Source organism: Anolis carolinensis, chromosome 2, assembly GCF_035594765.1.
Source record: "Anolis carolinensis isolate JA03-04 chromosome 2, rAnoCar3.1.pri, whole genome shotgun sequence".
Lineage (NCBI taxonomy): Eukaryota > Metazoa > Chordata > Lepidosauria > Squamata > Dactyloidae > Anolis > Anolis carolinensis.
The window spans coordinates 127359177-127647534 of NC_085842.1; the positions used below are offsets into that span (position 1 = coordinate 127359177).

Below are 288358 nucleotides of genomic sequence, written 5' to 3' on the forward strand. Positions count from 1 at the left end.
AGAAAAAGCAGTTCAATACACGGTAATGTTACGTAGTAATTACTGTATTTACAAATTTAGCAGTAAAACTGTTGTGACTCAGCAACAGCATAGCCAAAGTGAGGATGAAGAAGGGGATTCTGGGTTTTGGATACAAGAGCCAGATGATGGGATGTAGGATGAATTTCAGGATGATGGCATGGGGATGGGAATCATATAGGCTGATTTAGAGGCTCGAGAAATGCAGCTTGCGCAGAATGAACTGTTGACCTAGCCGGCCATAGATAACAGCCAGGATGACATTCCCATGGGAATTAATGAGCAAGAGATGTCTCCAGCCCCGGTGTCTCAAGCCCCGGTTCAGGTGCAAGATAACAAGAACCTTGAAGGGGTGCCATCATTATCTAGGGCGGACTGGTTGGGAAGAGAGAGGTCTCAGAAGGAAAGTGAAATGCATTCTTGGGTTGCTTTAAAAACTGTGTGTTTTGAGATAAATTCTTGTCAAAGCAAATTCTCGCTTCATCTGAGTGGATGTTCCTGCTTCATGCCTAAAAGAAGTTTCCTGTTCCTGGATTTTGGTAACCTTTGGGCCTTTGTTCTTTGGGATCTATTGTCTACTGTTTTGGCTTATGAACTACTGGACTTTTATGGCTTATGGACTAATGAATTTTTATGGCTTATGAACTATTGGATTCCTATTGAATCGTTTACTGCAATTCTGAAAACCTTATAACTGCCTGCTTTGAGATATATTTGCTTTTGCTCAATAAAACTACAAAAGACTTCCTTTTGTGTGTGACTTGGTGTCCATAGCAAGGTGAACCATTCTGAGGTGCAACAAAAACATTGTGATGTATTGAAACATTGACTACAAAAACATTGGCTATTAAAAGGCCAACTGCGTTGGATAATACAAAACATTGGATAAGCAAAGGTTGGGTAAGCAAGACTCTACTGTATTAGCCATTATGCTTTATATTATATTTTATTTTCTGCATTTTATCTAATTGATTTGTTTTACAGTTGTACAATCTAGTTTTATATTTTATTATTCATTCATTTCTTCTGTGTGTATGGTGTAATAGTGACAATGTAAAGCACAGTGTGTTAAAGCGCTGAGCTGCTGAACTTGTGGACCGAAAGGTGCCAGGTTCAAATCCTGGGAGCGGAATGAGCGCCCGCTGTTGGTCCCATCTCCTGCCAACCTAGCAGTTCAAAAACATAAAAATGTGAGTAGATTAATAGGTACTGCTCTGCCGGGAAGGTAACCGCACTCCATGCAGTCATGCCAGCCACATGACCTGGAGATGTCTATGGACAACGCCGGCTCTTCGGCTTATAAATGGAGATGAGCACCAACCCCCAGAGTCGATCACAACTGGACTTAACATCAGGGGAAACCTTTACCTTTACCTTTAAAGCATATTTACCTGCTACAAGGAACACTGTGGAACTGGCTTCTGAACAAACATGTATGGAATCACATTGTCTTTCTGTCTGTCAGTGTGCATAAAGCTTGCAAGAGAAGAAAACAATTCTGCCTTTCAGGACTTCTGGCGTGTATGGCACTTTTTAAATGATATTTAAAAGCTCCAACAATTTTTCATCAGTCTAATGCAAGAGCATTGCATTTTTGCTGTGTCTGCACTCAAACAATAATAAAAATGAAGCAGCTACTGTTTATTAAGCATAACAGGACAATGTGTGCATGAGTTATAAAGAAGAGTATGATAAAAATAGACACTATACGACATTGCTGCAGGCTTATCATGCAAAGTGTCCCACTCTTCAATCTGTCCTATTGGGAACACATGGGCCACAAGAGAAATGTGTCTAAGGAACAGTTGGAAGGGTGTATCTTCCTGGCTGTGAGGAGTGAACAATGTTGGAATGAGTCTGAAAGGAAGGGCCCTTCCACACATCCATGTAACCCAGAATATCAAGGCAGAAAATCCCACAATATCTGCTTTGAACTTGGTTATCTGAGTCCACAGTGCCATTTATTCCAGTTCAAAGCAGATAATGTGGGATTTTATTCAGCTATGTGTAAGGGGCCTAAGGGTGTATGAAGCAAGAGCAAGAAGTTTAAACAGGAAGTCTGAATTAGGCCAAGGAAAGACAAAGGGCCCTTCCACATAACCCTATATCCCAGAATATCAAGGCAGAAAATCCCTCATTGTTTGAGTGCATACTCAGATAACCCAGTTGAAAGCAGATATTGTGGGATTTTCTGTCTTGATATGGTGGGTTATATGGCTGTGTGGAAGGGCCCAAAGCCATTCTAGATTTTGAAAATGATTGGATTACTGAATTTTGGAAATTAATGAGTGTTACTACTGGTATTGTTGACACTGTGCCTGCTTGTTCAACACCCTACCATTACTATAGCTATGACTATGCAAATGTCACAAACCCTAGTGCCTCAAGCAGGGCCGGCCCAAGGTAATTTTCAAGTGTAAGCAAACAGAATTTTGGCGCCCCCGCCCCCCAACCCAATCACTGAAAAACAAAAGCGTTTGATGAGTGAAAATGTTGGATAATAAGGAGGGTTTAAGGAAAAGCCTATTAAACATCAAATTACATTATGATTTTACAAAATAAGCACCAAAATATCATGTTTTACAACAAATTGACAGAAAAAACAGTTCAATACATGGTAATGTTATGTAGGAATTACTATATTTGCGAATTTAGCACCAAACATTGAACTGGGATATAGGGCAGTGTGGACTCAGATAACCCAGTTCAAAGCAGATATTGTGGGTTATTCTGCTTTGATATTCTGGGTTATATGTTGATGGCTGGTGTGCTTTCAACAACTGTAATGTTGATGGCTGGTGTGCTTTCAACAACTGTGCGGCCGAGAGAGGGAATCCAGAGACGGAGGGGACCCAGTGAAAGCTCCAGTGAAGCTGCAGGAAGAAGATTGTGACTGCCTGAGTCTGCGCTTGTGTGAGTAGCAGTACGGCTTAATCTCGGGACCGAGAGTCACAGAGGATCTAGAAAATACTCTTGATGGATCTGACCAGAATGCACAGCACAGGAGGAAAGCACACCAGCCATTAACATTATATGGCTGTGTGGAAGAGCCCTGAGGGTCCTTAGGAATCCAGAGGAATTAAAAGGCCACCAAAAGGGAAGCTGGCCCCCTGTATTAAAAAAAACCCCTCTAAAATCAGGACAATAAATAAAGAACAATACTCTGAAAACAGGGGAAATCCAGACAGGAAACAATCAGGGCCAGCTAACACCTCCCAACCAAGAATGCCCCCAGGGAGAAAGCAACCAGGCTCTGAAGCTGCAAGGCCATTACATGCTAATCAAGGTGGCCAATGGCAAAATCCACACCTGTCTCCAACAGATAATAGTTCTTCCTTTCTCCCACCCTGGACATAATAATAATAATAATAATAATAATAATAATAATAATAATAATAATAATAATAATAATAATAATAATAATGAAGAATAATAGAAGTCTTATACAGTATATTCAGGTCCAGATATGTAACCTCACTTACCTTGATTCCAACAGACCTCACAACCTCTGAGGATGCCTGCCATAGATGGGGTTAACCATCAGGAGAGAAAGCTTCTGGAACATGGCCAGGCAGCCTGGAGACCTGGCCTCGAGGAGGCAAAGGCAGGCCAGGCTGCGGACAGCCGCGGAGGCCGGCGCGAGGCCTCGGAGGCCAGTGGGAGGCCATGGAGGCCAGAACAAGGCCTTGGAGGCAACTGCACCCCCCAGAGGATGGCACCTTCGGCAACTGCCTACTTTGTTTAATGGTTGAACCACCCCTGGCCTCAAGTCTCTCCTCTGGAGATGATACTAGAATTTGAATGAATCTACACAAGCAAAATAACCAAGTTTGGTCTCAATTTTGGCATATCACAAGATGTTCTTTCAAAATCCAGTTTAAAATCAGGTCTTTTGCATGCCTGAAGTCTTTGGAGCAATTTTTAAAAGTCTCTATTTTAATCTGTGCTTTTGAGGAAGAACTAGTGTATCTTTTCTTTTTTTATGTTATTTGCAGCCAGAATTGGAATTGGGGAAAATGGGAGTGAGGTAGGGCAGGAGCATTTCAGGAAACCTGGCTGTATCTACAGGACAACCAGGAAAATCCAGCAAGATTTATTTCTTTGCACTCTGGACATATGAGAAACTTGGAATGAGAATTTTTGCTTACCTCTAAATCAATGGTTCTCAACCTGTGGGTTCCCAGATAATTTGGCTTTCAACTCCCAGAAATCCTAACAGATGGTAAACTGGCTGAGATTTCTGGGAGTTGTAGGCCAAAAACATCTGGGGACCCACACGTTGAGAACCACTGCTCTCAGTGTCCTAGGAATAAGGAGTAGTTATCCCTTATCCACTTTGCTGAGGGCAATTCCTACTGATTTACTGAAGAAAAAGAAGAAGAAGAAGAAGAAGAAGAGGAGGAGGAGGAGGAGGAGGAGGAGGAAGAAGAAGAGGAAGAAGAAGAGGAGGAGAAAGAGGAGGAAGAGGAAGAGGTCGTTTTTGAACTTGTTACTCGCCTCTCCTTATGACTCAAGGCAAAGTACAACATGTTTAAAACGCATAGCACACTACACATGCATATGATTGTTCTGTTCAGGCTGCAAGTTTGTACATGCTCTTAAGAGGTTGTTGCCATTGTCATATGACTGAGCATAAACCAATATGATGGGCACATGTATAAAATATAAATAGCTCCTTGTATCAAGCCTCATGTCACTCGATATTTCAAGTTATCTGTATAGAAATACTGTATATACTTTTAAATGAAAGTACTTGTATGTTCCATGACAAGGGAAAATTGCTCATTACTGAATACCATGGTCATCTTCTCCTCTGTCTCCTTGTTTGAATCATGATTGATTTCTGACCCACAGGGAAAGCTGAATGGAAAAGGCCACCTGTCAATTGCTGAACAGAATCATTGGGAGTCATTTGGAAGGAGGAGCACCACAGGGACATTCCTCATTAAAAACCAGCAGCTCTGGAACAAGACCTGCAAGGGAACAAATCCTGACTGGCATCTGTAATGTTCTTTCAAAGGGAGAAGGTGCTTTAATTAAGGAACTAAGGAACTCATGATGCATGCCTAGACATAAATACCTGAGACTGTAAGGTGTAGGAAATAGGTTGGCAGTGAGGGGGGGATAAGACTCAGATAGCAGACATTTACTTATAATGAAGTACTAAGGGTCAATGAGTACCCTTGCTAAGCTTAGCTAGACTCCTTCTGATATCTCTTTCTATTCAGTGTTTCCATTCACTTGGGGCAGAACTCTAGATATATATATATATATATATATATATATATATATATATATATTTCAGATTCTCACTGTATCTCTGCAGCCGGAAAAATATCTTTAAAGTAGGAGTGGGGGAGAATATTGTAAACAATTGAGTAGAAGCCCAGCTCTTAAAAGAGAGTTGGCCACATGCTATAGATAGCTAAACAGACAAATTATTATTGAAGGAGGCCAGATGTGACAACAACAGTTGTATTCTATGAAATATTGAGTATCCTTTTAAATTCAGAGTGCCAAAAACGTAAAGAAACCTCACAGAGAGAACATCAAATATGCTTTTTACATGAATGAAGTGTGGTCTCTATTATACAGTGAGATGCCTAGTTTCCAGATATAGGCACAACTTGTGATTCCCTTCATCAACAGCTCTTGAAATAAGCAGAGGGGCATTTTCCCCACCATCTTCCTCATCCCCCACCTCTGACGTGGTCCACGTGGTGTCCCCCCTCTCCCCCCCCCCCCACACACACAGTGGGGATGTGCCCCTCTTTGCTCAACACATTACACAGGGAGACTGAGTCACTCCTGGTCCCTCTGTCATTGCTTACTGTAATATCTAAAAGCACAAGGAGAACCTGTATTCTTGGCAACATTTGGCTTCCAAGTTATTTCATCTCTCCGAAAACAGGGTCCTTTGTGTCTACATATAGACAGATATAAGAACAGATATAATATAGACAGATATCAAGATATAACAATATGATCTGAATGACAGACCTTAAATAAAGAGCAGGCTGCTATCTATCCTTTAGTTAACTGCTATAATAGGCAGTTTTTGTTTGCCTGCTTTATGTGGGTAGAAATTTAAGGGGGAGGATGACTGCCAGTAATCACGTACTTCATAGTAATTTTATTTAAAAGCTTGTTTTGTGTCACATGTAAATGCAGCATTTATAAGTGATCTTTATTTATTTCCTTGAGGAAAAGCTTTACCTTGAATTAACCTAGGCATATGTTCCAGAATATATATACAGGATCTGACATCTTCACAAAGCTCACGCTGATTGCATGCATGCAATGTGCTTCATTCCAGCTAATATAGTCTATTTTAGTAACTTACATTTGGGTCAATCTGTTCTCATACAAATTCTTTATAAATATGTCTCTCTCTTCCCCTCCACTACTTCCCCCTGCAGTCTGAATGGCTGACTTAAGTATTACAAAATTAAAGGATGCAAGAACTAGCTTTCAAAGAGAATTTTTTTGTCCAAAACATTGGTTTTATATTGTAAGAAAAGGCTGTTGAAAACTTTTAAAATGACAATTGCTAAGAAATGGTTTTATGATAACACAAGTCTGATTGAAATACTTGAACTTAAACCAATTTGTCTGTTTAGAATTTACAGGAATCATATTTATTTTTAAACCAAAATATTCAGACTAGCTTTTTCTCTGTGAAAAGCTAAAAAGATTGCCTCACTATGCAGTTAAGTGGAATAAAATGATAATTTGTCCTTCAGGTGAGCTTACTGGGCTCAATAACTCTTTGATTCATCAGCACTCCATTTTATTTGGAAGTCTATTAATTACATAATGAATTGATGGCCATGTAGTAAGACAGAGCTATAAACATTGCCGAAGCTACTTCTCAGCAATCCCCTTGCTGCTCTGGATGATTGACATGTGCCCTGTAATATGAAGGTGTGAGTTTGAAAAAGAAATCCCCTCTCCCGGCCTTAGCCTCCAGAGTCTTTTTAAAACAGCAGGAGTATCTTAAGCTATACCTTCCAACATTTGACAGATTAAAACCAGAACAGATGTGGCCAAGCAACATCACAGAATGATCCCGTGGCAAAAGTTATTAATGACAAGGAACACAGAGACTAGGGAAGCCTGCAGCACTTTGTTTTTCCAGAGTAGATGGCCCATGTGGTCTCTTCCAATTCTATGAGTCTACCAGGATAGGCAAGATTCCTCATCCCTTTTAACCCTTTGAACTCAGTTTGCAGCAACTGAGATAAGATGCAGTCAAAGGGGCGAATGGGAGGAGGAGAAGGGCACTGGAAAAATTAAAACCTACTGAAAAAGAAGATTAATTGAGGTTGTCCTTAAAAATAGGGACTGTTGGAGGGTCCCCATTTATGGATCATATATTCCATTCGTGTTGCCCAGTTCATACCATTTGATCAGTTTACACAAGGGTGCCTTGTGGCAAAACACAGAATGCTATGTGGAAGCCAAATCCATGACTGTAATATGCAACAAAAGTATACAGTGGGCTGGAAGAACAGGCCTGCCAGCATCTGAGACCAGTGAGGGCCAATAAGCAACATTGATGAAGAAGTTTTATTCTCCATAGACAGTGGTTCCCAACCTTTGGTCCTCCAGGTGTTTTGGACTTCAACTCCCAGAATTCCTGACAATTGACCAAGCTGACTGGGAATTCTGGGAGATTAAGTCCCAAACACCTAGAGGACCAAAGGTTTCACAGCTCCATTTTTAAAAAAACAAAAAAAGAAAGGGGGTACAGTAGAAGATGCAGGTGTCTAAGGTCCCCAGGCCTGGGGGAGGGGTGCCCTGTCTCATTCCTAACTCTAAACTAAAGTAATCTCTTCCAACCAGGGCTGTAGCCAAGGGGGGGGGGGGGGGTAGAGGGTTCAGTTTTAAAAAACCTGGTTTACTCATGAATTTTAACTGTTTAACCAAATCCCCATGAGTGTCCACTGAAGTTTATCTATCTTGAGTGTCCACCGAAGTTTATCTATGGAGCCTAATTTCTAAATTATTTTGCATTATGGAACTACTCTTCATGATTCACTAAAAAAAAGGATTCAACTCCACCCCCCCACCCCCATTTTTTCCTGGCTATGGCCCTGCTTCCAACCTGCTGCCCTCCAGATACTTGGAGAGCACAAACCCCAGAATTTTGCTTCTGAAACAGTGTCTTTTTTTTTTTGAAATCCCCATTTTAGGAGTTAAACATACAGTATGTTAAAAGACCAAACTAGAATTTTTGTATCATTGTCTCCATTTTCCTCTGCAGTCCCTCTTGAAATGGCATAGGGAGTGATGTCATGGCACCTCTTGCATGATTTTGAGATGGACATCCAAGAGAAAACAAATGAATTTGGGGTTCTGCATACTGAGAAGGGGGGTATATGTCACATGTTTTCACATGTCTGGAGGTTTTTTGCATGATTTAGGGGCAGATCCTCTTGAATATCCTGTCATTTTTAAAGGGGGAATTTGGAGTGATTTCAGGACTAATCAGGGGCTTCCAGGACCATGTCATTGGGAGCCAGAGAGTGCACTTTGTCCAGACCTGGTTTAGGGGTTCTCCTGAGATGAGAAGTTTTTCAGAAACTTCTCTCTCAAAGCAGGCCTTCTATGTGTAGTCTTGCCTCAGTGGCAGGCAGTGGGATTATAACTGGTTAGCTCAGTCACTTTCTTGGGCAGCTGACTTGGGCAGCTGTAGAGTCACCATGGCATAGTGGTAACAGAGTTCAAAACCCTGCTCGGTCATGAAAACCCATTGACTTTGGGCAAGTCACACTCAGCCTCAGAGGAAGGTGAAGGCAAAACCCTCCAGAACAAAACTTGCCTGGAATCACCCTAAATTGGAAACAACTTGAAGGTACACGACAACAATGACTTGGCAAGCAGGGCAAATTAATACATGCAAAAAAAGGCAAAGCAAGGTTCAATTAGGACTAAAGGAAAATAAAGTATGTTATATATTTATTTAAGAGTAATCAAGGCACCACTTCTCCCACTAATGAACCTCATTAGGCAGATTTATATTTAGGCAGATTTATATTTATTTTGGGAGTGCTAGGTGAAGGATTGGAAATACAAGTTCAAGGACTGGGGAAACAATGTAGTTTTATATATTTAAGATAAATCAAGGGCCCACTTTGTCCTATAATGAATTCATTATGTAGATTTATATTTATTTAGAGGTGGTGCATCATGGAGTAGAAAAATAGAAGTTCAATTTGGATTGGTGCAAAATAACACTTTTTATTTATATTCAAGAGATATGAAGACACTACTTAAAGACTAATCAGTTTCATTAGAGGCATTTATTTTTAGGCAAATGAAGTAGAGATAAGCTATGTGATACTAAGTGGAAGGAATCCCACTTAGAAGGAAAACCCGACTGAGATCAACTTAAACTGTGGAGTGCTATTCTGACTTCTTTCAAATCCTTCCTGCCAAGAAAAACAGGAAACTTTATCCTGAGTAGTAGTACCAAGAGAACAACAGCCTTATAACAATGCACCTTAAAGGCTGATAAATTTTATTAGGCCAATCCACGTTTAGGCAAATTTATGTTTACATTTGAGTGGACCATGGATTGTAAATATAAGCAAGGTTCAATGAGAAAGGGGAAAATAGTATAGAATCCCTCTGTCTCATATTATCATTTTGTTAATAGCAATTTCCTAACGTGTCCTATAACTGTACATCATGAATTTCAACTGTGACTTATTGTTATTTTGAAACTATGGCAACCCTAGAGAATTGCAAGGCAAGAAGGTATAACTTATGCCTGCCCCACACTCATGTACTCCTATTTGTATGTTCATTAACCCTCTCCATCTCTTCCCCACAGTGCTTTACAGCTGTTTGAACAAGTAGATGTTTGTTTGTTGAGCAGACATCTGATTTTGGTCCTGAATTAACACAAAAGAATTTCTCTATGTTGTGCTGAATATTGGCTTTTGCAGGAAAAGTGATCCTGGAAGGAGTAGTGGAGTGACAAGGCTGGCATAGAGACACAACAATTTATTTGGAATTATCTTTATTGTAATCCTAGATATTGTTGCATTGGCAACTGTTGTTCTCTGTTCACATGTTGCTGAAAATCCCTAACTGTTACTGACAAGACGTGACTGTTGCTAAGGTAGAGAAATAACTTCTACTAAAGCACTTTAAGACAATATTTACCAACCTCTGATTGCTGCATAAGAGACATATTAGATACTAGCTTTGCCTGGCCATACGTTACTGTGGCTTATGGGAATCATTTGTTGGCCAGGTGGAATAGCAGTGAATAGCCTTGCAGCCTCAAAGCCTGGCCATTTTCTTCTTATGGGAATCCTTGTTTGGTGAGCTGGAATGCAACAGAACAGGGTTGCTGCTAGGAAGGCTGGGTACTTGTGTTCTAGGGGAGTGGTATTTTGGGCTGCTAGATTTGCAATGAATAGCCTTGCTGCTTCAAAGCCTGGGTGCTTGCTACCTAGGGGAATCTTTGGTTGGTCAGCTTCAATAGTACAGAGTAGTATCGCTGCTTCAAAGCCTGGTCACCTTCTACCAAGGTTAATCCTTCGTCTGGTTGAATTGCACTGAATAGCCTTGCAGCTTCAATGCCTGGCTGTGTTATCTAAGGGAATCCCTGTTTGCTGAGCTGAAGTAGCACCCTCAATCAAATAAAGAGCAACACCCTGAAAGCAGGGAAATTGGGAATTCCAGAAAGGAAACAATCAGGGCCAGCTAACACTTCCCAACAAAGGATTCTCCCAGGCAGGAAGCAAAGAGGCTTTGAAGCTGCAAGGCCATTAAATGCTAATCAAGGTGCCTAATTGCAGCATTCATACCTACCACACTGAGACCACTCTGGATTATTTGCCTTGGCATTCTGGGTTATATAGCTGCGTGGAAGGGCCTTGAGTCTACACTGCCATATAATCCAGTTCAAATCAGATAATCTGTATTTTATAGGCAGTGTGGATCAGGTCTAAGTGCATTCTGCCTGTGCCCTGGGTGCCATCTTGGCTGAGGGAGTTGCTAGGACGCAAAGGGGACGGAGCCTAAAGGCAGCAGGGCCTACCTTTCTGACTGGCAGTTAGGGGGAGAAAGGCTTTTCCTCATCTTATGTAATTTGGACTATTTTTCTAGGGGTTTTTTTATTGAAAGACATAGATTGGATGACTATATCTTTTGTGGCCAAATTTGGTGTGATTTGGTTCAGTGGTTTTGTTGTTTACCCATAGTAAAACCTCACATTACATTTTTATATATATAGACTAGCTTTGCCTGGCCACGCGTTGCTGTGGCTCATGAGAATAATTTGTTGACCAGGTGGAATAGCAGTGAATAGCCTTGCAGCCTCAAAGCCTGGCCGTTTTCTTCTTATGGGAGTCTTTGTTTGTTGAGCTGGAATACAATGAATAGTCTCGGTGCGGCAGGTATGAATGCTGTTATAAGTCACCTTGATTAGCATTTAATGGTCCTGGCCCTGATTGTTTCTTGCCTTGTAGCTTCAAACCCTGGGTGATTCCTGCCTGGGGTAATCCTTTGTTGGGAGGTGTTAGCTGGCCCTGATTGTTTCCTGCCTTGTAGCTTCAAACCCTGGCTGATTTCTGCCTGGGGTAATCCTTTGTTGGGAGATGTTAACTGGCCCTGATTGTTTTCTGTCTGCAATTGACCTGTTTTCAGAGTGTTGTTCTTTATGCGTTGCTGTGGAGAAGTGTGGTGGTGTGGAAAATGAAGTAATGTCACGCCCAGGGCTACGGAGCACTAAGAACCAACACACGGAAGCCAATAACTATCTAATATCTTTATTAAGGATATGTATAGAATAATAAAAACAAGTAGGAGACGTAGTCCAATATGAGACCTTTCAGGGAAGGTCAGATTTAGTTCAAAATTATATTGTCCAATAGTTTATATTAGAGTCCAAAGTTGCAAATCCAAACCGAAACACACTCTATTGAAAGCAATAGAGTGGGGAAGCGTCCAAATTCTCTCCAAAGTTCAAAGTAAGTCCACAACAAGAACTGAAAGTAAGGCTTAAAACTAGAAACAAGGTCCAAGGCTGGAAACAAGGCAAGATAGTTCTTGAATACTTGGCTAGACAAGGCAAGGCAAGGAATTGGAGTTGCAGACTTTGCGAAGTCCACACTTGGCTGGAACCACGAAATCACTCCCGAAGTTGATCTGTTGACTCCGCACGGAATCCTTCGTGTCGGGCACTTTTAACTCAGTTTCATTTCTCTGCAAAGCAGGTGTCCTGAGCTTCCTTTCCCAAGGGAAAGGAGAGCGAAACACATCTCCTTCCAGATGCGTTCCTCCCTAGAGTCTCCCAGGGGAACATGGCTAATTAATGTCTTGTTTAGCTGCTAATCTCAAGCTTCTCCGAAATTGCTCTTTCTCACCCCGGCCCCTCCGCATAGGACTGTTTCCTGGGAAAAGGAGGGGAGGCAGGGGAAAAGGCCTGTTCAAGGTCTTCCTTAATGGGCTCTCGGGTAGAATCATCAACAACAGGCATCTGGAAAGATTCCGGCTCCTGCTGAGCCGGCAAAAATCCCCTGTTTTCATCCTCATCAGCTACAATGGCGCTGGGATCAGAACTCCAAGGCCCATGAGACATCACAAGTAATGAGGAAGTGGTGGTATTTGGTATATGTGTTATGCTTGTATATATGTACAAAATGAATAAGATTGTGTGTGAACTACAACTGACATCATGCCTGGTGAACCCCTAGAAACTGCATCAGTACTTAAAGTCTGAAGGAGGTAAGCTTTGATGCTGCATGGGGAATTCAATGGAATTGTAGGTGGCCAACAAAGGTTTACCTTAGGTAGGAAGTAGGCAAGGTTGTTGTGTTGTGTTGTGAATTTTGGTGGTTCTGGGACGTGTAGTTTTGTTGCTTACTTCTAGGCCCAAAGTCCATTACATTTTTATATATATATAGATTAGTACAGTGGTTGAGAGTGCTGAATTTCATTGTTTGGATGCAGTAAGGACTGTAATATAGAAATCAGAAGTCTGGGCACTGTTTATTGAGCTACAGGGATGTCTCAGGGAGTCTTCTCTCAGTCAAAGTGCCCTGCTCCACTTACAGAAGGCAGTAACACTTAATGCCTGTGTTTGTGTCACTGCTTTTAATGTTCTTTTAAAAATTGTGTGATTAAGTTGAACCAAGCATGAGCCTGAAGTCCTGATTGCTTTTACTTTGAAAAAGTGAGAACAGAAATACCCACTGCCAGGCCTGTAGCGAGGGTTTTTTTTTAGGGGTTCAAACCCCCCCCCCCCCCCCGAAATTTTCAAAACCCCTCCCGAAATTTTTTTCTGGCTACGGCCCTGCCCACTGCTGTGCACACAACGATGCCAAATCCCTACTTTTTCCACTATATTTATTGCATAGCTCTCAAGTTCACCTTTAAAGACAACAAAAACTGTTGTCAAAAATTAGCCTGTTACTCCTGTCTCTGTACCATAGATATGTCACTGTAGGGCTGTGTCTACATGAAAAAAACCTGTATTAATCCTGAGGTAGGTACTGGCAGTCCTTGAGATACAGTTGATTTCCAGTAAGAATCTGGAGTATTTATCCCTTAGCTGGGCTTTAATCCACAGTAAGCAAAGCCAGGGGATACTCCAGAGTGCCCTTGGGATTTGTGACTCGCTGACTAGCTGGCTAGGTCTACATACACACCACCATCAGCCTTTTCTCTTTATCAGGAAGGGATGGGTCATCTAATGTCACCACTGCCTCTCTTCACCAGCCATGGAGCTCCTGACACAATTACATCTGCTGAGGTAAGAATAGGGCACCCATACAATCAATAAGAAAGTGGGGTTCGATCTATCCATTCTTGCTGATTGTGCAGACATCTCATTATCATCTCAGCAGCAGATATTACTACAATGACGAGGCTCTCACAGGGAGCTCCATATCTGGTGAAGAGTTGCAGTGGCAACACAAGAACAAGAGGATAGGCCAGTGGGACAGATCAGGTCTTGACCTGGCCTGACTGGTTGGACACTAACTCAGCACTATGGAGGGTCTGGCCTGTTGCATATGGTTGTCACTGCACAGGCCTGTCTAGACTATGATGTTCCATACTGGCCCCCATTAAACAACCAGTGTAGACTTGGCCTAGAACAGCTTCTCAATCCTTTTATCCTGGAGGAAGCTTTGAAATAATGTTTGAGTCTCATGGAATGTTTGCATAAAAGTTAAAAGTGATTCTAATTTCTAGTGAAATCCCTAACAATATATCAAAGAATCCTAATATTCCAGGGAGCCCATGCTGAGAGACCATGCTCAAGGAATTTTAAACTCTTGTCATCTGAATTTCCATTTAACATTCCTGAGGTTATTTCTTTACTGTGGGTTCAAGGCTTTGGAATGAGAAACTTTTGACTAATTTAAAATGATGCTGGTATGTGCTTTACACATGTGTCTTAAGGGGCACATTCAAAGGATGGATCAATTGAAGGGTCTTAAAGCCTTTCCCAGGATGAACCTTACCAGTGGAGGTAGCAGCAGGTGATCCACTTGTTCCTAACATTTGTAGAATTTAAATGGAACAATGCTGTGTTCCTAAAACACAGTACAGCAAGATTTGACTCAAACTGCATTTTATTAAGTTTACAATTAAATTACCCACTTTTATAATGTCACTGTGTTGTTTGCACAAAGATGACTGGCATTAAATATTCAGTAATTAAGGAATATTATTATGTTTCAAATATTTAGCAGGCCCCAGAGCTGGCGCAAGCAGCTGGCATGATTGGGAAGCTGCCAAACATCCGCTAGCAATTCCTGTCCTATCAGCTCCCCCTTAAAAACTGGACTAGTACTTTGTTCATTGCAATGGGGCAGTAAAACATAGCCTCTCTTTTAATTCCCCACAGTTCTCTGCCCCTGACCTAACACAGTGCTTTGGATGCCAAATAAAAGTAAAAAGCTGGCCAGGCCCATTTACCACCACATCCATAGAAGCCCATGGAGAGCCACTGAAATCAGGGCAGCACCAGTTGTTACTTTGTTCCGGTGCTTCTGCAGTCTAGAATGCCCTAGGCCCTAGGAAGAATTCTGCAGTACTTATTCCTCATTCAAGTTTAGGTTGTAAAGGAGTTGTGGGGCAGGATGCCCTTCAGAATGGGTGTGATTGTAATTTTGCTTAGAATGCTGCTTTCCCCACATAAAATGCTTATCACCAGGATAGCCAAAAAAATAGGAAGGACACACATTAATGTCAATTTGGTATTGTGTATCCCGTGTTTAGGGGCTTAGGAAATCCCAATTCAAATGCTCATTGAGTCAGGTAGCTAATGGACAACCTTGTTCCAGACCTATGGAGTTGCTGTGAGAAAACAGTGGGGACAAGGAGAGTTTTAGTGGCCATCTTGATTTCCATGGGGAACTTGTCACCACGGTTGCTCCTGTGTATGTGTGACCAAGTTCCTTCACTCCACAGGCTGTTCATTAGTTACTATTCCTTTATTTGTAGATGCATACTTGGTTCCCCTCCACTTGAAAAAAGAGGTATCCTAAACACCTCTGTGTGTGAGAGAGAGAGGGGGGGGGGAGGGAGAGAAGCAGCAACACAGCTAATAAAAAACAAGACACAACTTCAAAATGAAAATAAATCTATAAACCACAAAAAGCAGCAGTAAAAAACCCTGAATAAAATCCAGATTCAAATAAAGCACAAGTTATTGCTGTACATTGATTTATGACTTCTCCAGTAGCCAATCAGGGCAAGTTGGTGGAGAGCATCATGTGCAGATAAATTAAATGCTTGCAGAAAAAGCAATGTCTTCATGTGGCAACTGAAACCTGGAGGCAATCTAACCATGCAGGTGGACAATCTAACCATGCAAATGTGTGTGAGGTGGAGAGTTCCAGAATGTAATAGGACCTTTATCACATCTCAGAGGCCAGAGAGAGGTGCATAAGGACCTCACCTGAAACTCTTAAAGCAGTGGTTCTCAACCTGGGGTCCCCGGGTTTTTTTTGTCCTTCAACTCCCAGAAATCCTAACAGATGGTAAACTGGCTGGGATTTCAGGGAGTTGTAGGCCAAAAACATCTGGGGACCCCAGGTTGAGAACCATTGTCTTAAAGGGTAGAAAGATTTGTATGAGGGATGTCTCCATTGGATATCATAGTCTAGATTGGAACCATTTTGGATGAAAACACAGAACAGGTAAAAACAAAGAAACAGGATGGGCTGATTTGTTTACTGCTGTACATTGATTTATGACTTCTCCAGTAGCCAATCAGGGCAAGTTGGTGGAGAGCATCATGAGTGGTGAGTGGTGGCAGAAATGCTTGGCCATCATGGAACTGTCTGCATTGTGATATTCTGTGTCTGACTTTGCAACCTGGTGTGCAAAGAATTGTAATTATGTGACATTGGTATTTTCACTGGCAAAGGACTCATTGGCATAGCACAAGATTAATTTACATATCCTCTCTATTCAGCTGTATACTGAGTAGAATGAATATAATATAACTTTCTGTTAGCAAAAGATGTGTATGTGAGCTGGAGACATATGTGGTGTACACATTATAAGGATTTGACCAACTTTTAATAAACTGGAGACTCTTAAAGTCCTTGTATGCTAGTATGCTGTTACCTTCCCACCAGAGTGGTACCTATTGATCTATTCACATTTTACATGTTTTCAAAATGCTAGTTTGGCAGAATCTGAGGCTAATGATGGGAGCTCACCCTGCTCCATGGATTCGAACAGCCGACCTTTTGGTCAACAAGTTTCACAGCTCAGCGGTTTAACCCACTGCGCCACCACGGCCCCTTGATTGGCACTAAGATCCATTTATTAGTCATTTTAACAGAACTTTTCTCTAGCACTTCAATAGAATTGATTGAATATCTTCAGACTACCAGGGACATTTAAATGGTATTAATATATAACTGTAATGGAATTCTCTAAAATGATATTGTAACATTAACAATCTACTGCAAAATTATTAGCCATTCGAAGAACAACTGTTATTTAACATGATGCTTTTGAGGAACAGGGACGTGTTGCTTATGAAAATAACAACAATGGCTCATGAGTGAAGGTAGGATAGGCAGGCACTATAGAATCTTACTGCAGATATTACAGCCTTGAGTTTACCCATTGTGCAACAGTCCATTAACTCCCCAGCCACCGGGTCAAAAAAGTAAGACAGGACTATGTGTATGCTTGCATGCAGCAAATTGTGTGCTATATTCACTAATAGACATCCATGATCAACAATGGTATTTTGGGGGGAGAAATGGAGAAAATATGTTAGCATAGTAGCACCAATATCTCACAAAGTTACTGGTAATTCAGTAAAGATCCTAACATAGCTCAGACTAACAGTGGAACTGTTTATCAGCTGGAACAGTCATTGTAAACATGAGTTTTGCGAAGAGATTTGAAGAATGAAATGAAGGGCCAGATTTTTAAATGGTCTTCCTCATACTTGAAATTTTGCATCATTTCAATTTTGTTTTTAATACCACCTTAAATATTTCAAAAATAATATGAAAAAATTGAGAGGAAAAAGAATGGAAGCACTGCAAGAGTGGGGATGTGTATCTGTGTGTGTGTGTTCACTGTTTGCAATCTATGTCAGTATCTTTCTTTACTGGTTACCTAGGAAACTTCTGGTGGGTAGGATTTGATTGGTTATATTCTCATATTGATGATTAAAGTCGTGGGCAGTTTTGAGTGGCAAACATCTCATAGATTGCACAAAGCAAGTTGCTCTAAATGATCCACATTTTGAAATTCTCTTATTTTGAAGATGGCACAATAACTCTGCCAGGTCTTTAAAATGGGTTGTTGATTTTTTTAAAAGATCAAAACTAAGCAATAAAATGACAGTATTTCTCCTCTGTCATTTCTCTTGTTTCCACCTATACCTTTTTAGCTTCTTAGGCTGGCTAGCTGAAATCTGATGCCTTGTCTTGTGTACAGCATGCAAAGTATTTGAAATATTTTTTATAAAGACACCTTATCCCTGAGGCTGCTAGGTGAAAACTGTAGCTTGAGAGACAGGAGAATGATAAAGTAATATTTCCATAATCCACTTCATCCAGATTTCTTGAAACATTTTGCAGTTCCAAAGCATATGGCATTTTTCCTAAGTATCTGAACTGATACTTTAAGTATATTCTATTCCATTAAAAACAATCCCAATTTTCTAGTAGATGTTGCAATGTACAACCTTCAGCTCACTTCAGACCTATAGTTCCTTTCCCCTTATAATACCAAAAAGCATGTGCACAAAACATGCTGGGTGGATGTTCAAGGACTATTTTTTTTACCAAAGATGACAGTCCTGCTTCTGTATCCACCTCTTTTTCTAGTCTTTTGAACTGTGGTTTTCCAAATTCAATTTCTGTATTTCTTTGATTCTCATTTTTTCAGAAACTTGTTCATATCATCTGCCAATGTTTCCCTTGTTGTTGCATTTGCTTTGGCTCCTCAAACTAAAAGACTTGTAGGAATCCCAGTTCTGTCATGCAAAAATGGACCCTGTGAGAGAAAGGATCCATATGTCTGATGAACTGATATAAACATACAGAAATGACCTCTTTCCTAATGAGGAAAAGTGCCAACTATTGCCTAAATAAGCATGGTAAGCTTCCCCCCCCCCCAAAGTCTCTTCAATTATTTATGTAATATCTCCCTTTTAATGAACCTTCTGTGGAATGGACTTGGATTTGGGCTTAAAGCACTGTGAGAATTAGTGATGTCATTGTCTACCTTGGGAATGTTCAAAACCACCCTATAGCTCATGAACTGTGGTTTCACTTGACCTCATCCCAGGAGGGTGGGAAAGTGGGAGGAATCATCTTCTTACCACAATGTTTCATTCCATTTATAAGGAAAATGGATAATATATTGACCCCCATCACACACGGTGTACTTTTCTCCATTTCTATTGTAATCCTCTGTGTTCTGAACAAGGAAAATGTAATCCCCTCCCATTCCACATTCGTCTTCTTCTTCTTTTTCTAAAGAGAAATTTCACAATTGTGGAAGATCTAAATAAAGGGGCATATAGTCAGACCAAATTGGTGATATATCAAAATTGTGCAATTTCTGAAGAATAAATTATTATTTTAAAAAAGTTTCATGCAATAGGATTACTAGCAAGAACAGGATCAATGAGGCTCGTTTCATGACTGGCCACAGGAACACCCACTCTTTAACATCACTAAAAAGATCTAACATGTGAAAATCCAACAGATCCCATCCCATGTGTAAATAAGCATCTTTACCTGTTTCTGCACAAATCAGGAGCCCTGAATCCAATCATAAAACCTCTGTTTCTACACACTTTAAACACATTTTTATGATGGAGTCCCACAGGGAACAGCCGGAATTAGTTTGATGAGCTCCATGGGACTCTGTTTTCTTTAAGAGTAAAAAGTTAAGTGCTGCTTTGTCTGTGTATAACTGCCTGTCTTGGGCAATGAACTAATGAACTGAATTTAGTATTCACCTTAGCCACAAACTTTCAGGTCCTTGGTCTCATTCTACCTGCTCAAGCTACCATGGGCATATAGAAATAGCACCAAGAGTTTTCTTAGGTTTAGCATACTTTTTATTATTGTTTGATTCTAGATTCTGTTTCAATTTTCAGTTCTGATTTGACCTTCTGCGCTGACTTCCTTTATCTCAGGGTATCTTTACACTGTAGAAATAATGCGGATTGACAACATTCAAACTGCCATGGCTTAATGCTATGGATTCATGGGAACTGTACTTTTAAAAAAAACGTTTTAGCCTTCTCTGCCAAAGAGTGCTGGCACTTCACCAAACTACAAATCCCAGGATTCCATAGCATTCAGCTGTTCAAGTGGTGTCAAACTTTATTAATTCTACACTCTCAGTTTGACCCATGGTCCTGACTTGTCCTATAGTTTCTGACTCCAGGCTTACCTCAGATTACTACCTACAGGGTAGATGCAACATGTCAGTTAATAGGTACAGTTTTAAAAACCTGTGGCATTTTCCCTCCAAATTTACTTGTGTCACATTTTACCTTCAAACAAGAAAAACACTACAGACTTTAACAATAAAATGTGACACTGTTTCTTTTAACTTATCTGAGAACAGAAAAAAGGATGAGTAAATGAGTTCTACTAGTACTGATGACAAAACAATCTGACATTTTCAAATATAAAACCCTTTATTTTTCACAACCAGTTTCTAAAGCAGAACAGAAGGATTTATTTCAAGTGACAAGATCTATTGTAAGGGTCACTAAAACCCTTGAGAGTGAAGAAGTCTTTGATTGTGACATTTTTGTCTGCAATCAGGTGTGCCCTATTGGTGACATGAAATAGCTGAAGCTATTGATTCAAGAACTTGCTCTTCTCCCTTGCAGAATATCTTCCTAGCTGCATCACATTACTGGGAAAAAAACATAAGAGGAACATCTCCTTGTCAAAATATAATGATTGCAGCTCTCTGTACTCCTGTGGTACTTCTATGGGCCCCATTCCCCAAACATATTTCCCAACGGTGTTACAGTAGAGTCTCACTTATCCAACATAAACGGGCCAGCAGAACGTTGGATAAGTGAATATGTTGGATAATAAGGAGAGATTAAGGAAAAGCCTATTAAACATCAAATTAGGTTATGATTTTACAAATTAAGCACCAAAACATCATGTTATACAACTAATTTGACAGAAAAAGTCGTTCAATACGCAGTAATGCTATATAGTAATTACTGTATTTACAAATTTAGCACCAAAATATCATGATGTATTGAAAACATTGACTACAAAAATGCGTTGGATAATCCAGAACGTTGGATAAGCAAGTGTTGGATAAGTGAGACTCTACTGTATTAACAAAAGTAAGATCCAAACTGCAAGAGTGTGCTAAGATATATAATGTTATTCACTGGATTTAAATTATTTATATACTGCCCTTCAGCAGCTTACCAAAACAAAACAAAATATACAAGCATTAGAATAATGAGTCATACAAAACATAATATTAAAATTTTTGTATACTTTTTATCATGTTTTTATCATGTTTTAATTGTTTTGTTTTTATAGTATATTTGTTGCTGGCCCTCGTGGCAGAATGTAAGCCGCTCTGGGTCCCCTCGGGGAGAAGGGCGGGGTATAAATGCATGTAATAAATAAAATAAATAAATAAATTATATATTAAAATCTGGGAGAGGAAGCACCTTTGCCCAGAGCCAGAAGGATAAGTGTTGGTACCAGGCAGACCTCTCTGGGGAAGGAAATCCAGAAACAAAATGAAGATCTGCTCTTTCTTTGATGGCCACCTGATCTTTGTTTAATTTTCATTATTAATTAAAATATATTTTAATATATTTATCCCAGAATGTCACAACTGAAAGGTGAAATATGGCGCAATAGCATACAACAGAACCATTAATGTTACAGTAAAAAAAATAACTCATAAGCATAAGAACAGTGATCTAAGAAAACCTATCTCAAATTGGAATAGGACCTCAAGGCATAGGCAGGCTGCTAGGACAGCAGGCATTACTTCAGATATCTTGATCCTCAGCTGTGTAAGAGCTTTCAAGAGGAACATCAGCATTATGAATTGTGACCAGAAGTCAGTGAAGTTCTTTCCATACCCATGAGATACCTTCCTAATGACTGATCCCAGTCAGCAGCCCTCTGTATTTTGAGCTTAATGAAGTTTCTGAACTGTCTTCAAAAAAAGCCCCCACAGCACATTACGGTAGTCAGTCCTATTGTAGATGTTAGCAACCCATGGGTAACTATGATCCAGCTACTGGAAGCTTAAATGAGAGATATGAAATGCTGATCTAACTCAGAGACAAAATACAACTTGTGGTAGATTTTAAAACATCAAAATGTATGGAATGATCACAATAGGCTATTATATTATATTATATTATATTATGTAATCATTTGATCCTTTTCATTTAAATATGGAATGGATATTTATTTCTGTTTTCAAATTTGGCCCATTTCCTTCCTTTTCTTTAAAACTAGTGGGCTTATCTGTATAAACCTATAGTGCAGGTCAGATTCTCCTCTCAGAGGACTTTGAGAGATGTTCCTCTCAAAGCATTCTTAAGGTGGAGTATGGTTTCTAGAAAACAATTTCATAATGTCCACTAAATGAGATGAATAATCCATTCCATCTCTATTGTAGGGTATGAAAAAGCAAAACAACTGAGGGAATAGTAAAAGAATGTCATTTAGCACCTGCCATGTCCTGCTGACCCACTCTATACTATAGCACAGCACAGATGGACATTCCTTCCTTTTCTATCATGTACTCTGGAAGTCACTGCTTCAGTCACAACTTCAGTGAGGAAAATATCAGACATGTATAGTTCCTAAATTGAAATGCTAGAAAATGGCTCTTCAGACAGATGGGATATGAACTTTGGAGCTCATGAAAGCCTGCCATTCTAACTATGGATGTTGTTGTGTGCCTTCAAGTCATTTCCAGCGTATACTTAACTCAAAGCTAATTTATCATGGGAAAGGTTTATTCAGAAAGGGTTTGCTAACACCTTCTTCTGAGACTTATGACCTCATCATAAGAAGGGAGAGAGTGTCTTCTCCCCACTTCTCTTCTCTGCCAGCATGAAGTCCCCTGAAGCCTATCACGACAAGGCTACTTCCGACAGGACTCTGTGGGGCTCAGTGCTGGCAGCGTTGTGGCAGCAGAGCTCAGAGGAGTCAGGTGTACACCTGAGAAGGCAAGGAGGAAGTAGGCAAACGTTGTGGGAAAGAATACTACAGACCTCGACAGTAGGGAATAGTGTGATGTTTCCCTCCACTTCCCTGCTGTCCCACACTTTACAAATGACCATCTGATAAGATCCTAAGATTTGAAGCTCTGTCTACCTGAGTATAGGCTAAAACCACTATACTATATGCTACCCTCCTACCAAAGGGAAAATTTTAAAGCACTGATTTCTCCCACACTCACCTAATTTCAGTTCAAAATCCAAACCAGAAAAATAACCTTCAGTTTTCCCTTATTGATTCCCCCTCTCCCACCCTGAAAAAAAAAACCCCTCCAAAGTTTAATTCCCCCTTCCCTTTTTTGGCATGCAAAGGTAGCTGGAGGAGCAGGAGGGTAAGCAAATGTGTTGTTTTCCTCCTTTCGCTTTCATCTTCCTGAACAGTGAGATAATGGGGAAGGCAGTTTTCCCCAGGGCTGCTGCTGACAAACACAAGCAAATGCAGGCACACCATTACTCCACCTCACTGCAGCTTCTTCGTATCTCCTTTTATATATTGCCTTTGTTTGTAGAAGTTGTAGTTGCTACAAGAGCCCATGATATGTCCGCTTGATAAATCAAAACATTCTTACCTGTGTTTATATGTATTTTGTTCATTCTCCATGCTTTTCCTATGATTACTTGGCTGACATTGTGACTGCTGTTGTTTGTATTCTCCTTAAAATTATTCCATTCAAGCATTTCATTCAGCATGTCCTGATGAAGTCCATAGGCTGAACAAGATGGTTGGATGGGTCTGAACTTTGCTTCATAAGAGGCTCTTAGTGGTCATCATTCATGACAATATATGGAATTTCCTATAGTTACTTTGAGCAACTATAGGAAAATAATTTTTAAAGATAAAGCAGTTTATAAACACCAGGAATAGCATCTCTTAGCTTTAAGCTATTCTTCCCAATGCCCTACAGTAAGTGCACCAGAACAGACTGGCCTCATGACTTTTGGAATAATAATATAACACAATGCCTTGTGATGTTCAGAACAATAATTCAAAAAGAGCCCAATTCAAAGTGCTGGTTATTACCTATAAAGTCCTAAATGGCTCTGGTCCAGCCTGTCTTTATGATTGCATCTCCTACTACAAACCTGCATGAACTCTGTGATCGACTGGAGAGGCCCTACTCTCGTTGCCACCCTCATCTCAAACACGATTGGTGGGGACAAGAGGGAGGGCCTTTTCAGTCATGACTCCCCAGCTCTGGAACTCTCTCCCGAGAGAAATTAGATTAGCCCCTATATTGTTGTCCTTCAGAAAAGCCTTGAAAACTTGGTTTTTTCAAGCTATCTTCGACTGAGGTGAACAGTTGATTGATTCCCCACCTGTTGCTATAGCACAGTCTTTTGTTCCTTATCACGAATGGCCATGGTTAGCTCTCCTAATTCGCTGCACGATTGAAATTAACTCTCCACCAAGACTATGGACTGAAGCACCATGTTATCGCCTCTTTTAATCGCCATGTTTTTACTCTGTTGAAGCTGTTGTTGATCTACTGTGATTGTTATGTATTTTATATTGTTGTATTTTATATTGTGGAGTCCCAGTGGCGAAGTGTGTTAAAGCACTGAGCTGCTGAACTTGCAGACTGAAAGGTCCCAGGTTCAAATCCCTCGAGCGGAGTGAGCGCCTGCTGTTAGCTCCAGCTTCTGCCAACCTAGCAGTTCGAAAACATGCCAATGTGAGTAGATCAATAGGTACCGCTCTGGCGGGAAGGTAACGGCACTCCATGCAGTCATGCCGGCCACATAACCTTGGAGATGTCTACAGACAATGTCGGCTCTTCGGCTTAGAAATGGAAATGAGCACCAACCCCCAGAGTCAGACATGACTGAACTTAATGTCAGGGGAAACCTTTACCTTTACTTTTTTATACTGTGTATTTTATATTGTGTATTTTATACTATTGTATTTTATTGTATGTTGTTTGGCTTAGCCCCATGTGAGCTGCTCTGAGTCTCCTTTGGGGAGATGGGGTGGGATTTAAAAATAAACTTCTTATTATTATTATTATTATTATTATTATTATTATTATTATTATATTATTATAAAGAGGAACATATTCAAAGGCATATGGAATGGAAATTAGAAGGTGTTACACAATGAGCAATGTGCTCCTCTTTTCCTGCAGCTTTCCCTACTATGATATACGTCTAGGAGATGGACCTGAAAACAGTGCACTTGTTAACCATCGTTTCACCCTTCCTTCTAACTCTTAGTTGGAAAAAAATCTTAGCCAGAAACACTCTAGCTATTTAGTGAGATTAAAGATCTATCTACATTGCAGAATCAACACAGTTTGACATCACTTTAAGTGTTATGGCTTAATGCTATAGAATCATGATGAGAATTGTAGTTTTACCAGATCTTCACCCTTCTTTGCCAAAAAGGGCTGGTGCCTAACAAATCCCAGGATTCTACAGCATAGAGCCATGTCAGGCTGTTTCTACACTGCCTTAAAATCCAGTTTCAGAATGTGAATTAAGTGCATTAATCTGGACAATAAGACAGTGTACATTCATACAATCCAGTTCATCTACATTCTGACACTGGATTTTAGGGCAGTGTAATTTTAGTCTCAGTTAAAGTGGTGTAGATCTGCATTAATTCTGCAATATAGATGTACTTTAAACCCCATTTAACTCAGACTTACATTTAAGTAGACATCATAATGATGTGCAGTGCAGCCGTGGGATACAGTAGGTGCTAGAGAGTCAGAATGATGAGTTCCTTGTTTTACTGAAAAATAATTTTAATAAAAAATTAAAAGACCCTAATGCATTATTTCTATGTAAAGTGCTATGTTCTGTGAAACAGTAAAGTCTCGTTAGCAACATTTGTCACGTAGACATTGTTCTAACACATATCTGAGCTTTCTCTGTTTAGGCTGTATCCAATCTGTGCATTGCTGGTATAGTTTGAGAAGGGTGATGGGCTTTCTTTAGCCATCTATACATTCATATGTACTCCTTTTTAAAATTCCACACTATTGTATGTTCACCTTTTAACCTACTTGGGATGTGTATTTGTTTGTGAAACATTTTTGGAGAATATGTCTAACTGTATAGTCAATCCATTCTCTTACTGCTTTGATTTGCCTTAGCTGATCAATATTTTATGTATTTCCACTAATTGGATACTGAGGACTGAGCAAAGAGGTTAGGACAGTTCAATGGAAGAAAGCATGCACTGAATGTGAAAAGCTCCCTGTCATATGATTTCAGACATCATAACTGGGGACTTCTACTTCAGGCATTGAAATGAAGCTGCCACCAGGATTTTTCCATAATAGGCTACATCCAATTTTAGCTTGGAACAGTTACTTTTGGAGGGACTTCCACCCCCATATCCCACTCACACATACAGGCCAACCAGCATGGTAATCATGATAACTGGTTTATTATATAATCTGTAGTGAAGAAAAGCAACTTTTTAAAGCTCTGATTAGAACTGTGGTCTGCTTCATTATAACTAGCTTATTTATTATCTAAGTCAGGGTGTCAAACTCATTTTCATCAAGGGTCACATCAACCTTATGGTTGCCTTCAAAAAGTCATTGACTCCATAGACTGAGAATCCATGGATATAGCGGGCCAACTACATTTTTTTTTACAGTGTTCTTTAGTTTTCACCTAATTTTGGTCCCCAGATGTTATTGAATGGCAACTCCCATCACATTTGTGATGTGGACTGTCGATAATGGGAATTGCAAGCCAACAGCACTTGTGACTGTGAGGTCGGAAAAAGGTAAAATGATATTTCAAAGTCAAACATCCTATCCACATGCCTTGTATCTAAATTCAAACCCTACTATTCTGATGAAGCAGAACAAAGTGCAGCCTTCCAGTTGTTACTGTATCATAATTCCCATCAGCTCTAGTCATGATGTCTAATGATGAGAAATACAGGAGTTGTAATCCAACATCTGGAGGGCCACATAAAATTACATGGTGGGCTGGATTCATCCCGCAGGCCTTGAGTTTGACACATGCGATCTAGGAGATCTGTTATCTGCCAGTTAAGCAGAGATTTTTGTCTCTGGATCTTCTTAATAACTTTATTCTTATAAGCCGCCTCCATCTCCCCAGTGGGTGGCTTACATGGAGACCAAGCCCAGCGAACAAAAAATTCAAAATACAAAAAATTAAAACACAATACAAAGTTAAAACACATAACAGAGCACTATAGTTGTTGTTGTTTTTTGTTGTTGTTGTTTTTTTGTTTTTCATGTCAGGAGCGACTTGAAAAACTGCAAGTCGCTTCTGGTGTGAGAGAATTGGCCGTCTGCAAGGACGTTTCCCAGGGGATGCCCGGATGTTTTTGATGTTTTTATCATCCTTGTGGGAGGCTTCTCTCATGTTCCCACATGGAGCTGGAGCTGATAGAGGGAGCTCATCCACGCTCTCCCCGGGTGGGATTCGAACCTGGCAGCTTTCAGATCAGCAACCCAACCTTCAAGTCATGAGGCTTTAGTCCACTACGCCATCGGGGGCTCCTTAGCGATATAGTTTTTTTTTTTTTTAGCAATATAGTTAAATCATTGTGGAGAAGTCATAGTTATTATGTTTAATTTTAACTGTTAGAGTATGTATTTGTGTTTAGTTGACACAGTAGCTGAAACAGAAGCCATCTTGTTTCAATCCACAGGAGTGCTGTTACCAAGGAGACGGAGCTGGCTAGCTCACCAGAGGGAGAAGTGGGCGGAGCCACGAAAAGAAAAAGTGGGAGTTAAAAAAAAGAAGAAGCCAGGGAGTGCATGGCGGGAGGCTTTTCAGTCAAGAGGGGCTGAGGAGACAGGCCTGACCAAAAAAAAAAATCTTTAGTCGAGGCAGACTAAAGGGAGCCTAGTCAAGATCTCTAGTTGGGAAGGACTAGTGATCAGGAATTTGATTGGTAGTAGATCAAATTAAAGGCTTTTATTGTAGTTGGGACATTGTTCACTAAGGAGCTCAGCTGAGGTTAGAGTTCGCTACAATTTATATCATCAGTAGGAGAGTGAGAGTGGAAGTACACCAGAGACTACTGTTGTGGTGGTTATAAGAGTTATTAAATCACTTGTTTATCTAAAGTTCCATAAGTAAATCAGTCAACCTGCAACCATAAGCTTTGTACACAATAAACTTGTTGTTCTTTGTCAACAACCGACTCATTTCGTCTCATCTGCATCTGTGGAGCCAAATTTCATCGGTGATAATTCAAAAGCCTCACGTTGGTGGCAGTTACCTTAATAAATCACCTAATTGGGGAAGAGTAATAGTCACAGTTACCACAGAAAGGGAACAACAACACAGAAATCCCTAACTACAGAGACAGAGGCTGGGACCTTGAAATAAAGATCACCCCCTGTAATCCTTCCCCTCATATAAAGGTGATATATATATAATCTAGAGGGATTAAAAGATTCAAAAATCCCCTCAGCAGTGGAAACAGCATTTACAATTTGCTTTGACACCATTACAATTGGTTTGAGTCTTCCCAATTGGCGTTAGCACCATCACAATTGGTGGCAGCGTCGGGATTGAGTCTTCGTAATTAGATCAAACCATCCCAACTGAAGTAACGTCTGCACAACTATTGACCAAAAACCAAAACACAAACATCTTAAAATTCATCACAAAACATTGTCATCGCAGAACCAGAAGTGGGACTATTAAAATTGCAAGGGAAGGGCAGGGTCTGTGAAAAATGCAGGATAATAGGACAGGATTGAGATATAGTGAGGGAAACTGAAACAAGGCGGTGGTGGTTGCGAGCTGATTTATTATTCACAGACACATGGAAACATCCATGTTTTCAAGTCTTTACGGAATGTGGCCAGTGCGGGGGCTAATCTGATCTCCTTGGGGACACAGTTCCAGAGCCAGGGGGCCCCCACCGAGAAGGCCCTCTCCCTTGTCCCTACCAACCACACTTGTGACGGTGGTGGGAACAAGAGAAGGGCCTCCCTGGGAGATCTTAGAGCTTGTGCCAGTTTGTAAGGGGAGATACAGTCACAAAGGTAAGCAGCACCCAAACTATTTAGGGCTTTATAGGTCATAACCTGTATTTTGAATTGGGGCCAGAAAGTTATCGGCAGCCAGTTGAGCTGCTTCAGGAGAGGCATAGTACTTTGCATAAGTAAGGACTAAGTAAAAACTTGGTACTACATTTACAGTGTTTTAAAAAAAAGAGGTGTCAACGTGAAGGCAACCTTGTAGGAACCAGAAAGCAGTGGAATTCAGTGTGAAATACGGCCAAAGTGGGGTAACGTAATTCTAAAGAAAGCCTTCAAAATTTGGATATAATACTCTGATCTACCTAGTTCACACATTCCAATTGTCCCAATTTGGCAGGAATAGTCTCAACTAATCCTCTTGTTCCATTTTTCACCTGCTTTTAAAATGTCCCCATTTTTCCTCCTCCTCCTCCCTTGTCCTCTGTTCACATCAATGGCTGCAAAGGTGAAACTGCAAAAGTAGGTTGCGCGCAACTCAATGGCAAGAAAGAAAAGGATGAGATGGAACCTTCCCCTTTTCAATAGTCAGGTAAAAGCAAACATCTTCAGTCACTCCTAGCTTGTGTATACTTTGTTAGTAAATATATTTGCTAAATTGATCACATTCTGCAGTTGCTTGACTCTACATGTCCCAATTTTCATCTGTGAAATGTTGGAGGGTCTGATTGCTCGACTTGGTTTTTTCAACCAACGTCCATATTTCAACCTATTTCAATTTTGTTTTCTATAGATGCTTTCCCCCTACCTTTAATAACACCAATGTCTTTCAATACAATAAACTTCTGTCTCTTAAAAAAACCTCTGTTGAAGTATGGTGTCAAAATATTACTTCTAAGTATGATTGCACAGAAGATGTCAAATGTAATTATGTTATGCCCAGTCTATTGTGAATCAACCACCCTTTCTTTCTGAACTAATTCCTGTACGTTACTCTGGGCAAAGTCAAGAATAGCCTTTTCTCTTCTGTGCTTCACAATGAGCTGTTCCAAGGAGCTTTTGTTTACTGTATTCAAAATTGTCTCTCCAAATTATGTCCCTATATGACATCCAGTGACTCTATATTTGGTGCATTACATTACCGCTAATGTGATTGTCTCTTTTAGCTGGTGGTATGCAATTGGTTTAGACAACAAAGCATATTATAATCTTGGGAAATGTTACTAATTTGGCACAAATATAAAAGCCATGATATGGGCCAGAATGCATTATGCATATAATATTAAATTTTTCTTTGAGGTTCTAAATGATAATGTTGGGTTAATCCTTGCCCACCAAAATATCAGTTTTAAGCCATCCTATTAAAACCAAGAATTTGTTGGTTTTAACTCTATAATAATTTATAAACATCAGGAGAAAGAGAACATAAATGAAAAAGCTAGTTGCATTGCACTTGGGAATTAACCTCTTCTATATTTCATCATACATGTGTTTGCTTCCCAGAATTCTAGTTACCACATTGCTGTCTGGATCAAAAGGCTGTCTCTGTTTTGAAAGGAAAAAAGCACAAATGTTTTTCAAGATTACTTTCTTGCCTCTCAGACTTTTCCCCATGTAGCTTCATCTCCAATATGATAAACATTTTCTTCTTGCTTTGCAGCATTGAAATTCTGCCATGAATGATCTTCTGATAAAAATGCACTTAGGCAACTACATTTTAAAGCTGTGATTACTTAATTAAAAGACTAATCAAACTCATCAATTGGTTAACGTTTTCAGACTCGAAGTAAAGGCCCAGTTTGACAAGAATTTTTATTAAGGTTCATTGCTTCAGTTGAGAGATATTTGTGATACCTTTTCAGACATGTTCAGATAACAGCAAACTGCATAATATTTTCTCCTTTAGAACTTGGTAGTAGTTCATTACAAGTAATGAAGTTACTTACAACAGCTTATTTTGAGATGCAATGAGGGCGATAACATAATTCATTTGTATCCTATCTTTTCCCCCTTATAGGAACCAAGTTTCACAATTTGAGTTAAAACAAAATACAGTCAAAACAGTGGATAACACAAGCATAAATAATTGTTAAACGATCATATTCAAAACTTTGAAAGGCTGTGAAAATATCATTATAATGATGATGAAAAATTCAAAGATGTATGCAAGACTCCAAATAACAAGCCCACACAACAGACAGAAGAGAGAGAACGAGAGAGCAACCACCTAGCTCCCCATCATTACATTGGACAAGTAATGTTTAGACAAGTAACATTTATTTGTTATTCCCAAAAGGTGCTTTGGCAAGTAATTTTGGAGAAGTTTGGCCATTTTTGTGGGTTTTTGATGGAAAATTATCACAAAAATTGCATCAGTGATTTGGCATTCTTCAACTGATGAAGCTGATAGGGCAATTATAGGAAAGCTTGGAGGGATGCTTTCCCCCTGCAAAATAATATTAATAATAATTTTGATCACAAATGCCCCCCAGGGGTTTTGGAGAACATTTTAGAAACAGGAGAAACCCCTTTTAACAACAGGAAGTGCATGCCATTTCCTCATTTTGAAATCATTCTCTCCTGGAAATAAATAGCTCAAGGGGGCATTTGATGAGCACAATATAAAAAATGGGGGGGGGGGGTAGCTCTTTTCCATGAAAAAAATTAACCTCCAATAGGCCCAAAGAGCACAAAAACAGCCCTGAGGAAATACATAGCCTACAGATCATCTTTTGCCCACCCTTGAACTACCAATAAGTAATACCAGCACAACTACATTTACATATTTCTTTTTATAAAGAAACACAAGGCAGTACACAGCAGAACTACAGTCCTGCAATACTAAACGGAAAGCAACAACAAATCCTCTATGTGAAAACGGAGGCCTTCTTTTTTTAGGTTTTCATTTTGATTTATTTCCTTCTTGTTAATTTTTAATTAGTTTTAAATTTTTATTTGCCTCTTTTTTATATCTTATTTGAATGAAATGCACTTACTAGTTTTTGGAGTTGCTGTATAAGGATGTTGAGGCCATGGGCATACATTGTGTTACATTCATATCATGAATAACAATTACTTTGGGGTTCAAGCTATATAAATAAATAGGCACTTTGGTATGGAATGTGCTGTCTTCTTCCACTCCCCATATTCATCCTGATCTCCATGGTTGTTATACATTTAACAGAGGAGCCCCCGGTGGAGTAGTGGATTAAAGCCTCGTGCCTTGAAGGTTGGGTTGCTGACCTGAAGGCTGCCAGGTTCGAATCCCATCCGGGGAGAGCGCGGATGAGCGCCCTCTATCAGCTCCAGCTCCATGCGGGGACATGAGAGAAGCCTCCCACAAGGATGGTAAAAACATCAAAACATCCGGGCATCCCCTGGGCAACGTCCTTGCAGATGGCCAATTCTCTCACTCCAGAAGCAACTCAAGTTGTTCCTGACACGAAGAAAAAAAATACATTTAACAACACCTGGAGTATCTAGATTTTCCACAATCTTTCCAACTCCCAAAGAGGGTTTGGGGATGATTAGTTTGTGCACTTACTCATATGAACAAATACCTAGCTCACACATACTTTTCTATGCACATAGCTATGAGATGTGAAATAGCTGGCCCATTTTTCCCTTAAGTTAAAGGAGACTGAAAGTGATGGAAAGCCAGAACTTTCATTGCTTCCCTCTCCCAAATATCTGCTGTAGACCTTAATTTAGATGCCTGCTAGGGAACTTTTAAACTAATCCATTCAGGGCTCATCTAGACCAGGTAGTTTAGCTTGGTGTAAATCTGTAGTGGAGCAGCCCCAAATTCAGCATGTTTGTACCAAATCCAGGGTTGATTTCTAGATAACCTGGGAGAATTCATCACTCTACATCTCATATCCTTAGTGTTGCTACCACTACCACTTCTAGCTAGCTGTGAAGTTCTGTCTGATCTCCTGGGCATGGCAGGTGCATCTACAATCCTCTGCATCTATCAGCAGAGGAACCACAAATGGCCAGGATCTTGGATAGAACTATGATTGGATAGAAGAAGTGACATCATGGACACAATCCATCTCCTTTTCCTGATGAGCACAGGGAAAGGTGATGGCACTGATGTCAAATTTGAATAGTGCATTGGGCCTAATGGGAGGCAATCTAGTTGTCCAAACTGCCCTGAAGATGTGGGATACTCCAGGTTTTCCAGCAAACTCTGACCTATCCCCCAACTTTGCACAAAGCAGAGCAACATCAGTTTAAAGCAAAACAAAGCAAACAAGCAAAAACAAAACACTGTAAAACTCACTGGAAGTCATTGTATCCATTTGCAATAGATCAGGGTTTTGTTTTTGTTTTGCCAGTGTAGACAAGGAAATTTCCAATGACCATGAAGAGCCTGAACTTTGTATTCAAGTTGCCCCAGACAACCCAATGGCCCCATGAGCAGTAATGATGAGCTTCACAACTATACTGTATATATTTCACAGGGCATGGTAAATAATGATTTGAAATGTGGTGTTGAAAGAAAGTTCTAGGGTTGGGGTTGGCGTTTGTTATAAAATTCTGAAAAATACTGCAACATCTAAACAGAAAGTTGAAACTAGTTGATCAGGAACCCTAATACTAGAGCTATGCTGAAAGTGAATAGTAGTGAAAAGAAACAATACGATTGTGGATAAAAAGGGCTTACAAAGTGTAAGGGAACAGGAGGATGAAGAACAAGGAACCGAGGACTGGAAAACAATAACTGGAGAACAAGGAACAGAGGCCTATGAGGATAGCTTGTAGGAAGAGAGCATAGATTTGGGCTCACAGTGAATAGGATATTGAGAAAGACACAATGGCACAGGACGCTATCTGACATTGAGCCAAACCAATAGGCCATCAAACTCAGGATTGTTGACTCACTAGCTACTCGGGGTTTTCAGGTAGGATTCTTTCCAGTTCTGCCTCGAGATCCCTGGTCATCAATGGTGATATCTCATTTGCTCACTCTTCCAAATACTTACTAGGCTGGACCCTACATAGCATCTGAAATCAAAATGAAGGTGTATGTTCTGATAAATATCATACAGAACTACGTAAATAAAAATACTGTTCCCTGATTTGTGAAGGCATTTCAAAAAGAAAAATCAGATGTTTATAGCTTTAGGTTGTGACAACAAATTTCAGCTGATAAATTTTAGGAAAGGGGGAAAGTCCTCCCTCCCTCCCCTGTGTGTGTATGAGAGAAGGAGTGGGGAGAGATAGAGAGAGAATGTAGGTAATAAAAAAATCATTCCAAAAAGTCCCCAGACAAGATTGAATAGGTGATTTCTTTTCCTCATAAATGGCAGTGGCAGCAGCATAAAATTATCATTCATTCAAATTTTCAAACTCCCAGGAGAACTTTTGGCCCTCCAAATATTTATGTACTACTGTTCCCGTCATCCCCTCCTATTGACCATGCTGGCAACAACTGAAGGGAACTAAGGAGTCACTGATGCCACTATTCTGTCTCAAATCTTTGATTTCTACTAAATTAGCTGAAAACAATCTCATTAACCCATCACTATCACAAGAAACATATTTCTTTGTTATCAAATATAGCAAATATGCTCATTAGAAATTCAGATTCATATTTGCACTCTTTAAGCTCATTGAATTTACAAGACACACTTTGAACGAGTGTTACTGTTGCACTGAAGTATATGCTACTTACGTACTTAGTTCTGACGGGTCTGTGAAGAGGCTGACATTACATCTGTGCAGTGTGACATATGTTACATAAGCAGCAAGTTCATTAACTTACTAGAAGCTGAGCAAAATAGCATATCGAAGGCATGTGTATGAATTGCCAAACAAGCTCTCAAAAATCATCATGCAAAATCTCTTGAATGGCTGGCAATACTATGTAATGTCTTTAAGTCAGTACAATATCTCAAACTATTATTCCACAGCAGCTTTTGAATCCAACCAGTATTACAGCATTGTATGTATCACTGTTCCACAACAAAGAGCAGAGTGGTTTCTGGAGTCTTTCACATGTAATTAGGAATGGATAATTCCAAGGGAGAAATTAAACAAATAACAACACAATTTCCTCAGTAAAGCAATGTACATTCTAGTTTGCTTATTTTATCTATTTAGGATCTGCAAGCATTCAGAAGTACCCTATGCATAGAGTGATGCTGTTTTTAAAGTACTGACAGCACAGGCTCTGTAATTCGCTCATATAAATTTATTTCCAACTCTATTGTTACTTTGTTGTCCAAACAAAAACTCATAAATCATCATGGTTTTAAACACATTTGGGGGAAAATTGGTTGTCATCAGTGAAATTTACATTCAAATGTATCAAAGTTGTTTGACAATGCAGTGTAAGATCAGAAAACTATTCAAATCCCACTGAGGGAAGCAGGTAGGCAAACCTATGAGTGTAAGAGACAAGTAAGGAAGAAGAGAGTCCTAGAATTGTAGTAAGAGAGTTAGAAAACACCAAGGCAATCCAGTTCAACCCCATCCTGCCATACAGGAACACATAATCATGCATTCCTGCCAATGGTCATAGAGCTTCTATTTGAAAACATCCCCAAAAAAAGAAACTCCACTACACTCTGGAATATCAAACAGCTTTTATCATCAAAAAGTTCTTCCTAATGTTCTGCTTTCCTGTAGGTTGAATCCATTACTACATGTCCTAATATCTAATGCACCAGAAAACATATCTTCAGTATGGCATCCTTTCACTTTTTTAAACATGGTCAGCATGTCTTCTCAACCGGTGATGGATACTTTTAAATGGTACCTATTGTACGTTATAACTGTTTTATATGATGTGTTTAAACTGGGTTGTTTTTATATTTGTGTATGATGTTTAGTTGATTAGGTATTGTGTGTCAATGTAGTTGTATTGGATTAAAACTTTGTATGCCGTTTTGAGTCCCACCCATGGGAGAAAAGTGAGATAGAAATGAATAAACAACAACAACAACAACAACACACCTGCTCCCAAAGCTTCTCCTTGTTGGGAATTACTTCCAGATCTCTTACCATTTTGGTTACCCTCTTCTGGACACATTTCTGAATTGTGGTGACCAGAACTGGACACAGAATTTCAGGTGGTGGTGGTGGTGGTGGTGATATTTAATTGTACCCCGCTTTATCTCCCCTGAAGGGGACTCAAAGCGGCTTAACATAAAAGCATCAGAACAGCCATTTAAAATATACAAATAAACAAACATTAAAACTGGATTAAATATAAATAGTATTTAAAAATTCTTAGTTAAAACTCATTAAAACAAATTCAAAGTTAAAAACCACAGCACCCCCTGAATTGATCTTAAACACCTGATGCCTGATCAAAGCAGAATATAATACTATTATTACTTCTCTCAATCTAGAAACTATGCTCCTATTATTGACCCTAGTTCTTCCAAGATTCAGGGAGAGCTGGAGGATGCTGACATCACTTCTGGTCGTACCACCACCAGAAGTAATGTCTCAGTTAAGAAGCATATGGTATGGGAATGGTCTTGTTTCTGCTCCAACGTCACAAGGATCAGTCCCAGGATACCAGATGTGTGCTTCTGTTAGTGCATGAAACATTTCTCATGAGGAAGAAACATGCTCCAGATCAAGGCTGCATTTACAAGTCAAGGAGGGGCTAGGACAAACAACCATTCCCTATAAAATAACCATAGTAAAGTAAACTTTTTAAAGCTGTCTGCTGGACAGCTCCCATTCTAACATGATTTTTCTGATCCTTGAACCACAGTATTGCTCCTGCTTAGGAAGGATGTGGCCTTCATGGCAGGAGTGAAGAGAGACTGGGGAAATAAAAGGTCAGTATAGTATCATTTAACTAAATCACAAAGTTTGAAAATAATGTTATAAATGGTCTTGAAGATGGCACTTCTATCACACTCCAGAGCATCAAAGAAAGTATCAAATTACAATAAAAATGAAGGAAAATACCTTCTTTTCTGCAATAATGTCTACCTGAATAACACTGACTTAAACTCAGAGTCAGAGTTGCCATTCCAAACTAGCATCTGTTAAGAGTTATCATTCCATGCAGTGACTTCAATCATTAGACTCTTTATTGTCTTAACCATAAACCTCTAATTTTTGCTGTAGAAAAGAGGTTAACTTGGACCATTCAGAAGCATTTCTTGATGCCTGAAAAATCATGACAATTGCCATAGTTCCGTTTTTTTTAAAAGGGTTCTAAAGAAAGTGTCTAGTAAAAAAGGACAATAATTATTGCACTCAAATACCTCTATTTAATAATGTCATTAATAATTTGCTTGACTACCCACAGACAACGTATACAATAATTTCATTAGTCCATGAAAGCAAAAACAACAAATAGCCAAAAATATTAACACATTTATTATTGCATATGTTTTTATGGACTAATTATTGTGAATGAAATGTATTCCAATCCACAATATTGTGCTACAATAAATGTGCTGGTGTTTTATATTTTAATTGTACTTTAACCTTTGCAATAAGTGATTTAAAGTGATTTTAAATGTGTATATGACACCATGGGCACCATGCTTGGGGCAAGGTGTGATATAAATTAAATAAATATAATAAAGAGGAGTGGGGGAAACTGCTACCATACTCAATGCTACTTTGCAATACTCAGTTTCTATGTGTGCATCTACACTGTAGAATTTATGCAGTTTGATACCATTTTAACTGCCATGGATTGATACTATAAAATCCTGGGACTTGTAGTTTTACAAGGTTTTTAGCCTTCTCTGCTAAAGAATACTGATGCCTCACAAACTGCAACTTCCAGGGCACCATAGGATTGATCATGGCAAGTAAAATGGTGTATTAATTCTGTGTAGATGAACCCTCAGTTTCCTTGTGTAAAGTGCAGAACAAGGAGTTCCACATTCCCACTGTGGGGACAGAGACTTTGTACAGAACACGTTAGAGGGTTGGGGTGTGTGTGTGTGTGTGTGCAAGTGAGCTGTAACAGTGAGCATGCTGTCAAACTGCATGAAGCCTACAGTGTAGATAGATACACTATTTGATTTTATGCATACACTCACAGACATGGTTAAAAAGAAATTAATTATTAAACAGAATATATATTCAAATTGTTTCTCCAAACATAAGAATGTAAGCCAAAGTTAAAGTATTTTGCGATCCTGATATAATTGAGTTTTGCTTAAGAAACTCCCACTGATGTTAATGAGAATCAAGATGTCTTTAGAGATAAACAGCAGCAACTAATGTAATTCTCCAAAGTAATATGAAATTACTCTTCTGCTGCTGATGCAGCTCCTTCTTTCATTTCCTTATTGTTGCACTGAAGTACCTTGATATAATGGTGGCATTTTCCCATACTTATAAAGCCTTTATGCCTTCTAATTCTATCAACAGTCCATTCAATTGGCATTAATTTGCAATAGTGCCCACCAAAAATTCTGCATATCATCCATGCATCAAATGTCAGAAAACTATGTTGCCCAGTTCTCAAACCATATGAACACAGCAAGCAAGACTGGTTTTAGATGGATTTAACTGACACTTTGGAGGAGCTCTGTAATGGCCAGCTAGACATGACAGCAGAGCTTTTTGATTTCCCACTGGGTCTGTCATAGACAGAACGCCACCAAATAGAATACAACACAGTTTATTGAGGTTACAGAACTAAAAATTGCCCGTAGGAAACAAAAGACTAGGCAAACACTTGTCTTCAGTATGAAAAGTAACAAAAATAGCTTCGTTTGAGTTTAAACAGTTCAAAAGAATAAACCGGATTAAACAGAAGTTTAATCCGGGTTAAAACAAAGGTGCTTACTTCAGCCTGGCAATTAAACAAACAAAAACTGGTAAACAAAAGGTCAAAATGAACACAAAACCTAGCAGCAGATTTCCCTCTGCTACTCAAGAGCTACAGAAGTAACTCGGGCTATTTACTCCTCCGTGCAACAAGCGAAAACCAGGTCCAGGCACATCAATCAGGGTAACGGCGGTCAGCAGGGTCCCAATCCGGTCCGAGGTCGAAAGCCAAGCACAGACGTCTAAGGTTCCACAAGTTCCACCGATAGCCACAGAAGGGATAGTCCAGAGTCGTAGTCAGTCAGTCAGTCCAGTGTCAATCCAGAGTAGGCAAATAATGTCCGTCAAAAAGACGACGGAGGTCCAAGCTATCAAGATTAAACACAAGTTGCACAGAAAAAGCCCACACAGTTCCTCCCGCCGTCTATGCCCAGTGTCCTTGGTAACTTACGTATCCAGCAAACGAATCACACCCATCTTCAGGAAGTTCCCCAACAAGAGCCCAAGCGTTCATCCAGATTACCTTGCCCAACGCAATTAGCCATTGATTCTAGACCCCATTTTATGCCAGTTCATAACTCCTCATCGCTGTCAGCTGCTATCCTAATTCCAGGTGCCTCCTCATCATCATCCTCATCAGAGCTAAAACACCTTTGACTACGCCCCACAGCATCCCCAGCTGTGGATCCCGTTCCATCCCTCCAGCCCGTCCACGGGTCCGATCCTGCAACCCGCCAGTCGCCTCCCATGCTATCATTGCCGGTGACACCCAAATCCTCCCTCACACGAGTCCATTCCATGTCATCCTCCTCTGAGCTAACCATCTCTTCCTCCATTCCCTCGGTAAAACCCTCAAAGGAGTCTTCGTCTGTTGGTTCTGCAAATAAGTCCCGGAGCCGTTTCCTTTCGCGCTCCTCAAAAGAGTCTGACTCTCGAGGAGTCTTACGACCTCGTCTCCTAGTATCGGAGCCAGAAGGCTCAACCATAACAGGGTCTGTTCACATTAAAAGACTTACTTTCCTGGAATATGGAAATGATCCAGTTCACAAAATAAATACATAGGTTCTAGCATTTATTCACCTGAGGTATTAAAGAGCATAAGTTAAATGATCCTATATATGACACAATATGCACTAAAAATATAACAAACAATGTTATAAAGTCCCCAAAGTATCTTGGAAGTTTGCTAGGTTTAGGGACTAAATATTTTGAGAATCAAACACTTAGTTCCTTGTATTTGCCAAAAAAACCTGATGTCTTATAGAGAAAAATTACATTATATACCTATACATTTCTATTCAGAAGTAAGCCTCATTGAACACACCCACACAAACATCATCGCAGCCTTGATTTTAAGTTTAAATACAGTTAATGTATTTTTGAAATAATTTAGTTGTGCACACACAATCATTTCTCTCATTATGGAAAAAGGATAAGTTTCTAACATGACTCATGGCTTTATGCCAGGTCTTCATGGCTGGTGAAAAGATTTCTAGCTGTGTAGGAGATAACTTGATTCACATTTTGAGATTTTCCCCTGATGTACATTGGCTAGTGATGACTAATGAGATTCCTCAGTCTGCTGCTTCCTCTGACATCTAGTACAATCTAGCTCAATCATATCAGACTCCAGTTATAGTCTAAAGCAAGTTTTTAGAGAGCTACATGCTAAATATATTATCAGATTTCTAGCCCACTACTTTAAAGTAACTGTGCATAACCTTTCTGGCTAATATACAATATGTTTTTTTTTTATTTGAAAATAAAAATAATATAAGTGGTTAAATTAAAGCACAGGTTCATGGGGAAAAGTTTCAGAAAGCTATTAAGAAGTTAAATTTTCTAACAAGGAGGGAAAATAGACACCAAATGCATATGATAAAGGCAGAGTCAATAAAACTTAAGAAGCAAGAGCTCCTGGTTTATTTTTAAAGGAGTGTTTCTGCATATGACTAAGGAAGTCCTACTGCAAGGAAAAGGACAAGAAAAACATATATAAAATTACATTAGCAAATAGATTTTGAGTAGAAGTTACATAGGGTAGTAATTCTCAACCTTTGGGTCCCCAGATGTTTTGCCATTCAACTTCCAGAAATAATAACAGCTGGTAAAATGGCTGGGATTTCAGGAATTGTAGGCCAGAACACCTAGGAACCCATGGGTTGAGAATCACTGATGTAGGGCATCATAATTCAAAATGAGACTATTGTGGCTAAAATTCAGAGGCTTTCATGCCTACAATTTGCTTTCCTATCTTTGGGAGGAGTTCAATTCCATCCATTCAGGTAGTTATCCCCTCTGAACTGGTGGAATCTATATATATAAAAGAGTGATGGCATCACGGCGATTCACAAAACAACAAAAGTATAGGCCCCCCAACCTCAAAATTTGACAACACAACCCATCATCCACGCCTCAAGGTTGATACAACAAAAAGAAAAGAAAAATAAAGTCCTAATTAGAGGGAGAGCAATACTTTTTTTTATCCAATGGCTGCCAGTTTAGAGGGCTAATCTCTGCCCACTTGGTTGCCTAGCAACCAAGGGACAGCCAGGTTTCAGTTAGGGGACAGGCAGATTTAGGCCTCACTTAGGCTTCTTCCACAGATTATCTAATTTGCACTGGATTATATGGCAGTGTAGACTCAAGGCCCTTCAACACAGCTATATAACCCATTTATAATCTTATATTATCTGCTTTGCACTGGATTATCTTGACTCCACACTACCATATAATCCACTTCAGTGTGCATTTTATACAGCTGTGAAGAAGGAGCCTCATATAATCCAGTTCTGAGCAGATAATATAAGATTAGAAATATACAGTAGAGTCTCACTTATCCAATGTAAACAGGCCGGCAGGATAAGTGAATATGTTGGATAATAAGAAGGGATTAAGGAAAAGCCAATTAAACATCAAATTAGGTAATCGTTATACAAATTAAGCACCAAAACATCATATTATACAACAAATTTGACAGAAAAAGTAGTTCCATGCGCAGTAATGCTATGTAGTATTTACAGTAGAGTCTCACTTATCCAACACTCGCTTATCCAACGTTCTGGATTATCCAACGCATTTTTGTAGTCAATGCTTTCAATATATCGTGATATTTTGGTGCTAAATTCATAAATACAGTAATTACTACAAAGCATTACTGTGTACTGAACTACTTTTTCTGACAAATATGTTGTCTAACATGATGTTTTGGTGTTTAATTTGTAAAATCATAACTTAATTTGATGTTTAATAGGCTTTTCCTTAATTCCTCATTATCCAACATATTCGCTTATCCAACGTTCTGCCGGCCCGTTTATGTTGGATAAGTGAGACTCTACTGTACTGTATTTACAAATTTACCACTAAAATATCACAATGAATTTAAAACACTGACTACAAAAACATTGATTATGAAAAGGCAGGCTGCGTTGGATAATCCAGAACATTGTATAAGCGAATGTTGGATAAGTGAGATTCTTCTTTAATATGAAATAATTACTGGGATAGAATAATGCAGAACAATATAATCTCTAAAACCAGGACAGTAAATAAACAGGGGAATTCCATACAGGAAACAATCAGGGCCAGCTAACACCTCCCAACAAAGTATTCCCATCATCAAAGTCTAGCAAATCCTGTTTTCTCAGGGCCACAGACAGTAGAAGCACATAAAATATCGCAAACAACACCACTCTGAAAACAAGGGAATTCCAGACAGGAAACAATCAGGGCCAGCTAACACCTCTCAACAAAAAATCCACTCAGGGAGGAAACAGCCAGGCTTTAAAGCTGCAAGGCCATTACATCCTAATCATTTTTCCTAATTGCAGCATTCATACTTGCCTCCAACAAACAAAAAAAAACCAATCAGAAATATTGTATATTCACAACCTTTAGGAAATAATATCCCCTGATGGCGCAGCGTGTTAAAGCGCTGAGCTGCTGAACTTCTGGACCGAAAGGCCACAGGTTTGAATTGGGGGAGCGGAGAGAGCCCCCACTGTTAGCCCCAGCTTCTGCCAACCCAGAAGTTCGAAAACATGCAAATGTGAGTGCATCAATAGGTACTGCTCCGGTGGGAAGGTAACGCCGCTCCATGTAGTCATCCCACATGACCTTGGAGGAGTCTACGGACAACGCCGGCTCTTCGGCTTAGAAATGGAGATGAGCACCAACCTCCAGAGTAAGACACGACTGGACTTAATGTCTGGGGAAAACCTTTACCCTTGACCTTAACTACCACCAATTCCTCAATACTTTATTTCCCATACCACCATACTTCGCCACAGCAACGCGTGGCCGGGCACAGCTAGTGATATTATAAAGAGATGCCATCCTACCAAGTCATCCAAAAGGTGCCAGAGACTTCACTTCCCCTAAATACAAAGATGTACATGTACATGTAATGCCAGGAGATGGCTTTCTCATTGAGCGTACAAGTTTTCCTCTCAATCCCATACAAATCAAAACTCTAAGAGAACTCTTGTATTTCTAGGAGTTGCATATAACAGATAATTTTCAGTGTGAACTTCAAGATAGGCAGAAAATACCATTAATGGATGGTTAGAGATAATGGAAATTATAATTCACAACATACTGGTACAGGTGTTCAAAATAATAAGAAAGTGGACTTGGCAACCTGGGAGAAGGTAATAATTAAGGAAATGCATCTTCATGTTCTTGTATGAAATGGGGTTGGACTGGATGCCCCTTGTGATCGCTTCCAAATCTATGATTCTATGATTCTAAAAAGCAGAAGGCTATGGGTCTACATATAGTACAGGCACCCACCTCTATAGGTAGAGAAAGAAGAGAAAGAAGAATAAGGAGGCAAGTTTGAGGAATAAAGGCAAAAGGTTTCCTTCTGACGTGTATCCAGAGCCAATGTCTTCCTGTACAAATAAAAATGCATCACAGCCATTCATAATTAGTTGCTATAATCTAAGATAAAGTTTAATAATGAATGCTCATATTATATTCTTTTATTTCTTCCATTTAGAAAGTATGGTAATGCCAATTCTGTATGGAAACCCAAAATACCCATTTACTAGTACTAAAAAGTATAACATTGAACTACAATATCATAGCAGTGTAGCATTATAAGATATCATTACCAATATCATGAAGCATAGTAGGTCATCTACATAAGTGCAGAGCTATTATCATGAAAGAGATAACATTTATGATTAAAAAATCAGATCTAACTGAAATAAAACATTATATTTCCAAATCAGGCTAAACCAAAAAATGTGTGTCTCCTGTGAATCCTTTTGTGCCTTCAAGTCCTTCCCAACCTATGGTGACTCAAGGTATGGCTAGTAGCATTTTCTTGGCAAGATTTGTTCAGAGCAGGGTGGCCTTTTCCTTTCTCTGAGGCTGGGAAGATGTTACTTGCCCAAGGTCACCCAGTGTGTTCAAACAGAAGCCATCCTAATAAATTTTGTGTTGCATACCCTGGGTATTTTAGCAAGCCTCAATCAGGAAACAGAGAAGCTACTGTCCCACCCTTTCATAGGGAAATGTTTTCAGAATCAAGCAGAAAGACATCCATACATCCTTGGAACAAGCAATCAGTATATTACAAGGTCATGGATAAAGGACTTGTGTAAGGTCTAATAGATGTAAGCAAGGCAAGGATAGCATCATGTACAAGCCAGGGTCGCCCATACTTTCTTGATATCTTATAAGCAGTGGTCATTTTGTTGAAGTGACAAACCAGTTCCTTTTATTGCTGAAGTGTATAGCAAACCACATCTCCTTAGCATGGATAACTTACCAATTGTCTAAAAGGATGGAATTTGGGCTTTAAAAACGAATGCTGGGGAGCTTTCAAAAAGGCTGTGCTGTACTACATACAATATGTTATCTTTTGATTTCTCCAACTCACTTCTTGAACAACCTAATTGCCAGTTGTAGTGGAATTCAATGGAGCTGAAATTAACAAGAACAAAGGCAAAGGTCATATTTCACTCTGGGAAGGAGCCATCAGTTTCAAAATTAAATGGCTCTTGCTCAGTTCAGGACACCTATCATGCCTTTTCTGCCAAAGAAAATAAAAGGTTGTATTGAAACAGAATAACATGAAATAAACAAAATTTAATAAATTATTGTACTTACTCAAGCATATCATCAAATATAATGTACACCTCAATTTTGAAGATGTACATCACAAAAATGGATTTGCCTTCAAGTGTAATGTGCCCACCAGCAACGAAGTCACATCCTTCCATCAGACCAATGAGGTCAATTGAGAATCATGTAAGACTGGCGAGTTTGCCAGCCTCACACAATTCCCAACTGGCCTCATTCACAAAGCCTTCAAAACTGAGGGGAGGGTTTTGAAGGCCTTGTGAATGAGGCCAGTTAGGAACTGCATGGAACTGAGCCTAGGGAATGTGGGCGAGAGACCCTGAGTGCCAGGAGGCAGGATCTGTGGCTAAGCCACAGAAATGACGGCGCCATCAGCCGCGTACTCCTCCTCCTTTGGGCACCACGAAGCCCAGAGGCTGCCACCACCACTGGGAACAGCCCCTGCACACCCCTCTGGCCTCCGGGGTCCAGGTTCCTCTGTGCCTTTTCACGCAGGTGGGTTTAGGTGTGATTCTAATGCACCATTGAATCTAATGTGCACCACAATTTTGGCTATTCAATTTAGCCAAAAAAGGTGTGCATTAGACTTGAGTGAATACGGTATTGTTGTACATTTGTAAAGAAGAGAGAAATTATGTCAAACATGACAACCAAAAGGGCTGGGAAAAAGTACAACATTCAAACCATCAAGCAATTAGAGTTGTACAATATCTACCTGCTTTAGTTGAGTTCTATGGGAGCGTTACCAAAATTGATGGAGGTGTGTAGCAAGTAGGTTTTGGTGGGTGTCACTCAGGGTGATCAAAACAAACTGTAAATTTGGCAGGCAGTCTGATCTTGTAACTCAACTTCAGTAGCATAAACAGTACACAATCCCTGCCACTGTTCCTATGTATCCATTCACAATTTAAAATCATGACTGCACAATTCCTAGCTGAGCTGCAAGTGAGTGAAACAGGAGGAGCCGTGAGAACTTGGATAATATATATTGATTAGCTGAGCATTTTGCTGTCTGGCATGGATGTGATGTTTCTACCTTGCTTGACCCAACCTTGGGCCCTCATATTGTACAATCATCCCAGCTGAGGGGTGGTTCCCTCAAGGCAGTACCCAAGGCAGTGCCAATGAAATGATGATCACTGATTTTTATGCAAGTAGGGTTTGCTCTTTCATTCTCTTTAGCCTGAGAGAATGGGACTTGCCCAGGGTGGGGACTCAAGCTCTGATCTCCAGAGTCATTGCCCAGGGCTCAGGCCATTACCCCACACTGGCTCCGGAGCTTGGCTACAGAGGACTATTAGGCCTCCTCATGGGAGGGGTTCCTAAGAACTGTTATTCTTTCATTGGCTGCTTGTCTCAAGATCCTTCAGTATCCATGTCAACTTGAACAGTGTCTTTAATTGTTCATGCAATGATTTAATATATGCATTTATTTGCTGACATTTCTCCAAACATATCATAGTAACAATCACATTTTCCACTTTATTAAGTATATATTCATTGTCCCCTCTGAGATGACTCTGCATCTTTTGGCTGTATCCTTGGTTAGGTTGGAAAATGTTGGTTCTGCTGCTGCTGCTTCTTCTTTTTTCATGGCGTTTCAAACTGCCGGCTGTTCTTTCCCCTGCTGTGGAGCAACAACTTCAACTTGAATCCTGGGGCTCATGTGCTTCCCCAGATAAATCAGAATTCCTTGGGTGTGACATTGTCACTCTTAAGGCTTTCTCCTGGCCCCTTCCACTTTGAGGACTCTGCCCTTCTCCTACAGAGTTTGGGACTAAGCTGCCTGGATGCTGGATTCTTTCACACAGGCCTGAAGATCTGCCAGAGGCCCATCTTTGGGTTCCACCGATTTTAGCAGGGATGGAAGGGAAGGTTTTCCAGGTACCATTTCTTAACGTTGGAGGACAAACTGACCTTCCCACCCTCCAAATCAGTCAAACCTCTGGCCTTTTAGCTGCCTGGTTGTTGAGTGTTGAGTGGTTGGGTACTATTGCTTCTTTTTTTACACACATGTTATAAATGTGCTTTTAATATTTTCAGAGTTTGAACTGTATGCTAACTTTCAGATGGCTTGATCTGATTTTGGGAGCTAAGCAGTGGTAGCCTCGATTAGTACTTAGATGGGAGACTGCCAACAAACACGGGTGCTGATGGTTAGATTTTAAAAGAACAGGACGAACCCTTTTTGAATCTTTTGGGCCTAAAAAGAAAACCCTATGAAATCTAGGCAGTCACAGAAATCGACAGGCGACTCGAAGGCGGATACAGACATATACGAGCAGAAAAGCTAACAAATAAAACCGTGCGAACTGTCCGCCACCCTGAGCAGACACGCAACAAGGGGGCCGCGTCGGCTTCTCCCCTTCGCCTCGTGGAAAGCCCGTCCGGACGGACTCGGGTCAAACGAGGACCCTCCACACTTCGGGCGACTCCCGGGCGAAGAAAGGCCTTGCGGCCTCTCCCTCCCTCCCTCCCTCCGGGGAGCGCCGGGTTGCTTGGCCAGGGAGATGTCGGCTGAGGCTGGGGGGCTCTCCCTAGACGCTGCCCCACTTTTTCACCTTCTCGCTCAGCGCCCAGCCAGGGCGACCAGGCGGAGTGGGCGCTGCCGAAGGCGAGGGAGAAGCCGAGGAGGAGGAGGACGCGCCGCGCAGGCTGGCTCGCTTCGCCTCCGCCGGGCTCGCTCCGTGCCGCCTCCGAGTTGCCCATAGAGAGCCGCCGTGGCTCCTCGCCCCCCCAAGGGAGGGGACCCCCGGAGGGAGGAAGCACGCCTCAAGCCCAAGGGGGGGGTCTTCGGAGGCGCCCGTGCTGCCTGGCAGGAAGGGCCTTCCCCGCTCTGTGGCCCGGGCTTTTGGGGAAGGGGCTCAGTCTTGGCCGGGCGCGGAGGAGAGCGGCGGCTGTGCCTCGGTCTGAGGAGCAGGCGGGCGGGCGGCGAAAGGACTCCCGGTCTCCTGAAGGAGGCTGCTCAGTGTTCCTCCAAGGCGCCGGCCTCTCTCCGCTTCCCCTGCGGCGAAGGAAGCCTTCTTCGGCTTGGCTGAGGCGCCCGAGTGAGTGTCCCTGCCTCCCCCTCCCCGTCCCCATCTCTCCCCCTCTCCTTCCTTCCTTCCTTCCTTCCTTCCTCCTCCTCCTCCTCCCCCCGCCTTCGCCGCCGCCGCTCCACTTCCAGCCCCGTTCAATGAAGCAGCACAGATCCGCGGCGGCTCCAAGCGGGGTTTGGCAGGACGCGAAGGAGGTGGCGGTGCTGCTGCTGGAGGAGGAGGAAGAGGAGGAGGAGGAAGGGGTGGCGGCGGCGGCGGGAAGCGAGGCAGCAAGGCAGGCAGGCAGGAGCTGGCGGCACCCTCGGCACCCGCAGGCGGCGGCGGGGCTTCAGCAGCAGCAGCAGCAGCAGCGTCTCCGGGCTCTGGCTGGGCGGGAGGGGACTTCGATGCCCACGGGCCGGACCCCCGCTCCTGTCCGCTTCCCCGGGAGGCGCTGAGCCCAGGCCCCGGCCCCCGCCCCCTCCTCGTCCTCCCCCGGCCCTCCTCAACGTCGCCGCCTTTCTGCAGCGGACGCCAAGCCGGGAAGGGAAGGTAAGGAAACGGCCGAGGCGGAGGGGCCGGAGCGGGGGCCTTCCTCCTCCTCCTCCGCCGCCGCCTTTTCCCCTTCAGGCACCGCCGCCCCTCCCGCCTCAGCCGGCCTTTCTCAGCGAGTCGGCAGCAGCAGCAGCGGCGGCGGCGGCGGCGGCGGCAGAGCATCCCTAGGCAGGCAGGCAGGCACATTCAGACAGACACAGATAAACCCTAAGCCGCCCAGGAATTCAGAAGACGGCAAGACCTTTGGAAGCGGCTGGGGAGGGAGAAATTGGCGGAGATCGGACTTCCTGATCTGATTTCATTTCGGCCAGTCCCTTCTTTTTCAAAAACGTTTCACCCCGCGGAGAACTCGTCCCATCACCCCGCGAATCCCAAACCTGCCGCTCAAGCCACTTCCTAGTGGAATTGCCCCCCAACCCGTCCCCGCGGAAGAGCAGGCAGCCCCTTCCGAGAAAGTCGTCGTCATCTCCCCTTCCTTCCTTCCTTCCTTCCCGCCAGTGCTAGAGGCTGAGCCCTCCCCAGCCCACTCCTCTCGAGGGCTTGTTCTCCCCCTCCCCCCCCCACACACCCTTTGCTCTTCTTCCCAAGGAGCACCCCCACCAAGCCTGGCGCTGCCCTCCCCCTCCCTCCCCCCTCCCCCTCCCTCCCCCTTCTCAGCCTGGCGTCCCCGTTTTCACCTCCCCCCCTTCCCGCCCCTAATCCGATTTTGCCCATTTCCCCCTTTAAACTGGCTGGCGAGCCTGCTGGGGCTGGCAACTCTTGAAACTTCCTCGGTGTCTGCTGGCGTGGTCCGTAGGAGATGAACCCAAAGGGCAACCCAAAGGGGGGAGAAATACACTGGAAGCCTCTTGCGGATTACTTTTCTATCTAATGTCTTCCCATCTCCCCCTTTAATTTTTGTTCTTCCTTTCTCTCTCTCTCTCTCTCTCTCTCTCTCTCTCTCTCTCTCTCTCTCTCTCTCTCTGTCAACCCCCCCCCCCCCCCGGCGGTCCTTTTATTTATTTAATTTTTTCTGGCAAGGAAATTTGCTCCATCTCCAGCAGCAACCACTGCTCCTTTTGATGTTGTGGTCCGCCGTGCGCATGCGCCCCACATTAGAATTACTGCACTGGCTCGACTAAGTTGGATCTCTCCTTCGCTTCCACGGAAACCTTAAAATCAGATCAAAAGCTAAAGGGATGCTGAGAGTCCGGAAAAAAGGCGGCTTTGGGATTTGGTCGTTGCCCTTAATCATCACCGTGGTGTGTGCCCAGAGGTAAGTGCCGGCAGAGGGGCTCCTTCGGCTCCCTTCCCTCCTTCCCTGGGAATCGCACTGGAGGCTTCGGGGGAAACTGGGAGGACGAGGATTGGGGGGGGGGGGGCGGAAAGCATCGCCCCTTGGCTCATGTGTGGCACCTGTCTCCCCTTCCCCAGCGCGAATGATCCCAGCAATATGTCCCTGGTCAAAGAGACCGTGGATCGGCTGCTGAAAGGCTACGACATTCGGTTGAGGCCAGATTTTGGAGGTAAGTCGGGGGTTTTCGGGGGGGGGGGGAGAGAAAACACCTCCAGGCTCAGAGCCTTTTGTCCCTGAATGTGTATGTATATATATATGTGGGAAGGGGGTTGAAAGGTGTTGTGGCCGCTGGCTGGAGCCTGACCCGAAGTTAATCTGCGAGGGGAGGGGGGGTTGCCTCCCGGTGCCCCTTCTGCGCCTGGATGTGCCCCCTCCCTGGGCGGCGCGTGGGGAGCACTGCTCAAGCCATGGCGCCAACCGGGACTCATTGCCTGGACTTGGGCAAGAAGCCAAGCCCCCCGGAGCCCTGGCTTCCGTCACTGGGGCGAAGGTGGCGTTTCTGTCCCTTTCTTTCCCCTCCTTGTGAGTTTCAAACCCCGGTGGGTGAGGGAGGGCACCCCGACACACACACCTCAATAGATCCAGGGCAGTTCTGCACTTTGGAGTAGCCCCTGAGCTCTCTTCAGTGGGTTCCTTCTGAGAAGCCAAAGGGAAGCCCCCTCCCCCAAGTCCATTGAAACTCCCCTTGGCTGCTTGGTGTCTTTCTAGCCAACCTCTTGCTCTGAGGTGAACACATGTGTTGTCCAGTATGTGTGTAGCTGTGTGCATGTAAAGGACACCTAGGGCTGAGGTCAGGGCCCCGCCCCACCCCTTCCTCTTCATCCCTTGCCCCCAAGGTGTGCTCCACGGGAGATATCACAGCGGAACTTCCTTATGTTGCAGGTCCCCCGGTGGCTGTGGGCATGAACATAGACATTGCCAGTATCGACATGGTATCCGAAGTCAATATGGTGAGTATTTCTCTCTCTCTCTCGCTCAACACCCCCCCCCCCTCCCCATGCCCCATGTTTGAATAAAGAACATCATGTGTCGGGTTGTGTTATGCGTTGCAGGCAGGTCCTGCTTGATTTCGCCTGACTTCCACCTTGGTCCCAGGGTGTACCTATGCTCTCCCTCTTCCAGTGAATTAGGCCAGCTCTTTCCTCAGAGGCCGATGCTTCCCTTTGCTTTGCATAGATGAAGGTGGGAGGCGGACCACCACTGTGGAATAATGCCCCAAGGCATTGACTTAAGGCTGGTTGATGCTTCTGAAATGCCGCCTGTCAAAAGCAACCACACTTTTTTGGTTATGGCATTTAAGGGGGTGGCTTGAAGGTGTGGGGGAGGCCTCTGCGGAGTCAGCCTGCCTTTCACATTAATACCTGCACGTGTAATACATAGAGGCATTGAAACATTATGGCTTGCAGCGTGTGAGGAAGCTTGTCTGATTTATCGATAGCCTTACTATTTGGCAGGTACCATTTCAGACCTCCAGTTCAGCGCTGTGGAGAGACTTGGGGGAACCACTCTGGCCTGCTTTTGCTTCATGCAGGAGCGCCCCCTGCTGACATTGGCTCGCAGTGCGGCTCAAAGTCAATATTATTTTTGCATTTTCATTGACTGGGATGCTTAATTAGGTAGGTTTAGATATGGTTGGTATGAGTGGAAACTGAGATGAGAGTGAGACATTCAGCCAGAAGGTTGGCCTAGGCTAACTTCAAAACATTGTCTTGGATCTTTTCATTGCCTTGCCACTTTTGAAGTGTACAGGCCTACTTTTGCATCCAAATATAGGAGAAGGAAAGGCAGGTGTGGTCATATTTTGGAATGGACTCATATTACACACAGTGCAATTATACTTTAACATGTATATGCTTAGTTCTTTAGTTTCTAAAATGGTTGGAGAAGCCATGAAAATCTTAACAAGTTTGTGTTTGTTAAGGAGACAGGCCTTTTGATGCATGAAGTTTTTTATATATAAAAAGAATGTTTTTACTCAGCAACTAAGTGGTCTGCAAGATGTGTCAAACTGAACTGATAAAAAATCAATTTGTACAAGATCTCAACTGGTCTGCTCATATGTGTTACTCAGAAGTGAGCATGATGCCTCTTCAAACTCTTTTCATTATTAGTAGCCAAGCATTTTTAAAATGCAGTGCCAACCTCATCTACACTGGTTCTTGCTAATCTGAGGATGAGAATCTTTGGCATCCAAATGTGGGAGTAGAGTCTGCATCATGTCTCACCATTGACTATGTTGCTTAGGGCAGCTGGACTTGACCAGCACCTGTAGATCTAAACCAGGCCTGGGCAAACTTCGCCCCTCCAGGTGTTTTGGACTTCAACTCCCACAATTCCTAACAGCCTCAGGCCCCTTCTGCTTAAGCAGCCGAGGGGGAAAAGGAAAAGGCCTGAGGCTGTTAGGAATTGTGGGAGTTGAAGGCCAAAACACCTCTAGGGGCAAAGTTTGTCTATGCCTGACTAAACAGTCTCTACTCCCATGTTAAAAAATCTCAAACCAACTAGTAGCTTGAATGTTGTAAAATCAAATATGTGCACTGATAAGATAATCAATTCCACATTTACTATGTGAGTTCAGCTTCTCTTCTACACACACACACACACACACACACACACTTTTAAAATGACTATTCGCATTTGTTACATTGACTTGAAATGTTTGATTCTTTGGCCTACTGGTCATGACTGGAAGAAATTACGTAATGGTTCTTTTCCATACATACATTGTTTTGCTTCTTCTTTAACACCAAAACCTCAATAGGATTATTGAAGTATTGTAAAGCAGACATAAATGCTCGTGTTTATGTTAGAATTTTGTTTGATTCATGTCCAAGGTATTTGACGTATCTGGAAGGATAGGTTGGCCTTACTTTTTTTTTTTCATCCTGAAACCATACGTTCTTCGAAAATACCTAGTGAGATGGGGATATAAATATATTTCTTCTCTTTATATTGAGCATTGAATTCAGATCCCCGTCAAATGTAAAAACACATTCAAGGAAGGATTGTCTACAAGGCCAGCTAATATGGTGATACTTTTGACACTAGCTAACCTGTCAGTACAATAATAATAGCAACTACTACATATATAACACAATATGTGTTAGTGTCTTCAATTTTTAATTTATTCAGGAGCTTCATATATTAACAAATGGAACCCACACTGCAAAATTAGTGCTATTTGAAAAAAATTCAGTGTGACTGCTGATGTCACGCTGGTGTATTTTGTTCAATTTGCTGACTGTATTTTTCATAGGATAGTACAGAGTCTCTTAAATGGTCTTCAGAAGTTACAAGAGTGAGACTTTCAGCATTTGTGTCCAGACAAAGGATGTGAAAAACAACTCTCCTATTAAAAACATGGATGACATATATACTTCACTTGGAATAAAACAATTAATAAAGTTTCATGTATTTAGGTGGGCATGGCAGTGGACCAAACCAGAGTTCATGTATTGACACATGAAATGCTGAAAGGGATATGCTTGACTTTAAAAAAATATATACCAAGTTGCAATTCACCAAGAATTTTTAAACAGGTCTCTGAACTCCTGGTCACAGAATATGTTATTTTTCATTTTATTGTTTTTCCATGGGATTTCATTTACTGTTCTGTTGCTTATTTAACTTGATGCCTAAAAGAATGACTTTGGCATCATAAGCTGATCCTATACAAATGAATCCTGTACATTTGATAGTATTATACTACTACTACTACTACTACTACTACTACTATTACTACTACTAATATAACAACCACTCTCCTGGTTAAGACCAACCTTGGTTAATTTTACTCAAGGTTACCATTGTGCTAGTATAATACTTTGATCAATGCTTGACATGGAAAGCTTGTACATAAGGAGAAAAGGGCTGCAAGAGAGAAACATGCAATCATTTGGTTTGCACTTGGTTCATCATGATGGTTATGGCTATACAATTGGGATGGGAAACCTTTTAGGTTGTCTAGGTCCTTGAGGATAGCACCATAGAACCCATGATCTATGATTCTTAATTTTAAGAGAATATATGAAAAATCCCTTTAAAATCCAAAGTGAATCATACACATCCTTCTAAGATAGTATTTGAAGTGAATGAATGTATGTATAATATACATACATATATATATAATTAAAATTAGTTGATTTCCATTTGTTATTCCTAAATTCAACAATTCTCACTCATTATTAACAAAGGATATTATGCACTCATACTTAATTATTCTTAATTTTATATATAGATTAACATAAGATATACCTAAATGGACTTTAGTTAGAACCGTCCTGAGTGTTTTTATTGAACTAAAATGACTGCAATATTGACTAGATTATTGATTGTTCCATTCACTAAACTGCCTTCTATTCTTCTTCTTATTTACTCTAGTGTAGTTAACTGTTTGCTCTCAGAATTTAGTAAAAAAAAGGGCATGCCATTAAAAAAAATGATTGCACTAAGGGGCTGTAAAAATGAGAGCAGTCCCTTGTTTGCCATGCTACAATATAGTCTTCACTTGCTCAGAAAGAATTAAAGTTATATACTAAGGTGTACTTTTGAGTAGTTCTAATGGGAGTGCATTACATGAGGTTGTTCTTTCTCAGGGCCTTATCAGATACATGAAGGGCCCTTCCAGACAGGCCTACATCCTAAAAGGAACAGGAATTTAAAATCCTGGTTCCTCTCAGGTATCAGGCCACACAGTGGGCCCAAATCCCACAATTTTAGTTGGGGGGTAGGCAGCTAGATGACCTCTCAGGTCAATTAGATTTTCCTCCTCTCCTCTCCTCTCCAAAACCCCTGACATGTCATTTTAATGTCCAGAAAGCCTGCAGATGGAGACAGGTCTCTCCAGTAAGTTTAAGGGTAAAATGGAGTTGGCAGAGTGAGAGTGGCAGTGCCATCCTGGTTCTTTGGGCTTCTGGAGCCCGGGAAACCAGGATGGCAGTTGGAATTGACCCTCGGGGTCACGGAAGGTGGTCCAGAGAGTCAATCCCTGCAGGCCCAATACCTGCAAAAATCCAGATTTAATTGAAAGGAAATCCAGGTTTACTCTGGGCTAATCCGGAACCGATCATGGGTTTTGGGCCTGTGTAGAAGGGCCCAAAAGGTAGTCTCTAGTTTGCAATTTGGTTAATGTAGAATTTCACTACATTTCATTGATACTTATAGTCTTCTTCCACTCTTCTGGTGTTCATGGTAAAATATTATAATATTGCATATGGTGGTACAAATTTGTGACTTTCATAACACTTTTACTTTTTTGGTATGGCATCCTGGAGTTTATAGTTTGGTGAGGTATTTGGAATTCTCCTGCAGAGAGCTGCAGTGCTGTAGTTCAAGGAATGCATAAGGAAATTCTTAGTATCTCACAAAACCCAAATTCCAGGATTCCACAAGATCAAACCATAATAGTTAAAGTGGAATGAAACTGCTATAACTGTGCAGCGTGGATCACTTATGCCAAGAATGGAGAATATTTGGTTTTGCCCCAAACATTTCGTGTTATTTTGGGCCATGCATGTTCATCCATATCCCTGCTGTCCATTTCCCTCTGCAGAAGATTAGAGAATCTTCTTTCCATCTCTTGACCTAGCAAACATGATACTGTATTATCTTTGTGGACAAAATTAAGCTATTTACATGAGAATCTCTGAGGGAGGAAGTAAGGAATTAGCACTTGGAAATAAGAAATCTGATGTTGTCATCTGGGCCCTCAATTGGGTGGGGGAGTACACTTCAAATTGAATTTTTTATGGAAAACTGTACATAGCGCAGAGAGAGAGAGAGAGAATTGACTTTGACCTATAGTGGCCCCATGAATTCACCTCATGAGTCCTCCAAGTCACCCTGTCATCAACAGCCGTGCTCAATTCCTGCAGACTCAGGGTCATTGCTTCCTTAATTGAGTATCTATTTGGGATGTGGTCTTCCTCATTTACTACTTTCTTCTGACTTACCAAGTATTATTGTTTTTTGAGTCAGGTTTTTCCATGATATGTTCAAAGTACAAGAGTCTCGGTTTAGTCATCATGTCTCCTACAGAGAGTTAAGGCTTGATTTGCTTTAGCGCCCATTGCAGTTCATGTTATCCATAGAACTTTTCTCAGCAACACATTTCAGATGAGTTGATCTTCTTCCTATCAGCTTCACAACTCAGCTTTTATACACTTACATAGAAATGGGAAATATGATGTCATGGGTCATCCTAACTTTCGTATTCAGTTGTATATCTTGACACTTTAGGAACTTGTCTAATCCCTTCATAGCTGCCCTTCCAAGTCCTAGTCTTCTGATTTCTTGACTGAGCCAAGGAATGGGTAATCTTGACATTTTATATTTCAGGGACTTCACAGTCTACTTTAAAGTTATATAAATCATCATCAGGCATTATTTTTGTTTTATTCATATTCAACTGTGAATTTCTCATCACCCCTTACTTCCTTGACTTTTTGTCAGGAATTTTTTACAGATCTTCACTATTTTCTGTTAGGTGTCATCTGCATATTTTACATTGTTTATGTTCCTTTCTCCAATTTTATGCCCCCTCCCTCTGAGTCTAATTTTGTTTTATCTATGAGATATGTTCAGCATATAGACAGATAGGGTGGTAAAATGCTGCGTTGGTCAGAACTCCTTGCCAATTGGAAGCCATTCAGTTTCTCCATATTCTGTCCTAAGAGTAGTCTTTATCCTGAATACAGATTACATATATGTAGATTTATCAGTGGTTCTCAAGACTGCCATAGTACAATCAATCATGTTAGATGCACTAAATATAGGGCATGAATTCCTAGTTTTTCTTTTAAGGAGACAATTGGCAAACCCTAGAGTTCAGAGGAAGAGACCAACAAATAGGCATACTGCAAAGCTTGTTTTTTGCTTTTCCAAGATGTCTTGATTCTCAGTCCATTACAAGGCAAAATGTGAGTTTCCTGTGCCCGCAAACCTCATATCCACTCTTTAGTGAAAGATAATGTTCAGCTAGTTGCAGTTCGTTTTTTGCAACTTGTTAATGAAACAGATAAGCAAGCATTGAGAGAATTATATACAGTAGAGTCTCACTTATCCAATATTCACTTATCCAACATTCTGGATTATCCAACACAGTTTGCCTCCCGCCCCAATCCACAGCTGTTTCTCTAGGCAGCAAGGATTGAACTTTTTATGGATTTAATTATGTTGCTACTGTAAGTTCATTTTATGCAATTCTATCTTTATTTGTAATCTATTTGTTAGTAGCCATTTTTTTTAGTCAATGTTTTCAATATATTATGATGTTTTGGTGCTAAATTCATAAATACAGTAATTACTACATAATGTTACCATGTTTTGGACTGCTTTATCTGTCGATTTGTTGTAAAACATGATGTTTTAGTGCTAAATTTGTAAAATCATAACATAATTTGACGTTTAATAGGCTTTTCCTTAATCCCTCCTTATTATCCAAAATCTTCGCTTATTCAATGTCCTGCCAGCCTGTTTCTGTTGGATAAGTGAGACTCTGCTGTAGTTATAAATCAAGAAAAGATATATAATAGGTATGTGTCCTAGTGTTTTATATATGTTTTGAAGTTCATAACTATGCTTGACCCACACTCATGTAACATAGTAATTATGCAAGAGTTTTTCAGAGTTCATTGTTATTTAATATTGGGCTTTAGCTTGCTACTGCTTATAAGTGCTGATGCAAAGCCATAGTGTGCAAAATTATGCGATTTGAGATGTTTCCTTGATATATGTATCACAGACTTATATAATTTAATTCTTTTCCTGGTAAAACATTTATAAAGTTTCTGAGTAATTATTTTGCAGAGGTGGACATCCATTTGAAATGGCATTCAAGCAATCACAATATGACTGACATATGGGGAGCAAACAGACATTTTTCCTTAACAGGACTGCTAAAAAGAAATCACTACAATTGACATTTGTTGTGAAACTGGGCTGTGATAATTGCAGTGATGATGAACTGTTTCAGTAATGTTAACATGGTATTTTGAAATCCTGGACAGACACACAAAAAGCTAAGGAATATTTTTAAATTCTTTTAAAATATATATGGTCTTCCATGTGAATCCATTCCAATGAGATCATATGAAAGCCCTAACAAAATAGATTTGTCAGTTTCTTATTGTTACCCAATATTCTTGTAAAAAATCATACTGCTATAATACTGTAATTCAAAAAAAGTTTATGATAAAGGGTTCCGCAAGACTGCCCTTCTCCAAGCTTCTTTCTAAGCAGTCTGCTTGGAGAAGTGTGGATTGGTGAGTTTTCTTCTGAGCTAACAGATGCTATGGGAAACAGAATATCTAGCAAATGTAGTGACCTCTAACTACATGAAAGTTACAGTTGAAAACCGCAATAGCTCCAAGATGATGTCTGAACTCAACTTCCAAAACTAATGTAAGCTACATTCATACAATAGTACAGTTTGAGCTCACTTTAACTGCCGTGGCTATGGAGTCATGAGAGTTGTGGTTTTACAAGGTCTTTAGCCTTCTCTGCAGAATAGTGCTGTTGCTTCACCAATCTACCAGTCTCGGGATTCCATAGCATTGAGCCATGGCAGTAAGTGATGTCAAAATTAAATTGATTGTACAGAGCATATGCACCTTTACTGGAGCCTAAATAAGACTGAAACCAGCCACCATGCTTCAGTTACACAGTTATGACATAATTCCTTTTTAACTACCTTCCTTGTATTCCTGGGGTTTGTAGTTTGGTCAGGGGCACTAGAGGAATTCTCCAGGTGAGAATTCTAAAGGCGCTTTCCTCCACTGCCAATCCCAGGATCCCATAGACATTTTCATGGTCTATAATTGTAGTGTCTGAAAGGGCCTTTTAAGAAATTACAATTCTTCCAGTGAACAAATGTTTGAATGTTCACAGGACACAGGGCATCTATTGTGAGTCTATGTGTGTATAAAATAATTTAAAATATCCAGCTACGAAGAAAGTATTCCAAAGCTCAGTTTGGCTTGTAGATGTATTTCCTTGGCACCATCTTCCCCAGTCTATTTCTCCTCCAAGTTTGAACACCATGGCCATGCCCAAGGACATTTATTGCCAGAACCAAGACTCCTGAGATCTGTAGTTACAGTTTATTGTGACTTAAGTGGATCCTGGTTAGAAAAATAAACAACTAAAGATATGAGTGTTTAGATCTCATAACTATTCTTCAAAGCATGTTTAGATGCCTTCTGCATATCAGTGAGAACTTACACCTGAAGTCTTCAAACTACAGTGCTTACCATCCTATTGGTTTCTCTTCTTCCCCACCTCCTTCTTCACAGGTTCTGTTTGGGAAGAGTGGGGACCAAAGGTAAAACTGGGTTCAGGTAGTTTGTGTCTGGTAGCCCCGTTTCTATTTTTTGAACATTCAGAGAATGGCTTGGTAAATCTCACATTTTATCAGACAGCATAGAGGGGGAAATTCATTAGACCAAATCATAGTATAATGCTTAGTAGGTGATGTTTCATTGTTTTTACAATAAAGCAATTGGAAGTGTGCCTGTTTACAGTTATATGCTGTTCTGTTAAGACTTCATTAGTTTGGACCTCCTCAAAATGTATCAAAATGTATTGAAAGAATTAATATCATTACAGAGTCAGTTTTGTCAATTTTGAAACAAATGTTTATTTCAAATGATTTCACAGGCAACAATCTACATCTTGTTGCTAATAAAAATTTAACATGGCTTATTTTCTGGAAACATGGTAATTTGTTCAGTGGAACTTATACTATATAGACTTTATTGGCATTCATTGGAATTATTTGGTATAGGAATCTCAGTATACAATAAAAGCAGAATAAATTATAAAGGAAGTAAAAATGGCCCTCCTTAGGGAAGATGTATGATCATATGACGGTTTAAGAAGCCAGCATGTAAGTAAGTCTTTTGTCCTCTTTTTGTTCTCCCTTTACACAAGCTTTAGCTAAACCAGGCACTTCTTGATACATACTTATTTTGTCTAAACCTTTGAAAGAAGTCAAGCCCTTAAACTGCAATATGAAATTGGTTTACAATCCTATATGTCTGAGGAATTGGAAACTACCATTTCTTGGTTTCAATTACATGGAAAACTAGGACTGAGCAGTACATCGCATTCATTGTGTAAGGAAAATTAGAGCACTGTATGCAGAAGCCTAAAAGTTCATTCTTTCCTTTATAAACTGAGCTACTGTAGCAGGAACTGGGCCTCTGTTTAAACTTGAAAAGCTCATGTAATAGTTAGCCCTTTCTAAGCTAGGATTGAAAAACATGGCTAGAGAACCAACCTTTACATAATAAAATCATCCAAAAAGAGGGGTAGAATTTTTAAGGAAAACAAAACATGGTTTATTGAAATGCTTTGGAAAAGGGCAGATATATTTTAAGAAATTTTCATAAACTTAATATATCATTATGTTAGCACTTAAACAGAAAGAATAGAAAATATGGCAAATGATTGGCAATCAAAATTGATATTTCTGATTGGTAGGAGAGCTAGTCTGGTGTTGTGGTCTGAGGATTAGATTACCACTCGAAGCCAAAATTTTAATCCTGGCTTGAGCATAGAAACTCGTTGACTTTGGGAAAGTCACACTCTCAGTTTAAGATGAAAGTTTAAAAGATTTGTCCCTCTGAACAAATCTTGCCAAGAAAACATCATAATAGGTTCACAACGAGAAGGCATATAGCAATTGGAGCAGGCTGATGTTTGTTTGACTGGATTCATTCTGTTCCAGAAATGCTGTGGAAAAGCTGCTAATTTCTTTTAAAAAGTCACACAGTGGTTTAAGCTTTTCCAAAAATAATTTACAGCCTGAGAAATTATGAAAATTCTTGGTTCTTAACCTTTATGACACATCACATGCTATTTGATAACTAGAAAGTGTGAATTAATTATATGGGAGATGGATTATATCTTATTTAATTATATTTGTTTTGATATTTCCACATATTGTTTTCTATCTATTAAATATTGATCACAGTGATGTACAGTACCATATGATAAAAGTTATAGAAACCATGATGGTTGAATGAATTAAATTATATCTTTAAAAACTATTGAAACATGATGTTCATTCACAACACAGTCTTAAAACCATCCAGAAAACCTCAGCAGATGCGAAATTATGTGTAATCATTTCTAGCCAATGCGAAAAACTTCTGGAAAAAAACCCCAGATTTTAACCACCTGCCAAAAAGCAAGGACAATACACACACATCTTAATTCTAGGAACAGATGCCAAGAAGTGCATTCTTAGTATGCCTACAGTAAAATTATGAATACTCATAATCCTAGGGAGTTTCTACTGACTCGAGCACTAAAAGGAACCTTTCAAACCTCATAATAGTTCACATAAAAGAAAAAAAAAGAGCTTTACAGTATCAAAGTCTTCTTTTGCAAAGATGAGGATCAAAACTGTGGTAAAAAGTATCTGAAATAAATAAAGAAATAAAATCAAAATCTGGGCCAAAGAAGCATTGCCATTTTCCTTTCATAGTTTGACCCCATGGCCATACACCCCACAGTAGGTCTTTCCTTTATCTAAAGTCTTACTTGCCAGTTCCTCTCTTGGTTCTTCTTTTGCTCATCCATCAAATAATGGTCAGAGGCTCTTTTTTCCCTCTCTGCTTGTGTTGAGGTGGGTTGTAGAAACCTGGGGAGATGCTAGAAAGCTAATGGTCCCCAGAGTGACCACAGGTGCAACGGCCTTTCTTGTGGTTGTTTTGAATCTTTTGCTTTGTCATGTTGTTTTCCAGCTTGCCACCAGGACAAAAAGGGGGAGAAAAGTGGGGGATGGGGACCACTTATCATCTCCTCTATGTCTCACCACTGTTGCTTCTGCCATCGCTAGATAGTGAGAAAGGAAGGAGATGTTTTGAGAACATGTAGCTTGGGCAGCAGGAAGAGCTGGTGGGGTTGAATGAGGGGAATTTTTCCCAAGCTGCTGTCCAGAAACAGAGAAGTGCTTGTGCTAATTTATAATTCAAGGAGAGCTTTGAGAACACTCCCAAATGGTCTCAGTATTCTGTTCCAAATCTAAGATCCAGTTATTCTATTTTAGGGGTGTGTCAGTTGTGTATTTCTGTATGGTAGGTGATTGGACTACATATCCCTCATGGTCCCTTCCAACTCTAAGGTTCAGTCACCTTCTCTCTACTGTGACTAGAGTGAGGGAAGGGAGGTTGAGGCTGGGACATGGAAGGAAAGAAGATGTAAAGTAGTGAGTGAAAAGACGTACTGCAGTGGATCTTAAACTAGGAAGATAATATGCCTGGTTACTTAGTTGTCCTACATCTTAGAGGGAGAAACAGGCTCATTGTACATTAGATTGGAAATACCTGTTAGTAGCCAGAAAGGCATGGATATTCCCCTTCAAATCTCTTGCAAATTATTGGGTATAATTAGGCATATATTTTGTATGTTCTTGGTTATAATTCGAGGGCAGGAGTTGGGCCTAAAATGATGGAATTTGCTATGGTCTGTAAAGGGTAAAACTTAAGGTCATATAAGGACGGATGTAAAGAACAAAGCAAAAGAAAATGATGCCAAAGAACATATAACATTCTAGCAGATATAACTATTTGTGTCCACCCTAATGCTGGATGTAGAAGGGAGGGAACTAAATTGTGACATGCAATGGGTAAACTAGTTGCAAGGCAGTGGCTAAGAACATGTCAGTCACTAGAAGTGACAGGTGTGTTCCATGCGCATGTAACAAAGGATGTCAAGGATGAAGAAAAGAAAACAGCACACACCAAGCAGCCAATGCTTCAAACACTGCAATACCTTCAGTCACTGAATGTTTTTCTTCTTTTGCTACCTGAAGCACCCTTATCCGAATTCTTGAGCAAGTCACGACATAGCTATTTGAGCTGCGTTCCAATCATTTCGATCAAATGCATCAAAAGACACATATTTCTGATGCAGCACTTTCTTTGGCTTTAACATTTCTTATAGTTCAGCCTCTTTTTTCCTTCCAGTCTCTAACAAGATTTTCACTAATGCCAAAATCTCTCATAGTTACAGTTATTGGAGTCCTTTACATATTCAATAACTTTCAGTTTAAACAATGCCATGTAAGATGTTCCCATTTTTTTCAGAACTAATTTATGAAAGATAAAAATATAATTCTGTTTTGGATTACTTGAATAACCATGGAATTGATTATAGGTTTATTATAGATTTTTAGGACTTAGTACCATATGTAAGAGCTTCCTTTCTGGTGATGATTACTATCTGGTTGCAGGCAATGGAAGTAAAACATGCAGACAAAATGGCTCTCAATATGTCGTGACTCGCTCAAGTATTTGGGTAAGAGCACTTCAGATAGCAACAGAAGAAAAACGTTCAGCAACCAATAGTATTGTGCAAAAAATATTTTTCTGTAGGTGAGTGTGATGGTTCAGTCATGACTGTCAATCTCTGAGGTCGTTGCCTTGTCTTAATAGACTGCCATTAACTCAACTTTTATGTAAACCAGGAAAGACCCATGGATAAATCTACCCAGGGTTTCAGGGTAAATTTTCAGACTCAAATTCCATGACACATTGTTGTGCTTTTGGATTGTTTCTGACATATGGCAAACTTAAAGTGAACCTATCACAGAGTTTTCTTTGTGAGATTTGTTCAGAAGAGGTTTGCCGTTCCCATCCTCTGAAGTTAAGAGAGTGTGACCTTCTCAAGGTCACCCAATGGGTTTCCATGGCTAAGTGATGATTTGAATTCTGGGTCTTAGAGTCCAAATATGAATATTGGACTATAACTCTGGAGCCCAGGGTTCAAATCCCCTTTCAGCCTCAGTAATCCACTGGGTGATCTTGGGCAAATCTCAAAGGTTTCAGACCCAGAAAACCCCATTATAAGTTCACCTTAGTGTTGCCATAAGAAATGACACCTTAGGGTTGCCATAAAAACAACAATAACGTGAAAACACATCTTCCAGATGCCTCAATTTGGCAGAGACAGTTTGGATTAATTCTTTCTAATTTTCATTTATAATGGAGTGTATATGGTAGGTGTGAATCAGGGCAGATATATGCAAATCCATAAAAAAAGTCAGAGCAACATTATATTTATTCTACTGTAGTTCATTTTGTCCAATTTTCCATGGCTTTCTATGCTTGAAAGTCCAGCATTATATTTCTTGCATTTGTATGTTGTTTATGGAATCACTCATGAAGGCAAACAAACAAAATAGTATGAAAATGGTAATGATGGTGGAAGCACCAATATAATGCATGAGTTTACACATATAAAATACCACTGCAATGTGCTAGTCTGCCCTGATATGGTGCATCAGTGCATGCAGCTTCTTTGCATAGGAGGTAAACACCGTTCAAGATGCGTGGAAAAACAAGGATCTCAGGGACACTGCAGTTTTTCAGTGGATACCCAAGAATGGAGGCTGGCAGAGATAAAACTCCATGGAAATAAATGACAGGTTTCACACACCACTGATTTAAAGGTAATTGCCAACACTTTGAATTAGGCATTAAGATTTAAGAGCTTTCTTTAATGTGGCTCACAGTGACCTATAAAGAAAAATGTACATTTTGTCTGAAAAAAATAATTTTCCAGTTCTCTTAAAAGATTTTATAGCTTGTAGCGAAAATCCATTTTGTGTTGTGTATACAAATTACATATCTGAGTTAATAGGCCAAGCAGTTCTGAAGGATTACACTGCCACCATTGTAAATTTTGTTCTGTTAGAACAGCTTTTGGCACAGTGTCTGCTATAGTCTGCTTCGAAATCTTTGTCTTTAGCCTAATATGTTCATGTGTAAAGTAATGGTGACATTTCAGAGACTTGATAGTGAACTCTTTTTTTCTCTCTGGCATGGTATCCAATAAAACTTGATTTGCAGACTTTTGTAGTCTTTTGTCTGCAACCTAGAAAAGCCATCAGTGCCTCATCTGGACCAGGACAAAATCTTTTTAAAGGATAACAGGAAGTGGGGGAGGGATACACAGGCTTTTATTTTGAATAGCAAGGAATCTCTTTCACTTTATCATGTTTATAACAGGTTATCGGGCTATTGCAATCAGCTCAGAATGTAAATCTTGGCTTATTTCATTATTGCACGCAAGAATGACTAAAAATAAATTCTGCTCTTTGTGAAATTATGAAACTTGCCATGCATTTTGACAATTTTTTCACATTTGAAGACTGTTGCAATAATCCTCTTTGTGCAAGAAACATCAGGGCTAAGAACAAACACCCAGCACATTCTAACCATCTTCCCCACGCTGAAATGCAAAAAATATCTCATGACTTCCTTTGGGGTGGGGGGGAGTTTCTCGGTATATCCAGATACCAAAATAGAGTTGATATTCCACTTTCATGAAGTTGGGGCACAGGGCCCCCATGGACGTGGAAGAAACACAGATGCCATGTTTAATACATTCACAAAAGTACCTGTACTGATGGGGTACCTGGGCCCACTATACATGTGTTCCCTTACTCACTTGCTCACTTGTTCAGGCAAGAGGAAGAGGTAAGGGTGCATATTTCTGATGTAAAGAACTGGAGAAATATTTTGCACAATCTGCACAATCTGTACATCATGTGTGGGGATGTGTCAGGAGCCTGTGTGACTATCTGATGACTCAGAAATAAGATTCTTCAAAAGGGCGATTGCTCCTTAGAGAATGATTATACTTGACTTCAAGGTGTTGGAAATCCCAATGACCTTCAAATCTACGTGCTGCGTTGTGGTGCCTTGTACTACCTTGTACCAGTTTGGTTTTTGGTCTTAGAAATGTTAGAAGATAAGACATATGATAAGTCTAATATGTTTACTGACATTTTTTATTTGACTTTAGAGGTTTCTGACATGATATGCTATGATCTCCTGCAATTAGATTTTTCTAGTTAATTATACTTCACTTCATTAATGACTAGTTGCTGAACATTAGAAGTTAACAATTTCTGTATTTGTTTGCATATTAATGTTATAAACAGAGCTTCTCTGTTGACCATTACAATGTCTGTGAATTTCAACTTGTTATACCTCACATCCAATCCATTGTTGCATTGAGGTAGTGGTTCAGATTCTCTGTAGCTGTCTTTCTTAACCTTTTTGCTCTGAAAGAGCCATTGAAATGTTTTTTTTCAAAGCTCAGAGAACCCCTGCATAAAAGTTGTTAGATCAATAGTTCTCCGGCTGCTGCCACTCATTTTGTCTCTTTCTGATCATAGCCTTTGTCAGAACCCCTAGTGACCTCTCACAGAATCCTATGTTTCAAGGATACCCTGGTTAAGAAACCCTGGTCTGCACTCTCCTTTGCGTCAACTGAGAGGGATAGTAGTAGGAAGTGAGGACAGATGCCATAATAGTGCAGATCCCTTGTGTGGCAGTGATGTCAGTGGTTTAATCTTCAGTGTTTAGTTTTTACTTCCTCAGGGTTTTTTAAATTGCAAATACAGTACAATCCACATATCCATGGGGATACATTGTGGGACTCCACATGGATATGTGAAATCAAGGGTCATAACCCTGTTATTGTCAACGGGACAAACAATGGAGGGTACTAGGAAAAGCATGGAGCTTCCACAGGAGCCTCTGAGTGAAAATGTGAAGAAGTGAAACCATATATATAGATTCTGTGGATATGGGGGTCATACTGTACTTTAAAATGCATAGTGTGTGCCTGTGGTCATACTCTACCATTTGTGTATGTGTGTTTGGCCAATCAACTATGAAGACAAGAGTTCAGCTCCACAAAGGACGGAAAAGAGAATGATCTCTTTTTTGCTACTGTTAACTATAGCATTAAAGACTTGAAGAATAATTTCTTTGACATGATAGGGCAAAGTTTTGGCAGCCTGTCAGAACCACTACATGTTTTCCAAAGAACATCAAACACAAAAATCTAATGCTCACCTCCACTTTTGGTTTCTGCAATAAGGGTGAGGTTCACATTTTGATATTAAGTTCCCTTTTGTAGATTATTATAATAAAAGTGGTTTTGTGCATCTATTTTTCATTGCTATTTTGAGCAAACACATTTATGTATAGATGATCTGAAGTTCAGGATATTGACAGCAATGATAATCCAGCGTATTTACTGATGAGTGCTTTTACCCTGCTGTTTGACTAACTGCTGAAGTTAGCATGGAAATCCAGAGGTTTAAACATTATAAATTCAACATATAAAAACAGACTGATATTGATTCCATGATCCTCATAGCATAGTAGATAAAATTATCTCTTTGTATATAAGCATTGCTGTGTATCTTAAGTTGTCATTAGTCAAAAGATTTTGATTTTGGCCAAAAGTATGTGCAGATTTGTATTTTTTTAAAAAAGCTAAGTCACAGTACTAGAAAACTAGCTTTTTACACAATCAGCCCTACCTATGTATGTTTAAATTTCTCTTTGTTCAGATTTTGGATGTTAGAGGTCTCCAAGGCAGCCTGTCCTGCTTACACTTAAACAGGGTGGTCATCTAATCAATACTTTACATTATTAATTTGATCCTTAAACTTAATGTATCTTGTTTGTCATTTACTTAGCTCCATCAGTGTGTTCTTTAAAACGAAACAGCATAATAGGCTGTGTCCCAAGAGTATAAGAATCTAAAAATAGGCACAGGGAAGCAATAGAGGAACAGGGGAAATTGAGGCATGAATAGGCATAGGAAGAATTAGAGATCATTTAAATGATACATTGTTTCACATAATTATCATACTGTGAGAGCCAATGTGGTGTTGTGCTCTGAACGCTGAGCTACGATGCTGGAGAATAGTGTTGGATTCCCCACTTTGTCATGGAAACTCATTGGGTGACTTTGGGTAAGTCTCAGCGTTCCAGAAAACCCAATGATAGGTGTGTCTTAGGATCTCATAATCAAACATTATAATGTGCATCCAGCTCTAGCACTAAGGCTGACACAAATATGCATACATACAGACAAACATACACCACCAAACCAGGTTAACAACGTTGATGCTTTTTCTTCTAGTCTTCCACTACCCCACATCCATCCACTCACACCCAGCTCCTTATTTTACATATTTTACATACATATGCACATATTTTCTGAGAAGTTTTAGTATGTTGTTGTTATATGCCTTAAAGGCATTTCCAATATGTTCTCTTTCATCAACTATTTTCACTTAACTATAAATTATTTTTCAAATGAACTATTGAATTCCAAAGGCATTTCAAAGATGATGAAAAGGAAATCCACAGAAAAAAACAGTGTGCTGAAGTACACATTAATGAATATTATTCAGTGTGTTCATGGCAGCCCCATTGGTATATTGTTACAGAGTCAAGCTTTGGAATGGACATATTCTTAAATGAACATATTCGACATGTGTTGACACCTATAGAGGAACCTTGCTATGTGCTAGAAGTGATCATAAAGATGGCAAGTCTACAGAACACTAGCTTTAGTCTTCAAAAAGTATCCATTAAGAACATTTCTAATAATATTTTTAATAAACCTTTTTATTCTGAATCAAAAGTGTCAGTGTGTTAGGTAAGGTACTCATAAATTGTAAGAGGACTGAAGTGCAGGATTTCATTTTGATTAACTTTTTAATTGGATTGACTTTTTGAGAACAGAATGATGTATCAACACTTGATGTATCACTTGACATTTTGGTGATGAGGCATCTATTCTGTGATGTATAATGACTAGATATCCATCTCTGAGCTGTATGCCTATCTTTTTTTAAGGGATTGTTTGGAACAAGTTTAGAGTGACATTAATATAATAGTATTCTGACCTTACGCATGAGGAGATTTTTTCCCCACTAAAAATATTGAATGTTGAAACACTGCCCAAAGGAAACTTTTGTTTATTAGGGTTGTTATAGAAATCCTAAGGGGCAGAGGAAAGAGGAAAGAAAACAGCAGCTCCCCTTAATGCTGAAATGCAGTGGATTATGTTTTTATATGAAAAATCAAAACTTGCTTTTGCTAAACTTAAAGCATGTCAGAAATATTACAGTCAGCCTCATGTAAATTTCTAAAAGTATATCTGGATTCTTTAATACTAAATAAACAAGCATACTTTAGTGGAGTCTCTGCAGCATGATTGGTTGCAATCCTGAAACAATTACCAGAATGGGAGCCCAGCGGACCTTGTGTGTAAACATGAATAGGACTTCATTATAAACTTGATTTTGAATAGATGTCAAGAGAAGCAGTGAGATTTCCATATCTGCAGACATGGGCTTGATTAAGTTGTACCAGTTATAAATCACTAATAAGATTAATGAAAAGGAGATACATTAAGATGACTGTTCCAGGTTGTGCAATCTTTGAATGAGGGTCTGGATGAAACACTCCTTTTTTCTGTCTGACTTTTCCATCATTCCTCAGAGCTTCAATAATGTCATGCACAAAGCCAAACTCTCTGTCACATTTAAACCAGTTAACTCTGGTTTAATGTCATTTTTGTTTTTAAAAAACCTGAAAATTGTATTGGAAATATGGGGAAAAGGCACAAAGAAAGAAAGGGGGGGGCATACAGTATATAATCAGGGATTGGGCATAGACATGTCTGTTAACATAAAATATATCTGCATGACACAGTTGTATACAAATTGAATATCCTTTATCTGGAATTCTGAAATCTGAGATACTCCAAAATCTGGATTTGTCCACTTGGGTGGCTGGGACAGTGACACTTTTCTTTCTGGTGGTTCAATGTACACAAATTTTCTTTCTTGCACAAAATTATTTTAAAATATTGTATACAAAGTTGTCTTCAATTTAATTTTATATGCAATATTTCATAAGGTGTACAGACGGTCCCCAAGTTACAAACACCCGACTTACAAACGACTTATACTTAAGAAGAGGAATGAGACAGCAGGAAGTGAGTCTACTCTTAGGAAGGGAAATCCACTCCTGAAAGAATTATCATGGGGAAAGGGTGTCTCCACTGAAGCTTTATCACCAATCCTTGTTTTCGCAACAAGCCCCTTTTTTTTCAAAATCCAATTATCACAGGGATAGGAAGTGAGGTGAAATCTTCTGAACAGGGGCACAGACAGCAAAACAAACACCACAGGGGTGTTAAATGTATGTATTTATTTATTTACAATATTTATATTCCACCCTTCTCACCCCGAAGGGGACTCAGGGCGGATCACATTACACATATAAGGCAAACATTCAATGCCTTAACATAGAACAAAGAAGACAAACACGGGGCTCCGAGCTGGCCTCGAACTCATGACCTCCTGGTCAGAGTGATTCATTGCAGTTGGCTGCAGCTGGTTGCTCAACAGCCTGCGCCACAGCCCGGCCCCATGCTGTCCACCGTTATATATATATTTGCTGTAGTTACACTGAAAAACTATACCTGTTCCAACTTACTTACAAATTCAACTTAAGAACAAATCTACAGAACCTATCTCGTTCGTAACTTGGGAACTATATATGAAACATAAATTAATTTTGTGTTTAGACTTGGGTCCCATTTCTAAGATATGTTATTATGATTGTGCAGGCAAATACAGGTATTCAGAAATCTGCAAGCAGGATTTTCTCCATTTGTAATCTATATTCCAAAGATCCTAATTGCTGTGGTCAAAATTGCTAGTATACTGCATTTTCGAATTGGATATTTATTTATTTTATTTATTTACAGTATTTATATTCCGCCCTTCTCACCCCGAAGGGGACTCAGGGCGGATCACATTATAACACACATAGGGCAAACATTCAATGCCCATAAACACATCAAACAGAGACTGAGAGACACACACGCAGAGGCAAGTTAACTTTCTTCTGAGGGGATGTTCGATTCTGGCCACAGGGGGGAGCAGCTGCTTCATCATCCACACTGACGGCACTTCCTCATACCAGGTCGTAAATTAGTTAATCTTGCCTCCCCACTTTTATTAGTGGTACCTTATCTCCTACTTGATAGATGCAACTATCTTTCGGGTTGCTAGGTCAGCAACGAGCAGGGGCTATTTTTTATTTTTAATTGACGGGTGCTCACCCCGCCACGGGCTGGCCTCGAACTCATGACCTTATGGTCAGAGTGATTTAAGGCAGCTGCTCAACAGCTGCGCCACAGCCCGGATATCATGAATTGGCTGTTTACAAGGCTGACCTGCTGGCCACCTGATTTGAAGGCAGGTTCCCTTTAAAAGTCTTAAAAAGACATTTTTTGTGAATATGTTCTTCAGTTGAATTTGGTATCTTTTCCAGTTTTCTAAAGTTCTCACTAGCTGCTTAGTATATGCTCTCACACCAGTTGCAGAGATTCTGAATGTTGGCTGCTATATTTTCTTTAATCAGCACTATCTCCAGCTTCTAAAATGAAATGTATAAAAATTGGATGTAATAATAATGGACCGAAAGTGCATTTGTTGGGCAGCCTATCTGGCCTACCAAGGCATGGAGGTATGTGTGTGTGTGTGTATAAAATTTTGGTGGTCTCGAAGATAGGTTCTGGGAAGGCTCTCCTCCACCATCACAGGCTTGGCTTGTTGGAACGAGGGAGAGGGCCTTCTCTGTGGTGGCCCCTCGGCTCTGGAAGTTCCTTCCTAGGGAGATCAGACTGGCCCCAATCCTGCCTGCCTTTGTTAAACAGCTAAAAACATGGTTTTGCAAATGTGCATTCGAACAATCAATTACATGTTAGAACCCCTCTCACTGACATACTGTTTCCTCGCACTTTATTTTCCCTCCTATCTATCATAACCCAAATTATCTCAGGAATTGCTTTGACACTCGTCCAGACACTTTATTAACGGTCTTGAAACCATGCACTTTTCAACCTCATTGCTCCCATTTTATCAATTGATGGTGATGTTCGTTTTTATTACCTTCCCTATTTGGTCACTACTGTGGTTTTGTATTTTGTGTTTTAAATTGTTTATATCTGAATGTCATGTTGATATTGTTTGTTACTTATATTGGTTTTAACTGTCATATTTGTTTTGTTTTGGGCTTGGCCCCATGTTAGCCATTCTGAGTCCCTTCAGGGAGATGGTAGCGGGATAGAAAAATAAATTATTATTATTATTATTATTATTATTATTATTATTATTATTATTATTATTATTATTGGACCCAAGGTGTATAGGGCTTTATAGGTAATCACCTGCACTCTGAATTGGATCTGGAAACTTGTCGGGCGCCAATGGGCTGCTTTAGGAGGGGCATGGTATGTTCTCTAAAGCTTGCCCCAGTTAGTAATCTGGCTGCCGAGGGCCACAGCCTGGGAGCAGCTTCTGCAAACTATATGTAGTTCAGGCCTGCCATTCATTCACTCACATACAGCTTTAGCACTATATCATCCAAGACTATACAGGACCTGATCACATTAACTAAAGGATTCACTATGGATTGTGACAAATATAGTGGGGCCTGACAGAGAGAACATGTTGTCCCATGCCCTGCATTGTCCAGCTTCTCCATCCTGCAAGGGGAAACATCCGCAGTCCAGCCTCCCCTTGTTGTTGGCTATGCAACACGGGAAGCCTCCCATGTTGCTGCAGCTGTGGCATACAATCCTCCCACTTCACTTTCACCATAGAGCCCCACCAGAAGTAGACATCATAGGATGGGAGCTGGCAGTCTCCATGGCAAAAGTGAAGAGGGACCGTTGTATGATGGGCAATTTTGCATGTCTGATGAGATCAACAGTCAGTCCTCTGCATTTGTATGTTTAACTTTTGCAGGTTAAATCATTTATGAAAATGTTCTCTCTAGGAATTTTTAGGTCCTTTGATGCAATTCTATGGTTATCCACCAGTAGGAATTGAATACCACTATAGTTGTGTGGTGTGGAATGTCCCATGAATGTCTAAAGGTTATTTCAAATTTGGATATGTCCACTAGTTCCTAATAAAAACACATTCTTTAATTTAGAGTTGAGGATTGGAATAAATTTTTCAGTAAGCACCATAGATTACTTGTCTCCCTCCATCCACCACATCAGCCTAAGAAACTTGAAGTAGGGTTGTTGTATGTCTTTCGGGCTGTGTGGCCATGTTCCAGAAGCATTCTCTCCTGACGTTTCGCCCACATCTATGGCAGGCATCCTCAGAGGTTGTGAGGTATGGAGAAAACTAAGCAAAGAGGTTAATATATATCTGTGGAAAGTCTAGGGTGAGAGAGGTCAGTATGAATGTTGTGTAGTTAATCACTTTAATTAGCATTGAAAAGCTTATCTGCTGTCTTCTTCCTGCCTCTGGGGCATCCTTTGTTTAGAGTCGTTAACTGCCCTTGGTTGATTCATGTCTGGAAATCCTCTGTTTTCAGAGTATTGCTTTTTATTTACTGTTCTGATTTTTGAGTTTTGTAATACTGGTAGCCAGATTTTGTTCATTTTCATGGTTTCTTCCTTTCTGTTGAAGTTGTCCACATGCTTGTGGATTTCAATGGCTTCTCTGTGTAGTCTGACATGATAGTTGTTAGAATGGTCCAGCATTTTTGTGTTCTCAAATAGTATTCTGTGTCCAGGCTGGTTCATCAAATGCTCTGCTATGGCTGATTTCTCTGGTTGAATTAGTCTGCAGTGCCTTTCATGTTCTTTGACTCTTGTTTGGGCGCTGCGTTTGGTGGTCCCTATGTAGACTTGTCCACAGCTGCATGGTATCCGGTAGACTCCTGCAGAAGAGAGAGGATCCCTCTTGTCCTTCGCTGACCGTAGCATTTGTTGGATTTTCTTCGTGGATCTGTAGATAGTTTGTAGGTTGTGCTTCTTCATCAGCTTCCCTATGCGGTCAGTAGTTCCCTTGATGTATGGTAAGGACACCTTTCCTCTGGGTGGATCTTTGTCTTGACTCTCATGGCTTGTTCTTGGCCTTGCAGCTCTTCTGATGTACCCAGTGCTCTCTAAAGGAAACTGGAAGGAAAGCAAGCTTCACCATTGCCAGGAAGATTCTTGCTGACCACTTATTCTCCTGGACAGATAATTGTCTTTGAGCTCTGGAATTTGTCCCCTGAGAGAATTAGAGAAAAAGAGGGAAGCATTAGCAGAAATCTTCTAAAAAGGCAGAAGCATAGAAAGCTGCCCTAGCTCACAAAACAGACTCAGCTTCTCTGTGCCCCAGTTTAAAATTGTGATTATTAGATATTGAAGCGTGTGATTTGCCCAGAATCTGTGCTGCGTAATTTGTTGCCTTAAACTCTCCTACGATAACCACATTTAGGTCACTTTGTAATTCGCTGAGTAGTGGGTACATGTTGACCTACTGTCATTTTGTTCGAATACGTTTTTTGTACTGCATATTTAAAGGGCCATTGACCACAGAAGTGATATTCCTAAGATGCATTGGCCAACAGTGCTCAGTGATTTTGGCAGTAGACCGTCTGCTGTAAATATAGTCTTGACACGGCATTTAATCAAGAAACCACATCGGATAGGGAAATGAACTGCTTTAACAATGTCTGCTTTTTGACAGTCCAGGGTTTGGGTTTTTCTTGTATCTATTATTTAAATAGCCAGTAACATATTCCTTTAAATCCCAAATGAGTTTTGATTTACTGCCAGCATTGGCAATATTTTATGACATGACAAGATGCCATCTAAATTCAAAACGGAGAGTCAGTGTTACTGCCAAACAGTTGGGATTTATAGTTTTCAAATAAGTGGCCTCTAAGACTAATTGGTTTTTATTTTGCTTTTGTCAATGTAAACTCACTTATTCAGATAGAGTACAGAGCAATATCCAACTTCAAGAAATAATATATATATATATATATATATATATATATATATATATATACACACACTAGCTGTGCCCGGCCACGCGTTGCTGTGGCGAAGTATGGTGGTATGGGAAATAAAGTATTGAGGAATTGGTGGTAGTTAAGGTCAAGGGTAAAGGTTTTCCCCAGACATTAAGTCCAGTCGTGTCTTACTCTGGAGGTTGGTGCTCATCTCCATTTCTAAGCCGAAGAGCCGGTGTTGTCCGTAGACTCCTCCAAGGTCATGTGGGATGACTACATGGAGCGGCGTTACCTTCCCGCCGGAGCAGTACCTATTGATGCACTCACATTTGCATGTTTTCGAACTTCTGGGTTGGCAGAAGCTGGAGCTAACAGTGGGGGCTCTCTCCGCTCCCCCAATTCAAACCTATGGCCTTTCAGTCCAGAAGTTCAGCAGCTCAGCGCTTTAACACGCTGCGCCATCAGGGGATATTATTTCCTAAAGGTTGTGAATATACAATATTTCTGATTGGTTTTTTTGTTTGTTTGTTGGAGGCAAGTATGAATGCTGCAATTAGGAAAAATGATTAGGATGTAATGGCCTTGCAGCTTTAAAGCCTGGCTGTTTCCTCCCTGAGTGAATTTTTTGTTGGGAGGTGTTAGCTGGCCCTGATTGTTTCCTGTCTGGAATTCCCTTGTTTTCAGAGTGGTGTTGTTTGCGATATTTTATGTGCTTCTACTGTCTGTGGCCCTGAGAAAACAGAGGATTTTCCAGACTTTGATGATGGGAATACTTTGTTGGGAGGTGTTAGCTGGCCCTGATTGTTTCCTGTCTGGAATACCCTTGTTTTCAGAGTGATGTTGTTTGCGATATTTTATGTGCTTCTACTGTCTATGGCCCTGAGAAAACAGGATTTGCCAGACTTTGATAATGGGAATACTTTGTTGGGAGGTGTTAGCTGGCCCTGATTGTTTCCTGTGTGGAATTCCCCTGTTTATTTACTGTCCTGGTTTTAGAGATTATATTGTTCTGCATTATTCTATCCCAGTAATTATTTCATATTAAAGAAGAATCTCACTTATCCAACATTCGCTTATACAATGTTCTGGATTATCCAACGCAGTCTGCCTTTTCATAATCAATGTTTTTGTAGTCAGTGTTTTAAATTCATTGTGATACTTTAGTGGTAAATTTGTAAATACAGTACAGTAGAGTCTCACTTATCCAACATAAACGGGCCGGCAGAACGTTGGATAAGCGAATATGTTGGATAATGAGGAATTAAGGATAACCCTATTAAACATCAAATTAAGTTATGATTTTACAATTTAAGCACCAAAACATCATGTTAGACAACAAATTTGTCAGAAAAAGTAGTTCAGTACACAGTAATGCTATATAGTAATTACTGTATTTATGAATTTAGCACCAAAATATCACGATATATTGAAAGCATTGACTACAAAAATGCGTTGGATAATCCAGAACGTTGGATAAGCGAGTGTTAGATAAGTGAGACTCTACTGTAAATACTACATAGCATTACTGTGCATGGAACTACTTTTTCTGTCTAATTTGTTGTATAATATGATGTTTTGGTGCTTAATTTGTATAACGATTACCTAATTTGATGTTTAATTGGCTTTTCCTTAATCCCTTCTTATTATCCAACATATTCACTTATCCTGCCGGCCTGTTTACGTTGGATAAGTGAGACTCTACTGTATATTTCTAATCTTATATTATCTGCTCAGAACTGGATTATATGAGGCTCCTTCTTCACAGCTGTATAAAATGCACACTGAAGTGGATTATATGGTAGTGTGGAGTCAAGATAATCCAGTGCAAAGCAGATAATATAAGATTATAAATGGGTTATATAGCTGTGTAGAAGGCCTTGAGTCTACACTGCCATATAATCCAGTGCAAATTAGATAATCTGTGGAAGAAGTCTAAGTGAGGCCTAAATCTGACTGTCCCCTAACTGAAACCTGGCTGTCCCTTGGTTGCTAGGCAACCAAGTGGGCAGAGATTAGCCCTCTAAACTGGCAGCAATTGGATAAAAAAAATTATTGCTCTCCCTCTAATTAGGACTTTATTTTTCTTTTCTTTTTGTTGTATCAACCTTGAGGCGTGGATGATGGGTTGTGTTGTCAAATTTTGAGGTTGGGGGGCCTGTACTTTTGTTGTTTTGTGAATTGCCGTGATGCCATCACTCTTTTATATATATAGATATATATATATATAGTTGTGGGAGTAGGACAGAATGCAATGGGATCCAGAAAAATGCAAACCATGTCCCTTGCTTAAAATTTTCAAAGGGTTGTGTGAAATGATACACATTTTGCAGATATTTACACAGGTCTGTTGATGTGTGAAAAGCAATAAAGCTTCTCACCAAAAGTTAGTTTCCTTGACCTCAAAAAATGCTTTATAACCTCAGGCTTTAATATCACTCTGTACTGCTTCTGAAGAAGTGAGTTTATATTAATGGAAGCTCATGCTACAATACAAACCAGTTAGACTTAAAGCTACTGTCACATTCCTTTTTTTCATTTCCCCTTCTTTCTTTTGGTCTGATTTCGTGTTTCCTATTTGTTGTACAAAAATTGTAGATATGCAAAACTAAAGAATCTTTGGCGGTACTGCTGGGCAAGTATTTAAAGGATTACAGCATTCCGCAGCCATAATGACTGATGATTTTAAAAATCTTAGACCTTGTGGTTGTTGTTGTTTATTGTTGGGTGCCTTCACAACATTTCAAACTTATGACAGCCCTAAGGCAAACCTTATCATGACATTTTCTTGGCCCTTAAAGATGGGCTTTTTCTCGTTCCGAATTTACTTTTTTCTCTAATATAGTCATAGGGGGCATTTTGGCGGCAATCTATCTGGAGTAGAAAGCTAACTCACACATATTTTAATTAACAAATGAGTTATTGTATTGATTCTGAAATCATGAGACACTTTTGAGAAAATGAAGCCTTAGGTTGCTAAAGTTAAACCAGCTTGGCAGGATTCATTCGTAGCAAAGGTTGCTAAAGTTAAACCAGCTTGGCAGGATTCATTCGTTCATTCTTAGCTTCCTAATGTTATTTTCCAGAGCAGGACATGGTGGAAAATAAATTTGTTTTAATTTTTACAGTTGGGCATCTCTCAAACTCTCTCAGTGTTCAGCCCAGTTTACCTGTTCGAACGCATGCCCCCTATGAGCCAGCTAGGAGGTTGAGATCTTCTGGGGAGGCTCTCCTCTTGGTCCAGCCTACTTCGCAGACGTAATTGGTGGGGACAAGAGACAGGGCCTTCTCAGTGATGGCCTCACAGCTTTGCAACTCCCAGCCCTCTCCCCCTGATCTTCAAGAAAAGGCTAAAAACATGGATGTGGGATCAAGCGTTCGGTTAGTAACCCACCAGTGCAATAAGAGAATATGGAATAGTGCAATGATAATTTGAAACTGCCATGGACTATGATTTTCAATAATGTGATTTTAAATACGTGGTTTTAAGGTTTTATTTGTTTTTAACAATTGTTTTAATGTATATGTTTAATTTACTATATATGTTTGCTTGGCATCGAATTGTTGCCTATATATGTAAGCCACCTTGAGTCTCCTCCGGGATGAGGAAGGTGGGGTATAAATATGGTAAATAAAATAAAATAAATAAATAAAGGGCAGCCTCCCTTTGAACAAATCTTGCTAATAAAACCCCAAAATAGTTTGTCTTCTGTTTGCCATAAATTGGAAATGACCTGAACATACACAGCAGTATCAACAACAACAGTCTTTTAATCTGACCAAGAAACCATGACCCTGAGTATGCAAGATCTTAGCAGGGTTCTTAATAACAGCATATGTTTAAGGTCTCTCATAACTGAAAGTTGACCCAAACGCAATTAACAACAATTACAATGTTTTCAATACTTTTCTGCTCTTCTTTTTTGTCCTAGTCATTTTCGGAATCTGGAGACAAAGCAGTATGTTGTTGGCTCAAGCAGCATAATGTCAGTTTCTGCTTTCCTCACCTAAACAGTTGTAGGAAATTGTGTTCTTAAACCACTGTGTATATACTGCAGATCTGTGACTTCATTAATGTCTTTTTTATGTTTCCATGAAAATCTAGCCAATAGAATATTTAACAGAGCTTGCAGCTAGTACTGCAACAGAGCTTGCACCAATAAATGTTGGATAAATTGCCACCTTACGTACTATATATAGCTTTCTAGAGAAATATGCATTATGACAAGTATGTTTCTCTAGGCTGTGAAGCTAGCCTTGCCTGCTGTAAGCTAGTTTTTTAAAAAATAATGGTGACAAGTAACTGCTGTGGAGAAGCACATTAAGCATTACCATGACTTGCAAGGATTCATTTATTTGTATTTGTGGTGTTGTTTTTCAGTCACTGCAAATAAATGAAGTGACCCAGGAACAAAAGAAATGAACTGAGTTGAATACATCAAACCAAAATTAGCAACAAGCTAAAGGCATACAGGTTGCTTAGGGCATCATACAGCTGACACACAATGTGATGGCAGGCAACAGATGAATTTCCCTCTGAGTGTTTAAATTTTGTTCAGTAAATAAAAGTGAAGAAATTCTCCCAGTTACTGCATAAAGCAATCCTGAATAAGTTGGCTTGAAAAAGCACAATTATCCTTCCAACCTACAAAAAAATGCCTGAAACAAAAAAGATTACCCAGAAGAGATCCCACTGTGATGGTGTTGATGCCAAATTTCTTGAAGTTCATATTTAACCAGGTCAGGTTCAAGAGTATTTTCTACTCAAGATGTTAAATGAGGACACTAGTATGTGTGTGTGAGGGAGGGGGGAATTGTACTATTGCCAATTACTGTTTTTCGTGCATGATCACTATGCATATCTTGTATGCATTTTAGCTTGCATAACATAGACTTCAATCCATCAACCCCTTTGGAAAATAAAACTATTTTCAAGAGGATATAAGGTCTTCTTTAAAAAAAAGTGTTATAATTGGCTGGTGCAAGATCCTTTGAGAATAACACGGAGTTGTCCAAATTCCTCCCTCACTATCCACTATGCTCATAGAAGTTGGTAAATAACAACGAAAGGTACAAGACATCATTTGTGCAATTATGCCAATTCGACAGGCCATGATCCTGTAATTGTACTTCCACATACTGAGAGCTGGACCATAAGGAAGGCTGAGAGAAGGAAGATAGACACTTTTGAACTGTGGTGTTGGAGGAAAATTCTGAGAGTCCCTTGGAGCACAAGAAAATCAAACCAGTCCATCCTCCAGGAAATAAAGCCCGACTGTTCACTGGAGGGAAGGATATTAGACGCAAAGATGACGTACTTTGGCCACATAATTAGAAGATGGGAAATCTTGGAGAAGAGAATGATGCTGGGGAAAATGGAAGGAAAAAGGAAGAGAGACTGACCAAGGGCAAGATGGATGGTTGGTATCCTTGAAGTGACTGGCTTGACCTTGAAGGAGCTAGGGGTGGCAATGGCTGACAGGGAGCTCTGGCATGGGCTGGGCCATGAGGTCACAAAGAGTCAGAAGCGACTGAATGAATAAACAACAATTACTATAATAATCCTACCTTACAATACGCCTGTTGCTCTGTTTTACAGCAATTTTACAACAAAAAAGACAAATATAACTGTAAAATATAAAATAAACAAAAAAAAACATCTTGGGAATAGCGAGAGGAATGAGGGAGAGTGGAAGAACACACACACACACACACACACACACACCATCAAGACCACTCTACTCCTGACAAGCTGGCACAGAAATGGAATAGACCCATCATATCAAGTTAAGGGATGAGAGTGTTGTGGGATTGCAAGTTCTTGATGGATTTTTCTTGTCAATAGCAGGGGATGGGTTAATCATGGGAAGGAGTCAGACTGGCAGCAGGATACACATGACGTCATGCAATGGTCCAGATTCAATACTGCTTTGCCTTCTTCATGCATTAAAGTCACTAATCTCTGAGTGTATACAGCTATATAATACAGTTCAAAGCCTTAGGCCCTTCCACACAGCTGTATAAAGTCCACATTGAACTTGATTATATGGCAGTATGGACTCAGATAATCCAGTTCAAAGCAGTTATTGTGGATTATCTGCCTTCATATTCTGGATTATATGGTTGTGTGGAAGGGCCCCTAGAGTAACTCATGATTTTGCTTATCTGGTTTAAGACTTCTAAAATGTGTTCCTGTGCACGTTCGTACCTTACATCATTTGAACTTTATGTTTTGTGATGCCTTCAATCTTTGTTAAGTGGACAGTGTAGCATCTCATCACCCCTAACAAGACCTCAGGAAAGCCCTTCAGTGTTTTCTCGAAGGCTTTCATGGCTGGAATCAATAGGTTGCTGTGAGTTTTCTGGTCCATAGGGTTCCATGTTCCATGTTCCAGAAGTATTCTATTCTGGCGTCTCACCCACAACTATGGCAGGTATACTCAGAGGTTCTGAGGTCTGATGGAAACTAGGCAAATGGGGTTTATACATCTGTGGAATGTTCATGGTGGGAGAATGAACTCTTGTCTGTTTGAGGCAGGCGTGAATATGGCAATTGGCCACCTTGATTAGCACTGATTAACATCAGGAAAGAATGCTTCTGGAATATGGCCATTCAGCCCAGAAAACTCACAGCAATCCTTCAATGTTGTTTGTTACTTAGGCGATCCCTAGTAGGCCGAGGATGATGGTCCTCCAGTTATAGGGTCTTGGGGGTGTGTCCGTAGATGGTTGAAGAGACCTATTCTTGATCTGCATGTTCTCCCGCAGTGAGGACATTGGTTTCCAGGTGGAAGGCAGTCCCGGTCAGGGTTGGTTTGACGCTCCTTCCTTTTGGCATGTTTCTCCCTTAAGCCCTCCATTCGTGCCTCTTTGAACTCCGCAGCACTGCTGGTTACAGCTGACCTCCAATTAGAGCACTCAAGGGCCAGGGCTTCCCAGTTCTCAGTGTCTATGCCACAGTTTTTAAGGTTGGCTTTAAGCCCATCTTTAAATCTCTTTTCCTGCCCACCAACATTACGTTTCCCGTTCTTGAGTTCGGAGTAGAGTAGCTGCTTTGGGAGACGGTGATCGGGCATTCAGACAATGTGGCCAGTCCAGTGGAGTTGATGGCGTAGGAGCATCGCTTCAGTGCTGGTGGTCTTTGCTTCTTCCAGCACGCTGACATTTGTCCGCCTGTCTTCCCAAGAGATTTGCAGGATTTTTCTGAGGCAACGCTGATGGAAATGCTCCAGGAGTTTGGTGTGATGTCTGTAGACCATCCACGTTTCACAGGTGTAGAGCAGGATTGGGAGGACAATGGCTTTATAAACAAGCACTTTGGTATCTCTATGGATGTCCTGATTGTCAAACACTCTCTGCTTCATTCTGAAAAATGCTGTGCTTGCAGAGCTCAGGCAGTGTTGTATTTCAGTGTCAATGTTGACTTTTGTGGAGAGGTGGCTGCCAAGGTAGCAGAAATGGTCAACGTTTTCTAATGTTACACCATTAAGCTGTATTCCTGGCATTGCAGAGGGATTAGCTGGTGCCTGTTGGAAGAGCAATTTGGTTTTCTCGATGTTCAATGAGAGGCCGAGCTTCTTGTATGCTTCTGCGAAGGTGTTTAGAGTGGCTTGTAGGTCTTCTTCTGAGTGCGCACAGACTACGTTGTCATCGGCATATTGGAGTTCTATAACAGATGTTGTGGTGACCTTTGTTTTGGCTCTCAGTCTGCTGAGGTTAAATAGCTTGCCATCTGTCCGATAGATGATTGCCACTCCGGTGGGAAGCTTCCCATCAACAAGGTGAAGTATCATAGCGATGAAGATGGAAAATAAGGTAGGGGCAATAACACATCCCTGTTTGACACCTGATTCCACCTTAAATGGGTCACTTTGGGAGCCATTGCTGTCCAAGACTGTTGCCATCATGTCATCATGGAGGAGCTGCAGGTTGTACACAAATTTGTCAGGGCACCCGATTTTTTGGAGGATAGTTCAGAGAGCACTGCGATTCACTGTGTCAAATGCCTTTGCAATGTCAATGAATGCCATGTACAGAAGTTGGTTTTGTTCCCTGCATTTTTCTTGGAGCTGTCAAGCAGTGAAGATCATGTCCACTGTTCCTCTGGAGGGACGGAAGCCATTCTGGGAGGGTGTCTTCTGAGACAGGGAGAAGGCGGTTTGCAAGGATTCTTGCGAGGATTTTCCCAGCGGAGGTTAGAAGGGAGATATTGCGATAGTTCCCGCAGTTTGTTCTATCCCCTTTCTTGAAAAGGGTGATGATGGTGGCATCCTTGAAGTCTGCTGGGATTTTCTCGGTCACCCACACTTTTTCAATGAGCTGGTGGAGTTGTTGTATCAGCTCAGGTCCACCCGTTTTGAAGATTTCAGCAGGGATCCCATCAGGTCCGCTGGCTTTGTTGTTTTTTTTGTTGGCTGATGGCATTGCTAACTTCTTCCAAACTAGGCAGTGCTGCAAGCTCATCCCTGGTTTGTTGTTGCGGGATTTGTTAGAGGGTCTCTTCGGCCACATTGGAGGTGCGATTCAGCAGGTTCTGGTAGTGCTCTTTCCAACGTAGTGCAATTGATGTTTTGTCCTTCAGAATTTTGGTTCCATCTGATGAGCATAGGGGCTGTATGCCATGGTTTCTTGGTCCGTAAATGATCTTTGTGGCTTTGAAAAATCCCTGAGCATCATAGGTATCTGTAAAGTGTTGGATTTCTTCAGCCTTCTTTGTCCACCAGATGTTCTTGAATTCTCTGGTCTTTCTTTGGACCTCAGCACTGGCATAGATCTTTTTCTTGGCAGCACAGTTGGTGTCTCTCTGCCATGTTTGGAAGGCTTTCCTTTTGTTATCAATTAGCTGTTGGATCTCTTTGTCATTATCGTCAAACATGATAATGTTTCTTGATGTTTCTTAGTTGGTATCCAGTGGTTTCTTCGCAAGCTGTGATGATGGAGGTCTTCAGTTTGTTCCAATGTTCCTCAACATTTTCGGGGTGTTCTGTGGGTAGATGATCCTTGAGTGTTGTTTGGAGAAGGGCTCGTTTGGAGGGCTCCTGAAGGGCTTGAGTGTTCATTTTGCACCTTGTTTTTCTTCCTTGAATTCTACGTTTGGGGACGATCTTGATAGCCATTGTGGGTCGGATTAATCTGTGGTCTGTCCAGCAGTCATCAGCACCTGTCATGACTCTTGTGAGAAGCACATCGCGGCGGTCTCTGGCACGTGTAATTACATAGTCCAAGAGGTGCCAATGCTTTGACCAGGGGTGCTTCCATGATGTCTTGAGCTTGTTTTTCTGGCGGAAGAGCGTGTTGGTGATGACAAGGTTGTGCTCTCCGCATTTGGTGAGAAGCAAGATACCATTCAAGTTGCTGTTTCCGACCCCGTCTTTTCCTATGATCCCTGGCCACAGATTGGAGTCCTGTCCGACTCTGGCATTAAAGTCCCCAGAAGGATGATTTTGTCCTTCTTAGGTATCTCCAATAGGATGGTGTCCAGCTGACAATAAAAATTTTCCTTGATGTCTTTGTCAGCATCTAGAGTTGGTGCATAGGCACATATGATGGTTGCCTGTTGGTTTTTGACAAGATTAATTTGGAGGGTTGAGAGTTGTTCATTGATGCCAGGGGGTGCTTCAGTCAGGTGCTTCAGGTCATTTCTGATAGCAAAGCCAACTCCGTGTATTCTTCGATCTTCTTCAGGCAGTCCCTTCCAGAAGAAGGTGTAGCCTCTTTTTTTCTTCCTTCAGCTGTCCCTCTCCTGCTCTCCGGATCTCCTGAAGGGCTGCTATGTCGATCTTAAAGCGTCTCCCTTGTAATGATAGCAGTCCTGCGTTCGGGGCTGTCAGTGTTATCCAACAGTGTCCGTACGTTCCATGTTCCAAAGTTCATTTCTCTTTTTTGGCCACAGAGTGGTGACCCCTCTGGACATGGCAGTCCAGTCAGGATAAGAGAGGCAGACTATGTTTAGGGCACCTTTTCTAGCCCCTTCCCCGTGTGGGGTGAGCAGAGCAGATCCTAAAAAGGGCTGCTCAGCCATGGATACAGCTGCCAGACTACTCAACTGCCTCGGTCCTTGAGGTAGAACAACTGAGTCCATATCCACCGCCCATGTGCCAGTCTGTGACTAGAGGCTTCCAGATTTCACAGTCCTGCCCCCATCGCCACTCACTGATTGCCATGGAACTTTTTTGGTTTGTTTTTATTTTTCTTGGAAGACGCCTGTGCGTGATTTTTTTTAATGTGTGGAGGTCGGTGCACAGCCAGTCAACACACAGTCTTCACAGAGTGAGGTTCCAGCAGTGGTGTGGTTAACACAACGAGAGTGGCTTCTCAGTCTGTTGCAGCCTTCTTTCGCCTTCACAGCCGTTGTAACATGTGCCATGTTATCCTCCGCCTGCTCCGCCATTGAGGTCTTTGGGTCTTCGGATTGTGCTTGGTCTGAAACCTCCCCTGCAGCCACTTCTGGGAGTGCATGACCCCAGTGGTTGTGCCCGTAGGTTCATCAGAACACGCAAGCCCCCTCACCACGACAAGGCCCCTCACCACGATCCATCAAGGGGGATTTTTGTCTGTATCATGCAATAAAGTCCCTAGTCTCCTTATCACCCTCTATCAGCCCTTAGTAAAGGGAAGACAGCTGAGCTAATCAAACAGTTCTTCAACAACAATCAAGGTTCTTGGCTGTACACTAAGTGGACATACTACTTCACATTTTCACCATCAATATGAGGTGTCTGTTGTTGTGATGCTTAACTGACAAATTATTAGCATTCTGGTCCATTTGCAGGCTAAGCCTGAGCCTCCAGTTTCTTTTTATGCATCCAACACTTGAGTTCTTCAAATTTAGGATTCAAACTGGTTTGAAAAGCACTGATAACTATGTAGGAATAGATGCCGCCCATAGGACTGACATGGAGAGAAAGGTGGTGGGGGTGGGTATGATAGCAATTCATCTGAAGAGCTTAGCTTTGGAAGTATTTGGGACTCTCATCAGCAGTGTAATTAAAAATCAGTGGAGTTTAAAAGAACCTTAATCCAGCATGGAATTAGGGGGATACTGAAGCATTCCACAACTTTGCTTGTTTAATAATTAGAGCATCTATAAAAAGAAATGCAGACTGGCTCCATAATGATCCATGCATTTTGACAGCATCTGTGTAATATAATTTCCTCCCTGATATTGAGAATTATAGTGCTCTGTATCATCACTGATACAACAAGAAATCTTTGGGGTTTATTTCCACGCTCCATTTCTCTAATACTTCAAATACATGCTTCCTTCTGAATGTGCAACGCGAAAGTGAGGTCCAAGAATTGCAGAATAATTTGCGGGATAATTTCCAAATTAAACATCTGATAAGTGAACTGGAAGCTAAGAAAATCAACTAAGTTGAATGCAAGAAAAATAAAACAAGATGCAGTTAAAACTTTCGGTAGTAACATCCCAACATAAATATTGGAAATTGCTTTTACTTGTTGAAAATATTTCTGCCACAACATTTGTCTTCAGTCTTTTTTCTTAGTCCATTATCATTACTTATTTATTCTTAGGTAACAAATATGCACTTGTTTGAATATGATAGTGTTAAGATTTTCTCTTAATTTTAAAGTGCATTGTAAAGGAATGTTTTTCTGTGCCATTAAAAAAAACATTCCAGCATAACGGTTCAAATCATGTGCAGCTAAATCGCAAGATGGTTCTGCTTCTTCTAAACACCATCTACCATCATTCAGGATGGAAACAAGTGTCTGCATCAGAAGCCAAGCAAGAATAGAAAATAGACAGAGTTTTAGCAAATGAGAGTACCATGTTTTCTTTTGGATAATCCTTGGAGGGGAGCTGATAATTTGGAAGGGAACACACTTGTTCACGTGGATACATTTGTTTGTTGTTTATTCGTTCAGTTGCTTCTGACTCTTCGTGACCTCATTGACCAGCCCACGCCAGAGCTCCCTGTTGGCCATTGCCACCCCCAGTTCCTTCAAGATCAAGCCAGTCACTTCAAGGATACCGTCCATCAATCTTGCCCTTAGTTGGCCCCTGTTCCTTTTTCCTTCCATTTTACCCAATATCATTGTCTTCTCCAAGCTTTCCTGTTTTCTCATTATGTGGCCAAAGTACTCGTACTTTATCTTTGCCTCTAATATCCTTCCATCCAGTGAGCAGTCGGGCTTTATTTCCTGGAGTATGGACAGGTTGGATCTTCTTGTGGAGCCATGGAATGAATAGCTGTTCCTTCTCCCTAGTCAGATTGTTGTTGTTGTTGTTCCACTAAATCACTTGACTGCAACAAGAATCAGAACTCTTGTTTTGCCATTTTCTTGTGCTCTAGGCCACATTCCTTTGAATAAATTTCTGTTTCTGGGGAAATTGCTTTTCTCATTCTTGCCAAATATAGTAGACAGTAATAAAAGTTTGTAAGCAGTTCCTAGTTTACCTTACTGCATTAGGTAGCACCTGTTTCCAAGTGGAAAGCACGACTGGCAAACAAGCTAGGCAATTTAGTAAAACTGCATGTAAAATGTAAATTATCTGAAACTTTATGTGCATGGGTGGGTCATTTATCTGATGATATCTTGTTACTGTTACTGTTTAGTGAGCATGTCCGTGGAGACAGTATGTGTATACTGTGGGCCCCCAGTATCCATGGGGTTTTGTTCCAGGGACCCCTAGGGACAGCCAAAATACGTGGATCCACACATCCCATTATATACAATGGTGAAATAAAATTGTATCTCTTATATAAAATGGCAAACAACTAAAAAAAAAGCTGGAGAGAGCCAGAAGATCTGTGAAATGGTAGGAGGCTAAAGTAGGGCATCGCTACACATCAGCATAGTGCTCGACAGATGGCAAAATCAAGGTTTGTTTTGTGGATTATTTCCCACAGTATTTTCAAGCTGTGGAATCCATGGATGCAGAACCCATGGATATACAGGGCCAACTTTATATATTTTTATTTTGAACAAAAGGCAAGTTATATTCAAACAAATGTCTGTGTTAGTTTGCATCAGTATAACTTAGATCTTTCTGCATTATGGAGAATAACAGGATAAGCAAGATATTCATTAAAGTTAGAATTAAGATATACTGTAGATGTTGAGTGATGTGTGCCTCATGGAAAATTTCAGCCTAAATCCTGTCTTAGATTTCAGGTTTCTAGTGTGACAGAACATTTTCCCTTCCTTTTCTTCCTGACCTTGACCAGACCTCTGGAGCAGGGTTTGAGGGTATGAAGGAAACAGCAGGAGTAGGCATGGTCATTGGCCTCCAGCCCAGTTCTCCTGATGGAAATAATACCATCAATAGAAGGACAGTGATGGATTTCAATCCTTGAATTAGATAGGCTTTATTTAAGCTTCTCATTAAGGCAATGAGATCTTGAATTAATCTCATTTAGGTGAGACTATGACCCCTTCTACACTCTCCTTGTATTCCAGGATCTGATCCCAGATTATCTGTTTATCGCAGATTATATGGCAGTGAAGACTCATATAATCCAGTTCAAAGCAGATAACCTGGGATCAGATCCTGGGATATAGGAACAGTGTAGAAGAGGCCTGTGATCCATTCTAAGCTTCTATAAAATAATTTATAAGCAAAGTTAGTTAGCAGCAGCCTTTTACTTGATGAATCATTTAAATTAGATATATGCTGCCTATATGAATCTAGAAGTAAGGCTTTGTAAAACATGAAGAGCCAGTTTTGACTCAACAGCATCTAGTCACCGATTGAACATTTTAGATCCTGATTTCATACAATCCATGTTTTATTTGAACAATTTTCTGGAATGAAAATCAGAAAAAATGGAAATCACATCTTGGAGTGGAGGAGAGAATGAACAATAAAAGCATAAGAATATCTTCAGAAATCAGATAAATGAGCCTCCCAGCCTAACAGCAACCCTCTCAGGGTCCTTCCAGAAAGGCCCTGTATCTCCCACTAACTGTTTATCCCAGATTATCTGGCAGTGCAGACTCATATAATCCAATTTAAAACAGAAAACCTGGGATCAGATCCTGGGATATAGGGCATGTCTGGAAGGGCCATCATAAGCCTTGAAAAGGAAAGAGAACACACAAGTCGTTTTTAGATATTGCCACCAGCAGATGAAAGTCCCAAACATCATAGTTAATGAATGCTACAGATATTTGATTATTTTATGTAGGGTTTTAAATATATTCTTTCCTGAGCTAAAGGCTTGCAGTATGAAATTACACTTCACATTAGATAAAAATATAACATTTTCAATATGATATATAATACATTAAAAAACATTGGTTTTAACTCTGGCAGTTGAACATCCTGGATTTTGTTATATTTTTGGCTTAGTTTGTTGGCAGGTGGTTCATTCCTGAAAGTCAGTACAGTATAATGTCAGGAATGCTGTACAGCTATAAATTGGTTAGTCCTTAGATGAGAGATCACTAACAAATACCAGGTGCTGTAGGTTACATTTCAAATGATGAAACTGGCAAAATCTTTTAATGTTCCTTGTCTAAGAAAACGCTATGAAATTGATGAGGTTGCAGTAAGCTGACAGATGATACATACATATAGATCGCAGTGATGGGCAGATTTGGGGTGACCTAATTTAGACATGTCAGGTGCTTTCTCCAAGGGGCCTGAGGACACAGCTAGGTCCTTCCGATAAGTTTAGAGGGGAAATGGGGTTGAGAGGGGTGGGGAAGGGAGGGTGGGAGTGCCATTCTGCTCCTTTGGGCTCTTAGAGCCTGAAGAACCAGGATGGCAATGGAGATTGGCTCTCAGGATCATGGAAGACGGTCCCGAGAGTCAATCCCCACAAGCCCAACACCTCAACAGATCCGGACCTTGCAGTAAGGTTTGGATCTGTTGAGATTTTTTTTTATTCCAGAGTCAACTGGGAAATCCCAGTTGACTCTGGATTAATCCAGATTAACCTGAGGCATTGTGTCAGTATCTCAGGTTAATTCGAAACCCATCAAGGGTTTTGATCTGGTGTGGAAGGGCCCTCTCTTAAAGGGCTGCGCTTGTCTATCAATCAAGACCAAATGTGAAGCTCTTTTTAATTTATTGCATGTAAGGGTTAGTTCTAATCACTCATTCCCACTTCTAGATATTAGCTCCAGCAGTACTCATTTTAAACCTATCATGAAAAGCAAGCTCACTAAATAGCTGCCTTGGATAAGCTGTTTCAAAGAAATTATTATTAATTTTATATCTCTTTTTTCTTCTTCTATTGGACACAGAGTAGTTCACAATAGGAGTAAAAACAAAATATAGTGAACACAAATAATATAAAAGATTTTTTGAAAAAGCAATTGAGCAGTCATGTTAGAAGCATTGCAGTAGAACTCTGTACTCATAAGGTTGCTGGCCAAACCATAGTTACCTGAAACTTGACCAACTATGACCAAACACAATTAAATAGAGTTGTGTTGGAAGATCTAGAGATTCCTAGAGAGACCATTCCCCCCGGGAACAGATAAGTGGAGCTGCAGAAAAAGTCATTCCCTGAAAACTGCAATGTGATGTGGCAGCGAAAAAAGCCAACGGGATTCTGGCCTGCATAAATAGGGGTATAGCATCTAGATCCAGGGAAGTCATGCTACCCCTCTATTCTGCCTTGGTCAGGCCACACCTGGAATACTGTGTCCAATTTTGGGCACCACAGTTGAAGAGAGATGTTGACAAGCTGGAAAGCGTCCAGAGGAGGGCAACTAAAATGATTAAGGGTCTGGAGAACAGCCCTATGAGGAGCGGCTTAAAGAACTGGGTATGTTTAGCCTGCAGAAGAGAAGGCTGAGAGGAGACATGATAGCCATGTACAAATATGTGAGGGGAAGTCATAGGGAGGAGGGAGCAAGCTTGTTTTCTGCTGCCCTGGAGACTTGGATGCAGAACAATGGCTTCAAACTACAGGAAAGGAGATTCCACCTGAACATCAGGAAGAACTTCCTCACTGTGAGAGCTGTTCGGCAGTGGATCTTTCTGCCCCGGAATGTGGTGGAGGCTCTGTCAGGGTCCAGGCTGCAGAGCACCAATAACCATGCGCAGAGACCAGAATCTATCTAATATCTTTATTAAAGAAATATATAAAGTCAATAAAAACAAGTGAAGAATATAGTTCAGAAGCAGACCTTTCAGGAAAGGCCAAATATAGTCCAGGAAAATAATGTCCAATATAAGATATTAGAGTTCAAAGTTATAATCCATTAACCGAAACACACACTTTGCCAAGCAATAGTGTGGGGAGATGACAAGGTCTTTAGTCCATTGAAGCTTGACAACAAGGCTGGATCAAAGGCTTGGTTCTTGGCTGGATCAAGGACTTGGAACGTGACAACTTGAAGCATGAAACAAGGTCCGTGGCAAAACGTGAAGCAAGGCAAGACTTGAAACTAAATCCGGGAAGCAGGGAACAAGGAATACGAAGTCAACACACGATCTCTCTCCTCAAGCTAAGCAATTGACTCCGCAAGGTTCCCCTTGCGGCAAAACCCCTATATAGGGTCTTGTTTTCCCGCCAACAGAACACTTTCCCTGGAGAACAAGAAGTGAAACCCAACTCTGTCCAGATGCATGACTCCTTAGAATTTCCCAAGGGAAGCAGACCTAATCAGCTAATTGTCTGGCAGCGATTCTGAGACTCCGGCGATTTGCCTCCCTGACTCCTCTATTTCTATTATAATTGTCCTTTCGGGAAAACGGGGGAGAATTCTGCCCAAGGCTTGTTTGGTTAACTTCCTGAGGACAAACATCCTCCAGGTGGCGAGGCTCCGATTCAAGCTGAACCGGTGTAAATCCCAAGTTTTCCTCCTCATCTGCCACAATAGCACTAGGAACGGGACTACAAGGCCCATGAGACATCACACTATCCCCCTCCTCAAGGCCCCTCTCCAACATGGCCCCTCTCCTCGAGTCGCGGGGCCGCGGCTTGGCAGGGTAGGCCTGATGGAAGCGGCGAACTAAGTCGGGGGCATGGACCGTGGAAGCGTCTTCCCAAGAGCGTTCTTCGGGCCCAAAACCCACCCAGTCAATGAGATACTGAAGGCGGCGGCGATGAAAGCGAGAATCCAAAATGTCCTGAACCTCGAATTCCTCCTCCCCGTCCACCAAAACAGGGGCGGGGGCCGGCCGGTCCACATCGGGGCGTACCCCATCCGCCGGAAGGAGCAGGGAACGATGAAACACCGGATGAATGTGCATGGAGCGCGGAAGTTGTAGTTTGAAAGTCACGGGGTTAAGTTGCGCCACCACTGGGTAGGGACCAATGAAGCGGGCATCTAATTTTCGGCAAGGACGGTGGGAGGGCAAAAAGCGAGTGGACAACAGAACCCGATCTCCTACCTTGATTTCAGGGCCTGGCTGGCGATGGCCGTCAGCGTGGCGTTTATAGTCCTCCTTGGCTTGATCCAGTTGTTGGTGCAAGAGTTGTTGCACCGCTGTGAGTTCTTGCAGCCAGTCGTCCGCTGCAGGGACTTCTGAAGTTTCAATGACAGAAGGGAAGAAACGCGGATGGAAGCCGTAGTTCGCAAAGAACGGGGTTTCTTTAGTTGAAGCCTGGACACCATTGTTGTAAGCAAACTCCGATAGAGGTAATAGAGAAGCCCAATTGTCCTGTTGATAGTTTACATAACAGCGAAGGTATTGTTCCAAAGTGGCATTGGTGCGCTCAGTTTGCCCATCCGTTTGGGGATGGTGAGCTGAAGATAAACGAGAGTCTATGCCCAATAGTTTCTGTAGTGCTTTCCAGAAACGAGAGGTGAATTGAGATCCACGGTCAGTGACTAAACTCTTGGGCAATCCATGAAGCCGGAAAATATGCTGAAGGAATAAATCTGCAGTCTCTTTGGCCGTGGGGAGACCATCGCAGGGAATGAAATGGGCCAACTTGGTAAAAAGGTCCACCACCACTAGGATCGTGGTAAATCCAAGGGAGGGTGGTAGGTCAGTGATAAAATCCGCGGAAATTATCTCCCATGGGCGAGATGGAGTAGGAAGGGGATGCAGTAGCCCTGACGGCTTCTCCCTTCTTGTCTTGGAACACTGACATACCGGGCAGGTATTGACATATTTCTCCACATCCTTGCGGATCTTGGGCCACCAGAAATCCCGTAGGATCAAGTGCATGGTTTTGAAAAGTCCAAAATGCCCTGCTGGCTTGCAGTCATGACACAGATGAAGTGCCTTTTCTCTGCCTGGACCTGGAGGGATGTAAACATGATTCCTGTAACATAGTAGCCCATCCTTAAGTGAGAAAGGGAAACGTAGTCCTTGGCGAATCTGTTCTTGAGCCCAGGCATCTGCCTGCTGACTGGCTCTAATTTCTTGAGTGCAAAGGGGTTCTGGGTTAGAGGGAGTTGGTTCAATTGAAGTGGATTTGGTGTTTCCCACTGTGAGCGTGGCAAAGTTTTCGGGCTGCAGCAATCGAGATTCGGAGGTCTCCCTGCGTCCTGCAGCATACTCTGGTTTCCGTGATAGAGCATCTGCCTGCTTGGTCTGAGCCGGGGTTACATAATGGATCTGGAAGTCAAAACGTTCAAAGAATAAAGCCCAGCGCTGCTGCCTTTGATTTAGCTTTCGTGTGGTCCTTAGGTGTTCCAAATTTCGATGATCAGTATGAACCTCAATGGGAAATTTGGCCCCTTCTAACCAATGTCTCCAATTTTCAAAGGCTGCCTTTATGGCCAAAAGTTCTTTCTCCCAAATAGTGTAATTTCTCTCTGGGGCTGTTAGTTGACGGGAGTAATAGGCACAAGGATGAAGATGTTCTCCCACTGGTTGCATGAGTATAGCCCCAATTGCCACATCAGAGGCGTCAGCCTGCACAACAAAAGGGGTTTTAGGATCAGGGTGCTGTAGAATTGGCTGGGTCGTGAATAACTTCTTTAGTTGCTGGAACCCTTTCTCTGCTTGCTCCGTCCAGCGGAAAGGCTGTTTCCCACGGATGCAGCTGGTGATTGGGTCAGACCAGCGGGCGAAGTCTGGGATGAATTTGTGGTAGTAGTTTGCGAACCCCAAGAAGCGTTGCACTTCCTTCTTGTTGGTTGGCGCCCGCCATTCCAATACTGCTGAAACCTTTACCGGGTCCATGGAGAGCCCTAGTGGCGAGACGCGGTATCCCAGGAAGTCTACCTCTTGTAGATCAAAGGCGCATTTTTCTAACTTGGCATATAGTCCATGATCCCGCAATCGTTGTAGCACCATTCTGACGTGTTGCTCGTGTTCCGATTGTGATCTAGAAAACACCAAAAAATCGTCCAAATATATGATCAAGAACCGATCTAGATAATCCTGGAAGATATCGTTGACAAAATGCTGGAACGTTGCGGGAGCTCCGGATAATCCGTAATTCATGACTAGGGACTCAAATAATCCGAATTTGGTCTGGAAGGCGGTTTTCCATTCGTCCCCTTCTCTGATGCGAACTAGATTGTAAGCCCCCTGGAGATCCAGCTTGGTGTAAACCTTGGCCCCTCGGAGCCGGTCTAATAGGTCTGAGATCAAAGGCAGGGGGTAGCGGTTCGGTTTCGTGATATTGTTCAATGCTCTATAGTCCACAACCAAGCGTAGGTCCCCTGACTTCTTTTTCACAAACATCACTGGGGAAGCGGCTGGGGATTGAGAGGGTCTGATGAACCCCTTGCGAAGGTTTGACTCTATAAACTCCCTGAGAGCTTCTTGCTCTGGTTCAGTCAGGGAGTAGAGGTGTCCTCGCGGAATCGGGGCCCCCTCCACCAAGTCAATGGCACAGTCGTAGGGTCTATGTGGGGGTAGTTTCTCGGCTTCCTTTTCATTGAAAACATCCCAAAAGTCCGAATATTTCTTGGGCAAGGTGATGATGGGCTCAGCGTCCGTGACATGACAGACCTTGGCTACTAGACAATGGTTTTGGCAATATCTTGAGGCAAACTGTAGTTCTCTGTTGGACCAGGAGATGTTTGGGTCGTGGAGTGTCAGCCATGGAATCCCCAAAATCACAGGGAAGTGGGGAACCTCGTAACGAAGAAGGAAATTTCTTCCATGTGTTCCCTTATCCACATCCTGGTGGGTTCAGTCCATTGGCTTACTGGACCTGTCTTTAGGGGACGGCCATCTATGGCCTGCACCACCTGGGCATTCTTGAAATCATGATATTGTAATCCTAGAGAGTCGGCATACTCTCTATCGATGAAGTTGTTTGTTGCCCCTGAGTCTATCATGGCATGGATCATGACGGGTCCTTTTTTCACTGACCACAGCGTGACCACCAGGAGAAATAGGACCCCGGTTTGTGGCTCTTGAGTGAGGTTTTTGACCGGGTTGGCGAGCCTCTCTACGCCCGGTCGCTGTCTTCCCCCGCCGGCTTTGCTCCAGCCGCCTCGGCCGTCTCCGTCTCCGCGGAGGACGCCGCCGCCAGGCGGGCGGCGGACTTTCTTTTGGCTGGACATTCTCTGGCGAAGTGGCCTCCGTTCCCGCAGTACCAACACAGATTCAAACGTTGGCGGCGGGCCTTTTCGGCAACATCTTGTCTGGGGCGCACATTGCCCAACTGCATCGGTTCCTCCTCGCTTCCCATGGGGGTTGGGGCTGGCGGCGGGGATCTCCATACTGGACGTGGTTGAACACTGGCAGAAGCGGGGGGTTTCACTCCGGCTCTTCCACTCTGGCCTCGGAGCCACTGTTTTTTGTTGGCTATTAGGGCTTCGGCTCGTAAACACTGGTTGATGAGTCTCTCAAGAGTCCCTGGAGGATCCACCTTAGAGATCTCTTCCTGCATTTCGAAGTTGAGGCCCTCACGAAACTGTCCTCTAAGGGCTACATCGTTCCAGCCGGTGCTTTGAGCCAGCACCCGGAACTCGGCTATGTACCGGGACAACGGCCTGTCCCCTTGGAAGAGACGCCGGAGTTTATGGCCGGTCGCCTCCTCGTCGTCTTTGATCCCCCAGGTCTTTCTAAGGTGATTCAAGAAATTTTGCGCAGAGCTTAGGTGCGTGGAACCCGCATCAAACAGCGCCGTCGCCCAATTGGCCGCAGGCCCATCTAGGAGGCTGTAGATCCACGCCACTTCGACATCTTCTTGAGGAAATTCAGCTTGGCGGGCTTCTAAGTACGCCTGGCATTGGCGACGGAAGACATGAACCTTGGAGGCTTCTCCAGAAAACTTGGTTGGTAACGCTAGGGCAGGGAGACGCACACCGCGTTCCTTCAAGCACAGTATTTCACCCTCCTGCGTTCGGAGAGTATCACGGATTCTATTGAATTCTTCTTGGGAAATGGTGTAACTAGCCGGTTGAGCCTCCGCTCCGGTTCCTGTAGACATTCTGGCCTTAGGTTAATTGGTGCTTAAGTGGCGGAGTCAAACTGTCAGGGTCCAGGCTGCAGAGCACCAATAACCATGCGCAGAGACCAGAATCTATCTAATATCTTTATTAAAGAAATATATAAAGTCAATAAAAACAAGTGAAGAATATAGTTCAGAAGCAGACCTTTCAGGAAAGGCCAAATATAGTCCAGGAAAATAATGTCCAATATAAGATATTAGAGTTCAAAGTTATAATCCATTAACCGAAACACACACTTTGCCAAGCAATAGTGTGGGGAGATGACAAGGTCTTTAGTCCATTGAAGCTTGACAACAAGGCTGGATCAAAGGCTTGGTTCTTGGCTGGATCAAGGACTTGGAACGTGACAACTTGAAGCATGAAACAAGGTCCGTGGCAAAACGTGAAGCAAGGCAAGACTTGAAACTAAATCCGGGAAGCAGGGAACAAGGAATACGAAGTCCACACACAATCTCTCTCCTCAAGCTGAGCAATTGACTCCGCAAGGTTCCCCTTGCAGCAAAACCCCTATATAGGGTCTTGTTTTCCCGCCAACAGAACACTTTCCCTGGAGAACAAGAAGTGAAACCCAACTCTGTCCAGATGCATGACTCCTTAGAATTTCCCAAGGGAAGCAGACCTAATCAGCTAATTGTCTGGCAGCGATTCTGAGACTCCAGCGATTTGCCTCCCTGACTCCTCTATCTCTATTATAATTGTCCTTTCGGGAAAACGGGGGAGAATTCTGCCCAAGGCTTGTTTGGTTAACTTCCTGAGGACAAACATCCTCCAGGTGGCGAGGCTCCGATTCAAGCTGAACCGGTGTAAATCCCAAGTTTTCCTCCTCATCTGCCACAATAGCACTAGGAACGGGACTACAAGGCCCATGAGACATCACAGGCTCCTTCTTTGGAGGCTTTTAAGCAGAGGCTGGATGGCCATCTGTCGGGGGTGCTTTGAATGAGATTTTCCTGCTTCTTGCAGGGGGTTGGACTGGATGGCCCGTGAGGTCTCTTCCGACTCTACGATTCTATGATTCTATGAAGTTGTAAAATTTGAATTGGCTTATATTAGGAGACAAAGTTTTTCAGATAGTTTGAACCCAAGTTGTATAGGGCTTTATAGGTAATAACCAGTCCTTTGAATTGTGTCTTAGGTTTGGGCTTCAATATAATTATCCTCTTCAAATGTGAATAAAGTTGAAGTGCGATGTATTATTACTAGGTTTATTATTATTATATTTATTATTATTATGTTTCAATGCTTATTTATGCCCCGTCTTTTCTCTCCATAAGGAGACACCATTTACTTCCTTTCTACTTACTATACAATAAACCACTGCAGTGGTCTTTAATATATACATCACTTGATGGAAGCCATCTAAGCTGGCAGCTGTTTACATTTCCTGATTTTTCCATGCCCATCCATATCTAGGCATCATGCCAACAAAGCTAGGTTTTGTAGGGAGACACTTTAATTATGCAACAAGAAAACAATGTGGTTTGGTTGTATTTATAGAGTTGTAGGAATTGCAGTAGGAGTAAAGTTCTATATTATTAATTAATTTATCTGCTACAGTTTTATTTATTGTTTAAAATTGTACTCTTGATGGCATGCAATTGTATTTTCCGCCTAGAGGAGTATATACTCCTGTTTAAGTCTAGAAATTTTAATCAAAAATTCAACTATGGGTCAACTTATCTATGGGTCAGTATAAACACTCTACCTTAACTCTTGTCAAAAAATGAACTATCCCCTTCTCTGTGTAAAGTGGAGAAAGGAGAGATCGTACTCCATCCTGGAAGAACCTAGAAGAAGCTCCAGCCCCACTATTCTCTCTGCCGTGCCACCGTTTCTGGCCTTTTTGAATGCTTGTGTGAGAAAAGGACGGTGGACAGGAGCGCTGTTCCCTGAGGCAGTGCTGGCCTTTCCCTTCCTACAGAATTACCCTTGACTTATCCATGCTGCTGCTCAATAGCATAGTCATTTCGGACTCTTTGTGATCTCATGGACCAGTCCACGCCAGAGCTCCCTGTAGGTCATCGCCGCCCCCAGCTCCTACAAGGTCCATCCATCTCTGCAACCCAGCTTTTGCACTTTCTTCTTTCACCTTGGTGATAAGGCTCCTTAGCTCTTCCTCACTTTCAGCCATCAGAGTGGTATCATCTGCATACCTAAGGTTGTTAATGTTTCTTCCAGCAATTTTAACTCCAGCCTTGGAATCATCAAGCCCCGCACGTTGCATGATGTGTTCTGCGTACAAATTGAATAGGGAGGGTGAAAGTATGCAGCCCTGCCATACTCCTTTCCCAATCTTGAACCAGTCTGTTGTTCCGTGGTCTGTTCTTACTGTGGCTACTTGGTCTTTATACAGATTTCTCAGGAGACAGACAAGGTGACTTGGTATCCCCATACCACCAAGAACATGCCACAGTTTCTTATGGTCCACACAGTCGAAGGCTTTAGAGCAGTCAATAAAGCAGAAGTAGACGGTTTTTATAAAACTCCCTGGCTTCCTCCATTATCCAGCGGATATTGGCAATTTGGTCTCTCGTTCCTCTACCTTTTCTAAACCCAACTTGGACATCTGGCAACTCTTGCTCCAAGTATTGCTGGAGTCTGCCTTGCAGGATCTTGAGCATTACCTTACTGGCATGGGAAATAAGTGCCACTTTACGGAAGTTTGAGCATTCTTTAGCGTTTCCCTTTTTTGGTATGGGGATATACATTGATATTTTTCCAATCTGATGGCCAATCTTGTGTTTTCCATATTTGCTGGCATATGGCATGCATCACCTTGACAGCATCACCTTCCAAGATTTTAAACAACTCAGCTAGGATCCCGTCGTCTCCTGCTGCCTTGTTATTAGCAATGCTTCTTAAGGCCCATTCAACCTCAGGATGTCTGGTTCTAATTCACTCACCACACCGTCAAAGCTATCCTCTATATTATTATCCTTCCTATACAGATCTTCTGTATATTCTCGCCACCTATTCTCGATCTCTTCAAAGATGGTCCCTGCCATCTTTGTTTTTGATCATGCTCATTTTTGCCTGAAATTTGCCTCCGATGTTTCTGATTTTCTAGAAGAGGTCTCTTGTCCTTCCTATTCTGTTGTCTTCTTTCACTTCCATGCATTGCTTGTTTAAAAATAGTTCTTTGTCTCTTCTGGCTAGCCTCTGGAATTGTGCATTTAATTGGGCATATCTCCCCCTATCGCTGTTTCCTTTTGTCTTCCTTCTTTCTTGGGCTACTTCCAGTGTCTTTCTTTGGGACGTACTTTGTTGCTGCTTCCTGAACAATGTTGTAGACTTCTGTCCATTGTTCTTCTGGGACTCTGTTTATTAAATCTAGTCCCTGAAATCTATTCTTCACCTCCACTGCACTCCACTGAATTATTCATGGGCCATATCAAAATCCAAAATTTTGGCTCCAAAACCTCCCCTCTACCTACACATGAGTATATATGGTAAATCAATAAAAATATACATGAAAATAGTAAGTAGATTAATTAAAAATTGATTAATTTACAAAACAGTTAATTAAAAACAAAACAATAAAAACCCAGGAGAAAAGGCAGGGAAGAATTCATATAAGTGAAAAGTGTCTTCTCGCCTTAATTTTCTGTCATATCTTTTTCTTGTTTCTTCTTTATCTGGCATAATCAAATATATGTATATACGTATATATACACACACACATAGATATAGTCAAATACACACGGTGGGGCTTTTTCCACCATAAAATACCCTGCAGCATTTCTGCAGCAAATGTCAAGCACAGGCCAATGGAACTGCTTGCTCACAAGATAGAAATAGATTCAGAAAGACAGATGGCCTGTCAGGCCAAAGCTAGACCCATTAGCCGCAGAGGAATGGTTGGAATTGACAAGGTTGGACCTCCAGGGTGACTTCAACACCATTATGAAAGGGCTGGTTTTTAAATCGTTTTCTACATGCTTGATTCCATAGTTCATCTCTCAGTGCAGTGAACATTATTCTAACTAAGAAGAAAAATAATTGGGTTGCTGCATATCTTTATGTTTTAATAAACAGACTCCATAATCACTTTCAAAAAAAGAGCTGCTCCATTATGGGTTGTTCATAGTTATGCCAGAGTTTTTCTTCAAATGTACTTCAATGTAGTACAAGTTAGCACGATGAATCCAGGGCTTTAGCTGTCATAGAACAATCGTCTGCCAGTGAACCAAGTATTTCCCTTCCTTATTTTTGTGCCAAAAAGGTTTTATTAATGAATTTGCAGTGTAGAGTGTAAAATATTAATGCTTTCTATTTTAAAAAATTATACTAATTTGATTTTCTCATGCAGTTTTCCCCTCAGAGCAGCATTGCTTGTGAAAATTGGCTTGCGAGTCAGTGTGGTGTAATGGTTTGAGTGTTAGATTAGGACTCTAAAGAGCAGGTTCAAATCACTGCTGAACCATGGAAACTCATTGGGTGACCTTGAGCAAGTCACACACTCTCAGGCCCCATCTTTACTGCTATATGATACTGTTTGAAATTGGATTATATAGTCAGTTTGGATTCATATACTGCAGTACAGTGCAGTTAAACTGAACTGCATTATTTGAGTGGTGGGGTATGTGTCCACCAGGCTAGAAAATGAGGAGAGGAGAACAAATGGAGAAGAAAGACTTGTATTCTTTGTGAAAGGGTACTTTTGCTAGTAGATAGTATCATGCCAAACTGTTACATACTACTTGATGAAACACCACATCAGTTCTGTATTTTTTTCTTGAAGAAAAAAAAGAATATCAATCTTCATTTGTGAATACTGAACTAAAAACTATTTCAATACACCTGAACTCTTTCATATAAAAGGTTTTAGGGTTGTTGTTTTTAAAAAAAACAAACAAACTTCTTTTGCATATATGTCTTTCTGAGTGCTGTTGGTATTGTTCTTATTCAGACCTTAATTTTATAGAACAAACCGAGATTTGCAAGAAAATAAATGTTGAACATTTTGGAATCACAGCTAATTGAAGTCAGGCTGGTTGTTACCAGTTTTCATGGTTGGAAAGATATTCTTAGATTTTACATAAGATAAATATTGTTTTTTCCACCTATGGAATGACTAATAAAACCTATAAAATCAGTTTCACACTGTGAATCTTGCATTTAAATTATATTGAGGTTTATTTTTTTAAAAAAAACATTGCTTTATTATAGAGCATTGAATCTTAAACCATGCGTGGTTTAAGATGCCTTTTTCCTCTTAATCAAATGCAGTGTGTTATACTGATTTAGTCTACATTTTTGTAAGACATCCTCTTTCCTTGGGCTCTAAATGAAGCCTTGTGTTGTAATTTAAATGTGAACTGATGTTTTCCTTTTATGATGCTCTTTCCACTCTGTTTTTTCTAAAATAAAACACAAAGCTTGTGTAATGTATCTTAAGTCAGGAAACGACACAGTTGTCCTTCTCTGGACCCACCAAATGAAGAAACACCTTCATATATCGAAAACTGTATTTTCTCTCTACAGAGAGCATTGGGTTTATGCCAGAGATTATCTGCACAACACAGTTCCCGTATATCATTTTGATATCACTTTAACTGTTACAGCTCCGTAACTTCAGTAAGATACCGGCAGTCATTGCTGGAGAGCCCAAGTCTATCTGGTTGAATCACAGCAGGGAATTTCAAAGTTTCGAGATTCCTTAAAATGCAGCCATAATATTTGCATATCCAGCCCATTTCCAAGGAGACTAGGGCCCCTTCAACACAATTGTATAAAATCGACATTGAGCTGGCTTTTATGGCAGTTCAAAGCAGATATTGTGGATTATCTGCCTTGATATTCTGGGTTATATGACTATGTGGAAGGGCCATAGGTCAGTCTGGATCCTGCATGCTGAAATCAGACTCGCAGTGTTTTGCAACAGCATAAAAATAAATATAATAAAATATCATGCATAATGTTTAAGAATTGAATATAGAAATCCTTTATTAACTTCTAATGCATTCAATTTAAGAATGAACAAGAGGAGCAATAGTCAATGTAGTCTGTATAGTTTTTGTGTTATTACAGTCACAGCTGCTGAAAGGAACATGCTCCCTTCAAAATTGTGCATGTAGCTGTATGGCAACCACTTGCATCCCACTGTTTTGTAGCAATTGTGTTTATCATGTGGGCAATCAGAAGAGATGGCTTGTCACAATATAGCCTGAATCTTTGGAAACGTGATACCTATATTTATAAAAAATAAAAATGACTACCATTTGGACAGAGAAAGCTCAGCCATAGTTATCAAAACTCTAGTAATGTATTATTTGGACTCCTGCAATGTATTGTTTCTGGCCGCTTTTGAAAACTGCATGCATACCTCAAACATATTAACAAATTCTCTGACAAACATCTTTTTAAAAAGCCTTTTTATGGCTGAAATTGAACACACGGAAAGCAAATAAAACAAGAAAATGATTTAAGTACAGTTCTGTCAACCAGGCTTTGCAAAAGGTTGGGAAAAGAGTGTTATCACTGCCAGAATGGAGGCTGAAAGGCTTCAAAAGAACCAGCCCATAGTTATGCAACTTATGCAGGTTTTTGCAGGCTAGATTTCAGTATTAGTAAGCCTGGATCTACACTGTCAAATAATGCAGTTTGGACTGCATTATATGGTCAGTGTAGATCCATATAATGCAGCCTGAATAGTAGAGGTTGGAGCAGTTCCAAGCAAGTGGCTTCCATGTCAGAGAAATCTATTTTGAAATTAAGCTTGAGCTATTCAAGGTGCTAAACCCATTTAGAGGTGAAGGCTGGGACTGTTTGGAGTAAAACCCAAAACAGATTAATCACAGCTACCTCTGGAGAAGTTACCACCTGCTACTGGGTTGGAGTGAAGCAGTTTCTGTGTGATGCCTTTTGCTTTTCTCCAATACCCTCTTTCTTTTTCCGTTTTGTTGATCTGGGCAAAGAGAAGGAGCTCAATGTGAAGGGGAAAGAAGAAAGCTAGCACCAGGCAGAAAGGGGAAAACTGAATTGTTTAGATCTGGGATTTTAAAAGGACTGTCTGAAATGTCTGGCAAAGATTCCAAGTTCTGCAGCTCAAAAAGTAATTTTTGTCCGTAGATTGCATTTCAATCCGTAAATGGTTTTCGAAACAAAGAACAAAATAGCCATGGATATGCAAGACCATATAAACCTTAGGAATGTATGAATGGGAGTAGTGCAGATGCAAGAACAAGGGCCATTCCCCCACCCCCCAAAAAACCCTCAAACCACCTCAATGAGCACAGAAGACTTGGGTAACTCCTGTAGTATTTTTCAAAGTAGAGAAGTGTGCTATCCCAGAGGCAGTTTCCTTAACAGATTTATAGACACCTTTGAGGCAGATAAAAGAGGCAACATAAAGTCACAGGAAAACTGGCCTTCATTACTCAAAATCTAGTCAACAAAGGTGCATTTTGCTTTAGCAAAGTGAGTGCCGTTTTCCAGCTTCAGAATATCTCTGGTGGATATGATCACTATATAGCCTGAGTCTCGATTCTTCAGGATCTTGGAAAGAGTTGTACTTGTTATCACTGGCTAATCTGTTTTGTTCAACACTTTGAAGACTTGGATTTAACACTACAGTATTTGGCTTTTCCTGTGCTCTGTTTCTCTCTGTGACTGATAACCTCCCCAGCTTCCCCAGCATAATAGGATGGTTCTCTACCTCAAATAGTGTGGGATATTGTAGATAATTTCATGGGTACTGTAGCCTACCAACAGTGATTAGTCTATTATTTGATACTAGCTGTGCCCGGCCACGCGTTGCTGTGGTGAAGTCTGGTGGTATGGGAAATAAAGTATTGAGGAATTGGTGGTAGTTAAGGTAAAGGGTCAAGGTTTTCCCCTGACATTAAGTCCAGTCATGTCTGATTCTGGGGGTTGGTGCTCATCTCCATTTCTAAGCCGACGAGCCGGCGTTGTCTGTAGACTCCTCCAAGGTCATGTGGGATGACTGCATGGAGCGGCGTTACCTTCCCACCGGAGCAGTGCCTATTGATGCACTCACATTTGCATGTTTTTGAACTTCTGGGTTGGCAGAAGCTGGGGCTAACAGTGGGGGCTCTCTCCGCTCCCCCAATTCAAACCTGCAGCCTTTCGGTCCAGAATTTCAGCAGCTCAGCGCTTTAACACGCTGCGCCATCAGGGGATATTATTTCCTAAAGGTTGTGAATATACAATATTTCTGATTGTTTTTTTTTTGTCTGTTGGAGGCAAGTATGAATTCTGCAATTAGGAAAAATGATTAGGATGTAATGGCCTTGCAGCTTTAAAGCCTGGCTGTTTCCTCCCTGAGTGAATTTTTTGTTGGGAGGTGTTAGCTGGCCCTGATTATTTCCTGTCTGGAATTCCCTTGTTTTCGGAGTGGTATTGTTTGCGATATTTTATGTGCTTCTACTGTCTGTGGCCCTGAGAAAACAGAGGATTTGCCAGACTTTGGTGATGGGAATACTTTGTTGGGAGGTGTTAGCTGGCCCTGATTGTTGCCTGTGTGGAATTCCCCTGTTTATTTACTGTCCTGGTTTTAGAGATTATATTGTTCTGCATTATTCTATCCCAGTAATTATTTCATATTAAAGAAGAATCTCACTTATCCAACATTCACTTATACAATGTTCTGGATTATCCAACGCAGTCTGCCTTTTCATAATCAATGTTTTTGTAGTCAGTGTTTTAAATCCATTGTGATATTTTAGTGGTAAATTTGTAACTACAGTACAGTAGAGTCTCACTTATCCAACATAAACGGGCCGGCAGAACGTTGCATAAGCGAATATGTTGAATAATGAGGAATTAAGGAAAAGCCTATTAAACATCAAATTAAGTTATGATTTTACAAATTAAGCACCAAAACATCATGTTAGACAACAAATTTGTCAGAAAAAGTAGTTCAGTACACAGTAATGCTATATAGTAATTACTGTATTTATGAATTTAGCACCAAAATATCATGATATATTGAAAGCATTGACTACAAAAATGCGTTGGATAATCCAGAACGTTGGATAAGCGAGTGTTAGATAAGTGAGACTCTACTGTAAATACTACATAGCATTACTGCGCATGGAACTACTTTTTCTGTCAAATTTGTTGTATAATATGATGTTTTGGTGCTTAATTTGTATAACGATTACCTAATTTGATGTTTAATTGGCTTTTCCTGAATCCCTTCTTATTATCCGACATATTCACTTATCCTGCCGGCCTGTTTATGTTGGATAAGTGAGACTGTACTGTATATTGATAATCTTAAATTATCTGCTTAGAACTGGATTATATGAGGCTCCTTCTTCACAGCTGTATAAAATGCACACTGAAGTGGATTATATGGTAGTGTGGAGTCAAGATAATCCAGTGCAAAGCAGATAATATAAGATTATAAATGGGTTATATAGCTGTGTGGAAGGGCCTTGAATCTACACTCCCATATAATCCAGTGCAAATTAGATAATCTCTGGAAGAAGTCTAAGTGAGGCCTAAATTTGCCTGTCCCCTAACTGAACCCTGGCCGTCCCTTGGCTGGTTGCTAGGCAACCAAATGGGCAGAGATTAGCCCTCTAAACTGGCAGCCATTGGATAAAAAAATTATTGCTCTCCCTCTAATTAGGACTTTATTTTTCTTTTCTTTTTGTTGTATCAACCTGGAGGCATGGATGATGGGTTGTGTTGTCAAATTTCTAGGTTGCAGGGCCTGTACTTTTGTTGTTTTGTGAGTCGCCGTGATGCCATCACTCTTTTATATATATAGATGTGTTTGTGTGCACATGTATAAAAACACAAGTATACCTGTTAAACTCAGATCTGGAAGGAGGTGCAGCTGCATAGCAGAAAATATAATGTCTCTTTACAAAAATAGTTGTTGATTGATGTTGATGCTTAGATTTTTGACAACACATAATGATAGAAATAAATTTGTTCATGTTACAAGATTTGACTCCGGAAGAAAAATATTGTACTCTTTACCTCTATCTGTTTTTAAGTTGCTACAATTATTCTTTTTGAAATACTGGTTTGCTATTTTTCTGATTAATTCCCTGTAGTATATTTTGGCATTAGACCAGTCCAATGTATACTTCATATTGAATTAGTGGAATGTACATAAGTGTTGGTTTACGATCATTAATTCATTCAATAGAGTTAATCTAGTGGTGATTATTAATGGGATTTAATCCATTCAGTTTCATTTTTCTTTCTTTTTTTGGATTGATGTTTTTATTAAGACAGATTAAAACAAAACCTACATACAAACATATAGAAAAATAAAAAAACAAAACATTAACAACTACAAAAGATTGAAAATGCTTTTTCTAGAATAATACTATTACATCTATAAACATAAAAAAAACAAAAAACCTACAAACTATTTCCTTTCCCCACCTAATAACACACTTTGAGTCCAAAACCCAGTGATGGAGATTTGGTCCCATCTTTGCTGAAAGAACACAGTAAATGGGCCCCTGTCTTTCTTAAAGTTAATTAGAGATTTCCCCTTAATCAACATCATGCATTTATCAATTTCCACAAGTTTGCTTCTTTTCATAAGCCAGTCATCTTGTGTTGGAATCGTTGAGTCTTTCCATCTTTTAGTGTAGGCAATTCTTGCTGCTGTTATCATGTATCACAATAACCTTCCACATTTTCAATCAAATTGTTCATCTACCATCCCAAGCTGATAGAGTTCAGGTTTCATTTCAAATTTGACTTTAACATTTTTTCTAAAACTGTATGTATTTGTGCCCAGTATTTCTGGGCCTTTTTACATGACCACCACATATGATAAAAAGTGCCCACCTTTTACCCGCATTTCCACCAATCACTAGAACTATTTTTATACATCTTAGCAATCCTTTCGAGTGTCAGGTACCAGTCAGTTTCATCTTTCTGATGGATTCTGTGGAACTACCTTATGTTTTTTTTAAATGTGGAGCATTGAGTCATGGTAGTTAAAGTGGTGCCCAACTGCATTAATTCTTCGGTGTAGATGCACATTTTTGTAGAGAATGATATTTTCTTACCAAAGGCCTTGACTAAATTCAGCCCCATTGATTTCCATGGGCTTATGTTATCTCCAATTAAGCCTGGATCAAACTCAGAATGCATCAACAGTGTTCAATTAATGCAGCTTGACACCACTTAAACTGCCATGGCTGCATGCTATAGAATCCTGGGAGGTGTAGATATCCAGCACTATTTGGTAGAGAAGGCTATAAAACTACAACAATTCTGTATTGTTGAGCCATAGCAGATTAAGTGGTATCAAACTGCATTATTTCTACAGTGTAGATACATCCTCAGTCTTCCCACTGCCAAATACAGGTATCAGTTGATGTCAAAAATAAGAGCGTGAGGCTGTGTGAAGACTGAAGCATCTTAAAAATTACAGTTCAGGGGAATGTATCCTGTGGCTTCAGCTATCTTGATACCTAGATGTTTAGAGATTATTTAAGGAGTTAATAGTTCTTATCAAGATATCTAATATGAGGCTTCTGGCAATTAACCTTTTAGAGCTGTATCATCAAGCACCTTGAAAAAGGAACAGTATATTAAATTTTGATCAGCTTTCATCATTAGGTTTTAGTTTATTAATCCTGAATTTTTGAAATGAAAAACATGGGAGCAAAACAATGTATTTAAATAAAGAGAATGAAGAACATCAGTTTCTAAGTTTGAAAATCAATGATAAACCAATCTTCTACAATGTTTTATGTATTCATGTGTGTTAGGGTTAAGAATCAAATTAACATGAAAGTTAACTTCATTTCCTTGCTGTTATTTGTTTTTAATTTTATATATGAGTCTGTGTCTGTGGAAAGATAATTGTAACTCATAGCATTTATATAATTATACAATGTCAAGTTCTATTAAATTCCTGGCCAGAACCATATTTGTCTTTTTAAAAATTATTTGCCCTGTTTAAATGCTTTTATCATGTTGATGTTGGGGTTTTTATGCTTAATGATCTGTTTCATCCTAACATTTTATGCCGGGATCAAATGTGGGATAAAAGCAAAGTCAATAAAAATAAATGTATGTATATATGAATGTATGTATGTGATGGTTATTCATTTGGTTAGACTCAGGATTTTTCTTCTTTTTTGCAAGAAGATTTTAATAGTACAAACTATGAGTACTTAATATTTATTTCCTCAATTAATTCACTCAGCCATTCATTGTGATGGTTATGAAAATAATTGCCAGGCATCTAGACATACAAATTTTACAAGAGTTGGTTCTTTATTTCTTTTAAGATGGAAATAACTAGCATGCATAGATTGGATAGTAAATGTTTTTATGAGCAAGTAACTTTTCAGTCTTTATTTGCAAGGTGGGACTCGTATAATATCACATCTTCTAAACCACTTTAGTCATGGTTAAGTGTTGTGTGTAATGTAGTTAAAGGAGTGCCATGAAAACATAGAATAATGTACGTGACAGCACTGCTGATGGGAAATACACATTTGAAACAGTATAGATCTAATGACATTTCATACAGAAGCCTTTCTTACAAACAACTCTCCTTTGTTGTTTTGGGAATTCAATCTAAAGATTTATTCCTGAGGATGAAGTACCATTCAGTCTGTGCTCTTGCTGCAGACAATCTATTACGAAGTAGGAAAGAGGAGTACCCCAAGTAATTGGTGATCTTCAGTTTTAGCTTTCTCCCATTCTAAATTATGGGGAACTATCATCAGAATGGACTATAGTGCTGCTTCTTAAACTGTGGGTCCTGACCCCTTTAGGTAAATGTTGGGGTCATGAAGAAATTGGCAACAATAAACCTACTGGCTGTTTAAGACATTTATGGGAGTCTGTTTGCAAGAATGTGCAGTGTTTACAGTGGAATCTACAGTGGATTCATGTTTACTTCATAAATAGGAAAATCAGCCTGTTTAGCAACCCTTACAAATGCTGGTGTATTATAAGTAATTGTTACATTTTTATACCTATTTTATAGCTATATATCCAGGTAGCATTTCTTGGGCAGAAAGGGGTCACAGTGGAAAAAGTTTGTGAAGCCTTGACTGTAGTTATAACAGGTCTTGTAGAGGATGAGACAACCAAGGAGGAAGGCAAATAAGAAGAGTAGGAAGAAAGCCAACAGAGACAAAAAGCCCTCTCCATTAGCATCTCCTTCCCCACATCTCACCTATAGGAAATGGCTTTCAAGAACAATATTGAATTTATTAAAATATTAAAATTAATAAATCAAGCAAAACATAGAATATAGTAAAGACCATCTCAGGTTCACGCAAAGGTGTCTTTCAGATATTAAGGTTTTGCTTGTTTTTATTTTTAAAAAACTTGTTTTATCCTTGTTTCAAGCTGTCTTGGTCCCATGTCTAGAGAAAGGTGGGAAATAAAGTAAAAAAATTTTTAAAAGGTGTCCTCACACAGTTGTCCCTCTAGGACATTACTTTAAGAGAGGAAGCTTTCGTGGTATATTAAAAGATACAGGATTGTGGACATTCTCAAAAGAAAATGTAAAACATGTTTATCTACTTAGCTTGAGGTGTAGAGAAGTTCCTGATGCAAGACCCAAGTGTTTGGTGTGCGCAGTGAATGGGATCATATTTGCTGATGACAATAAATTATTTAGAATGGTGAGAAAAAAACAGATTGTGAAGAGTTGCAAAAGGATCTTTCAAAAGTAGGAATATGGGCATAAAATGGTAAATGAAAATTTAATGAAAACAAACATTAAATGGTCCATATTGGGAGCAGGGAACCTTACTTCACATATATATTGATGGGATGCAATCTGGCAGCAATTGACCAAGGGATCTAGGAGTAGTGGCTTATATCTTTATGAACATGTCTAGTCATTGTGTGGCTGCTGTAAAAATAAAAGATGAATTTTAAGTTGGGAATAATTAGAAAACAAACAGCCACCATCACACTGGCATGAGACAAAACCATAGTGTGTGTACTAATTAGGTCATAGCACTTACCTCACTACCTCTGAGGATGCCTGCCATAGATGTGGGCGAAACATCAGGAGAGAATACTTTTGGAACATGGCCATACAGCCCGGAAAACATACAACCACCCTGTGATTCCATCCATGAAAGCCTTCGACAACACTTACAGAGGATGTTTGTATATTTTATAGAAAGTTGTATGAGAAAATGTGTAGGAAAAGTCACCAGAAAAACCAAAGGAATGAAGGAACTCAGCAATGAGCACAGAGTACTAATGCTTGGAGATATTTTGTTTAGGGAAAAAAAAAAAACAAGGTAAGAGTAGACATGATAAGTGTATGCAGTTATGCATCCCTTATAATCCTAGAACTGATGGCTTTCCACTTAAATGAAATGGTGAGAGATTCAGGGTATATAAAATTAAGTACACAGACCATAGTTAAAAATGTGGAATCCATTGTCACAAGATTAATGATGGTTACTAGTTTGGGTGACTTTAAAGGGACACTGGATCAATTCATGGAGAATAGGCCCTTCAGTGGCACCTTGTCAAGATGGATCTACTACTGCTCCAATATCAGAGGTAGAGCGCCTCTGTTTATCAATTGTTGGAGAGTACGAGATAGAAGGTGTTCTTGGACTCCAGTTTTTCTGTTGGGCTTCCCACAGGCAATTGATAAGCCCTTGACGGTTGGACTGGTTCCTCATTTTAATCCACTATGGTTGTTCCTTTGCTCTTAACTGTTGAGGAGCCAAGAACATTTCTAAGATATTCTGAAAAAACTCTTATAACTAAATAGGACAATCAAGTGTATTGGAAAAATTGTGCTTATTCATCATCAAGTTTGCAGATGACACCAAACTGGGAGGGATAGCTAACACTCCAGAAGACAGGAACAGAATTCAAAACGATCTTAACAGACTAGAGAGATGGGCTAAAACTAACAAAATTAAGTTCAACAGGGACAAATGCAAGATACTCCACTTGGGCAGAAAAAATGGAAGGCAAAGATACAGAATGGGGGACGCCTGGCTCAACAGCAGTACGTGTGAAAAAGATCTTGGAGTCCTCGTGGACAATAAGTTAAACATGAGCCAACAATGTGATGTGGCTGCTAAAAAAGCCAACGGGATTCTAGCCTGCATAAATAGGGGTATAGCATCTAGATCCAGGGAAGTCATGCTTCCCCTCTATTCTGCCTTGGTCAGGCCACACCTGGAATACTGTGTCCAATTCTGGACTTCGCAACTGAAGGGAGATGTTGACAAGCTGGAAAGCGTCCAGAGGAGGGCAACTGAAATGATCAAGGGTCTGGAGAACAAGCCCTATGAGGAGCGGCTTAAAGAGCTGGGCATGTTTAGCCTGCAGAAGAGAAGGCTGAGGGGAAACATGATAGCCATGTATAAATATGTGAGGGGAAGTCATAGGGAGGAGGGAGCAAGCTTGTTTTCTGCTGCCCTGCAGACTAGGACACGGAACAATGGCTTCAAACTACAGGAAAGGAGATTCCACCTGAACATCAGGAAGAATTTCCTCACTGTGAGAGCTGTTCGACAGTGGAACTCTCTTTCCCGGACTGTGGTGGAGGCTCCTTCTTTGGAAGCTTTTAAGCAGAGGCTGGATGGCCATCTGTTGGGGGTGCTTTGAATGCAATTTCCTTCTTCTTGGCAGGGGGTTGGACTGGATGGCCCATGAGGTCTCTTCCAACTCTACTATTCTATGATTCCTTTATGTGGATCCTTTATATAGGTCCTCTTGATTTATTATATTTCCTTATTTATTTTGTGGAGGATATTTACTCACTTCATGGAAAGGACTGGGCATCTGTACACTGCATCTATTGAAATATAACCTGAATACAATCTTTCACAAGTCTATAACTGCTATATAATAATTAGGTCAGCTTTCCTACCTTGCTTGGCAAAAACACATCTGAGAGTATCTTAGCAATGTATCATTCTCTTTAAACATTGGCCTTAGCCAGATTTTGTTAGGAGTCTGCAAAGTCAGTTATGCAATTCTCTTACATGCAGAGCATACTTTCACTGGTGCACAGGTTCATTTATCTGTGTTAAGTACACTTGTGGCTTGTTACTGCCAAATTGGTTTTATGCACTGTTGGACCACGACTTTAGCGCAAAGCCATGGTTAGAACTGCTATTCTGTTCTCCACCTGGAGCCTAATTTGTCTTCAAGCTTGCAAACGTTAAGATGTAAAGAGTGCTTCTGTGCTTGTTCAGAGTACTTTATCTCACCAATGAACAAGAAATCCATCAGATGATAGCTGCTATAATAATGCATAACATATTATTTATTATTTCATTCTGCTTTTTTTCCATTCGAATGCAAGGTGACTCACAATAGAGATTAAAATATACACTAAATGAAATACTCTTATCTTTGAAAAGCAGTTTAAAATTATTAGTCATTATTTGGATTTAATTTTCCTTTTTTGTTTTTAATTTTTAAAAACATTATTTTATTTGTTTTTAAAAAAAGGAAAAAACAGTGATATACATTTACAAACACAGTACACAACATACAGAGGCAGTAACAAACACAGCACTTGAGCATCGTTTTTGAATCAATTAATGAATAATAGATGAAACCAAAACCAATTGTTCTCTTCTCTTCCAATTATCTTTTTCTTTGAATACATATTCCCTATAGGATCTTATTTTATCTTTGGATATTGGCCTTAGGACCACTTCTAATGGATGTAACATAAAGGAGTTTCCATCCCTCCTTTGTATCTCTTCCAGACTACAAGCAAATTATTATCAAGCAACAGGCTTTAGCTGGTTAAAAAATGGATAAAAATGAAATAATCATCTTCTTCTCAATTTAGCGGGGCCATGATCTAGGATTAGGATAGCACACCTATCTCTGGTACAAAAAGGATAAGCTAAACAAAGATTTCAATAATCATATATTAATACCAAATCTGCTTGGATTTAATTTTCTGAGCCATTATCCATGTTTTCTTAGTAGATCATGCAATTATAATGTGTCAGTGCAAGGGAAAATATGTTTTCATTCACTAAATGAATTAAAAAATAAGCATTTCTCCAAGACAAAATATATTGTCCTGAGAAGACACAATATTGTTCATGAGGGCTAACTTTTTTTAAAAATAGCATGTGTCCTGCAAAAAAAAAAAAAAGGTGGGGTATGCAGACCATTACAATTAGGATTGTTGTGATCATGAAACATTTACTTCACAATATATGAATTGCTTTTTTGTTTGTTTTTTAAATGCCACTTCTAGCTATGTCACATTGCAACATTATCATGTTCATTTATAATGATTGATCACATTTTCAGAAACACTAACACAGATTAGATAGTAAACAAATGGTGAATAAGGTATTTTGGGAAATATTCTTCTCTTGAAAGCCCTGAACAACCTGTGGTAGAAAAAAGAGGCACACAGTCCTTATATTTATCATTTATAATTGTTCAGGGTTTAATACAAACTACATGCAGTGAAAGCAGTAACATGTTATAATGCTAAGTCTGATAGTATAATATTAATAAAACTTCAGAGAAAAGCCATCAATATAACCATAAGCCAAGTTTATGCTCCAACTACAAAGGCAGAAGAAGAAAAAATGGAAGTTTATCTGTTGGAGTCAATGTTGGAGTCCAGGAGGAAATTGATCATATACCAAAATAGGACATATTGATATTCATAAGCAATAAAAAGATAAGAAACATAGGAAAAACAAAGATATATGAAAATTTGCCCTGGGAACAAGAAATGAAACAGGAGAGTAATTGAATTTTGCCATGTCAACAGCTTGTTTGTTGGAAACATATTCTTCAAGCAATCAAAGAGTTTATAAATGGACATCATCTGATGGCCAATATATAAATCAAATAGACTACATAAATGGAAGCAGAAGGTGGAGTACCAGGAGCTGATTGTGGCACAGACCATGAATTGCTAATATTAAAGTTTAGAGTAAAGCTAAAGATGGCAAAATACTGTCTGAGAAACATCCCAGCAGAATTTTAAAATAATGTAAACAAAATGTACATTAGTAAACCTAATTGGCCTTAAGCCAGAAATACTCTGGATTGAAGCCAGTGGTATTATCAGGGTGGGATGCAAAAGACAACCAAAAAGGAAGGAGAAACTTCAATGGATGACAGATGAAAGTCTTCAAGTAGTTAAGAAGCAAAAATAAAAGATGACAGAAACAGGGTCAGAACTCTGAATGCAAATGCAACTTGTGCACAGGAATAAAGAGAAGTACTATAATAATGCAGAGAAATAGAAAATGACATTAAGAAAGGAAGAACAAGAGATCTCTTCCACAAGATCCCAAATAAAGGGAAATTTAAACTAAGAGTCCGGATGCTTTATGATCAGCAAGAAATCATATTACAAATAGAAGTAAAAGCCCAGTGGAAACAATATATGGAAGAACTATTTACAAGAGATGAAAGGATGACAGATTCATTTGAGTAGGAACTGTTTGAAGATGATTGCCCAGTTTTAGAAAGTGAAATGGAAGCTGCACATAGGACAAAGAAACCATCAGAAACAGATGGTATGTCAATAAAGCTGCTTCACGCTACAGAGACAGAATTTTCTCTAGTTTTAACTATGCGTAGAAGCTATCAACAAATATGGAACACAATGGCTCAATGGAAAGAGTCAATATACATTCCAGTCACAAGAAAGGATTAAGGTAATCACAAAAACATGGCATTAATCCCTCATGCAAGCAGAGTGATGCTCAAAATTCCACAACCAAAACTTTTACAGGACAGAATATGGAGAAATTGAATGATCAGGCAAGGCTGTAATTCATCACCTGATCAATTGATCTTGTGTGATGAATGTATCATATGTAGAGTCTCACTTATCCAACAGAAACGGGCTGGCAGAACGTTGGATAAGCGAATATGTTGAATAATAAGGAGGGATTAAGGAAAAGCCTATTAAACATCAAATTAGGTTATGAGTTTACAAATTAAGCACCAAAACACCATGTTTAACAACAAATTTGACAGAAAAAGTAGTTCAATACACAGTAATACTACTTAGTAATTACTGTATTTACTAATTTAGTACCAAAACATCACAATGTTTTGAAAACATTGACTACAAAAACATTTACTAAAAGGCAGACTACGTTGGATAATCCAGAATGTTGGATAAGTGAATGTTGGATAAGTGAGACTCTACTGTACTTTGAAGAGCAGCTATGAAGGAACTAGACAAGATCTTGAAGTGTCAAGATATAGCATAGGAGTGTATGCCATCGTGTGTCCCATTTCGGTGTATGGTTGTGAAAGTTGGACAGTGATGAAAGCTGATAGGAAGAAAATCATGACTGATGATGATAGACTGACTTGGAGACCTCTCATTCAAAGTTGATTTGACAGCAGTTACCCAGAAGTGGGGACTGCATGGCTCTCTGATTGAGAATCACTGATTTAGTGCCAGTACAGCTAAGTTTATTTAGATTTTAGGGAAACTGCATGCAGTTGCAGAACAACAGAATTGTATATATAAGTATTTCTTTTCTGGAGTAGTACCTGTGCAGGAAGTCAACAGCTGTAGAGCAGCACTAAGATGAAATGCTTAGAGGCTGAACTCTCAAAGGATTGTGCATCTAGCAAGTCAAGCATCTTTGGCAGGAACACAGGAGAGGACATTTTGGTGGCTGCTCCCAGACTGTGGAATTCCCTCCCAATAAAGACCAGAAGGGTCCCATCCTTGCTACCCTTCTGCAAACAGGTTATTTATTTATTTTGTGTCAAAAGCATTGCATAATAAATAAGTGCTGAAATAAAGGAATCACAAGCAGGTAAATAGTTTTAGATCAAAAGCTGGCAACAGCGATCACAGGTGAAGACCTTCCTTGGCCAGCAGGCATTTGGGAAAGAATAAGGGCAATGTTGCTGGGAAATCGTGGCTGGGATTCCAGTGGGGAGGGATTGTGAGCTTTAAAAGGCTATTTTAAGTATATTTATTACATTATAATCTGTTTTTTAAAATCTTAACCCACACTATATTATTTGTTTTTAATTTTTTGTTTTGCACTTTTTAAAACTATGACCATAGTGTGAGATTGTTAGCCGCCTAGAGTCCCCACAGGGAAAAATTTGGGCTATAAATCAATAATAATAATAATAATAATAATAATAATAATAATAATAATAATAATAATAGAAACAGAAATAGATCTTCCAATTTATTAGTCCTCTTTGTCAAAACTATTCCAGGTTTTCCCATAAAATTAAATTCAAGTTTAATTTAATGGGAAAATATGTGAAACTGATAATCACAATTGCTGGAAAGTGGAATGCTCAGTTTAGCATAACAAATGTTGTATGTTGTGTCATATGTTGTGTGTTGCATAACGTATGTTGTGAATTTTTTGAAAATGTGTCATCTAGCAAATGGAATACTGTGATGATATATGAAATGTTAATTTTTTCCAGCACAACAATAACCCCACGGGCTCTCAGCAGCTTATACAAATGAAAGTTTGTTTGCTTTAAAATAAAAGAAGTCTGTGAAATGTCAAGGAAACCAATTCAAAACTACTTATTTATGAAAACAAGGTTTTCCTATTGTCAAGCTAAAGGAAAACAAAACAATAAAACAATAGAATATCTATCTTTGCAAAATGTGGGCGTTGATTTGTCCTTTGCCTCGAAGAAAAGAGGAGCGGAAGGTGGCTTCAGTATACTGTGGACTGCAACGCTTCATATTCAGCCCTTACCACCAGATCCTTTCCCCCCGTAAGGATTACTTGGTTATTTTTAAACTAAGAAAACTGTCCAAAATCTACTACAGAGTACAATATTTGTATTTTATGTTTTCATTTTTATGTCTTTTACATTAACCTTCAACTATGTGTAGCATTTATAGTGTTTTGAAAAAGCTAATTTAGTTCTGGAAAACAAGTCCAATTTTTTAAAAATGGGCTATTCTTATAATTTCCTCTCTGCCATGAAGCTGCTTTCACCTTACAGAACCATTTGCTGCTGTTGTCACCCTAATGAGTTTTTGCACCATTTTGGATTGAAAACTATTAAGTTGTGAATAAAGCAGAAAGGGCAGGCTAAAATTTGTGACATGCAAGGTAGACAAACAGGAAGCAGCTATTAACAAGTTTATGTTCTATCTAAAATATAAAAGGCATGTATTGATTTCAGTTATCCTAACCATGTGTTTCTCTATAAAGTTAATATATAGTCCTGTTGCACTCCAAGGCAGCATGAGCACTGGAAACTAAACAGAGACCAATAATCATATAATATCTTTATTAAAACAATTATAAATTCAAGAAAGAATAAGTGGAAAGTGTAAGTGAGCAATAGTCCTTTGTGATATGGTATGAATTAGTCCAAAGAGTTGAAGAGAAATGTCCAGTATTATTGTCCAAAGTCCAGAAACCGAAACATGCTCAAAACTGTTGAAAGTTCTTGAGCGGGGAAAAACAACAAGGAAGCAAGAAGTCCAAAGAGCAAGGTCCAAATAACAAGGTCCAAAGTCACTAGATAGTCTTTGTCATCAAGGCAGGAACGAGACGGAGTTAAAACCAATCTGGATTCAGGAACAAGGCAAAGAAGTGAATTTACTCCGGATTCAATCGGGAGACGCGGCTCGGCTTGGCCGCCAGGAACAAGAGGCTCGGCTTGGTGAAATCAGGGAACTGGAGTCGGTGAAGTGTTCTCAAGGGAGATGCTACGTTGACACCGCGAATTGTTCACAGTGTAAGACACTTTTATGGCTCTAATCACAGCGAAGGGAAACCAACTCCCCAAAGGTTCCCAAGGGAATCTCCTATCCAGTATCCCCTCTAGATGCCAATCATTTACTCCTTCGAAGTTCCTATTTCTGTGATCTCTGGCGATGCAAAAACTCCCTTCTATTAAAGGATTCATTCCCTGGGGAACTCGGGACATCTGGTTCTACCACGGGAGTAATGTTTTCAGTATCTCTCCCAATTAAGGAAGCATCGGAGCTATCCACAGCTGGGGTCTGTAATTGGAAGGAGCTCATAGAAGAACTGGGTAAAAGGTCAGAATAAGCTTCCTCCTGGTCGAAGTTCATTTCTAAATCAGGTTCAGAACCCAAAGGCGGCTGGGGTATAACAAGTCCAAATTCATACATTACCCTATGCACTCATGTCTGTCTTTATGAAATGACTACAATCCAAAATACACTGTGTTTTTGGCATCTTGTTCAGTATACATATAAGAAAAAGTCTTCCAGGCTTCAAATATTTGCTATCCCTTATAATCAGGGACACCTACCTATAAGATATAAGTTTTCTAACCTTCAAATAATGGGCATTCCTTGTAATAAGTTTCACTGTGCAACCCTGTATATCATGCAAGAAGAGAATGCAGGCAATTATAGGCGCTGTCTGCAAACCGGAGGAGATTTCTATATTTCCATGTTTCTGTAGATTATTCCATACCACTTGTCTACCTAATGAATACATGTAAATGTTCTCTCTTAAATAAAGAGTCAGTGTAATAACACATTAATTATTTCTTTACGACTGTAATCAATACCATTTATGCAAAATAGCAATGCAACAGACAAAATTACAGGGTGTCAGAGTGATTTCTTAGTGGAATCATGTGTGTAGCATTCTCCTGGAAGTCTTGCTGACAAAACAAACACCAACCACAGGCTAGGTTTTGTGCATTGCTGAAAACATTTACGTCTTCTCAGGAGTGAGCCTTATTACATTCAGTGGGGCCTACTCTCAGGAAAGCTTAATAGACTTATTCTACACTTGTAACAATACATTTTACAAGCTTTTATAGGAAACACCCTTGATAGTTAACCTAGATAAACTGTGATTGGGGTTAATCTTGAGTCGGATGCATTAATAGATTAAGACGTTGGCTGTCTACCTTTTGGACCGAATGCTTAATCTTGCATGCAAGAATGAAGAATTGCAGAAGTCTTCTTTGTATTGGGTGATGTTATAAGAATTTCTGTACATCTTTCAATTCTATGAATGTTGGATGGAGCTTCCAGTGGCACAGTGGCACAGTTAAACCGCTGAATTGCTGAACTTGCTGACTAAAAGGTCAGGGGTTCAATTCTGAGGAACGGGGTGAGCTCATGCTGTTAGCTCCAGCTTCTGCCAACCTAGCAGTTCGGAAACATGCAAATGTGAGTAGATCACTAGGTACCACTCCTGCTGGAAGGTAACAGCACTCCATGCAGTCATGCCAGCCACATGACATTGGAGACATGATCTATGGACAAAGCTGGCTCCTTGGCTTAGAAATGGAGATGAGCACCAACCCCCAGAGTCTGACACAACTAGACTTAATGTCAGGGGAAAACCTTTACCTTTATAGATATAGATATATAGATATTGCCAATACTGACAGGTTTTTGCAGAAACAATTTTTTTACAAAGAGCTCTTAAAATCTCACCATGGTTTATTGCATTTTCTGGCAGGGTATCTAAATGTTTAAGCACTCCTTTTCTCAATGAGGACAAGAACTATGAGTATTCTTTACATCACTGCTGGAGATAGCAGTTGGATGTTTCTTCAGTTGTGCATTTAACAGAAAAAGATTTAGTATGTACCTTTTCTGCTACAGAGGCTGGGCTTTTAAGCAGTTGACAGCATGCATTTTGTCTATGATTGTACCTATGATGTTTCAAGACTTGACACCAGAGTTCTTTGGTGTATTGCCCCCTATAGACCTCATCAGTTGAGAGTTAATCATAATTCTTAATAGCTGATGATCTTTGGATAACACATGATGCCTTTTGACAAATGACAAATGCCTTTTCAGAAAAATAACACTTAGGTTGTTTTACTGGATTTTCAATGGACCAAGAAAACCTTTATAGATACCTCATTTGAGCAAGAAGACTTTCTATCCTGTTTTCTGTTAGTAACAATCTGTATTCTTGTTAATAGGCTGTTTCCTTGATAGTGCAAAGTATATTTTATATTCAGTCTGAATTCATTCTGTAGTGCTATGATTCTAGGAATGTGACAATTTTCTAAATAAATTATGTCTGACCAAGAAAGTCTTCAGTTCTCTTCAAACACACGGTGAGTCACAAACAGTATAATTTATTCAAAATCAGATAGTATTTTTGAGATACAAACAATTAGAGCAATAAGTTTGAATAAATAATTTTATTCTGAATATTTTTTATTATTGACAAAAATAAAGGATTGCCTTTATCTGTGAAAGGGAAGGTGCAATTACATCTCCAAGATTTTCTTTTTTTAAAAAAAAAAAAATAATGCAGGTCATACCAAATATGACATTATTAAAGACCAAGAAATACATATTGCATTTTTATTCAATCTTAGGTTATGTACAATATTTCCCTCTGTTTTAGGGAGGAGTACAAATTTTTAGAGATTGTTATCCTGTTGCTCAGAACTCAACTCAAATATTTAAAAAAGAGTGCTCCTTTAAAAAAAATGCTTGGGACCACAAGTATTTTGGATTCCACCCCCACCCCCCGATTGTACTAGCATGCACATAAATAATGAGATACCTTGGAGATGGCACCCAAGTCTAAACATTACATTCATGTATGTTTCATACACACCCTATACACATAACCCGAAGGTAATTTTATACAATGTTTTAACACATAAAACAAAGTTTGTGTATAATGAACTATCAGAAAACAAAGGGGTCACTATATCAGCCATGAACAATGTCAGATTTCAGAGTATTTTAGATTTTGGAATTCTAGATAATGAATGCTCAACCCGTATGTTTAAACTGGACTGCAATAAGTATTAGACAGATATAAATAGTATCTGATTTGCTTTGCATATCACAAGTAACACAAGGAATGGTAAAACTGATTTCACCCTATTTTTCCTCTCTCTTTTCTATCATTTCAGGACTATACCTTGACAATGTACTTTCAGCAAGCATGGAGGGATAAGAGGCTTTCGTATAACGTAATACCTTTAAATCTTACACTGGACAATAGAGTAGCAGATCAGCTTTGGGTGCCTGATACCTACTTCCTGAATGATAAGAAGTCATTTGTACATGGTGTCACTGTGAAGAACAGGATGATTCGTTTACATCCAGATGGGACAGTTCTCTATGGCCTCAGGTCAGCACCAAGCATTTCAAGTAACCTATCTATAAACATAAGATATATTTTCCCCTTCCTTTTCATAGCATCAACTGCTTCTTTTCCGTGTGATACGGATTCATTTATCTGTTGTATAGCTTAAAAATGATAAGCTTTTTATAGATAAAAAATCATAGGAAGAAAAGAATAGCTTCAGGGATGTATCTTAGCTGGGGTTGTATGTAATAGACTTCAGTGTTGTTTATGTTTGTTAATATGGTGTGGCTTCAAGTTCTTTCCAATTAAGGCCCCTTCTACACTGCCATATAATCCAGTTCAAAGAATATAATCTGGATTTTATATGGCAGTGTTGAAGGGGCCTAAGGTATACCTATCTAAGTTTATCATGGCAATATTTGTTCAGAGGGGATTTGCCTTTGCCTTCCTCTGAGGCTGAGAATGCATCACTCACCATAGGTAGCCAGTGGGATTCAAATCCTGGTCCAACATTCAAACCGCTACAGCAAAGTGGCTCTCTGTTAAGGTTTACTTAGAAGTAAATCTCACTGAGTTCAATCAGACGTATTCCTTCGTAAATGGGCAATAAATTGTAGCATTTGCTAAGGAAACCATAAATCGTAAAAAGTGAAAGTTCTATCAATGATGTTTTTCTTTTTGCAAAATTAGATGTTTTAACTCATTGGTTCCCAAACTGGAGTCCCCAGATGTTTTTCGTCTAAAACTCCCAGAAATCCCAGCCAATTTACCAGCTGTTAGGATTTCTGGGAATTGAAGGCCAAAAACATCTGGGGACCCCAAGATGAGAACACAGCTTAACTGTAAGCAAGTTGGTAGATTTTATTCTGAAAATATCCTTAGAAACATAATGTGATTACTCATAATATGTTTATCTATAGTGTCATTCTGCCTTACTTGACTGTTTAACTACACTGCATCATTCATCTCCCATTGTCCTTAAAATGTTTAAGACCCAGGTAGTACATGAGATGCGAAGAGGGTAGAGATGGGAAAGGAGATGCCAAATGTTGGTTTTTCTTAATTTTGTCCTCGTGTAATGCCAGTGAGGCTGGATCTACACTGCCATATGATCCAGATTATGAAATGAGATAATCCAGATAATCTGATTTAAACTGGATTATATGAGTCTAGGAGCCCCTGATGGCATTGCAGGTTAAACCGCTGAGCTGCTGAACTTGCTGACCGAAAAGTTGGCAGTTCGAATCCAGGGAGTGGGGTCAGCTCCCGCTGTTAACCCCAGCTTCTGCCAACCTAGCAGTTTGAAAACATGCAAATGTGAGTAGATCAATAGGTACCGCTCCGGCAGGAAGGTAACGGCACTCCATGTAGTCATGCCAGACTTTGGAGACATCTACGGACAATGCCGACTCTTTGGCTTAGAAATGGAGATGAGCACCAGCCCCCAGAGTTGGATACGACTAGACTTGATGTCAGGGGGAAACCTTTACCTTTACCTTATATGAGTCTACACTGCCAGATAATCTGGGATCAGATTCTGGGATATAGGACAATGTAGATCTGGCCATAAAAAGGGTAGAGATAGGAATGGCAATGCTTCACCTTTACCAGCCTCCTTGCAACTTGTCCTTTGCTTTTTCCTGTTAGCAACATCTCTGGAACAACAAAGAATTTAAGTGAAACATTTAGGGAAGAGTTTGGTCCCTACCACTCATAGACTGTTTATCTCCTAAGAATCTTTCATACCGCTTTAGATTGGAGAGTCTGGATTGCTAGAGATGTTTTTGCAGTAAAATCCCTAGTTCAGTCAAGAAATAACTTCATGTTAAATTCTGAAGTTCAGCTCCCTAGCTATAGAAACTTCTCCCCTCGTGGAACGAGAAAGATGCACGTTTTTGGGCGATATTAATAATTCCAAAAAAAAAAACCAGGCTGAATCTGGTTTCCATGGAGTTGTGACATGTTCTAAATGATGATTCATTTAGATCATTCATTTGGCCCCCATGAACTTTAGCGCATTTTGTGGAAGCTGAATTTGTGTAGGCAGCAACCTGTTCTTTGTCTTAGAAGAAGAAGGAAAGTAGGCATTTTTTTCTAACCCATCATTTTTAAGGCAGCAGGAGACAAAGCATGGAGACGCCTAATATGAAAGAACAGAGAAATCAGATAATTGATTGCTGCTCTCCATTGTCATTATTGATGCAGTATCCAAAAGAAAATAATACAGCATAGCTTCTAAGTATACACACAGTTGCCCTCCAGTACCATTGAAAGAACCATAGAAATTCAGCTCAGAATCCTTCTATGGTGTAAGTAAGCATTATATTTCCTTAACATTATAAAAAGCCTAGTCTTTAAATTAACAAAGCTGCAGTGGATCCAGGCCTGAGTTTGGAAGTGATTTCTTACATCAAGATTGTTTCTTTGTGGGATACAGTTACATATGTAACATATGTAACTGTATTACCACCAATGAAGGACTGGATTTCCTAAACTGAGAATAGACTGAGGGTCTTCCACACAGCCATATAACCCAAAATATCAAAGCAGATAATCCACAATATCTACAGTACTTTGAATTGGGTTATCTGAGTCCACACTGCCATATAATCCAGTTCAACGTTGATTTTATACAGCTATGTGGAAGGGGCCTGAGGCTGTTGATTCCATTGCTTCATTCTTTCCAGTTCACCCAGAGACATGTTACGTGTTGTCTTACTTATCAGCTAAATCAATTGCAGAAGCAGGGATAAGAGATTTTCAAATGTTTCTCTGTAGCTGCTTCAGAGGCTCCTGAAAAGAGGCAGAAAAGGAGGAGGCAGAAAAGAGATGGATTGTGGATAGAACTGAGACTAGATCTACACTGCTATATAACGCAGTTTCGGAATGTAGTTTAACTGCATTGACCTGGATTATATGGGTCTACACCACCATATAATCCAGTTAAATGAAGTTAAACTGCATTCTGAAACTGCATTATATGGCAGTGTAGATCTAGCCTGAGTAAGAAGAGAAGGCTTAGGATCCTCCCCTAACTCTGTAACCTTTATTTTCATTCTCTCAGTCTCTTTGTTTTAACATAGTAGCCATCACCATGAAGCGATTGGGTTTAACATATTTCCTGTGAATTTTAATGGAATTTTCTTAGGCAAGGATTTTGCCAGTTTCTTCCTCTGAAATATAGCCTATAACACCTGGTATTTGTTGATGGCCTCCCATCCAAGTACTAAACAAGAATAGACAGGATCTGATGGCTTTAGGCTTATCAGATTTTAAAACTACAGTACTTGTATGCGCTGAGCAATATAAAAGGGCGATCTGAGCCTGATCTGCTGTTCCTTGCACTTACCCCTTGCAAACATGGTTTCTCTATAAATAGTGCAGACAGCCATAATGTTTCCATTTTGCCAAACATTAAGTTTGCCTAGATAATATAGTCATGATTTGCTGCTGAATGCTCATGATAGGTCACATTATCCATTTTTCATGCTACTGAATTGGCCAATGTCTTTCTTTCACCTGGCTTTTTATTGGGAACTTATGAAAGGGGTTTTCAAGGTCTGTAAAATGCAACTTGGGAGCCATTTGGAGTTCACAGGTCATGGTTCAAAGCTATGGCTTTGCTAAGATTTGAATTACACAATTGGATTGCATTTCTAATCACCCAAATAAAGACAGAAAACCTAGAGGAGTCCCTTAAGAGAATTCTCTTTAGCAGTGAGTCCAGCTAAAGCTCTGACACAAAGTCTGGAATCCTGCTAAATGGATAAAGTTAGGAAAGGTCTCCTCCATACAATCCTGTCTGCAACACAATGTCTATGCTAACAGTCCTTTGGTGTTAATAATGGTGTGTCCTGGGAGGAAGTAGAGTGGGCAGAGATGGACTAGCCGTATAGCAACATCATCACAATTCTGTTCATTTGTTTCCTCTTTGATTTATGTCCACAAATTCAAATGACTTTTTCCTAGAATTCTGCGGCATTTCCATTCAAATGGAGAACAATACATGGGAGTGTTGGGACACCAGCTCCTTGGACATTGCTGGAATGTGCCATCTGTATGAACAGATGGGAAATATATTACAGGGCCACAGGGAGATGTCAAAAGCAGATCAAGAGGGGGAAAAGACTACATTCAAATGAAAAAGAACCCATCAGGGCAGAATAGATTCTAGATGCTGGAATGACCTGATTCAGGAGGTAACTATCTGAAAGCTGCCATCTCTTTAGCAAAAATGTGCTCATCTGTATTGTAACAGACACAGCATCATGGTCCTCTGGCTTTCAGGTTGTGACCTTTTTTTTGGTTGGAGAGATGAAAATGTTTGCATGCCACTCTTTTTTCTAGATGAAATCTGTTTTTTGCTTTGAAAAGTGAAGTAATAATATATAACATTTATATAGACTATCTGCCCAAAGCTTTTGATGCATTAATTTAGTGATTATTTTACCACCAAGCATCCAAGCATAATTGTTTTTCCTTAAAATTTTAAAATAGTGTCAATTTATCAGTGCTAGTGTCACCACATTTTAGGAAGGCGTTTAGAAATTACACTAGATATGCTCTTGTTAAACATATATTCTCTTGTTTCATTGGTAAATAATAAAATATATTTTGATTGAAGTCTACCTTTATGGGCCCCTGGTGGTGGCGCAGTGTGTTAAAGCGCTGACCTGCTGAACCTACAGACCAAAAGGTCCCAGGTTCAAATCCCAGGAGCGGAATGAGCGCCCCGCTGTTAGCCCCAGCTCCTGCCAGCCTAGCAGTTCGAAAACATGCAAATGTGAGTAGATAAATAGGTACCGCTCTGGCGGGAAGGTAACAGTGCTCCATGCAGTCATGCTGGCCACATGACCTTGGAAGTGTCTACGGACATTGCTGGCTCTTTGGCTTAGAAATGGAGATGAGCACCAACCCCCAGAATCGGTCATGACTGGACTTAACATCAGGGGAAAACCTGTACTTTTACCTACTACCTTTATAGTTTTTAAAATTCCGCATTGACCAATAAACTGCTGATTAGCTTTCCAAAAAACTTTGCTCTCATTTATGCTCTCTCCTTTCTGGTTTCTTTTTTCCAAAGTATGTTCATGACAAGAGAGCAAATGGGAATTGTGGGCAAGCAGTCGATATGATTTGGGACTTTTAAGGAAAGAAAATATTTCCTTTGGGAACCAGTGCTTTGGGAGTCCATATGGCATCAACTGTTAGCTTGTTTGCTCGCATACAAACATTTCCCATCTTGGCAATAAATGACAGTCAATTTTCTTCAGTAACATTTGCTGGAAGACACATAAATATGAAACATCTTTGTATGACCCTTTTTATTGGTCTACAAAGTTGATGTCTTCTGGCCACTGTAAAATTTGTGTTGGAACTGTTCCATTATCTAATACTTCATCCCTACCTTGTTGTCATTCTGTATCTGCAAACAAAGACTGTCTCTGTAGTAACATTCAATTAGTAAATTTCATTTAAAAAAAATCTGAAATGTAGGATGCTGTAGGAAAGCTCTTCCATGTCTCATCAATGTTTTATTAGAGACTCTTGAGCAGTATCAATGTTAAAAATTGATTAGCAATTTTAATCAAAATTGAATAGCCTGGACTATGCTCATGGATCACGTGATTTACTCTGCTAGTCAGAGTTAAGTGTTAATGGCTTTAATTGTGTTTTAATTGTATTTTAATGTTTTATTTTATTTATTTATTTAAATGACTGCTTTTGTACTTTGTTTTTAAAGACATTGAATTATTGCCACATTGTGAAGTCGCCTTGAGTCCCCTCCAGGGTTGAGAAAGGCAGGGTAAAAGTATTGTTAATTAATTAATTAAAAATTGAATAAGAATAAAAGACAAACTGAGAAATAAGTTTTCATTTAAACAATAGGGAAACCATGTCTTCGAGGTGGAGCCCCCAGTGCCACAGTGAGTTAAACTGCTGAGCTGTTGAACTTGCTGACCAAAAGGTCGGTGGTTCGAATCTGACGAGTGGGGTGAGCTCCTGCTGTTAGCCTCAGCTTCTGCCAGCCTAGTAGTTCAAAAACATGCAAACGTGAGTAGATCAATAGGTACTGCTCCGGTGGGAAGGTAATGGCACTCCATGCAGTCATGCCAGGCACATGACCTTGGAGGTATCTACAGATGATGCTGGCTCTTTGGCTTAGAAATGGAGTTGAGCACCAACCCCCAGAGTCGGACACGACTAGACTTAATGTCAGGGGAAAAACTTTACCTTTACCTTTACCTTTACCTTTACCTTTAAGAAAGCTCTTCCATGGCTCATCAATATTTTATTAGATACTCTTGAGCAGTATCAAGGTTAAACAAGGAAAAAGAATAAAAGACAAATTGAGAAATAAGTTTTCATTTAAACAATAGGCAAACCACTTATTTTAGGCATCAACCTATGACGCAGCATTTTAAAACCTATAATTGATCGGCTGGCATATAGTAGACACAATATCATTGTACTTAAGCAAAACCAATATTATCCATCCCCGTGAATCTTCAAAAGAACAACTGTCCTGCCAAGGACAGGGAAAGACCATTTGTCAGAACTTTTGCCTTTGATTAGTCTTGGTCCTAACCATCCTTCTGGGTCTTTGAAAGAAGAAAATGTCCTATAGACATCTATGAAATGCCATGACTAAAAAAGGTTTTCCAGGAAACCTAGAAAAAAGCCCGTCTAGACTAGATGGTTTGTTTAGGCTAGCCATTACCAGAAAAGGAGTGGCTGCCAACTTTAAATATATATGTTTTATATTTAATATATCTGGTCAAAATCTTAACTAGTTACTGCCCAGCTCTGCTAGTTGGAAAGATGGAATAGGTAGATATGCTGTTCTTATCCTTGTGTCCTATTGCTTTTATACCACGGGATGCCCTTACAGTAATTTAGTGCACTTGTAAATGTTTGTTTCAGCTAATTTCTGTAATTAAAATTAAGTACATTGTGTTAGAGTGCATTACATTTGGAATTTCTTGGAGCAAATTCATGACTTCATATGAAGTGATCCAAGCACTAATTAGAACTGCACAGTCACAGTTGAAAGGGCTGGATAATGTTGTGAAAGTTTTGTTAAGGCCCTTCCAAGGCAGATATCCTGCATACGAATGGGTCCTATAAAGAGGGATGACCACTGTAACCAAGTTCAGAGCAAACACATAACCATCCTCTAAGTCAGTAGTTCTCAACTTGAGGGTCCCCAGATGTTTTTGACCTTCAACTCCCAGAAATCCTAGCAGCTGGACAACAGGCTGGGATTTCTGGGAGTTGTAGGCCAAACACATCTGGGGACCTCAGGTTGAGAACTACTGCTCTAAGTCTTCTTACTGTCTTTATGAAAAAGACTCTTGCATTGTGAGCTATTTCCAGTACAGCTGTAGTATAAAGGCCCAAGGTAGGCAGCAGCCAACCAGATAGAGAGACAATCCAAGTTGGAGGTAAGGAGTCATGGTGGACCACACAACCTCTTAATGCTCTTAGGCTAAGCATGGAGGTGGCTCTCTTCTTCTTTTAATCCTACGCTGGAAGAAGCACTTAGGACCAAAGTATGCTCTCTAGCATCACTTGGAGCTGCAAATGTGTGCATTAGGTTTATGCCAAAGAATTATAGAACTGGAAGGAATTCCAAAAGGTCACATGGCCTGGTAATTCAGTAGCTAAAGCATATCTGACTTAAGGCCATTAAATCTGTGTTTCAAAACTTCTGAATAATGAAAGCTCATCACTTTCTGAGAACATCTGGAGGATCAGAGGTTGAGAACCACTACTGTGAGTTAAATGTAAGACAGTTAAGAATTAGTAGAGTTAGATCGAGAAGAGTAGTCAATACAATCGGAGGCCAATTCACAGTACATAATTATACTGCTATTACTTCACTTGTAATTGTTCCATCATGTGGAATTCTGGGTTGTAGTTTGATCAGAGAAACCAGAGAAATAGCTCCCTGACTTCATGATACAAAAGTATTTAATATCAAGACATCATGACAGACTACAGACACCAAAAAATGAAAGCACCAAGAAAATAATACATTTAAACCTGATAGGTTCTGTATTGACAGACTTTACTTCTCAGCCATTGACCACCCAGACTGATTAAATCGGAACTGCTAGTAAAACACTTTAGAAGTTTGCCTGCCATATTTGAATGCAGACCCAGAGGTTTAAAAGGCCAGTTGGGGTGTGTATGTGAATCAGAGATGAATAGTGCAATCCTATGTGTGTCTCATTAGAGGTAAATCCCATTGAGTTGAGTGGAATTTACTTTTAACCACATGCATTGAAGAATCAATGAGATGATTCAGAGAAATGGAAAGGGAAGTATTCATGACATCATTTCTCCTCACATTTCTGAATGAAGATCATGCATTTTTAGTTAAATTGGTATTTCTCCCCAGACATATTTGAAACACAAATGTAGGTGAAAACTATAAAAGCAGTAATAGCACTATAATACTAAAGAAATGGCACAGTTTTATTGAGCTGTAAAAGCCAGAGGAATAAATGGTATTGTGTACAGTTTGCTTATTACAAGAATTGGCACTCCTAGTGCCATTTGGGAGCTACATTTCAGCCAGATTTTACTGTGATGTCTCACATTCATGGTGGTTGAAAGGATTGTGTTAGGGGACACTATTCTGCAAATCCATCCAGTTGGTGGAATTATCAAGACAAGAATTAAAATTGTAGAGGGAAAGCATTGCTCGATTAGGCTACTCAGGAAAGGCTTCATACTATGAGCAGAATGTGTTTGGGCTTATGGGACTGAACCTTTACAGCTAAAAGGCAAAGGATTCTTTGCATGTTAGACATAGTAGCAAGGAGCTTATAATTCTTTGGTTAAGAGGCAAGGAAAGGATACTGACTATTGTTTAAAAGGATAGAACTATGTTTTTCATTTCAATGTTCATTAATAGAATAAGATACTGTTTATACTCATGTATAAGTCAACCTCACCAATAAGTCAGGGGTTATTACAAGAAGAGGGGAAAGTAACAACATCACCTCAGGTGGGTAGGAGGTGGTGCTGCCATTTTCCCAATCATGCATTCAAAGAGGCCAGAAGAGGTGTCATGGTTGGTGCGTATTTTAGGTTCTCGCAGGATGGACTAAGTTTCCATCTTCTGCCACTCTACTCAGTGAAGGGGTTGGATCGTTTTTGGTAAGTGTAAAGGTACAGTGCTCACATTGATCCATTGCTAAGTCAACTAGACTTATACATAGGGTAACTTTGCTCCTGAGGTCAAAATGCTTCCATCCAAACTGTGAACTACTACTACTAACAGTAATAATTTTATTAGTAGCCCACCCTATCTCCCTGAGGGGACTCAGTACTGAATAGTTGTACCTTTTTCACGTCATTTTCTGTGGGATCTTTCTTTTCTTTTCTTTCTGTCTTCTCTTTCTTTCTTTCTTTCTTTCTTTCTTTCTTTCTTTCTTTCTTCTTGTTGTGTGCCTTCACATTTATGACTTACAGTAACCTTAAAGGAAATCTCTCCCTCTCCCTGGCCCTCATATGCCTTCAAGTCTCCTGTTGACTTAGGGCAACTCCATGAACATCACAGGGTTTTCTTAGGCAAGAAATATTGAATGGTGGCTTTGCTAATTCCTTCATCTGAAATATAGCCTGTAGCACTTGGTATGCATTGGCAGTCTTTGATCAAAATTATAACCACGGCTGATCTGACTTAGTTTTCAAGATCAGGTGGGATTTGGTGCATCTAGGGTATTTCGGTAGAAACTAAGGCAGACCTAACACATGACACATGTTTTCCATTACAAGGTTTGTTCAGAGGAGGTTCTCCATTGCCTTCCTCTGACACTGTGTGACTTGCCAAAAGCCACATAGAGGATTTCCATTGCTGAGCAAAGATCAAACTTTGATCTCCTGGAATTCTAGTCCAGCACCCAAACTAATATGCATGCTGGCCGCGTCTTCCCTCATGAAAACAAAACAAAAAATCCAGTGAGGAGATTGCACATTGCTTGATAGTGTCTAAAGCCACCTCAAAGCAAATAAATATTAGTGTTCCTTTATATTGTGTGAGGATTTCCTCAGTACAGATTGATCAGCAATTTCTGACTGAAGCAGGGCATAAATCTAAATAAGAGAGTAACAAAATAATACTTAATGATTCAAGTGAAAACTTAATATAAATATTACGTCTGTGCTGAGATGTTATGGTGATGCATTTATTTGTCAAGACATTCATAAACAAAGAGAAAATAAAAGGGCTAAGTGCATGGTCTCAAGCTCTCTCTTTCTTAGAGGAAAGGAGTAAGACTGATTGCATGCACTTAACCTTTCCTTTTTTATTTACTAATGTTTCAGAAAGATAATTCAGACTATAATTATTAGATCAGTTATACAGGCTTTGAAAGTGCTCTATCCCTTCAACGCAGCCTTTCCATCAGAATCTTTTGTTCCACTGTTATCTCCCTCAAATCTTAAATTGACTATCCCCACTTGAATTTCACCTAAAAGCTGAGCGTATGTGGATCTCATTATTGTAATATTATCTTTGAACGTGTAGGAAAGGTGGAAATTAGAGTTACTATTCCAAGCTTGATCCAGTCCATCAGTGTTGGGCGTTTATGGCTTTGGAAAAGCACACTTTTGAAATGTACAGGAAAAGGTTAGAATTGGTGTTCAAGGATCATGCACTTCCACTCTGCTGGGATAGTGTTTTTGCACTGCAATCTAATGTGACAGTGGGCTGTTTTGTCATTTTTGGTTTTTGTGGGTGTATAGACACACAATATCAGCTGCAGAAATCACCTATTTCCTCAGTATGTGTAAAACAGATGTTGTCAGGTTGCATCCTGGGAGCATATGCAGCCCCTGTACTTTACTTCTTTATCACCTGGAGTACCCCCACAAGTGCCCCAACGTTTCCAACCCCATTTTGAAACCAAAAATTTGGGCATGGTTTTCTGTCACGTTTTGGCCTAAAACACTAGTTTTGGCCTAAAACTTGCAAAACACTCCCAATCCAATGCAGAAAATACATCAGAACCCCCTAACACTTCCAAATACCTCTCTTTTGATAGAGCCCTATTCAAAATGGTAACTGAAGCTGCAACTAGTCACTATTTTGGGAAAGACTTGAATTGAGCTCAAACACTTGGGAGGAAATTGCCTGCAGGGAAAACGAGCTCTTGGCATCTGTACCTTTGCCAAACTCCACAACACCCAGTCTCCAGTTCCATTCAGCAGTTTTATCCATTGCTAAAAATGCATAAACATAATAAAATAATAATCTGATTCTTTATAAACTTGAATAGTGAAATTTCAATCTCCTTTATTAAAAATTAATATATCAAATTATCCATTTATATCAGCAAATTTCCAGTTTAATTCATAGCTTAAATTATTTTAATTTTTTCATTTCTATGAGAGAATCTGAACAATCTTCTAGCTTATCTGGTAAACCAAATAGAAAGTGATCTACACCCCTTTTATACTTCCTGATAAAACCTTAATATAGGTTGTTAGTCCAAAAACCAATAATCAAGTCTTATGCCTAGAAGTTAAATATTCCCAAATTAATCACTTCTAATTTGGGACTGTCTAACTTCTTTGTCCAAGGCTTGCTCATCGATTTTTGGATACCTAAAAATGTCACTAAAGACTCTGTGCACCCACAAAATTTTGAACTCAAAAATCTGCTCTAGAACCCTAGGGACTCTTTCAAGAGCAGAGTTTGGGAGGGTGCCAGAACTTGCAAAGGAGAAGACTCAATATTATCACAAAGAATAATAATCATCATCATCATCATCATCATCATCATCATTCTTATTTATATCTTGCCTTTCTCCCTTAAAAGGGGACTCAAATGGCTTCCAACATATAAAATACAGTGAAATAAAATAAAAAATCAGCAGCAATCAAAACACAAATATAAAACATAATAAGCAATCAATAAAACAGACAAATAAACATTTTAAAACGACTAAACAATATTGTGGTGTTTTGTCAGAACTTATTGCACTTTTTGCTTATTGCACTTCACGTCGCCCAGTGAGGATTTGACCTTCTTGTCATCCTAGATTTATTGACTGAATGTTTGCTTGAATAAGAAGGTCTTCAGCTGCTTTTTGAATGATGTCAGGGAGGGTGCCATTTTGATCTCTCTGAGGAAAGTATTCCAAAGCTTTGGGGCGGCCACAGAGAAGGACCTTTCCCCTGTCACTGCCAACTGTAGTTGAGACGGTGGCGGAAGTGAGAGTAGGGCCTCCCCTGATGACCTTAACATTTGGGCAAGTTAGTAGGAAGAGATGTGGTCAGATAGGTAAGTTAAAACCATCACCTTGAATCAGACTCGGAAACAAACAAGCAGCCAGTAGAGGTACTGTAACAGGGGGGGCGGTACACTCCCTGTGTCCAGCACCAGTAAGTAATCTGGGCAGCCCCATGTATAGCACGTTACAGTAGTCTACGTGGGATGTAACCAAGGCATGGATCACCATGGTCAGATCTGGCTTCTTGAGATACGGGCACAGTTGGCGCACAAGTTTTAATTGTGCAAAGGCCCTCCTGGACACCATCAACACCTGGGCCTCCTGCTGTTCACTAATCTCAGAATCTGCAGCAGCTAAATGTTGAATGGGTGGGGAGGGGGGTTCAGAAGAAGGAGTAGAATACCAGTCTGTGCAACAACAGCAAAATGTATGCAGATATACATTGGACTTAAGCTTGTATTTGGCATTAATTGAATGCATACCAAACTTTATCTGTGGATGTTATTTTACTGCTGTTGTTTTACTATTTTGTTCATCTAGAATTGTATTATATTAATGTTTTGTCAGTAATGGTGTGAAGATATTAAGTTAAATGTTGAGCTACATTATTGTTCCCATCTTCTGTCAGTATATCACTTTACTCAGGAAACTGCTTCATTCACTATTTCACCATTTGTTTCTTCTTCAGTTTATAATAAGAAATGATACTTTGTTTATTAGTTGATCTAAAGTATGACTCAATATAAACTGCATTTTCCTGCCTGCACATGGAACAGTGCCAGAAATTACACTTGCATGCACACAGGGCTGAAGTCTATTATTGACACAGAAATTCATAACAGAGAGTTACACATGTCTCTGTTATGGATGCTACTTAAGGAGTTATTTGCTAACCTCTTGCACAGCGTCCAAAACCTACTCCTTGGTAGCAGCCACACTCAAAATGGAACTGCAACTGCAGTCAAGGGGAAGAGAAATGAAGTTGCTTGTTTATTTAAACATTCTTAAAACATATAGTTTAATACATATTTTTGTTCCAATGCACATTGTTCCACCCTTTTCTCTGCTGTTATTTTTTGCTTTGAGCAAATGGAGTTAGATATATAGGCACAAAGTATACCAGAAATTGATATGCTTGAAGCTTTCCTTTTCCAATGTTAACAAGTTTTTCCCCTTAAAATATCCTTTTCTTTATAAATAAGAATGCTAAAACCATAATAATAATAATAATAATAATAATAATAATAATAATAATAATCGTTTATTTCCCACCCCGTCTCCCAATACGGAAGTCAGAGTGGCTAACAACATAAAAGGCAAATATTCAATGCCAGCAAATGCATGCATACAGACACAACTTAATATATATCATTTAAAACCCAACCACATTTGATAATAAAAAATCATAATAAACAATACCACACAATACCACACAAAACAGTGACTATAGTGTTAACAGCCATATTCCTATTCCGTTCCACATTACTTAAAAGCCTTAAAAACCTTAGACACTTCAAGATATAGTTAAGATTATTTATTTACAGTACATCAAAACATTTGATACAGTACATTTGGGGTATTTATTTCTGCCAAGCAAGAAGATTTGTCTGTCTCGTCTTGATATTTCTTGCTAGTTTCACCCCATTTAATTTCCTGCAAGCTTCATCAGTTTATCGCATTTCAATACAATCTAAATCTTGATCTGAAAATTTCCAGCACTGTGTTCAGTGTCTTTGAGATAAGAAAGATCAGGAAAAGACCAGGGAACAAAGAATCTTTTGGCTTATTAAAAGTGAACAGATTTATTGGAATATAGGTTAGTTTTCATGGACTATTGTTCACTTTATCGAATGCGTGAAATGCCATCCTGAGTTACATTTTGTGTATATGTCACTCATTTGTCAGGGTGTGTTGTAAATAGTGAGGTCAAAACAAAATAAAATCAATTGTGTACAGACAGGACTGCAACCAACCAACAGACCAAGAAAGATGGAGAGAACCATGTAATAGATAAATAATGCACTTTCTGGCTTAATTTTTAAAATGGAGTTGTGCTGTGAGAACAGTAAAGGTGTGGTGTACACAGATCTATTCTCCAAAGCAGGAACACTTTACACTGAGATGTTAATAAACTGTGTGGAGCAGTGAAGCAAAGGAATATAAAGTAACACCAGAAGACTATTAAATCAATGGTAATAAAGTGTTCAGGAATGATCTGCAGAGGCGGTGTGATGAACCATGGGCCTTGTAGTCCTGCTCAGGACATTGTAATCCCTGATGAAGATGAAAACTTGGGTTTTTTACCTTCCCAGTCTGAACTGGATTCCTCTCAGCCAGATCCTTCCCAGGCAGATCTGGAAACCTTGCACCTGCAAGAAAGTTGTGCCCCAGAAGTATGTCAAACAACCCCAGAGCCTACTTCTCCCGTGTTCTTGCGCCGGGAGTTTTGTAAACAACAGAGAAGTTTGGATTCAGCTTCGCGCAGGAGTGCGAGGATAGCAGCTAAGAATGTTGCCAATTAACATTGGTTCTCGTGAGAATCTTTAAGGAGTTTAACATCTGGTCTCAGAGTTTAGCTTTCGTTTCTGATTCCCAGAGAACCGCTTTGGTGAGAAAGTTGGACTCTATATAGGTGTTTTGCCCGCGTAGCAACTTCGCGGAGTCAATTCGTCAGCCTACGGAGCGAGTTGTGTCTGGACAGCGCGCTCCGATTCAAGCCTCGCTTCAGCTCAAGCCTTGCCTTGCTATCCAGCCTTCGCCTTGCTTCCCAGCCTTTGTTTACCGACGGACTTTGCCTTGTTTCCCAGGACTAATCCTTGCCTTGTTTCACGGATTTTACCAAGTTATTCCACGGACCTTGTTCTTGTTCTTAGTTACCTTGTTCCACGTTCAAGCCTTGTTTCAAGTATCAAGTTATTTCCTAGCCACGCTCAAGTTTTATGGACTAAGGACCTTGTCATCTCCCCTCACTTTGCTTGGCAAAGTGAGTGTTTCGGTTATTGGATTACAACTTTGGACCTTAATATTTCTTATTGGACATTGCTTTTTTGGACTAATTCTGACCTTTCCTGAAGGGTCTAATTCTGGACTATTTTCTATACTTGTTTTTATTAACTTTATATATTCCTTCAATAAAGATATTAGTTAGATTCTGGCCTCTGTGTATGGTTATTGGTGCCTCTGCCGCCTGGGTCGTGACAGTTTGACTCCGCGCCCCCCATAAGCACCAACTAACCGAGGCCAGGATGTCTACCGGAGCCGCGCCGGCTGGACAGCCGCTCAGCTACACCATCAGCAAGGACGAAGTGGACCGCATCCGTGACAGACTCAACGCGCAGGATGGAGAAATAAAAGGGTTGAGGGAGCGCGGAGTTCGCCTCCCGGCCATGGCGTTGCCTACCAAGTTTTCTGGAGAAGCTGCTAAGGTTCATGTTTTCCGCCGCCAATGTCAAGCTTATCTAGAGGCCCGTGATGCCGAGTTTCCCCAAGAAGACATCAAGGTGGCGTGGGTCTACAGTCTTCTAGACGGACCAGCGGCTAGCTGGGCGACGGCCCTGTTTGATCAAGCCTCCCCCCACCTAAGTTCAGCACAACGCTTCTTGGATCACCTTAAGGAGACCTGGGGAATCGAGGACAATTTGGAGGCAGCCGGTCACAAACTCCGGCGCCTCCTTCAAGGAGACAGACCCATGTCTCAGTACATAGCCGAGTTCCGCGTGCTGGCCCACAACACCGGCTGGAACGATGTAGCCCTCAGAGGACAATTTCGGGAGGGTCTCAACATTGAAATGCTGGAAGAAATCTCCAAGGTGGATCCTCCCCAGACCCTCGAGGCACTCATTGATCAATGTTTACGGGCTGAAGTCATGATTGCCAACAGGAAACAATGGGTTCGAGGCCAGGGCGGTAGAGCCGGGGCAAAACCCCCCGCTCCCGCCAGTGTTCAGCCACGTCCGGTGTGGAGACCCCCGCCGCCAACCCCATACCCCAGAGGAGGCGAGGAGGTGCCGATGCAGTTGGGCAATGTGCGTCCCAGACTAGATGCCGCCGAGAAGGCCCGTCGTCAACGCTTGAACCTCTGCTGGTACTGCGGGAACGGGGGCCACTTCGCCAGAGAGTGCCCAGCCAAAGGGAAGCCTGCCGCCCGTCTTGCGGCGGCGTCCTCCACGGAGTCGAAGGCGTCTGAGCCGACTGGCACACAGCCGGCGGGGGAAGCCAACGACCGGGTGTAGAGAGGCTCGCCAACCCGGTCAAAAAATCCATCCAAGAGCCGCCAACCGGGGTCCTGTTCCTTCTCGTGGTCACATTATGGTCAGCAAAAAGGGGACCCGTCATGATCCACGCCATGATAGACTCTGGAGCTACCAACAATTTCATCGATAGAGAGTATGCCGACTCTCTGGGATTACAATATCATGATTTCAAGAATGCCCGTGTGGTGCAAGCCATAGACGGCCGTCCCCTCAAGACGGGCCCCGTAAGCCAGTGGTCGGAACCCACCAGGATGTGGATAAGGGAACATATGGAAGAGATTTCCTTCTTTGTTACCGAGGTTCCCCATTTCCCTGTGATTTTGGGAATTCCATGGCTGACACTCCACGACCCTAACATCTCCTGGTCCAACAGAGAACTGCAGTTTGCTTCACCGTACTGCCAAAACCATTGCCTCGTAGCCAAGGTATGCCATGCCACAGACTCCGAGCCCATCATCACCTTGCCAAAGAAGTACTCCGAGTATTGGGATGTATTCAATGAGAAAGAAGCCGAAAAATTACCCCCACATAGACCTTATGACTGTGCCATTGACTTGGTGGAGGGGGCCCCGATCCCGCGAGGGCATCTCTACTCCCTGACTGAACCAGAGCAAGAAGCTCTCAGGGAATTCTTAGAGACAAACCTTCGCAAGGGGTTCATCAGACCCTCTCAATCCCCAGCCGCCTCCCCAGTGATGTTTGTGAAGAAGAAGTCAGGGGAATTACGCTTGGTGGTGGACTACAGAGCATTGAACAATATCACCAAGCGGAACAGCTATCCCCTGCCCTTAATCTCGGATCTACTGGACCGACTTCGAGGAGCCAAGGTCTACACCAAGCTGGATCTTCGGGGGGCTTATAATCTAGTTCGCATCAGAGAAGGGGACGAGTGGAAGACCGCCTTCCAGACTAAATTCGGATTATTCGAGTCCCGAGTTATGAATTTCGGTTTATGCGGAGCTCCCGCAACGTTCCAGCATTTTGTCAACGATATTTTTCAGGACTATCTAGACAGATTCTTGATAATCTACCTGGACGATTTTTTGGTGTTTTCCAGATCACAATCAGAACATGAGAACCACGTCAAAATGGTGTTGCAACGACTGCGGGATCATGGACTTTATGCCAAGCTAGAAAAATGCGCTTTTGATCTACAAGAGGTAGATTTCCTTGGCTACCGCATCTCGCCTCTAGGGCTTTCCATGGATCCAGCCAAAGTTTCAGCAGTATTGGAATGGCGGGCGCCAACTAACAAGAAAGAGGTGCAGCGTTTCTTGGGGTTCGCGAACTACTACCGCAAGTTCATTCCAGATTTTGCCCGCTGGTCCGACCCCATCACTAGCTGCATCCGTGGAAAGCAGCCTTTCCGCTGGACTGATCAAGCAGAGAAAGGGTTCCAGCAACTGAAGAAACTATTCACCTCCCAGCCAATTCTACAGCACCCAAATCCTGGAACCCCTTTTGTGGTGCAAGCGGACGCCTCTGATGTGGCAATTGGGGCTGTACTCTTACAACCGGTGGGAGATCACCTCCACCCCTGTGCCTTTTATTCTCGTCAACTAACCACACCAGAGAGGAATTACACCATTTGGGAAAAAGAACTACTGGCCATAAAGGCAGCCTTTGAAACTTGGAGACATTGGCTAGAAGGGGCCAAATTCCCCATTGAAGTCCACACTGATCATCGTAATCTAGAACATCTAAGAACTGCCCGCAAACTAAATCAGAGGCAGCAACGTTGGGCTTTATTCTTTGAACGTTTCAACTTCCAGATCCATTATGTGACCCCAGCTCAAACCAAGCAAGCAGATGCCCTGTCACGTAAACCGGAATACGCTGCAGGACGCAAGGAGACCTTTGAATCCCAACTGCTACAACCTGAGAACTTTGCCACGCTCACAGTGGGGAACACCAAATCCAGTCCCATTGGTTCAACTTCCCCTACTCCAGGACCCATCTGTGCTCAAGAAATCAGGGCTAGTCAGCAAGCAGATGCCTGGGCGCAGGACCAACTTCGCCAAGGTCTGCATTTTCCCTTTTCGCTTAAAGATGGGCTGCTCTGCTATAGAAATCATGTTTATATCCCACCCGGACCGGGCAGGGAAAAAGCGCTTCGTCTGTGTCATGACTGCAAACCAGCAGGACACTTCGGACTATTTAAAACCATGCATTTGATCCTAAGAGATTTTTGGTGGCCCAAGATCCGCAAGGATGTGGAAAAATATGTCAACACCTGCCCAGTATGCCAGCGCTCCAAGATACGAAGGGAGAAGCCCTCAGGGCTTTTGCACCCCCTTCCTACCCCATCTCGCCCATGGGAAATAATTTCCGCGGATTTCATCACTGACCTACCACCTTCCTGTGGATTCACCACGATCTTAGTGGTGGTGGACCTATTCACCAAGTTAGCCCATTTCATTCCCTGCGAAGGCCTCCCCACGGCCAAAGAAACTGCGGATCTATTTCTTCAGCATGTTTTCAGACTACATGGATTGCCCAAGAGTTTAGTCACAGACCGTGGATCTCAATTCACCTCTCGTTTTTGGAAGGCACTACAAAAACTACTGGGCATAGACTCTCGCTTATCTTCAGCTCATCATCCCCAAACAGATGGGCAAACGGAGCGCACCAATGCCACTTTGGAGCAGTATCTTCGCTGTTATGTAAACTACCAACAGGACAATTGGGCTTCTCTGTTACCACTGTCCGAGTTTGCCTACAATAATGGAGTTCAAGCTTCTACAAAAGAAACGCCGTTCTTTGCAAACTACGGCTTCCATCCACGTTTCTTTCCCCCTGTCATTGAAACTTCAGAAGTTCCCGCAGCAGAGGATTGGTTGCAGGAACTCACAGCGGTGCAACAACTTTTGCTCCAGCAACTGGACCAAGCCAAAGAGGACTATAAACGCCACGCTGACAAACACCGCCAGCCGGGCCCTGAAATCAAGGTAGGAGATCGGGTTTTTCTGTCCACTCGCTTTTTGCCCTCCCACCGCCCTTGCCGGAAGTTAGATGCCCGTTTCATCGGCCCCTATCCAGTGGTGGCGCAATTAAACCCCGTGACTTTCAAACTCCAACTTCCGCGTTCAATGCGCATCCACCCAGTGTTTCACCGTTCCCTGCTCCTTCCGGCGGATGGTGTGCGTCCTGATACAGACCAACCGGCCCCCCCTCCTGTTTTGATGAATGGGGAGGAGGAGTTCGAGGTTGAGGACATTTTGGATTCTCGCTTTCATCGCCGCCGCCTACAATATCTCATTGACTGGGTGGGTTTTGGGCCTGAGGAACGCTCTTGGGAAGACGCCTCCACAGTCCATGCTCCTGATCTGACCCGTCGCTTTCATCAGACCTATCCCACCAAACCGCGACCTCGCGCCTCGGGGAGAGGGCCCCAGTTTGGGAGGGGCCTTGAGGAGGGGGATAGTGTGATGAACCATGGGCCTTGTAGTCCTGCTCAGGACATTGTAATCCCTGATGAAGATGAAAACTTGGGTTTTTTACCTTCCCAGTCTGAACTGGATTCCTCTCAGCCAGATCCTTCCCAGGCAGATCTGGAAACCTTGCACCTGCAAGAAAGTTGTGCCCCAGAAGTATGTCAAACAACCCCAGAGCCTACTTCTCCCGTGTTCTTGCGCCGGGAGTTTTGTAAACAACAGAGAAGTTTGGATTCAGCTTCGCGCAGGAGTGCGAGGATAGCAGCTAAGAATGTTGCCAATTAACATTGGTTCTCGTGAGAATCTTTAAGGAGTTTAACATCTGGTCTCAGAGTTTAGCTTTCGTTTCTGATTCCCAGAGAACCGCTTTGGTGAGAAAGTTGGACTCTATATAGGTGTTTTGCCCGCGTAGCAACTTCGCGGAGTCAATTCGTCAGCCTACGGAGCGAGTTGTGTCTGGACAGCGCGCTCCGATTCAAGCCTCGCTTCAGCTCAAGCCTTGCCTTGCTATCCAGCCTTCGCCTTGCTTCCCAGCCTTTGTTTACCGACGGACTTTGCCTTGTTTCCCAGGACTAATCCTTGCCTTGTTTCACGGATTTTACCAAGTTATTCCACGGACCTTGTTCTTGTTCTTAGTTACCTTGTTCCACGTTCAAGCCTTGTTTCAAGTATCAAGTTATTTCCTAGCCACGCTCAAGTTTTATGGACTAAGGACCTTGTCATCTCCCCTCACTTTGCTTGGCAAAGTGAGTGTTTCGGTTATTGGATTACAACTTTGGACCTTAATATTTCTTATTGGACATTGCTTTTTTGGACTAATTCTGACCTTTCCTGAAGGGTCTAATTCTGGACTATTTTCTATACTTGTTTTTATTAACTTTATATATTCCTTCAATAAAGATATTAGTTAGATTCTGGCCTCTGTGTATGGTTATTGGTGCCTCTGCCGCCTGGGTCGTGACAGGCGGTCCTAGGTTTTTTTGCTATGTAAGCAAACCTAGGACCGTGCCCCCCCCCCGAAATTATGCCCCTCCCCCAACATACTGGCGGAGGTGGCAGCATGTTCTCCAGCCGTGGAACTACGAAGACCTCCAGGAAGGCCTTGCTTTCTCATGGGATTTCACGAGATCTCACAGAAATCTTGCGATATTTCACGAGATCTCTGCAATATTTCATGAAATCTCGTGAGAAGAGCGAGGACTTCCTCATTCCACGGCGAGCCACCACCACTGCCGCTGCCTAGAGAGTGCCCCCCCCCAAGGGTTGCACCCCAAGAGGTGGCTTCAACAGCCTCCATGATGAACCGGCCCTGGATCTAGGCCAATATTTTTTACCACAAAGTTGCTGTTGTTACAACAAAAATGTTAAAAGAATTGTTATGGAAACATTTTAATGAAATCTTGTGCAAGTTATGTAAAGTTACCAGTTGAGGTCTTAAATTTTAATGTGATGGATATTGGTCACAAATGTACCAATTTGATTATCCTGGTGGGAGGCTGGCAACATTTTTCTCTTGATGTCAGCTTTCACCTTTTCCAGTTTTTTAAAATAGCTTCTTTCAGAATAAGGAAGTAAAATAGATATATAGATAGCAAGCATTGTAGCGATGTGGTTTTCTCTCTGGGACTAATAATTTGAATAAGTAAACACATCCCCTATTCATATCTCCAAAGTAAAGAAAAGATTAAAATAGTTTAAGCAGGAATGTATACTTGCTGTATGCTAATGGTTGTGTCTTTGTGTGTTTCTTATGAACTACTGAGAACTATAGTAAAAAAAAATCTTTTCCACACTCTGCTTATTTTAAACATTGTCCGGGCCTGCACTTTCCTTTGGATCTGCCTTGGTTTTCCAGATTAAGAGGACTGACCATTTCAGTCCATTGGAAAAGGCACGGCATCTGCCCCCTGTTGCAGATGCTGAAAGAGAGCACTGGCAGCTCCACACAATTGCTACTTCTGCATCCCCTGGATATTCTCCTTCCTTGGAGGGTGTGTGATATGGAGTAAAAAACATTTTTAAAATAAGAGTTGTCCAAGTTCTGACTTTTGGATAACCAGCAGAAACAGATGGGCACATACAATTGAATCAACAAGCCAAGAATGTTAATTCAGATTTGAAACTGCATCGACGAATGTTAGGATGTAATGTGTGCAAATCTGTTTGAAACTATGTATTTGCTCCCATTTCACTTTCACCTTCATTCGAGGTCAGGATTGTATGTTATGGAGAAGCTGCTACTCACAAACCAACTGAATGAGAAAATGAACATTCAATACACTTTTAAAATGTCTTGACCTAGTTTATCCTCTTAAACCTCCTAAACCAGCTTGCTTCATTCAGGGACGAAGGAGAAAGCCAGTCCATTTTCAGTGCTGAAGTAAGATTCACAATGGCCAGTTTAGTGTCTTTCTGTGCATCAAAGGATGTATATGCCTCAGATGGCAAAATCTCTTGGTCCAGTCTTGAACATTGAACAATGTTTCCCATTTCTCCTGAGATTTCAGTGTGTCTGCCAGAGTTTGTCTGCATTTGCCCAACCCGTGGAACCACATTTTGAATACATAGAATTAAAAAATTTGGGGTGAGATGAGGAAATACTAGCTTTCGTTAACAATTCAAAACAACCAAACAACTGGGCCTCTACCCCTTAGGAAGTAATAGTGAGACTGCACTATAGCTTTCTGTTTAATGAGCCCCTCCAGTCACTGAGTTGTCCTTCTGCATAATTCTAGACCTGGGAGCAGAAGAAGCCTGCACCAATCACTCTCCATTTACCATTTCTTTAGACCTGCAAACTGCCTACTACCCTGGTTACATTCTCTGTGTTTGACATAAGGCTATCATCTCCTTCTCCAAACATCTAATCAGTGCAAATTCTCATATATCACCCTCATAGCTACAATTGTAGTTGTCAAATAGTAGCCTGTATTCTTACATCCATCATGTGCCTTTTGTTCAGCTTAGCTTGTGTTGCAACCAAATGTTCCACTTCGTACTGCTCTGTGAGTTCCTCCTACACAGAATTAAAACTGGGATTCAGCAGCTGCTTAGTGTATTTGTATAATGGGCCTTTAATTCAGAGTCTTGTCTTAAGAATTTCTCAAGTATCATTTTCATATCTGGGATGAGAGAATGGTTTTAGACTTCACTGTGATAATAAAGTGGATCCTGGTTATGTCATATTTATTCAACATGGGGGAAATCGCAAATAATGTATCAAAAATGCATAGCATACTATTATCTTCCTTGAGTGTCCTTGGGGCAAACCATGTCCTATAAATTCAATGGGAAATCCTTACTATTTTTCCATCAATATAAACCTCAGCTCCCACGAAACATTTGAAGCAACCTTACAATAAATAACATGTAATGTAATGTTTGACATGGCTTGGACACTTAGTGTCCAGTTAGAAGTTTTACAGCTGCATTAAAAAGGGTAACCCCATTCCTCAAAATGCCTACACTTGCGAAGTAAAATACAGTCTTGAAAAGAGAATCACTTATGGTTCATTTTCCAAACTCAGGCAACATTGGTTCTGGAAACTAACTCTTAATAAATGACAAAGGGATTTTTTTTTAGTTTTACACACACATACACCCAAGACTAACAAACCTTTCTGTACTGTAAAATAGTAAAAAATAAAATAAAAACCTGTGTCAGGAAACTTCCATGTGGTGATGTGAACTGTATAACAAAATATTTTATCTTCTAAATCAGAAGATTATAACTCAAGCACCAAATTATCTTGGTTAAGTACCAAATTATATAATACTTTATATTACTGTACTGTGTTCTGTGGCTTTAAATAATGATTTTGCAACCTTTTATTAAACCAACTGATTTACAGTCTCTTCCATTGTTAAATCTTCTTCATATATATGAATTCATTGCCTCCAAAATTCAGATAACTTTCCAACTTCTTAAGGAAACATGATCCTTTAAAGTCTGATCACATATCCTCTTTTATGTCGTGACCCAATCACTGATTTCCAGGTGAGCATTTTGATTTCTATTCGGCATCACCTCCTTAGCCCTGTGTTATCTGAGATTTTGATAAAGTTCTGCAGTTTTAGTGGTTGTTCCTTTTTACTGAAGTAAATTAAATGGAGGTGTAAAATATTTTCTCTAGTAAACAGGAGCAGAAACTTCCATTTCTTTTTCCAGATTGTTTGGAAGTAAATATTCAAATCTACTAAACAGGCAATGACAGGTAAAAAGGGGTTGTTTTGGGATGGACACATTCAAATCAAGTTCATAATTTATCTGCCTAATAGATCTGTTAGTTCTGCTTTGCTGCATGTAAGTATACCCATTTTCATTCTCTTTCCCTTCACTTTCTAGCAAAAAAACTTTGATATGTGCTTTGAAGGCCTTACACTTCATTTTTCCTCTACCATGGTCAAAGCCAGTGGAATAAAGTTGACAGATTATTTAATGGACTGGAGAGATGAATTTAAACCCCAGCATCAGTGTGAAGCCTCCTGAATAGCCTTAAGCAAATCACTGTTTCTCACAGGAGGTTGGTCACCTGGATGCACATTGCAAAACCCATTTTTCCCATGGGCTGAGAGATGGCAAATGTCCAGAGCTAGTTGGAAAGCAGTGGATGGGCCAGTAGATGGGTAGGCTTTGTTACTTGTTTGTACACATTGATCCCATTCAACAAACAAGACTGAATATATTTGAAATCTTAAATTCTGGGGGGAAATTCAGATGGGGCATTTTGCAAGCATCCCTATCCATTGTAACTTAAAGTCTGTCAGATACCTTCCTTCATTTTAGTGTACAAAGAAAGAAAACGGAGCTATTTCCACAAGAGACATGGAAATTGATTTTTAAAAGCAATTTTACAACTGGTAACAAATGAAAAGGAAAGTAGGAAATACTGTTGCTAAAACCCATAACCATTTTTCTTCAGTGCTGATCTTTTCATGCAGGAGAGAAATTAATCACAAGGCAGCTTTGTCCTCACATTTCCATATATTATAACTGGGGTTGCTGCCAACCTTTCCAACTGTCACAAAATAGGCCTGCTTCCAAGAAGTAGAAGTGAACACTGGGCAGATCTTCAAGTGCACAGCTTTGGTAACCATTTCAGACATGCGTGTCACTGGTGCTTAGTCACTGAGCATGGAAGGTCCTGTTAAAGATTCTAATAAAAACATTCAGCCAGGTGCAGAAAACAAATATATACTGAAGGATTACTAGCAAGGTTGGTATTTAGCAACCTGAGCCTGTTCTTTGATGTGTATGTCTCGCTTTTTCGTGAGCTCGGTGTGGGTGTAATGTATGTTCATGCGGAGAAAACCGTGAATTTTGCTTGTCTTAACATTGCCCAAAGGTAATGGAAAGTGTTATCTGTGTGTGTGAGAGAGAGGGAGAGTTTGAAAGAGAGAAAGTTTAGTCATTTAGGCAGAAGGAATTAGTGGGCACGTTATCCGTTTTCTTCCATGTTTAGAGATGTGGAAAAGGAGCAGCAATCTTTGTGGAGGAAATGCAATTATTATTAGAAATTTCTACTAAAATAAAAGGATGATCTAGTTAAGCACAAAAATGGATCACAGCTTCTGGGGGGAAATGAAAAATGAGCTCAGTTCAGTATTAATTCTCTCTAGAGCTGTTTGCTTATGGTTTTTCAATATCCAAGGATCCTTCAACCTCATACTGGGTACTACAGAATAATTGCTCACTTTCACCCTTAAAAATGTAAGGGAAATGGTCATGTGTCCACTAATTCCTTCTGCTTAAATGTTGAAGACACATAAAGGTATTATACGATTACTTAGGTCATCATTGGAGCCTTTTGCAGAACTCCTTTTTTTTCTTCTTTTTTTTGGTCTTACCGAAGGTTGTATTTTTGTTGCTATCATCTCAGCTTGCAGGCAGTATGTATTTAATGTGTTGTTGAATGCTTTCATGGTCGGAATCACAGGGTTGTTGTGTGTTTTCCGGGCTATATGGCCATGTTGCAGTAGTATGTGTTTAGTTTTTCTGCCTGAAATGAATTTTGTCTTTTTCTCACGCTCATTGGACCTCAGACTTGGCCAGTATTTCTGTTTCTAAGGTGAATTTGAGTTTGACTTTTAATCATACTATTGATGTGATTCAGCTTTCTTCTTGTCTTGAACCTCACGTACAGAAGGTAAAAGGCTGCATAAGCTGGATGTATGTAAAGCACTCAAATTGTATTTAAACTGTACAGCGTCCTTTAAAAAAACCCAGTGACCTTGGAATAGCATATATCTACAGTTACTCTGTCTCGGTGGATCAGACAACATAGTTATTTTTTCTAGAGGGCTGTATCTTCTGCTGTTCCGAGGGGATCGAGGTCAATTCCGTTAAGCACTTCCAGACACCATTTCCCATGACAAAACAACAACATGGTATTTTGTTTTTGTAGAAACCTGTGCTCTGTTAAAGTGTCACAGTCTATGTCCCTAGAATTCCAATATGAATTCTGATAGTTCTTTACGTATTGAATATATAGTGAGCCCTTGGCATTCACTGAAGGTTGGTTCCAGAACACTCCATGGACACTAAAATCCATGAACGCTAAAGTCATATTATATAAAATGGCATGGTAAAATGAGATCTCTTATTTAAAATGGAAAATTTGAGGTTTGCTTTTTGGATTTTTTGCGGGGAAGAGAATATGTTCAAGCTGTGGATGAGGGAATCTATGAATACAAAATCAGTGGATCTGGAGAGATGATTATATGCTTGGTTTGTGAAGCTCAGAACATAAAATTCTTTGTCAGCATAAGATATAAACATAATTTGTGTTTGGCTGATGTTGGGTGTTCCATTGCAAAGTGGCATATACATCTAACATGAATAAATAGGCTGGAAATTTTGCTAAACTTCAAAATGCTGCCAAGGATGATACATTTACTAAACATCATTATATGGTTTAAGAATTCATTTTACTCTTAATTTGAAGCATGCAAACATAATCTGCTACAGTATTTCTTTGCCTTATTATAGCTCATGGCAGTTCCTTCCTCAGACTTAGCAACAAAGGCATTTTGATAGTACAGATATTGCCATTAATATCTAAGAGATTTGCTAATATACGTTAGAAATAGCCACGAAATGTGTGCAGTGTGTGATATGTAACTTGCCTGCAGAATATTTGTAAAGAGCAGGTACACATCTGTAATGTGCACTTACTCTACAAAATACTTTAACATCAGAAAATTCAAATGTATTTCAATATGTTGTTCAAGGAATTAGACATTTTTTGTTCTATAGCTTGTTTCACAGGCAAATATTAGGAATCTTGTGTTTGGTTAAATTTGGTTAAATACATCTAACATATCATGGGAACTGGGTTGCTGTCAGTTTTCCAGGCTGTATGGCCATGTTCCAGAAGCATTTTCTCCTGACGTTTCACCCACATCTATGGCAGGCATCCTCAGAGGTTGTGAGGTATATTGGAAAGTAAGCCAGTGAAGTTTATATATCTGTGGAAGGTCCAGGGTGGGAGAAAGAACTCTTGTCTGTTGTTAGGAGGTGAACAAAATCTGGGTTGCTGCTCAGTCGTTTAGTCGTCTCCGACTCTTCGTGACCTCATGGACCAGTCCACGCCAGAGCTCCCTATTGGCCGTCACCGCCCCCAGTTCCTTCAAGGTCAAGCCAGTCACTTCAAAGATACTGTCCATCCATCTCGCCCTTGGTCGGCCTCTCTTCCTTTTTCCTTCCATTTTCCCCAGCATCGTGATCTTTTCCAAGCTTTCCTGTCTCCTCATGATGTGACCAAAATACTTCAGCTTTGCCTCTAATATCCTTCCCTCCAGTGAGCAGCCAGGCATTATTTCCTGGATGCTGGACTAGTTGGATCTTTTTGCGGTCCAAGGCACTCTCAGGATTTTCCTCCAGCACCAGAGTTCAAAAGCGTCTATCTTCCTTCGCTCAGCCTTCCTTATGGTCCAGCTCTCACATCCATAGGTTACTATGGGGAATACCATTGCTTTGACTATGCGGACCTTCATTGCCAGTGTGATGTCTCTGCTCTTCACTATTTTGTCAAGGTTGGCCATTGCTCTCCTCCCAAGAAGTAAACGTCTTCTGATTTCCTGGCTACAGTCTGCATCTGCAGTGATCTTCGTGCCTAGAAATATAAAGTCTGTCACTGCCTCCACGTTTTCTCCTTCTATTTGCCAGTTAGCAATAGGTGTACATGCCATGATCTTGGTTTTCTTGACGTTTAACTGCAACCCAGCTTCTGCACTTTCTTCTTTCACCTTGGTGATAAGGCTCCTCAGCTCTTCCTCACTTTCAGCCAACAGAGTGGTATCATCTGCATACCTAAGGTTGTTAATGTTTCTTCCAGCAATTTTAACTCTGGCCTTGGATTCCTCAAGCCCCGCATGTCGCATGATATGTTCTGCGTACAAGTTGAATAGGGAGGGTGAAAGTATGCAGCCCTGCCGTACTCCTTTACCAATCTTGAACCAGTCTGTTGTTCCGTGATCTGTTCTTACTGTGGCTACTTGGTCTTTATACAGATTTCTCAGGAGACAAACAAGGTGACTTGGTATCCCCATACCACCAAGAACATGTCATAGTTTATTATGATCCACACAGTCGAAGGCTTTAGAATAGTCAATAAAGCAGAAGTAGATGTTTTTCTGGAACTCCCTGGCTTCCTCCATTATCCAGCGGATATTGCTAATTTGGTCTGTTGTTCCTCTGCCTTTTCTAAACCCAACTTGGACATCTGGAAACTCTCGCTCCATGTATTGCTGGAGTCTGCCTTGTAGGATCTTGAGCATTACCTTACTGGCATGGGAAATAAGTGCCACTGTACGGAAGTTTGAGCATTGTTTAGCATTTCCCTTTTTTGGTATGGGGATATAAATTGAATTTTTCCAATCTGATGGCCAATCTTGTGTTTTCCATATTTGCTGGCATATGGCATGCATCACCTTGACAGCATCACCTTCCAAGATTTTAAACAGCTCAGCTGGGATCCCGTCGTCTCCTTGCTGCCTTGTTGTTAGCAATGTTTCTTAAGGCCCATTCAGTATAGCTCATGGCTTCATCGAGGAACTCAAGCCCCAGCACCACGTCAAGGTAACGATCCAAGCTGGAGAAAATCTGGGTACCAGTATTAAAAAAAACTCTAAAATCAGGACATTAAATAAAGAACAACACTCTGAAAACAGGGGAATTCCAGACATGAAACAATCAGCACCAGCTAACCCTGCCAACAAAGGATTCCCCCAGACAGGAATCAGCCAGGCCTTGGAGCTCCAAGGCTTTTCAATGCCAATCTAGGGGACCAATTGCAACATTCACACTGGTCTCCAACAGACAAGAGTTCTTTCTCCCACCCTGGATCTTACACAGATATATAAACCTCATTCCAATATACCTCTGAGGATGCCTGCCATAGATGTGGGTGAAATGTCAAGATAGATGATTCTGAAACATGACCATACATAGCCCGGAAAACTCATAGCAACCCAGTGATTCCGGCCATGAAAGTCTTTGACAACGCATATCAAGAGAATTTGCACAAAACAACACAGTGCAAATTCTCTTGATATGCGTTGTCAAAGACTTTCATGTTCAACACAGACACTCACACAGAATATGCATCAGGCCACAGAAATTATCATCATATATTTTCTACAAAGAAATATTGTCCAAATGATAAGAGTGATGATTCAAGCAATTATGCTTCTTTGATATCTGTAAATCCTAGTTTTCACAATCATTAAGTGAAGTGCTAAACCTGTTCATGGACTGTATCATTTCAACTTGTAGATCTGTTGCATACACATAAAAGGAAGCAATAAAAATGGAAGCAGTTAGAAGTCTTATGGGCAGCTATTTCCCCAAATGCAGACTTTTCTACAAGAAGGGAGTTTTCCCTATGAAGGAGCATTTGGCCAGGCTACAGTTGAGTCTATCAACTCAATGTAAAGAAGGTTCCAGTCTTTGCACAGTCCATAAATTATATTTGACCACATGAGCACTTAACCAGATATGTTTGGCATTGCTTGCACTGGCAAGATGAGCTTATTGTATACTGAATTACAAAGAAATCCAATAATGTTACAATTATTATAGGGAAAAAGTGCAGATTGTGGTAATGTCAGCCAAATTGGTGGGTAGCATTCTTGTTCATTTACAAGTCAGGGGTAATATATCAACCGTCAATATCTGTTTCTTTACCAGAGTTTCAAAAAACTATACAAAAACTATAAAAGCAAACCTTTGTATGTATTTTTTTTCTAGAATTACAACAACCGCTGCATGCATGATGGACCTGCGAAGATATCCATTGGATGAACAGAATTGCACTCTAGAGATAGAGAGCTGTAAGTACTTTCGAAAACTCACATTCTGTGCATTCAAACCTCTTCCCCCCACGTATTACAGCTCTCTTTATATCTCTGCCCAAAGCCATTTGGTCTTTTCAAATGCGTTCAGAAAAAAACCCCAACCAAATTTAGCTCTCCAAATGGATGATTAGATACATTTATTTTGTATGCTTGCTGGACATTTTTTCAGTTCTAAAACTCATACACCGCTTGCAGTTTTATGTGAGGACTATGAGGATTATTGCTATTTTTTATCCTTATCTACTACAGAACTGGATTGTTATTTGTTTCCATTTTTTAGATGAAGGTTTAGATTTGTCATTGAAACAGTTGTGTACATTATATCTTTACAAATGCTATGTCAATATTGTGTTTGTTTATTTTAATTACAGCTTCAATCTTGTAAAGATTCATGATGTTTGATTTTTTATAGTGTTGTTTACACTGTAGATGCTGCGTTTTCTATACTAGCGCATAAAACATTGTAGCTTTGTAAATATTGCATGCAGTGAATTAACTGACACCTTTAGTTGCTTGGCTAAATTTGGTGAAGTCATTTTCCAGAAGGAGAGAGGGTGCAGAATGGCCTTAAAGGGTTCTCTGTGTGTGTTTTGCCCTTTATATAAAGCCAGCAGCTTATGTCCAACCTGCTGTTGCTCCAGATCCAACTGCTCTTCTTTGGTTAAGGTGAGTAAATATGTCACACCTCATACTGTGTGCACACATGACCCTGAATCACGGGTCCTTATGGAGGAGGAATGGCTGTCATGATATCATCATTTAAAAGCCAAATAATGCTGCAACCAACAAAGAAAATAAGGTCTATCCAAAATTAGAAATATTTACTGCATGTGGATGAAAAAAGTTATAAAACATCAGTATATTGACCAGAACTCTGCAGCTGACTGTGCATGCAAGAGGGTAGTTATATAACAGTCCTGAAGGCACCAGATTCCCAAGATCATGCAAGTCAAGCAGGTTCAACCCTGGGTAGTACTCGAATGGAAGACTGTCAACTAATGGCAGGTGCTGTAAGCTACATTTTGGAAGAAGGAACTGACAAAACCACCACTGAATCTTACCTAAGAGAATTCTATAAAATTCACAGGGTCACCATAAGTCAACAGGTGACTTGAAGACATATACATGTACACATAAGAAATAAGTTTGCTAGTGGGCAGATATGGAACTATACTCTCAGCAGTGCTTGCACACCTTTTCAGAAGCATCTTATAAAATCGTTCATTAAAAACCAGTTCGAGTTTTTCTCTTGCTCAATAAAGGCTCAGGGTTTGATACAGTGTTCCATACTGAATACTGCAAGCACCCTCACCCTGGACTTTCCTTCCCCTCTCTTGGTGTATTCTATACATCATGCCCATGAGTACAGCAACTACTTCTCACAGTGTCTAAGAGCCACACAACATCACCTGTGGAAAATTACAGTTGTAATCCTAGCTGCAATATGCCATATGAACTCATGTATAAGTCTACCTCATGTATAAGTTTAGGGCAGGTTCGCGGGCAAAAATTATGGGTCATGCCACAGAGAGAAGAAAGCACCAATCCTGCCTGAGGGGATCAGCCTGCCCAGGAATTAGAAAAGGTCAGAAGCATTTTCCTTGGTGGAGAGATTAGAGGGGGTTGGTGCTTCTTTTCGTCTCTCCTGGGATGGACTAAGATCTTGTCTTTTGCAACTCTACTCAGAGAAGGAGATGGTTTCTCTATATATATATATATATATATATATATATATATATATATATATATATATATATGGGTTAAGGTACAGTACAGTATTCGCATTGACCAGATGTCTAGGGGTTGATTTTTTAACTAACTTTTTTAGACTTACACTTGAATATATAAGATACATCGAGTTACTTTTCTTTCATGTAATTTTCACATATGGGGTTCTATGGACTTCTTAAAGGAAGTTAATCTGTTCAAAAATAATGGCAGAGGTTTGTATAGAAAGCACTGGTTTTTATTGTTTTTTTTCATGTGTAAAAGCATTACATGTGTTTCTGCACAGCCAGATTTTCCTGAAGGGCCTCCTGCACATTGAATAATGATTGAAAACTGCACAAATATGCTGTGCATTCTTGGCTTTAAATTTGCTGACATTGATTGTTCTTGTATGTGATCATGACAGTGGAGATTTACACCCTTAGTATTTGCATCCTTCTGGTTCTTAAACCATTCAGCAGGGAGCAGTTACTGAACATCTGGGTCATGAACTGAAAGAATAAAGCAGCAGCCATGCCATTTATGTCTTGTGGACCTACCAGCAAATTAGACTCCACAAATGGCATGGCAGAGTCTTACTTCAGGCATTCCTTTTTTCCTTTTGCAGATTTGTATTAAGAATGGAAGGACTTGATGGTATTTACTATGTGTATATTGTGTTTTATATGTCTCAATTAAGTCCTGGCACTGAGGGGTAAAATGTCACGTACACATTTTTTTAAAATGAACTCCAATATAAAGCAACTCCTTAAAAAATAGCTGGTGATACCACTCATAAACATATCAGATTCCAAGTTAAAAATTAGATTACATTTAGCCATCTGTAATTCTTTATATCTGGTTATACTCATCCACCTTTTTATTTATATCCCACCTTTTTTTTTAGATTAAGACTCAAGACAGCTTGTCAAAGGCCAAAAATGATAGGCAAGGCACATAGCGATAAATTTATACAAAAGTTGAGATTTAAACAGTTTTAAACTGACAGAACATTGAAAACATTTAAAACATTACTTTTAATCCCACCCAAAAATTCCTCAAGTGTCTCCTAGTCTCCAAGCCCTGAAGATTATTTGGGGAGTAATTGAAATAAATTATTTTCACCCTGTGATATCTTCTTTGATCAATCATTTATCAGTCGCAGTTTGGTTCATTTTATTGCCTGAGGGTGATAGCCTCCCTTCCTCAAGCCAGAGTCAGGATTTCCTGCTTCCCAGGTTGCATCTTAGTCAGTATTTTAAAAGAATCCATGGAAGTTAGGGGCTACTTGACTCTCAACCAGTTATATTGATAAGATGTTGTTTGTATAAATGGCAGTGACAGCCAAACAAAAATATAGTGCATATTGGCTCTTAACATTCTATATGCGTCCTTTTTAAAAGTAAAAATCTAAACAGTCCTTTATCCCACACAGGATTTTTCTTTTGTAATATTGTACATAACTTGCAGGATGCTTAGGTTTTGTTGCTGCCACTTTTTATTTTGAGGTTTTGATTGAAGCTCCAGAATTTTATCCAGTAGCTCAATACTATTCAAAGTAGTTGTTCCTGGTCGTATGCCAGTCCCTAAGCCATTGGCAAGTTTTCAGAAAAGAAAGAAAGAATTGTGCCCAATGAGCACAAATTTAGTGCTGGCTCATTGCATGCTGGAAAATAATAATTGCCAGTTCCATACATAAGATAGCCTGAGAAACACTGCAGTACAGAACGTCAGGTATTTTTGGTTTAGAATGAGACATTTTAGAAAAATATATTTCAAGATAATATTTGTTCCTGTTCTCTTTTCCAATTAATCTGAACATTGACATTTTCAGATCTATGCAAATGACATTCTGTAATCCATACTGTTTTTGAGTCTGCTTCATTTAAATTTAAACAGTTGCACATGGTAAAAGGAAGATCCATGTAAGCCTTAAGGGTTGAAGAACCTTGCTTCTACCTTAGATGGAGCACAAAGGAATTGCCTACGTAATCAAAGAGAGGTGACCGGCATATTATTCATCTGTTTATTTAAGTAACTTTATATTCTGTTTTCCATGTACAATGAATCCAGGGTTTTTGTGGTTTTTTTACATATTGCAATAACAAAATGTCTCTTTAAAAAAATACAGAGACTAAGATCTTACATAGCACATATAGATATGTTGTCATCTGTTCCCAGATCTAACCCCCTAAACCCCACCTTAAAAGCTGGATAGTTGTGCTTAGGAAAGGGCTTGGTGGTGCTGGAAAGTAAGGCACTGAGGAATGATAGAATCATAGAGTTGGAAGAGACCTCGTGGGCCATCCAGTCCAACCCCCTGCCAAGAAGCAGGAAAATCACATTCAAAGCACCCCCAACAAATGCCCATCCAGCCTTTGCTTAAAAGCCTCCAAAGGCTACATACCACCCCTCCAGTGAATTGCGCTGCAATGAGCAGAGCCCGTCACTTGTGTAGGGCCCTCTCACAACTCGATAGGAAGAAGCTGGAAGCATCATACTTCAATATGCTGCTCACCAGCATAGTGGGGCTCATTTGTTCTGTACGTTGCTTGGCTTTTAAGGTGGGTTATAGGGACATTCATTGCTATGGCAATAGTGCTGCAATTGTAAATGTGAATACAGAATAGTTATAAGGTTGTAAGCTTAGCTTTCAATTTTATAATTATCAACAAAGTTAGGCAATAATATAGGAAAATGGAGATGTGAATTTGGTCTGAGTTGTTGGCAAGAGCACATCTCATAAGGAGCTACATGTGAATAACACCGCTCACATTTACAATAAACAGTACTACTCTGAAACAGTTCAGACAGGTAATACAGAGGTGGGCAAAGTGAAGCTTGTGGGCTGCATAAGAGCCCCAAGAGCTGTTTTGTGGTCTCCAAGGGGCCTCAAAGTAAGAGAAATGTAGCAAAAAGAATTTTTTAAAAAAAAAAGTTCTGAAATTCCAAAATAATATCTCAAATGAATGTGGAGGGCTAAATGTAGGATGGACAGGAAATCATTAGTTGGATCCATAAACTGTTGGAAAGCCATGATCAAAGCATGGTTATCAGTGGCTGAATTGTGCTGTGCTTCAGACTGGAAAGACGTCTCAAGAGGATTTCTGCAAAGTTAAAAAGGAACTAGAAAATTGGGATACAATTAATAAAATGTAATTCAGCAGGGAAAAATTGTTCAGGAGATATGGCCCTTTATAGCACACTTCCCATTGACAATACTGCAAAAATGCAATTCTAATACTTAATTCGTATCTTGTCATATTTGAGGCATACAAACAAAGAATGTTCAAGTGTTTTGACAGAAACAAAGTCACAAGAACAAATCCTTTTATAATATGTGTATTAGATCTGATGACCCATTTATTTATTTATTTATTTATTTACAGTATTTATATTCCGCCCTTCTTACCCCGAAGGGGACTCAGGGCGGATCACATTATACACACATAGGGCAAACATTCAATGCCCATAAACACATCAAACAGAGACCGAGACAGACAGACGCAGAGGCAAGTTAACCTTCTTCTGAGGGGATGTTCGATTCTGGCCACAGGGGAGAGCAGCTGCTTCATCATCCAATCTGGTGCCACTTCCTCATTCCAGGTCGTAAATTAGTTAACCTTGCCTCCCCACTTTTTTTTATAAGTGGTACCTTATTTCCTACTTGATAGATGCAACTATCTTTCGGGTTGCTAGGTCAGCAACGAGCAGGGGCTATTTTTTATTTTTAATTGACGGGTGCTCACCCCGCCAAGGGCTGGCCTCGAACTCATGACCTCATGGTCAGAGTGATTTATTGCAGCTGCTCAACAGCCTGCACCACAGCCTGGCCCCATGGATGTATCGTATCTGGATTTCAGTAAGGCTTTCGACAAGGTCACCCACAACTTTCTGGCAAACAAGCTAGTCAAATGTGGGCTAGGCAAAACTACAGTTAGGTGGATCTGTAATTGGTTAAGTGAACGAACCCAAAGGTTGCTCACCAATGCTTCCTCTTCATCCTGGAAAGAAATCACAAGTGGAGTGCCATGAGCAGGGTTCCATCCTAGGCCCGGTTCTGTTCAGCATTTTTATTAATGACTTAGATGAGAGGCTAGAAGGCATGATCATCAAGTTTGCACACAACACCAAATTGGGAGGGATAAATAATACTCTAGAAGACAGGAGCAGAATTCAAAACAACCTTAACAAATTAGAGGGATGGGTCGACACTAACAAAATGAAGTTCAACAGGGACAAATGCAAGACACTACACTTAAGCAGAAAAAATGAAATGCAAAGACACAGAATGGGGGATGCCTGGCTCGACAGCAGTATGTGTCAGAAGGATCTTGGAGTCCCCGTGGACAACAAGTTAAACATGAGCCTACAATATGATGTGGCAGCAAAAAAAGCAGAAGATTCTGTGACCCATAGATCCCTTCCAACGCTATGATTCTCCAAGTCTGTGACTACATGCATTTGATTAGCTATGTGTGTGGTGGCTAGCCAGCAAGAGAAAACACATAAATTATGACTGTTACTTGAAGTAATATAGTGTTTTGTTTGTTTCTAATACAGGAATAATGAGCTAGAATTAATAACAGCAACATGAAAGCACGTTGTGCTTTTTATATAGAGAGGGAATACAGTATTTTCCCAAGTAAATAGATTAGGTCATAAACCAAATCAGAAATTGCCTTCTGCAAAGCACATTTAGGAATATATTAATAGCAACTAAAATATTTACTCAGAGGTGCAAAAATTGTCTTTTTTCAGGAAAATTGAAATACAAGAAAACTGTTCATGAAATTGAGGACCAAGTATAGATGGTTTTAGCGGTATATTTGCACCTGCAGTAATTATCATATTTTTATGATTAGCATAATTGTTAACTTTATTAATGCCCTGTCTTCCCCAAAACTGGGACTCACACAACTTGCAAAGAGAAATGAGCACATTATATTTACAAACAGTCTTTCTCCTAGGCCCCTTTAAGTAAACATGTCTATGAAAAAGTTAAGTATGTGTAGAATGGACAACGTACTTTAAATTTCCCAAATTACTTTTGATACCAGACATTTCTAACAATATAGGAATAGCAAAAATAACAGGGGATAAGTATGGTGTGGACTGAGTGCATTCCATGGCATTGATGTAACTGCTTCTACCAGCCAGACTGAATACATAAAATTAAAAACATAACTGTTAAAATTGACAAACAAACAAAACAGATTGCCAAATTCATTTTCACCGAGAGCCAAATCAGCCTTCAATGGGCCGTTTGTAATTGTAAGACTATATAAATGTAACTGTGTTGCCCGGGCTACATAAAATGATATGGTGGACTAGATTTATTCTGCAGGCCTTGGGTTTGACACATATGGGCTGTTTATCAAAATTCTGTAATGCCTAGTCCCCTTAGACAGACAGTATTCAAAGGCTTGTTGATTTATATTTATTTATTTATTTATTTAAAAAAACCTTATCCTGCTTGTGGAAAGATAGGAGGGAAGATGTCTGGTCTGACCTCCCTCAGAATGGAATTCCAAAGCCTGGGACCAGATTTATTGTTGAGACAAAGGGCTATGGGATAGGAAGGAGAAACAAGGGAAGTGTTCCATTAGTTCAGTGTTGCTTTTCTTAGAAAATCAGAATTCACACTCCAGGAAAAAAGATATATGTGGCCTATCATAGAATCACCCTGGACAACATAGCAAATTTCTAGAGATGATAAGGTTCTAAGAATTTTCTATGTGATCCAGAGTGACTCTATGGTTATTTTCAACACAAGTTATTCATTTCAATAGGCCTCACTATTATCCCCACTTTCCTGTTTCCATGGTAGTCCAATATCTCCTGTGGATATGATGATCCGACTGTATGTAGTTTTTCCCTTGCTTTGAGATTCTTCTGACTACTGTATATGCCTGCTCATACATGAGGAGCATAGAATTCAAAGGGCCTATTTCCACCAAAACATGGGATTTCAGTCTAAGATAGAGGAATGAAAATGACATACCTTACAATGTAATTGCAACTAGGATATCAAATCTGTTGTGTCTTCCAAAGTCCTGCTAGTGTATGATATTAAATAAGTAATGATGATGTTAAACACCTATACCCACCCACTCTCACACTAGCATAGGGGTTTCTGTTACCTTTTAATTTTGCCATCCTATTGAATTGGAGGTTGGGGAGGATTAATGTGCCCAGTTGGGACTAGAAAAGATAAAACATTTGATTCAAGGGAATGGAAAAGCTTTGGGTCTGCCCTGAACACCACATTTCAGGGAGCCTTTCATTGACCCAGGTGGCTTAAAATGGACTAAATCTCTTTATGATCCCTACATTCAGACACATTTTCTTTCCTCCTTCACTTTACTCTGTGTTCTGATATTCGCTATGTGTCAACAAATAAGTTTCTGAGCCAGAGGCAAACATATGTTTTTTCTACAGTTCACAGAACACGGTTTCTCTCATTAAAACATAAATAAACACACACAAAATCTTTCTGCACATCTGCTAAATACCTGTTTCGAATTGACACCATCCATATGTAAAAGCTATGGAGCATGAACTGCAGATTCCATCAGAATATAATTTAGGATGATTTTGGAAATGTTGAACTAATCTTGTTCCACTAAAACCACTGAGTTTGATGGTAACTGTGAAAATTACAATTAATTTCTTTTTCTTTTTGTGTGTGCTCATTTGAAATAGATGGGGGTCATAATTGTTATCTCAGATCTTTAGCCACTCCTCCATGGTAGATCACCTCATTAAAGCATCATTAATTATTTGATAATTTTCATAATTACATTCATTTGTGAAAGAGACAGCTCTCACCCACTTATGTTTTTGGCTGTCTTTTCTGCAAAGATTAGACAGAACATTTTAAATTTTCAGGACAATGGATATTCAACTTGAATTCCACATGAGTTTTGTCAATACCACTGTTCAGTCCTTCCACAAAAATGAATTCTTCTTATTATTTTGTCTTCTAGTTTCTTTTATGTTATGGTTTGTTCCCCCAATGCTATTTTTGAGCAATCAGATGACTATATTTACAGTGAATATATGTGTGTGTGTCACTCTATCATACATATAGTTATTCAAACTAGGTCTGGAGGACCTATAGTGTTGGAGGATAACTCTTATCAGCTCTCTACGGAAGAGCCAGTTGTGAGGGATGATAGGAAGTGCACTTCTACAATACCTGGGAGGCCACAACTCTTTTTGCAAGAAGCTCTTTCCTATGGCATGATTTTCCTATTTTTGTTACTATATCCTGCTGCTCTCACACAAGCTGATACTTGCATTGCTGATAATGACAGTTCCTATTAGTACAAATGACTTGCATGCACAACAGAAGGCAGCTGTTTCTTTGCTTTGAAAGAGAACAGGTCAGGTTTGCATTTCAGATCTGTTCCCTGACTGGTAAGGAAATCTGTCTAAAACTCACTTCCATAACTGCATGCCCCAAACCCTACATTTTGCTTCCCGAAGAAGAAGAAGAAGAAGAAGAAGAAGAAGAAGAAGAAGAAGAAGAAGAAGAAGAAGAGGAAGAAGAACATGCCCTGGCAGAATATGTAAAGCAAAATGAAGAACCTGCTTTGATTGAAGTCAAAAATCAGAAACTCCTCAAAGCACAGCAGACAAAAAACCAATACAAGAAAACCGCACTACAAACTAGAGCTGACATCTGGCACAACAAAACATTGCATGGAAAGTTCCTTGACAAAATTGAAGGAAAAGGTGATAAGGAGAAGACCTGGCTCTGGCTCACGAATGGGACACTGAAGAAGGAGACAGAAGGCCTGATCCTTGCAGCCCAGGAACAAGCCATCAGAACAAATGCAATTAAGGCCAAAATCGAAAAATCAGCTGATGACCCAAAATGCAGACTGTGCAAGGAAAGTGATGAAACCATTGATCATATCCTCAGCTGCTGTAAGAAAATCGCACAGACAGACGACAAACAGAGGCACAACTATGTGGCCCAAATGATTCATTTGGAACTTATGCCTCAAGTACCACCTGCCAGCAGTAAAGAACTGGTGGGATCACAAACCTGCAAAAGTATTGGAAAATGAGCACGCAAAGATACTGTGGGACTTCCGAATACAGACTGACAAAGTTCTGAAACACAACACACCAGACATCACAGTTGTGGAAAAGAAAAAGGTTTGGATCATTGATGTTGCCATCCCAGGTGACAGTCGCATTGACGAGAAACAACAGGAAAAACTCAGCCTCTATCAGGACCTCAAGATTGAACTTCAAAGACTCTGGCAGAAACCAGTGCAGGTGATCCCGGTGGTGATGGGCACACTGGGTGCCGTGCCAAAAGATCTCAGCCGGCATTTGGAAACAATAGACATTGACAAAATTACGATCTGCCAACTGCAAAAGGCCACCCTTCTGGGATCTGCGTGCATCATCGGTGAATACATCACACAGTCCTAGACACATGGGAAGTGTTCGACTTGTGATTTTGTGATACGAAATTCAGCATGTCTATCTTGTTTGCTGTGTCATACAATAAAATAATAACTTGATTTTTATACCCCACCTCTATCTCCCCAAAGGGGACTCAGGGCGGCTCACATGGGGCCAAGCCCAAATAAAAACAATCTATATATATAAAAGGGTAATGAAATTTCGGCCTAGGACAAAACAACAAAACTACACATCCCAGAAACACTAAACTTGGCAGCACAACCCCTCATCCATGCCTCTACGTTCATACAACAAAAAGAAAAGAAAAATAAAGTCCTGATTAGAGGGAGAAGGAATAATTGTTTTTATCCAATTGCTGCCAGTTTGAAGGCTAAGCTCCGCCCACTTGGTCTCCTTGCAACCCACTCAGCCCAGGGGACAGGCAGAGTTAGACCTCACTTAGGCCTCTTCTACACTGCCTATAAAATACAGATTATAAGATTTGAACTGGATTATATGGCAGTGTAGACTCAAGGCCCTTCCACACAGCTATATAACCCATTTATAATAGACTTAATGTCAGGGGAAAACCTTTACCCTTTACCTTAACTACCACCAATTCCTCAAGACTTTATTTCCCATACCACCATACTTCACCACAGCAACGTGTGGCCGGGCACAGCTAGTAGCAATATAAAACACAACAGTAGACAAGAGGCATGCACAATTATAAAAATTTAAACATTACCCAATAAAAATAAATGACAAAAATTAATAAAAACATGGATTAAAATGGAGAGGTTGTAAAAGTAGACTGGGTAAAGTGCACCATATAAATATTGTAAACACGAGGTGACTGATAAAGTGCTGCAAATTTGGAAGTGGAAATTGGGATGGGAGTAGGCCCTGTGTCTATATCAAGTTGACAAAGGTAAAAAGTGCAAGCCTGCATTGCATGGTTGCTGAAATTAGACATAAAAACGTGCAAGGCATTTTTATTTTCCCTCTCATTTTTTAAAAAAGAAATATCAATATATAAGACTTCTATATCTGATGCCATGCAGTTGTCATACAATAGCCAGCTCACCTCCTCCCTTAGCTCCATTGTGAGATGTTGCAAATGCAGCTCTATGGTTCATACAGTTACCCCACTCTATGAAGTGGCAAAATTTAAAGACAGTGTTTTTATTTTTCTTTAAAGAAACAATTCTCAAAAACTCTGATTCTGTATTTTTAGCAACACATTGAAGTAACATAGAAGTATTTGGACACCAGCTTTGAAGCACCTGCAATTTCTAGAAATATGGAGTCAAATTGTTTTTGCTTTCCACCACAAATGCTAGGTTTTGCAGTTATATATACTGCACCTAGAAAATTGTCCCAAAGTAATCTTAAAATCACTTTTCCGTATAGGCTGTATAGAAAACCAATACAGAATTTCTTTGGAGTGTTGTTTACTCCAAAGCCTCCTTTTATCCCAAAGATGTTTTTTAAATCAATGGTGTTTTTCTCTGTGGGTAGAATTTCTTAAAGGTTAGCAGCATGATAATGAATTTTCTTTAGAGCACTCAATCCATTCACTATGTCCTCCAATCATGCTTCCAAGTACATATGTACAGGATTGCATATTCTCCAAATCTTATTATGTCAAATTGTACAATTGCATGTGCTGTGTAGGCTATACGGGATTTATTCCATGTTATGACAAATTTGGTTCTATAAGAAAGCAAGTCTTGCTTATGTTCTATCTCCCTTTATAAAATCAAGAACAACACTCTTCTTTCATAGTTTATACTTTTTCAAAATTCTGTGACTCATCTGCAACTAGCATATCTGCCTATAAAGAATGGCAATAGAAATTGGAACAGTGGGTGGCTTAGATATAATGTGTCTATATTCCCCAGTAGACATTAATTACTCAACAAGAATGTATTGACAATGTGTTCCGGACAATGAACCCATGATATTCCTATGACAAGTGCACAGAAATATAATGATGGGTTGGGGGACAACATAAGAAAAATTCAGGTCTATCAATGTGAATTTAGCATGACAATTAAAAATAGAAATAGTATATTTGGAGTCTTCCGATTCTCAAAAACAGATTGAAATTGCATTTTTGCAATTAATCTATTAGTTGATTTTTTTTTACACTGACAATCTGATTAACAAGAAAAATGAAATACATTCAAAACTAAACAAAAGTATTGAAAACTGATGATTCCTTCGTCTACTGCAATAATAATAATAATAATAATAATAATAATAATAATAATAATAATAATAATGGCATCCTTGTTCAATTATAAAAACCTCATGTCTGTATTTCCCAAGATCCTGAACAAGCTTGAATAAGGCCTGTTTCAAATATGAAGAGGCTAATATGATATGATATGATAAAAGGTGCTTTTAGGATGTTTTTACGATGTTTTTAATTATGTTTTTAAGATGTTTTTAAATTGTTGATTTTAGCCTTTTCTTGTAAGTTGCCCCGAGCCCTAGGGGAGTGGCGGCATATAAGTTTGAGCAATAAATAAATAAATAAATAAATAAATATAGTTCTACAATGAAATTGCATTGGCAAGCACAACGAAGTGTGTAAATTCTTCACTGACAGAGGCTGTCATTCAGAACTGTTATTTTGTTTCTGTTGATTTGAAACAAACATAGCAATGCAATCCTGTACACACTTCCTTAGATGTGAACCCCATCTAAGGCTTTTAAGCAGAGGCTGGATGGCCATCTTTCGGGGGTGCTTTGAATGTGATTTTCCTGCTTCTTGGCAGGAGGTTGGACTGGATGGTTCATGATGTCTCTTCCAACTCCAAAATACTATGATTCTATGAATGTTGGACTGCTCATCATCTCTTATCTTAGAGAATTTTATTTCTGTTACTCCAGGTAGGTGTCTTAAAACAATTGTGGCAGTGTGATATAATTACATTGCAATACTAGAAGCAGTTGAGCTCATTTCTCATGCTGCAGATATGTCAGTTTACATGTAATATTATCTCTTCATAACTACTTACCTGACATATTGATTGCTGATTGATATTTCAAACATCAGATCTGCCCTGCAATATGGTTAAATACTGATTCTTTTTACCGTGGTTGGTCTATATACTTGTAGCCAAAGCATATTCAGCACAGAGGTTCCATTTGGCAATGTTCCTACTGGCAGAAGGCAACTGTTCCCAGTCCTCGTTTTCTTTAACAGTTTCTTTCACATGGACTCATACACCCAACATAATCTCCGGTAGGCTAGGGGACCTTCCATTTGTGGTAGCTGGGATAGGGGCAACTGTTTGCAACTGAAGGAGGAAGAAGTCTGAATTGCACTCACTGATAATTATGTAGCTTATTGCTTTACTTGCATTTTGAAGCCAAAGCCATTATTTTCCCTATATGAGACCCAGTAAAGTAAATTCTGGCAATTGTTTTGTTTACCAAATAAGTGCTCACTATTGAAACCAATGTTTGAGCATATCTGTGGGAGCAAAGATTTATTAGGCATTGACCCTAGACATGCACTGTTAATTTACAGTTGTTTGCTGGCTGGTCTAAAATTAGCTACTCCATACTTTTGAGTGAAGTGAGAAAGTATAATTTATGCTTCTTCAATGAAATGAGAAACAGAAAACTTGATTATGTCTTGTGGAGTTCTATTATTTCTCACCAGCATGAGTTACTTTTGCTGTAATACTGAGCTGATGCCAAGTGTTTGATTGACTGTCATACATCTCTCATTGCTACATCTCAGTTTCCCCATTCTTACATTCAAAATGACTACCTTAAAGGCGAGAGTAGGACTATGCTGGAGCTGAGCAGGGCTACTTCAAGTCACACAACAAGATCCTTACAATCTGGATAAATCTGTGAAGTGGGTTCCTGCAGATGAAGGGGATTGTTATGTAATTACTTACAGGTTTCCTCGTAACTGAAAACCCAGGAGAAAATGCTAGATTTCTAGCCACATTGTGTATTTGTTATTCCAAAACTCTATTCACACATTTACAGTCAGCACATGGAAGTCTGAAGATGCCACCATGGATAAGGGAATATTGGAGATTAAGACGTGAATGCCCTACTTTCAGAAGTTGGTTTTGAAAACCATGGGGATGGACATGATTCATAGACACAAGACAGAATGTGAAAGACATATGAAAGAGAACTAGGGAATGACTGGCTCGATGAGGACAGAATGTAAAAATGATTAGTTTGTTTCTGGACAAAGGAAGTGGAAAGTTTCTTTCTTGCTATGAACAAGATTGACTCTTTATTCACCATTGTTAGAATGTGGTTCTGAAGCATTTGTAAGTGTCCCAATGATTAAGATATTGTCAAGGTCACCAAGTGTGACCAAATTGTACCTGTCCTTTGATGACCAAAGTACCTACTTGAGCACATGATGGACTTATTAAATACAGACAATTGAGGATCAAGTATTGTGCAGGAATGTGAGTCAGAGAGGCTTCGCAAAGCTTCCATTACATATCTATATCGAAATAAAACATGAAAAAAAATACCCGGAGGGGGGGGGGGGGAGAGGTTAGCAGGATCTCTAAAATAGACATTGTGAAGCAAAAGAGAGAGCGTCATACTTAATCCTTGAATAGCAAGAACAGGAACAGCATGATAACTATTCTTTTTAGTAGATTCAGGTTGCTGATTGCTTAACATAAATACTGGCAAATTAATTATCCCACTGTAGACAAATGGGAGTTTGGCCCATTTGGTGAGGCACCAATATTCTTTGACTAAAGATCTTATAAAACTACAACTCCCAGGATTCCATAGCATTGAGCCATGGCAGTTAAAGTGGTATCAAACTGTATTAATTATCCAGTGTAGATGCACCCTGGGTTTACAAGAGGAATTTTCCCTCCATGGTTCTGTGTACAAAGGGCATATGTAAAACCTCCCCAGTATCTCAGCAGTAAAGTATAAACAGCACTTCATCGAGGTACCTTTATTTCAGATAAGCAGAGGACATCATCTGAAACCTTAGCTTAGTGAGAACCAAGTCTGGGGACACTTGGTGCATGATAAATGATTTGCCCTTCAATGGTTCCCCCCCCCCCTAATCTAACAATCCCAAATGAGGAACAAGACCAATGGATAACTCCTCAACTCCATTCTCATAGACATCAGGACATGATGGTACCTGCAAGACAGCCATGTCCTCTAGTAGACTGCTTTTTCCTAGTCAGTTGTTGCAAGTGCACAAAACAGTGAAAGTTTTTCCAACCAGTATTGCTCCTTCTTTTCTATTTCAACTCATATGGGAAGTATAGTAGATTGATCCTTGCAGCCTTAATTCTGTCCTGAGAAAGGGGGTTGGTGTTGGTGCCCGAATATATTTCTCCAATTTATTTTGAAGGCTCTCTGAAACACTGACTGGTGCATATTTGTAAGCACTGAACATTGGCCAATCTTTATGTATTATATTGAATTGAAAGAAAATTTCTTATGGATCTCTCCCATTGTCTCAAAGTTGCTATCAGTATTAATCAACCTATTCAAAATGTTTATGACTTATTTTGATTAATTACATAATTCTATCTTACCCTGATGTTCACCTCTTGGGCCTTGTAATTGTTGTGTGCCTTCAAGTTGCTTCTGCCTTACAGAGACCCAAAGGCAAACCAATCAGGGGGCTTTCTTGGTAATATTTGTTCATTCTTCTAAGTCAGAAAGAGAACTTATTCAAAGCTATACAGTGGATTTCTATGGCTGAGAAGGGATTTGAACCTAGTTTCCTCAATTGTAATCTAATTCTGAAACCACCACACCACACTAGCTCTCCACTTGGGTCTGCAAACAACGGATGCTAAAATGTTTAGAATAAATGGATGGCAATGGTTTGCTTGTTCTGGAGGAGTAGAAAGTAAGTATAACTCTGTGCAGGTAGATTCTGTAAAACACTGCATATACATGCCTTCCTCCCATATTATAATTAACTTTTGCCTCCCAGCATGAGAAAACAATAAATTTCAGGCACTGATGATATCCAGCAGCAGTAAGAGTGCTTTAAACCTGCTGGAGCTGAACTGCTGTTTTTCTGTGAAGTAACAAAATCTGCTAATCATAGTATTTTTGTTTGTGAAATGTGCTGCCAACTCAGCTTAAGACTATTGCAGTCCAAATTTCCACTCTGCAACTTGCATCCAGTTGAAGTAGATTATTTTGATAATTTCTTACTTTGTGATAAGGACTGGGGGGAGGGGGGTATCAAAATTTGTTTTGTCGAAGGCTTTCATGGCCGGGATCACAGGGTTGTTGTATGTCTTTTGGGCTGTGTGGCCATGTTCCAGAAGTATTCTCTCCTTGACGTTTCGCCCACATCTATGGCAGGCATCCTCAGAACCTCTGAGGATGCCTGCCATAGATGTGGGTGAAACGACAGGAGAGAATACTTCTGGAACATAGCCACACAGCCCGAAAGATATACAACAACCCTGGTATCAAAATTGTTTTCCCAATCAGAATGTGGCAGTAAACTGCAATCATAGGTTGTTGCATAATTCCATGGAATGAATTATTGTAGCATTAGAAGACACACACACATACGCATATGTATATAGCAAGAGAAATCTATGACTAAAGTCTCCTATACTTTCAAAATCAATACCACTGAGAGGAGACAGATCTGGGTTAGGAGATTCTGATAACTGACTACATCTTTTCTGCTGGTTTTTAGTATCTCTTGACGGAAGTTTTAAATTTATTTGTTTCAACACTGGCTTTTATTAATGTTTTATTGTTCCGAAGTTTATTGATAAACTCTTGGTGATGTTGTGTGTTTGTATATAAGTTGCCTTGAAATGGTTTTTACTAGTGAAGGGAGCATATAAAACTATAAACATGCCATGTCAGATGGTTCTTTATAGTCCCTATCCAGAGACATGAAACTATACATTAGGAGAGAGTGAAAGGAGGTTGACAAGCAGTGAAGGAAGTGAGAGTAACAAAAGTCAATGAAGACAAAAGAGAGGAGGTTCAGCGAGGCTTCAGGACTGCTGCTGGAATCTCGGCCTTTCTGCAACTTCCCTAAGGGAAGTGCTAGCCCCAGTAGCCACTCCTCACTTCTCTATCAGTGTGGACATTTTGCATTGATCAGCGCCTCCATGCCGTCATATGCTACACTTGGAGAGCTCGAGTGATCACGCAGCACTGCAGCTATTTGGACAGCTCCTTAGTGGAAGAATCGGCTGTATCTGAGCACCTCCCAGCTGCAGGCTCATGTACTGCTAGTGGAGACCAATATCTGGAGAACTCCAGGTGCATGGCCTGACTCTTTAAAAGACTCTGAAGGAAAGGCAGTAGTTTTCTTGATGGAACTTTATAAAATAAACTAGTGAAAGGCTTAACCCCCCTGCAATCTAGTTGTAATTGCATACAGATGATGTTTGTGTCGAGTGAGCACACCTTGTGAGCCACACTTATTTTTATCCTTTTCAGGCAGTGTGGCTTTGTTATTACAAATACATCATGTTCAAAGTCTGTATGAATTATGAAAATGTATCAGTATTCTACCATTAGAAGTTTCCCCCTTTCTATGCTTTAGATATATGGAATCTGGAGTGATGATAAGTTCATTCATATCTGATAACAGCAGTCATTCATTTCAGCAAATTGAGTCATGACTTCGACTAACTCACCACTGTGTTAAGGGATGCAGTTGTCATTACCTATCAGCATAAATGTAATGTACCTGATGAGAGAAAATACCACTGCAAGTTTGGTGGAGCATATTGGCATGTAGCTTTTCATAAATTACAAAATGCATATGGTGCAGTATCATGGGAATAAAAACCTGGCACAGACAAACCTTTCAAAGTACTATAGCAGAGGATGTTAACCACTGTTCCTTCTAGTGCCTTATGCTAGAAAGGCTGTATTCAAACTGGATCCTGATAAGTGCAGTGAGGAAAGAGTAATTTTACAAATTATTTGGCTCAGATCCGGATATTGATGACCTGCTGTCAATATTACACTATAACTTACTTGTTTGAAAGAGAACTTGTTCAGACATCTGCTCCCCTTTGTGAAGATTGGAGCTCCTCACCAAGGTTTGCCAATGATTTTTGCATCTGGAACAAATAAAAAAAATCTGGCATACTCCCTTGTGAATGTTCCCTTTCCTTTCCCATCCAGGGATACAGAGATAGAAAAAAATAGGTGAATTTGACTGCCTATTACACATCAAATTAGGTTATGATTTTACAAATTAAGCGCCAAAACATCATGTTATACAACAAATTTGACAGAAAAAGTAGTTCAATACACAGTAATGCTATGTAGTAATTCCTGTATTTACAAATTTAGCACCCAAATATCACAATGTATTGAAAACATTGATTACTAAAACATTGACTACTAAAAGGTAGACTGCGTTAGATAATCCAGAACATTGGATAAGCGAATGTTGGATAAGTGAGACTCTACTGTAGTTCTGTAGTACAATGTTGTTAACAAAATAGGGCTTTTAATCGCATATTCATATGCCAGGGTTGGTGAAATCCATAACAATCCAATATTATGAATAATATTCTCTGCTTGCTTTAATAAAACACATCTGTTCTTTGACCGCTACCATTAGGAATGTAAGAATTGAGCCTAATAGGAAATTAGCCCACTGATGATTACCCCTTCCTTTGGGTCCATGTGGGAACCAAGGACAATACAAGGGACTACAAGGGACTAAAAGGCTGTTGGTAGGAAGCTGAAGGATCTTGATCCGCAAGTTGTTATTTCATCTCTTCTCCTAGTTGAAGGACATAGCACAAAAATATTATGCCAGAATTATCTTATGTCATTCTTGATAGATTTAGAAGATTGGTAGATGAAGGAATTGTTATGGGTGTAATGTGTCTTGATTTCAGGAGAGATAGTTAATACTCTGGATGGTAGGATTAGAATCCAAGAGGACTTTAACAGGTTGGAAAGCTGGACCAAAACTAATGGGACGGTGGCATGATCATGTAAAAGAAGCAAGCAGTCATGTAAAACAGTGAACAAACATTAAAAATAGTGAGTGAAGGCTCTTTGTTTCTCCAGCACTTCAGTAAAAGCTGTGCTTGGTTGGGGGTAGTTTCATCACATCACCGATTGGTCACAGAGGTGTATGCTGTTGAGCAGCTGAGAGAAGGGATTGTGCAAGGAGGTACAGTGTTCCCTCACGACTCCCTCACTACTCACTTTTCGTGGATTCGCTGTTTCGCGGTTTTTCAATTAATTCTAAAAGGCTATTATAAATAATAAAAAATTACAATTTACAGCCTAAGGAAGGGAGGAAAGAGAAGCCAAAGGGAGGGAAAAGGAGCCCAAGTGGCAAGAGGAGGAGACGGAGGCGATTTATCAACACATGATTTGTTGATAAAGACTTAAAATAGTGTATAACTACTAAAATAATGTATAAATATCAAAATAAATATAGTGTCCCTACTTCGCAGATTTTCACTTATTTCGGGTGGTCCTGGAACCTAACCCCCGCAATAAGTGAGGGGACACTGTACTCCTTATTGGACCATCTCAAAGTGCTGACATAACCAAAAAGATCCTAGCCTTTAGATAACAACATCCAAGTATTTAGACAACAACATGGGGAAAGTGGCTTGCCCTAAAATCAAATATCTTAAAATTCAGTGAAAGTGTGTTGGAGCCACTTCCACCAGACGGGTTTGTGTGTGCCTTCACCTTCAGATTCAGTAGTGCTGAGGCCACAGTGAAATTGACTTAATTCATGCTACTTTGGCTTAGCTGAATTTTCAATTGAGTTGTTCAGATTAGCAAAATATGCATTGTATGATGGCATATAGCTTACTTTATTGTTCCACTTTGGTGTCCCGTATTGGCCATTCTAGAGACGGGCCATTTTCTTAGTCAAATACTTTCCATTACTCAATTCTTAAACATTTAATTTTCACAAGTAAAACAACACAGAGAAGCTGTTTATGTTTAAATCATGTTTTTATTTTCCTCTAGGGATTCCACTGATTTTTTTTTCAGGAAGCCTTTTAGCTGGAAGGTGTAGTGAGGCACACCAGGGAGATTCCAGCTGGGACTGAAAAACCCAGCACAGTTTATTTTATCTGAACATAATTTAACATAATCAAAAAGGATCTAGATTTGTGGAAGTGATGATAATACTTTGTGCTATCTCTCCCCCCTCCCCCGCTTCACTCAGACCTGGATGTGCCACATGTCCCATCTGTGAAAGAGGATGCCAGATGTCTTGGCTAGCCCACATCCCTCCTCAGACACCTGGGCCTCCAGGTCCAAAGAGATCCAAGCTGGATGCAAGAATCAGTATTTTTGGCTCATCCTGCAATCACACTTGCCTCATTTATATGCCCTTCTCATCTTTCTATCCATTATTTAATCAGCCTTTCTGAAAGTGAATTTATTTTGGTGGAGACCAATATTTTGGTTTTCTCAAATTCAGGGATGGGGACATGGGGCCCTTTCGGTGTAAAAACTTGTAAAGAGTACAGCTGCCAGTATAAATAGAGGTTAAATACCCGACAAGGATTATGGCTTCTGTGTTTTGATAGTTATAAAGTAAATCTAAAAACACAAAGTAATTGTTGAGTCTGAAAAATGTTTTTAGGACAACTTCTGCATCCCTCATTCATTTCTTACCAGCACAATCTCCACTATATAATATTAAAAGCCGCCCTCCACATGCATCTCTACCAGATGAGGCACAAAAGGCTATTTAAATGCAGATTGTCTATTAATAATAGCAGTAATTCTTCTAGCACATGGTGAGTTTATGGAGTGGGTGGAAAAAGCACAAGGCAAAAGTATCACGAGGATCTGGAGAAAAGCAATAATTATTCAGTTGGTGAATTCATCAGTTACTGTTACATAGCATTCTCAAGGAGTTTCAGTCTGTGTTTTTAGCTAAGAGACCTAAATCTTCAAGGCATTGTTTACTATTCTGCAATGGCTGATGGTTTTTGGTAAAAGTAATGTTAGAAAGGATGTCAACTGCCAATGATTATAGTATTAAAGTTTTAACAAAATGTCAGAGAAAATTGTTGGGAAAGCAGAGGGAGGAGGGAGATGTGGTTAATCCATAGAAATCTGTCATAAAAGATTGCATTGTAAAGTTGCTTCAACATGAATTGTGGTGGCATATGGGAGCTTAAAATATAATCTAATGATATATCTTTATGAAAGATGTTTATATAATGCAAGTGCCACAGAATTGCCACTTCTTGTTAATTTTTCCAGATAGTAGAAGATTGGGTTTTGGTACAAATGTGGAGAAAGACTAAATACTTAATGGTACCTGAGCAATAGCATATTTCTTCTATGCACACGTTTCAAAACAGAAATAGAAATCTCCTTTATGTTTGTTGTCAGGGAACAGCAGTTCTTGGTGTGAAGCCCTGCAGAGTTGTTTGGTAGGTTTGAATGATTGCTTATGGCGTTGCAGAACAGGAGATGAGAGACTGAGGGTGCTAGTAGGAAGGCAATGAAAAACACAGGGCACTGAATGACTTCACTGGGATAGAAGATTTTATGGGGGGTGGGGGTTGGCTCTCTCTTTCACAAACACACACATGAAAAACTGGAACCATCATGCCTTACAGTGAATATAAAAGTACAAAAGTACCCTTTTTAGAAATAAAAACTCTAAAATTAGCTTACATTGCAGCTTAAATTTTACACAACTGGCCATTGCGAATTTTCATTTCATTGAATAAAATATTGGCATTGTAAGGGGTTAAAAAGACTCAAGATTTGTCTAAGACCTCTCTGATATTGCAGTATTTTTTACTTTTTATTCTCATAAAATTCTAGCAGACCTACATTATGCATTTGTGGAATTCAATCACTTGAAAATCATCTTACCATTGTGTTTTCTATTACCCACATAGCTGTTCACAATAAGAAATCTGTAGTTATAATTATTTAAAGGTACTGTAAATGCGTTTCACACAATAAGCACAAAACAGCATTGAACAGAGGAAAATACAGAATTTAAAAACTGAGATGAAAATGTTGGTATATTAATAGGAATGATTTTAAAATATTTATAATTGCTGGCCTAACAAAAAAGCAATCCAGGAATTAAAAACTTCAAATAGAATTTAGCATAAGAGTTGTGCAAGGTCTGCATCTGACAATCTTTGCTAGAGGTAACATATCATTGGGTTGTTTGCCACAATCGTCAGAGTTATCCATCAACATCTTTAACATGAGAACCTATAGGAGGACTTCCAATGTAGACCAGAATGCCTAATACATCACATACAAGAGAAGACAGTGCATCCAAATATGTTACAGCACTAAAAGTAGGAACTTGCAATAATTTGCAGCCTTGGAAAGGGAGGAGGTGATGGGATTGCACCCTCATGCAACCATATGTTGCTTGTGCTCTCATACATAAACTTTAATATTTCTCCTAATCACACATTACTTAGTATTATGAGCTTCTTGCATGCAAATTGAGTTCATAACATAAGCTCGTCATGGTATGTGAAGACTCGAAGGCCCTTATCTCAGTCCAACCTCCAGCTCAAGCTCGGTTGGTGGGAACAAGAGAGTGGTCCTTCTTGGTGGCTGCCTCTTGACTCTGGAACTCCCTTCTTCCCAAGGAAGCCAAAACATCCCCTCCCTGCTGTCCTCCTGGCAGCAGGTTAAAACCTTTTATTCAGGCAGGCTTTTAAAGAAGAAGGTTTTTAAGATCATGTTAGGGGTGGCTATGTTTTTATGGATTTAAACTGAATTGTTTTTCATGCTAATGATGTTGAATGCTGTTTCAATGTTTGTATATTTGTATATTTTAAATTGTATGCTGATGTTTTTATCTTAAGCCGCTTTGAGTCTCCTGCAGGAGAGATAAAGCAGGATATAAATATAACAACAACAACAACAACAACAACAACAACAACTGGACAATTTGGACAGAAAAACAAGAAAACTCATGACCATTCATCATTCACTGCACCCTCGCAGTGATGTTGACCGGCTATATCTGCCTAGAAGATCAGGGGGCAGAGGACTCTTACAAGTAAAACAAACAGTCAACGAAGAACATGCCCTGGCAGAATATGTAAAGCAAAGTGAAGAACCTGCTTTGATTGAAGTCAAAAATCAGAAACTCCTCAAAGCACAGCAGACAAGAAATCAGAACAAGAAAACCGCACTACAAACTAGAGCTGACAGCTGGCACAATAAAAAATTGCATGGAAAGTTCCTTGACAAAATTGAAAAGCTGATAAGGAGAAGACCTGGCTCTGGCTCACAAATGGGACACTGAAGAAGGAGACAGAAGGCCTGATCCTTGCAGCCCAGGAGCAAGCCATCAGAACAAAGGCAATTCAGGCCAAGATCGAAAAATCAGCTGATGACCCAAAATGCAGACTGTGCAAGGAAACCGATGAAACCATTGATCATATCCTCAGCTGCTGTAAGAAAATCACACAGACAGACTACAAGCAGAGGCACAACCATGTGGCCCAAATGATTCATTGGAACTTACGCCTCAAGTACCACCTCCCAGCAGTAAAGAACTGGTGGGATCACAAACCTGCAAAAGTATTGGAAAATGAGCATGCAAAGATGCTGTGGGACTTCTGAATCCAGACTGACAAAGTTCTGGAACACAACACACCAGACATCACAGTTGTGGAAAAGAAAAAGGTTTGGATCATTGATGTTGCCATCCCAGGTGACAGTCGCATTGACGAAAAACAACAAGAAAAACTCAGCCGCTATCAGGACCTCAAGATTGAACTTCAAAGACTCTGGCAGAAACTAGTTCAGGTGGTCCTGGTGGTGATGGGCACATTTGGTGCCATGCCAAAAGATCTCAGCCGGCATTTGGAAACAATAGACATTGACAAAATTACCATCTGCCAACTGCAAAAGGCCACCCTACTGGGATCTGCACGCATCATCCGAAAATACATCACACAGTCCTAGACACTTGGGAAGTGTTTGACTTGTGATTTTGTGATATGAAATCCAGCATATCTATCTTGTTTGCTGTGTCATATAATAATAATAATAATAATAATAATAATAATAATAATAATTATTATTATTATTATTATTATTATTATTATTATTATTATTATTATTATTATTCTTGAGTTACCTTTGTTATTTTTTGCCCTGGTCTTTTACAAACTCAGATTTTGTACTCTGTTCTCAATACTGAATAGGTTTTAGAACTGAACCAGATTGAATTTAAAATTCAAAATTAGCAAAAGAAAGACTATTTTTCATATCAGGAATGGCTTGTTATTAGAATGCTAGCAAAAGTAATGGCATGGCATTGTGATGTTGGGAACAAGGACTCTTCTTTCTCAGGAAGATATTCTTATGAATTAGCATGAGAACTTGGGGGAAATGGCATGCAGGATCTCTGGAATCAATAAATATCTGGTTATAGGGGAAATATCTACCTCCTGGGCTGATTTACATTTTGATTTATTTAGCTACCATCATAAATAATACAAAAGTACATAACTTTTGATAAATTGTCTGGCCTCTTTTATTCATAGAGAATTTATAGAGTTCTTCCTCAGTTAACACAGAAGGCTGCAGTTTACTAATCTTCAAAAAAATCTTACCAACAATATTTAATAGGCATCACAATAACTTATTTTGTTCCATAGCTAAAGAAAATATATACCAAAATTCTGAGAGCCAGCATCAAGCATTTGGGTGCCAATCCAAAGAGCCTATAGAGAAATTAGAAATACTCAAATAACTGGAATTTTAACCACTGTTTAATTTTTTTTTGTAAATTCCAAAATAAATATATCAAAGCAATACTAGCAGATGTCTGTATAAGCAGTTATAGCTTTGGCCTGTGCATATGCTCACGCTGTATATACTGTACAAACCAATCCCGGAATATCAATAAAGACTGCTGGCATTCACTAGCTCTTCATACTCTACCCGACTTTTACCTTTAAGTATATAAATAAACATGCAATGTGCTTATTTGTGCTCTTTAAAAGTATTTCTTCAAAATAATATCCTAGTTTCTACACCTAGAATCTGAGATTGATAGCAATATAAAAACATCTAGCAATATGAACAACTAAATGAGTGTTTTCACAGAAGGAGTCATATTACTGACAGTAAGCGACAAGCAAGGGTATTTTATTATTCCATTATCAAAGAGTTCAGGGACTTTTTGGGAATGGGTAGTTAATTTAATTTGCTGAGTGAGAGTTCAAGTAGAGTGTCCAAATGCTGTAGGTATGCAGTGAGCTGGAAGGAGAATGCCTTCGACACACAGACAGGTGGCATTTTCACAGCACAAATTATGCCCCAAAGGCTCTCTTGCTAGTTCAGAACTGCTGTTCAAACATTTCTTCTGAGAATACAGTTTACAAAAAGAGCATCAATAAGCTGAAAGCGATGACTGACTAGCAGAGCCGCTTGCAAGTCATCGCAATGACAGTATTATGTATTTGGTTGGCTTTTATCTTCAGAAAAACAGAAAGAAAGATTATGTCAAGTAAACCATAGATTGCCAAATTGTTGTGAGACTGTGTTGAGTCTGAGACGCTTAACTGGACTTGGGGTTCATCTCAGCACAATCAAGCTTATACTGCTCTAAGGATTCATTAGATCACGACCTGGTATTCCACAAACAGCTCCTAAACCCAAAGCTCTACTACTTTGTTTCATTGCTGCATTATTAATATTATTTGGTGTTGATATGGGGTATTAATACCCAATCAAAAGTGAGCCAGTGTGGTGTTCTTTGCATAATGTGCCATCTTTTACTTTGAGGCCAGTTTTCTTTTATGTCTGGAGAGACACTAAGATATTATTACTGGCTTCTTGTTAATTAATATTTGCATGTTGATATCCTCTTTTTCTAGGCCAGGAGGCAACATTATGTAACACTTATTTGCATATGGACATAATTAAGTTGCTGCGATGAGACAACTTGGAGGTTGACCTTCTTAAGTGGTTTAAAAAAAATCTTGCTAAATACAGGTCATCAGTTGCTGGTGTCGCACAGGATCTGAAATAGTTGCTGTTGCCAAATTTTTTGTTACTATTCTAACACCTTGATGAGTCTGTACACCTTGAAAACTATATTGGCAACACAAGGAGAACGTCTCATGGTATCTTTTTTCATATTGAAGAGTCATGCTAGACTTAGATTTATAAATTCAGACAACCAGCTTTGCAGAGAAAAAAATCTGAATGGTCTGAATCATGTAATTTAATATAAGTGGAGCTGTTGCTAGGTATACCAGTTTGTGAACATCCCTCATTTAATATATGTGTCAAATCCCAAATTATAAAATACAGAGCTTGGTGAACGGAGTGAAGAAATTCTCCAGACACACAGTTAATTTGCTTTTTTAAAAACAAAAGAATCAACAGAAATGCAATTTGAGACTTGAGTATGACTCTGGATTGTGAACACTTCCTCCTTGCAACTCAGATTTGTGATATAACTATGAAATAATTAAGGAAACTGGAACACTAATGCATTTCCACTGCCAGCATTATTAAAGTTGCCAGATGTTATTCACTTGTTCAGTTCATTGTTCTAATTCATTGCAACATTAGCCTGCTGAGCAGTTAAAAGGAGAGAAGACATTGATATTACATATTAGTCTAGTAATGGACAAATGTTGAGATTGAGGATATTGTTGTGCCTCATTTAACTGGCTAAGTTTCATTAATCATCTTGTGTTGCACTGATAGTACCAGGGCTATCTTTTTATTGATTATTGATTTATTTCTGCATTGTTCTGTTCTTTTTTTTTTTAGTATGAAGAATTCACAATTAGCTGTTAATAGATATCTTTATTTTAAATTAAGGGCTGCTTTCCTGCCAGAGAGCTCTTGTTTCATTCTTGAGTGTGAGTGAGCACTGGATTTTAAAGAAAAGGTGAATTGTTGAAAGAGTCTGTAGAGTCTAAGCATTTTCTATGTGGAATGAGTCCAGAACCAACTAAGTACGATAGCTTTGGTAACATTTTAAAATGAAAATTAAGTCCTTCTTGTTAGCCATATCTGTTTTGTCCTGAATTGGAGCTGGGATGGAAAATAGAATGGTAAGTAATTTGGTGGTGAACCTTTTAGCCAAAAGGGCACATACTTACTCTTTCCATCCCAAAACACTACATACCATAATCCCAGGAGACATCCTTGCCTGATATCTAAACATTCTTTGGAGTGAACATATTGCCATTCTAGATATCTAGTTTTTGTCTTGTTATGAAACAGTTCCTTACTCTCATGCACTTTTTCCAAAATTGATTTTTAAAGCCATGCACTTAACATAGCATACAAAAATAAATATTGTGTATGATATGCTAAGTACCGGTACATGTTTTTTTTTTTTAAAAAAAAAAAATACCTCATGTGTGTATGTGTTACTCTTGCTGTAATGCACAAAACACTACAATCTTATTTCTTAAGCAAAAAGGAGTTTGCTTGAAAAAAAATCCTTAATAACATATTTTTAAATGAGATCTCAAATTGCCCTGTTCTTGCAAAAAGTGTACTAGGTATTCAACTTCCCACGTGGAAAAACCCATTAAATTACACAGAATTGCTGCACTGCTAAATTATATTGCATTTGCCAGGGAGAAAGCAGGTGAAGAGGTCCTTTGTGAGGATATTATCAACAATAATACTTAGCACTCATTCAGTGCATTTCAGAGATTCAAAACACTTTGTCTAGATTAAGTTATATGAGCCCTATGAGAGGATGTTACTCTTTCTGTTTTAGAGGTGTGGTGAAGGAGCTGGCATGAGAGCATACTGGCAGACCTGTAGTAGACATTTGGAATGAGGACTTTATGTCTTATTTACTGTGTTATATAATGGGGTGCTGTAACTGACATTATAAAATAAGGATTTTAAGTTGTATTTTGAGGTATGATCCTGTAGATATCTCTGGGAGTTCCCTGTCACACTAGGTCAGAAGATCAAAGTCAGACAAAGCCAGATATTATGGCTGTTTGGCTTTTGAAAACAGTTTGTGTAACCTTGGATAGGGATTAAAATTGCACAAAATCATGTCCAGATGTGCAACTGGTCAGGGTGGGTTGGGGTGTAATCCAGGCTGAATGACCTGGTCAGCCTTAGTTATTAGTGTATTACTAATTACATTGTACAAAAACACATCTGGAGTATTTGGGAACCTTAGAAGAGAAATAAAATGCATCCTCATCACTTTTTATCAGAAGGGGCGCAATAGCAGGATGCTGACTGCATTGTTATTTAAAATATCATCCTGTATCAATTCAAAAAGTATATAAAATATTGTTTTTATAAAATAAAAACAATAAACAGCATCAGACAGTCCTTCGTATTGACATTTGCCTGATGTTTTGCTTTGTTTTCTATTTGAAGGATGGAATTCAGCTTTGGTATACTTACCTTATATACTTATGTATAAGTCTAGAAATTTTAATAAAAAATTAACCCAAAATATCTGGGTTGATAATTGTAAGTACTGTAGTTTAAGTCTTATAAAAATGAATCATCCATTCTCTGAGTAGGATGGTGCAAAGTAAAAGCTTAGTCCATCCCAGGAGAACCCAAAAGAAGCACCAAAGCCCTCGACTCTTTCTGCCTTGGTGCCACTTCTGCCCTTTTTGAATGCCTGGGCAGGGGAATGGCAATGGTAGCTAGAGACAGCTGGTCCCCTAAGTTAACATTGACAATTTCACCTCTCCATAGAATGACCCTCAACTGATCCACAGGTCATATCCAAATCCATAATTTTGGCCTCAAAATCTACCCTCGAGAAATACCAGAGGTCAGTTTATACATGAGTCTAAGTATGTGTCATTTGTTCAGATTGTGATGGCAAGCATTTCAGCTAAATTGCTACTTTGTAAATGCCAATTCTTTGTGTTCCAAAGCATCATCTCTCCAGATAGCATGTTATAGTTTGAATACTTTTTCCTGGTGGGGAAAATACATCTTGAGTGATAGTATATTATTATTTCTGTAACGGGATTTACAGATCTTTGAATTATGGAGGAAAATAGAGTGTTCTTAATGAGATGCACATGCCTCATGGCCTGACTTTCCCTGATTTCAGCCAATTCTTTGTCATAGATTCCCCTCTATCTAATAAAAACAGAATCTGAAGGGCATCAGAACAGATTCCCTGAAGGTAACAGATTCTGCATTAGTACCAGTAAGCTTTTATGTTGGGTCATGTCTGCTGATATATACTCGATTTGTTATAATTGCAACAGCCACTGGCTTGATGCAAATAAAATTTGATTTGATACCCCGGAGAAACCAAATCCTATTTGATCTTGGAAGCTAAACAGGGTCAGGCCTGTTTAATACTTGGATGAAGGTCTGCTGAGGAATATAATATGTTGTAGGCTGTATTTCAAAGGAAGGCATACCAGTTCTTGAGTGTTCCTTGGCTGAGAAAGCCCTGGGGAATTCATAAGGTCACAGTAAGTTGACAGACATCTTAAAGGCACACACACATATGTATCACAAAAAGTAAAGGAGATGATCACCCTTTTTCCTCCTCACCTGTGTACCAATGGGTTTTGAGGGATTTACAATGAAGCAAGGAGGCATTCTAAAATTTTGAGTATGTTTATGGAAACTGAATAGATCAGATACAGATTTAGATCTTTCTTACAGAACTGGCAGAAATGGACCTTGTCTTCTTCTTCATGGTAGCCCCATAGTTTGGAGACCCCACAGATGAGGGTATGCATGTGGTTAAGAAGGAAGCCATTCCCATGAATACACATTCTTTATCAGCTCTTTGGAAGCATCCTTTTATCCTTTCTGTAGCATTCAGGTAGTAGGGGCTCCCATGGAAGAAAAAACGGTGCAGAAAGCCACTTGTACAAGTTCAAATTGCACTAATTTAAGTAAGTGAAGGTCTAACTTGCAATTCTGCACATTAGTCGGTAGACATTAATGCCCCTTCCATACTGCCCCTATATCCCAGGATCTGATCCCTGATTATCTTCTTATCCCAGATTATCTGGCGATGGAGATTCATATAATAATGTTTAAAGCAGATAATCTAGGATCAGATCCTGAGATATAGGGCAATATAGAAGGGGGCCTAAGTCATCTTTTCAGATTCTGACCATTGTCTAGTTTACAAGTCCATGTAAATTGTTTTTACTATGTATCAGGGAACTCAAGTAGCATTTCCTATGTTTTCTTCCAATTCTGTACAGCAGTGTTCAAGGCTATAGTCCCTACTCATAGTGTTTCTGCAAAGAATGGAGATCATCTTTCTACTTCATGCTTTGGACAAGCTGCACACAGGGAGGTTTCCTATAGAGCTGCTGTAGTTTTCTTTGGGGGGGGGGGGTGCTGAAGGCCTTGGCTCTTGCTATCTATGGCCCCTTTTACATAGCTGTACAAAATCCAGATTATCTGCTTTGAACTGAATTATCTGGCTATGTAGACTCAAATAATGTTGATTATGTAAAGGTAATGTGGATTATCTGCCTTGATATTTTGTATTATCTGGCAGTCTCGAAAGGAACTGGCATTGCCACTGTCACATGGGGGACATAATTTAGATATGCCATCAAATCACTAGCTGCAGAGGAACACAACAAATTGACCCTGGTTAATAATTATGCAAACATAACTACAAATTCTTGTGCCTCTTCGTGCTAGCATAAGAGAAAAAGGGCCTCTTCTACACAGCTGTATAAAACTCACATTATCTGCGTTGAACTGAGTTATATGGCAGTATAGACTAAGATAATCCAATTCAAATCAGATAATGTGGATTTTTTTTAGCTTTGATAACCTGGGTTATCTGACAGTGTGGAAAGGGTGTTTGGTAGCACTTAGGCCCCTTCTACACTGGCATATAAAATCCAGATTATCTGCTTTGAACTGAATTATATAGCAGTATAGACTCATATAATCTTATTCAAAGCAAATAATGTGGATTATCTGATTTGATAATCTGGATTATATGACAGTGTGGAATGGACCTCATTGAGATGCTTCCCAAATGAAGATATCAAAGTTTAGGAATCCAAATGCTTCAATTACAGGGAGGAGTCTGAAGTTTAGTTACCATAATGATGACTGAAAGTAATCCAATATTGAGCTAGCAAGGTTGTTTTTATTCTCTTATGTTGGCATCACACAAGATATGGAAGATACTCCTATATCTACAGATTTCTAGCATTTCTCAATTCCTCCATGATGAATATGCCTGCTTGCACTTCTCACTGAATATATTGAATCAGTTTATATTGGTGCATCTGAGGCTGGTTTCATACAGGCATGTAATCCATGCCCAATTTGGTTTAAGAAACCCAATTGGGTGTGGGTTAAAGTCCATGCACCTCCCCACAAAACCCACGCTTTTGGGGGGGTGTCCAGACATGAAAGAACCTCCCCCACCACACCCCCCACCCCAAAAGTAAAAACTACTTATCCGGCTGCCACTCAAATAGTGTCAGAGCTCTCCTGACGCATTGAAATGATGTGCCAGGAGAGCTCCGGCACCAATTTAATGGTGGCCAGATAAGTGGTTTTTAATATTTAGCCCTTTTTGTGGGGCGTTGGGAGGGGCTGGATGCTATATTGGGTTTTCCGGACTCCAGTAGCCTAGAAATCCTGAGACAGCTGTGTGGATTGGGCCCGAAAGTCATGTGATGTGATCCCCAGGTCCAATCCACACAGAGCTCACCAGGTGTCCAATCTGCTTTGTCCCAAATTAATTTGCTTTTACCTGAGATGTCGTTTGGACACCTCAAGTAAAGTGTGCAAGCTCGCGCATTTTGGGCGCTGTGTGGATTCGCCCTGAGAGCCCTTCCACACAGCCATATAACCCAGAATAGCAAGGCAGATAATCCAGAATTTCTGCTTTGAACTGGATTATCTGAGTCCACATTGCCATATAATCCAGTTCAATGTGGATTTTATATAGCTGTGTGGAAGGGGCCTAAGGCCCTTTCTACACTGCCAGATAATCCAAGTTATCATAGCAGAAAATCTACCTGATTTGACCTCGATTATCTTAGTCTACACTGCCATATAATCAAGTACAAAGCAGATAATGTGGATTTTATATGGCAGAGTATAAGGGGCCTAAGATTACTGGGAAAATAAAGAGGTTGTCCATTTTAGAATGCAGTGGAGTTGGTTGCTCTTCCCCCATAACACATACTAGGTTATCCAATCCTTTAAGAAGCAAGTAAACAGAATGCGACACAAATCCACTGGAAATGTTACAGCCACGCAGAACACATGTCCACCAGTTTAAGGAAGGATTAAATATAATGACCCAGTTAATCCTTAAAAAATGAATGGTTCATTCACTGAATTTTGTTTTAGATGAGAATTCCAAGGCTTGTGTATGAAACATTATTTCGTATTGAGACCAGACTGTTCCCTTGCTTTAATGACTGCAAAGAACTGGTGTTTTCAGGAAACAGCTGCAGTGATGTTTGTCTATGTACATATATATAGGCCATTCACAAAAATTAGAGCCAAAATTGTGGGTGGGTAAGGTTCTATTCAGGGAAATTGTTCAATTTGCAGAATTTCTAGGAGATGAATCTTGGTACTGCTGGGCTCCCCAAGTTCCTCTGGAAGGCACTCAGAAGATGCTTTGAGGATGATACAGAAAGCTGAAGGGCAGGGAATGGAATAGGAAGAAAACCACCAATTCTACTGTTATCATAGCAATCTTTGAATTACAACTTTTATTCAAAGATATTTTTAGACTAAATTGTTGGACTAACTTCTTTGCAAATGCACCTTGGAATGCCAAATTGGTATAGTTTTGGTACATATTTCACACATTCAAAATCTTTAATAATTTTGTAAAATTAAAAAAAACTGCTAGGAAATGTTTTGCCTCTTTTCACCTCTAATGGGAACAGAATTAAGAGTCAAGTCATGAAATAATGTTTCTAGCTTTTCTTTAGTTAATCATATGGTTAACTCAGTATGACACAGTGTGTTGGTGGCCTCTTTCACATAACAGCTGAATGATACAGGTAACGAACTGGGGTGGGGGGGATGTGGAAATGAAATTCATTGGCATCATTGTGTCTGTTTCCCTGCCAAGCTCTTTATACCATGTACCCAAAAGAACTACTTGCCTGTGAAATCAGTATTTCAGGGAGAAAATAATTTTAAGAATGTCTCCGGAGAGACCAACAGCTGTACAATAGAGAGAATGCATAAATTGTGGGTGTATGGAATTTTTCTTGTGCTTTAGTATAGAATTAAATCAGTTGTAGCAATGAGTGGAGAGGTAAAAGGCATTAAACGGCTCAGAACAGCTGCTGAATTGCTATTCACAGAGAAGCTAAAGAGGAGCCTCTGATTTTAGCCATTTGTTTCCTTGCTTAATGTGGATCTGAAGTGCTCTATCTGGTACTGAGGATTCAACATGACTATGATTATTTGCTAAATGTGTTTGTTAGATTGTGTGGAAACAAGAGTAAACAATTTAAATTTAATATTTTTTTGTAGCTCAGCAGCACCACATTGGGTTTGTGTGCTGTACAATTATATTATTATTTATTACATCATTTCTACCCTGCCCTTCTCACCCATCAGGGGACTCAGGGCGGCTTCAGGGGACACAATTCATGAATTGGATCAGAGAAGTTGCCATTTCAGCTATAAATCTAAAACTCAAGGTTCTTATTGATATATTCCTGTTACAAATAGCAACAGGTGCTTCATAGGCTGGGGCTACACTGCCAAATAATGAAAATAATGTAGTTCAATGCAATTCAAACTGTATTATATGGGTCTCACTGACCATATAATGTGGTTCATATTATATAATTTGGCAGTGTAGATCCAGCTAAAACTTTCCCTTGTCATTTCTGGCATTCTTTTCCATGTTTTTGTGATGTGATGGCTAAGATACCAGTCTTTGTTAAGGAATGTGGAATTTAGTAACTGTGATGCCAATTCAGCTTGGTAAATAAGGTTGTACATTGCTTCTTGCAATACTGTACTCCACAACAGTGAGGACTGCAGAAATGTACAGGTGGTATAAGCTGTCATTGCTGCAGAGAGATGGACTTGAAGAAGAAACACCAGAAGAAAATATCTCAATATCTCATTTACAGCTCAACAGACCTGTCATTTCTCACTTTTCATGATTGCTTTCTGACAATCCAATTTGATGACAAAAAACAACTTTTTTTAAAAGTTGCTTTAGTTTTTAAGTATTCACATTGACCTTCAAGCTGGTTTTGCTTCTTGTGTCCAAGACACCAGCACTGCTACCAACATTGCCCTGCCGGAGGAATGATGGGGGTTATAGTCTATCACATTTGGCAAGTGTGCAGTTGAAGACCAGTTCTTGCATCATGGCTGTAGTACTAGTGTAGGTGTGCCAATGGATCAGGAAGGGAAAACATGGCATTTTCAATGTTTAACCTGTTCATCAGCAGCCAGATATTTACTATTTGTTTGCATACAATTATTTATCACCATCCATATGCAAAGCTCTTTAGAGGACAAGAATTTATAATATCAGTTCAAAAGAAGAGTTGTATCTTCATTTGGATGCATCCTATGCATCATAGGATTCATTATTGAAATTTCTTCCAAGACATGAATTTCCACATGTCTGTATATCCCTGCAGTCACAGAAAATATGTGCTTTCTTTCCTCCCCCCTGTGTAGACTGCTCCAGCATACGTGTGCTTTTAAAAAGCCCAAAACTGCTGATCAGCTGATCGGGCTTACAAAAGGACACACAGGTGGTTCAAAATAAGCACAAATGGAAAGCAATTAGAACTGTCTGAAACTCTTTATTTTACACTTTATAATCTTAATTTGTATGTGTGCATATACAGTCCAGCACTTCACAGAGTGAATTTCTTTTCAAAAAACACTTCCACCACATGTCCCCCATCTGCCCTCTATCTTGACCTGCTACAGAGGAAGGCATGAGGATGGCAAGGGACTGTGTGTCGACCTGCTGTCAGGTCCCAGGATTTTTTTACACAGTTCTAAAACATGGATTTTGGCGCTGTCTGAAAGCACCCTGAATCTCACTGCTTCCATCAGAAGAGGTGAACACCCTTTTCTCCTTCAGGCCCCAAGCATCTTTCTCAGATTGCAAAACATTCTAGTCTTGATTTCTGAAAAGAGTCAACAGGAGAGGGAAGGGCACAAATCCACAGTTCACATTAGATATGAAAATATACCATTGGATCTTGATCTCTGAATATATTCCTTTTTATTTTAGGTAAATATTTACAATTTTCCAAGTAAAATGGCTGAATTATTCTTGGAACCAATATATCTCTAAAGCTTTCCCTTTTCTCTCTCTTTTCTTTTCTTCTTCTCTTCTCTTTTCTCTTCTTTCTTTCTTTCTTTTTTGTTTTTTGTTTTGTTTTGCAGATGGCTACACAACAGATGATATTGAATTTTACTGGCGTGGAGGAGACAATGCAGTTACAGGAGTGACAAAGATTGAACTTCCACAGTTTTCCATTGTTGAATACAAACTGATCACTAAGAAAGTTGTTTTCTCAACAGGTTTGTAAAGGGAGTGTTTCAATATGAAAGCGTTTTATAAAGACACTGGTATTTTACTGACTAGATCTCTCTAGGCATTCTGAATTTCTCAACTTGGAATTTACAGTGGTTTCAGGAGAACTGTCAAACTTGCAGAGGCCATAAAGTTAGAAGTTAGGCCACTGCATAGCTTTGTTGTATTTATAGATAAGTGTTAGCAAAATAGATTTGAGAAATGGGCATTTCTCATTGTTGAATAAGAGATTTTATTTTAATATATTTATTTTACCTATCACTTCTGCTCTGTCAGAATAACTCAGTTAAAATATAAATAGCTCTCAAGGTTGCAGAGTTTAATAATGGCCTTTAAAATATTGCTCTTTTTGTTGTAGGTTCCTACCCAAGGCTGTCCCTCAGTTTTAAACTTAAGAGAAATATTGGCTACTTCATTCTGCAGACATATATGCCTTCCATTTTGATCACTATTCTTTCATGGGTTTCATTCTGGATAAATTATGATGCTTCCGCTGCAAGAGTGGCATTAGGTAAGCAATGCTGCTGCACTTATACTTACTGTGCTGTAGATATTTGTATTCCTTTTAAAGTTTATGCAATTTTAAGCAGTGGAACACTATCTGTTAGCTTACATAAATAAAGTGGTTTCAAACTTCCTGAAGTGACTGAGTCAAAGTAAAAGCATGTGCTTTTACTCAGTTGGACTGTATGGGGGTTTTGCATTCTAATAATGATAGTTCAGCTAAAAATTAAGCAATACTACCTCTGAATTAATTACAATACATCTCCCATATCCACGGGAGATTCATTCCAAGACCCTGGGGAATACCTAAAACTATGGGTTAGAGTGAACACTATCATCTGATTATATTTGGGCTGGAAGCATATCATGAAATCATACTGGAGGACCTAGAGAGTCTCACAAATATCTTTGGAGCATGGATAAGTGAAACTGTGAATATTGAATCTGTAGATAAAGGGGTTGCATGGTAACTATAGTCTTTGGTTTTTTCTTCGTTTGTTTATAGCATTTATACTTAATCCTTCAATTAAATAGTTCTTAGAGTGGCTTACACATTTTTAATTTGACAGTCCCCTGCTCTCAGGTTTTTGATCTAAAAGACCGAAAACACAAGGACAAATGTGTAGCTGGATGTGGGGAGGTCAATCCAACAGAATCTTCCTTCTATTCTATCACTAGAGGCCAGACTTGTTGCAGTTGGTGTGAAAGGATGGCCTTTTCTTAGCCGCTAGAATTAAGGCAAAATGACCTGTGCCTCACTGCTACATTTATTGATCTTGCTAGTCATGCACATTCATCAAATTGTGATGGTACATGGTCTGCATTTTAAAAAGTGACATGTTAGTTCCTCCCTTCTCCCAGTAAGATTGAGCAAGATTTCTATCTGAACTTCGAGACAAATGCTCCCAGAAGTATGTATCCCTGAGCTAGATGAATCATGAGACATTATCCCACGGGCAGGAAGGAAGTGGAAAGCAGGGGAAAGTGTTTGGAAGAGTGGGGACCCGTCTTCCCCAAGTAAGACCCATGTTTGGGGATAGCCAGTTATCCCACACCCTTCCCCTGTCTTCTTCCCGCTTCCCCCCTCTTTCTTCAGGTTTTCTCTCCATTTTTGCAAGCTGGTAAGATGTATTCTCACAAGTGGCTGCTAGAAGCCATTGTGTGTCATAGGATGGCTGCTGAGGGACTCTGTTTTGCTAGCATGTGAAAAAGGAGATAAAATGGGGGGGGGGGGGGACTTGCATGCAATAAAGTCCATGATCTGAATCAATATAAGGCAGCTTCCTTGGTTCGTAATGAAAATTCACCATGTGATCTAAATCTCTTTGTCTTTAAATTCTGCAAAGAAAAATAAATCGGTAGACGCTGAACTCGGCAGGAGTAAGGTTTAAAATCATGCCTGTGTTTCCTTTAGTCCTGTTTCTTGCGCTCCAGCTAAAGTTACAAATCTATGCATTTTTAAAAAGCCATCTTAAATGTTTCATAGAACTAAAGGAGAAATAGTAGAGCCTTATTTCAAGTTCCAGATTGGGTCTTCAGGCCTCGTTTTTTAAAAGAAGTAACTCCAGGAATTTAAACCAGAAGTCAAAATGGAAGAGTTAGTGAATTATATATTGGGATGCTGACAAGATATATATTGGGACACTGGCAAGTGTGTCTGGTATGCATCAGTGTGTAATGTCCATATTTTGCCAGCCTGTTGCATAATAGCAACCCTCTACTGGATATGGATATTATGAAACTAACCAGTTCTTATTCATACATACATAGGTCTACTTACAAAGAGGTACCTCCCATAAAGGATTCTAACCAATGTGTTGTAATTTATTTACAATGTGTTGTAAATAAATTATTTCATTCAGTATAACTTTTAGTGATCATTTTCTTTTTTTAAATGAATAGACTAAACTGGCATTTATTACACTTTATCCAGGGATCACAACGGTGCTCACAATGACAACCATCAACACTCATCTGCGAGAAACACTGCCCAAAATTCCCTATGTGAAAGCCATTGACATGTATCTGATGGGGTGTTTTGTCTTTGTGTTCATGGCCCTCCTTGAGTATGCATTGGTCAACTACATCTTCTTTGGCAGAGGACCACAGCGTCAGAAGAAAGCAGCAGAAAGAGCTGCCAGTGCCAACAATGAAAAACTACGAATGGATGTCAATAAGGTAAATTGAAATGAAAGACATGTGTAGCAGCTCCCCGTTGCAACATTAAATAATTCATTTCTTCTCAACAGCATTTTCACATACAGTTCATCTGCTCCACAAATCTAATACAGAATACAGTGGTCCCATCCTGTTTCAAAACAGCCTTTCCAGATGGTTTTAAAACTCCAGTTTACATTTCTAGTCAACTCAGTGATTTAGCTTGGATAAAGATGTGGAAGCAGAGGAAAATAAGATTCCAGCAGGAAAAAAATCATTATGGCTGTTCATCTTGTTGTTCAATGCAGGTAAAATCCAAGAAACTAAATACAGTGGACATGGTGGTGTTTTTGGTGCTGCTGTATTTAAAGGAAGGTAAAGGTTTCCTAAAATTGAGGAATGAGGCATTAGTTCATGATCCTTTTTCTAGTATTTATTATTTCTGGAGGGTTTTCATAATTTTTTCTGTGCTCAGCAAAATTCACCTTTTAAAGTGCATGCAGTTGCTGCTCCATACTTACTTATTTAACATATAAATATGTCTTAAATATCTATTTAATAGTGTCTTATTGCCACACTCTATTAGTCCTCTTTGGTCAGCTTGTAACAATCAAAAGCTACTTTAACCTATCTGAGGGAAAATGTTGAAAATTATGCTAACTTAATAGAAACTGATGGTCACAGAATGCTGCAGAAACTGTTCAGTTCTCCAAAATTCTTCATGTGGTAAAACTTCAAAGAATGTGCAAAGTGTCTATTATACAAATTATGCTGGTGTCTACAAGCCATACAATTGGTTTTATACTTAAGAAAGGGAGTGATAGTTACTGACACTCAGGTTATGCTTTACTAAGTTACAAAGTGATATTGTTTCAGAATCTCATTTTTCAGAATATAAAAATTAGTGATATGACTCAGTATTAATGTAAAAGTAGTTATAAGATCACAACCCGAAACCATTAAATGGGTGAAAAGTGTTGTCATAAGAGCTACAAGTGTAGCATCCCTTATCTGGAATTTGAAATCAGAAATACTCCAAAATCCAAAATTGACCACTTGGTCACCTTTGTCTTCTGATGGCTCAGTGTACACAAGCTTTGTTTCATGCACAAAATTATTAAAATTACTGTATAAAATTACCTTCAGGCTATGTGTATAAGGATATATGAAACATCAATGAATTTCAAGTTTAGACTTGGGTTTCATCTCCAAGATATATCATTATGTACAGATATGCAAATACAAATATTCCAAAAATGTGGGTGTGTCCCATTCCAAAACACTCCTGGTCCCAAGTATTTCAGATCAGGCCTGCTCAACCTGTATTAAGGTTCTTGCAACAACAACAACAACAACAACAACAACAACAACAACAACAACGCACCCAATCCTAATGTTTCTACATAGACCTGATTTCACATACCATTCTCAGTTACAAATACATAGATGCTCTAAATATAGGGTGAGCAACTATTGGGCCATTTTGCTGTTCAGAGAGCCACAGAGACTGCCCCCTCCCCCCCCCCAAAAAAAAACAAAAAAACCCAGGAATGGTGAGATGTCCACTTCTGGATTTAAAAATGGAGCATCCTTTTATGCTAAGCAGTGAATTTAAAAAATGCTATCTCTGGAATCTCTCATGAGAGGCAGCTCACTTATGAGTAAAGGAAACTAGTTAAAGATAAGTCCAAAGAGTTGATTTCTTGAAAACAGGCTTGGGGACTTCAAACAGCCCTGGGACTGCACTTTGCCCGCCTTTGCTTGATCCAGAAGGAAGTGCTACGTCCCAAGGACAGTACTGTGGCACTGAAGGTGGAATTCAACATCCCTGGATGGAAGAACAACTCTCATTGAACATTCCTGAAAATGGAACAGCAAATAGCCACATACTTACTTATTGGACCAAGAAAAATAATACTTAGAAAAACTCCTTTAATATATTAGAAACATAATGTGTCCTTTACTATTGGTTTTCAACCGATAGATATTCCCTGCTCTTCTCCTTGCAGTTCTCTTAACATGACTGCTTCGCCTATAGAATTTATTTACATTGTTAGGCGAAAATTTAGAAAACTGCAACATTATTTAACCCTTCTTTCAGCTGTTTCATCTATGTTAGATAATCCAAAATGATTGTTAAAATAAAATGTAAAGGGTTGTATAAACTATCTAGGCTCTACAGGATAGTATATTCATTGTAATGCATTTATATTTTACAGACGTGAATTTCATTTCACTGGTATACATAATGGATCTATTTTATACACCTTTCTGTAAAATTCTGCACAAAAGTGAAAAATATACACAACTGTCCATTTTTAAAGCCATATTAGCATTTTCTTGAATGTGTTAAAATTGAAAGACAGCCAGAGGTATATTGGGTACACATAGCTCTGCAATGGGATTTTTGTTCCCCTTTCTGCAATGCCTATGGAAATTCTGCTTGCTTGCAGGTTGTAAATGAACCAAGGTAAAGTACATAATGACAGAGTAGAAGGTTGAGACCACTATAATAATAGCTCATCTTGCTTCTGGCCATATTTTACTCAAAATAACCTAGGAGTGAGATAGAAAGAGAGGAGATTTTATTCTGGGATTGTGTTTTGTTAGTGATTCTATAAAAATAAAGTAATTATATAAAATTCATAAATAAAACCTGTGTACAACCAAATAAAAGTACAAAACTAGACTGACAGCCCAACTTTTACCAGGTCCCATTAGAAAAGTAAGTTCAACTGAAAGTGTGATTTACTTCCACGTGGGCTTGAGTAAGGTTGTTCCTTTAAGCTGAATGTAATTCGGTAAAAGAAGACCCATTTTGAACACTGCTGCCTTGTTCTGTGTGGCAAATTCAGCCTTTGAATATTTAGAGTTTAGAAACAAGCCCATATGTCTTATTCTAGTGCAAATTCTGAAATAAATTTTAAAAACTCAACAATGGAAACATGAACTTATGAATGTTTATTCGGGAGTAAGTCCCACTGTGTCCAGTGGAACTGAATCCCGATTAACAATACATAGGATTGCAGCCTTAGCCTTTTATGTGGAATTTTATTACTTTAATACCAACAACATCAGCTGAGTTCAGGACTGTATATATGCTATTAGATCATTTCAGGCTGTTACCTGACTACAGCTTGACCCCCATATCTATGGGAAAGGTATCTGTGGTTTCATTCATCTATGTTCGGCAAAATAGGACTAAGGAGAGGGTGGGATTGTTAGAGATGCAATATTTGTCTGTCCTAGTGAATGCTCTCAAATAGTTCAGTGTGGATTTTTTACACTTTTGACAAAAAAATAAGTTGTAAAGAAAGATGAATTTGACTTTGTTGCAAAAGGTAAGGAAGTGTTTCAGTAGTAGTGCTGTATAAGGAGAAAGAGTCGATGTCCTAGTGGCCTATTGAGAGGTTTCACTTCTCTTTGAAAGGACAGTCCCTAGAGGCACTGACTTTCTAACAGTTCTGAGTGTGGATCCTTGCTTGATCCTGTTACAGCTAGAATCATTTTTGTTTTTCAGGGAAGCATTGGGCATTTAAAAATGGTTGCATTGGCTTCCAGAACATAGGTTGTCATGAAAAGTGTTCCCTGATGTATATTGCCTCGTACACCTATTATGATTCTGATTGAAGCATTTTAGTGAAAAACATATACATGTACTGCCCTCTCAGGGCTGTAAGAGGAAAAATACAATGACCATGTTTTTAAAATCTACTGTAAGAAGTTCTCAGAAAAGAACCTTGGATGAAATTCTTAATCACTGAGCAACTGTATGTGGGAGAAGGTGTCTCCAAACTACAGATGTCCAAGTGGCAAACTCCTTAAAGCCAGGACAGGTGGCTCAGTTTTTAAAGTAAGCCAGAAACATCCTGGGAGTCAACAAAGATATTTTAACATAGCTTCTGTATGATCAAGGGACTCCAGAGTCAATTTTCAGAAGAAAAAAAATGTAATAAAGGTTTTTTAAAAAGGTGATTTCAGAAAGCAATCACTGAAGGTGAGCCAATATTGTGCAACAGACTTTGCAAAAGAAAAAAAAATGTAATGTACTAAGTAATATTGCTTTATGTGGTGGTTTGCAATATTTCATAAAAACATATTTGTTACATTTAAAACACACTGAATGTAGAGTAATTTTGTCCAAAATGCAGAACCACACAAAAATATGACAGTGGTAGATGGAGATAGGGGATCTGTTTATTTGATGGTAGAAAAGTGAGAATGTAGCCACACATTCTGTATAGAAAGGAAAGTCACCAGAGAATAGTTTAAGCAATATAGCTTCCACCCAGACCTCAGAACTAGTGCAGCGTATAGAGTGACTGAGGACTAATACTGAAGAAGTAGTCAGATTGTCCATGCATCATGAATATTAGCGTGAGATAGCACTCAGCTCTCCACCTTGAAGATGACCGGTCCCTGAGCACATCTGTCAATCTGGTACATTGTACCCTACAAGCTGTATTATTGATAAAGTCCTAAACAAAGTAATTGGAGTTATTAAAATCTGCAAGGCAGAATGCTGCTTGTTTTATTCTGCTCTAACTGGGGGAGAGGGGTATTTTCATTTGAAGCTGAGGATTCCATTTTTTCACCCTTCTGAATTATTTCAGAAGATCTCTGCTTAGTTGTTGGAAGATAGCAAACAGGCCTGTCAATCAACGAGATCAATAGAATTAGAACTTGATAATTCAAAAAGATGGGCCAGAATTGAGAAAATGATAAATGGTTGGGATTATTGCCTGCGTCTGAAAAGTTGGGTAGACAATAAGATTTTAAAAGAAATTAAAGAGGGGTCCAACAATCTCCGCCATGGAATGTTGGGAAAATGGCAAAACAAATTCCAAATAAATAAAATAGATATAATCCCAATAGGGAAATAATAAAAATGAACAGATATTTAGCAATGTGATAAAAATTAAGCAAAGTGGAATGAGGTTTATTGGTGACCTTTTAAACCCAAATGGGACAAATAATAATAATAATAATAATAATAATAATAATAATAATAATAATAATAATAATACCTTATTTATATAGTGCTCTTTCTCTTCAAGAGGACTCAGGGCGGTTTCCAACATGTATGCAAAAACAGTCAATTGTCAAAACAACATACAACAACTTAAAACACAATAAACACATCATAACAAGGCAAAACAATTCAGTTAAAATAGACATAGTTTCCATCAGAACATTTCATCAAGGGATCGGGAAGATTGGGTTATGATAAAAGACAAGTGTGGACAAAGTAATTGGCTGTTACAGTTTGAAACAAAGGGTTATAGATTGGAGGAGAAAGGAAAGTCCAGAAACAAATTTTGATCAGATATTAAAATGGAAATTAGAGAAAGAGAAAGGCTTGATGGATTTCATTTATAATAAAATAGTTGAAAAACAATATAAATCAAAACAAATACTAGTTGAGATATGCTTTGAAAGTATGCTTCGAAATCCATTTGTCCTCTGTTTCACATTCACCTTTGCTATTTGATATGTATCCATCCATGCTATATGTATGTGATCTTTGTGCTTGTATATTTGGCTCACCTTCCAAGTTCTTCACTTAATCCAGTTTCAGTAGAGAGAGAAAGTACAAGGAACTGCCCATTTGGTGATTTCACAACCATTTACCTAGAAAGTTAATCTGAATTACAATTTACTTATTGAATTCTAATCCAAAACTTCTTCAGGTAGAAAAATTCCTTTTTGGCTTGTTTTTTTCCTCATTAATCTTCTTATTGTTGTGTTTTTTATATGCAGTTGTTCCACACCAATACTGCACCTTCTACCTGGAAAGTTAGTAGCAAAATAATTGTATAGATTATTCTGTGTATTCAAATTTTTTATGCTTAGAAATGTCATACCTCTTATTTCAATGAACGTTTCTACCTTGACTTTTAACAGCACTTATCTTTCTACTTTTGGCTTTGACTCTTCTGCCTACCAGGTTGCTCCTTGTTCTCTTTATATTTCCCAGGCTCTCTGTACACTTTCCTCTTACAGTCTTTCTACCTTTTATGTGAGATGGGGTTTTCCTCTTTTGTCTTTCCATGTGACAATGCTTTGGGCTTTTTAAAAAGATACATGATGACAGAAATCTGACAAGGAAACCCCCTTCTGTTTTCTTCTTCTGAGCCTTCCTATGTTCTGTTATCTTCTTCTGTCTCTCTGTTAATATAAAAATAATCGTCTGTAAAATCTGTCATCCAGTTTTGGAGGCATTTAGAATTATTTTACAACTACTATGTCAGTTCTAGCGCTGCTCACCATTCCCTAATTAGTAGAAGCTAAGAGACTTATTTAGCATATTCTCTACTTTGTCTTCCAGATCTTTTATAAAGATATAAAACAAAATGGGACCGAATTGCGATCCCTGGATCCCACTGGAAATCTCTCCCCAACTAGATGGACTGCCACTTACGATTACCCTCTTAATACGGTTAGATAGCCAGTTTTTGATCCATTTGATTGTACTAACTGTCCAAGACATCATATGTTGGCCTTCTAACCATAAGATATTGTATAGCGCTGTATGAAATGCTTTACTAAACCCAGATAAAATATCCATGCATTCTCATAATCCATTATACTGTAAGTCACTTTGAATTATTTTAATATAAAAGCAACTAACAGATTACATATACCCATATTTTGTATGCTGCAATGTCAAAATTTGTGCATTGATGCAGTAGATTTAGTTTGAACCCATTTTCATTAAGTGCTTTCTGCTTTTTGCCTCTTGAACAGACAATTCCTTTTGTTTCATTATTAAAGCAGAGTTTGATTCCAAGGTTCTAGGATGGAGTCACAGTTACATCTTATTCCTAACTCATAGTAGGAACCATGGCTCCATCTAGACTCTTTAAATCTTTATTATATTATTACAGATTTACAAGAAGTACCTTGTGGTTGAAAAGTTCCTTTTTGAATGTATTTCTGTTTGTCTTATAATTGTATGAGCCTAATTGTGTGCATATGTGTGTGTGTATGTGTGTGTCTTAAACCAGTTTCTTGTTTAGTGTAATCGTATCTCTCACTGCACTGAAGTTGTCTTCCAGATTTTTTTTGTTTTGTATTAATACATATACATACTGAAAGCCATCTTCAAATCTTAATCCAAATATCTTTTCTCACTACTTGGTCCCATACCATCTTGGATTTGTTTTGCTCCTAATAATAGGAAATTCTGCTTCCCTCCATATTTTCTCTTAGTTCTCCATACAGGAATATCATAGCAATAATGTTTTAGCATTGCATTTGTCAACATAGCTTCTTTTGGCCTATACCTAGGTAAGAACATCCAGAGCGTCCCCCTTCCCTTTTGGAGATCTTTCGTGCATCTTCTTTCTTGCTAGTGTTCTAACTTACTTTGGTGCACCAAAATGCGAGTGTGGTTAACAATAATAATAATAACAGCTAAGTAAACAATTACATTTGTGTAGTAGTGGGAGATTTAGTAAAAAGTGACAAGAAATTGCCCTCCAAATACCCATTTTTCCTTGTCTTCACCATGCAGATTTCTGTACATTCAGTTATGTTTACAAATTTGCAACATTTCAGTTGTCTGTGCCATACAAAACTTTTAATGGTTTATCATCTAAATGTATGTTTCAGTTGCCATCCTTTTTTGTAAAAAAAAAAGGGTCTGTTGTTCTTCAGTATCATTGACCAATTTTTACATGCTTTGCTCAGCATTTATGCTAGCATTTATAAAGAAATTACTTCCTTTAACAACATTTTTCCATGATACACTAAAAAAAATTCCATATTATCTCTAAAAAGTAGTCTGAATTTCTATGGTTAACATCTACCTATTTTGGTAGAATACATTAAGTAAACATACTGGCAATAGTTTAGAAGTCTTTTTTAACTCAGAATATAACAGTCTGATCCATATTTTGTCTGTTATACAAGTCCTCTACAGTCAGCATGTCTGCAAATTTTAAATACATTTCTTGCTTAATGCCGAGTGGCATACAAATGAAATTACCTATCAGAAACTATGAGAAGAAAAGGCTTTTCTGGAATATGCCCAGCTCTTAATGGTATGGAGGGATTTAGCTCTATCCATAAAGATTTGGCAGCCACCCTGATCACAAAACCAAAACAAAGAGGTCTCTGATTGATTAAATAGGCTGCCTTGGAAGGTGATGGGCTGGCCTTCATTAGAGATTTTTAACAAAAGTCTGTACAGCATGAGAGTGCAATTTCAGCCCCCTGAGGTTTTCTGGAGGTCACACCTTTCCCCATAGTACCATTTTTTTGTTTTGTAATTCCCCAGCTTTTCTATGGAGCTTAATTACTGGTAGTCAGAGATTTAACCTAAAATCTCCTGATATTTTTGTTCCACTTTTTTTTTTGCCACATCAACCATGGAAACACTCCCTTTGAAAACCTTCCTAAGGTTGAACTCAGCCCACAGGCTGAAAGAGGTCCCACAAAGGTAAAATGAGTTCTTAGATCTGCTTGAACAATTTATTTCTTGAACTGGCAGAAGCATAAGCCAAATGACCTCAGAGTTCCCTTTCAACTCAATGAATTTATACATTCTGCTAGAAGCTCCTGCCCTTGCCCACCTTCTCTGGCTGGAGAGCATGTCCAGGAACCATTTGCAAGGTGATTTGTTAACATTCCCTGGCCGAAAGGAGCGGCAGGAAGAAGAGTGAAGAGGTTAGAGTAAAGCTGTGGGGTTTCAGCCAGCATTCAGTTTGCTGGTTCACCTTTGCTTTGCCTTAGATGGGATGGCAGGTCTCCAGTGGAGTGGAAGAAGACCTTGTGTTTCCTCTTTTTTGTGTTGCAATGCTCTGCAGCTTTAGTGGCCTGACCATTGTTGGCAACTGAACAGCAGAAGGAGAATTGCAGAGGGAAGACCACCAAAGGGACAGGGAAGCAAGAGGAAAGAAGAGAGGGCAACACTGTGAGGCTTCACTTTGTCTGGCTCAGGGCTTTTGCTGCAGAAAACCAGCTGTGTCAATTTCTTTAACACTTACTCAGTATGAAATAGACAGGTTCTTGTTAATGTATGCTAAGTGCACTGATGCTAGAAACATTTAGAATAATCCAGGGGTACTGGGAAATATTGGATCTAAGAGTTGGTCCACTCCTGTTTGCTGTCAATGGGACAGTGGGGTATCACTTCAGTATCACAAAGAGAGAGCAAATATATAACCAAAAAACACAGAGCAAGGTTTCAGTATAGTTTAACATCAGGAGAGAAGTACAGTATTGTTTGACAGAAACACAACACAGAAAAAACATTTAGTAATAACTTTTTATTGTGTTTATTTCATTTGTAGTCGCCCTTTGATAAAGCAATTTGAGAGAGATACAGAACAAAAGAACAGACTAAACAGTAAATATACCATGGAAACCATAAATTACAAGCACACACAAAACAACATATTAAAAGCAGAATATAAGTATTGGAGCAGCGCAGCAACAAGCAATTTTAAAAGACATAGAAACAAATAGGCACAAAATATCAATAAGATGTTTTGAAACATGTCAATGGAAAGGCATTCCTTGATTTTGGGATCACAATGGAAAATGCCGTCTTATTCCTCCCCTAAATTTCAATAGGTAAGTGCTCTTGGAACCAGATGAATGATCTTTGCATTGGCAAGAACCTACTGGTAGAGGTAGCTGTGGTGCCAATCTGCACAGGATTTTATAACTTTAAATCAGCACTTTGGAGTGGGCTCCTTAAGTAGCATCTTCTTTGATTCAGAAGATCACCATGCATCATTCCCTTCATGTGGTTATAAAACTTAATATGGTTTGTTTCTTATCCAGGTGTATTTTTGGTGCTCAAGATATTCTGTAACACTGAAATAGTTAAATGCATTCAGCCTTCTCCTATTTAAAAATAAGTATTTGAGCAGCATTAAGATACTGTCAGAAGTTGTGCTCCATACTTTGCAAGTTGTGAGTGCCATCAAAAGTAAGCACACTCTATAAACTACGGTTTTGTCCACATACGCTGCATTGAAGCTGCATTCCTATATTCTTTAAAAGCATTTTAAAAGCCCATAAGAGCCACTGAACCTAACTGTATATTGCTGTTGTGTAAGACTATGCTATGAGCCAGTCACTTATAAGCCATTGTTTGCTAGTTCTCTATTAGCATTATGTAAGAATTTGCTATGGATGCAATATGAGGTGGTAGTTGCAGCAGACATAGCCTGTGGCCTGTTACAGAAAAGGTCACTAGGTAACTTCTCTGTACATTCTGTAGCATCATTCCTGGTGACATCATTAAAAAAGGTCAAGTCAGCTATGTAGGGCTCTCTGTCATTTGCAATGATCTCAGACTGCCACCTTTAATTTGCACAAGAACCGCATGTATGGTTTTAGATATGTCAGCCCACTTACATAATATGAAAGCCTGTCCTCTAAAAATGTTCAGAGAGTTAAACAGTACATTTTCACCATTGTGAAACTTTTCTCAGAATGTATTCTGTCCTTTTGTTTAAGCTCTTCTAAACAGCAAATTAGGCCCCTTCTACATTGCCGTATAAAATCCAGATTATTTGCTTTGAACTGGATTATATGACAGTGTAGACTCATATAATCCAGTTCAAAGAAGCTAATGTGGATTACTTCCACATGACTGCTCTGACTGTCCCTTGTAAAGCAGACAATGGTGACATGGTAAGTAACCATGTTTATGGAATAGAGTAGTAGTTATCAGGCTAGAGACACATCCATAGCTTGGGATGTGATCTTTGGCAGTGAGTTTATGATTCAAAAACTTGGCAAACCTATTTGCTGGCACTAAAAGAGGAATAAAAATGGTCTTGAACTCTAGCTATATTACTCAGAGGTTAACAATAATAATACTCAGGTAATTTGTGATTCAGTCCTATGGTGTGAAGAAAAAGGCTGGTCTGAGAATCAGGGCCATATTATTTTGCTTTGCTAATTAAGCATTTGTGGACATAGAGGCCATGGGGGAGATGAATAAACTTAGTACAATAAATGTGTTGATGCATCTGTCATGCTAGTGACTTTTGCCATTTTATTTGATAAGTCATTTCACCTTATATGGTGTAATGCAGTATGTGTTTTTGTGGCAATGTAAGTAAAGGGTTTAAAAGGTTTGGCTGAGCAAATATTATAGAGGGATGGGACAGATTAGGGCCTCTTCTACACTGCCATATAATCCAGTTCAAAGCAGATAATCTGAATTTTATATGGCTGTGTAGGGAGGGTCAGGGTGTGTTGTTCTGTTCCTGCTGGCTGAACCGCTTTGATGCTAATCATTTTTGGCCACAGCAGATCCAATAGGATCTCTCCAAATTCCACGTTTACTGTGGCTCACACAAAATAGGCCGGAGAAGTAGATTTAGAAAGGAAAAATAGCTCAGGATATGACAAGAACTAAGAATCCAGCTGTGTATAAGAAGAAGAGAGCTGAAAGGAATAATCTCCAAGGGGAAATAGAGATATCAGTAATAGAGATGACCAAATAACCAGAGGAAAATATCATGGTCAAAAGGACAGAAGAGCTATCATTCACATTTTTGTCTAGACAAGTGCTGCTTACAAAAAAAAGTTACCTTGGGTTTCCATTGATTCAGTGAATCTTCTCTATTGGGACTAGCAGTTGGATTTAGGCCATGATATCATACAAGATATTTTAAGGCCTCTTCTACACTGCCATATAAAATCCATCTGTTTTGAACTGGGTTATATGGCAGTGTAGACTCATATAATCCAATTCAATGAAGATAATGTGAATTATCTGCTTTGATAATCTGGATTATGTGGTAGTGTAGAAGAGGCCTTGGGGACCTTCTACATTACCCCTTTATCCCAGGACCTGATCCCAGGTTATGTTTATCCCAGATTATCTGGCAGTGGGGAGTCATATATTCCAGTTTAAAGCAGATAATCTGAATCAGATCCTGGGATAAAGGGCTGCATGGAAGGGTCCTAAGGTAAACCCTAGTGGGAGCTCTTTGTTTCAATGGCAGTGGGGCATTGAATCTGTTCAAATGTTAGTTTGAATTTAAAGAAACTATATGGTAATCTACTGAGACCTATCCCTCAAAACAGAATCAATATCTTGGAAAGGCCTTTTAAAATCCCAGGTCCAGATTTACTAGGCACTCACCAAAGGGTAAGCTTTTTGTAGATGTGAAATGCTAAATGGTAACCATCTCCAACTCCATTGATTTGTGATGACATAACCAGTCAGAGATATTATTGTGTCACGGTATCTACAACTATTCTTTTTGTGCCCTTGCTTTAAAAAAGAGCTGCTTGGAATGTTTTGCCATGCCAATTTATTAGTAATGTACTGTGCAAGGTATTGAATAAAGCTTCAGGAAAGCAAAAAATATATATTGCTGAATGAAGCTACTAAGGCTCCTCAAATTCAAAAATTGTTGTTTTGCTTTTATTATAAATACAGTTATTTTTATTATTCTGTACAATGGGTATTGAAGTTTTACACAAAACTGTCTTAGAAAGCCATCATTTGAGAGTTTTAGATACTGGTTGGAAACCTTTGCTCCAAATACCTCTGGTCTGAACCAGGAAGGTCAGCAGCTCTGTAGCCTCTGACCAATAGTTTACAGCTTATTTTTAGGATCTTCACTAAATTTCATTGTCATCATTTTTCATGTTGTCATTTAAAGTAACTGTACAACTCTTCCATTATTATTAAGTTTGAGGTACTGTTTTATGGTATTCATCTTGGACATTTGAAATTTCTTAATTGTTTTTTCTGCACATGTTTATCCTGCCTATTTTTCTGGCCTATGAAACTTCTGTGTTTTGTACCTAAAGTCTGCTTTTCACCTTACAAATCCTTTTCCTATGGCTATATATTCTTTTAGCACTAAGGGAATTTCTTTTTAACTTTGTTCCACTGCCCTTTAAATCTACATGTCGTTTTGCTTTCTCCAAAATAATGTTTACATGTCATGAATTTTTTGTTTCTTGGTCAAAATTGGGCAGTTCTGAAATACATATATATGCATTTCCATCACAAATCCATACCGTTTGTATTGTCAGGGCCAAGACAGCAACAGCACTTATAACTCTGTTACATATCTCTGCTGATTGTTGGCTCAGACTGCCCCATGCTTTGAATTAACATGCATAGTTTATAATAATAGCCTATAGTGCATTAATTTTAATGAAAGCTAACAGCTGCCTTTTCTCTAAGGAAACTGGTCTTGATTTTATTAACTTACAGGACAGAAGAATAATTGGCACATATCATTGTCCAGAAATGTATTCAACAAAGGTATCTTTTATTGTTTTCTAATGATTTTAGCCTTAGAGACTTAAAATTGAGTTCATGGACCGTTTGTGGCCATTAAAGATCCCATGGCACATTGTAGGAGGCCTGGCACCTTATGCCAGGATCCTGTCCAAACTCTGATTGTATTATGAATGGTCTTCTTATCTTCTGTACCATCCCCACCATTCACCCACCTACCCACTCACCCACCACATAGTTTTAATTGGCTACACCATTTTTCATTTCCTGTACGACAATAGAGTGTGTTGTTAGATAGCCACCGCATTTTGCCTGAGAGGTGACTGCACTTGTTGGTGAAGTGATGTCACTTTCAGAAGTCTGTAAAGCGCTTTGGGATCCTTCTGGACGAAAGGCGCCCTGCAGAACTGATGTGTTTTCATTGTTGTATTGTAAGCTTTTCTTCAGTTACAAGCATACATTGTCATTAGGGATGGGTGAACCTGTTTTATTGCAGATTTATTCCAAACCACCTCTCTAACTTTACATGCAGGGCATTTCTTTAGATCAAAAACAATCTGGCCAGCTGACTTGCCACCATTGTACATTCCTATTTTGGAAATAAAATATGGATCTCTTGCCATCTAAAAGGGAAAAATGTCCTTTTAATGGAAAAATTTAGTCTCTTCCTGCTTATTCTACAATAAGACAATTGAAGGTTCATCCATTACTAATATACTGCTATCAAATAATTGTCAATGTCCCCCTGAAAAAGACATAGAGACCTCCAGCCTTCTCAAACTGAGGTGTTATCAGACAAGTGTCTGATCACAGCAGAAAACTTCTTAAAATAATATGAATGTATTAAATGACACATGTATCAAAGCTGTTTTCTTTTCTGAACTAAATTCTTTAAACATGTTTCCTGCTCGTTCAGTTATTCATATTGAAACGGCTATAATATAATTTCTCCAGCAGTCACAGAAGATTTCTAAGCTGGCAATATGATAACTTGAATCTGTCTGATATTCAGGCATTCCCCATACACACACATATTTCAAATAGTCGGACTCAATATATCCTTAATGGCCTCTTGAGAGAGGGTGCATGTATAATCTTCTTCCTTTTTCAAGTATTTAAACAAATTGTATCTGTGGCCAAGCTACACAGTTCTCTTTCAAATGAAGTCTATGGAAGGCTGCATACTGGTTTTGCCTTTGAGGTCTGGGCTTTGTCTGGAAATGGAAAATGAAACTTATCAAAAAGCTTTGCTATCCAGCTTTTGTTATTCACTCCATCCAACCTATCCACCTCCCCCAGGATTATCCGGTGCTTTCGTTTTGCACTTTTGAACGTAATCTGATAATGTGTTCTCTTAGTTGTGTCACAAAGCTAACTTCCTTCCTTATAAACTGCTTTTTAAATTTTTAAAAGATTTACCATCTGCCAAGTGGTAAATTCTTTTAATGCTTGATGCCATGAAATACATGTTGAAATTATCAGTTGTATACTGTGATGAGGAAGAAAAAAACTCATTCCTGCCTGTTTGCTCCCATTTGGGATTGGCTGGTTGAACTCAGATCCCATGGATGAAATGGCAGCACCTTGAAAAAAATGAAACGCCTGTGCTTTTAGACACATAAATGTTTGTTATGAGTCTGCAGAAATAAGTATGCTTGAATATTGTTTCATGAGAAGTTGTTGAAGACCTGTTCCAGGCATTCTGATCAGAATTAGGTTAATTCTGTTATGGACTGGCCCTAAATGATTCCTTGTCCAAACATGTAACCAGCTTTTAGCAGTGGGAACATGGAAGAGCTTTTTCAGGCCCTTCCTACACTGCCATATAAAATTCAGATTATCTGATTTGAACTGGATTGTATAGCAGTGTAGACCCATATATTCCTGTTCAAAGATGATAATGTGAATTATTTGCTTTGATAATCTGGATTATATGGCAGTGTAGAAGTAGCCTCAGTTACAGTGCTATTTACACATAATCAGATTTTCTTTGAAGGCTTCAAGCAATATCTGAGAAGATTCAAATGATTTTAATTTGAAAGCAGAACTAAATAATTTTGATTGAATTTTAAATTAATCTATAATGTTATTTTACATGGACTAAGGGCCCTTCCACACAGCCATATAACCCAGAATATCAAGACAGATAGTCTACAATATCTGCTGTGAACTGAGTTATCTGAGTCCACACTGCCATATAATCCAGTTCAAGGTGGATTGTATGCAGCTGTGTGAATGGTCTTTAGAATGAGTCTACACTAGACATGAGTAAACTTTGGCCCTCCAGTTATTTTGGACTTCAATTCCCAGAAATCCCAACCAGTTTATCAGCTGTTAGGAATTGTGGGAGTTGAAGTCCAAAATAACTGGAGGGCCAAAGTTTGTCCATGCCTGATCTACACTGATGCAGTTAGAATCATAGAATCATAGAGTTGGAAGAGACCACATGGGCCATCTAGTCCAACTCCCTGCCCTGCAGGTAAAGCACAATCAAAGCAACAAATGGCCATCCAACCTCTGTTTAAAAGCTTCCAAGGAAGGAGCCTCCACCAGACTCCGAGGCAGAGAGTTCTACTACTGAACAGTTGACACCAGTTTAACTGTAATGGCTCAATGCTATGGAATCATGAGACTTGTGGTTCCACAAGGTCTTCAACCTTCTCTAACAAAGAGTGCTGGTGCCTCACCAAACTATATATCCCAGGATTCCATTACATTGAGTGAGGGCAGTTAATGTGTTGTCAAACTGCATTAATTTTACAGTGTAGAGCTAATCTAACAGTCTCCAGATTCCAACTATTCTTCTAGGCCTCTTCTACACTGCCATATAATTCAGATTATCAAAATAGATAATCCATATTATTTTCTTTGAAATGGATTATGTGAGTCTACACTGCCATATAATGCAGTTCAAATCAGATTATCTAAATTTTATATGGCAGTGTAGAAGGGGCCTTAGTCTGCACTGATTATGGCTCAATTACAGGCACAAGGAGCAGCTGCAAAGAAACACAAATGTGTTTCTATTCTGCCATAATTAGAAACCCACTATTTTGAAGATCGGTTTCCACTTAAAAAAATATATATTTATGTATGGTTAGCTGCACCATAATGGCAGTGCTTATTAAGCTTGCATATCTTTGAAAGCAAAGTAATGGAGAAGCACACCATCCATACGACCCACATCCTCCTGGGTTTCTACACCCACAACCTCAAACAGGGCAGGTGGCTAGATGCCATCCTGGATCAACTAATGGTTGACCTGGAATGGCATCCAGCCCCCCATCCCCTCCCCCAAATACTTACCCAAGGGGCCTGCCTCTGTTTAGTTTTTTGGGAGGAATGGGGGGCTGGATGGGAGAGGGTGAGCAGTCCCGGGAGTCGATCCCCACAGGGCCCTCACCTGGAAAGATCCGGGCCTTAGCTTAAAGTCTGGATCTTTTCCAGGTGCTTATTTAATGTGGAGTAAACCAGGAAAACCCAGTTTCCTTGGCATTAATTCACTTTTACCTAAGACATCGTTCAGATACCTCAGGTAAAAATGAGACAGGTCCCGCATTTTGGGCCTATCTGGAAGGGCCTTTAGATGAACATCTGATTTATGCTCACCTCAAATATTACTTGCTGGATTTACACCCAGCAATAAGTGCAATTGTGGATAGCTGGTTATATGTTATAAATCTCCTTCACAAGACTGGGATAAAAATGACTGTGTCTGCATTATTCGAGAAAAGAGATATAGCAGCAACTAAATAATATTGTCCTTTGGTTTTCCCAGCCGTATATTCACAGACATTTGGATTAATCTTAAAGGCCTAAATAAAGCATTTTCTCGCCCTGTAGTGAATGAAGAAGCTGGAGATTACTCTATATACCTGTCATTCCAATCATACAAAGGAATTCTAGTATAGAAAAGAGATAATTTGAAGATGTGCCATATACACTCATGTATAAGTCAAGGACAGGTTTGGGGCAAAAATTGCAGATTTTTATATGCCTTCCACAGGGGGCCAGCAACCTTTGGTGGACGCTGCAATTTCCCCACCCAGGGATTCAATAAATTCAGAAACGGCGCTATGACAGAGAGAGTGGGGTAGTCAATGCTTATTTTAAGTTATCTCAACATGGAATAATCTCTATAATCTTTCACTGCTCTACTCAGAGAAGGGGATGGCTTGTTTTTATAAGAGTGAAGGTATACTACTTAGATTGTCCTGTGGATCAGTTGATCCAGTTTTTTGGGTCAATTATTGACACACATTCTAGACTTATACATGAGTATATATATAGTAATCCATTTTGAGCTGTTTGTAGGAATCCATTGTAGAAATGGGTGCTTATCTGTTAAATGTTAATCTGAGAAAACACCAAGTAAAAGGTGTCACTCAAATATTTAAGAACATTTGCAACATTTGCAAAAATCAAATTAACTTTGCTAATGTTCAGATTATTTTTATATAAAAAGTAAATTGAATATTCAGTTGATATTAAATGTATCAACTTAATCAACTTAATATACAAATATGATTTTCTGATGTGATAATTGATAAGAAATGATAACATAAAAAATTAGGTTGCCTTAAAATTCCTGTTAAAAATTAAAAAATTGATACTTATTTCTAGGTAGTAAAATGGCTACCCAATAAGTGATGGCCCTTTTTGAGAAGGACAAGCATACAGATAGCAGCAGGGCAATTTCATATAACAGAGAGCTCAGTGTGACTCCATTAATTTGCCCTTCAAATATTTAATGGCAGAAAATTAGTATTTCGTTTTTGTTCACATCACTAATAATACTCCAACCCCATGCTGACCTTTACTGAGATTATTCTCTGACATGAATGCCTGGTTAGTCTTGCCTCTGAAGAACTGCCTAGTGCCACAGCCAGTCTTCTGTTCTGATTTGATGATCCAACCTGATCTTTGTCCCCCTAACATGATCATTGTTAGCCTGAGCTTTACACATTGGAAGAGGCTCTTGTGTATGAAATGGTGTTAGCTTTCTCTTTTCCAGTAGAAAGTATTGTATCATTTCATCAAAATCCCAATGAAATGAATTAAAAATTCGTATTGCATCCAAATAACAACCTCGTGCTAAAATACAGGCATCTTTGGGGAAAATATCACAGTAACCAGAAGTCAAATCTGGTATGTCTTGTTCTGCATAATTTTCGAGCTCTATAAATGCTGATAAATCTTATCAGAACAGAAATGTTAGGCCCGCAAAGTGCAGCACTTCATGCAAGAATGTAGTGACAGATTTCCAAGACATCTGCCAGACAAACATGTGGTCACTAACGGTGCCATACTGTGTATTTGCCTGTGCTTTCAAAATACAGGATCCACAAGTGCATATGTGTATGTTACTTTTCTGTTGACCTGCATTGAGTTTAGTGTCTTAGGTCTGACCTGTCTAATAATTGGCTGAGTTCAATATTTTTTGCACACACTAAGGTAACCTCTTGTGTTTTCCAGATGGATCCGCATGAAAACATTCTGTTGAGCACACTTGAAATTAAAAATGAGATGGCTGCCTCTGAAGCTGTTATAGGCCTTGGGGACCCTAGAAGCACTATGCTGGCCTATGATACCTCAAGTATCCAATACCGGAAGGCTGGTTTACCAAGACACAGCTTTGGCCGTAACGCCCTGGAGCGGCACGTGGCACAAAAGAAAAGCCGACTACGGAGACGTGCCTCTCAGTTGAAAATTACTATCCCTGACTTGACTGATGTAAATGCCATAGATCGATGGTCCCGCATATTCTTCCCTGTTGTTTTTTCCTTCTTCAATATTGTCTATTGGCTTTATTATGTGAACTAAAAAAAAAACGAAGCCACACAGATATCAAGGACTGGATTTCTCTTCAAAATCGGTTGTACAGCCAAATGTGGGACTTGGGGAGAACAAAAATCTATTCAGGACAAAAGTTACTTTAAAACACCTTAGTTGCTGGCCCATTATATAATCTATTTTGTAATGTTTGAGTTTTTTTGAAAAAGAGCGAAATATACACATTCTAGTATAAATGACGCAACACAACATTTAAAGAGATAATTGTGTTTGAGGTTTGGAGACAGAATTTAAAACTTGATCCTTTATTTATTTACTTTTACTTTTTTCATTTTAGCACCAATATATTTAAACAGAAGCAAGAAGCTAGAAAAAAGGTTTGAGTTCTGATAGCAGCGCTTCATGTCTCTCTTTATATCTGAACATACACACTTTAATGGAATTGAGAGAGAATACTAATGTTATCATTCTTACAACCCAAACCATTATCCCAACATTACCTTTTCAGGACATTCACTTGAAAATAAGTAGTGCCTACCATCATACCATGAAAATGAGTTTTCCAGAGTAGATCATTTTACTTATCAAGAGAATGGAAGCATTATGTGAAAGAGAAATTATCCTGATTTATCAGAGCACAATAGTTGTATAACACTAAACCACAGAGTTGTTGGGGAGATGTCCATGTATGTGTTGCAGTGTGCCTCACTTAATGTCTGTGTGTAATGTGCCAAATGTCAGGGGGCCAGTAGTGATTTCATAGGTGGCTTTCTCTTGGTGCTCTGTCCCTCCTTGTGGGAGAAAAACAGTGGCAAATGTTTTCAGAGGTAATAGTCACGGAAAGGCTACACATATTGTACAAACAATTGGCATTATTTTGCCTAATAGATTATACATTATGGGTTATTAATTAGTTTTGATATTATTTCCTTTCCACATCAAAGAGATAGGATAGAATCGAGTTTCTGCTATTTTAACAACATATATATTTTGTAGAAACACTACTCTTTTAGTAGAGTTGGGTTGCTTTTTAAATCTAATTTCACTACATTTGATTTTAGAAGTGTTTGTTTTTTATTTGGAAAGTATTTTGAAAAAATGCCTAAAAGAGCAGGAGAGAGAGGTGGAAAATTTCCTCTATACACAGACTCTTAAAATTTCCTTCTTTTCTTTTTCTCATGCAACTCAACAATTCTACGGTCCTGAGTCATTGAGAATTTTCTCCTGAGAATTTTTCAATCCATTATAAAATATTACTTCACCTATTCCAATCAGCTCACTGAAGTTTGTGTAGGATTCAGGATAGTTCCTGCTTCTATCGCAGAAGAGCTTCTTTTCCGAAGCACAAATCAGTGTGTGATTGTTCCTTTGCACAGCATTTTTGCACAGAGTATATTCATGCCTGGTTTTTTGATACCACAGAGTATTTGTGAAAAGACTGGTCTTGTGGCTTCCCATGTGCACTTGGGCAGGATTCATTTAATAAAGCATAATTTGTTCATCTTGTGATATTGTCATCAAGCAGACAAAAAGAATCCTAAAAGACTCTTTGCTTAGGGTATCCTTTGTGACAAATGAGGTTAGTTGCACTCTAGTCATAGTTCATTTCATTTCTTCCATTGCACAAAGAAACAGCCCATCAATTTGAGAGAAACAATGTTTTAGAAATATGAAAAAATATCAATGTTACATATATTCCCTGGGATTTATAGGCCTCAAGACAAAGTATTTGATGTGTTTGTCTTCTCATGTTGGTTCAACAGGTCAGCTGTAATGAAAACTATGAAATCAGTTACTAGTACTGCACTTTAAGATATCTGGAGGTTTACAGTATAAGCCATAACATTTTCTGACCTTGCCAATGAGAAGATTTTTTTTTCTTGGAAATGGCGGGGGGGGGGCACAAAATAAGTGCACAGCCACCTCCATGAGGTCCTTTTAATTGTTAAGGAGGAAACACTTCCAGAAATAGATGGGATGGCATGCTTCTGAGCTAATTAATTCAACCTATTATGAGATGTGTGGACTAAAATAAGATTTTAAGGAGAATTGAAGGACCATGGTACAAAGCAAAACACAACAAAAGACTGTTTATCTCCTCTGTAGTGCCAATGTGTGGTAAAGAAAGATAAAAGTATTATGTGTTTTATTTCATAAAGGAAATTTAAATAAGCTGTTACCTTTGAATTGAGCAGAATTATGCTCTAGCTTTTTTTTAAGTTAGAACCACATTTCATGTAATAATTATTCCTTTTTTTCAGGTTTCAGGATGCATACTAGCCAGCAATTAAGGTGTTTTCTCTTCATCTTTGTGAAATTCATGGCAAAATTACAAGTATATAATACGGCACAGTTTTAACAATATCTTTGCAATCAATGCTCTGTAAATATGTTCTGTATATGACTGCTACTAAGTCTAATATGCATTTTCCAAACTGAAAATTCATGCAGCATATTTGTGTTTGCCTAAGGAATGTTATGTTTCTATACTATTGCAGTTTTAATGACTGGGAAGAAAGAACCAAGCAATGTCATCCTGAATATTTTCTGTTGTCATCCCCAGAGGGTAGCAAAGTCTTGAACAATAGCACTGAAGGGGACACCTGATAATTTTTATAATCTAATATATTAAAAAAGAAAAAAGAAACTTAGACTCTGCCAGACAAAAGCACAATGCATAGAATACATGAGAGCAAGTGCATATAGATAGATAAATACTTAGATAGATATATCTGGGGAACAAATCCCATTTAAGTTTAGGTAAAATGTACACTAGAAGTACAACTCAATTCTTTATTTATTTATTTATTTTAAAAAGGTAAACCTGTGTTCCAATTGCATATTTAACAAAGTTAATGTAAGTGAAGAAGGCAAAACACTAAACATTATTAAAGGCTATGGTGAGTATAGAGACACATATTTCAATATATGTATTTATATTCTTCTGTGGATATGTGTGTATGTGTGTGTGTGTGTGTATGTAAATTCACACACATACATACATGTACAGATATATGCACACAGAGAGAAAAACATCCTGGTCCAGTGATAGGAGTCCATGGTGGAAAAGGGTTTCTTCCCATAGATGTGCTATGATAGTGTACAAGCACGTTGCTGGGAGATTTTTGCAAGATGGGGGACAGGATCCAAATGTTCAGCACTCTTTACAACCTCTCATAGAGTTTTTGTAGCACAGTCTGTATCTTCTGTTACATAATTGCAGTGATAGACATTAAATAAGGAGTGAGTGAGCTTCTGGATGTGGGAGAAATGGTCAATGAGGGACTCCAACATGTCTCCACCCCCATCTAAAAGGACTAGAGGTACGGAGGGGGGTTCTTCATGGGGCCAGTCTGATCTAGGAAAGGAAGACAACTTAGTCTAAGCATACAATCTCTGGTCTTGGTCTCCTGAAAAACCATCACAGCTAAGACTGAGCAGCTGCTGCTGTGTGCTTCAGGCCAGCTTTTTCTTTGGTACTGCAAGTATGGGGCCTTCTATGGTGCTTGCGGTTATCTGGATTTGGGCTAGAACCTTACATTGGTGTTTTCAAAGGAATAAGCTAATAACAATTTTGTTTCTATAATCAATTGATATGTGAATATTTTTGAGAAAGCAAAATTATTAATGTATTTAAAATCTTACTATACAGGGTAACCGGGCATTTCTATATCAGCAGATCAATGCATATAATTCTTACGGAGCATTTCACAGTTGACATTTACAATAGTACTGTATCTCCTCGCATCTCAAGGTAGTCTAGCTCTCACATTGCTTGCCTATTTCTTCTCTTTTTTAAAAATAAAAATATTGTCCACTAGTAACTTTTTAAAAGGTCCTAATACCAGGGGTGGGGGAGCAAAAAATATGACTATTTCTATTGGGGGGGGGGGGGAGGACAGGAAGGCCAGGGTAAAATACTTTAAAATGTAGTGAACATAACATTTTGCTATCTGTACATAGAACATATAATGTGAGCAATCATAATTTAAACCGAACATGTGTAAATATTATCAGATTTCTTAACATTTTTAACTTCTAATTTGTACTTTAATGTAAGGCAAAAGCTGATTCTATTTATGGTTTAGGTTAGTGTCCTAAAAATAATGTAAATATTTAAATAAGCTGTAAATGAGCAGTCAATAGAAACAGTAATTGTTCAGTGATTATTATTTTTTTTACTATAATTGCAGTTCTCTATCAGAATAATTTAAACACCCTTTTGCATAAGACTTGGGATTCCAGAGATGAATTTTACTGTACCAATCCATGGAAAATGTGGCATTGTAACACTCAGTATGCAACTGTTATCAGTTTAGCCAGTTCATTTGCACAGTATGTATGTGAGAAGGGAGGGGGGAGGGAGGGAAGATTGGGGGGGGGGGGAGAGACAAGCTACTGGAGATTGTCCATTAGCACATCCACCTAGTGGCTCTGGCGCATGTGGGGGCTCAGATATGCATGCATTTCAGAGCAGGAGTGTGCACTTTGCCCTTCTTGCATTAGCAGCCCTGAACTCTGTCCATGGAGAAGGAGTCACACTCCAGGCTGTTCCTGACACTAAAGAAAATGGGGCACCCATTCAGATCAACTCATGGTTACAACTGTAGCTCCATATAGACTCCAATTTTCTAATCTAAGATCCTGTAGATACAGCCTCTGAAACACAAACATGTTGAGGTTAATTTGCACTATGGTCCTCAAAGTACTGAGCTGGTACAATTCCACATTAGTAAGAAGAGGTTAAATAAACATGGTGTTCATTTAGATCAGTGGTTCTTAACCTGAGGTCCCCAGATGTTTTTGGCCTTCAACTCCCAGAAATCTTAACAGCTGGTAAACTGGCTGGGATTTCTGGGAGTTGTAGGCCAAAAACATCTGGGGACCCCAGGTTGATTTAGATCAACTACATTTAGAAACTTCTGACTCCAAGCTAAGGACACTTCTGGACAGAAGACATACCCCTCCTCTATACCCTCAAAATCATCTATGGTTTATAATGGGGAAGGGAAATGTGTGGGTCTCCATATTTTGTTGGATTAAAACGCCCATCATCCCACGGACTGTGCCAGTTAGATCTAATGGGAATCCCACATCTAAAGGCCAACATTCTTCCTGTTCCTAGTTTAGGACATTGTATCTGTTTGTTATGACATAGAAAGGGAAGTTCATATTCCATATTGTAGGAAATAGAAGGTGAGGAATCTGAACAACATAGAAAGTAGAATGACAATTCATGATCGAACATGAGCCTCAGTAAGACAGGTGCTCATGTGGTCGGCTTATATTAAAGAGTTTTTTATAAGCCTTGTGCCCTTTTATCATTCTCCAAAACAAGAGTCATGCAGACTATAAATCTTGAAACTAAAAAGCAGACATTCACAAAGATAATGTAAAGCTGTCTATTCTTCTCCAGCCCAGCCCAACCCCAATGCCAAAGAAACTTTAGAAATGTACTGAAAGGGAACACTATCAAGACACTGCTTAACACCAAAGGTTAAAAAGCTTAACAAAATGCACTAGGAAACATTTGTCAGAATTTTTGAGGAATAAATGGAATGTTAATGAATCACTACCATGTTCGCTCTTATATAAATTGCATCTCAATTCCATTTTAATTGATTAATGATAAATTGAAATGGATCATCTTTGTAGGTTATATGCAACACATTTCTTATGTGTCCGATTATTTGTTCAAGTGCTTTGATAATGAATACACACATTCATTTTGAAATGTTGAAAGATCTTAGCTACAGTTTGATATTTGTTTGGGGAGTTAATTTTATTTTTCTTAAATGTTTTCCTCATCATTAAGATGATCTAAGTCAGAGTGAACATTATTTTATATGTTTGCATTATTAATGACATTTAAGAAAACTTCAGCAGGAGTTATATTTAAGAACCATTGTATAGTTTAAGTTAGTTAACATGAATTTCCAATAATTCTATCAATTTGACATTTTCAGTTTTCACCTTTTTTATTTGCATGGGTGTTTAAATGGTTCTGTTAGTACTGTCTTTGCACCGTTATTCTTTATCTCTCTTTATCTTTTTTTTTTACTTAGTACTATTTACTTCATAATGTAGTAATCATCGGCCTTACTAATGACCTTGTAGCCTTTCTAATATGCACATAATGCACATTTTCCAATGACTAGAAAATGCAAAATATTAGTGGATCTCATTGCATCAGATTTTCATGTTTTTCTCAAAAGGACTGCTAACCTCTGGGATAATGGAGGTCGTAAAATGATGATTGTAAATTGAGTAGCACATAAGAGATATTTTCTTGAATCTAAAGTTATTACAGCCAGTTTCAGCATGTAAATATATAATGTTGGCTAGTGTGTAATTCTTAAAACTAAAAAATATAAATAAAGAAAATATAAAATAAGGCATTTTTCATTTATATCTTGATACTCCAATTAATCCAGCCCCCGAAGTGTTTTGAAATAAGATTCATCTTACCATGTTGGAGCAAAATTGTGTCTGTGCAGTGTTGATAAAGCACTAAACTATATATAGTTCTCTTACATGTCCTCTAAATTCACTGATAATACTAATAATTCAATGCTGACTTCACAGAGATATTGTGTGAAAGGGGACAGACTAAGATGCAACTTTTTTTGTTTTAATTGGGAGTAAAGGTGCCTTCTAGTGAAATAAGTAAACATTTTAGCTTTTTAAAGGCAAATCTATCATTTCCAATTTAACAAAAGCGGTAAATTTACTCCTTTTAAAATGTCCAAATATCACAAGCCACTAAGCTGTAGAAAACATACCCTTTCCCCATTCACCTGGTCATTTCCATACCAACAAGAAAGCACACGTTTTTTTCAGCCGTCAACCCATGTGATACTTCCCTTCCACCATTTGGGGAGCCCATGCTCTGTAAAAGCCACACAAAGCTGATCTGGCTTAACCAGGGGCACGGCTGTCTTAACACGGGCTTGCCCCCAGGGTTAAGCTAAATAAAGGGACAGCCTGTATTCTGACTTTTTCCCCAACTTAGGGTCTGCAAATATAATTGGGTTGATTCCTAACTGAAATCCTAAAAATGAATTCCTAAAATCACTGCAATGATTTTCACTGCCATCTTGCATTCCCCAGGGTCAAGTAGCCCAGGGCAAGGGATGGCAGTCCCCTGTTGTGCCCCCACCCCATATCATGGCTTTACCTCCTCCCAGTTCCCTTTGCATGACAACGCTCTGGCTGAGGACAAGGGAGGTATCATGGCTGGGGACAGTCATAACACAGGGAGCAGGGGGACTCCTACGGTGGCTGCCCATTGGTGTACGACCATGTTTGGTGGGGCTGTTTCCTGCCTCTGAGATGATTAAGGTAAAGGTAAAGATTTCCCCTGACGTTAAGTCCAGTCGTGTCCGACTCTGGGGGTTGGTGCTCATCTCCATTTCTAAACCAAAGAACCACCGTTGTCCGTAGACATCTCCAAGGTCATGTGGCCGGAGTGGTACCTATTGATCTCACATTTGCATGTTTTCAAACTGTTAGGTTGGCAGAAGCTGGAGCTAACAGCGGGTGCTCACTCCGCTCCCTAGGTTTGAACCTGGGACCTTTCGGTCTGCAAGTTCAGCAGCTCAGCGCTTTAACACACTGAGCCACCGGAGGGTGACTAAGAGATGACTAAGGGAGTTCCTAAAAAGATGCCATGTAGGCCTAATCCCGCATCTGAAATGCCAGTTAGGGCCCATATCAACTGCCAATGTAAAAGGGCCTTCTGTCAAGAGACAAGCAAGACATGGTTGCCTCAGGTGCCACATTTTAGGGAGGGATGCCAAACTGCATGGAAGGAGGAGCTGCCTTGGCCACACAAGCCATCCTGCATCCAGCCTGTAGTCTTCATGAGGACACCCCATTACTACTGAACCATAATTCAAATCAGCTGACTCAACATCTGTGCTTGAAAAGGTGAGGCACCATTTTGCATCAATCTACCTTGGAGCAGCCTTGTTCTGTGAAGAATCCGAACACAAGGCACTGCGTATATAGAAGAAGAAATGGCTGCCAGAGCTTCATAGATCATTTCATTTCTATTATATCCATATGAAAATTTTGAATGAATATATTTGCTGACTACGGTAACACAACTATGAAATGACTTAGTGACAGACTGCAAAAAAGGAATAATCACATTAAGAAAGGTTAAGCACCATATTAAATCGTAGTACATCAGGCAATATTTGAGCAGAGTTTGACTTTCATGCTAACAAAGATCAAAGAAAGCTAGACTAACATTACATCCAGAAAGCAGAAAAAGAAAATGCAAGAGAAAGATGAATGTGGAAAGAACAGTTGACAGATAGATTTTGGTTTGTTCCACAAAAGCTAGTGTGACAATTTTCTTCAAGAAGTTCATGCAAAACAAGAATAGATGTTGTCATGCTTCTTGTGTGGGAGGTTACACAAATTCTGGTGCAATGAATTTCTTCACCTCAACAGCACATACTCTAAAACAGCTATTCCCATCTTCTTCAACCCAGATGGACTGATTATTGGAGGATGCATTGACTACAAGCATTGATTCAGACCTGATTCGGCATTTCAGTAAAGACCTTTATTCACCTTTAGGACTATTCAAAAATCCATCTGTCTGCATTTAAACCTGAATCTTTTTGCTTTCTGTTGACCATCCCTTGAAAACAATAAATTGTTTTGGAGGTGGGGAATTGTTTGCAGGCGTCATAATCCCTTATGGTGAGGTTGTGAGGGGGTTATGCCTACCCCTTTAATGCAAAACACCTGCAGGATTTTGTTTTGTTGCTATGTGTGCAAAAAAAAATTTAAAAACATATTTGAAAGAAATCTGGAAAAAATCTTTTTGTGTCTTAGCGAAATAAAATGAAATCTTTTTCTTTTGGAGGATCAAGCTCATAAAGATTCTGATGAATAGAAATGTCTGCAAGGAGAGAGCCATTTTTACAGTTCCAAAGGCTCTCCTTTAAAAAGAGGTTCTCATCCCTCCATGTTTTTGGTTTGATAGGCATACTTTCTGAAGGATAAGGGCAGTATTTATTTTTCGTTGGCCTAAATCTTGCATTATTAGGTGCAATTCTGACTATGGTGCTCCATTATCATAGCTACAACTTCCAATACCATCAATTCCCAATCCCTCACTTCTTCAACCCAACCAAAGGTTTTTAAAGTCACTGCCAATCAAGTTGTTGAGAAAAGGATGCCTGCAACCCTCTTGCAATTCCAAAGCACATGGAGAAAAAAAGTTGCAGCAGGGCTCTGAGGAGCCTCTCCAGCTCCTTATTCTCAATGCACCTCACAACTGGGAGAACTGGGAGATGTCATTTCCTTGATCTATAGTATTTTTGAGGGACATGTTCAGTTGCTAATGAACATACATATATACTTAGATACTTAGCACAAGGGCTAAGAAACCATCATAGCGAATTGTGAAGATGCATAATGAAGATGTGAAGATGCATAAGGGACACAAGCAAAAGTGTTATGAAGTGCATCAACATTTGAGACTTGCTGCGCATGTGTCGGAGAGAATAGACGCTCCACAAACCCTCTCCCCAGAACCTTAAATTTATAGCCCAACTAAAGGCAAAAAAACAAAGTGAAAGCCATCTACTTAATTGGGCAATAAAAGTCAGACAAGGGAGACTCTGAAGCCTGGAGGAGGACTGATTTACAACTGATTTATAACTCCAGAAGAGAAACAGAGATCTTCACCTACTATCTACTGCCGGAGGGTAAGATAAGATGGCGCACAGCCTAAAAGAATTGGGACTATTATTGAAAGATATGGAGAAAAATATCAGATCGGACATTAAACAAATTAATAATCAACTTCAGGAAATGAAACAGGAAATACATGCAATAAAAAAAACTGCACAGTCAGCACAGAAAAAGGCTGGTGAAAACCAATCAAGGATTGATGAGATGGAGAGACAACTCACTCAGCTGAATGACAGGTTTCGCCGGAGAAACTTGAAACTGGCTGGAATTTCTGATGCGGTCCGAGCGACACCAGAAGAATTGGAGCAAATTTTGGTGAGCTGGCTAAATGAAAATAAATTAAGCATTAAACTTGAGGACATTGTACGTGCCCATAGAATTTATAGACCTATGGGCAACTATTGTCACCCAAGAGATGTGATAATTGCCTTTGCCTCTGAAAAAATTAGAGACTATGTATACAAAGAACTAGGGTAAATTAAAGACTTGCAATTCAGGGGCAGCAAGATCTGGGTTAAGCAGGACTTCTCAGCAGGAACCCTTCAGCAGAGGAAAGAAATGAATCCATTGGCTAAAACATTGTTTGAGAATGGAATTAGATTTTCGTGGGCATATCCAGCTACCATTATCGTCTTTCGGGATGGAAAGAGATTCATGGCAAGGAATGCAGAGGAGGCTGACAGAATGCTGGATGACCTTGGACTCACCACGCTGCAGGGAGATCGAGAGGGAGAAACTCAAAGCAGCCGCGATCCAGAGGAAGTCTTATCTAGCCCTGAAGAAGGAACTGCACTTCAGAGAAAAAAAGCCTCGCATGGACCGATCAGGGGAGAGCCTTTAAATTTAAGACTATCAAAAGTTGAAAAAGATGGGGTGTAAAAAGTAAATGGTAGATGTTAAAAAGATGTACAAATGTTGGGCTACAATGAATCTGTAAATGAGAACAAATCATGTTAAGAAGGGGAGGGGGGAAAGAGGAACGCAGCAAGTCAAATGTATGGGAAGGGACAGGGAGGGAAATTCCTCCCTAAAACAAGGTCGCTTTCTAGGAGGTGAGGGAACCACATAGACATAATAAAGTATAATCCACATGAGCATACAAATAAATTTGTTGTAAAAGGTGATGGGTAAGATTATCAAGTTGATATCTTTGAATGTGAATGGCTTGTCGTCAAATCTAAAAAAGTATAGATTAATTACATTAGCTAAGGCAGAAGGAGCTAGCATAATTTGTTTGCAAGAATCGCACAAAGATAAATGGGATCAATGCCCATTATTGAATTCTAGTACTTGGCAAACAGTTATTGAAGCTAGAGGTACCAAAAGAGCTAGAGGAACAGCAATTCTTATGAATAACAATATTAATTTTGAGATATTGGATCAACTGATAGATACAGATGGAAGATATGTAATGCTGAAATTTAAAATGGACAATAAAAAATTTACCATAGCTAATATATATTCCCCCAATAAAGGTCAGCAACGTTTTTTGAGAAAAATCCTGAAGAAACTTCAGAATTTCTATGAGGGAGAAATTATTCTAACAGGGGATTTCAATTTAGATATAAGCCAACAGAACTTATACAAATTAGGAAACTGGGGACTAAAAGACGCATTTGAGATAGCCAACAAGAAAGCTAATCCTACATTCTATTCCAATAGGTATAAAAAATATACTCGCATAGATTATATAATGGTCAGAGAATCTAATGAGATGGAAATAAGAAATATATACACACAAGGAATTTGGCTCTCAGATCATGCTCCAATAATAATGGAATTAGAGTTTAATATAGAACATAGAAATAAGATATGGAAATATAATAATATAATTACAGGGAGAAAGGAAGATAGAGAGTATATGATCAAGCAAATTGGGTATAATTTTCAAGAAAATAGGGGTTCTTCCTCAGAAAGCATAATATGGGATGCAGCAAAAGCTGTGATCAGAGGACATTGCATCCTCAAAGAGAGATTAATAAAAAAGAAATGGTATGCAGATAGACAAAACAAAATTCAGAAGATAAAAAAACCTCCAAGGACAACAACAGATTAAGCTTAAGGCTCAAACACAGAGCCAGATTGAAATGCTAAGAAAGGAACTAGATGAATTGGACTTTTTTTCAATTTGGAAAAGACAAAACTTAGTTAAAAATGAAATTCATAGATCTAATATTAATTCTATGAAGAGATTGGCAAAATATCTGAAAAATAGAAAGGAAAAACAGAAGATTAAGGCTATTAAGACTCAGGAGAACAAAATTACTCGTAACTCTGCTAAAATAAGAGAAGCATTTGCCTCATTTTATCAAGGATTATATAAGGAAGATAATAAAGGTCATATGGAGGAAAATTTAAATATAAGGTTAGGAGAGGAGGAAACACAAAGATTAAATTCGGAAATCACAGAACAGGAAATAAAGGAAGTGGTTAAGAAATTGAAAAATTCTAAATCCCCAGGACTGGACGGTTTCGCAGCCGAATTTTATAAGGAATTTATAGAAATATTAGGCCCAGAAATGCAAAGATTATTTAACAACATAATGAGGGGAGAAAAGGCCCCTAATACTTGGAGGAAAGCAGAAATAAGAATCATATTGAAACCACAGAGAGACCCAAAAGATACGGACTCATATAGACCAATTAGTTTATTAAACCAAGACTATAAAATATTCGCAAAAATTTTAGCAAATAGATTGGAAAAAGTATTACCTAAAGTGATAAAAGGATCAATATGGATTTGTGAAAGGGAGGCAAATTGGACACCCAATCAGAAATATAATAAACATAATGGAGCACAGACAAGGAAAGAAATTAGCATTTTTAAAATTGGACATATACAAAGCATTTGATACAATAAATCATGAATTTCTATGGGAGACAATGATTAAATTTGGAATAGGAAATGCATTCATAAATGCAATCAGAGAACTATATAGGGAAAGTGAGGCTGTGGTTAGAGTCAATGAGGGCTTGTCAAATGAGTTCCCCATTCAAAGAGGAGTCAGGCAAGGCTGCCCGCTATCGCCACATCTATTTATAATGGGTATTGAGATCTTGGCAGACAGAATAAGGAACAGCGTAAGGATAGAAGGCTTTAAATTTGATGGCGGGGAAATTAGGCTGAATACTTATGCTGATGACATTATGATAATATTATCCCATCCAGAAAATAAAATATTTGGGAGTGATTATACATAAGAATATGGGAAAGATGGTGGAGATTAATTATAAACAGGCATGGAAGAAAATTTCTAACAATATGGAAAATTGGAAAAACAAAAATCTGAGCACCTTAGGGAAAATAAAAGCAACTAAAATGTTTCTGATACCTAAATTATTATACTTATTCCAAGTTCTTCCATTGGAAATTAAACAAGGACAATTAAATATTTGGAATAGGACTATCAAGAAATGGATCTTAGGAGAAAAGAAATCTAGACTACCAAATAAAATATACTTTACACACCAGGAAGATCTGGGTGGGGCATCCCAAATTTAGAACTATATTATGAAGCGTTCCAAATAAAACCATTATTCGAAAATATGAGAGAGAAAAGAGATAAATGGTTTAAGATAGAGGAAGGAGTTAATAAGAGAGAGGCAAGTTTTGGAATTTTTACAAGGAACTTGGAAACAAGTATTAAAAGAACAAGAGGCCCCAGAAAATTGTCATTAAAAATTTGGAAAAAATGGAAATTTAAATGGATGCCAGGAATATCAAAATGGACCCCAATTGAAAGCCTCTACGAGAAGGAGTTTGATTCCGGCTGGTGGAGAGAAATGAAGGCCAAAGGATACTATAGGATTAAAGATTTATACGATATGAACAGCCATCTTATCCCCATAAACAGAATAATAGATAAGATGGGAGATAAAAATTGGATTAAGATATTGGGACTATATAATAAACTGAAACAAGGGAAATATGGAGAATGTATAGTTAAAGAGAGTATGATGGAACACATAATTAAGAAAGCACAGACTTCAGAGAAAGGGCTGGTGGGAGTAATATACAAAGCGATGACCAAAGATGAGGAATATATCATAAGAACATTACAAGACCGATGGCAAAAAGAGGGGGTACTTACAAGACAAACAATAGAGAACTTAAAAAGAGAGGCCACAAAAATTAAAATCGAGAAATACAAAGAAATGGAAAGGAAATTCATATGGAAATGGTACTACACCCCAGTACAATTAGCAAATATGATCAGGGACAAAAATTCAACATGTTGGCATTGTGGAGTAAGCAAGGGATGGTATGCCCACACGTGGGAATGTCCAAGGGTAAAAACATTTTGGGAAAAAATAACGGGGAAAATAGAAGAATTATTCAGAATATCACTCCAAGTAAACATGGAATTAATGTTGATGGGGATATTAGGGAACAATAAGATTAATGTAAAACACCAAGATCTATTCAAAGCTATGATTCTTGCAGGGAAGGCAGTAATAGCATGGGGCTGGAGAGATGAAAAAAGTGGAATATGGTGAATTGGAATAATTATTTGTTTGACCAGGTTCAATCAGAAATTATTGCAAATGTAACCTCTGAGGATAAGAAGGAAGATAAAATGAGGAAAGTTAAAGAGAAATGGACAATATATTCAGATTGGATAAAAAGAGGCGAAGCCAATGTAAATATTGTACAGAAATGGGAAAAGTTGTGCTCATGGTTGGAGTTAAATTTCTAATGGAATTGTGGTATGGGGTAGGGGTGGGGGGAAGGGAGTGGGGTGGGAGAGGGGAGGGGGAGGGGAGGGGAAAAAAGAATGAATAGAATGATGATATATTAGATATGTGAGTAGACAATATAGATGGGAAGATGATTGAGAAATGTCATAAGAGATAAATGATGTGTAGGTATGAATGTTTGTATTAAATGTGCAATACACTCACAACATGAAATATGAGATAATATCAATAAAATATTTTTTTAAAAAAAAGTGCATCAACATTTCCCAGCCAGTTGCTCAATGCACAATGGAACAAATGCACAACAGTACCAATGCACATTGGTCTCAGAATCCATCAGCCCCATTGGAGCCCCTGGTGGTGTAATGGGTTAAACTCTTGTGCAAGCAAGACTGCTGACTGACGGATTGGCGATTCAAATCCGGGGAGAGCGGGTGAGCTCCCTCTGTCAGCTCCAGCTCCCCATTAGTGGACATGAGAGAAGCCTCCCATAAGGATGGAAAAACATCAAACATCCGGGCTTCCCTTGGGCAGCGTCCTTGCAGATAGCCAATTTTCTCACTCTAGAAGCAACTTGCAGTTTCTCACGTTGCTCCTGACACCAAAAAAAGTCCCATTCTGCATCAATCCCTATGCACATCTGCCACTTTGCTGGATCTCTTACATCAGGGGTCCCCAAACTTTTTAAACAGGGGGCCGGTTCACGATCCTTCGGACCATTGGAGGGCCGGACTATAGTTGGCCACTGAGCAATAATAATAATAATAATAATAATAATAATAATAATAATAATAATAATAATAATAATAATATAATAATAAATAACAACAACAACAACAACAACAACAACAACAACAACAACAACAAAAAGAGTGTCGGAAGAGACCCTTTCGGCCATTGAGTCCAATCCCCTTCTGCCTTTGTGCACCGAAAGGACAAGCAAAGCACCCCTGACAGATGGCCACCCAGCCTCAATGTTTATTATTATTATTATCAATAATAATAATAATAATAATAATAATAATAATAATAATAATAATAATAATAATAAAGAGGATTGGAAGAGACCCCTTGGGCCATTAAGTCCAACCCCCTTTTGCCTTTGTGCACCAAAAGCACAAGCGATGTACCCCTGACAGATGGCCACCCAGCCTCAATGTTAATGCACCCCTGACAGATGGCCACCCAGTCTCAATGTTAATAATAATAATAATAATAATAATAATAATAATAATAATAATGTGATTTTGTGATACGAAATCCAGCATATCTATTTTTTTTGCTGTGTCATACAATATAATAATAATAATAATAATAATAATAATAATAATAATAATAATAATAATAATAATAATAATAATAACAACAACAACTGTTGCAAGAGAAGAAGAGACCCCTTGGGTCATTTAGCCCAACCCCCTTCTGCCCTTGTGCCTTGGGGGCCAGATAAATAGCTTTGATGGGCCGCATCCGGCCCCCGGGCCGTAGTTTGGGGACCCCTGTCTTACATAGTAACATAACAACTCCCCAATACTGAATAAAACTTTATGGAACTTTCCAATTTGAAGTAAGAACGTACATATGTCCCCAACAGGATTACAGCCATTATTTATTTATTTATTATATGGAAGAAAGGGGATCTCTCAAATCTCCCAGTGCTTGGGAGAGCAACTTATACTATAATGCAGTGCACCATAAAAGTGACTGTAGGCAAAAAGCCTGTGGTGCTTCAGAAGGATAAGCACCGGAATTGGCAGTTAGGATGAATGCAAAAGAAATTTAAGGGTTTTAAAGGTTATATGCTCATTTGACCAGAGTTTGAGCTTGGACTCTGGGAAACTAGGATGCAAATCCCCTGCTCAGTTGAGATTAGAGAGCCATTACAACCATCTACTGGGATTGGAAGCTAGAATTGTCAGTCACAAAACTGTGCCTGCCTGTCTTTTCACTCTGATGTTGTCCTTGCATATAAAATTTTTGGAAGAAATACAGCGTGTCCAAAATTATCTTTACAATTTCAATTTTATATAGAATTGATATTGCAAAAATAATGTTCAGACACCATGTATATCAATCCATGTCTGCAGTCATGCAGATTCAAACAACTAAGGTATTTTCAGAAGGGGCCCTTTCAAAAGTTGGATATAGCCCCCAAATGTCTCTTGATCTTTCCAAATTTGTCCAATTTGTGTTGGGTTTCAGCTAAACTTGTACCCATCCTGGGAATGTGTTGTCGAAGGCTTTCATGGCCGGGATCACAGGGTTGTTGTATGTTTTCCGGGCTGTATGGCCATGTTCCAGAAGTATTCTCTCCTGAAGTTTCACCCACATCTATGACAGGCATCCTCAGAAGTGTGAGGTATGGAGAAATAATAACCTTCCTTGCTTAGTTTCTCCATACCCCACAACCTCTGAGGATGCCTGCCATAGATGTGGGCAAAACGTCAGGAGAGAATACTTCTGGAACTTGGCCATACAGCCCAGAAAACATACAACAACCCATCCTGGGAATTTTAATATCATTGTGATTATCCTGTGGTAACTCACAGCCTGACTGGCTTCCAAGTCAGACCAAGACTTCATCTTCTTTGGCATATTCTGCTTTGCTGGGTCAGCACATGCTCCCTCAGCCTCTCCCATTAACCTGATTCAGTCTGTTATCTGGTCAAATGTGAATCATACCCAGTCTGGTACAACCTACATTACTACCCCGCTCCTCAGGATTTTTTTTTTCTCCAGCAGTTTCAAATAATCCCAGTTTTGCTTTTAAAGCTCCATAGACTCCAGCATCCACTCGATATTGCTTTGTGTTTAGCATCTATTGACCAAGAGTCATTTCCCTAAATGCCAAATGTGAACCTAAAGACTTCACTTGAGCATCTGGTTGACAAAAAAGAGTCTTAACTAACGCCAACCCAGCCTCTGCATGCTTTGAGAACATTCAAAGCCATGGGTGGGAACCTTTCACTTTTAACAACTGACATAGCCATCTGGCTGGCTATAAAACCAACCACCATCACATTTTGTAATTAAGTCAACCTCCTGCTGAACTACAAAAAGGAGAGGGGCTTGTAATACGCCTCTTGGTTCTACTCTGAAACAATTGAAAATGGACATTATAAGAATTCCAACTTCAGACACAGTAGAAAATTTGGAGATCAACAAAAAACAAACATCTACCTAAGGAGATTATCACGCCAACCTGTCCTCTCACTTGAGGAGCACTTTTTCCTACTTAGCAAATCAATGGAAAAACAACAGAATCATTCAGACTTTCAGTGCAATGCCAGTTTAATGGTGTTGGTTTCTGTTTCTGGCTTATAATTGGTTGGAACAGCCAGTTGACATTTAGCATGGATACAGCATTGCTGGATTTTTTAAGTAAAGAAAGAAAGGCAAAACAGAAGCCATAACTCCACAATTGTGTAAGCCACTCCAAAGCCAAAACTGCCAAGCTGTATTAGCTAGTCTGCAAACCAGTGAGTTTTCACACAGAAATACTAGTTTAAAAAAAATAAAAGCACCCAAGAGACCACTGTTATGTAACCACATTTATTTCCTGCTCACCCACTCCTCCACTGCTGGGTTTCTAAAACCCTTCTCAAAATGTTTTCCCCATTAGGGACCTCATCACATTGAGGGGGGAAATCACCATGCATCATGGCAAATCCAGTGGGGCCCAGCATGGAGAACCCGTTGCCCCGTACCCCATTTCACCCGCCTTGACTCTCACCTCATCCCATGTGAGGAAGCATCACCATCCAGCTCCCCCCCCCCCCGTTGTTTTCTATGCAACACAGGAAGCCTTCCTCGTTCCCGGCACTGCCAACTGTGACACTTCAACATTACTTGAGGCACAGAGCTCTGAGGGTTGTTGTATGTCTTTCGGGCTGTGTGGCCATGTTCCAGAAGCATTCTCTCCTGACGTTTCGCGCACATCTATGGCAGGCATCCTCACTATGTGGCCATGTTCCAGAAGCATTCTCTCCTGACGTTTCGCCCACATCTATGGCAGGCATCCTCACAACCTCTGAGGATGCCTGCCATAGATGTGGGCGAAACGTCAGGAGAGAATGCTTCTGGAACATGGCCACACAGCCCGAAAGACATACAACAACCCTGTGATCCCGGCCATGAAAGCCTTCGACAACGCACAGAGCTCTGTTGGAAGTAGATAGATGTTGTGTGATGGGAACTGGCAGGCTCCGTGCCTCAAGTGACGTCGAAGTGTCTTAGGAAGGGCAATTTTGCCCATCTGAAGTCAACAGTCAGACCCTGTATAAGGGAATAGGCACAAAGAAACTCCCACAAAAATGAAAAAGTGCAATTTTTAGAAATGCTAATTTTAACCTGAGAGAAAATGGTCAATTTCTGCTTGAAAGTGATCATAGAATTGCATTGCACAACCTAGAAGTTTCTAGAGAATTGTTATTTCTAGTAATCTCTAGGTTGGGTTCCCCACATGACTCTATGAGCAATTTTTGACAAAAGTTGACCATAGAGTTGCAATGGAGAGCCAGGTGTGTGATGACTCATGGGCCATGTAGTCCCGTTCCTAGTACTATTGTGGCAGATGAAGAGGAAAACTTGGGTTTCCCACCGTTTCAGCCAGAATTGGAGCCCTTGCACCTGCAAGATGTTTGCCCACAAGAAGTCAGCCAAACAAGCCTTGAGCAGAAATCTCCCCCGTTTTCTCGCCGGGATAATTATAATCAAGATAGAGGCGCTAGGGAGGCGAATCGCAGAAGCGCCAGAATTGCTGCCAGACAATTAGCTGATTAAGCCTGTTTCCCTTGGGAAATCTTAAGGAGTCATGCATCTGGACACAGTATGGGTTTCACTTCTTGTTCCCCAGGGAAAGTGTTCCTTGGCGGGAAAACAAGATCCTATATAGGTGTTTACCCGCAAGGAGATCCTTGCGGAGTCAATTCGTCAGCTTCGGGAGTGAGATCGTGTGTGGACTACGCTACTCCTGTTCCTTGTTTCCAGGACCTTGTTCTTGTTCCAACCCTGCCTTGTTCCCCGGACCTTGCCACGGACCTTGCCACGGACCCTGTTCTCGTCTCCTGCTTCTTGTTGCCTCGAATCAAGCCTTGTTTGCCAAGAATCTAGTTTGCTCTCCAGCCTTGTTGTCAAGCTCTATTGGACTAAAGGACCTTGTCATTTCCCCACACTTTGCTCGGCAGAGTGTGTGTTTCGGTTATTGGATTATAACTTTGGACTCTAATATCTCATATTGGACATTAATTTCCTGGACTATATTTGACCTTTCCTGAAAGGTCTACTTCTGAACTTTATTCTTCACCTGTTTTTATTGACTTTATATATTCCTTTAATAAAGATATTAGATAGATTCTGGTCTCTGCGCATGGTTATTGGTGCTCTGCAGCCTGGGTCTTGACAAGGTGATTCCTAGAGAGAACACTGAAATCAAATCCATGAATAATCAAATCCACAAAAGTCAAACTTGCAAATGTAGGGGACCAAGTGTAATTTCCAATCTTTCCTATCTGCACTCCCATTTCTCTGTTGTTGTTTTTAAGAGGCTAATGCAGTATATACCGTGTTTCCCCGAAAATAAGACAGTGTCTTATATTAATTTTTGCTCCCAAAGATGCTCTAGGTCTTATTTTCAGGGGATGTCTTAGTTTTCCATGAAGAAGAATTCACATTTATTGTTGAACAAAAAAAAATATGAACATTTATTATATACTGTACAGTAGTTGTCATCACAAACCAGCATAACCAGACAAACTGTGAGTCCTATCAAGAATTTCTTGTTACTACCATTATTTCCATGTACAACAATCTATGGTATGTACATTTACCAAACCTGCATGCTCTGGTGTTCTGTTCGGCAGGCATGCTTCCAAACACAAACGGTCCTAGGTCTTACTTTCGGGGGAGGCCTTATATTTAGCAATTCAGCAAAACCTCTACTAGGTCTTATTTTCTGGGGATGTCTTATTTTAGGGGAAACAGTATGATTTTCATAAGCAAAGCAACTTTCATTTTCATCCCACCCATGCAAAAAAATCAAGCGTGCTCATTATGGGGAGGAACAATCTAAATAGAACAATAAATAACTGAGAGTGAAGAAAGCTGGAAGAAAGCCAATGTGTCTGGGGAAGAGAGGAAGGGAAGGAAGGAAGGGAACCATAGCAGGCCCCTTCTACACTGCTTCAACCTGGATTATATGAGTCTACACTGTCATATAATCCAGTTCAGAGCAGATAATCTGGATTTTATATAGCAACCAAGCACAATCGTTGATGGTATAGATCAAGACTTAGATTCAAATCTTCCAGAATTTCTTCTTCTTTCTTTCTCTCTGTGTGCATGAGCAGATTTCCAGGCTTGAGAACATGAACTAGGAAAGAAATGACCAAATGTGACTTGAAAACATACCATGTAAATATCACCATTGCAGATGACATTAGGTAAAATGTCAGGAGCTGCTGGCAAAGGATACTTTTAAATACATTTTTCACAGTAATGTTTGAAAATCCATCTGTCCCTTTCAGGCTGGGAAAAAGCAAAGAAATGTTAACATGACAACAACCCAAAATCTCAGTGAAAGTCCACTAGACATCGGAAAAGTTCATGCATGACCCAAAGGTTCATAAAAAAAATTCAGGCTTTCTTAAATTGACCATCCTATGAGCTTATACAGGATACACGTGAAATAGGAAAAGGTTAGAGGAGATGATAAACACTCCTGCAAGGAGGTTGTTACACAAACAGATAACCCTGACTTTAATGTGTTGGTACATTATATATTATCATGCAGGAAATTAATCTTTACATTGGTGCTCTAGAGCTTTCTTTATTTTATTTTTTTACTTAAAATGTGTGCTGGCCATGAGTCTTTTAACAATTTCTTCACAGAGTGCCATTCAAACAGAAATACATCACTCAATAAAATAAAAGTAAACCAAACCCCTAACTGGATGCCAGCTGCCAGCTAACGCAAAACAAAACAAAAAGAAGATGTGGCCTCCCTCTAAGATGTGGATTAGATAACCTTTATCCAAAATGATTGTGACAAATTCTTTTTATTATTGTGGAATACCTGTATTTGCATATCTGTACACAATGAGATATCTTGGAGATAGTAATTTAAATTTCATTTATGCTTCATGTATATCTCATAAACATAGCCTGAATGTAATTTCATACCCAATATTTTTATACATAATTTTATGCATGAAATGAAATTTATGTACATTGACTTCTTGGAATTCTGTAAAAAAGGAATGCTCAATTTGTAACATTATCATTGTCATCTTTCATTTAAAAATAAACAGCAATGCTGTTGCCAGACACTTCTAGAGAGGATGTCTCATAGCTAAAATTTTTGAAAATCCTCCAATCCTTATTCTTTGTCTTCAGTAAAGGAGGCACGCAAAGAGGAGGGATTCAGTGAAAGATTTCAAGGCCCATGTAAGCTGTAGGTCCATGCATAGGATTCAGCTAAAGCCTCAACTTCAAATCAAATTGGACCCTTTGAGTCATTTTTCATGCATTCTTAAGTGAAGCAGATTTTATCTGCTATTTTTAAAAAACCCTCTGTGCCTATCCTTCTGAAAGACAGCCTCATCTGCTCTCATAAATATGTCTTAGAGTTGCTTCCCTGATGTTGTTTATTTTCAGAACATGGCCACAAGGAACCTAAAGATACATCCTTTTTGTATAGTCTCCAAAGTCTATTATTGCATTGATATCCTGCACTTTAAGCTTGGAAGGCTTAATCCTCTCAGAATAGGTAACTTCTCACACCCCTCAAAACGTTTTTTTTAAAATAATGAATGAAAGTTCAATCTTTTAAAATAAAGCCAGCATATTGAGTTGGACACCCATGAGGATTCTTTCATAGGCATACATTTTTCCATACTCATCAACATTCTAACAGCCACATTCTCCACCAGCTAAAGCATCCAGGTCATCTTCATTGGCAGTCCTACATACAATGTGCTACAGTAATTTCTAATGTACTTGCTTCTTTGTGGAGGTAGAATTTTTTAGCCTGCTCATATACAACAAATAGTTAGAAAGGACCATTGCGATACTCAGCAGAGGTTTTTATGTATGTGTCTGTAAGAGTTTAGACACGGCATATACTGTATATACTCAAGTATAAGCCAACCTAAATATAAACAGAGGCACCTAATTTTACCACAAAAAACTGGGAAAACTTATTGATTTGAGTATAAGCCAAGGAGGAGCCTCGGTGGCGAAGTGCATTAAGGCACTGAGCTGGAGACCGAAAGGTCCCAGGTTCAAACCCCGGGAGCGGCGTGCGCAGCCACTGTTAGCTCCAGCTCCTGCCAACCTAGCAGTTCAAAAACATGCTAATGTGAGTAGATCAATAGGTACCACTCTGGCGGGAAGGTAACGGCGCTCCATGCAGTCATGCCAGCCACATGACCTTGGAGGTGTCTACAGACATCATTTCTCTTTGGCTTAGAAATGATGAGCACCAACCCCCAGAGTCAGACATGACTGGACTTAATGTCAGGGGGAAACCTTTACCATTACCTATAAGCCATGGGTGGGAAATGCAGCAGCTACTGGTAAATTTCAAAAATAAAAATATATATCATTTATTAAGACATCAGTAGGTTAAATGTTTTTGAATGTTTACTGTATTTTTTTTTAAAAAAATACAGTAAACTAGCTCTGTAAGTGGAAAAGTAGGGTCAACAAAAACAATATAGTATCAACAACAACAACGAAACTTCATTTGTATCCCGACCTATCTCCCCATGGGGCTTCAGGCTGGCTTCCACCATAGTAACAGGCAAACATTCAATGCCTATATAAATAATGCAGAGCTAGACATAGATTTATAATTATATATACTAATTTCACATATGCATTTTCCCCAAAACATTTGAAAATCCTCTCTCTATATATGTGCATTTCCCTCCTGCAATATTTGCAAGCCCTATATATCTACGTTTATATCTATCTAGACATCTCTCTATATATGTGTGTCTGTTGTGACTCAGCCACAGTATAGCCAGAGTGAGGATGAAGAAGGGGATTCTGGGTTTCAGATACAAGAGCCAGTTGAGTCAGACAATGGGATGCAGGATGAATTTCAGGATGATGGCATGGGAATACAGGCTGATTCAGAGGCTCGAGAATTGCAGTTTGAGCAGAATGAACTGTTGGTCCCAGAAGCCATAGATAACAGCCAGGATGACATTCCCATGGGAATTAATGAGCAAGAGATGTTTCAAGCCCCGGTTCAGGTGCAAGATAACGAGGACCTTGAATTATCTAGGGCGGACCGCTTGTTATGTAAGGGAGTTCAACCTCGTAGGAGTGTGAGGCTGGCGGGAAAGAGAGAGGCCTCTTCAGGAAAGAGAAATGCATTTCTGTGCCAGGCTTGGTCCAGATCAATCACTTTTCTTTTTATCCCAGATTATATGGTGTGGGGACTCATATAATCCAGTTTAAATCAGATAATCTGGGATCAGATCCTGGGAATTAGGGCAGTGTAGATTTGCCTGAGGTGCTGTCCCTATATCCCAGGATCTTATCCCAGATTATATGCAGTGGGGACATATATTATCCTCCTCATCCTCCTCCTCCCCCTCCCCCTCTTCTCCCTCCAACAGAAACTAAATTCAGGATAACCAGTTTGAGATTAACAATGTTAAAAATCTCTTGAATTAAGATGTTTGCAAATCTTTCCCAATATTTTAGAAGTCTCTATTCATCAGGTTCTTACTTTCCCCCTTGTTCTCTGTTTCTATTGCTTGCTGCTAAAGAACTTAGACAATGGAATCAAATATCCTTGTAGAAAATTAAAACAGCTGGAAGGACTCCATAAGGTTATCAAATATTGGCTTTAGTGTATTTGCTGCCAGAAGTGCTTTCCTAATTCTATAAAAATCTAAATTACTATCTCAATTAAATTATGATTGTGGCCAATCAGTAAATTGGGACCAGTATACTGAAGACTTGAAAACATATATTTTCACATTTCTGTAAAGGTTCTAAGATTAAACGACTTTTTTGTTAACAAAAACATTAAATAAGGGATTTATGAATAAATTTATGTCAGTGATCAGAAGATCACAAAAGAACCCCTGAACAGCCTGATGGGTTTATGGGGGAAAGTATTGCATTTGGACCAGTGAAAGTTGGGCCCCAATAACCATTTTACCTGTGAATCTCCCTGAATGACAGGCCAATATTTCCCATTTCAACTAATCACATGGAAGGCTGTTGAAAGATTAAAATGTGTGAGGAATCACGTATCCTAGGTCCTGTCAAGGGCCAAACACTTAGTACAGGCACACGCTACATTTTGCACCAGGGACCTGGTGAACTCTGGGACCCAATATCATTTTCCTATGCCTTTTCCAATGATGCCTTCTTTCAGAAACCAAGGACTCCTCCTCAAAACCAAAAGTGAGGGAGCATCTTCTGCAAAAAGGAGTGAAATACATTCAACCTCCCAGAACCTCCATCAGATCTAACCAGCAAATATGTGACATAGGGTTGCAATAAGCCTGGTTTAGCCAGGTTTTTTCTTGGACCATCATCTTGCCCAGATTGCCAGCTTTATTTCAACCAAGTAAATGTCTAACTCTTATAGAAGCCAGGGTATTGGGTAAAACATGAAGTTACTGTTTCATCAGACTTTTGCAAAAAAAAAAAAAGAAAAAAAGCAGAACTGGGAATTTCAGACAGGAAGGAAGCAAGAGTGGTGTGGAGATGCAAGATGCTACTCTGAGGAGAAACACTATTATTAATTGGATACATTAATAAACAAATGTTAGTATTTTTCTTCTACTTTCCTGCACTATGAACATATATTTCTCCTTAATATGGTTTCTTTCTCCCTTTTAATGTCCACAGAAATCCCTGTATGGTAGGTTTGTTGAGAGGCAGTAGAGGGCCTTGGTTACATAATAAATTCCATGAGCAAGAATTTGGCTCTCCAGTTTCTTATTTCATGTCTACCCCTATAAAGATTGCATTGGTTCTTTCTGATAAATCATAACTATAATATGCCATGAAGGTTGAAACATGACGGAAAAAATTGCAATGATTAATGTACCTTATTTCCCTAATTAGAATGCAAATTAGAGCAAATTTTCTTAATTAGAATAATTTTAATAAAGAGCAAATTATATTAATTAAAAATTGCTGGAAGAAACATTAACAATCTTAGGTATGCAGATGATACCACTCTGATGCTGAAAGTGAGGAGGAGCAGAGTTTGAGAGACCAACCTGACTGCAGGACTGTTAAGGCTCTTTGATGGTTCCAGACCCTTGTGGGAACAATATTTCATGTCTACTTCTCTTTGGTGCACCATCACAATCCAATTGGTCTTGCAATCTTATTGGGTCCATTCTAGAAGAGCCTTTTCCACTGCTCTTGAGAAGCTTTGTGAACACTTTACATGGTTCTCAAATGATGCTATCTATGAGTATATTTCTAGTAGGAGAGAAGATGAATTGGAACTGCAATGAAGAGGAGAGGACAAGTGGTGGTGTTGAGAACTGAAGGGTAATTGTGGTGGCAACAGCAGAAAGCAGAGGCTTCCCCAGACAACAAGAGCACAGGCTGCCACCACAAATCAAAGAAAGTAAAGAACTGAAGACAGGTGAACCAAAAGCAGAAAAATAAAAGGTCCTTATCTCCTAACCAAGTGACACTAAAATTGGAGCAGGAGAGCCTCTCTGGAAAGGGAACTTCACATATGGGAGACCACAACAGAGAGTGTCATTATCCTGTAATAATCCACTGCACCCTACTCGGGGGAATCACTTTGAGACTGTGCTCTGACACCACGAGATGCAGAGCCAATCTTACGAAATGGGGCCACAAAGTGGAGACCATGACATGCGAGTGTGGAGAAGAGCAAACCACAGACCACTTACTACAATGCAGTCTGAGCCCTGCCACATACACAATGGAGGACCTTCTTATAGCAACACCAGAAGCACTCCAAGTGGCCAGCTACTGGTCAAATGACATTTAGTATAATGCCAAGTATTTTAACTTTGTTTGTGTTTTTAAATACATTACAACTGTACCCTCGGTTCGCTTCTGACACAATAAATAAACAAACTTAGAGAAGTCATTCAAAGAACTGGCATTAGGAATGCAGGAAATGAGAATTTGAGGTTGCCTGTGTTGTCCCATGAGGATAGATTCCATCAAATCCTATGCGGATAAATTCAGTACTATAACACAGTGTACAGTGTCCACTGGATGTTGAGAGATGTGAAGTGTACAGTGTCCACTGGATGTTGAGAGATGTTGATTAATTCCCAGTCTGTATAGTAAAAGACTTCTTATACTCAGTATTTTCACTAAGGCTAGAAAGTACGTAGATTTGTTTAATCAATAATGTCTGTTTCTCCACCTGATGTTAGAAGAAAATTTAAATTAATCTTGAATTTTGTTAGAGACGATATATCAAATGATGAGAACTAAAATGATGCAACACCCATTCACATATGTGTTTGTATGGGGGGGGAGGGGGAGATGAAGAAATTGGTATTTGGAATTTAAGACTCAGTTATACAGAACTCATGTGTAGATGTTTGATTTTAATATTAGAACTAATCTAGACTCAAAATTTTGTTATGCAAGGGTCCACATTTAGGTAGTTTTCAGAATGTTTGCTGTGTGTGCTAACGCAAGACAGTTAGGAGTTTTAAAATGTGGCAAACCTGTCTACTCAACACTAAATCCTGCAGAGCAAACCTATCATCAATTTCTTGTAGAACCATACCATAGAATTGTCAGGAGGACCTAGGAAATGCCTAGGTAGGATATATTTTGACAAAAATTTAGTCAGGAAACCACAGGCACTGTTTCCACAGGTACAGGGGTCATATTGTATGTCTCATTTTGGACAAGATTCGAGGATTACTCTCCAACCATTGCACTCTGCGTGAAACTTTCCTCTGCACCACGTCAGCTGTCAATACTATGAAGAGCTTGTTGCTGCTGCTTTCTACCAATGGTGTGATGAGTCATGGGCCATGTAGTCCCGTTCCTGGCACTGTGGTGCTAGATGAAGAGGAAAACTTGGGTTTTTCACCGTTTCAGTCAGAATTGGAACTTTCCCAGCCAGATTTGGAAACCTTGCACCTGCAAGAGATTTGTCTTCCAGAAGTCTGTCAAACAAGCCCTGAACCTAAATCTCCTACGTTTTCTCGCCATGAGTTTTGTAAACAACAGAGGGGAGTTCAAGCGGCCTCTCGCAGGAGTGCGAGGATAGCTGCTAAGCATTCAGCTGATTAAGTCTGCTTTCCATGTGAAACTTTAAGGAGTCACACATCTGGACTCAGAGAATAGCTTTCGTTTCTGGTTCTCCAGAGAACTGCTCTTTGGCGGGAAAACGGGACCCTATTTAGGTGTTTTACCCACAAAGGGATCTTGCGGAGTCAATTCGTCAGCTACCGGAGTAGCGTGTGTGGACAGCTACTCCGTTTCCAAGCCTCGTTCCTGTTTCAAGCCCTGTTCCCGATTTCAAGCCTTCGTTTCCAGCCTTGTTTTACTCTCCGGATCTTGCCTTGTTTTCCGGACCTCGCCAAGTAATTCCACGGATCCTATTCTTGCTCCTCGTTTCCTTGTTGCCTTGAATCAAGCCTTGTGTTCCAAGAATCAAGTTATTTCCTAGCCTTGCTCAAGTTCATGGACTAAAGGACCTTGTCATCTCCCCTCACTTGCTTGGCAAGTGAGTGTTTCGGTTATTGGATTACAACTTTGGACCTTAATATTTCATATTGGACATTGTTTCCTTGGACTAATTTTGACCTTTCCTGAAAGGTCTACTCCTGGACTAATTCATACGCTTGCTTTTATTAACTTTATATATTTCCTTAATAAAGATATTAGATAGATTCTGGCTTCTGTGTATGGTTATTGGTGCTCTGCTGCCTGGGTCGTGACAAATGGGTAAGAAGAGAGAGGTGGCAGTATAGTGTTTCATGACATCACTAAATGCTGTTCCCTGTAACACAATCCCTGTAACCAGAGCCGGCCCTAGGTATTTTTCAAGTGTAGGCGAACAGAATTTTGGCTCCCCCCCACCAAACCAATCACTGAAAAATAAAAGCGTTGGATAAGCAAAAATGTTTGATAATAAGGAGGGATTAAGGAAAAGCCTATTAAACATCAAATTACATTAAGTTTGTACAAATTAAGCACTAAAACATCATGTTTTACAACAAATCAACAGAAAAAGCAGTTCAATGCCTTGCGGAGGCAGGCCGCAGGAGACAGGAGTTGCCTCGATGGTGCCCCCAACAAGATGGCGCCACAGGCAACTGCCTAGTTGGCCTGGTGGTTGAACCGCCTCTACCTGTAACACCACCAGGGCCTGCTGCCTTTGACATCATAAAGGTGTCCCTTTCACTCTCAGGTTTGACCCTAAAGTTTCAAGGTCTGGGATAGCACCGACCTGAAAAAAACTTATTTGTTGTACATTAAAGCAGGCCTTTGGGAGGTACTGTTAACTGCTCATCTCTGGCTTTTAAGGAGATCATTTACAACCACAGTGAATGTCTCCCTTACCACGCAAAGAAGGTCAGAAATAAATACTTCAGCAAGCTGTGATATTTCTTACTTTATGCTCCTTTTCCCTACAATTTTGGCAAGTATGTTTTCCAGTTTGTGTTTACTGCATTATTGGCAAGTAAGAAGAACTATATCCTGAGGCAAGGCTGAAAATGAGTTTGCAGGATCTGCCTGAGTGGAAACAATAGGTGGATTTTACTGCTGTAATACGATTTTGTGATATTAATCCACATACATCCACCTCAAGAAATTTTGGACTTTCTTTTTCTTTCTTCATTCCCCAAACATTAATGTCCTCATCTTCACATAGGTTTTTTAAAGGGGGAGGTCAGCTGGAATTCATTCCTGTCTATATTGGGTAACTTTCCATATACTTAGCTGTGTAGCAGAAGCACTAAGAAACCTGGCAAATGAATTGTGAAGAGACATATCAGAACAACAGGAAGAGTGTCCCATAGGTATTGTCCCTATGCACATCAGTCCCATTATGCATGGGTCCTATTATGCATCTGTTCTGTTGTGCATTATGCACTTAATTAGCTCCCCTTGCAAAACTGCTCATTTTTATTCCCTGCAGACAGACATAAGACCACTTACAAAGACATAAATCCCTTTCCAAATCCCAGACATCATCCATGTAGAAGCTAACACTATCCTCACTACTGCCACTACCCTTTTCTCCACTTTAAGTTACAAATGCATCACATTTTCTGGGTAAAGAAGTTACTATAGGTTTCAGTCCAGAGTCAATGAGTCAGTTTGTGACTATGAAAAATGTTACTTTTCTGTTGTACAGGTCCAAGAATCACCGGGCTATGTAATATTCCCAAAGTAATTTTTTCTCAAGCATGGAAGCATGCCATGTAACAAACGCAACCTAGTAATTTCTAATAGTTCAAAAACATCCCAGTGTGTTCCTATCATATGTCTGTATGATGAAGGATTTTTGGTAGTCTTGCCCTTAGACTACACATATAGGCCTCATCTACACTGTCATATAATGCAGTTCGATGCAGTTTAATTGCATTATGAAATTTCATTATATGGCAGTGTAGATGGAGCCCCAGCCACAAGAAAAATATGCAGGCAAGAAGAGAGATCTTACACACCTGCACTTCCTGAGCCTGTGTGGTGCCCCTGTAAATATAGCTATACGCAAGTAGACGTGCCTTTTCAGATGTCCCACTAAGTGCATCAAGGTTGACGAAACTTTCACCAGGAGGGGCAGTCTAGCTCTGTCTTGTGTGCATTGATTAAAAGTATGGAAGAAGTGGATACCAAGGTATATCCCCCCTCCAAGAAAGGATTTTTTCCCTTGCGGTACTTAAATTATCCCATTTGATTTTTCAAAAATTTATCACCAAACATCAAAGGGACTTAGTTATGAGAATTGTTTTCTTGATTTAGATTGTCCTGTTAGAAATATAAAACCACACAGACCTAAAATCTATCCAAAGACTAGAGAATTATAGCAACTGAAATTGCCCACTGTACACCATTGCTCTACAACAGCAGCTCTCTAACTGTTCTCCACAGAGCCCTTAGGGCTCCGTGAAGCAAATTGAGGGGCTCCACACTTTCCTGTTCCTCCCCCTTCTTCATCCCCTCTCCAAGCACATCCGGTCTGAAGCCCCTGTCACCAAAGCCCCTGCTGCCAAAAGGGCCCCCTTCCATGCGGAAGAGGCAGAAAGTAAGAGAGAGAGAGAGAAAAGGCAGACAGAAAGAAGGAATGAAAGGTAGAGAGAAGGGCAGGCAGTAGGCAGGCAGAAAGAGAGAGAGGCAGGCAGGAGGCACACACATGCCCTTGGAAAGGCAGCGCTTTGACGGCCTGGAGATGCAGCGCTTTGGTGGCCTAGAGAGGGTAAAGCACCCAAAGATTTGGCTTGCTGCCCAGACCCTTCTCCCTTGGCCCCCATGCCACCTAGGCCCTTTTCCCTTCACAGCCACACTGCACCGACACTTTTCCCTTTGCCCCCTCACCACCCAGACCCTTTCTAAACATACTTTTAAAAATAAATGCATAGTTATTTCAAAAGTAATCACTTAATCACATTTATAATGTATATTTCAGTGGATTTTTTTTTTCCTTTCTACATACCTCCATCAGCAACTCATGTTTCAAGGCACAGATGTATTTCCCTCTCCCTTTTTAAGATTAGGTACTTATACCATCACACTCCCTTTTGGACCATAGTCCACCCTTGTGTCAGAAATGAATTTGCCCATGACAGGCCTCACTTCCCTATGAGTACCACAAGGAAAGTACAACCACTGAGAAGGCCCTAGTGTCAGAAGTTCTCATCCAAACATAACTGAATGCCTATCCAGTATGGCCATGTTAGTATGGATCAGTATGCAAAGGGATTGTGTATTATGTACCATCTTTGAGACTGAAAGGAAGAAGTTTGTAGCATAAGATTTCATAGGCTTAAATGTACTTCTTCAGATGCATGGAAGCCTAGAAATAAACCTTTATAGCCATGAATGATCAGGTTGAATGTGTGAGTAGTAATAGAAGTGCAAAACCTGTTGGAAATATTATGATGCGGCAAGTTCCTTTTTAAGAATGGTCATTAAAAGACAGACAGGAGAAAAGCTGGGGTGTGTCCATGAGGATTTTGGTTCTGCATCTTCATCGAAAATTCCCTGAGATGTCTGTGCAATTCAATTTGGTATTCATTTGAGGTATTATTAAGTAGGAATCTGTAAAACATAGCAGTAGGCAGTTGCCTCTCAGCCTCCTACATGTGGTCCAATATGTCAATCTCCATAATTACTGAACGTAACTAGAAATAAAGCCCTTCATTTATTTTCTCTATGAGACCATTTTTATTTATGTTACTGCTTATGTGCTGGTTCATACCACAGTGCAAGTTTTTGTCTTTCAGAGCATGAAATTAATGAATATACAGACACACTGAGAATGCATTGTAGTTACCAGGAAAGTGGTTGCCTAAGCAACCATTACTGCATTAATATTTGACCAAAAGTCTCTCCTTCTAATACTTTGAGATTTGCATTCTGTGCATGTCTTTTGATCCTGCTTATCAAGAGGTGAATGGTGGCAGCATTGCTTTAGATGCAAGGGTTAGCTTGACATCTCAGCTGCATCCCTCCTCCGTTCTCATCCCAAAGCTCGACTTGAAATAAAACAGCATCAAAATCAACATGCCGGTCAGTGTTGTGACAGTGAAAGGTTGTGGAACAGGGCTTATGCTGCAGGCAACACTCCTCATTTTAAACCTAATGCGATAATATTGAAAGGTCAGGGAAGAAGTTAACACCTCTGCAATATGGTTTTCTTTGGCTAATCGGATGAGACACTTGCCAACTTCGTACTGCAAGAAGTTGTACTACAGGTAATGATTGAAAAGAAGGTAGGGGCTTAACATGGGGCTGCTTTTGAAGATTGCCTTGAGCAAGACTGAAAAATGTGTACCTCCAGATGTTGTTGGACTCCATTCCCCATCAACCCCAGCCTGCATAGCCTGCAGTTAGAGCTGAGGAACGATGCGGCACAACAACTTCTAGAGGACACAAAAAGTTCTTTCCACAGCTTAGAATCTGCAACTAATGTGGAACACTGTGGGAATCTACTACAATGCATGAAGCTTCCTTTGCATGGTCTCCAAATGTATTAGCTCCATACCTGATAAGACAAAGTCTTTCCAGAGAGACCTAATGCACTCTACCATCACAGAGACTTGAGGCTTCATACTGGATAGAAGAAAATTATATAGGAGGATGCTTTGTAACGTCAAATAAAGAAGCCAAAACATATTTTTATTGCTTTTGTTCCCATCCTTCTTATAGCCATGGAGATGGGTTCTCTTTTCATCTGCACACGCTTTCTGCAAAACATATTCTCCAACTATCCATCCTGACTGATCCTTTGTAATCCCACTTTTCTAGCTACTTTTGAAATGTCCCAGTTTCTGTCTCCTTCTCCCACTGTGACAACAACAGTGTAATTTTCTTTCCCTTGTATGCTATTTTACCATCTTGGAGACGTGTGAATCTTGGCTTTTTATGAGGTGAGAAAATAAAAGGCCTGGGCATTGGGAAATGTTTCTAGTCATGGCACTACAGCTCTGAGATTCATTGTTGAAGGAGGCTAGGTGATGGCCATACTCCCCAACTGATCCAATTTGGCAAGGGCATTCCCAGTTCATCTTCTGTCATCTCACCTTTTCAGCTGCTTTTAAAATGTGCTGGTTTCTCTTCATTCTTACCCCTTCTTTCTTTCCCTCTTTGTACCTCCCTTACTTCAGTTGCTGCAAAAGTAATTTCTCTCAATTAATTCTGCAGGAGGAAGACGAGAAAAGGGGGCAGAATCTTGCCCTTCCCAGCAGGCTCAGTCAAAGGCAAATTGCTGCAACATTTCCTGGCTTCTTCCTCATTAATAATGTGGTGAAAGTTATTGATCGCACTGATCTGTGAAATATTGGAGGGCATACTATCGTGCAGCTGAATGTTAGAGCAGAATCCTCTCTTGTACTGTAATTATTGGTATACTAGTATGATATTGGATCATGTTGGCCTTGTATTCTTTTATAATTTTTTACACTCATTTCTCCCTCTCTCAACAACAGTCCTCATAACAATTTCATGCTAATCTGGAAGATCCCCTAACCAGAAATGGAGGAGGTCAGAGAGATACAAATAAAATATGGAAAAAATCACCACTACTTCCATTGCTGGGGTGTCATCTACAGGCAGGGCCGGCCCCACTATAGAGGCACCTGACGCCGCCGCCTCGAGCGCAGGCCCGGGGCTGGGCGGGAGGCGGGGCACCGCCCTGACGGTGCCCCGCCTCCCGCCCAGTGCGCCCTGGCCCGTCTGGCCTTTTCTAGCTGGCCAGACTGCAGGGACCTCCGCTGCAGTCTGGCCAGCTAGAAAAGGCCAGACGGGCGAGCGGGAGTAGCGTGGGAGGCGGAGCCAGCTCTGGCACCGCCCCCCCCGCCCAGCGTGCCCTGGCCCCGCCTCCCACGCTGCGTGGGAGGCAGGGCCAAGGCACGCTGGGCGGGGGGGGGGGGAGCGGCGTCAGAGCTGGCTCCGCCTCCCACGCTACTCCTGCTCGCCCGTCTGGCCTTTTCTAGCAGGCCAGACTGCAGCGAAGGTCCCTCCAGGCCGCAATCGCGGCCTGGAGGGACCTCCGCTGCAGTCTGGCCTGCTAGAAAAGGCCAGACGGGCAAGCGGGAGTAGCGTGGGAGGCGGGGCCAACTCTGGCGCCGCCCCCCCGCCCAGTGTGCCCTGGCCCCGCCTCCCACGCTGCGTGGGAGGCGGGGCCAGGGCACGCTGGGCGGGGGGCGGGGCCAACTCTGGCCCGTCTGGCCTTTTCTAGCTGGCCAGACTGCAGGGACCTCCGCTGCAGTCTGGCCAGCTAGAAAAGGCCAGACGGGCGAGCGGGAGTAGCGTGGGAGGCGGAGCCAGCTCTGGCACCGCCCCCCCCCCCCCGCCCAGCGTGCCCTGGCCCCGCCTCCCACGCTGCGTGGGAGGCAGGGCCAAGGCATGCTGGGCGGGGGGGGAGCGGCGTCAGAGCTGGCTCCGCCTCCCACGCTACTTCTGCTCGCCCGTCTGGCCTTTTCTAGCAGGCCAGACTGCAGCGAAGGTCCCTCCAGGCCGCAATCGCGGCCTGGAGGGACCTCCGCTGCAGTCTGGCCTGCTAGAAAAGGCCAGACGGGCAAGCGGGAGTAGCGTGGGAGGCGGGGCCAACTCTGGCGCCGCCCCCCCGCCCAGTGTGCCCTGGCCCCGCCTCCCACGCTGCGTGGGAGGCGGGGCCAGGGCACGCTGGGTGGGGGGCGGGGCCAACTCTGGCCCCGCCCCCCTCACTATTCGCCCTGGCCCCGCCTCCCACGCAGCGTGGGAGGCGGGGCCAGGGCACGCTGGGCGGGGCCAGGGCGCGGGAGGCGGGGCCGGTGGCGGGGGCGCTTTTCAGCACCCCCGCTTCACATTAAAAAATATCTCCGGCCGGCCCTGTCTACAGGATACAAAGATGCTCTAGTAGCATAATGAAACCTCTCAATTCCATCCTACTAGAAAATGTTTTCTTCTAAAGGAAGGAGTCCTTTATTTGACCTAAAGAAAGAAGAAAGAAGCAACTTCAATTCTAACCTGTCTTGCTCCACCCCTGAATGGCATTTACGCCATCACTTCTTTGACAGTTAAACTAAAAGTTTTTCAGAAAACAAGCCTTGGGGCAAATTTGATTACCATAACCAGAGATACTGCTTCAAATATGTCACCCTGGGGTGAGGTGATACAAATCTGAAAATGTCTTGCTGTTCTAAGAATGACAAGCTTCTGCAAATGTTGTTTATTTTTGGTTTGGTTTCTCTTTGTCTTACAAGTTCCTCATTAAACTGTTCAAACTTTCCCCATGCCATCCTCATTTCCTCCTTAACAAAGGTGACCCACACTTGGTATGGTTCTTCTACATTGGTTGTAGACTGCAGATAAATTTCTAATTTATTTTCTAGCCTCACCCTTATGGGTCACTTATTAGAAAATGAACAGCCTTTACTATACTTGAACTTGTACATGATATATTGTTATGCTTGGCTTCATACCTGATATATCAGGTTGTGTTTTTGAAAGGGAAGCAAGATATCATACACGACAGACATGATCAAACTAATTGTCAATAACATTAGTGGTGTTGCTAACAGTAGCTTTCCTTTAGGACAGATTCAAAATAACCAGAGATTAGAACCATGCATTATTTTAAAAATTACGTTAAATGACATTTTTGAGGAAAAGAAGGAAAGCCAGAACATAAAATAACTTTTATCTAAACAAAGACTGGTACAATTCTGAAGGCATTTCCAGGGGCACCATATGTGGAGCATTTCATTGCTCACTTCTGCTCCTATGCTGCTTGCTTAAAGCTTTCATTTTGTGATAGGTGATGGTTGTAAGCAACATGTGTTACAGGCAACAAAGAACAGGAAGGTGGAAGGGAGGAGCAGGAAGAAAAAGAGAAATGATATGCAGTATTTATTTATTTATTTCCATCATTTCTACCCTGCCCTTCTCACCCGAGGGGACTCAGGGCAACTTACAAAACTGGCAATTAATGCCGATACACCATAATACAATAAAATAGAACATTAAAACAGTTAAAACAGTTATAATATACAATATACAAAATTTAAAACAATGCAAAGTGCTTATGCCATTCGTCCACCAGACCTTGTACAAAACTTATTCCAGACCAAGTCAAAGCCAGTAAAAACGTATTCTTTAAACGCTTGCATGCAAAGCCAGGTCTTTAGTTTATTTTTGAACCTTAGAAGGGATGGAGCCTGCCACATGTCACTGAGGGGAGGGAGTTCCACAGCCAAGGAGCCACCACTGAGAAGGCCCTGTCTCTCGTCCCCACCAGCCGCACTTGTGAGGTGGGTGGGATCAAGAGCAGGGCCTGCCCAGATGATCTTAAAGTTCTTGTAGGCTCGTAGGGTGAGATACGTTCAGACAGGTAAGTTGGACCAAAACCGTTTAGGGCTTTGTAGGCCAGAACCAGCACTTTGAATTGGGCTCGGTAGCATATCGGCAGCCAGTGGAGCTGGCTTAACAGGGGAGTAGTACGCTCCCTGTATGCCGCCCCAGTTATTAATCTGGCTGCCGCCTGTTGTACTAATTGAAGCTTCCGGGCCGGAAGCATAGGAAATGAAGTGAGAGAGAGAGATGCAGGGGAAGGAGTGAGTGGAAACCTCACAGGAAGGAGAAAGTGGAGTTGAATACATGGAGAAAGAAAGAGCAAGGGGAAATTCCATAGAAACAGAAGTGGAGAAGCCACAGGAATGAGATAAGAGACATGGTTGAACCAAAAAATTGTAAAGAAGCAAGAGAGTGCCAGGAAACATCAACCTATCAGTTCTATCTTCCCTGGTAGATTTGCCTTAGGATCACCGTAAGTCAGAAGTGACTTGAAGATAAACAACAACAACCTCAACAAGTCTCCACAAAAAGGCTGTCGTTTTCCAATATTTCAAAAAAAAATCTAACTGGAAATTCCAATAATTGAGCCCAGGGCATTCTATGTGGAAAGCCTTTCTCTATCTATTATCCCCAGTCAACATGGCTGAGATTATGGCAACTGTAACCCAACAACAGCATCTGTGGGGGGTTGGTTGTCTGCAGAGATCCAAGTTGCATTGCCTCTTATATCAAACCAACATATTTGAAAGGAAGCACAAATATTATAAAATTCCAGTAAACTTCTAGTAGGATTGCCAGCTGACAAATACCCTAGGTCCTGAAATTTCAACATCAAAACATGAGGCCTGGCAGTGACCAGTGGCTAGTCTTAGTGATCTTGTATATTTACAAGTGATTATGTCATTAAACGTGAGACATCAAGCATCAACCAGAGCTACACAGAATATACCATTCAAAGTCTAGATAATGGGCAAAATACATACAAACACTAGGGGGAGGGTGGTTATCTAACAGCCGGGGGGGCATTGAAGTAATCCAGGGAAGGGGGAGATACGGGAAAGGGAGGCATAATCTAATTCAACCTAGGGAAGGAAGGAGATTTCTTGTATATCTAAAACAGCCTCCTGACATAGTAAATTTGGGTGACCAGGCTGGCGGTCCCTCCAATCTAAAGGTGGTGCTGTTGAACACCAGGTCTGCTAATGGTAAAGCAGGATCTTATCCTGGATGAGCAGGCAGACCTGGCACGCATAACCGAGACCTGGCTGGACAAGGCTGGGGGAGCTAATCTCACCCAGCTTTGTCCGCCAGGTTATACCATGCAACACCAACCAAGATCTGGAGGGTGGGGAGGAGGGGTCGCAGTAGTCTATAACGAGTCTATCCCCCTGACCAGGTGCCCCATCCCGCAGTCAACGTTGTTTGAATGTGCTCATCTGAAGGTAGGGGGCTGGGACAGTTTAGGGATTCTGTTAGTGTACCCACCACCCTGCTGCACTACAGTCTCCCTGCCTGAGCTAGCCGGGGTGGTCTCAGACCTGGCATTGGAGTCCCAACAGCTTATTGTGCTGGGGGACTTCAATGTCCATGCTGAGACCACTCTTTCCGGGGTGGCTCAGGACGTAATGGCCGCCATGGCAACCATGGGGCTGTCCCAACTAGTATCTTGACTTGGTTTTCTGCCAGGGATGGGAGGAAGGTGGTGGTGTGGAGGAACTTACCATTGCTCCGTGCCATGGAACAACCATCATCTGATCAGGTTTAGACATACCATGCACCCCCCAACCTCCATAGGGGTGGAGGATTTATTAAAATGGTCCACCCCAGGAGACTTATGGATCCGGATTGATTCCTGGTGGCTCTTGGAGAGTTTCCCGCCATCTCCGCTGGTTACCGTGTCAATGCTCTGGTCGTCCTCTGGAACGAGGAGACAACTAGGGCAATAGACACGATCACTCCGGACCATCCCCTCTTGAGTACCCAAGATAAACCATCCCCTTGGTTTACTGAGGAGTTGGCAGCGATGAAGAGAAAGAAGAGGGAACTAGAGAGGGTTTGGTGTTCAGAGCCGAACGAGTCAAACCGAACATGGCTATGTTCCTATCTCAGGGCATATGCCACAGCAATAGATGCTGCAAAGAACTCTTTCTATGCAGCTAATATTGCGTCCGCAAAGAACCGTCTGGCGGAGCTGTTCCAAGTTGTCAGAGGTTTGTTATATCCCGTCTCCCAAGACAGGATCCCTGCCAACTCGGCAGCCCACTGTGAAGCATTTGCTCAGTTCTTTGCGGACAAAGTCGCTTTGATCCGTTCTAGCTTTGACACCATATTAACGGCAGTCTCCAAGGATGTAGCAAGAGCACCTGCTTGTCCCATTTTGATGGATTCGTTTCTATTGGTTCAGCCTGAGGACGTGGACAAGGTGCTCAGAGAGGTGAGGGCTACCACATGCATCCTAGACCCCTGCCCATCCTGGCTGGTGAGAAAAGCCAGAGGGAGATTGGCCGAGTGGGTGAAGGTGGTGGTTAATGCCTCCCTTTGGGAAGGTATTTTTCCAGCGAGCCTTAAATTGGCTGTGATCAAACCACTGTTGAAGAAGTCATCACTGGATCCCACTCAACTGGACAGCTATCGGCCTATTTCCAATCTCCCCTTTTTGGGCATAGTCATGGAATGTGTGGTGGCTGCACAACTCCAGGCATTCTTGTTAGACACTGATTTTCTAGATCTGGTGCAGTCTGGCTTTAGGCCGGGACATGGTATCAAGACAGCCTTGGACGCCGGGAACTGGACAGGGGGAGTGTGTCCCTGCTGGTTCTGCTGGACCTCTCAGCGGCTGTTACACCCCTGGGCAGCGAGAGCACTGAAAACCAACACAGAGACCAATATAATATAATATCTTTATTGAAGCAAATAAAGTTCCAAAAGAAAATAAGCAGAAAAGTCGAACAAGCAATTGACCTTTCAGGAAAGATCAAAATTAGTCCAATAAGTGAAAGTCTTATGTCCAATATTAAGGTCCAAAGTCCAGAACCCGAAACACACTCAAACTTGTTTAACATATACATGAAGCTGCTGGGAGATATTTTCTCCTTACGTTTTGCCTGCATCTGTGGCTGGCATCTTCAGATGTTCCTCTAAAGATGCCAGCCACAGATACAGATGAAATGTCAGAAGAAAATCCTAGTAGAACACAGCCGTACAGCCGGGAAACCACACAACACTCCAAAGCTGAATTGTATTAGTTTTAAGGGGATTTGTTAACAAAAAGCTCAAAAGGATGCTTCCTTTAGTTGACCTTGTACTAAAGGAAGTTTCCAGTTTCTATCCAAAATCTGTAATTTGTTTGGCTGAGTCATAAATAGGCTCATCTGATTTAATCAGAGAGAGAGAAAGAGAGAGGGATTCACATTGTCTATAAATTAGTCATAATTGACAGGAACGATGCTTCAGTACTACAATCTTTGAACCCACAATGTCAAACCAAACATTCATTTCCAAAAGTTACATCTGTGAACACTTGATTTTCCAAGCTGCAACTGCAAGAGTGAGTGGCAACATTAGTCATAATTTAAGGCAGAAAGAATGCCTTAATTACACGATACAGAGGCTTCAACTTTCAATTAGCTCTTTTCTCATAACAAAAGATATTAGCATGTGACAGGTGCATGGAAACAGCTAGAGACTGCATTGGCTTAAAAATATGTGGATATTTACCTCCACCCTCTCCAGCACTTCCAAGTGGGAAGTTGCAGCATTTTCGCATCTTATATGGGGGCAATCAGAGTAAGTCCTTCATTCACCTATCACTACATCTTCTCCACTAGCAGATGTTGAGGCCAAGATCCACAGTTCAAAGCTACCAGGGAGCAGGTGATCCACATCTGCTCTCCAGCTGCTTATTTATTTATCATGTCAAAAGCGAATTGAGAATACAGTTATAATATATTTTTAAAAACCATCAACAAAGTTAAAAACTTGTCATTATGCTAGATTTCCTTTGACCAGAAGCTGGCCACTTGGAGTTCCTCTGGTGTCACTGTAAGGAGGTCCTCCATTGTGCATGTGGCCATGCTCAGACTGCATTGTAGTAGATGGTCTGTAGTTTGCTCTTCTCCACACTCGCATGTTGTGGACTTCACTTTGCAGCCCCATTTCTTAAGATTGGCTCTGCATCTAGTGGTGCTAGAGCGCAGTCTGCTCTGCATCTTCCAGCTGCTATGGAGAGGGAATGTCAATGTCCCTCCCATCTTGTGGTTCTTTTATCTTGAAACAACATCGGGACCCAAAAGCTCTTGTAATAGAGGATGTCTGCAAAAAGATGAGTGTTCTTTGGCAGTCTTCAAACAGGATTGTTCTGGCTAAAAAAGAGCATGTGATCACCTGACTGAGTCCCTTAGGTGCCACCTTGAATAGCTGGTGGGCTGCATTCAGCTTGGTGGATCTCAAACAGTGCAGAGCCAAATTCCGTGTGCATCCTTAAGTGTCGCAGAAGGAACAATCCCCCCCCAAAGTACCCCCTCCCCCCCAAAAAAATAAAAGACCTGCTAATTTTTTTTTTTTGTTGCTGCTCCCATAACATTCACACTAACTTCCCTGTGGTTACTTAATTTCAAATATTTCTGCTTTCTTTGAAATCCATTTCCAAAATGAATTTGTTTTGTATGGAAATATTTAATTAGAATTTATTCCCCTTTTTTCCATTGGTTACAGAAACAGGTACATCAACAAGCAACAACGAACAGTGCTTCCTTTACAGAAATAGATTTTTTGGCAGATTATGAAATGTACAAACTGTTCTGCAGACAAAAAAAATTCCCTTGTGTTCTGCTGTTATATAAGGATTTATTTTTCAAAGAGGTGGTATGTTAACATAGGACTTATATTTGAATTTACCATGTGCCAGAGCTATTCCCTTATCAACATAATCCTTTCTACGAGTCTACCGTTTGAAATAAATTACTTCTGGTTTCCCTTTTCTTTTGTTTTAATTCAAGGTTATCCTAATCTCCCAAGAAACAGTTCAGGGACATTAAAATGGGAAGAAGCTCAAGAGAAGCTCTAAAGCCTTTCAAAACATTGAAAGGCTGAACAGTTTGTCAATTTAGAGGAACAGCTATTGGCAGAATTGGTCTCATGACTTCATTTATTTCAGTTAAATTCATTTCAAATATTTCTCTCTTGATTTATATCCAAAGATCTCTGATTAAGCACTGTTGCTGACAGGGTCTCCCACTTGAGAAAGGCTAGGATGAGGAATCCTACTAGATGTGCCAAACAACTATTCTACTGAAAGAAAGGGCAGGGCCCGACTCACCGGGCCCTGCAGATTGCTGGGAAGGGCGCTCCCTCCCTCCCCAGCATGGCGGCGGACGGGGGTCTCCTTCTTCCCAGGAGCCCCCTCAGCGCGGCGGGAAGGTTTCCCGCCGCCGGAACCGCTGGCCAATGGCAGGCCAGCACTTCTGGGCTGCCATTGGTCAGCGCCCCTCCGTGGGCGGGGCTGCACCAGGCCCCGCCCCCGAGAGGATCAACAGCAGCCATTCTGAAAAAAATATATATATATATAATATTAATGATATATATATATATATACACACATATATATATATATACATTACAAATCACAAATATATAGTGGGGTGCATGGTAGGTCACGCGACCGCCATCTCCGCACTGGTACGGGGGCCCGCCTCCTTGTGTCAAACAGCCCCGACCTCAAGGGGAAGTTGTTTTTTCTTTCATCTTCCACGCAGGGCAATGGCGCCGAAAAGGAGCACTAGGGCGGCAGCGGGCATTGAGAAGGAGTTGCCGGCTAGAACAACGAGGCCACCCAGGAGCAAGGCAGCAGCCGAGCGCGAACCTAGAAGAAAAGCACCTAGTAAGGCGCCCATGCGCAAAGCAGCTCCAAAACGCGCGGGTAAGCAGGATGAGGGCGCGCTGGAGGGGATTTCGCAGAACCTCGCCCGCCTAGTGGATAGAATGGGTAAACTTGAGTCTAGGGTTTATCAGAGATCCGACAGGGCATCAGCATCCCTGCAAGGCAACGCACCGAGAGGCAGGAGACGCACGAGGGACAGGGACGTTTCCAGGACGCCCTCAACTAGCCCGGAATACAGCGGGGACGACTCCACAGCGGCCACCGAGCGGACCGAGAGGAGTGGCGGCAGTGCTCGCAAGAAGTCGCGCAGGTCTTCCAGGCGTTGTTGCCAGACCACCACAGACAGCGACTCTGCGGAGAGTGAGTATGCTCGTGTTGATATTGTTGACAGAGATAACTATTGGAGGACAGCGGCCCTTGTGCCGGGACTCCCTGAATGGGCCATCAGGGACAGAACCGAGACAGCTGCGGCGCTGGGAGCCCCATGTGGTGCTTGGGGCAAGCGCAGGGCGCCTGCCCCGGCGCTACCTGGCCCCTTCCAGGACAACGAAGACCCACCCGGCACTCACCTGTCCCCCCACATCATCAGCAAGATACTAAAAGGCTATTATGTGGACGTTTTTACACTCATAAAACCAGAAGGGGAGGAAGGTAGGGAACCCCCTCAGAGAGGCAGGCATAGAAAAGGGGAGAAGAATAAGCCGGTTGAGCAGAACTTTGTCAATTGGATGGCTGGGTTTTCCGTTTACCTGGGGGTAGTGGCCACGTCCTTTCCTGATCGAGCGTGGCATCTTGCTAATCATCAAAAAACGGTTGTCAAGGCTAGGAGGATGGCAGGCGAGGCAGCAGCCATTGCATACGATGAGGCCTTCAGAAAAAGAGCGTCCCAGAGCACCAGGGTTAGATGGGACCTCACAAATCACGATATATGGCTCACTGAGGTCGGCCCCAGCATAAAAAGCAAGGCAGATGCGGGCAGGTCAGACCGAGGCTGGGGCAGAAGAGACAGCAGGCGTGCGGTGTGCTGGGAGTTTAACTTGGGAAAATGCCAACGGGCACGCTGCCGCTTCGACCATCTGTGCGAATACTGCTCAGGAAACCACACCAAGATGAGTTGCGGGAAGTCCAGCAGCAACGGGCAGCCCTTTCGTTTAGGCCGGGCTGGTGCCCAGCCCGGTTTCAAAAAAGAAGGTGGATCATCCAACGGGAGCAGCTCCGTTCGCACCAAGTAATGCCTGCGACTTCATCGGGACACTGGCTCGCACCCCGGTGCGCCTATCTGCCATGCAGCCTTGGCTGAAGGTGTATCCCCATAAGGCTGCTGCGTCATTTTTACTCGAAGGTTTTTCTCACGGCTTCCACATACCAGCGGTAGGCCCCAGAACGGCATTCACATCGGGCAATTTAAAATCAGCAGCGCAAATGCCCGAAGTCCTCAGCAACAAAATTGCCAAAGAATTGGAAGCGGGCAGGATCGCAGGACCTTTCCAGGCGCCACCTCTCGAGAACTTTCGGGTTTCCCCGCTAGAGGTGGTGCCTAAGAAGGCGCCAGGCGAATTTCGCCTTATCCATCATCTATCTTACCCAAAAGGTTCATCCGTCAACGATGCCATCCCGCCTGAGCTCTGTTCAGTGAAATACGCCTCTTTCGATCAAGCGGTCAAATTAGTACAGGAGAAAGGTCCACATGCCCTCATGGCAAAATGCGACATTCAATCTGCATTCAGGCTACTCCCCGTCAACCCAGCGGACTTCAATTTGCTGGGATTCAAATTCAATGAAAAATGGTATTTTGATAAAGCCATGCCCATGGGCTGTGCAGTCAGCTGTGCTGCATTTGAAACCTTTAGTTCTTTTCTGGAATGGGTGGCACGTACTTTCGCTCATTCCAAGTTCATCACTCACTACCTCGATGACTTTCTTTTTGTGGGCGTCAGGGACAGCGACGAGTGCGCACACCTACTCCGGACTTTCATGGCCATGGCTATGGTTTTTGGCATTCCATTGGCAAAGGATAAGACCGAGGGCCCCTCAACGAACATCACCTACTTGGGTATACAGTTGGATTCCAGTTTGGGTGGATCTCGCTTGCCTGGGGACAAATTGACCAAGCTAAAAGGACTGATATGTGAGGCCATCGGCAAGAACAAGATCACCCTCAAAGAATTGCAGGCCATCCTAGGGCATCTCAACTTTGCCTGCAAAGTGGTATCACCAGGGAGGCCTTTTTGTGCCCGTCTAGCGCGGGCCACGGCAGGGATCAGCGCCCCGCATCACCGTATCAGAGTCACGCTAGGAATGCGGGAGGACCTCAGGGTATGGCTAGAATTTTTGGATAGTTTCAATGGCATTGCCATTTGGCAAGATAGATGGGAGCCAGGGACCGAACTCCAGGTACACTCTGATGCGGCAGGCAGCAGCGGCTTTGGAGTATATCTGCAAGGGCACTGGTGCGCGGCCAGGTGGCCCGACAGTTGGGCGGGAGGTGGCATACTGCGGGACCTCACCTTCCTCGAGTTTTTTCCCATATTAGTTGCCGTACGAACCTGGACCGTAAAATTCAGGAACAAGAGAGTACGATTTTGGTGTGACAATCAGGCCGTAGTCAGGGTCATCAACAAACAAACATCAAAGTCTCCCAGGGTAATGAGGCTTGTAAGGTTTTTCGTACTAACTTGCTTGGAAGCTAACATCACTTTCTTAGCCCAATATATTCCAGGTGTTCAAAATGAAGTAGCGGATGCATTGTCCCGTTTCCAGGACGACAGGTTTCGGTCGCTAGCGCCGGAAGCAGACCTCCAGCCCACCATTTTCCCACAGGAGCTGTGGACACTTGGAGAGGAGAAGCCTGGTCAGAACTAATGCTAACCATTGCACCTGCGACCAGGAGGGCTTACCGTGCAGCTATGACAACATTCACCAAGTTCAGGCTGGAGGCGGGGTACGGCAGCGGATGGCCAACCAACGAGGACGAGGTGCTACATTTCATCATTCGCCAGAGGAGGGCCAACGTTTCAGCACACGCCATGCGGCGGCAACTGGCAGGCATTGCCTTCCACAGCAAAGCGGCAGGATGGGGAGATCCATGTAACGACTACAGAACAAGGAAGTTACTGAGAGGATGGAGCAAGCGTGCGCTGAGGCAGAAAGATGGAAGACGCCCTCTCTCCTACAACATTCTTTGCAGGCTCATCTCGTCGCTGAGGGGAATCTGCGCTTCACGTTACGAGGTGAAACTTTTCACAGCAGCTTATACCACAGCTTTCTTCGGGGCACTGAGACTGGGCGAGGTGGTGGCCGACTCCAAATCTGATGGGTCAGGGAGGGCACTACAGCTCAGGGATGTTTCCATCGGGCATGACTCATTAGTCATCAGAATTAGACAATCCAAGACCGATCAAAGGGGGAGAGGGGCATCCCTCAACATTCTAGGGTTAGAACCAGGGCGGTTATGTCCAGTCAGGGCACTCTCTGCATATTTACACTTGCGTAGGTCATCTCCGGGAACGCTCTTCATACATCGCAATGGTACCCCACTATCTAGGTACCAGTTCATGGCGATATTCCGCAGCGCCCTAACAGGCCTGGGCCTACCAGCTGCGGAGTACGGAGGGCATTCATTCAGGATAGGGGCAGCCACCACGGCAGCGGTTGGGGGTGTGCCAGTGGACGTCATAAAAACCATGGGGAGGTGGAAATCGGCAGCTTACGCATCATACATCAGACCCGGCCTTCTCCTGGAGGCTACGAGGTCTGCCGGCCCCTCTCCTCCTTTTCCTCAGGTGCGCCGCCGTGGATCGAGGGGATCAGTCGATGGGACGGAGATGGCTTCATCCGGTAGCGGTCGGTCAGGGGAAGCCGTGCGCCGTGGCCGCCGCAGGAAGGACAAATTACCCGCTGGACACGGGACGGATCGATGAGGACTCTCGCATCTAGATGCGAGGTGGTAGAGGACTCAGAACAGCGGATAGCTGCATGGCAGCGCCTCGGGGCCCACCGCTGGGACAAGCGGTATCCACTTATCCACGTCGTATTCTAGTTATCGTTTTTTGTTGGCTACAGAAGGTGGGGTTGGCGGCAAGGAGAGTGGGGGGTCCCCACCCTCCTTTTGTGGCGTGTGACATGGGTCTCGGATCTCGTAAAATACTCCACCCCCCCCCTTTTCATTGGTATTAGGGGGGAGGGGATATTTTGGCTACCGCCAGGTGGCGTTGGAGACCGACTACCGGGTCAGGTGTCGGTTGTGTCGTGACTCATGTGGATCAGACAGCATTGGGCTCTGATCTTTGATCCGGGACCCATGCAGGGCAGCCAACCCTTCATTCTGTAACCAATAAAATGTTGTGACCGTTTTACCCAAAACAGTTATTGTCTGTGTGTTTATTGTTCACCATCATACGGCGGAGACAGTCGACCATGCCCAGGCAAAGGGCAGGGCCCGACTCACCGGGCCCTGCAGATTGCTGGGAAGGGCGCTCCCTCCCTCCCCAGCATGGCGGCGGACGGGGGTCTCCTTCTTCCCAGGAGCCCCCTCGGCGCGGCGGGAAGGTTTCCCGCCGCCGGAACCGCTGGCCAATGGCAGGCCAGCACTTCTGGGCTGCCATTGGTCAGCGCCCCTCCGTGGGCGGGGCTGCACCAGGCCCCGCCCCCGAGAGGATCAACAGCAGCCATTCTGAGGCTGCAGCTTGCCATCCCGCCCACCCTGCTGGTTTTCATGTTTTTGCAATTTTTGTCACAACTGTTGTTGGCGTGTGACATGGGTCTCGGATCTCGTAAAATACTCCACCCCCCCCCCTTTTCATTGGTATTAGGGGGGAGGGGATATTTTGGCTACCGCCAGGTGGCGTTGGAGACCGACTACCGGGTCAGGTGTCGGTTGTGTCGTGACTCATGTGGATCAGACAGCATTGGGCTGTCTGATCTTTGATCCGGGACCCATGCAGGGCAGCCAACCCTTCATTCTGTAACCAATAAAATGTTGTGACCGTTTTACCCAAAACAGTTATTGTCTGTGTGTTTATTGTTCACCATCATACGGCGGAGACAGTCGACCATGCCCAGGCAAAGGGATGTTCTTTCAGCTCTGGAACTCTCTCCCCCAGTGAGATTAGATAAGTGCCTTCCCTCCTGGCCATTAGAAAGAAAACAAAGACATGGTTGTGGAACCAGGTTTTTGCCCAGTAATTCAGTGCAAATAATAATTAGGAAATATGTGCAATGATAATTGGAACGGTCACAGTGTACAATGTCTGGATCATGTGATTTTAATATTTATATTAGGATGTTTTAATGCTTTGTCTTAGTGTTTAAATGTTATATATGCCTATGTTTGATGGCTTTAATGATTTTCATTTATAGTTATATGTCAGTGTGTAGCTATTATGTTTTTTAAAAATATGTATGCTGGCATGGAATTCTTGCCATTAAAATGTTGTAAACCACCTTGAGTCCCCCACAGGGGTGAGAAAGGTAGTATCTAAATATAATAAATAAATAAATAAATAAATAAATAAATGATGCAGAGCAATGGAAAAACTGCCGCCCTGAGTCCCCTCGAGTGAGAAGGGCGGGGTAGAAATGATAGAAATTAATTAATTAATTAATTAAAACTACTGGGGAAAATAGATAATCTTTGAATAAGACATACTTCAAAGAAGAAACTCTGTCTTTCCATATATAATCTGTACCTTACTATGGTTTCAGATCATTTTGACATCCATAGGACCTTGGGAATCAATGCAGCATCTCAGCATTCTGACTAGGGAAGACTAGAAGGTTCATTGTTATTATCTAGAGATGGTGTCAAAGACTATATTATACCAAAATGAGAAAAAGAAAGCAGAGAGCATGAGTACCCTTTGAGTAAACAATCAAGTTTTGATGCCACAATCACTTTTTCCAAAAATGAATGGACTGAGAAACAACGTATTTCCAAGGGAGATTTTTATGATAACTAACTACCCATTCAACTTAAAGAGAAAATTGTCTGGAGCTGCAGGGAAGCTCAAAATACAAGAGTTATCGAGAAAGTAGATTACGTTTTGGAATTAAAAATGAACAAAGTATAGGAAAAAATATTTATTATATGCAGTTGAAAGCCACACTTAAATACTACTTTTAAACATAGTCCCCATTCAAATTTAGGTACTTATCATAGTGATGAATGAGCTTGGCAATTCCTTCCTCATGAAATTCTCCCGCTTGCGTCTTCAACCAGTTGGTCACTTCTTCCTACAGCTGCAGCTGCGCATCGTCCCTCATAGTGCCAGGGTGTCAGGGAGGCACCATGGGCTCACCTCAGAGGGCTTCTTCCCCTTGGGGAATCCTGGAGGGCTAGCTCTGTCAACTTCCCTCCCCACATTACCTGATCTTCGCCTTTCCCCGTCGCTGCGGCTCAGAGGGGGAAACCAGGTCAGCACACTGAGACAGGCAAAGCTGCGCGGGCAAAGCCGCCCGGACTCAGGTGTGCCCAGCCTCCTAATCCCAAGCTTTGCCCCTTTAGATTGGAGTATCAACAACTCAACAAGGTGCCGGGTCCCAGCAGCAGTAAGTCCGGGTTTGTTGTTGTTGTTGTTTTCCTTGTGGGGCAGGAGGAGGAGAGAGCCTGACCCGCGATCGCCATAACCTTCCTTGCCGACATTGTTTGCAAGCATTTGCAAAACCTTAGAAGAGCGATTTGCAATTTTTTTTCCTATACTTAGTTCATTTTTAATTCCAAAACGTAATCTATTTTCTGGAAAACCCTCGTATCTGGAAGATCTAACTTTGGGAATCACTGATTTAGAGGACAGTAAATGCAATCGTAGGAAGGAACACATAGGACATACTGATTTTTTATATCTAGGAACACTGATTAGGAAAAGAAATTGAGTCAAAGATATCAGCACTCTTCCAGAAACTCAAAACTCATACATTCTTCACACACCCAAAGATGTGTGCAAGAAAGCTCCAGAAGTGAAAGAGAATTTTAAGGAGATTTAGTGAAGACAAGCAACTATGTTTCTAATTTAGAAGATAATAGAAGTTGCTTGACTAAACGGCAAAAGTCTGTTTCAGTGTGCTGTGCAAATTGGGAAGTTGCCAGCACAGGTAACTCTTGATAAGAAGGATTCTTTTTCGAGGAGTTGTCCTTGATGGGGGCAAGGGAAGAGAAATTATCAGCATGAACATCTTGGGAAAGGTGAGAGACCTATAGTGGCCTTAAGTACAAGAAATATAAAATGAGGTTGGCATGAGGACAGATAAAACAGAAGAAATTTAACAATTTAAATTTGACAAAGTAAATAGCAAATTTAAATTTGACAAACTTATTATGGCATTTTCCATGGCAAGATTTGTCCAGAAGGGGTTTACCTTTGCCTTCCTCAGAAGCTGAGAAAATGAGATGTTGCCAAGGTCTCCCAGTGAGTTTCTATGGTATCCGGAGTCATAATCCATCACTCAAACCACTATGCCATGCTGACTCTCCAGCCCTTTATTACTTATGCTATTTTTGTGAATTCTGGATTTAATGCACCATTGAATCAAACTTTCTCCAAGAAAATGCATTTTGAATGTTAAGAACAATATACAAATGATTTGTCAATACAGTCTGCCCTCTACATTGACTGGTGTTAGGGGTGAAAGTGGAAAAAACACAAATAAAAAACCCTCTATTTTTTTAACTTGAGATTTCTCACACTGGAGGATCTAGGGATCTCTAGTTCCTCCAGTGTGATTCTATGGTCAATTTCATACTGGAGGATCTACAGATTCCTCATTAATCAAGTCTGCAAATTTCTTGGGAAGACAGGTAGACAAACGTCAACATTCTGAAAGAAGCAAAAACTACCAGCATCAAAGTGATGACTCTCCATCATTAACTTAGCTGGACTGGCCACGTTAACCAAATGTCTGCTCACCATCTTGCAAAGCAATTACTTCATTCTAAGGTCAAGAACGGAAAATAGAATGTCGGTGGACAACAGAAGAGATTTAAACATGGGCCTAAAAGATAACCTCAAAAATGTGGAAGAAACACCGAGATCTGGGAAGCCTTGACCCTCAAGCATTCTAACTGAAGATCAAATGTTACTAATGGTGCTATGAGTTTAAAAGAGACATGAATAGAGGGCAAAATGGAGGAACATGCCAAGATACATCAAGTAAATCTTGTCATGACTGCCTTCCATCTGTAAATCTATTTCCTCAATATGAAAGACCATGTAGGTTCAGAATAGGTCTTCACAGTCATCTAGGGATTCAACACCAAGACTCTACCTCTGGAAGACAATCATAGTCGGCCACAAGTGATCACTCACAATGAATGAAATCTGTGAATAATCAAATCTACAAAAGTTGAACTGGCAAATATGGTGAGTTGACTGTACTCGGAAGAAGAGTTTAGTTTTGCAGTGATAGACAATGATATCTATTTGACTTTTTAACTAATATTAGAAGATGAGGAAAAGCAGAAGAGGAAATTGAATGATGGCTAATCTAAGGAGTATTTGTAATGGGGAAAATGTAAACTAATCATTTTTAAAGTACAAGAACTAAATATTCATTAAATGGAAACACATAATTGATCACTTGTTGATTTATAGTGCTGAGAAAATTTAGTTCATTAATGAAATTCCCTCATATTATTCTGAAGCTAAAACGTTCAAGTATTTTCTCTATTGAGCTTTTCATTGGTGAATCTCAATAAACATGCTATCTTCATAATGACTCAGCTTTACCATATGCTTAATTTCTCAATGATGCCTTATTTTACTGCTTTCAAAATATTGAATTAGAGAAAATAAAATTCCCTGTCACATATTGTGTCCTCAGATTTCTTACATTTATATTTTTGACATTTTCACCAGATGTCACACTATTGTTTGCAAACCATTCTGCTCACTTTATAATTCTAGATTTTCTAGATTCAGGTAACAACAATAAACAATTGACAAAAAAACTTTTTACTGTTATTTGCAGTTGAGAAATATCAATGTTTATTTTCATTGACATGTTGTTGGGGTTTTTTGTTTTTTGTTTGTTTGTTTTTTGGAGGGAACTATCAGTTCACCACTGTTATCCATATGTACAATTGCCTTTGAGTCTAACCCCTGAACATAAATTTTTGTTTGTATGTAACAGCCTTGTACTGCATATGTGTGCTAGATCACCCATATAAATAAACAATCAGATACATGACAACCGTAAACAATAAAAAAACAAAGTCATTAATCCTAGAATCCTGTCCACACCTTCAGGTTGTATAATGTGAAAAGTATTCATTATCACTGAACAAGCAGAACCAAACGTTACTTTTTCTATATATGTATTAACCATAGCATCCAAGCCAGAGCGCATCAGGGCGTATTTATCTGGAAAGTGTTAGGCAAGTTGTTCAAAGTAACCTGCCAAGTATTCTGGATTGTCATGAGCCCATTTGTAAAAGACCCCTGACTACTTGATACAACTCCAGCAGGTGACTCTTCTGCAAGATGTCTGCAAACTCATTTGGCTATCCTACCTGGGTTGGATGGAATTTGATAGCAGGAACTTCTAAGTTAACTCTATAGGCCTGAGTCTATTATGCATCTCATCATACAGATGCCCTCCCCCTTTTGTTCCATTTTGTTATCCTTCCCCTATCACATGGGGGATTGGGGCAAGGTGCCCTGTCCCCTCCCCATAAAATAGGGGAAAGTGTGGCAAGGTGTGTTTGTGTGTGTACATTTCTTCTATCGGGGGGGGGGGGGGGGTCCCAAAAACTGTGGTCAGCTCCAAAAGACGATTTACACATCATGGTTGGTGAGGCATTTGGTTCACTGAAGGATACAGAAAATTGTTTTCCAAAAACAAGTGTTTGTTGCCCATAACGTCAGGCAACACATACACACAACTACAGCTAGTTGGAACTGACCTAGTTGATGTGCCAGCCCTGTGCATACACCCAGCATGAAAGCATTGTGAAGAAAACTACTAGGTGATGGACAGTAAAGGAAAATATTTGACTGTTTGAAATGTTGGCCAGTGTGAAATTTTCAAGGTTATGGTTGGAAATATTTAGGGTCACTTGAGTTATGGTTTTGTGTGTCTCACAATGAAAAGGTCGGAACATATGGCAAGGCCAAGATAAGGTCTCACTGCACTTTGCTCTGTTTGTAGTTCCAACAGGCAGGCAACACAACTCACCTACCACGAGACAAACTGGATAACCTCTGTCAATCTGGTCATCGTCCTATTGGAGCTAAGTTTGGGACTGGGAAGAATTTCTTTTATGAATATATATAGAAAGATTTATGGAGATGTATGGAGTAAAATAATCATGTTGGGGTTAGTGGGCAGAAAGAAAGAAGATCATTGAAGACCATGGTCAATAAAAGCAGAATCTGGGTAATGGTGTAAATTGATATTGTCCATCAGATTTTGGTTAGCTGTTGGAATTAGGATAATGTGGTGCCCCAGATATACATTCATGCAGGGTTTGCATTAAATAGACCAGCTGTTAAGCAAAATAAATTGTATTCCAAAATTTTCAGTTCCTTATAAAATCTTAACACTTTGGCTATGGTTCTCAAGGAAGAGCAAAAAAGAGCAAACAGCATGTGATATCCACATGCTGTTTGCTCCAGTGGTAGACTTGCTGCCCTTGATACCTTCTTATTTCACATGTTCATTAAACTTGCTTGAACCAGTAAATAAATTAAAAGGTTATTGCCAACTCATAACCCAAAGATAGGCCTTCACCTAGATGTCTGGGTTTGGATCAAAGGGAAAGACCCAAAATATCTCAACTGGCATCCATAAGACAGCTAAAATAAGTACAAACTAAATCAAATTTTGTGTTAATCATATGTGTAAACGCATGAAATTCTTACAAGCAAGTTAACAAATTGCAGGCTAGGCAGTTCTATAATTAGGTAGATGTGCAATTGATTGACCAATCAAACAAGGGAGTGTTCACTAATGGCTCTTCTTCATCCTATAGAGAAATGACAATGGAGTGCCTCAGAGTTCTATCCATAGCCTAATGTCAGCTATCTTCTTTGTAAACGACTTACCATCTCATCACATGGAGACTTGGAAGCGTCCTAGCATGCTGCCAGGACACTTTCCTCAATGGAGCCTGCCGGATGCCATCACACTACATAAGGCTACTTCCAGCAGGGATTCATAGAAGAAGCATCCTCACAGTATGCTAGGATGCTTCCCTGGGAACATGGAGAACTGTTCTCATTAAGAAGAGCAGGGGGAAGCTGAGCAGTGATGCTTTCCCCCATGTGATGGGGAAAGCAGTGCAGTGGGCGATGCAGGGTGCAGGGCAATGATTTCTTCCTGCTGCCAGCCAGAAATTGTCATGCTGTGTGGCAAATTCCTCTGCTGCTACCTGGCTTTTTGACCTCAGTTCGATGAGGTTCTTAGATGATGAATTAGAAGGGATGCTTCTCAAATTTGCATAGGATACCAAATTGAGGGGGTAACCAATACCCAAGAAGACAGGTTTGGAATTCAAAATAAACCTCAAGTATTGGATAGCTTGGCCAAACTAAAAAAAAACTGACTTCAAATATGGTGCTACATTTAGGCAGAATAATGCACAAATATAGGATGGGTGGCGCTTGACTTCAAAGCAGTACAGTACAACCTCCCAGTATCAGTGTGTGATATGTTCCAAGTCCCCTGCCTGATGGATACCTGAATGTGGATAATAGCAAGCCCTATATTTTGACAGTACTTGGACCAAAGCATACCATAGGATTGCATTTGCGGGCATGAGATTAGAGTGTGGGTAAGTAAAACTGTGGATATCAGATCTGGGGATTAGAAGGCCATACTGTACAGACAAAGGCTAAATGTCAACAGTGTGATGTGGCGGCCCAAAAACCAATGCAATTTTAGGCTACATCAACAGGAATATAATGTCTAGGATCAATGAAAGTAATAGTGCTACTCAATATTGCTTTGGCCAGACCTCACCTGGAATACCATGCCAAGTTCTGACCGCCACAATTCAAGACAAGCTGGAACATGTCCAGAACTGGGCAACAAGATTATCAACGTTTTTAAACCTAAGATTTATACATAACAATTCAAGGAGATGGGCGTGTTTAACTTGAAGAGAAGGGTGAGAATTGACATGACATCTTTAAAGATCTGAAGAGATGTTATGTAGAAGACGGCCAATTCATTTTCTGTTGTTCCAGAGACTAGAAAGAGTTCCAATGGGTTCAAATTAGAAAAAGAGAGATTCCTCCTTAATGTTAGAAAGAATTTCTCTACTGTAAAAGATATTTGGAAGTCAAATGGACTGCCTCAGATGGTGGACGATTTTCTGTCTTCAAAGGTCTTTGGATAGGCATCTATCAGGAACACTTTAATGATATACTCCTATAAGGTAGGGATAAGATAGACCGTGAAGCTCCTTGCAACTCTCTTTGATTCTAAGTTACCAAAAATGCAGTCTACAATGTTCAATTCCCTGTTCAGTGCCTTAGTCCTGCTGAATTGTTGATGCATTTAACTGTGGTCCTGAAAGCACAGGTACTAATGAGGCACACTAAAGTTACATAGATTGCATAAAAGAAATATACTTTAAGGAGGAGATAAGGCAATCCCACGCACACTTCTGGAAGGAGTCTCTGGCCATTTCCTTAGCAGTTCTTAAACTTAAATCTCTTTTGCAAAGAGAACTCCTGGGCATGTTGCCAACATGATTACAACGTCCAAGCTTTTCACCAGACATGCCTATGATGAGCTACACTAATTGAAAGGCACTTAAAGAAATCTGAGAGCCAGGATCACAGAGCTGTAAAACATCCCAGGAGGCCATCTGGGTTGCTTCTCCATCGCATGCCTATTCACTATCTGTAGAGACTGGAGAGAGCTGAATGGAGCATGGGGACGGGAACGTGTCAATTTCCTTCAGAAGTAGCTTACCAGTCAAGGAGTTCATATCAGTGGAGGATAGTGGATACAACTAAAGACAAAAGTGGCCAAACTCATCCCCCTTAATCTCTTTGTCAGTCCTTTGTGGGGGACACTTACTTTGCTCTCAGTATACTTTTTGGATCTCTTCCTCACTCTGGCTGACAGAGTGGCCCCTCCCTGCTATCCTTATTGCAGCAGGCTAAAACCTTTTTATTCAGGCAGATTTTTGAAACAGAGAGTTTTTAAGATCAAGCCAGAGGGTATTGCAAAGTGTTTTAGCTGTGTGAATAGGTTTTTAATTGGTTTTAATGGCTTAACTATTTGTTTTTAATAGTTTCCATTTTTAATTCTATGTTAAGGTTTGAATGTTTTAAGGTTTTAAAATATATGCTGCATTGAATTATTTATTTATTATTATTATTATTATTATTTTATTGTATGACACAGCAAACAAGATAGACATGCTGAATTTCATATCACAAAATCATAAGTCGAACACTTCCCAAGTGTCTAGGACTGTGTGATGTATTTTCAGATGATGCGCGCAGATCCCAGTAGGGTGGCCTTTTGCGGTTGACAGATCGTAATTTTGTCAATGTCTATTGTTTCCAAATGCCGGCTGAGATCTTTTGGCATGGCACCCAGTGTGCCCATCACCACCGGGACTAACTGTATTATATTATTATTATTATTATTATTATTATTATTATTATTATTATTATTATTATTATTATCTATTCCTTTTTTCCAAGCCAGAGGGAACACAAATTACTGTAAAATCCTAACTTAGAGATATAACCCCTGCAGTGAATTAAGATTTTAAAAAAACCTCTTCTCTTGCCTAATATCAGGGAGAAAAACCTACAGCATCTGGTATTTCCTGGTAGTCTTTCTTCAAATACTAACTAGGTTTGATCTGTTTAGCTTTCAAAATCAAAAAGGATCTGATATCTTCAAGGCATTTAGGAAAAAACCAGCTAGCAAGAAAATTCCAATAGGGTCAAAGGTATTATCATGAAAGAGAATCATATTCATGCCAGATTTGGCCCAGACAGAGTTCTAGCGTAAAATTGGGCTAGGATGAGGGTTATAGTTCTTGGTGTATGCCTTTGAGTCCAAATTTGTGTAACTCTAGAGCAGGGCCGGCCGGACATATTTTTTTATATAAAGCGGGGAGGGGAAATTGCGCCCCCCCGCCTCCTGCGCCCCGCCGGCGGGCCCCGCCTCCCGCGCCCTGGCCCCGCCTCTCACGCAGCGTGAGAGGCGGGGCCAGGATGAGCTGCGTGGGGGGCGGGGCCAGGGTTGGCCCCGCCTCCCGTGCAGCTCAGCTTGCCAGTCTGGCCTTTTCCAGGGGGCCAGACTGCAGCAAAGGTCCTTGCAGGCCATGATCGCGGCCTGCAAGGACCTTTGCTGCAGTCTGGCCCCCTGGAAAAGGCCAGACTGGCAAGCTGAGCTGGCGGGAGGCGGGGCCAACCCTGGCCCCGCCCCCCACGCAGCTCATCCTGGCCCCGCCTCTCACGCAGCGTGAGAGGCGGGGCCAGGGCGCTCAGGCCGGGAGGCAAGGCTCCGCCCAGACGGGGCCTTGCCTCCCTTCCAGCGCGCTCTGGCCTTTTCCAGGGGGCCAGACTGCAGCAAAGGTCCTTGCAGGCCGCGATTGCGGCCTGCAAGGGCCTTTGCTGCAGTCTGGCCCCCTGGAAAAGGCCAGGCCGGCGAGGCTGAGCTGCGAGGAAGGCGGGGCCAACCCTGGCCGCGCCTCCCTCGCAGCTCATCCTGGCCCCGCCTCTCATGCAACGTGAGAGGCGGGGCCAGGGCGCGCAGGCCGGGAGGCGAGGCTTCGCCCAGATGGGGCCTTGCCTCCCTTCCAGCGCGCTCTGGCCTTTTCCAGGGGGCCAGACTGCAGCAAATGTCCTTGCAGGCCGCGATCGCGGCCTGCAAGGACCTTTGCTGCAGTCTGGCCCCCTGGAAAAGGCCAGGCCGGCGAGGCTGAGCTGCGCGGGAGCCTCCCGTGCAGCTCACCCTGACCCCGCCTCTCACGCAGCGTGGGAGGCGGGGCCAGGGCGCCTGACGGTGCCCCCCCGGGCCTGCGCCCGAGGCGGCAGCCTCACGTGGCCTCCGTGTTGGGCCGGCCCTGCTCTAGAGCATACCAGGGCTGTGGCCAGAAAAAAAAGTTTGGGGAGGGGGAGGGGGATTTGAAACCTTTTTTTAGCGAATCATGAAGAGTAGCTCCATAATGCAAAAATAATTTAGAAATCAGGCTCCATCAATAAACTTCAGTGAACACTCAAGACAGATAAACCTCAGTGGACACTCATAGGGATTTGGCTAACCAGTTAAGATTCATGAGTAAACCAGGTTTTTAAAAAACCTAAAAAACTGGGGGAGGGGAGTTGAACCTCCAACCCCACCCCCCTTGGCTACAGCCCTGGAGCATGCCTATAATGGGGTTTTATTGGCAAGATTTATTCAAAAGAGGTATGCCATTTCCCATGTCCAAGACCAGTTAGTGGTTTTCTATGGCTGAGTAGGGATTTGAACCCTGGTCTCATGGAGTCCTGGTCAACATCAAACCACTATATCTTGTTGGCTCACCCTGGAGGGTTAGCCCCAAGTAACTTTCAACCTCTAGGCTGGGGAGGGTTTGGATTCAATACAGCTCCATTAACCCCTGGTCAGCTCTGTAGTAAGGCTTATGCTCGTACTCTTGCCAGAACAGATAATATGGAAGACCTCATGGAATTAGATGGAAGGCTATGGAATGCCTTCCTCTAGTCTGTAGGATATTTTCAAAGTTGTCATCAGATGCTAAGTATGCCCTACTGTTTTTTCATTGGGAAATTACTACAAGTTGAGTCTCCCTTATCTGAAATGCTTGAGACAAGAGAGTTTTCAGATATTTTTCTTCATTTTTTTTAATACCTGCATTTGTCTATGCATAGGAGATGAGGGATGGAGGAAATGGGACTAGCTACACATCCAGCCCTTGCTGTCACTCTTCCATAGTCTAAAATGTGAAGGGAGAATGGGAAGAGAGGAGAACTCTAGGTTCTGTTGCTGTACTTAGATAATTCTCCTGTAAAAAAAATAGACTCCAAGGCAGGGAAACATCCAAATACATCTGGCTGCTGTTTGTTCAGGGAATATTGAAAAGTTCCAGTTCCCCTGTCAGTCCACACTGTGCTCACATCTATTTCCAATATGCCCACCCTGCCATTGGCCAAGCAGAAGGAAAACATGATGTGGACTGACCAGGCAGTCAGAGCTTTTCAGTATTCTCTGAGCCCGTGGCAACTAAATGCATGTAGACTTTTTCATCCCATATGCCTGATATTTAGAAGGGATTTCTGCAAATCCAGCAGCAAAACCTAAAGTTTTTCACTTTCCTTTTCCTCATCAAATTCCATATTGTGGTGGAATGACAACTCCTTAAGAAAAATAGAGCAGAGGCTAGATGTATTAATTACCCCCTTTCGTCAAGGGTATATGGGGGTCAGCAAAAATAGAAAGGTTCCGTTTTTTTAGTCTTTCAGATTTCAAGTTTCTGGAAAAAGGAGACTCAACCTGTAATAAATTAAATCTGCCATCCCATTTGTTTCTTAAAAGAATCTTAGAAGAAAGTCTATATAGTTCTCAGACTTTTGCCAGCCACAAAGTTTATCAATTTAGGTTGCTGTGAGTATGGCCATGTTCTAGCAGTATTCTCTCATGACGTATTGCCTGCATCTGTGGCTGGCATCTTTGAAGGTTCTGTTGGCAGTGAAGCAAGTGGAATGTATAAATATTTGTGGAATGTCCAGGATGGGAAAAAGAACCTTTGTCTGATTAAAGCAAGCATGAATGTTGCAATTAGCAAACTTGAATAGCATTGCGTAGCCATGAAGCTGCAAAGTCAATCAGTGAAGGTATCTGCATAGAGGCAGCTTGGCCTCTGTTGCCTGGAGATATCCTCTGTTTGGGAGATGTTAACTGGCACTCGATCATTTGCTGTCTGGATTTCTCTTGTTTTTTTAGTGGTGTTCATTATTTACTATGTTGATTCTGGTGTTTTTTAATACTGGTAACCAGATTTTGTTCATTGTCATAGTTTTCTCCTTTCTGTTGAAGTTGTTCATGCGCTTGTGGATTTCAATGGCTTCTCTATGTGGTCAGATATAATGGTTGTCAGAGTGGTCTAGAATTTTTGTGTTCTCAAATAATATCCTGTGTCCAGGTTGGTTCATCAAGTGCTCTTCTATAATGGACTTCTCTGGTTGAATTAATCTGCATTACCTGTAGATTGTTTGTAGGTTGTGTTTCTTCATCAGCTTCCCTATACGGTCAGTGGTTCCTTTGATTTTTGGTAAGAACACTTTTCCTCTGGGTGGATCTTTGTCTTTACTCTCGTGACTTATTCTTGGTCTTGCAGGTCTTCTGATATCTGTCGTAGAATACCCATTAGCCTGTAGAGCCCAGTTTAGGCTATTCAGTTCACCTTGGAGAAGGAGGTGTTCACAGATCCTGTTTGCATGGTCTACCAGGGCTTTAACTGCTCTTCTTTTTTGACCTAGATAATAGCTTTTATGTAGGTATAAGTGTGTGGGTTTTCTGTAAACTGTGTGGCCCAATTGTTGATTAGATTTGCAGATGACTAAAACATTTAGAAATGGTAGTTTTCCTTCATTTTCTTTTCCCATGGCAAATTGTATGTTTGGATGGATGTTTTGTTTAGTTGCTTTACTCAATGACTCCAAATAGTGAAAGTGTCATCCACATAACAAAACCATACATTGGACCTTTTTGGTGCTGTTTCCTGGGCTTGTTTCTGAAAGTGTTCCATGTAAAAATTTGCTATGGCAGGACTAAGAGGGCTCCCCATGTCTACTCCATCTTTCTGTTCATAGAATCCATTATCCCACAGGAAGTAGCTTGTATTGAGGCAGGGCAGTGATGTCTTTGGGGAAATTCTGGTTAATGTATGTGATGATATCTGCTATAGGAACCTTGGTGAAAAGATACACCATATCGAAGCTGATCGGTTTGTCATTGGCGTTGAGGCTGAGATTGCTGATTTTTCCTCCTACAAAATCTAGTTCTGCTTAAATGCAGTTGGAAGAGTTTCATTATATGTTTTCCTATACCTTCGCCAGTTCTTAGTGGCATACTTGCCAGCATAGAGACCTTTGACAAGAAAATAAATGTTAATAAGATATGCCATTGGCAATGTAATTAAAACTTTGGAGCATTTTTAAAGTATGCAAACTGTCAAATGCTACCCTGTCAGCTGCTGTGCTGCTGACATTTAAGCATCTGGAATATATTCAAAGGAGAAAGGTCCCAAAGGGGATTTTCTCTACCCTTTCCCCCATAAAGCATAATTCATGATGAGATTAAAATAATGCATCAAGCTAAAATAGCAGCACTTGTATGACCAAGTGAATTTCACTTACTCATCTTTGGCCAGTAATGAATGCTTATTCTCTCTAGGTAAGGGCTTTTGAAATATATAAATAACTGTGCCTTATATAAAAATGTATGTGCGGCAGACAGTAGCTGGGCATCTGCCTTGACTACTAATGAGGGAAATGATACTAGATTGAAGTGCTGTTGCCAGGGAGAATGCAGTTGTGCTGAGATTTCAGGGCCTAAGAGAGAACTCTTGGGGAGGGAGGGAGGTGGAGCAGGGTGAAAAGGAGTGTGATGCCAGCCTGCCAGAGAGAAAAACAGTGAGCATGGATTCCAGCAGCTGCTTTGATGTGAAATGGTCACATGGCCCATTTCAAGAAAATTACTCTTCCACCAGAGAGTGAAATAGACTCCCCCAGTTCAGGTCAATGGAGAGTGTGTAATGGTGTTTCAAGTGACTTGTTGATGTCTGGAAACCACTGCTGTGAACTGACACGGAGAACTTGATTCCATTCCACTGACTCTCTGTAATTGTCACATTTTTCAGTTTCTGTTAATAATGCTGAAATAGTGCCAAGAATAAAAATGCCAGGGCACTCAGAGGTGGGAGTAGGAGAGATGGGCTGTCTGTCCAATGTGCAGAAAACATCAAACTGTGAGAGTTAAACTGATTTAGCATGATCAAACCAGGACTGCATCCCAGATGAGAGTGAATTGGGGATAGATTTGGAAAAAGATGGAAATGGACAGAAATCACAAGTGTCTAGGTATTTGTATATTCAGGATTATAAATACAGGTTATCAGAAGGATATTATGATTCTAACCATCCCTTGCATTTGGTGAAACTTGAAGGCATGCCAGAAACATAGAATCACAGGACTTTATCACATGAGGCAGGCAAACTAGCATTGAAGCTAGACCATCACCTCTGATGATACGCACCTGTCACATGATGCCATGTGCATCTTGCTGTCTGTTTAATACCATCCTCACCGGCCTGTCCCAGTTGATTCTCCCATCCCTCCCATTTAAAACACACCATATACTACTATATACTGTAATGTAGTGGGCTCCTTCCACTTCTGTGCACAGATGGGATTCTCCCCCTCTTCCCCCTTTACCTCACTATGGTCCCCTCCACCTCACTTTTTATGCTAGAGTTGTGCAATTGCATTAAACTTAAAATATTTTTAAATGAATGAACTGCAAGGCAAGCTGGGTTGGAATAATATGGGAAGGCACGGCTGTGAGGGTGTGCAGAAGACCACGGACTTTCAAAAACAGTGCAGTTGTGCTGCTGAAGAGAGGTACAATATCAGAAGTGCTTAACTTGGCATGTATCTACTAGCTACAGTAATTTTTTTTTCGTGTCAGGAGCAACTTGAGTTGCTTCTGGAGTGAGAGAATTGTCCGTCTGCAAGGACGTTGCCCAGGGGATGTCCGGATGTTTTGATGTTTTTACCATCCTTATGGGAGGCTTCTCTCATGTCCCCGCATGGAGCTGGAGCTGATAGAGGGAGCTCATCCACACTCTCCCCAGGTGGGATTCGAACCTGGCAGCTTTCAGGTCAGCAACCCAACCTTCAAGTCAGTCCACTACGCCATCTGGGGGCTCCTAGCTACAGTAATGCAACCCTTAGGACATAGTAGGCTGGTGTAATAAAATCCATAGATTCATCTAGTTGGAAGAGACCACAAGAGCCATCAAGTCCAACATCCCGCCATGCAAGAATAAACAACTGAAGCACTCCAGGCAGATAGTTATCCAGCCTCTGTAGATGAAACTCTACTACATGCAGCATATTGTAGGATGCTTAGATCCCAATACCTGCCCCTTTCAAGGATAACCATAACACATCAGCAGCATTAATTAGTCTTCAACTTAACAAAATAACTGCATGCAATACTTCAAATGGAAAATACAGTATATAGTGTTCCCTCGCTATTTCGTGGATCCCTTTTTGCTCCCTCACTATTTTGCGGGTTTTCAATAAATATTAATGTAACCATTTAGCGCAGTATTTTCACTGTTTCGCAGGTTTTTGCAGTGTGCACAGGGTTTGGAAACGGGGGGTGGGAGAAATAAAGAGAGGGAGGAGGGTAGGGAAGGGTTGGAAATAAAAAAGGTTTATTTAGCTTCCATTCTTCTTCTCTGCCAGTGTACTGTATATTGTAACTGCTAAAATAAAGTACAGACTGCATTGTAGTAAGTGGTCTGTGGTTTGCTCTCCTCTACACATAGAATAAATATAGTGTCCCTACTTCGTGGATTTTCACTTATTGCGGGTGGTCCTGGAATGTAACCCCCACAATAAGTGAGGGAAGACTGTATATTATTCAGTCACTTTGGATGAATCAACTGATACTATTGATGGCACAAGTTTTATACTTCCTTTGGGTCATAACAGAAGATTTTATTTGCTACAAAGAGGTACTTGCTTTGGGCACTCTAGCGAACAGAAAATGTGGAATAGAGATCTTCACAACTTTCAAGAGAAATGTCATGAAGTTGGACTGAATTTGGTAAATTTAGTGAGTGTACCTTCCATGGCAGGAAAACATAAAAGGTTTATTGCACAGATTTTTAAAAAGTATTAACAGATCCAGATACTCTCACTTCTTTTCATTGCATCAGCAAAATCTCTGTGCTTAAGCTACTATTTTAAAGGACACTTCACAACAAGTTTTAAATATTGTGAACTACATTTCTCCAAATACAACATGGCATCATCAATTTCGTAACATTTTAAAGTTGAATGATGAGGTATTCAGTGTTGATTTGCCATGTCATTCTAACGTGCATTCATTATCACAGGGACAGGTATTAGCCCAAAATTTATCTCTCTAAGAACAGAGATAAAAAACAGTATCAGCAATATGAATATTTGAAAGAAGATTTCTATAGGAATGCTGTATTTCTGTGTGATATCATGTCAAATCAAGATGTCTCAAATATTTATTTCCAAGGTAAAACTACGTTTATACATGAAATGTGTTCAAAATATTTTAAAAATCTTTTCCAAAAGAAAAATTTGGATGAACATTTTCCCCAGTTAGCAAAGGTTATTAATGAGCAGGATGATATAAATGTATTTATTTATTTATTTACAGTATTTATATTCCGCCCTTCTCACCCCGAAGGGGACTCAGGGTGGATCACATTATGTACATATAGGGCAAACATTCAATGCCCATAAACACATCGAGACAGAGACAACAGACAGACAGACGCAGAGGCAATTTAACCTTCTCCTGAGGGGGGGATGTTCGATTTTGGCCACAGGGGGGAGCAGCTGCTTCATCATCCACTCTGATGGCACTTCCTCACTTCCTCATTCCAACATTGTAAATTAGTTAAACTTGCCTCCCCACTTTTTATAAGTGGTACCTTATTTCCTACTTGATAGATGCAACTATCTTTCGGGTTGCTAGGTCAGCAACGAGCAGGGGCTATATTTTATTTTTAATTGACAGGTGCTCACCCCGCCACGGGCTGGCCTCGAACTCATGACCTTATGGTCAGAGTGATTTATTGCAGCAGCTGTTTACCAGCCTGCGCCACAGCCCAGCCCCAAATGAATCATATGAAGAATATACAGCTGTTATAGACCTATTAACTGGATAATACAATGAAAATCATGACATCACACTCCAATTAGCATTTCAACCTCACTTAGTTGATATTATCAAGGCACCTGAAGACCTAGAGATGGAATTGATTGAGCTCTCAGTAGTGATATTTTAAAGTCATTTTTTATATTAAGAAAGATCCAATAGAATAACAGGAAATGCAGTAGAATTCCCAGGCCTTCGGCAACATGCCCAAAACATGATTTCTTGCTTTTAAGCCACTTATTGCTGCAAATCCACACTCTCCTACCCAACTTAAATCAAGTCATAAATGACTTATATACATTTAGAGGATTAACTGAAAATGTGGACCTCCCTGTTGCAACCAGATATTAAAATACTTTCCAGTAAAAAGCTGACACAAGTCATTAAAAGATTAGTTACATTTAAAATTAACAAATAGTTTACATTTCTTGAAATTATTAAGAACATAGTAGTGAGATTTTTATAAGATAGAGCAAATTTTAAGTATGAATGTCTAATTGAAGTTTCTTGCATGTGGCCTTCCAACATGAAAATGTTCCTCATTCCTGAGCTAGGTGACAGAACCCAGTGAGTAGTCACCAATAGTTGTTCTTTGTGGACAGAAGTGAGATTAGTGAGGCATCTCAGAATCTATCCTGGACTCGGTTTTCAACACCTTTGTAAAAGACTTGGATAATGGAACAAAAACATGTACATATATTTTGCAGATGACATCAAATTAGCATCAGAATGACATTGACAGATTGACAAACTGGGCAAAACTAACAAACTGAATTTCAACAGAGACAAATTATAAGGGTTCTACATGGAGGCAGGAAAAATGTATAAGAGCTGTTCAGAGGTGGAATAGACTTCCTCAAAGGGAGGTGACCTCTCCACCTATTCATGCCTTTAAGAAGAGGTTAGAAGGACATCTTTTTCAAGTGCTGTAGTTGTGTATTCCTGCATTGTGAGGGTTTAGACTAGTTGGTGCCTGTGATTCCCCACAACTCTAAAATTTTGATTCAATGAGGCTATCATACTTTGAACATGCCAGAAGACAACATCACTCATTAGAGAAGACATTAATGATTAGTAAAATGGAAGGCAATAGGAAAAGATGAAGACGATATTTTTAAAAAAGCTATGGCAGAGCTATTTATAATAATTGTCATAGAAGTCTCACATTCATAAGGTTGCCATATACTCAAATGAAATTAATTGCAAATAACAACAACAAGAAACCTTATTTTATAAGAAGTTGGAAACAGCCAGGGCTGTAGCCAAGGGGGGGAGGGATTAGGGGTTCAACCCCCCCCCTCCAGAAATTTTCAGGTTAAAAAAAACCTGGTTTACTCATGAATTTTAACTGATTAACCAAATCCCCATGAGTGCCCACTGAAGTTTATCTGCCTTGAGTGTTCACTACTTTTCATGATTTGCTAAAAAAAAAGTTTCACCCCCACCCCACCCCCGAATTTTTTTTTCTGGCTATGGCCCTGGAAACAGCATGCTGTTTGCTTTGTATGCCTGAGAGGGTTTTAGAAATCTCAGAGGAGGGGCTTAAAAATGAGCCTTGCTCATTGAAGATAGCTTTATGCCTGATATGATCCAATGCTGAGGTCTAGTTTTCTTTCATTTAAACTTTGGAAAAAGTATATTGTCCAGGAGAGTTCCTCAGGGGAAGGTAACATGCATTGAGAATTTACTGGCACTTAGCTGTGTATTAGGAGGCTTAGGACGAACATATCTCTAAATGCTACCAATCTCAAAACACATGCAGTTTGTTTTGTTTTGCATATCAGACTAGAACAGCTATACCACTTTGAAGTGCTTAATACTCTTCCCCCTCTCTATTTTTCACAGAATGTTTCCATTTGTTTTAATTAAATTGTCTCTGGGTACCCAGGCTTACTTTCCAAATGGCAGGCCTATGCTAGTGGACTCTTTGCCAACAAAGTAATATATATGCTTGCTTCTTAGTGGTGGAACATTTATTTTTAAAATTCAATTTCTCTTTAGAAATCCATCAGCTTCTCATCTTGTTGGCCCTTATAACAATTAATAGAGACCAAAACATATTTGTTTTTAGAACTCCATCACCAGATCTATGAGTCTTTTAAATAGCCAATAACTTCTTTGCACTTGTTTTGATTGGAAATGCAGGGAAGTTTTATCTTTTCCCATTTACTTTATTCTCCCAGCTTATCAGAATGATCAATCTGCCATCAAGCTTTCACACTTCTCCACACAACTATGACAATTCACTACTTCATGGTCCTGCAGTCATACCTCTTCCCACCTCCCATGGCACCATTGCTCTGTTAAGGTGTTGCTGTTTTTTTTACAAGCAACCTTACAATGCCAAAGGTTAGTAAACATTTTTTTAATTAAATGAATGAATCAATGCATGGCGGAATAAGGGAGAGTGGGAGAACAGGACAATGACACACTCTGATGTCACTTCTGTACTCTCATCCTGGCACAGAAGCAGATGAGGCTCATTGTAAGCAGCAACTAATGAGACAGTGGTATGATCAGAGGCTATTGATGGGTTTTCTCATCAACAGCAGGGGCTGGCTTTACTGTAGGAGGTATCAGACAAGCAACAACTTATGCACAATGTCATGTGATAGGAACCATCAGCAAAAATGACAGTTCTGCCTCAGTGCCTACATGTGATAGTCCTAAAAGTTTCATAACATATAGATAAGTTAAGACCAGACCAGGACACCTCTTTAATGGAATGATATATTCTTCCACCTGTTCTTGTCCATAATCATCCAGACTGATCAGAGACAAAAATAATCAAACACTGTTTATGTTTATGTTTCTTAGTACTATTAGTCAAAAGACATTGTGGAACTTTTCTGTTTTGACATCTCTCTTGATTAATTTTTTGGGGGGCGCGGGGGGGGGGGGAGATAAAAAATAAGGAAGTGGCAAGAAAATGAGAATTGAATGGAAGATGCTTTTGTATTAAACTCTACTTCCCAGCCCCAAGAAAATCTGAATGATTACACAATAAAAGCCTTGCCCACCAACAGTGACTGGTGTTTTGACTAGCCTACGTGTTCTGCCTAACCATTGTGAAAAGCAGGGTGGAAGAAGAATTATCTGTTCTGGAAGGAATCATAATTATAATGCAATGTGTTGCATGCATTAAAAATGATTTGTATATCCTAGAGGTTCACGATCTAACTACACGTGCCATTATAATATTGTTCAGAAATTCTATAATTGGGTTCTGCTCATACATCTCCATGGAAAAGTAGCAAGTGGGTACATGGAAGTTATTATATTCCTACTTTTATTTCTGGCAGAAAACCCATCCAGCTAAAATAGCCTAATTAAAAGCAGGATAAGAGGGGCTTCTTGACTATTCTGGAACCATTCAATCCATTTAATGGCTAGGCTATTGGCTGACCAAGGGCATTGCTTTACAATGAAGCTAAATAGAATTAGTCATAACTTTCAAAGCTGTTGAGAATCACACTTACATTCTACTAAACAGAAGTATTTCCAGCTGGTGTGGCAGCTTGTGAGGCTTGTTTGGCAGCAGCATCATGTCATTTTCCAAGAGAGCCAAAAAGGGAAGAGTTGCTTACAATTTGGTTTATAGGTTTTGCTATGTCGCTGATAGAGGCTTGTGAGGTTAGCACAGTTCATCTGGTGCTGCTATTATATTTAATATGGAATATATATATATATATATATATATATATATAGAGAGAGAGAGAGAGAGAGAGAGAGAGAGAGAGAGAACCTGGCAATAGAAGCCTGACATGACAAATGCAATGTACTAGTTTGTGTAGGCTCTTCCATAAGCAAGGATCTCTCACTAGTGAAGCGTATTGCTAGGGGAGAGTGAAAAGTAAAGCCCTTATATTGAAAAGCCATATAAAGAGTTGCAACAATACAAAGTGTAAGGTGTTTACATTATTGTAAAAAAACCAAGACAGGCCCAAGGCACGTGGCTGCTTAAAAAAAAAAAAAGAACAAGATGACACCTCTTATCTTTAAACTATGAAATTCACTATTGCAAGATATGTTATTTTGTGCCACCTTGTATCACATTAAAAGGGGATTGGACAAAATTCAATCAAAATTAGGAACCAGTAATTCCTAATCATGATGAGCAAATGTTATATGTGGAGGATGAGGACATTGACCCGCCCAAATATTAACTCTGGTCCCCCATCCAATGAAATTTGCCCTTGGTCTCCAAATATGTGGTGATGTAATTGAACATTTAGAAATACAATTTAGGCATCAAAAAGAAAGATTATGGTAGAATCCTGAAAACCCCGCTGATGACACATCATGAATTAACTAAAACATTGTATATGTATAGATCAGACATGGGCAAACTAAGGCCCAGGGGCAGCCAAGTGCAAGGCATTTCTGAGATGCACTCAAAACTCATTTTCACATTTAAGATTTGCAGTCACAATGGGTCAGTTGCTATGATTGAGATATAATAAGGTTCTATTACCCATACCTGAAGATTTCAGCTTTGTGGTGAGCCGTAGGTCTCTTCCACTTCGACTGCATAAATCATTTATGTTAGCCAGATATAATGAATATTAAATGGCCTATGGAGAAAATCATATTAACAGACTTCTTTTATTATTAGAATGACTGCTGGGAATTATGTTCAGTCACTTTAGTGAAAGATGTGTACTACAAAATAATAAAATATGGAGATTGGTAATAAATCACTTTGACCAGGTATGAAAGTAATAAACATACAGAAATGAAAAGGCGACCACTTTGACTAATGGAGTCATCAGTTTTTTGTGCCCAGAGGGTTTCATCCTTCCTTCTAGGAGATTGCATAAACTACTGAGTTGAGAAACCCCCAAAGAATAAATATATTTGCTTTCTCTACTGAGATTTATTCGCCTGCACGGTTAGCAAACTATCAAATTAGCATTCTCTCACATAACTCCTTTTTTCTTATAAATGAGGGCCATTGTAACAGATCTGGCCTATCTTACAAGGTTGGTAAGTGGCCCACTTCACAAAACTGCTGTGCAGCCATTTTGTAAGCAGGGCTTATGGTGCTGCCATTTTGCAGGCCTTACTTACAGAGGCTCAGCAGAGCAAAGGGGAGTAGTCAAGCATCTATTACCATATGCGCAATCTGATTAGCTGAATGCAAATGAGAAGTTGCTTAGCAACTGGAGATGGGCGGAGCCAAAGGGGCAGTTGGAACCAGAACATTCTTTTTCAGTTAGGGTTTGGAATCCAGTCAGTGAGCAGTTAGAATTTGAAATTCAGTCAATTGGGAACTGTGTTTTGAAAAGGAAGCCTCTTTGAGGAAATATAGGTAAAGCCTTCAAGAAAGAAAGGGCCATGATTTGAGATCTGGATGGCATGACTATGGTATAACAAAAGGAAAACCAAAAAAATTTTCAGAAGTCACTTTATTAGAGCCTCCCTAATCAGAACATGGGAAAAATACAAACAGAGGTTATATGACAAACCCCCATTATGGATTTCACCTGTAAAGGCGAAACACAAAAGAGAATTGGCTATGGAAAACTGGCTTACTTACCGACAACTTCTTAAAAAAACGATAACCAAGAACTAACAATCAAATCACAAAAAGAAATGATGCAGGAATTTAAAAGACTAACATGGTTCCAATATTTCCAAATAAAACAATGCTATAAAGAAGATGCAAAAACAGGCTTTAAACAAGAACAAGGTATATGGGAACTAGTAATGAAGAAGGAGAAAAAAATTATAAGAACAATATACTAACAACTACTCCAATGGAACACAGAGGATGAATAGATCAAAGACTGTCAAATAAAATGGGCACAGGGTTTTGGATACAATATTAGAATAAATCAGTGCGAAGAAATCTGGAACAAAAAACTAAAATTCTCCACAGCAATTGACATACGCGAAAACTGGTACAAAATGCAATTTCGGTGGTACCATACACCTGTTAAGATCGCAAAATTTAACAAAAGAATGTCCAATAAATGCTGGAAATGTGAAAAGGAAATTGGTACTTTCTTCCATCAATGGTGGACATGCAAAAAAGTTAAAAAGTTCTGGAAAGACATATACAAGATGTCACAAAAATATTAAAAATCAATTTTGCCTTAACACCAGACATGTACCTGCTTGGGCTAACAAATGTAAAACTAAATGAAAATCAAGACAAAATGTTTTTTCTTATGTGCACGGTGCAAGACTCGTCTTAGCTAAAGTGTGGAAACAGGAGAAAATACCATCCCCAGATGATTGGACTCTGAAAATGTTTGACTTAATACAGATGGACTATTTGACACAGAAATTAAGAAATGCAACAAAAAAAACCCAGACTGGTCAGGCTTTAAAGAATTTATTCAGAGTAGAGGAACATCACTCACAGGGCCGGTCGGAGATAAATTTAAATATTAAGCAGGGGTGCTGAAAAGCGCCCCCGCCGGCCCCGCCTCCTGCGCCCTGGCCCCACCTCCCACACTGCATGGGAGGCGGGGCCAGGGCACGCTGGTTGGGAGGCGGGGCCAGGGTTGGCCCTGCCTCCCATGCTATTCGCCCTGGCCCCGCCTCCCACGCAGCGTGGGAGGCACGGCCAGGGTTGGAAAGAGGGAGGCTTCGCCGCCCGGGGAGGGGAGGAGGGGATCCCTCCTCCCCTCCGCGGGTGGCTAAAGAGGGAGGCTTCGCCACCCGGGGAGGGGAGGAGGGGATCCCTCCTCCCCTTCCCGGGCAGCGAGAGGGAGGCTTCGCCGCCCGGGGAGGGGAGGATGGGATCCCTCCTCCCCTCCCCGGGCGGCGAAAGAGAGAGGCCTCCCCGGGCGGCGAAAGAGGGAGGCTTCGCCGCCCGGGGAGGGGAGGAGGGGATCCCTTCTCCCCGTCCCGGGCGGCGAAAGAGGGAGCCACAAGGCCAGGGCGCACTGGTCGGGCGGCGGGGTACCGTCAGAGTGGTGCCCCGCCTCCCGCCCAGCCTGACGGCGCCCCCCGGGACCTGCGCCCGAGGCGGCGGCGTCACGTGGCCTCTATGGTGGGGCCAGCCCTGATCACTCATTATAAACTTATCTGATGTATAAACGGTAATAATGGAATAAATACTGGAACAAGTAACAGTTGAAAAATACAAAGAAGGACAATACTCCAAAGAGGACAATGGGAAGTCATAGTTTTAACTCACGGGTCATATGTGGGTTCCTTTTTTTTCCCCTTTTCCCCCCTCTTTTTTCACTCTCTCCCTTCTTATATCTCTCTCTTTTTTCCCTACTTTCTTATACTTCCACAACCAATATTTTCCCCCACTTTCGCTGTAACTATCAAAATAATTGCAATAAAAACTAAAAAAGAAAGAAAGAAAGAAAGAAAGAAAGGCGGAGACCTATATTTGTGATCTCTATAGTCTAGAGCAGGGGTCCTCAAACTTTTTAAGCCGAGGGCCGGTCCACAATCCTTCAGACTGTTGAGGGGCCGGATTATCATTTGAAAAAAATACAAACAAATTCCAATGCACACTGCATATGTCTTATTTGTAGTGCAAAAACAACAACAACAAGAACAATGAAAGAACAATACAATATTTAAAAATAAAAACAATTTTAACCAACATACATTTATCAGGATTTCAATGGGAAGTGTGGTCCTGCTTCTGGCCAATGAGATAGTCAAGTTAATTAGGGTTGTTGTTGTTGTTGTTGTTGTTGTTGTTGTGTGCCTTCAAGTCATTTCAGACTTTGGGTGAGCCCAAGTCTAAAATGTATTTATTTATTTATTATTTATTGCATTTATTTACTACATTTGTATCACACCCTTCTCACCCCAAAGGCTGACTCAGAGTGGCTTACAAATTATATGTACATACAATATATTATATTATTAGCATAGCACAATATTAGCATTATATATTACTATATTGAACTATACCACTATACTGTAATATTATTAGTAATATTATATGTAATATAGAATATATAATTAATATTATTATATGGTATTATTATTAGTGTTATATTGTATTACATTATAATATTATTATCAATATTATATGTATATACAATATATTATATTATAAAACTGAGGGCGAGGGCCAGGTAAATGACCTCGGAGGGCCGCATCCGGCCCCCTGGCCTTAGTTTGGGGACCCCTGGTCTAGAGCACTACTGTTTAAATCCCAGGAGAAGTGGATTTAAGAGTAGATTGTCCTGTTTGTGTTTCCTTGGTGAAGGAACACATTTACACAGAAACCAAGTTATATGAACATTCTTTGAAGGGAAAAACATAAGCCTCTAATGAAACCGCTAAGCATCTTTACTGTTCTAGGTTAATGAAACCATCACACATATTTACTGTTCAAACCACAAATAAACAACAATTTCTTGTTTCTTCTCAAATAAAGTGTCACATTATGTCAGATTATCTTAGAAGGCGCTAGCCTCAGGTAATCGCTTTTGCATAAGATAACTCCAATGATTCATTCACCAAAACCCATTGTCTAGCTGACTCCCGCCGCCCCCAACCTGATTGGCCCTGGCAGAGGAAAAGGTTGTTCCTCATTGGCCAAGGCGCGGGGCGGGAAACCAAGTTCCCGCCTAGTGCGGCACCCTCGACCTAACAGCAGCCAGATCGGCGGAGGGACGGGGCGGGAAATTCAAGCAATTTCAAATCAAGAAATTCAAACTTAGAAATGTATAAAATGGCTTAATTATCATTGTATCTTTACATCTCACATGTCAATCTATCGCGGCTTGATGTCCTTTTCAGCTGAATCGCTTTAATAAACACTATGACGGTTTTTCCTTCAACTTGTCAGAGCCTTTCCTTTCGGTCTCAGGTAAATTATATTCTGGGTTATTTTTTACTTTTCGGTCGGCTGGCCAAGGTTCGTTCCCTCATCTGGGAGACGGATCGGATCTCCCTCACGGGGCTGATCCATATTGAATCGCGGTCAATAACATCCTTACCTCCTCCACATTCGTGGGTGGTTTCTTTCCACTGCCGAGGTCAAGACTCTGCTCTCAGGTAAAAATGAGCACAACCAGAGGGAGGCCTAGCAGCTAAAACAGGCATGGACCAACTTGGGCCCTCCAGATGTTTTTGACTTCTACTTCCACAATTCCTAACAGTCTCAGCATGATTCCTTGGTGGAGGTGGAGGAAGCAAAATAAGACATCCCCTAAAAATAAGACCTAGCGTGTCTTTGGGAGAAAAAATTAATATAAGACACTGTCTTATTTTCGGGGACACACAGTAGCACTGGAGTCACTTAAAATGCTTGTTAATGTCATGGACAGCTTGGAAAGTATGAATGAGGAAATGCTGGTGGAAGGCTCAGCAGTAGAGCTGGAGCCCAGTAGTCCCCATGAGCTCCCTCAACCAAACTCTGAAGCAACATCCATGGAAGGAATTACTACTCAGCCTGCTGAACAAGTGCAAGCACATTCCTCTGAGCAGGCTGAGGAAGAGTTAACTGTTCCAGATTTTGTGGACCTGTGAAAAGAGAGGTCTCAGCTGCACAGGTCATTGAGATGAGATGAGAAAAGAGCCAGCAACAGGTAACACGTGTGAACTTAGGATTTAAGGAAATGAAGATTTGTACCTGAGTGCTGGCTGTAACTTCAGTTCTAGAAATTATGACCATGGAGCCCTGAGCCCTGGATTTACCTTGAACCTCGGCTTATGAACTCTGATTTAGCTTTATACTCTTGGTAATTGGCTCACAATCCTGGAATGGACATTTAGATTCTCTCTTGTGCTGTTCTGGTAATGTTTGCATCTCTATTGGACCATAGGATTGACCTTGGACAGGTAATGTATGCTCTGTTGGTATTTGGGGGTAAAGGCTTTCACAGGTGACTTGTATAAATAAAGTTTAGGCATCAAAAAGGGAGGGGGACTGGCAAAGTGAACAAAGAGCATAAAATTCATGTTTTGAACTGTTTTTAATCACTAATTCTACAATGGCTGAAGTTTGGGGACTAAATGAAATTTTCATTTTAGGCGGTGAAGCAAAGTTCTCATTTTGAGAGGTAACATCATTTTGCACTGCAGATGTGGGATACTGAGGAGATGGAATAAAGGCAATGTCCCTCCAAACGGGTGCATGGTGGATAGTGGATAGCATTCTGCCTCTGTTAAATAGCCATTTATATTTCTATTACCTTTGTTCTAATTGCTGTATCAATGAGTCAAAGAAAACATAATGGCTCTCAATTTAGCTTTCTTTGATCCTAATGGAGAACAGCAGGTGAGCCCAGTTTTCCACATTGTATTAGCTGGAGCTGCCTCTCCCTTCATTCTTAATGACTGGCATGCTCTCCCTCTCTGAGACCACCCTTGTTCAAAGCCTGTTTCCCAGAATTCTGTTGGTATGTCACAAAGAACAACATTGCAGGTGTTCTCAAAGGGCTTGTTCACTTAAAGAGTTGACTGGGAATATTTCTCAGGTTAGAAAATGGAAAGGTTATATTGATTTTGCTCCGACAAAGGGCTTTGCTTGAAACACGGGGGTGCATATCGACTGACTAAGCCTTCAGAGAACAGCCAAGTCATTGGCTCTTTGTGGTCCCTTGAGAAGATAATCCTTCTCAGTTTTTCTGATTGTATATTTTGTGTAGCAAAAGTTAACAGAATCAGTCTAAAACAGAAGAATTTTAAAAAAGATTGGCATGCTTTGGAATTATGGAGCATAGAATATCTTGGATCTGCTGACACAACAGGCTCTCCCAAATACATTGTGAACATTACCATTATTGGCTTTTGTTGGTGCAATTGATCCAGCTTCCATGCTGTGGAGTAGAGAACAGTACAAGATGGAGTAGCTTTCCACTTCTCTGTGTCTTCAATGACAGTATCATTTCAGAAAAAGACAACTAAAGTAATCTGCTTCCATAGGAAATGAGCTTTAAGGTTATACATTTACATACAATTGTTATGTTTCTTGTATACAAATAGTAAAAGAAGAAAGAAAAAGGGCTGTCTTACAAAATGTGGACAAAAACATCCTCTGCGTGTCTATTCATAAGTCCACTGATAATACTCAATATAATCATGCTCAAATCTAGCAAATTTAGCCAAAAAATCAATCCCAAAAACCTGGGCCAACTTATCAATGGCTCAATGGATTAGATGTACTGTACCTTAACTCTTTTTTTTAAAGAAACTATTCCCTTCTCTGAGTAAAGTTGTGAAAGGCAAGTGCTTAATCCATCCTGAGAAAATCTAAAAGAAGCATCAACCTCCGCCACCCCCCACCCCACCATGACACCATTTCTGACCTTTTTGAATGTCTGAGTGAGGAAATGGTGGCAACAGTAGCCAGAAGCTGCTGATGACCTATGGTGAAATTGGTGCTGCTTTCATCTTATACACAAATTAACTCTCAACTTACCTACAGGACACATCAAAATCAAGAATTTTGGACCCAAAACTTGCCCTCAACTTATATATAGAATCACAAAATGTTAGAGTTGGAAAAGACCATAAGGATCATTCAGTCTAACCCCCTGCCACACAGGAACACACAAACAAAACACTCCTGACAGATATCTGATTAAAAACCTCCAGCTACCACATTTCCAAGCAGCATATTCCACTGTTGAACAGCTCTTACTGTCAGGAAGTTCTTCCTAATGTTAGGTGGAATATCTTTTCTTACAATTTGAAGCCATTGCTCCATGTCCTAGTCTCTAGAGGCTGGGAACCCAGATTTCTTTACTATTTTCATTACCCTTCTCTGGGCATATTCCAGCTTCTTTAGTTGTGGTGCTCAGAAATGAACACAATATTTCAGTTGAGGTCTGACCTGTTTATTTCTCACATTTATATCCTGCCCTTCTCACCCGAAGGGACTCAGGGCGGCTTACAACAGTGGCAACAATTAGATGCCCATACAAACCAATATAAAAGAGCACATAAAACAGTTAAAACTATTAAAATACATTATGAATTAAAAATATACATTTCAAACATATAATCAAATCCGTTCTTCCTCATGCTTTGTCCATAGTTCAGTCCGTGTCATTTTCACCATTTATTGATTAAAAGCCTGGGCACACAGCCATGTTTTAGGGCTTTTCTGAAGCCCAACAGGGTTGGAATTTGATGCATCTCTCTTGGAAGGGTGTTCCACAGCCAGGGAGCCACCACCGAGAAGGCCCTGTCCCTCGTTCCCACCAGCCGTGCCTCCGAGGCAGGTGGGATTGAGAGCAGGGCCTCTCCAGATGATCTCAGGGATCTAGCTGGCTGATAGGAGGAGATACGTTCAGACAAGTAGATTGGGCCGGAACCGTTTAGGGCTTTATAGGTTAAAACCAGCACTTTGAATTGGGCTCGGTAGCATATTGGCAGCCAGTGGAGCTGGCTTAACAAGGGGGTGGTGCGCTCCCTGTAAGTCGCCCCAGTTATTAATCTGGCTGCCGCCCGTTGTACTAGTTGGAGCTTCTGGGCCATCTTCAAAGGCAATCCCACATAGAGGGCATTGCAGTAGTCCAAACAGGATGTAACCAGAGCATGGACCACTGTGGCCATGTCAGACCTCCCAAGGAACGAGCGCAGCTGGCGCACAAGTCTTAGTTGTGCAAATGCTCCCCTGGCCACCGCTGAAACCTGGGGCTCCAGGCTCAGCGATGAGTCCAGGAGAACACCCAGACTGCGAACCTGTGTCTTCAGGGGTAGTGCGACCCCATCCAACACAGGCTATAACCCTATTCCCTGTTCGGCCCTACGACTGACCAGGAGGACCTCTGTCTTGTCTGGATTAAATTTCAATCTGTTCTCCCTCATCCAGTCTGACACAGCAGCCAGACACCGGTTCAGAACCTGAACAGCCTCCTTAGTGACAGGTGGAAAGGAGCGACAGAGCTGGACATCATCTGCGTACAGATGACACCGCACTCCGAAACACTGGATGATCTCTCCTAGCGGTTTCATGTATATGTTGAACAACATGGGGGACAGTACTGACCCCTGTGGGACCCCACAAGACAACGGTTGTGGGGATGAGCAGGTGTCCCCCAATGACACTATCTGGGAACGCCCCTCCAGGAAGGACCGGAGCCACTGCAAAACAGTGCCTCCAAGCCCCATCCCAGCGAGGCGCCCCAGAAGGATACCGTGATCGACGGTATCGAAGGCTGCTGAGAGGTCCAGCAGAACCAGCAGGGACACACTCCCCCTGTCCAGGTCCCGGCGTAGATCATCGACTAATGCGACCAAGGCTGTCTCGGTACCATGCCCCGGCCTGAAGCCAGACTGTGCCGGATCCAGAAAGTCAGTGTCATCCAAGAATACCTGGAGTTGTGCGACCACCACATGTTCCACGACATTGCCCAAAAAGGGGAGATTGGAAATAGGCCGAAAGTTCTCCAATTGAGTGGGGTCCAGTGATGGCTTCATCAACAGCGGTTTGATCACAGCCAGTTTGAGGCTCGCTGGAAATATGCCTTCCCAGAGGGAGGCAATCACCACCACCTTCACCCACTCGGCAAATCCCCCTCTGGCTTCTCTTACCAGCCAGGATGGGCAGGGGTCTAGGATGCATGTGGTAGCCCTCACCTCTCCAAGCACCTTGTCCACGTCCTCGAGTTGAACAGATTGAAAAGAATCCATCAAAATAGCACAAGCAGGTGCTCATGCTACATCCTCGGAGACTGCCGTTAATATGGTGTCAAAGCTAGAGCGGATCAAAGTGACTTTGTCCACAAAGAACCGAGCAAATGCTTCACAGCAGGCTGCCGAGTTGTCAGGGATCCCATCCACGGGGGTGGGATATAACAAACCTCTGACAACTCGAAACAGCTCCGCCGGACGGTTCTTTGCAGACGCAATATTAGCTGCAAAGAAAACATTCTTAGCAGCATCTATTGCCGCGGCATAAGCCCTGAGATAGGAGCTTAGCCATGTTCAGTGTGACCCGTTCGGCTCTGAATGCCACACGTCCTCTAGTCCCCTCTTGTTACAACTCATTATCACATTGGGTCCTAGCTACCATATCACACTGTTGAGTCATGTTCAGCTTGTGGTATACTAAGACCACCTGCTTTCATACTAGGTGTCTGTCATGCCCTGTTCAGAGGGTGAGGAGGATGAGCAGGTGGAAGTGCCAGCAACTGAGCTTTAAGTGAGCAGCTTCCACTAGCCACCCACCTTGTAGCCTGTGGAAGTTCCAGTGGGAGAATCCAAAACAAGCAGCTCCCAGCAAGACCCAGACAAAAGCTTGAACATACTACAGTGTTACTGAGTTGCCAAGAAAATGAGGAGCTCAGGATGTTGTGTCACCTTTATGAGAAAAACTCATTTATGAAACCTCAGCTGAGGAGTTGAGGCTGCTATAAATCCAGGATCTGCATGATGCCCCACTGATGTGGACCATATATCTATTTTGACCTGACTTCCAATGCTAACTCAAGTCTTTGTGGAATTAACCTCGGACCTGGCTCAACTTGGCTTCTTTGACCTCAGAATGCTAAGACTTCAGCTCAGCTCACTCGTCCCCTATTTTCTAGCAGTTTGTTTTGTTTGCTGATTTTTAGAACAAGCTACTTGAACTGCTATCATATTAGGACAGACTCATCCATTCAATATCTGCTTATTTCATTTTTTCTGCCTAAGTGTAATATTGTACATTTCTCCTTGATTAAATTCATTTTGATAGTTTTGGCCAAGCTCATTTTGGGTTCTCATCCTGTCCTCTAGGATATTAGCTATTCCTCCCAATAGCTAATATCTTAGAGGACAGGATCAGACCCCAAAATAAATCTGCAAATTCAATATCCATGGTTTAACTTACCCATGCTTCAAAACTATTTCTCCTGGACATGTTAATAATAATAATAATGATAATGATAATGATAATAATAATAATAATAATAATAATAATAATAATAATAATAAATAAAACTTTATTTATACCCTACCACCATCTCCCCGTGGGGACTCGGGGAGGCTCACAATGTTGTAAAAGTAACAGCGCAAATACATTAACAATATACACAGTTTAAAACACAAGAAGATGATAAAACAGAAGTTAAAACAAAGGTTTATACAACAGTAATAATATTAAACAACCACCAATGCAATTCAGTCAACTTCAAATGTGTGTGTGTGTGTGTGGGGGGGGGGGGGGGACTATAGCAGCAATATAAGATAAAGTCATTAGATTAAAATACCCCGATGAAAGGAACCTAATAACATTCAGAATAGAATTATAATGAGGCTGGTCATCCAATAGCCGTCTCTCCAAAGGCCAGCCCAAACATCCAGGTTTTCAATTGTTTCTTAAAGGACGGTAGGGAGCTAAAGGATGGTAAAGATGTTTATGACCCTCTCTAAGTCTTCCAGTGTGTTTCTATTGTTTACTTTTAGCAGACCGATAACCAAAATACAGCATTAACTATTATACAGTTTCAGGTATCCACAAACAGTCTTCAAACATGTCCTCAATGGATACAAGGGTCATATTGTTGCAAGGCCTTCAAATAAACTCCAACTAATGGTGATTCTATCACAGGGTTTTCTTGACAAGATTTATTAAAAGGAAGCTTGCCACTGCTTTTCTCTTAGGAAACTGAGGGAATGTGCCCAAAATAACCCAGTGTGTTTCCATAGATGAGTAGGGGTTTGAACCATAGTCATCCAGAGTCCTTTTGTCCAAATTGCCATTTTCAAGCATTGCAATGCCCTATGCAGCAATATTCCATGACAGTGGCAATAAGAAAACTCCCCAAAGCAATATTTGGTAGTATGCTAATTTTTAAAGAGGTATTCTAAGTTTTAATAAACCTAAACCAAGCGTCTATATAAAATGTGAGCCATGTGGAAATAGGGCAGAGCTGTCTACAAATGCCTCCATAGCTACAACTCTGACAGGCTCATTCATTTCAATGTGCTAGTAATGGTAGTAATGCACCCGGAGGTGTTAATCTGTCTGTCATCATTTTCAATTTATTTCATTTATCATATGCAAAGACAAAATCATAGTTCTGCACATTTTATCATAAATGATGTACCTGCTTAGTGCAACAACTGGGTATCACATATCACTGAAGATCTGTCCAGTGATGAACTTGTGGAATGCAGTTTGCATTTAGCACTGACTTCTGACTCACACCAATCTAGGGTTATAAAAAGTTCCGCAGAGCTAATTTGGGCTTCTTTACTTCAAAAGCAGGTGACAGGTTCTGGTTTTGCACCCATCAAAATAGCTATTTCACAACTACCACTAC

General features: G+C 40.4%; 1 protein-coding gene across 6 annotated transcripts; it reads left to right on the forward strand.

Moving 5' to 3' along the window:
• The first annotated feature begins 47057 nt into the window (after window positions 1-47057).
• On the forward strand, window positions 47058-214378 carry gabrb2 (gamma-aminobutyric acid type A receptor subunit beta2). 6 transcript variants are annotated; one of them, XM_016995005.2, is made up of 12 exons: window positions 47058-47600; window positions 49146-49380; window positions 49539-49630; window positions 50344-50411; window positions 120189-120409; window positions 150552-150634; window positions 186149-186286; window positions 186658-186810; window positions 188737-188981; window positions 195289-195399; window positions 202165-202215; window positions 207667-214378. In XM_016995005.2, exons 2-12 carry the CDS (start codon window positions 49304-49306, stop codon window positions 208012-208014), a joined length of 1587 nt encoding a protein of 528 aa, XP_016850494.1. In that variant the 5' UTR covers window positions 47058-47600; window positions 49146-49303; the 3' UTR covers window positions 208015-214378. The 6 variants fall into 6 exon arrangements, with proteins under 6 accessions (XP_016850494.1, XP_016850492.1, XP_003215162.1 ...); XM_016995003.2 differs by lacking the exon at window positions 47058-47600 and adding an exon at window positions 47980-48122; XM_003215114.4 differs by lacking the exon at window positions 47058-47600 and adding an exon at window positions 47980-48122 and having other exon boundaries at window positions 49166-49380.
• Window positions 214379-288358: the final 73980 nt, after the last annotated feature.

Excerpts from the sequence above, each read along its gene's own strand:
- gabrb2 (XM_016995005.2), top strand. The coding sequence starts at position 49,304 with ATGCTGAGAGTCCGGAAAAAAGGCGGCTTTGGGATTTGGTCGTTGCCC. Across the intron at positions 120,410-150,551 it reads ACAGTTCTCTATGGCCTCAG|AATTACAACAACCGCTGCAT; the intron begins GTCAGCACCAAG and ends TTTTTTTTCTAG. Across the intron at positions 150,635-186,148 it reads CACTCTAGAGATAGAGAGCT|ATGGCTACACAACAGATGAT; the intron begins GTAAGTACTTTC and ends TTTGTTTTGCAG.